Source organism: Pleurodeles waltl, chromosome 3_1 (genome assembly GCF_031143425.1).
Source record: "Pleurodeles waltl isolate 20211129_DDA chromosome 3_1, aPleWal1.hap1.20221129, whole genome shotgun sequence".
Classification (NCBI taxonomy): Eukaryota; Metazoa; Chordata; class Amphibia; order Caudata; family Salamandridae; genus Pleurodeles; species Pleurodeles waltl.
In genome coordinates, this window is record NC_090440.1 from 1,998,179,379 (window position 1) to 1,998,467,736 (window position 288,358).

At 47.5% G+C, this 288,358-nt stretch overlaps 2 protein-coding genes across 2 annotated transcripts; one reads left to right on the forward strand and one right to left on the reverse strand.

Annotated features, from left to right (window-relative positions):
• Positions 1-7,829: 7,829 nt before the first annotated feature.
• Positions 7,830-8,534, reverse strand: LOC138283653 (putative uncharacterized protein FLJ46204). The gene has a single exon (XM_069221588.1). The coding sequence runs from the start codon at positions 8,532-8,534 to the stop codon at positions 7,830-7,832; it is 705 nt and encodes a 234-aa protein (XP_069077689.1).
• Positions 8,535-17,975: 9,441 nt separating this feature from the next.
• Positions 17,976-241,408, forward strand: LOC138283654 (uncharacterized). Its single transcript, XM_069221589.1, has 13 exons — positions 17,976-18,179; positions 26,560-26,706; positions 47,703-47,817; positions 69,343-69,455; positions 70,564-70,702; positions 114,127-114,349; positions 121,561-121,684; positions 157,036-157,204; positions 180,190-180,368; positions 187,378-187,521; positions 206,603-206,764; positions 208,845-208,954; positions 241,339-241,408. Exons 1-13 carry the CDS (start codon positions 17,976-17,978, stop codon positions 241,406-241,408), a joined length of 1,899 nt encoding a protein of 632 aa, XP_069077690.1.
• The last annotated feature ends 46,950 nt before the right edge of the window (positions 241,409-288,358 follow it).

A 288,358-nucleotide genomic window follows, 5' to 3' on the forward strand; every position in this document is an offset into this window, starting at 1 on the left:
TACAGCAAACATCACGTAAAATATGATAAAGTCTCTTCAAAATTCCAAAAAGTGTATTTAACATGGAAGCGTCGATATTAGTAGGGTACATTCAGCGGTCGAAATGCATTTTGAAAAAGCATGGGAACTGTGATGTGCGCAATGGGGGTGGTGTGAGTGAGCGTGGTGGTGGGTTCAAAGGCGTGGCTAAAAAAACAAAGCAGTCTGTAACTTTTTCAGTCTTTCACTTTTAGGTAAAACACACCCCTTTAATGAAAAATAAATGCAGGTTAAGTCAGTCAGTGGAAAACACTCTATCAGACATTATGAAACCCCTATTAATGCACGGGAGACGTCTGTGTGTGTAATCAGAAAGCCACATAATTGGATCCTGGTTGGTGCTGTTGAGAATAGTGATTTCTGTATGTTTAGTGGCGCTTGGTCCCAGTCTGTGACAGAAAGCACTTTAAATATGTATGTCATTATTTTAAACTTGCATTACACACAGTATAAGATAGGCTGCTTCACAATGTGCAAAGAGGTTTAAGATAAAAAAAAAGTGATTCCAAAATATAGATTTTTAGTAATACTTTGTACATAACGTAATTTTTTTATAACTATCTTTTAAAAGTACACACTTCACAGCTCAGCTGGTAACTCCCTGCAATACCAGGCAAAAAGAAGAAACCTGTGTCATCAGGAAGCTTCCTGTGATTCCTCCAATTGAAGCCAATAGCGGCTTCCAAGCTCCCTTTACATCTGCAGATTATCAGTTGCACACATTTACATTTCTTTAGCTGTCTACCCCTATTTTGTTTTAACAATGCAGGAGACTCCCTGCCTTACACCTCAGCTGAAGCATTTCAACTGTACTGACCTGGTTGTATTTTCGCAAAACCGTAAAGGAACTGTGTTCCTTAAATTAAAAAAGTGTGGGCACATTGTGCCCCCAGATCCCTTTCAGTGGCTCGCCCACAGGTGACATAGAGTGGGCAGCAACCCATGTTGTTTCAGTCGCATCTCTGCAAGTTAATTTTAAGGGAGGCACACATCGGAACACAGTTATAAGTGTTGGGGCCACCTTCAAAGGTCCTGTGAGTGTGTCTATTTAGATCTGAGTTTGTATATATTTTTATGTATATATACATATGTGTATGTGTATATATATATATATGAATATATAGACATATTTATATGTATAATAATGTAAAGATTGAGGTAGATTATAAGGGCTTCACTTACAAGAAATAACTCATTGCTGCTTTGCACCAGCAATAAGTCAAATTTCTTGCACCTGCGTCAGATGAGTGTACAACGCCATGGATGCGTCATATTTACATTACAAGGCTCCACTGTGTAAGGTCCCAAGAATGCCTCAGAAATTCTGACGCATCGGTGGGTAGTCAGCCGCAACGCAAGAGCCCCAAAAGTGATGCACTGCTGGAGTTGGCCTTACCAACACACAACTCTAGGAAGGTGTTAAAAAACAGATGTGAGTCCCATTATAAAACCTCTGCGTCAATTCCTACAGCTGGGTTTAGCGGGCATAGGAATTTTGATGTATCCCAGGCTTAGAGTGTCACAGTGAAAAACTTTTACTGCATCAGTTCTAAGTGGCTTTTTACGGGCGAACACCTATCCTGCATATATTATACACTGCGTGGTGTAGGCTGTTCCAACGCAGGTATAATGTGACACAGGCCTACAAAAACCGATGCATTGGCCCCAACACGTCAGTTTGTAGATATAGGGCAGTGTGGAGGTGAGAATGCCAATGCATGAAAAAAATGATGCAATGGCAGCACAAGCTCCTTGTAAATGAGGCCCTTAGATTCTAAGGACATCTCAGTTGCGTCTCTAGAGGGGGGTAGATGGAGCATGTAACCTAGCTCAGTTTGTTCTAGCCTCACCCCCACATCTGTTCAATGCGCTAGTGGGTGGCACAGGAAACACACACCCTACACCTGACTACTCATGATAATTTACCTAAATACCTTTCCCTGCAAGGCAGCATTTGCTTAAAATATTTAAATAGAAATATTAAGAATACACCTTGCTTTTACAGTTACACCTCATGAAGAATAGCAGAAACAACTTAGCTGCCCATTGAGAAGCAGGGAAAGAGATTGACCAGAGAATGTTTTTAAAATTTATAGAGGAGAAGAGATCCAATTGTGGGTTATGGGTTCGCTATGTTCTTTTATTTTTTTGCTGCTAAGAGGATCACAGTTAAAGAGATATACCATTTTTTCTAGCTTGCAGTGTTGCCTAAAAATGTGGCATCAAATAACTTTCCCAAGAAATACTGAGAATCTAGATTATTTGTGGCCTGCCATTCTTAGACTGGCCTGTAACAGAGATAGTCATCATTTATTTATTGAGTCATTTTCTGTATGCAGTAACTGTAATTGTGTTACCGCTTAAATGCACGGTGGGCACTTCACCAGAGTATCTAAAAAAACATTCAGGCCTTATGGACATTCAGAGCATCTCAGCTCTTGCAGAGGGAACTATATTTCCCCTGTAGTGTGAAAGTAATTGGGCATTTGGGAGTGGAACAATATCCCTAAAAATCTACCTCAAGAGCTCAATTTAAAAAGTTCAAGTGCAAATTAAAAACATACTTTTAAAAAAAAAAAAAAAGTTTCCTTTCAGGCAAGGTTGATAAAGGTGGATACTTGATTTCAATTCAATTGTAACAAGTGCCTAAAAAATGTGCCTAATAAAATTACTAGTAATAGTAATTTAGTGCAGCTAGGTGGTGTGATAAGCAAGCACCAGATTACTTTTCAGGTTTATTAATGAATAAGGAGCTGTCAAGCTAGTCCTAGGAAATACCAGGATATAGTTAAAAAAGTAGCAGGTCCACCTTCCTGTGTTAGGGAAAGTGCGGTCTTGTGGGGCAGAGACCTCTTGTAGCTCGTTTATGGTAAGCAGGTCTTTTCTATGCACACTGGTGGTTTTTTCATGTTTCTTTCACACAATCAGGAATATGGAGCCTTTCAGTTGCCTGAGGAGGTAGTTTTGTGATAGGTGCATGAGGTAAGAGCTGTGCAGCTACGTCTAAAACTTACTTTGAGTAGGTAGAGGGTACAGTGAGCAATAGGAGATTAGGACGTTACCAGAAATGATGCAAGAGTTGATACAGATTTGCTCTAAAACATAGCTACAACTGCAGATGCTGTGCACTGAAGACAGTAAGCATCCTCTCCCTTGCATGTGCACAGATGCAGTGACAGAGATGCTGCCTGTCACAGAGCAGGCCGATTCAAGCGAAACAATGCTTTTCTGTGTCTCCAAAAGCACTACAAAATCTTTTTATACATTGTACAAATGTGACGCACAAGTACTCATAACCAAAGTGTCTTTTCCTCTCCATGATTGTGAGAGGAGCCCTATATGCCCAATACCTTCCTGTAGCTAAGGCGTTCGTCTGTGTTCTACTAACCCTACAGCATCCCTTCCCTGCACCTCACAGTGTCACTGGACGTAAGCAGCTCAATGGAGCAAGAATTGCCTTTATAACAAATTCCTGTTCAATTTAAAAAACATATTCACAAGGCTTAAAACACCTTCACTGAACATAATGGGATGCCCTCTCACTGTTTCAACACTGTCTTGCAGTCACATTGTTTGCTATTGGCAGCCGCCTTCACCACAGCCTATGAAGGGCTTTCACAGCATGTTCTTATAGCTATTACAACATGTAAAACTGCCATAACGTGTTCTCCTGGTTGTCTTGGTGGCAATATGTAACGCTGTTACAGCGTGTTTTCATGGCTGTCTTCATGACAGTATGTAAAACTATCCAAGTGTACTCTTTATTTCTGTCTTCCCTGTAGTCTCTGATGCTGTCAGTGTGCTCTAATGCATGCTTTCATGACAGTCTATAAAAGTTTGTCACAGTATGCACTAATGGCTGGCTACACGACAGCATATGAAAAGTTGGCACAGCGTGTGCTCCTGGCTGTCTTCATGACAGTATGTAAAGTTGTCACAGAGGGTTCTCATGGCTGTCTTCATGGCACTGTGTGAAGCTGTGTGTTTTAAAGGCTGTTTTCATATTAGTCTATTTAACGGTGTCCCAGTCTTTTCTAATGGCTTCCTGCCTGGCAGCTGAGGTACTGCTTCTACAGTGTGTCTTCATGGCAGTCCGTGTAATGCTGTCACGGTGTGTTCCGATGGCTGTCTTCATGGCAGTCCGTGTAATGCTGTCACGGTGTGTGTGTTCTGGTGGCTGTCTTCATGGCAGTCCAAGTAATGCTATCACGGTGTGTTCTGGTGGCTGCCTTAATGGCAGTCCGCGTAATGCTGTCACAGTATGTTCTATTGGCTGTCTTTATGGCAGTCCGCGTAATGCTGTCACGGTATGTTCTATTGGCTGTCTTCATGGCAGTACGTGTAATGCTGTCACGGTGTGTGTGTTCTGATGGCTTCCTTCATGGCAGGACGTGTAATGCTGTCTCAGTGTGTTCTGGTGGCTGTCTTCATGGCAGTCTGTGTAATGCTGTCACGGTGTGTGTGTTCTGGTGGCTGTCTTCATGGCAGTCCGTGTAATGCTGTCACGGTGTGTGTGTTCTGGTGGCTGTCTTCATGGCATTCCTTGTAATGCTGTCATAGTGTGTTCTGGTGGCTGTCTTCATGGCAGTCCGTGTAATGCTGTCACAGGGTGTTCTGGTGGCTCTCTTCATGGCAGTCCGTGTAATGCTGCCACAGTGTGTTCTGGTGGCTGTCTTCATGGCAGTCTGGGTAATGTTGTCTCGGTGTGTTCTGGTGGCAGTCTTCATGGCAGTCTGGGTAATGCTGTCTCGGTGTGTTCTGGTGGCTGTCTTCATGGCAGTCCATGTAATGCTGTCACGGTGTGTGTGTTCTGGTGGCTGTCTTCATGGCAGTCCTTGTAATGCTGTCACGGTGTGTTCTGGTGGCTGTCTTCATGGCAGTCCGAGTAATGCTATCACGGTGTGTGTGTTCTGGTGGCTGTCTTCATGGCAGTCCGTGTAATGCTGTCATGGTGTGTTCTGGTGGCTGTCATCATGGCAGTCCGTGTAATGCTGTCACTGTGTGTTCTGCTGGCAGTCTCAATGGCAGTCCGAGTAATGCTGTCATGGTGTGTTTTGATGGCTGTCTTCATGGCAGTCCGGGTAATGCTGTCACAGTGTGTTCTGGTGGCTGTCTTCAAGGCAGTCCGTGTAATGCTGCCACGGTGTGTTATGGTGGCTGTCTTCATGGCAGTCCATGTAATGTTGTCTCAGTGTGTTCTAGTGGCTGTCTTCATAGCAGTCTGTCTACTGCTGTCTCGCTTTGTTCTGGTGGCTGTCTTCATGGCAGCCTGTCTAATGCTGTCTCGGTGTATTCTGATGGCTGTCTTCATGGCAGTCCGTGTAATGCTGTCTCGGTGTGGTCTGGTGGCTGTCTTCACAGCAGTCCGTGTTATGCTGTCTCGGTGTGTTCTGATGGCTGTCTTCATGGCAGTCCTTGTAATGCTGTCACAGTGTGTTCTGGTGGCTGTCTTCACGGCAGTCCGGGTAATGTTATCACGGTGTGTTCTGGTGGCTGTCTTCATGGCATTCCTTGTAATGCTGTCATAGTGTGTTCTGGTGGCTGTCTTAATGGCAGTCCGTGTAAAGCTGTCACAGGGTGTTCTGGTGGCTGTCTTCATGGTAGTCTGTGTAATGCTGCCACGGTGTGTTCTGGTGGCTGTCTTCATGGCAGTCTGGGTAATGCTGTCACTGTGTGTTCTGATGGCTGTCTCCATGGCAGTCCGTGTAATGCTGTCAGGGTGTGTGTGTTCTGGTGGCTGTCTTCATAGCAGTCCTTGTAATGCTGTCACGGTGTGTTCTGGTGGCTGTCTTCATGGCAGTCCGTGTAATGCTATCACGGTGTGTGTGTTCTGGTGGCTGTCTTCATGGCAGTCCGTGTAATGCTGTCATGGTGTGTTCTGGTGGCTGTCATCATGGCAGTCTGAGTAATGCTGTCACGGTGTGTTCTGGTGGCTGTCTTCATGGCACACCGAGTAATGCTGTCATGGTGTGTTTTGATGGCTGTCTTCAAGGCAGTCCGTGTAATGCTGTCACAGTGTGTTCTGGTGGCTGTCTTCACAGCAGTCCGGGTAATGCTATCACAGTGTGTTCGGGTGGCTGTCTTTATGGCAGTCCATGTAATGCTGTCACGGTGTGTTCTGATGGCCGTCTTCATGGCAGTCCAGGTAATGCTGTCACGGTGTGTTATGGTGGCTGTCTTCATGGTAGTCCATGTAATGCTGTCTCGGTGTGTTCTGATGGCTGTCTTCATGGCACTCCTTGTAATGCTGTCACAGTGTGTTCTGGTGGCTGTCTTCACGGCAGTCCGGGTAATGCTATCACGGTGTGTTCTGGTGGCTGTCTTCATGGCAGTCCATGTAATGCTGTCATGGTGTGTTCTGGTGGCTGTCTTCATGGCAGTCAGGGTAATGCTGTCTCGGTGTGTTCTGATGTCTGTCTTCACGGCAGTCCGGGTAATGCTGTCACGGTGTGTTTTAATGGCTGTCTTCATGGCAGTCCGGGTAATGCTGTCTTGGTGTGTTCTGATGGCTGTCTTCATGGCAGTCCTTGTAATGCTGTTACTGTGTGTTCTGATGGCTGTCTCCATGGCCGTCCGTGTAATGCTGTCACGGTCTGTGTGCTCTAGTGGCTGTCTTCATGGCAGTCCGGGTAATGCTGTCACGGTGTGTTCTCGTGGCTGTCTTCACGGCAGTCCATGTAATGTTGTCTCGGTGTGTTTTGGTGGCTGTCTTCATGGCAGTCTGTCTAATGCTGTCTCGGTTTGTTCTGGTGGCTGTCTTCATGGCACTCTGTCTAATGCTGTCTCGGTGTGTTCTGGTGGCTGTCTTCATGGCAGTCTGTGTAATGCTGTCTCAGTGTGTTCTGGTGGCTGTCTTCACAGCAGTCCGTGTTATGCTGTCTCGGTGTGTTCTGATGGCTGTCTTCATGGCACTCCTTCTAATGCTGTCACGGTGTGTTCTGGTGGCTGTCTTCATGGCAGTCCGAGTAATGCTGTCTTGTGTTTTGATGGCTGTCTTCATGGCAGTCCGGGTAATGCTGTCACACTGTGTTCTGGTGGCTGTCTTCAAGGCAGTCCGTGTTATGCTGCCACGGTGTGTTCTGGAGGCTGTCTTCACGGCAGTCCGGGTAATGCTATCACAGTGTGTTCTGGTGGCTGTCTTCATGGCAGTCCATGTAATGCTGTCACGTGTGTTCTGATGGCCGTCTTCATGGCAGTCCAGGTAATGCTGTCACGGTGTGTTATGGTGGCTGTGTTCATGGCAGTCTGTCTAATGCTCTCTCGGTTTGTTCTGGTGGCTGTCTTCATGGCAGTCTGTCTAATGCTGCCTCAGTGTGTTCTGGTGGCTGTCTTCATGGCAGTCCGTGTAATGCTGTCTCAGTGAGTTCTGGTGGCTGTCTTCACAGCAGTCCATGTTATGCTGTCACGGTGTGTTCTGGTGGCTCTCTTCATGGCATTCCTTGTAATGCTGTCATAGTGTGTTCTGGTGGCTGTCTTCATGGCAGTCCGTGTAATGCTGTCACAGGATGTTCTGGTGGCTGTCTTCATGGCAGTCCATGTAATGCTGCCACGGTGTTTTCTGGTGGCTGTCTTCATGGCACTCTGGGTAATGCTGTCTCGGTGTGTTCTGGTGGCTGTCTTCATGGCAGTCTGGGTAATGCTGTCTCAGTGTGTTCTGGTGGCTGTCTTCACGGCAGTCCATGTAATGCTGTCACGGTGTGTGTGTTCTGGTGGCTGTCTTCATGGCAGTCCTTGTAATGCTGTCACGGTGTGTTCTGGTGGCTGTCTTCATGGCAGTCCGAGTAATGCTATCACGGTGTGTGTGTTCTGGTGGCTGTCTTCATGGCAGTCCGTGTAATGCTGTCATGGTGTGTTCTGGTGGCTGTCATCATGGCAGTCCGTGTAATGCTGTCACGGTGTGTTCTGGTGGCTGTCTTCAAGGCAGTCCGTGTAATGCTGTCACGGTGTGTTCTGGTGGCTGTCTTCACAGCAGTCCGGGTAATGCTATCACAGTGTGTTCTGGTGGCTGTCTTTATGGCAGTCCATGTAATGCTGTCACGGTGTGTTCTGATGGCCGTCTTCATGGCAGTCCAGGTAATGCTGTCACGGTGTGTTATGGTGGCTGTCTTCATGGCAGTCCATGTAATGCTGTCTCGGTGTGTTCTGATGGCTGTCTTCATGGCACTCCTTGTAATGCTGTCACAGTGTGTTCTGGTGGCTGTCTTCACGGCAGTCCGGGTAATGCTATCACGGTGTGTTCTGGTGGCTGTCTTCATGGCAGTCCATGTAATGCTGTCATGGTGTGTTCTGGTGGCTGTCTTCATGGCAGTCAGGGTAATGCTGTCTCGGTGTGTTCTGATGTCTGTCTTCACGGCAGTCCGGGTAATGCTGTCACGGTGTGTTTTGATGGCTGTCTTCATGGCAGTCCGGGTAATGCTGTCTTGGTGTGTTCTGATGGCTGTCTTCATGGCAGTCCTTGTAATGCTGTTACTGTGTGTTCTGATGGCTGTCTCCATGGCCGTCCGTGTAATGCTGTCACGGTCTGTGTGCTCTGGTGGCTGTCTTCATGGCAGTCCGGGTAATGCTGTCACGGTGTGTTCTTGTGGCTGTCTTCACGGCAGTCCATGTAATGTTGTCTCGGTGTGTTTTGGTGGCTGTCTTCTTGGCAGTCTGTCTAATGCTGTCTCGGTTTGTTCTGGTGGCTGTCTTCATGGCACTCTGTCTAATGCTGTCTCGGTGTGTTCTGGTGGCTGTCTTCATGGCAGTCTGTGTAATGCTGTCTCAGTGTGTTCTGGTGGCTGTCTTCACGGCAGTCCGTGTTATGCTGTCTCGGTGTGTTCTGATGGCTGTCTTCATGGCACTCCTTGTAATGCTGTCACGGTGTGTTCTGGTGGCTGTCTTCATGCCAGTCCGAGTAATGCTGTCTTGTGTTTTGATGGCTGTCTTCATGGCAGTCCGGGTAATGCTGTCACACTGTGTTCTGGTGGCTGTCTTCAAGGCAGTCCGTGTTATGCTGCCACGGTGTGTTCTGGAGGCTGTCTTCACGGCAGTCCGGGTAATGCTATCACAGTGTGTTCTGGTGGCTGTCTTCATGGCAGTCCATGTAATGCTGTCACGTGTGTTCTGATGGCCGTCTTCATGGCAGTCCAGGTAATGCTGTCACGGTGTGTTATGGTGGCTGTGTTCATGGCAGTCTGTCTAATGCTCTCTCGGTTTGTTCTGGTGGCTGTCTTCATGGCAGTCTGTCTAATGCTGCCTCAGTGTGTTCTGGTGGCTGTCTTCATGGCAGTCCGTGTAATGCTGTCTCAGTGAGTTCTGGTGGCTGTCTTCACAGCAGTCCATGTTATGCTGTCACGGTGTGTTCTGGTGGCTCTCTTCATGGCATTCCTTGTAATGCTGTCATAGTGTGTTCTGGTGGCTGTCTTCATGGCAGTCCGTGTAATGCTGTCACAGGATGTTCTGGTGGCTGTCTTCATGGCAGTCCATGTAATGCTGCCACGGTGTGTTCTGGTGGCTGTCTTCATGGCACTCTGGGTAATGCTGTCTCGGTGTGTTCTGGTGGCTGTCTTCATGGCAGTCTGGGTAATGCTGTCTCAGTGTGTTCTGGTGGCTGTCTTCACGGCAGTCCATGTAATGCTGTCACGGTGTGTTCTGGTGGCTGTCTTCATGGCAGTCTGGGTAATGCTGTCTCAGTGTGTTCTGGTGGCTGTCTTCATGGCAGTCCTTGTAATGCTGTCACGGTGTGTTCTGGTGTCTGTCTTCATGGCAGTCCGAGTAATGCTATCACGGTGTGTGTGTTCTGGTGGCTGTCTTCATGGCAGTCCGTGTAATGCTGTCATGGTGTGTTCTGGTGGCTGTCATCATGGCAGTCCGTGTAATGCTGTCACGGTGTGTTCTGGTGGCTGTCTTCATGGCAGTCCGAGTAATGCTGTCATGGTGTGTTTTGATGGCTGTCTTCATGGCAGTCCGGGTAATGCTGTCACAGTGTGTTCTGGTGGCTGTCTTCAAGGCAGTCCGTGTAATGCTGCCACAGTGTGTTATGGTGGCTGTCTTCATGGCAGTCCGTGTAATGCTGTCATGGTGTGTTCTGGTGGCTGTCATCATGGCAGTCCGTGTAATGCTGTGACGGTGTGTTCGGATGGCTGTCTTCATGGCAGTCCGAGTAATGCTGTCATGGTGTGTTTTGATGGTTGTCTTCATGGCAGTCCGGGTAATGCTGTCACAGTGTGTTCTGGTCTCTGTCTTCAAGGCAGTCCGTGTAATGCTGCCACAGTGTGTTCTGGTGGCTGTCTTCACAGCAGTCCGGGTAATGCTGTCACGGTGTGTTATGGTCGCTGTCTTCATGGCAGTCCATGTAATGTTGTCTCGGTGTGTTCTGGTGGCTGTCTTCATGGCAGTCTGGGTAATGCTATCACGGTGTGTTCTGGTGGCTGTCTTCATGGCAGTCCATGTAATGCTGTCACGGTGTGTTCTGATGGCTGTCTTCATGGCAGTCCGTGTAATGCTATCACGGTGTGTGTGTTCTGGTGGCTGTCTTCATGGCAGTTCGTGTAATGCTGTCATGGTGTGTTCTGGTGGCTGTCATCATAGCAGTCTGTGTAATGCTGTCACAGTGTGTTCTGGTGGCTGTCTTCATGGCAGTCCGAGTAATGCTGTCATGGTGTGTTTTGATGGCTGTCTTCATGGCATTCCTTGTAATGCTGTCACAGTGTGTTCTGGTGGCTGTCTTCAAGGCAGTCCTTGTAATGCTGCCACGGTGTGTTCTGGTGGCTGTCTTCACGGCAGTCCGGGTAATGCTATCACAGTGTGTTCTGGTGGCTGTCTTCATGGCAGTCCATGTAATGCTGTCACGGTGTGTTCTGATGGCCGTCTTCATGGCAGTCCAGGTAATGCTGCCACGGTGTGTTCTGGTGGCTGTCTTCACGGCAGTCCGGGTAATGCTATCACGGTGTGTTCTGGTGGCTGTCTTCATGGCAGTCCATGTAATGCTGTCACGGTGTGTTCTGATGGCCGTCTTCATGGCAGTCCAGGTAATGCTGTCACGGTGTGTTATGGTGGCTGTCTTCATGTGGCAGTCCATGTAATGTTGTCTCGGTGTGTTCTGGTGGCTGTCTTCATGGCAGTCCATGTAATTCTGTCACGGTGTGTTCTGGTGGCTTTCTTCATGGAATTCCTTGTAATGCTGTCATAGTGTGTTCTGGTGGCTGTCTTCATGGCAGTCCGTGTAAAGCTGTCACAGGGTGTTCTGGTGGCTGTCTTCATGGTAGTCCGTGTAATGCTGCCACAGTGTGTTCTGGTGGCTGTCTTCATGGCAGTCTGGGTAATGCTGTCTCGGTGTGTTCTGGTGGCTGTCTTCATGGCAGTCTGGGTAATGCTGTCTCGGTGTGTTCTGGTGGCTGTCATGCAGTCCGTGTAATGCTGTCAGGGTGTGTGTGTTCTGGTGGCTGTCTTCATAGCAGTCCTTGTAATGCTGTCACGGTGTGTTCTGGTGGCTGTCTTCATGGCAGTCCGTGTAATGCAATCACGGTGTGTGTGTTCTGGTGGCTGTCTTCATGGCAGTCCGTGTAATGCTGTCATGGTGTGTTCTGGTGGCTGTCATCCTGGCACTCCGAGTAATGCTGTCATGGTGTGTTTTGATGGCTGTCTTCAAGGCAGTCCGTGTAATGCTGTCACGGTGTGTTCTGGTGGCTGTCTTCACGGCAGTCCGGGTAATGCTATCACGGTGTGTTCTGGTGGCTGTCTTCATGGCAGTCCATGTAATGCTGTCACGGTGTGTTCTGATGGCCATCTTCATGGCAGTCCAGGTAATGCTGTCACGGTGTGTTATGGTGGCTGTCTTCATGGCAGTGCATGTAATGCTGTCTCGGTGTGTTCTGATGGCTGTCTTCATGGCACTCCTTGTAATGCTGTCACAGTGTGTTCTGGTGGCTGTCTTCACGGCAGTCCGGGTAATGCTATCACGGTGTGTTCTGGTGGCTGTCTTCATGGCAGTCCATGTAATGCTGTCACGGTGTGTTCTGGTGGCTGTCTTCATGGCAGTCCGTGTAATGCTGCCACGGTGTGTTCTGGTGGCTGTCTCAAAGGCAGTCCATGTAATGCTGTCTCGGTGTGCTCTGGTGGCTGTCTTCATGCCAGTCCGTGTAATGCTGTCAAGGTGTGTTCTGGTGGCTGTCTTCATGGCAGTCAGGGTAATGCTGTCTCAGTGTGTTTTGATGTCTGTCTTCATGGCAGTCCGGGTAATGCTGTCTTGGTGTGTTCTGATGGCTGTCTTCATGGCAGTCCTTGTAATGCTGTCACTGTGTGTTCTGATGGCTGTCTCCATGGCCGTCCGTGCAATGCTGTCACGGTCTGTGTGTTCTGGTGGCTGTCTTCATGGCAGTCCGGGTAATGCTGTCACGGTGATTTCTCATGGCTGTCTTCACGGCAGTCCATGTAATGCTGTCTCGGTGTGTTCTGGTGGCTGTCTTCATGGCAGTCTGTGTAATGCTGTCTCAGTGTGTTCTGGTGGCTGTCTTCACGGCAGTCCGTGTTATGCTGTCTCGGTGTGTTCTGATGGCTGTCTTCATGGCACTCCTTGTAATGCAGTCACGGTGTGTTCTGGTGGCTGTCTTCATGGCAGTCTGAGTAATGCTGTCATGGTGTGTTTTGATGGCTGTCTTCATGGCAGTCCGGGTAATGCTGTCACAGTGTGTTCTGGTGGCTGTCTTCAAGGCAGTCCGTGTTATGCTGCCACTGTGTGTTCTGGTGGCTGTCTTCACGGCAGTCCGGGTAATGCTATCACGTTGTGTTCTGGTGGCTGTCTTCATGGCAGTCCATGTAATGCTGTCACGTGTGTTCTGATGGCCGTCTTCATGGCAGTCCAGGTAATGCTGTCACGGTGTGTTATGGTGGCTGTCTTCATGGCAGTCTGTCTAATGCTGTCTCGGTTTGTTCTGGTGGCTGTCTTCATGGCAGTCTGTCTAATGCTGCCTCGGTGTGTTCTGATGGCTGTCTTCATGGCAGTCCGTGTAATACTGTCTCAGTGAGTTCTGGTGGCTGTCTTCACAGCAGTCCGTGTTATGCTGTCACGGTGTGTTCTGGTGGCTCTCTTCATGGCATTCCTTGTAATGCTGTCATAGTGTGTTCTGGTGGCTGTCTTCATGGCAGTCCGTGTAATGCTGTCACAGGGTGTTCTGGTGGCTGTCTTCATGGCAGTCCATGTAATGCTGCCACGGTGTGTTCTGGTGGCTGTCTTCATGGCAGTCTGGGTAATGCTGTCTCGGTGTGTTCTGGTGGCTGTCTTCATGGCAGTCTGGGTAATGCTGTCTCAGTGTGTTCTGGTGACTGTCTTCATGGCAGTCCGTGTAATGCTGTCACCGTGTGTTTGTTCTGGTGGCTGTCTTCATGGCAGTCCTTGTAATGCTGTCACGGTGTTTTCTGGTGGCTGTCTTCATGGCAGTCCGTGTAATGCTATCACGGCGTGTGTGTTCTGGTGGCTGTCTTCATGGCAGTCCGTGTAATGCTGTCATGGTGTGTTCTGGTGGCTGTCATCATGGCAGTCCGTGTAATGCTGTGACGGTGTGTTCTGATGGCTGTCTTCATGGCAGTCCGAGTAATGCTGTCTCAGTGTGTTCTGGTGGCTGTCTTCACGGCAGTCCGTGTTATGCTGTCTCGGTGTGTTCTGATGGCTGTCTTCATGGCACTCCTTGTAATGCAGTCACGGTGTGTTCTGGTGGCTGTCTTCATGGCAGTCTGAGTAATGCTGTCATGGTGTGTTTTGATGGCTGTCTTCATGGCAGTCCGGGTAATGCTGTCACAGTGTGTTCTGGTGGCTGTCTTCAAGGCAGTCCGTGTTATGCTGCCACGGTGTGTTCTGGTGGCTGTCTTCACGGCAGTCCGGGTAATGCTATCATGGTGTGTTCTGGTGGCTGTCTTCATGGCAGTCCATGTAATGCTGTCACGTGTGTTCTGATGGCCGTCTTCATGGCAGTCCAGGTAATGCTGTCACGGTGTGTTATGGTGGCTGTCTTCATGGCAGTCTGTCTAATGCTGTCTCGGTTTGTTCTGGTGGCTGTCTTCATTGCCTCGGTGTGTTCTGATGGCTGTCTTCATGGCAGTCCGTGTAATACTGTCTCAGTGAGTTCTGGTGGCTGTCTTCATGGCACTCCTTGTAATGCTGTCACAGTGTGTTCTGGTGGCTGTCTTCACGGCAGTCCGGGTAATGCTATCACGGTGTGTTCTGGTGGCTGTCTTCATGGCAGTCCATGTAATGCTGTCACGGTGTGTTCTGGTGGCTGTCTTCATGGCAGTCCGTGTAATGCTGCCACGGTGTGTTCTGGTGGCTGTCTCAAAGGCAGTCCATGTAATGCTGTCTCGGTGTGCTCTGGTGGCTGTCTTCATGCCAGTCCGTGTAATGCTGTCACGGTGTGTTCTGGTGGCTGTCTTCATGGCAGTCAGGGTAATGCTGTCTCAGTGTGTTTTGATGTCTGTCTTCATGGCAGTCCGGGTAATGCTGTCTTGGTGTGTTCTGATGGCTGTCTTCATGGCAGTCCTTGTAATGCTGTCACTGTGTGTTCTGATGGCTGTCTCCATGGCCGTCCGTGCAATGCTGTCACGGTCTGTGTGTTCTGGTGGCTGTCTTCATGGCAGTCCGGGTAATGCTGTCACGGTGATTTCTCATGGCTGTCTTCACGGCAGTCCATGTAATGCTGTCTCGGTGTGTTCTGGTGGCTGTCTTCATGGCAGTCTGTGTAATGCTGTCTCAGTGTGTTCTGGTGGCTGTCTTCACGGCAGTCCGTGTTATGCTGTCTCGGTGTGTTCTGATGGCTGTCTTCATGGCACTCCTTGTAATGCAGTCACGGTGTGTTCTGGTGGCTGTCTTCATGGCAGTCTGAGTAATGCTGTCATGGTGTGTTTTGATGGCTGTCTTCATGGCAGTCCGGGTAATGCTGTCACAGTGTGTTCTGGTGGCTGTCTTCAAGGCAGTCCGTGTTATGCTGCCACGGTGTGTTCTGGTGGCTGTCTTCACGGCAGTCCGGGTAATGCTATCACGTTGTGTTCTGGTGGCTGTCTTCATGGCAGTCCATGTAATGCTGTCACGTGTGTTCTGATGGCCGTCTTCATGGCAGTCCAGGTAATGCTGTCACGGTGTGTTATGGTGGCTGTCTTCATGGCAGTCTGTCTAATGCTGTCTCGGTTTGTTCTGGTGGCTGTCTTCATGGCAGTCTGTCTAATGCTGCCTCGGTGTGTTCTGATGGCTGTCTTCATGGCAGTCCGTGTAATACTGTCTCAGTGAGTTCTGGTGGCTGTCTTCACAGCAGTCCGTGTTATGCTGTCACGGTGTGTTCTGGTGGCTCTCTTCATGGCATTCCTTGTAATGCTGTCATAGTGTGTTCTGGTGGCTGTCTTCATGGCAGTCCGTGTAATGCTGTCACAGGGTGTTCTGGTGGCTGTCTTCATGGCAGTCCATGTAATGCTGCCACGGTGTGTTCTGGTGGCTGTCTTCATGGCAGTCTGGGTAATGCTGTCTCGGTGTGTTCTGGTGGCTGTCTTCATGGCAGTCTGGGTAATGCTGTCTCAGTGTGTTCTGGTGACTGTCTTCATGGCAGTCCGTGTAATGCTGTCACCGTGTGTTTGTTCTGGTGGCTGTCTTCATGGCAGTCCTTGTAATGCTGTCACGGTGTTTTCTGGTGGCTGTCTTCATGGCAGTCCGTGTAATGCTATCACGGCGTGTGTGTTCTGGTGGCTGTCTTCATGGCAGTCCGTGTAATGCTGTCATGGTGTGTTCTGGTGGCTGTCATCATGGCAGTCCGTGTAATGCTGTGACGGTGTGTTCTGATGGCTGTCTTCATGGCAGTCCGAGTAATGCTGTCTCAGTGTGTTCTGGTGGCTGTCTTCACGGCAGTCCGTGTTATGCTGTCTCGGTGTGTTCTGATGGCTGTCTTCATGGCACTCCTTGTAATGCAGTCACGGTGTGTTCTGGTGGCTGTCTTCATGGCAGTCTGAGTAATGCTGTCATGGTGTGTTTTGATGGCTGTCTTCATGGCAGTCCGGGTAATGCTGTCACAGTGTGTTCTGGTGGCTGTCTTCAAGGCAGTCCGTGTTATGCTGCCACGGTGTGTTCTGGTGGCTGTCTTCACGGCAGTCCGGGTAATGCTATCATGGTGTGTTCTGGTGGCTGTCTTCATGGCAGTCCATGTAATGCTGTCACGTGTGTTCTGATGGCCGTCTTAATGGCAGTCCAGGTAATGCTGTCACGGTGTGTTATGGTGGCTGTCTTCATGGCAGTCTGTCTAATGCTGTCTCGGTTTGTTCTGGTGGCTGTCTTCATGGCAGTCTGTCTAATGCTGCCTCGGTGTGTTCTGATGGCTGTCTTCATGGCAGTCCGTGTAATACTGTCTCAGTGAGTTCTGGTGGCTGTCTTCACAGCAGTCCGTGTTATGCTGTCACGGTGTGTTCTGGTGGCTCTCTTCATGGCATTCCTTGTAATGCTGTCATAGTGTGTTCTGGTGGCTGTCTTCATGGCAGTCCGTGTAATGCTGTCACAGGGTGTTCTGGTGGCTGTCTTCATGGCAGTCCATGTAATGCTGCCACGGTGTGTTCTGGTGGCTGTCTTCATGGCAGTCTGGGTAATGCTGTCTCGGTGTGTTCTGGTGGCTGTCTTCACGGCAGTCTGGGTAATGCTGTCTCAGTGTGTTCTGGTGACTGTCTTCATGGCAGTCCGTGTAATGCTGTCACGGTGTGTGTGTTCTGGTGGCTGTCTTCATGGCAGTCCTTGTAATGCTGTCACAGTGTGTTCTGGTGGCTGTCTTCATGGCAGTCCGTGTAATGCTATCACGGCGTGTGTGTTCTGGTGGCTGTCTTCATGGCAGTCCGTGTAATGTTGTCATGGTGTGTTCTGGTGGCTGTCATCATGGCAGTCCGTGTAATGCTGTGACGGTGTGTTCTGATGGCTGTCTTCATGGCAGTCCAAGTAATGCTGTCATGGTGTGTTTTGATGGTTGTCTTCATGGCAGTCCGGGTAATGCTGTCACAGTGTGTTCTGGTGGCTGTCTTCAAGGCAGTCCGTGTAATGCTGCCACAGTGTGTTCTGGTGGCTGTCTTCACGGCAGTCCGGGTAATGCTGTCACGGTGTGTTATGGTGGCTGTCTTCATGGCAGTCCATGTAATGTTGTCTCGGTGTGTTCTGGTGGCTGTCTTCATGGCAGTCTGGGTAATGCTATCACGGTGTGTTCTGGTGGCTGTCTTCATGGCAGTCCATGTAATGCTGTCACGGTGTGTTCTGATGGCCGTCTTCATGGCAGTCCGTGTAATGCTGTCACGGTGTGTGTGTTCTGGTGGCTGTCTTCATGGCAGTCCTTGTAATGCTGTCACAGTGTGTTCTGGTGGCTGTCTTCATGGCAGTCCGTGTAATGCTATCACGGTGTGTGTGTTCTGGTGGCTGTCTTCATGGCAGTCCGTGTAATGCTGTCATGGTGTGTTCTGGTGGCTGTCATAATGGCAGTCCGTGTAATGCTGTCACGGTGTGTTCTGGTGGCTGTCTTCATGGCAGTCCGAGTAATGCCGCCATGGTGTGTTTTGATGGCTGTCTTCATGGCAGTCCGGGTAATGCTGTCACAGTGTGTTCTGGTGGCTGTCTTCAAGGCAGTCCGTGTAATGCTGCCACGGTGTGTTCTGGTGGCTGTCTTCACGGCAGTCCGGGTAATGCTATCACGGTGTGTTCTGGTGGCTGTCTTCATGGCAGTCCATGTAATGCTGCCACGGTTTGTTCTGGTGGCTGTCTTCACGGCAGTCCGGGTAATGCTATCACGGTGTGTTCTGGTGGCTGTCTTCATGGCAGTCCATGTAATGCTGTCACGGTGTGTTCTGATGGCCGTCTTCATGGCAGTCCAGGTAATGCTGTCACGGTGTGTTATGGTGGCTGTCTTCATGTGGCAGTCCATGTAATGTTGTCTCGGTGTGTTCTGGTGGCTGTCTTCATGGCACTCTGTCTAATGCTGTCTCGGTTTGTTCTGGTGGCTGTCTTCATGGCAGTCCGTGTAATGCTGTCTCGGTGTGTTCTGGTGGCTGTCTTCACAGCAGTCCGTGTTCTGCTGTCTCGGTGTGTTCTGATGGCTGTCTTCATGGCAGTCCTTGTAATGCTGTCACAGTGTGTTCTGGTGGCTGTCTTCACGGCAGTCCAGGTAATGTTATCACGGTGTGTTGCACAGGAAGTATCTCCGGTTTGTGGTGGGGGTGCAACACTACCAGTTTGCAGTCCTTCCATTTGATCTTACTTCAGCACCTCGAGTCTTCACAAAGGTGATGGTGGTGGTTGCAGCAAGTCTCAGAAGGAAGGGAATATCAGTATTCCCTTACCTGGACGATTGGTTGATCAAAGCCAAGTCTCCGGAGCATTTGCTGCATCACTTGCAAATGGCAACTCAGTTGTTGTTCAGTCTGGGTTTTTTGATAAACGTACCCAAGTCTCACCTGGAGCCCTCTCAGCGCCCCCTGTTCATAAGGGCAGTACTGGATACAACATTGATTCGGGCCTATCCTCCGCCTCAGCGGATTCAGGACATCCAGGCGTTGATTCCAATGTTTCAAAATGGAGCGGTTGTTCCAGTTCTCAAGGACCTGCATTCTGTTGGTCACTCATGCACATTGGCACATGAGGGCTCTCCAATGGTGCCTCCGCAGGCAATGGTTTCAACACAAAGGGGATCTTGAGGAGTCAATATCAATCACCAGAGATGCTGCAGCGGATCTATGATGGTGGGCTGTGGACGGCAACCTCTCCCAAGGAAGGCTGTTTTCACTGCCGCCTCCGGTGTCCACGGTCATAACGGATGCTTCCACTCTAGGGTGGTGAGCTCATCTGGGGGACCTGGAGATCAAAGGTCCTTGGTCTCCAGTGGAACAGACTTTTCATATCAATCTGTTAGAATTGCGGGCAATACATCTGGCTCTCAAGTCCTTCCTCCCGTTCCTTCGCGGTCAGTCTGTTCAAGTCTTGACGGACAACACTACCACAATGTATATAAACAAGCAGGGAGGAGTAGGGTTGTACCTTCTATGCAGAGAGGCTCTGCGACTCTGGGCCTGGTTTCAGGACCATCAGATTTGCTTTGTAGCGAATCATCTGGCCAGAGTGCTCAACATACGTGCGGACACTCTCAATCGGAATTTCTCGGCCGATCACGAGTGTCGTCTCCATCTGGATCTGGTCCGTCACATCCTTAGGATGTGGGGTTCTCTGCGGATAGATCTGTTTGCCACTCAGGAGAACGCGCAATGCCCGTTGTTCTGCAGCCTCCAGAATCCGGTGCAAGGAGCTTTGGGGGACGCGTTTCAGATGTCTTGGTGCGACCAGTTGCTTTACGCGTTTCCACCCATACCCTTGATTCCTTGGGTTCTGAGGAAGATTCGCCAAGATCGGGCTCAGGTCATTTTAATAGCTCCGGATTGGCCAAGAAGGGTGTGGTACACGGACATTCTCCAACTCCCACTGTGCCCTCCGCTCCGTCTCCCTCTCAGGGCAGATCACCTCTCGCAGTCGCAGGGGCAGGCTCTACACCCCCGCCTCCAGAGCCTGCATCTTCATGCCTGGAGATTGAACAGGGCAATCTGAGTTCTTTCTCTGTCCCACCAGAGGTAGTGGATGTTATTTTATCAGCCAGGCGACACTCCACTAAGACTGTTTATGCCGGCAGGAGGGCAAAATTTGTGGCTTGGTGCGGAGAGAAACAAATTGATCCCTTGAGGGCCCATCTGTCTGATGTTCTGTTGTTTGCATTGGCTTTGGCACAGAAGGGTTGTGCAGTTGCTACTGTTAAAGGCTATTTGGCGGCACTGTCAGCCTTTCTTTGACTTCCGGATAAACCCTCCTTGTTTAAATCGCCTATTGTTATTAGGTTCTTAAAAGGATTAACAAGTAAATTTCCTCCCACTCCGTTTCTTATGCCTCAGTGGGATTTGAATCTAGTTTTGATTTTTTTTACTGGGGTCACGTTTGAACCCATGCATTCTTATCTGTTAAGATTTTTAGTCCTTAAGACAGTTTTCCTGATAGCTATTACGTCGGCGAGATGTGTCGGTGAGCTTCAGGGCCTTAGTGTTAAACCTCCCTTTACTTTATTCTTTCAGTAGTGCTGAAAACCAAGGCGGCTTTTCTACCTAAACCTATCACTCATTTCCATACGGGACAGACCATTACCCTTCCATCTTTCTACCTTCCTCCTCATCCTTCAACGGAGGAAGAGAGAATCCATCATTTGGACCGCAGAAGGGTTTTTAAATTGAAAAAACAAAGGACTTTCGGTTGGAAGACCAGCTATTCATTGGATATGTAGGAAAGAGGCAGGGCAGAGCGGTCCATAAAAGAACTATATCCAGGTGGGTCATTCTTTGCATTAAGTTCTCTTACTCGTTGGCAAAGAAGGTTCCCCCTGAGGGTATTAGAGCCCATTCGACCAGGGCTAAGTCTGCCACTTCGGCCCTGGCTAGAGGGGTTCTGGTGGTGGATATTTGCAAGGCAGCACTTGGGCGTCCCTCCACACCTTCGTGAAGCATTATTGCTTGGACTCGGAGGTTAGAAGGGATGGCCATTTTACATGTTCCGTGTTGCAGGATTTCTTGGTTTGACCGGTCAGGCACCCATCTCCAAGTGCGGTACTGCTTTGGGACTCTATTCATAAGGTGAGGAATCCACAGGTAGTTGTATCCATCAGAAGAACAAGTTACTTACATTCGGTAACGCTTTTTCTGCTGGATAAATTAGCTACCTGTGGATTCCTCACAGTCCCACCCGCCTCCCCTTTGTCTGTCTGGTCATACCAAGACTGTTGTTTTACAAGTGTATATATGTTTTGAGATTTTTATTTTTATAAATGATGGTTGTAATTGTGTTACATCAATATGAGTTTATGTGTGTATTCATTTGAGCTACTGTGAGGTCGGTTTTCACCTGTTCACCTCAAAGGCATGTAAAAAATGGGTGAAACTGATGTCAGCACACCGGAGAGGACCTCTTATTGTCACGGTGACGTCAGACGGAGTCGCGCGGGAGCTGTACAATTGTGTCGTCCTCGTCGACGTGGAGAGCTGGGAAGAAGATTTTCCGCCGAATGCTGACGCATGGGAGAATTCATAAGGTTAGGAATCCACATGTAGCTAATGTATCCACCAAAAAAAGCATTACCGAAGGTAAGTAACTTGTTCTTTTGCCATTTTTCCCACATTTTCTTGGGGAAACTCCCCCACGCCCCGTTGTAGTGGACAGGCTCGCTCGATATGTACCTTATGGGGGCTGGTCTGACAAAGTTTGCTAGGGCTCTTTTGGGTTCCCAGTCCAGTCCTGGTTAACACAGCAGTTGAAGAGTTATGAGTGCATTGCACAAGTCAGAATCAAACCTCAGTGAAGCTTCTAGAGTCCAATTCAAAGTTCAGGTCTAAGTTTACCTTTGTGAATTGGGCCTCTAGTAGTGTTTTGTCCTTTCAAAGCCAACAAAAACAGGACAAGTTACTTAAGCGCAATGAGACTGTGGAAAGAAGCACTGAACCTTTTTTTTTTAACAAGCTCTTGCATGAATAGCATTCATGCGTGCAGGTTTGAGGGGTGCATTTTCTAGGGTTAGACCTAGCTTGCATTTTTATTGGTTGGTTTAATTTTGATTCACTTTTTGCGTCATTGTACTTTAGCACAGTTTGTTTTATATCTAAATTTTGCTGCCAAGAATCAAGAATTGCAAAATTTCAAGATTAGAAGAGGCATATTAAAATTGCAAATTTTTCCAAAAAACGTACTTTTACATCTTTACCTATTGATGTGTTTTATTTTAAAATGGTGTAAATAAATGTTTAATGTGTTTTGTGTTTACAAGTGATGTGACATTTTGTCTCAATTTCAAATGTTTTCCATAGACAAATCTGAATTATCATTTCAGAGCTAGTGGAGTCCTAACATTCTATATGGATGGCAAAAGTATTGGTTCAATTAAATTATGTCAAAGCATTGAAGAGCTAGCTATGGCCCTTTTGCATGCTCTTTTTGCATGCCCCTTTCGCTAGGACATGTTGAAGTTATTTATGGAACTGCAGGAGGAATATGGTCTCCACTGCAGCCAGTTTTACTACCACATACAGATCAAACACAAGCCTTCCCCCTAAATCTCTGGCTTGTATGACATTCCAGTGTACTGCCTTCTGGAAGGCCAAGGGTTTACTGGAAACTCCAGCAGCATCAAATCTCCCTTAGTTATAAATCTCTTGTGGTTACTGTGCTGGATTCCTTTGACCAGCTGCAAGAGTAATGGGCATTAGATCTGGGCACGATCGCTGATGATGACAGGGGACAATCCCTGGCTTCCCTTCCGGAAACTGCTATCGCTTCTCTCGGTCCACCATTCAATTAAAGTATCTACATTTGGTTTATCGCAAAAGGGTTAGGCTATGAAAAGTGGGGACAATACACTCACAAACCTGCCTGCCTGCATTGCTCAGCACCTGTAGGCAAATTTCTACCCACTGTTTGGGGCTGCTCAGTCCTTGTGACTTTTTGGGAAAGGAATATTGACAGCCCTAGGGAGGGTTTTAGGTTGGACCCTCCCACGAAATCCCAGACTTGTACAGCTCCATATTTCTGATGACATTGACAGGAATAGGTACAAGAGAGCTTTACTGTGGCTGGGCTCGGTTGTTGCTAAATGAAACATTACCAAGACATGAGGTGATTTGGCAGCACAGTCGCTGGAGGATGGTAGCATGGATTGGACTGCTGTCTCAGCTTAGAACGGCCTATCCTTATGGCCTGGGTCTGCACTTAAAACAAGAGAAAGTTTTAGAGAACATAAGCTCAGTATAGGGGAATCCACCGTGAGCTGCACAGAAGTCCTTGGGCCCTGGACATGGCATATTGAAATCCCACATGGCTGGGAAAGGGGGAGAACATGAGGGAGGGAATCGGGGTGGAGTAGCACTGCAGTGTGCCAGAGTATCTGATGGAGATTGGGCACCTTGCTGTATTTTCTACTGCGTTGCAATCTTTGACTGCAAGTTTATATTGTATTTGAAACAATAAAAAGTGTTATATAAAAAAAAAACAAAGGTCCCCAAATGATAAATACCATCTTTCTGCAGAGAAGGGGAAGTACCCAGGGTGGGAGGAGGGGAGAAGGGAGAGATTGCAAAAGAGATAAATAGCAATGCAGAAAGTCTGAACAGATTAAAGTTTCTGGTTCATCAAAAGGAGGGTTGGTGATGGACATTCACATTCTTCAGAGTTCTCAATTTTCCTCTTCAAATTAGGTACATGACTATTCAGGCAAGTCTGGCAAGTATTGATTGTGAAGACACATCTACCAACACCTGTAGTAAAGCAGCAGGTGATGTCCAATGTGGGTTTAAGTACTTGGAGACACCAATCCACAAGTCAAAACAGGTATAGCATAAACACAGAGAGGCTTTGCTAGTGCTTAATTTGTTCTAGTGGTTGTAGCTGGTGGACATAGGCATTCATTCTTGGTGGCTCGGACTTATTTTATGTCCTCACTCTTTGACCTAGAGTAAGAGAACGATAAGAAAAGATTAACATATGGAGTAAGGAGGGATGATAAAACCTGCAAGAGTGAGATAAAGAGACAGGGCGTGTAGGGTGGTGAAGTAAGAGGCATGAAATAGAATCAAGACTAGACATCCATGATAAATGGCAGTTCTGGCATTTGGCAGTGCTGGAGGTGGTCTCTTAAGAAAACGATGGGTCTTTGCATTTATTTATGTTCTACAAATTAAGGACTGGGCATAGCATAGGGCTAGAGGGGCAAAATGTCATGACCACAAAAGAAGCAACATATAATTTAGAGTGGACAAGTACCCATCTTCTTAGAATGTAAAAAAATGCAAAACAAATAAGTGACAATAGGACAACATTTTAGGGATACAGTATTTAAGAGATTGATTCATGCATGGAATCATGGTCAGCAAGTACTTTTTCTTAACCCTCTCTTTCTCTTTATTTTAATGTTAACTTGCTTGTTTTTCCTTTGCACACCCTGGGAGTGTTGACCCCTCTGTGTGACCAGGAGTAGCTTGAACAGGGTGGTTGGGCGATCCAACAGTACCTGAATTACCAGATGAAACATGCAGAAAACCATGTCACCCGTTCTTTACTTTTCTTTTCTCCCCTGTCATATTTAGTATAGTGGTCTGAAGGGATTCTGTGCAATCCAGTCAGCGCCTACATGCCATGATTTGGGAACTCGATGAGTGGTTGGTTTGGGGGTAGTGTGCTAGCTCTTAGAAGGGTAGCTCAAAAGGAGGGGTAAGCCTATTTGGAGACCACCAGACAGTATCAGCACTTCTCTTACTGTCCCACTTTGGCAGATCCAACCTGCCCTTCACTTGAATAGCCACTATGCCTTTGGCTTCTCACCCCTCTCTTCAGGAACCTATAGAGAGGAACAGCAATGCAGACTAACTGCTTTCAGGCTTCTCTGCTGGTATGTGGTGCCATGGAAGGGCATAGTTAAAGTAGTTACTAAAAAGGCTTTTGTGCCATGTGAATGGCATTTTGGCTGATTGCCACAAATCAACATTATAGGTAAAACATGCTGCTTTTAATGTGAATAAAGGCAGCTGACTGGCTCCCAGCAACAGGAAACCCCTGGGGAGGGGAGGGGGAACAATGCCTTTGTCAATGGAACAGGGAACTCACACCAGAGTCCTTGAAAAGTGGTAGAGAGTAAGAGTGCTTTAGACCATGACACTATCATCACTGAATTGTGGAAGAAGGATAGTTATTCAGATATTTGCTCCTAGTTCATTGACTCACGTCTGCTCCCCTGAACCTCTGCAAAAGCTGGGATCAAATATATGTCCTTCTCAACATCAGTGTGGGACATCCGCTTAAATGAGCACAGATTGAGTGGAGAAGGGCATCTATCAGGAGCAGTGTGGCCACCTGTCAAACTACTTTGACAGCATTTGATTGCTACTGCACCATAGCCCTACTTTCAGAGGACTGTCAGAGATGCTTTTTTGTCAGTGTTTGGAAGCATTTATGTTAATATGCTGAGCACATTTTCTCTTTGACATATTATTTATATCAAAATGACTAATTTTTTAAAAGCATGCTCAGGCATCCAGCCTGCCTTATATGGCTAAAAAGGGCAATATACAGTTGAAAAAATCTGCCAGCTCTACCCAATGGGCCATTATTCCTATTTAAAACCTTGGCCATGATCCTTCTACAAAAAGTTAGTTTTGATAGTAATATAAATGGTATATCCCTGTGTCCTTGTGATGTTTATCAAACTATGCCATGGGCATCCCTTATATAAAGAAACCAAAGTAAGGTGTTGGGAGCTTCTTGGTACAGGGATCTGTCATATGGAACACTCTTCCTAAACCCCTACCCTCTGTCCAAAAACACCTCAAATTAAGAAGGACCCTGAGCAGTGACCTCTTTCAGACGTTCTCCCAGTATAGGTTCTATTGCAGTGTGGGTTTCTCACAATAGCCAAGGAAGCCTGTGCCCTGAAGCATCATACTGCTGCATGTAGCCCTATATAAAAATTAAAAATATCATACCATAACTTAGGAGATCTTGCTTAGTATGGACAGGAAGCCAAATTAGTGCTGTGCAACAGTTTGCTATGTGTTGGTGTTGGCTGACTCTGACTGGAGAGCGTCACCTGAACATTCTGGAGATGTTGGAGATTGTTTGAGCAGGCATTACCTTGTCTCTAGGGAAATCTCCTAATGTCCCACAGGTTCAAAGTTTCAGAAAGTCCTGAAGGCCCAGAGCAGGGTGGCCTTACGTCAAGCACTGCGTCTGCTAGAGGCTCAGTTGCCTTGACTTCTTCAGAATTTAGAAGACTACCACATAGGCCTTCGTGCTCAAGGCCATGTCAACAGAGAGCTGAGTTTGAGCTCCTACTACTGTGAGACAACCAAGGGAACACAAATATGAATGAAATACTAATTTAGTTCAGCTAAAATAAAAAGTCATGTCTGTGATGTGGAACTGACTTATGGAAAATGCAATCTCCCGGCAACTAAGCCAAGGTAAACCACATGACGGAAATCTAAAAGCACTTTTAAATCATTTTTTAAATATGTTTTAATATTGATTAGACTGACAACTAATCTCACTTCACACATTTATATACACAGTAGAACTAAAAAAGTCAGTAAGCATTCGAAGACATAATAGATCTAAGCCACCCAGAGGGATGAAGTGATTTTGCAGGATCACACAATTTGTGTAATTTAGTAACCAGTATTAGAGGTTTGGTCTCCTAATTCCACAGCAAACAAATGAGCCACTTGTCCATTCATCCCCTTTCTAGCGTAACAGTTATCTGGCTTGCCACTTAAGAATGAGGAGATATAACAGCTGACAGCTGCCCCAAATAATGATGACCTTAATCTTGGTTCTGTTGTATTTCATCCAGTTTCCTGATGTCCATTTCTCAACGTCAGAGAGGGAGCATTGTTTGTGCCTTGTCATACAAAGTGAAGAGAACTTGACTTATGTCTGAGACTGAGCTGAGGAATGTAAACTAAGGCTTTGATTCCTTCTAGGTTTTAGACAAGCTTGGAACAGTCCTTGCTGATGAGGTTAAGGAACATCTCCAGGAGCCTAAAAAAAGACAAATGATCTTCCAGCTTCTTGGCCCTCAATTTGTTCAGAAGCACTTCAGTGAGTATCCTGACCAACCAAGCTTGCTGGTAAGTATTTCATATGTAATTGCTAGATCCTGATTATTATGTTGGGTTCACAGGGGAAGACTTTGCAGCCCCTCCATCCTTACCAACTACATTTTATTGCCATCTCTCTATTGGACTATTCCTGTTCATTTTATATTCTCTATGTTGTGTTGTTTGGTATTTAGCATGTCACACTCATGTATCATACATACGTTTTATTGTATTTTAAGCCCTTCGCTGCTAGGCCTTTTCCCCTCAGGTGGCAGGCTTTTTTTTGGCTATTTGGGGCAGTTCGCGCTTAGGCCCTCATAAATTTTTGTCCACATAAGTTACCCACTCCAAATTTGCGTCCTTTTTTTCCAACATCCTAGGGATTCTAGAGGTACCCAGAGTTTGTGGGTTCCCCTGTAGGAGACCAAGAAATTAGCAAAAAAACAGCAACAATTTCGTTTTTTTAAAAAAATTGTCAAAAAGGGCTGCAGAAGAAGCCTTGTGGTTTCGTCCCTTAAAATGGCATCAACAAAGGATTTGCTGTGCTAAAATCACCAGCTTTCAGGAACAGGCAGATTTGAATCAGAAACCACATTTTTCAACACAATTGTGGCATTTTACTGGGACATACCCCATTTTTACTATTTTTTGTGCTTTTCGTTAGTGACAGAAATGGATGTGAAACCAATGCTGGATCCCGGAAAGCTAAACATTTCTGAAAAGTAGACAAAATCTTGAATTGAACAAGGGGTCATTTGTGTAGATCCAATAAGGTTTTCCTGCAGAAAGTAACAGCTGAAATAAAACAATATTGAAATTGAGGTAAAAAAACAGCTATTCTTCTCCACGTTTTACTCTGTAACGTTTTCCTGGGATGTCAGATTTTTGAAAGCATTATACCATTACGTCTGCTGGACTCTTCTGGTTGCGGGGATATATAGGGCTTGTAGGTTCATCAAGAACCCTAGGTACCCAGAGCCAATAAATGAGCTGCACCTTGCTATGGGTTTTCATTCTATACCGGGTATACAGCAATTCATTTGCTGAAATATTAGGAGTGAAAAATAGGTATCAAGAAAACCTTTGTATTTCCAAAATGGGCACAAGATAAGGTGTTGAGAAGCAGTGGTTATTTGCACATCTCTGAATTCCGGGGTGCCCATACTCGCATGTGAATTGCTGGGCATTTCTCAAATAGACTTCTTTTTTACACAATGTTTTACATTTGGAAGGAAAAAATTTACAGAAAGAAAAGGGGCAATAACACTTGCTTTGGTATTCTGTGTTTCCCCAAGTCTCCTGATAAAATTTGTACCTCACTTGCGTGGGTAGGCCTAATGCTTGCGACAGGAAAGGCAACATGGACAAATCACATTTTTAAATTTAAATCTGACCTGTTTTTTGCCTAGCTGTAGATTTTGACCTCTAGCTCAGCCGGCACCTAGGGAAACCTACCAAACCTGTGCATTTTTTTAAACTAGACACATAGGGGAATATAAGATTGGGGTGACTTGTGGGGCTCTCACCATGTTACCCAGAATCCTTCGCAAACTTCAAAATGTGGCCAAACAACACACTTTTCCTCACATTTCGGTGACAGAAAGTTCTGGAATCTGAGAGGAACCACAAATGTCCTTCCACCCAGCGTTCCCCCAAGTCTCACGATAAAAATTGTACCTCACTTGTGTGGGTAGGCCTAGTGCCCACAAAAGGAAATGCCCCAAAACACTATCTGGACACATCAAAATTATCAATTACTATACTACCTGTTTTTGCAGGGAGGGAGACCTGCATTTTTGGTCCTGGGCTCAGCAGCCATAGAGGGAAACCTACCAAACCCAAACATTTCTGAAAACTAGACACCCGAGGGAATCCAGGGAGGTGTGACCTGCGTGGATCCCCCAATGTTTTCTTACCCAGAATCCTCAGCAAACCTCAAATTTAGCTAAAAAATCTAATTTTTCCCACATTTCTGTGTGAGATCACCGCACCGGGACAAAGTTCCTATTACCCAACGTTCACCTCAGTCTCTCGGTAAAAATGATACCTCACTTGTGTAGGTGGGCCAAGTGCCTGTGACAGGGAAGAGCCAAAAACATGTCGAATTCGATGGGGAACCAAAGCGGGTCCAAAAAGAGTTGTTTGAAAAAAAACATTTTTAGGCTGACAAGTGGGGCAAAACTTTTATCGGTATAGATGAGACAATGCTGGGTGGTAGGAATTTTGTGGATTGGAGATTTGCAGGGCATTGTGGGTAAGAAAATGGTGCGGGTGCATGTGAAGCTCATAACCCTGGACTCACCCAGATGTTTAGTTTTCAGATGTGTCTAGGTCTTGTGGATTTTTCTACATGGCAGCATCCCAAAGTCGAAAAAGTGCAGCCCTCACCATTCCAGGTGGGACGATTTTGAGAGTTAGCCAAGCTCTCATGGCCCAAATGTAAAACCAAAACCCCAAATAATCAAATGTCCTTTTGCTTGCCGTGGGATAAGATGTTTTAGTGTGCGGGGGAGAGCTGAAAGACTGTTACCCCTTCAGTTGGGGTGGGGGCATAACCATGCCCATACTGGTTGGTAGCCACCACCACACTATGACACTATTTTTTTTTTTTTTTTTTAAATTCCCTGGCATCTAGTAGACTTTCTGCCCCCCGGAGTGTGGATCGGGGGTAATTGCCCCATCTGCCCACTGGTGGGCAGAACAAATTTGGCCCCATTTTTTTGGGGTGGGGGTATGGCTATACCCCCACCCTCTTATTTTGAAAAGAAATCTTCCCTGGTCTTTGGTGGGCTTTCTGCCCCCCTTGGGGGCAGATGGGCCTTCCAAAAATAGGCCGATGGGCAGATATGGCCAACAGTAATGTGTCCCCATGGGGAGCGACCCTTGCCCAAGGGGCTGTCCCCCCCAAACAAAACACACACACATACACACACACCAATCCCTGGTGCCTAAGTGGTTTCTGCCATGGGGCAGATCGGCCTAATAGAAATAGGCCGATCTGCCCCCAAGGGGACCAGAAATGGCCTAAAATAAATCCCCCCCCCAGGGGAGCGACCCTTACCTAAGGGGTCGCTCCCCTTGCGTGAAATTGGTTTAAAAAGAAAAAACCTTGGTGCCTAGTGGTTTCTGCCCCTTGGGGGCTGGTCGGCCTAATAAAAATAGGCAGATCTGCCCCCAAGGGGGCAGAAATGGCTTGAAATAAATTTGCCCCCAGGGGAACGACCCTTGCTTAAGGGGTCGCTCCCCTTGCGTGAAATTAACGCAAAAAAAACCCATCCCTGGTGCCTAGTGGTTTCTGCCCCCCTTGGGGGCAGATTGGCCTAATAAAAATAGGCCGATCTGCCCCCAAGGGGGGCAGAAATGGCCTAAATAAAATTTGTCCCACAGGGGAGCGACCCTTGCCTAAGGGGTCACTCCTGATACATAAAAGCATACAGTAAACAAAAAATAAAAAATATCCCTGGTGTCTAGGGCGTTCTGCCCCCCTGGGGGCAGATTGGCCTAATTATAATAGGCCGATCTGCCCCCGGGGGGGCAGAAAAGGCCTAAAAATATTATGCCCACCTGGGGAGCGGCCCTTGCCCAAGGGGCCGCTCTTCTTATGCACCAGTATAAAAAAAAAATCCCTGGTTTCTGCCTCCCTTGGGGGCAGATTGGCCTAATAAAAATAGGCAAATGGCCTAAATACAATTTCCCCCCGAGGGGAGAGAACCTTGCCTAAGGGGTTGCTCCCCAAACATAAAAACCTAAAGTAAATAAAAATATATATATATATCCCTGGTGTCTTGGGGTTTCTGCCACCCCCCCGCCTCCCCAGGCCGATCGGCCTAATTATAATAGGCTGATTTGCCCTCAGGGGGGCAGAAAAGGCCTAAAAATATTTTGGCCCCCTGGGGAGCGGCCTTTGCCCGAGGGGCCGCTCCCCTTATACGTAAGTATAAAAGAAATAATTTCCCTGGTGTCTAGTAGGCATTTCTGCTGCCTGATCGCATTGCGATCGGGCAGCAGAAATGCTTGCAGAGACTTGAAAGGAAAGGCCTTTCCTTTCCTTTCATGCCTCTGCCTGCCCCCTCCTCCCGAGCGGAAGAGAAATGCTGAGCATTTCTCTTTCACATTGCGCTGGAAGCATGCTTCCAGCGCGATGGGAGGTGACCTCTGAAGAGGTCAGCACACAATCTCATGCTGATGTCATCAGACGTCACTGGGGGGGATCAAGGGGAGGAAGGGGAAGCGATTCCACTTCCATCCCCAACTGTGGGGTGTGGGCCGGGTGCAGGACGAGCTGGTCTGGTCCCCGGCACACGGGAACCATGTGCGAGGACGAGACCAGCTCGTACTGGGCACCCTAGGGGTTAAAGTTGAGCTAATGTCTTAGGGCCAGTGGGGAAACTGAGCTGATTCCAGAAGCTCCTTCACTTTTTGCCCCATTTTTAGCTGATAACTGGTGCTTTCTGACCATCAATCCCAGGGCCAGTGCTCTGGTTAAAATGGTATATGTAAATTAGCCCTCATTATAATTGGCTCTGACAATCTGCCTACAAGTCCCTAGTATATGGTAGGGCATTTAGGTTTAGGGACCGCTGTATAGTTAGTGCACCCATAGATGAACTGCTGTGGTGGCCAGTGTCATTGTAAAGGCAGGCCTGCCTTCCGGGCTGCTTTTAAGTTAAAATAAACCAAAATTTGACTTTTTAACTAAAAGTTTGTCCTAAGTCTCAAACTACCTTACTTTTGCATATAAGTCACCCATAAGGTCTGCCGTAGGTGCCCTAAGGGTTGGTGCAGTATAAATTTAAGCAGGGACTTCATAAAATATGTTTTATAAGTCCTGTTGAGGGAAAAACAGCCAAATTCGTTTTTCCCCATTGTAGTCAATGGGCTCCATAGGCTATACAAATGGGAGACTTTTTCTTTTTAAAAATAATAAAGTCTTAATTATCAATAGAGATGAGCTTAATATGCATGTTTGGTACCAAATAAAATGTTTTAATAAATTCAACAAGTTGCCAATGTTGAATTTAATATAACTAGCACAAGGAAAGTGTTTTAGAACTCTTTCTGAAAGTTACCAAATTCAGCCCTTCAGTGTCCTTTTCTGATTGGTCAGCCTGTGGCAGCATGAGCCAGGTTACCCTAATGATGTGTGAAGTGACCTGGGCTGACACAAAGGAAGCATCTGGTGGGCCGAGAACTACTGCAGCAGATGACAGAGCAGGATTGGGGAAGAGTAGCCAAAGTAGTCTTCAAAGGAGTGAAAGCCACTTGGGACAGAAACTGGACCTCCCCCATTTCCTGCACCCCTAGACAGATGGGAGCTACTCTGATTAGATTAGGAGAGGGGTTGGTAGGGGTGTGTTAAGAGAGACTTAGCCGCACCAGTGGGTGGACTCAGCCAGATCCAACCTCTAAGGATGAATTTTTACCAGCTTGGATTTTTAGAGAATGTTACTTCCTGGATTGATTTTTGCCACACTTCACAGGAAGTGGTCACCCCAGAGGGTGGCTGACTGAACTCCATTGGACAGGAGCACCCACTGCTTCCCATCCCCAGGAGCAAGGACAAGTATGGCAGAGCTGTCCCACAACTCAGATCCCTCCTGGAAGAAGATACTGGAGAAGAAGCACTGGCCTGTTGGACCCATGGCCTGCACCTGGACACTACACTCACAAGGACTGCACTAGCTGCATACTAAGGGCTACAACAAGAAAATGACTTTGCCTTGTTTCTGTATCTCCAGGAATGGGCTCCCTGTAAGCTACAGGTACAAAGGAGCTGACCACAGTCCCCTGCATCAAATCCTGCAAGAAAAGCCCAGCTCACCAGCGTCCAGTGACCATTTGAGGATTCTGACCAGGTGCATTTTGGGAATTGTAGTCCCAACTTCCAAGGAGCAACTCAGAGCTTCTTGAACCTTGGATCACGTTGTGGACACTTCAAGGACCCAAAAAGGAGCTCTGGAAGAGGATCCAGAAGCCAGACGTTTGGAGCAACTGTTGTAAAAAGCTCCATAAGTCGAAGAAGTGCATTGTGGGGGTTGTAGTGCCAGACACCAAGAGGCAAACCAGAGCCTCTGAAACCCTTGGCTGGTGCTGTGGACCACTTTCCAGAATCAAGAAACACTTCTGAAAGTAAGTGTAAAAGTGTTACATCACCTGAACTCTGGACTTCGTACAGTGCAACCTTTTTTTTTTAACCCTTTGAGCGATATTTCCTTCTAACCACTAGTCTTTTAACCTTAAAAATATGTATAGCTGGTTCCCTACACTGGCTTTTTGTCGTTTTGGAGAAGTTTTAAAGATAAAAATATTTTCTAGTTTTATAAATTGGTTTTGGATTTTTATTGTGTGTTGTGTTTTATTTAATTACTGTTTTTTAATATTAAATGCTTTAAATGCTGTCTCCTAAGTTAAGCCTAACTGCTGGTGGGCACAAACTGCATTTCTTAGTATGTAAAAGTGTACTACAGAAGTATTACTTACTGCAAAATGCAATTCACAAAGTTACAAGTGGAAATCTTCACCTCCATCTATCTCATCTTTTCTATGGGTAGATCGCCACACATGTATAATAGTAAATGTGGGTAGGACCAGGTCAGTGGCTGGAAAATGGGGAATACTTAATGCAAACTAGGAGGGGGGTTTGGAGGGGTAAAGGGGAGTTCCGGGAAGGATATGATAATACAAACACCCACCCACAAAAGAATAAGACAGTTGCAACTCACAAACTACACTTCTAAAGTTACAGAAGTACAAATGGTCACAAAACAGTTGTAAAGGTACTCCAGCCTAACTTTAATATTGCAACACACTGCCATAGAAAACGTGAAGACAGGTGCTTAAAATAATATCTGATTGAAAATAATGTTAACTAAATTAAATTATTTTCACTTTTAATCAAGGCTTTTTGCAGCCTAAACATGTTGATGTTGATTCCTCAGCTTGTAAAATAAATCACCTTATAAGCAGCTTCTAGAGTGCCGGTCTAACCTTATTAGTGTAGGTAGCTGGCCTGGTATGTGGTGAGCACCTATGGTGTTATCAACTTATACCAGGTCCAGGTATCCTTTGTTAGTGAGGTGTACCTCCAAAGGAAGGAGACCAAGTCCAGTTTATGATGGAGTATCTGGTTGTGACGGGAGACACTACCCACCCTTCTGTGGATGAAGGACCAGGTCGATGATGGGCGATAAAGAAGATCAGCTGTGCAAAACAAGAAATGAAGATGAGTTCCTGAAGCGATTCAGATGGTGTCCCATTTCGTCTGTCGGGTTGCAGTTGGTTATTGGTGCTGGAGAACCACCAACAAGTCTTGGCAAATGCAAAAGAAGAAGGAGACGAGTTACAAGTCTGAAGAGGACCAGCAAGGCCCAGGGGACTCGACCCAAGGAGGGGAGTCCAGGGTGACCCTCAGCATTCGTGAGAGTCACAAGGAGAGGATGCAGCCCCCAACAAGCAACCCACTGGCAACAGGCACAGCTAGTCGCAGTGAGGCCCAGGCAGCACACCTGAAGAAGTGTCCCACATCACTGGAGGATCTGAGCTATGAGGGTCTTCCATAGGGGTGACCTGGTGCAGTGACCTGTAGTGAAAGAGTGCACACACCTTTTCACACAGGCTGCAATGGCAGACCTGCAGACACATTTTGCATGGGCTTTCATGGGTGGCACAGTACATGCTGCAGCCCATGGGGAACCCGTGGTGCCCCAATGCTGTGGGTACCTAAGTACCATATGCTAGGGCTATATGTATGCCAATTCTGGGATGTGCAAAGTCCTAGGCAACCAAATTAAGAGGGAGAGAGCACAATCAATGGGGTTCCGGGATAGCAGGATCCCAGTGAAAACAGTCAAAACATATTGATAGCAGGCAAACAGTGGGGATAACCATGCCAAAAAGAGGGTTCTTTCCTACAATTACCATGTAAGAGAAGTCTGGATATATGTATGTAACTATAGAAACAGACATTGGGGCATTGTGGACATACTCATCCATTTTTCCGGGGTCATAGTTTTACGTTTGCTTTCTATTCCTTCTTGTGGCCGATGGTCTCTGGCTGCCACGAGGATCAATAAAATTAATTAATATGGATTGGAAGCTACAGGACTGCTTTGCAGATCTGTTCTTACCTCCTCCGGCATATCAGTATTGTGCAAGTATCAAAGACCAATTGGAAATGGTCTCTCCAGTGCTCCAAGGTCCTTGGGCCCTTATAATAACCATAACTTTGACCCAACATGCCTAATTGCCTCTTCAAGTATTCTCAATAATAATTACAAGTGTTATAAAAGTGTAGTGATTTGCCACTTAAGTCTGATTTTGCCTTGTAGTACTCTGGGTGTTGCTTCCATTCTAACATTCTATCACAAACCTCACTAAATTTGTCTTCTTTTAAACTGTGATAGTGGCTAACTTTTTCTGTGATATTTTTAGGATAACTTTGAAATGTATTATTAGTTTGGCACTACTGTCCTGTAAAAGACTGCTATATTATTTTTTTGTCTAGGATATTTTAAGATAGAGCCATTTACGTGCACATCCACTGTGCCTTAACTTCTCGTTTGACAATATGTCCACTAATACCCATTTTAGGAGTCTGATTGCATGCTCACAGTATGAGTATTTGGATTTTCCACTGTATATGCATGAGTTAACATAAGAGTTAAGTAATGATTTGACCATCATGACAATTGTCTCCTTATTGTAACTAAGATGAATAATGCTGATTTCCATCATGGAGCCAATAATACATATTTCTCAATTCCTTTACCCTATCATCAAATGTCTAAACAATTAATAAAAAAATTATTTCACGAATGGCATGTTTTTGTGTAGTTTGGCCAATGGTGGTTTACACTAGTTGAGCTGAGTCTACAGTTTTCATTGGAGACTTTTTGGGTTTGCACTTGTTGTACGGTTTTGTATGTGTGCAGTTGGAAAACTATATGATGAAGTGGATTTCTGCTTCCTGCGCTGATGTAGATATCACACATATGGGCCAGAGAACTACCTGAAGAAGAGGCTCTCCTGCTAGTCTATAGTATTTCCTTTCTATTGCTATTCTTGCATCATCTTATTAAATTGTAAATCGCAATATCAAAGAACTAAGGTACAAAATATATGGTAATGTTCTCAAGGAAGTGTTGGTTATTTCACTTGAACTTCATCTTTTGGTTCAAAAGCTGTGTAGTCCATCTGTAGAGAAAATGGTTTGGAGGAGAATACTTATGAAAATAAGTGACATCAGTAGCATACAGTGTGATACTGAAGACTGCAGAAAATTCAGATATGACTTGAGGAGTATGGAGGATTGTAGGAGGGTGGCCTGGCTTATAGTGGGTACCTGATGGTACTTACACCTTGTGCCAGGTCCAGTTATCCCTTATTAGTAGATTAGTAGTGGTCTAGCAGCTTAGGCTGATAGAGGTAGCTATAGCAGAGCAGCTTAGGCTGTGCTAGGAGACATGCAAAGCTCCTATTATACCACTTATATCATACAGGTACTATATCATAAGAAACACAATACTCAGGGTTACTAAAAATAAAGGTACTTTATTTTGTGACAATGTGCCAAAAATATCTCAGAGTATATACTCCCTTAGGAGGTACGTAAAATACATAAAATATACACACAAACCAAAATCAGGTAAGTAAACAGTTAGAAAAATAGTGCAAACACTGTAGAATACAATAGGATGCAATAGGCCTAGGGGCAACACAAACCATATACTATGAAAGTGGAATTGCGAACCACAAATGGACCCCTAGGCTAGTGAAGGGTGTAGAGGGTCACTGGGAGTGTAAGAAAACACTAAGGGTGTCCAATATACCCCACCCCAAGACCCTGGAAAGTAGGAGTAAAGTACTACCATTTCCTCAGAAACACACTAAACGTGTGACAGAGGATCTTGCAAAGACCACAACAGACTGCAACGCACTGAAGACTGATTCCTGGACCTGAGGACCTGCAAAGGAAGGGGACCAAGTCCAAGAGTTGTGAAAGTGTCCGGGGGGGCAGGAGCCCACTAAACCCCGGATGAAGGTGTAAAATGGCTGCCTCCGGATGGAAGAAGCTGAAGATTCTGAAACAACAAAAGGTGCTAGGAACCTCTCATTCGTGCAGAAGATGTCCCACAGAGTGCTGGAGGATGCAGTGTTGTTTCTTTGGCAAAAGACTGCAAATAACCCTTGCTAGCTGCAAGGGTCACGGTTGAAGAAAAAGAGTGCTGCCTGGGCCCAGGAATGACCAGGATGTTGCCACTTGGGAGAGGAGACAGAGGGGGCCCTCAGCAATATAGAAAGCCCATGCACAAGAAGGTAGCACCCACAGAAGCACTTGAACAAGGGTTCAAGAAGTCTGAACATGGTGGTCGTCTCAACACTACAAAAGAGGGTTCCACGAAGCCGGAGGTCAACTCAGGGAGTGGAGCAATGCAGGACAGAGTGCTGGGGACCTGGGCTTGGCTGTGCACGAAGGATTCAGTGGAAATGTGCACAGGAGCCCTAGCAGCTGCAGCTTACGCAGTGCACAGGATTACTGTCTGGAGAGGGGAGGCAAGGACTTACCTCCTCCAAATTTGGACAGTTGGACCACTGGACAGTCTGGGTCACTTGGGTCCACCACCTGTTTTCCAGGGGCCACGCTCGTCAGGATGAGAGGGGTCCCAGAGTACCGGTGACGCTGAAGTTTGGTGCCTGCTGAAGTAGGGGAAAGATTCCGTTGACCCACAGGAGATTTCTTCATAGCTTCCAGTGCAGGATGAAGGCAGACAGCCCCCAAAGCATGCACCACCAGGAAACAGTCGAGAAAGCTGGCAGGATTAGGCGCTACAATGTCGCTGGTAGTCTTCTTGCTACTTTGTTGCAGTTTTTCAGGCGTCCTGGAGCAGTCAGCGGTCGATCCTTGGCAGAAGTCGAAGAGAGATGCAGATGAACTCTGGTGAATTCTTGCAAGTCGTTATCTGAGGAAAAGCCCACAAGAGAGACCCTAAATAGCCCTCAGAGGAGGATTGGCCACCTAGTCAGGTAAGCACCTATCAGGAGGGGTCTCTGACGTCACCTGCTGGCACTGGCCACTCAGAGGCCTCCAGAGTGCCCTCACACCTCTGGATCCAAGATGGCAGAGGTCTGGAACACACTGGAGGAGCTCTGGGCACCACCCTTTGGGTGGTGATGGACAGGGGAGTGGTCACTCCCCTTTCCTTTGTCCGGTTTCACACCAGAGCAGGGACTGAGGGTTCCCTGAACCGGTGTAGACTGCCTTATGCAAGGAAGGCACCATCTGTGCCCTTCAAAGCATTTCCAGAGGCTGGGAGAGACATGTTACATGGCCATATTCGGAGTTACCATTGTGAAGCCACATATAGGTATTGACCTATATGTAGTGCACATGTGTAATGGCGTCTCCACACTCACAAAGTCCGGGGAAATGGCCATGAACTATGTGGGGGCACCTTTGCTAGTGCAAGGGTGCCCTCACACTTAGTAACTTTGCACCTAACCTTCAGCAAGTGAAGGCTAGACATATAGGTGACTTATAAGTTACTTAAGTGCAGTGAAAATGGCTGTGAAATAACGTGTGTGTTATTTCACTCCGGCTGCAGTGGCAGTCCTGTGTAAAGGTTTGTCTGAGCTCCCTGTGGGTGGCAAAAGAAATGCTGCAGCTCATAGGGAACCCCTGGAACCCCAATACCCTGGTTACCTAGGTACCATATACTAGGGAATTATAAGGGTGTTCCAGTGTGCCAATTGAAATTGGTAAAAGTGCTCACTAGCCTAAAGTGACAAATATAAAGTCAAAGAGAGAGCATAAGCACTGAGGTTGTGATTAACAGAGCCTCAATGACACAGTTAGGCACCACACAGGTATACACATTAAGGCCACAAACTATGAGCACTGGGGTCCTGGCTAGGGGGACCCCAGTGAGACAGTAAAAACACACTGACAAATAGGGTTTTCACTATGAGCACTGGGGTCCTGGCTAGCAGGATCCCAGTGAGACAGTAAAAACACACTGACATATACTCACAAACAGGCTAAAAGTGGGGGTAACAATGCTAGAAAGAGGCTACCTTCTCACAAGGATAACATTTTGAGGGTTAACAATCTTTGCAGATATGCTGGAGCTGACTCCCACATGATGTTGATTTCACACCATGTGCAGGACGTTTATAAGGTGTTGACACATCACAGGATTTGTTAAATGTTAGGTGGAACTACTTCAATTTTATTTTTTTGAGAACAATTTGAACTAGGTGTTGCAGTTGTGTGATTGTCACATATTTCAAAATCAGCCATCCCTCAAACATTGGTGCCTTCAGACTGCATAGTCAGCAGGAAGATGAAATATTTGAAGCTATTACGTCCAATACAGTACTCCAGACAGTGTTAGTGGACGAAGATCAAGTGCTTCTGGAAGTCCCTACTGCACATTTGATATGGGCACCTACGTACAATAAGGGCAGGTGGCAGCAGTATGGTAAGTTGAAAGCTATATATAAGTGCACACATAATGTTCCTTATCCATGGTTTACAAGGTAGATATTCAGTACCATACTATTCACCCCAGGTGCATACAAAAGAGACTAACAGAAAGATTTAGATAATGAGGTGCTTCTCTTGATTATAAAACAACAGTGTGAAGTAATTATGACTAGGAAAATACAATGGCTGCACACTGTAAATACAGCCCTGACATTTGTTGAGAATGTTACAGAAGCTGCAATCTGGTTGATTACATGGCAAACGTTATTGGAGTCAGTATGTCTAAAGTAGGTTAGCCAAAGAAAGTCCCAGGCACTGCAGGATATGAACAGATTCATACAGAAAATATCAAAACTTCCACATCACTAGATTGGAGTGTAACCAAATCAATCACCTGGCACTGCAGGCTGCCACCTTCCTGTCCCATTCTGACTGCAAAGGCAGCCATAACACTCGGAAAGCAATGACGACCGGCATAAATAGACACTCACTCCCAGAAACTAAAACCAGTTCCATATTCATTGAAACATTTTGCGCAAAGCTCATCATCAGCTCAGAAAACAAACACGCAGCTTGCTAAAAGGTTTTGTTTAATTTTTTAATAGACCAGTCAGTGCTTCATGATGTGCTTGAAACTATCAGTTTAATTCCCTAGAGAACCCTAGCTAACTGTGGAGATAAGCATAGGAATAATACACCAGCAACAGTAAAACAAGCAATTAATTTAATCTCACCTCTCACTCCATCAATGGTTCATCCCGTACCAGCATCTCTAAAGGATAGCTCTGTAATGGACAATAGCCCAGCGATTGAACAAACTGATACTCGGGTGGCTGTACAGAAGGAGTTTCAAATAGTGTTTAACAAATGCAAATGAAAGAAATTAAGTACACCCAAAAGACTGAAAGCCACTCAGAAAAAAAAATCTCCAGCTACAATTGATTGAAGCATTGCGAAAAAGAATAAATCCCAGTCTAATGATAAAAAAAGGTAGTCCACCGCCAGGTAGACTACCACTCAAATATCATCCCCAGCAAAGGGAATATAAAGAAAGCAGTTTTAGCAGCACTGACATCAGGCCAGGTGTGGCCTGGGGCAGCCAGTTTAACCACCTGATACTGCTCACAGGATGCGTTAACATTGGAAAGGTTATGTAACACCAAACATATGAGCTGTCTAATTGTAGCTGGTGGGCTGTGCAGTAATGCAACACAAAAGAACGGCTTAATCTACATCAAATCCTAGTGGGAACCTGGGAGGTGACTGTCAATCTACAGCTGGTGGGCAGAGGGACAATGTATCTCATTGAATAGTACCCAAAGTAGTATTAAATCATAGTGAAAACACCTTAAACGTTAATCTTTAAGAAAACTCCTCAACGTTAATCTTTGATCTCTCTAACTCAACAGACCGAATCCTTGACCATTTAATAGAAATTTGTCCACAGCCAAAACTGTTTAAATATTCCGAAACTAAGACTCCGAAAACGTTTATTCATTCAACCATCAGTTGGCTTGGCTGATATTTACTGGGATCGTTGTGACACATTTAAAAGTGATGTATACTCTCAATAAATCAAAACAATGTACTAAGATTATATGGGCACACAGACCACTTATGTTCTATCAATTAGGCTACGTTGAAAGACCAGAATTTCTTAGAGCAGCTGGAAAAGGTTCCCAAGAATGAACAAGAATAACCCACTCAGAAGAACATTTCGACAAAAAACCTGGGCACATAGGAAGGTGTTGAATGATTTGGGTATTGAGGTAACGTGTTAACAAACATAAAAATCTATGTTACAAAATTACATAAGAATCAACAGTAATCAGAAAACGTATCAAAATGCTGCCAAACGCTAGCCACAAGAGCTCACTTTGCTGACAGCTCATGACAATTTCTAAAAGTATGCCCAGCCTACAAATAAACATTGATTGTCTGGTTTATACAGGACAAATGGTGTCTAATGTTTCCTGAGCCATCCTTCCTTTAGCTAACATCGAGCAAGGGTGACTGGGTAATTAAAACATTTTACTAAGAAACAAGAGTGTCTCTAACACAGGAACAAATTACTGCTGAATACCAATCTCACAAATTAAGGATATAAAAAAAATCAAAGAACTAAACATGATGTAATGGAATTTTGCAGGGGCCCATAAGCACCTGGTTGATATAGATAATTCCTTTGACATTCTTTTAGATACCACATAATTTGCCTACAATAATCATAGTTTGTTGAACCATTGCCTCTGCAAAGCTTTTCTCATTATGGAGTATTAGCAAAAAAGAACAACAAAGGTCTTCCTAGTGGGAGTGAGATTATATACATTGCTTGAAAGCTCCATTTTTTATCTAGGATTATTCCGACTGGCGATTATACTCTCCAGACTCTGCTTCTTATATTTACTGGTGTACCAAAGCCTCTAGGTAAGCATCAAGGATTGTAATTAACCACGGCAGATAAATGATAAAATAGAACATCTTATTAACACTTTGTCAGCCACACATTTGTGATAACTGCCAATTTTAATAGCAATAGTTTTGCCTATTGGCAACCAAATCAGATCAGCCTCATATCGAAAGTCCATTCATTGCAGATGAATCATTGCTCCCACAATGATGCACACAGTTTAATCCATAGATTATTAGGCTATTTGAAGACATCAACCTCCTAAATGTTTATGCGTAGCAATTTAAAAGTAATAAATAGACCTGAAATTGAAAGTGACCATTATTCTCAGGCACTTTGTCTGATTCAAGCAAATTTTACCTGTGCAAATACATATAGAGGCAAGTTTGCAGAAAACAAAATTATCAATAAGTGAAAAATCAGATGGGTTTACAGCCTTAAACCAAAAATGAAAATTTGTGGAGCTTTCCTACCTACAGGCAATCCTTCCTTGATGAATGTTCAGCATCTGGCTGTTCGGCATCTGGCCAACTAGGCAAGCACATCTGGGGCAGCTTTCCTAATAACATCTACACAGTATTGAGTCAATCTCCTAAATCAACACATAAGAGGAAGGAAAAAACTCACAAGAGGGATTATTACGAGACAACCTTTCTTAAATCTTGGTACAAAAATGTCAAAAAGTTAAAGAACTCAAATAAGGGAACATGAATGCAATTTGGCTTGCAGGAGAAGAATACACAAAGAAATTTGGACAAATCTGCATTTAGTAATTGCAACTAATGACTCTAATAGGTTTTGGAAATTAGCTGTTTTTGAATCTGGTAAATATCAAACTAGCCCTGATGATCATATATCTGTGGAATGTTAGATAGATTATCTAAGCGTGTCATATAGGGGTTTAATAGAAAAGAAAGTTGTGGGTGTTTGATTTAGCAAAGTTAATAGTGGAAATTCTGTAGATCAGACTCACAAATGAATCACCTTTTCTTGGCCATTGCGTGTGCCAGGCCCTACTAGTATTTCTGTGTCCATGTTTCAATCTGATAGTGATAACTGTGCCAAACAAATGAAATATATCTAATTCCCCCGGGCTGAAAAGGATTGATTCTACAGCCAATTTACAAGAACGGCCCTAAATCAGAATCCAGTAGCTATAATTGAATAGCTCTCCTAGTAGCTGGTGTTAAGATGTTTGCAAAGATAATACTGTCTGCTTCAAGACATGGCTTTACAAAATCAAGTTGATCAAATTTACATCTTTCATATGGGGTGTTCTACTATACATACTGTTATGGCCCCAACAACTATGTGCTTAGTCAATAAGTATCACAATAGAAATGAATATGGCTGTTTCAATGACTACTATGCAACATTTGACTTTGTTGCCTGGGGGCAGATCTGGAGAACAATGCCAGACTGGTGGGCCAACAAAGGATTGTTAAATGAGATAAGACACTTGTACAATTGGGTTAGTGCTAGGTTGAACAAGGGCACAGCCTTTCATTCAAAATAAAAACTGATAAACTAAAACAAGGGTGTCTATTTTTCATCTACATGGTAGACTTCCTGCTCACCCTTGAAAATCGTTCTTGTCATCCACCTTCTTTTGGATGTTACAATAAACAATTTGATTTATGCAGATAAATGCTTCTACTTTCTAACAGATCAGTTATTTTACAAAGATTTTTAACCAAGTTGTGTGGTTTTAACATATTATTAATTCATCTAAATTACAAAGGTTTGAGTTTTCAATAATTACTCCAAACCTGCCTTCTCTTGGCTTAACAACTCAATAATGGAGGAAGTAGCACAGCATTATTATTTCAGAATGTCTAGTGAAATAAATCTTAACTGAACATGCCACTCACCCAATCAAAATGGCAGGTCTAAACCACTGATAACAAGTTTAAAGGCATTTATCAGAGGGCTTAGCCACTGGGGAAGTTTAGACTTCATTTAAATTATATTCTACACAATTGTATGGCATCATAGTATTTTGTGGCACGTTAAAACAAGCAACTTTACATGTTATCCTCACAAATGATACATTCAATGTTGTCACTTAGGAAGTTACGTCTCAGGCCCACCATTGTTTAGACCTAGTTTTAACTGCAATATCAACTCTTCCACATCAGCATCTATGGCTCCACCAGGGTAAATGCATTAAGGCAGACGGATTCTTTGAAATACAAAGGATTGATGGTGGAGATATTAGAGGTATGTGATAGATATATACCTTGGAAAGATGTTGGGTATGAACAACAGCCTGAAGAAAGATCATGTGTGGTCCCATTCCTAATAATGCCTCCTTTCGAAAAAACGACTTAAGAAGTAGCAGCTTCCCAGTCCTGTCATGTAATCTTTATATTACACTCCCAAAGAAAATAAGGACCATCAGCAACCACTGAGAATTCAGACAAACGTCTTGGCTTTTCACAAAACCATGACCAAAGTGGCAATTAGGTCACAACCCTAATCGGTTTGCACATGCAACCTGGAGACCAATCCTCACACTCTTTTTGCTTTCCATCATAAATGTACACACAAACACTTAACACTGATACAGCAAAACCCTTCTCTTATCAGCGCACCTCAGAAGTCAAGGCCACTCATCTGAGGATCATAAAAGTGCTTTGAGCCCTTGTTACGTGGTAGAGAAGCACTCACACACACTTTATCCCTTGGGTTTACACTCCCAGGTAGCTATTAACCAGGGTGGAGTCAGAGAGCCTGAGGTGAAGTCAAGGTTCTACTTCACCCCAGTCAGTAACTAGCTGGAAGTGCCCTCCCCCTTGAACAATATTACTTTTGTAAATAATACACTCTAAATTGGGGGACATTTTTTTTTCCTGGTACTGTTTAGGTAGGGGATTGAAGAAGCAACCTGTTGGACATTTTGGGCATGTAGCTCCACCATTTTTATCTCATTTAAATGCAATGTAGTGAACAGTGGCGGCCCATCCTTTAGGGCGGAGGGGCCACGCCCCCCACCTTTTGCCCCGCATGAAGAGTGCCTGTCGCTGACAGACACTCTCCATGTTCAGCTCAGGCAGCCAGGAGCAGACATGAGAAATTTGCGCAGACTCCTGGCTGCCTGAGCTGAACTTTGCTGGGCTGAGGAGGTCACTGCTCCTATGGGCGTGACCTCCTCGGCTCAGCAAAGGTGCCTCGAGGCCCTCCCCTGGGTGATGAGGAAAGCGTCACCAATTGACACTCTCCCTGGGCGCTTCAGGTTTAAGCCCTGAAGTGCCCAGGGCGAGTGTCAATCAGTGACACTTCGTCACAGAGTTGGGTGGGGTCAGCAGTCTCACTGATCCCATCCCACTCTGTGACGAGGCTGAGACGGCTGAGACTGCTGCCTTCCCTCATTGGCTGACCTGAGGTCAGCCAATGAGGGAAGGCAGCAGTCCTAACCCTCCTGGAACCTGGAGGCGGAAGGTAAGTGTGTGTGTGTGTGTGTGTGTGTGTGTGTGTGTGTGTATGTGTGTGATGTTTTAAATTGATTGTTTGGGGCGCGCGTGCATGTTTGAGTGTCATGAGTGTTGTTAATGGATGTACGTGCGTGTGTGTGTGAAAGAATGAGTGTGTGCGATCTTTTAAAATGAATGTTTGGTGCGTGCGTGCATGTTTGAATGGTATGAGTGTTGTTAATGGATGTGCGTGCGTGTCTGTGTGTGAAAGAATGAGTGTGTGAGTGTGTGTGTGTGTGTGTATCCCGCCCGCCCCCTCCCTCCTAAAGCTGCCGGCCGCCACTGGTAATGAAGGCCTAGTTTTGAGGGTCGCAAAAACAAACATATGAAAAAGCGTTTAGGCCCTGTGCAAGAGTCAAGAGGGATAGAAACCCAAGTACATCCTCCTGATTGCAACATCATAACACCCAAGAAACTTGGGTGCTGCATGAATCTAGTCAGTCATGCCCTATATATAAAAGTAGCAGCCCATAGGATCATGAGAAAATATTTGAGAGATTGCATTACGCTGCCAGGGCGCTCCCAGGAAGACTAGGAGTCTGTACAGGCTCTCTCCAGCTCAGCAAATCTGTTGCTGGGCTGGAGAGAGCCCTGTGCGCATGTGTGTTTGGCCGGCTCGAGACGGCCGGGCAAACATACATGCTCTCTGACGGGGAGTGCTGAGCACTCCCCCTCATTGCTCTTCGCCCCGTGGCCCCACCCCCTTTCCCCAAAAACGATAATAAACAATGTTTATTATAGTTTTTATGAAAAAGGTTTGCAGCTGCCACTGTTGGCAGGAGGGCAACGCTCCTCCACCCTTATGGAGGAGCCGTCCCTGGGTATCGTTTAAAATCAGAGCTGTTTGTCATATGCAAGATGGGGGCAATATAGGTCCAATAGACAGCGTCTACCCGTTGACGAATGTGTGACTACAGAGAAGACCCCCCTCATTCTGATCCATGAATCCCGTATTTTCCCCAAATCAGGTTTATGTCATACTGGAAAGCTTATTTGTATGAGAGCATACACAGCCTCCCTTTCAGCCTAGTCCGATTATATCGTAGCACCCGTGTGTTTGCACATCCTTGTGGAGGAACACACAGATCCCCTGCGCATTTACTAAACAGGCCCCTCTTTGGGGTCCAATTGGGGGTCACCTTTGTCGCCTTACTGTGGCACCGCCTTCAATCCATTTGCCTCCAGCAGCCTAACTTGCTTGCTTTCAGGCTTAGACTGTGCTCCTTGCCAGCGCACTAATTTGTTACCCCCTTGTTGCGCGGATGGGGGCCCACTTCAGCCGCTACTTCCTGTCCAAGGCCGCCACACTTGTGCCACGTGGCTTGCCATGAGTTTGGTTTCAGTTTGTGGCTGCCCGCTCAGCGAGGCCCATGGCGTACTTTCAGTGACCCTGTGCTCTCAATGGGAATGCCAGCTCTTACCAGCGCTGATGATTTGTCTAGATTATTAGTGGGCACAGAGATTCGCCCAGAGCTCTCCGGGTGTGCATTTTACGCCGTCTTTTAAATTTTGAAATAGTATAATTGAGCTAGACAGCAAAGTATTTTTCATTGTTCACTTAAATTAATCTGAGTAGATATTATTGGAGGTGCCGGAAGCTCACTGATAGCTGAGTAAATGTGTGCCTCTACGCGATGAGACCCTTCAAATGAACCGCTATTTGGATATTTAAGTTTTCTTTTCACTTATTCCCACTTTCTATTGTTATTGACTCCACTATTTTCGCATACTTGGAAAACTTTAAGGTTGCAATACAGACATACAGATTGAAATGATTCCGTGGGTACCTTTTATTTCAGAAAATTATAGCAACTGAGATAAGAGCCATTTTCATGTACATATACCGCCTTCTGCACAGGAAATTGATTCGTTCTAAAGCTCCTTCTCCAATGGCAATGGCATCTTCTGTGAGCTAGATGAGCATTCTGATTCATAATTAGAAGTCTATGATCTTTACATGCGGCTCGGGAAAGATGACGTAGTGACATGTGGTCTGATGATGCGATGAGGCTTATGTTAAGTATTAGCTATGGACATCTTAGATATCGGCCAGCTAAGCACCAATCAAAACTCAGCATTTTGGTAATGAGCAGCTGTCTGATTTACAAAATACACAAAAAAAATTCTCAAAATGATATAAAGCATAAAACAAATGGAAATGAAACATAAGACTGTGCTATGGTACGGATTGAGGGGACAGATGAACATGAAATAGGAGGCAGTTCCACTAATGTGCTACAAAGTCTAAGGGCTGTGCACCTGTGTAACGATGTAATCCAAAGAGAACAAACATTTCCTCATGACCTGCGGCATTTGTAAATATATATCCCAAATATTTTTTCTGTGTCCTCTTGTTGTTTTTGTTTCTTACTCATATTTCCTGTATTTTGTTTTGCTAAAGCGGGGTCTGGTTCTTCTTTTTTTCATTTTTTTATTTTACTGTCTCCTAAAATTGGGTTTTGAGGACTAATGGTTAGGTATAGTGCCTATCCTCCTGGGTGTTTCTGGATTTGGAAAACCAAAGGTTTTCATGCAGGGTCTCTCCTTTGGGGTGTAAGTTTGATTTAGGGCTGTTGCAGGACATCCTTCCACTTAGACAGGTTTAGGTCTAGTCCTTCTGGTCAAGAACCCCTATTGTAACCACTCCGATATTTTTTCCTAGTCTTCGAAAAACATGAGCACCACAGACCGCGTGAGGCTGGAGCAAGTTACGCTGAGTATGCTGCAGGAGAGGTGCTCGAAGGCCGCAGAACACATCCATTTTCAGCTGAGACCAGGTGAATTCTTCAGATCTACAATGTAATGAGTGACTGAGGGGAGGGAGTGAAGGCAGAATTTCTCGACTGAACTATTTTTTTCTGTCCGAAATATGTTATGTTATGATAAATACATCAGAAAGGTAGCTTAGTGGGGTAATGCAAAATACAAGCCATTGATTCCAATTCCTTGAGGACGCCTCCACTTTTTATCCTTTCTCGTTCAATGAAGAGTACCATTAAAGTACCAAAAGCTGTAAATGCTTGTCATCATGTCTATTGAAGTTCTTGCCAACCTTACTTTTGTCCTCGCCTTCTCATCCTCTCGCTCTCTCCTTCCTTGCCCATGTTTTTCTCTTCCCCATCTCTTAGGCCCTCTTTCCATCCCCTTCCTCCTCTCTCCTTGCTGTCTCGCTCCCTCCATCCTTTGCCCCTGTGTATGGGTTATTCCTTGCTCTTCTGTGTCTGAATGGATAGATAGATGCCTCTTGGTATGTCCAAAGAGACTGAAAGGCAGGACAAGGGTTGTCAATGTATGTAACAGGTGGCTGTTGCAGTGAAAAGTTATTTTAAAACTTTATCATTTTGCTTAATCACAACAAAACATACAGTAAACAACTCATGGTGTGAGTAAACACATATCCTAAAAGGCGAATAAACCGATAGTTCAAGAAGTACAGCAGTGTAATGGACACATAGCAGTGGCATAATGAAGGCCCCCATAGCCCCTGCAGTGTGTGTGGGGGGGGGCCTTGAACTCCAGAGGGCCTCCTCAGCACAGAACACTGTGCACAGGTGGCAGTACCCTTACTGAGTCCACGGGGGAGGAGGCCCCCTATTGGTACTTCATCTCCTTTCCCTCCTCGTCTTCTTCCCTGCAGCACGCAGGCTCTAAACTCTCCTCAGCCTATCACGACGCTGCTGTCACCAGCATGACAGCAGCGTCGTGCTTGGTGTGAGTGGCCAGGTTTGGCACTCACACAGGGAATGGGACCCTGTGCACTTTCTCCTCTCGTCTGTGCAATACAGCCGGGTGGAGAAATGCAAAGTGGTCTTGTCTGTTTGGCCGGCCCAACACAGCTGGCCAAACAGACATGCACACTTATGGTGCACATACCCCTCCTCCTCCAGCCCTCCTCCAGCTCCCTCCATCTCAGCCCTGCCCCACCCTAACCTGGCTCGCATTGAAAAATAAAATGATAATAACATTCCGTTATTATCATTTTATTTTTACTTTTACTTTAATGAAGTGGAGCGATGCTCCTCCACCTTAGCAGAGGAGCCGCTGCTGTCTGTCTATGATTCGGAGAGATCAAGTGGGTTTGCGCGCAACAGTAATATCATATTTTATTGGTCAGTGGGTGTCCTAGTTCATGCCCCCATAGTTCTCATCTGTTATAACCAATATTAAATGAGGCAACTGCTTTGAGGCCATCGGATACCTAGGAACCTGCACACGCAATGCACAGTGCAATCTTCTCACCACAAAATGGTGCAAGTCAGCGACGTTCATAAATCGTATGTCGTCAGCATGGGAGACGGCATGACCATCCTGGACCAGGTCTCCGAATGTGTGGAGTTTGTGTTACAGTAGTGTAGGTTTGACCAATTTCTCGTTCGCAATAGGAAACCATTGATTGACCACTAAAGGCAGAGCAGGGGTATAGGGGACCCGAGCATTCAGCAAAGTCTTCTCCACACCCAGCAAGTAGTTGAAAGCATTTGATATCTGTGGAGTCCATTGGGATGCCTCTAGGGAGAATGGAACGAATAGGCAGTGACCCCGCCAGGCTTAGCATAGGGGAGACTCGTGTCTGTGTGTTACCAATTGTGTGCAAATTGGCACTGCGCAGCCAACTGTTAGAGGTGGAGATGAGGTACTCCTCGCTCATAGGGAGGTACCAACATGTTCCAGTCTATCTGGGGTCTGCAGCCAGTCCAGATGAACTCCAATAAGAGGCTTTGCAGATGCTCAAGAAGTTGTTGATAAGAGGTATGGGGATGTTCAAGAAGAGGTACAAATAATGGGGGAGTACTACCGTTTTGATGAAGGCACTACAGCCTGCCATAGAAGTAGTGAGCCTAAGCCATCTCTCTAAATGTGTAGTCAGTTTGCCTATAGCTTGCCCGTAATTCAGCTGTGTCATCTGTTCTTCCTTGTGGTGCAATTGAATTCTTAAATATTTAGTCAAGCCATTGCACCATTCCAGGGGGAATTTACACATAACCGGGGTGGTGCTGTCCGAAAGTGGGAACAGCTCAGATTTGGCCCAGTTTATATGGAGGCCGGAGAATCTGCCAAACCAAAAGATTTCCTGCAGAATGGATGTCAGGTTATTCACTAGAAGATGGATGAACAGTACAATGTTGTCCGCGTACAGAGAGAGAAGCAAGGTGCCGTGTTTAAAGTGCAGGCCATGATGCAAGTGTTTTTCTTGTGGTTTACGGACTAAAGGGTCCATGGCTATGATGAATAGTAATAGTGACAGGGGGCACCCCTGCCTGGTTCCCCTATGTATGGCGAAAGGCTCTGGCAGAGAGCCATTGGCTCGCCTGCGGGACATTAGGTAAAAGTATAGCAGCCGGATGAGTGCAATACACCAGAGCGGCATGCCTCGTTTGTGCAGTGTTGAATATAAAAAAGACCATTGAAAAGGAGATACATGCCTTTTCTGTGTCCAGTAGGGCCACAGTAGCAGGCATGCTTGGTGATATTCTATACAGAAGTGAAAAAACAGTATGCAGATTAAGTGAAGTGGAGCGATGGGGCACAAAGCAGGGTTTCATGGGAGAGATAGGTTTGTCCATGAGGAGTGACAGTCTGATCGCTAGGATTTTAGCCAATATTTAGCCAATATTTTATTTTTTAAATTAAGTAGTGACAAATGGGCAGTACAAAGTGCAATAGTGTGGATCCTTCCCCTGCTTTAATAATAAAGCGATCAGTGCCTCACCCAACTCAAGGGCTGCAGCATACATTTGAGGTGCTGTGCTAGGAGCATGTTTATATGTCAAGTAAAGACACCTGTCCCGGCTACGTACATTAGCCCCGGCATGGGGCATCCTAGACGGACATACGCATCGCATAGTGTCACTGTACGCGGACGATGCGTTAATATTGTTACAAAATGACTCAGAATCCCTACCTGACTTGTTGGGGTTGCTACACAAATTCGGGGTGGTGTCCGGGTTAAAAGTGAATTGGTCAAAATCCTGCCTATTCCCTATGCGACCAGTACCTGAAACACACCGGTTGACCGCTACCCCGGGTGACCTGAAATGGTGCTACACCACATTTAAATACTTGGGAATAAATGTATATCACGACCCACAAGATCTCAAAGATGGCAACCTGGGACAAGTGATACGCTCTGTCAGGGGCTCACTGTCTTTCTGGTGCTCGCTCCCACTCTCTCCCATGGGAAGAGTGGCTATAGCAAAGGTGATAATACTGCTGCGTCTGCTGTATTTCTTCATGGTGCTCCCATTGGTGCTCCCGGCTTCTTTTTTCAAACCACTGAACAGCATACTAATAGACTTAATATGGGGCAAGAGCTGCCGTCGTGTGGCGCTAACAAAAATACATCAACCACTAATGATGGGAGGGCTGGGGGCACCAAGATTTGAATTATACTATGCCTCCGCCCAGCTACAATGGGTGTTTCAATGGCTTGATAATCTCACGAATGAAGAAACACAGACGATACTCACGGATCTAGGACACACTAGCATATTACAATACCTGATGAACCGAGATGGATCAACGCACACACAAAACAGTCTACTAAATGTCGCTCATTGGATATGGTGACGCTTTGCACTAGCTGGGGACAAAGAGCCGCAATACTCCCCTAGGATCCCATTACTGGCCATCCCGAAAATCGAAAACATAGCAGGAAAGGTAGGCCTGAACACTTGGCCAGAGAAGGGCATACAAACAACGGGTGATATTTATAGGGAAGGTCCCATCCTAACATACGAGGCACTGTCTAACGCCCATAATTTGGGACAGGGAAGCTTCATAGCATTCGGTGCATTACGACACTTAGCTCGCTCAACCTGGAAATGTGGGCGAAATGAGCCAAAAACTGCCCCTATATTACATGATTTGTTAGAAAGCGCAGCAACTCCAATAAACGTATCCAGAATATATAAAATCCTGACAACGCATATCGAACATGGGCAGGAACAAGCAAAAAATAGGTGGGATTAGGTCCTTTCCGAGCCGCTCTCAACAGAAGCCTGGAACCAGGCTATGAAAATGATTTATGAAGTATCACGCAACCCCCGATTCCGTTACACCCAGTTCAATTATGTACATCAAGCATATTTATCACCTCACCAACTAGCACGCATGTTCCCCCAAACGCCACAGAGGTGCCCTAGATCCGGCACCACAGAAGCCACCTTTTTCCATATGACATGGGAATGCTCACCAATTCAAAATACATGGAATGATATTATAAATCTGTTGACTGAGTGGACTGATATTCCAATGTCTCCTATTCCAGAGCTATGTCTATTGGGTATAGGGGTAAGATCTAAAAGACGGAAGCAGACACACAGATGCATTGCACTAGCACTAGTGTTGTACAGACGCCTGATAGCCATGCATTGGAAAGCACCCAGTGCGCCTAGCAAACATCAATGGCAAACGGAGCTACTGCACTGGGCAAAAGCAGAAGAACAGACACTGCACTCACTCCAGGATACGGGGATCCAGGTTAAGGGAGTAGAGACCTGGAGCTCCTTTGTGCACTTTTAGAAAGCAAAGATGATGAATTACCTCCCTGAATAAACTACACAAACGAGTAATAACTAATAAATCATAGCACACACCTGGAGTGACGGAACAATTAAATACACTAGTGAATACAGGGTGCAAACCACATAGTGTACAATAACAGTAACACCAGGAATCGCAGGAACACGTATTGGAGGACGTGGCATGACACGAACGCACCTTGCAATGAATCAAATATAGGAGTGAAAGGGCATAAATGCTCTACCTGTCGCAGATAGCCTGGGTGTGGAGGCCTAACTCCACAGACACGCCCACCTCACCGACACTGCCCCCTGTGCATTTGTGATTGCTGAACTTCCCCCACCTGCCCACACCCAAAATTATTGCAACAGTATATATCGTTCCACGCCGGAGGATGCTGGAGGGTCTGCTCGCGATCGACGTGTGCTGTACCGTCCTCCTCCTCCCTCTCTCCTCCTCTCCCCCCGCGCGCACACTCGCTCAGATTTCTCCCGACCTTAACTCCTCTCTTTTTTCTTTATATTTTTAGGTTCTTTTTTTTGCCTATCTTTGTTTTCTGCCGTATGTTATAAGCCATATAGTGATTGCTGAGTATATAATGTTTCCAAACTTCTTGCTTAAATAAACAAACGGTATTGGTATCGTTAACATGCAAATTTAACAGGGAACAATGTTGAAACATGGAAAGAATTGAGAACTTTGGTAAACTTGCATATAACTGTAACTTTCTTTATTGTCACTGGCGATATAATATACAATAAATACATAAAAAAAAAAAAAAAAGTAAAAGACACCTGTAAGGCTGTCCAGGCCAGGGGCCTTTGACCCATTCAGGGAGTCGATCGCCTGTGTAATTTCCTCTGTGGATATAGACTTACTTTGGAATTGCCTCTGAACATCTGTCATCCAGAAGATGGCAATCTCTGTGCATTGCTTGTGCATTGTCATCGCAGGTTGCATGAGATGTGCACAGCTGTATGTAATATTGAAGGAGCTCATCTAGAATGTTGCGGTTGTCAGTAGTACTGCTCCCGTCAGGCCAAAGTAGCTCAGAACCATATCCACCCACCTCAGTGTGGGCGCAGTAATCTCGCCAAAGTATGTCCTGGATGTTCACCTACCACATGTCAGCGGGCCCTCACATATTTCCCCTAATAGGCCTGTTCATGCTCAGCCATTTCTCGATATTCATCTAGTAGTACCACATGGCGGTGCGTCTGGGGGCTGCTCTGGGGTTGAGAGTCAACACTGTTGTAATCTGTCAATTTTGGCTCAATACAAACCAAAGTGTTGTGGATCTCACGCCACGCAGTGCCCGATGGGCTTTGCTTGGGAAGCGCCATAGCTGTTCTAATCCACCCCATGGCAAGCTAAGGTCCAGCAACACTGGGGAATTGTCCAATAGTGTACGAGGAAGATGTGACACCGATTCCAACCATGGGGCAGCAGTCGCTGGACAAACCAATATTCGATGCGAGACCACACGTTATGGGGTGCGGACTAGAATATATTTCCCAGGGTAGATGCGTGTTTCAACCCCCATGCACGTGTAAGTAAGTATGTGTCACTAAGGTCTTGGAAAATCTTCAGTAACCACGGTTTGATGCAGGGCGCTGTACCTGTAGAGTCCAATAATGGGTTCATAGTTATGTCTAGATCCCCTCCCATCACGAATAGATCATTATCCACACGTCCCATTCCTGACAAGAGATCCTGGTAGAAGTCGGGGAAGTCCACGTTCAGGGATATCTGTTACATAGAACTATACGATGACCGTCCATGGTCCCTGCCACAATGACACACCATCCGACGTCATCAATAATGCTAGCAAAGGGGTGAAAGGGCAGACTCCTATGAATGAGTGTACACACTCTAGAGTAGGTACTGTAACTAGAGAAATATCTATGAAGGCCCAATGTGGAAGTAAAGTTGGAAGAGGCCTCAGGGAATAGGTGCATCTCCTGCAAAAATGCAATTTTAATGTCATGGCTAGTAAGGTAGTGAGGAACCTGCTTGCCTTTGCAAGGGATGTTGAGTGCTCTAATTTTCCAAGAGAGGCACTTCATTTCAGCCAGTTGTTCCCTTGTCTTTTCGTGTCGCTGTCATTTGACAAGTTGTATGTGTGCGCAATTGTATACAATGGTGATTCTGGTGCATTCCTGGCAAGCTATTTCAACAAATAGCAGCAAAAACCCCAACACTATCCCTTTCCCTCCCCCACCCACACTAGGCCCAGTGAATCCCAGAACTTACGATACAAACAACATATACCTGAACAGTATCCAAATCAGTATACACCTTGGTTGTGGACAACACTTCGGCAACAGGCCCGCTGATAAAGTGAGTAGCACTGGATAGAGCATAAGAGTGGGGTGCATTTAGCAAGTAAACAAGGGCCCAATCTGCAACAGGAACCCTTTTGGGGCAGCTAGTTAGTCCAGGGGATGTAACAAGCAAGAATAAACAAACACAAATGATGGACGGAATGCGGAACCAATCAAACATTCACCCCAGTCACAGATCTGGGTTTAATCCATCAGTTCCTTTGCTCACCATGCCACCCTAGTTTGAACTCAGCCATATGCAAATCAGTCTTGACCATGTTCCCCATGCGAACAGTCCAGCCCGAACTGCCAGGCCAGGTCCTCCCTGGACCAGAAACAAGCATCCTGGGACCGGTTTCATGGTATCACCCTTCATCAGCCAGGCTAGCTTGAATCCAGTGGCATAGTGAGCCTGTGACCCACGTCTGGGCATGCCCGGCGCACTTAAGGAGACAAAAGTAAACAAACACTAGACGGAATGTGGAACCATTCAAACATTCACCACCAGCCACAGATCTGGGTTTAATCCATCTTTCTTTTGTAACAAACAATGCATTATAAGGTGAGCTGTACACGACTGCTTATCAGTAGGGTGGGAAAAGATCCATGCTGGCAGAGAAATGAAGGTCCGGAGGGGAGGGGCCCGTGTCTTGTGGCGAGGTAGAGACCTTTCCTTACCATACTGTTGGCAGAAGGTCAGGGCATCTACTGGGTTATCAAAGAAGCAGGCCTTACCATTGTGCTCAACCCAAAGCCAAGACGGGTAAAGCATACTATTTCAAAGGCCTTGCTTCTGCAGAAGAGTTTTAATGTCTGTGAATTTGCGCCCAACTCCTGCACTACCATTGTGAAGTCCGGGAAGAAGTAGATGACAGACCCTTGGTATTGTACCAGACCTTGTTTGCGCACCTGCCAGAGCACTGTGTACGGTCTCTGAAATTAAGGAGGCAGGCAATTATTGGGCGTGGGGGGCCCCCGGGGAGGTGGGCGCGGGCTGAGAGTACAGTGAGCTCTCTCCACCACAAAGGTTGATGTGAAATTTTAGCAGTCAAATAGTTAAGCAAGGAGACATTTTTCTGCGGAACCTGCTTCTAGGTCCTCGTTCTTGACTGCAGTTGTACAGTTCATTCATATGTTCTGGTGACCCAGTCGTTCCCCCATACGGTCCAGCCTGTTGGTGTCATATTTGAACTGGGCATCAATAGAGCAGAAGCCCGCCCAGAGCTTCACCATGATAGCATCCACACCTGTCAGTGGGACAGAGAACGCGCACCTGCAGCGCTGTTCTTCATATCTGATGGAGCTTCTGACCTACCGACCTCCTTAGGCCTGCTGAATGTGAGTTTCCGCTGCTTGGTATCCCCTCACACCATGGTCAGTGAGTCTCTCGAGGAGTGATATCCCAAGAGTGCGATGTTTAGCCATGATCTGAGTAGGGGTGGCTATAGGCTAGGTCTGTGTGCCTTCACAAATACTCCCCAGGGCGCAGAAGAGCGGTGCAGTCATCCACAGTGGAATGTGCAAGTGGTAAGTGTATAGGGCGCTAATAGAGCGATTTGCGCAGTCTTGCAGGTGTGCTGTGAAAAGTTTAATTACTCTGGTTGATAAATTCTGAGGTGTATTAAGGGGTCGATTTTTAGACAATATTCTGAGTCTCAGCAAAAATCCCACATGTATTGTATGCAAACAAGTGCTACTTCAGAAGGAAGAGGAGAAGGCTGACACATGATTCAAAGTCTGACTAATGTGCTGTAACGCTGGACAACAACAGTGAAATTGCTGTTCTTGACTCATAGGAAGCGTCCATGATTTTGCATACTAAGATGGTGATCGTCAGCACAACTTACCATTGAAGGTGCCAGCCGGGCAATGGTTCTACCTCAGAGAAGCTAATAAGACTGTCCTGAAGCATTCGTGAGCATAAGGGTTGTCAGCACGCGCCACCAGCTTGCCATGTAAAACACCCCATCCTTAGACAGCAACATAAAATGAGGTTCTGACATAAGCTTTAGGGGATACATCTAAGGAATTTCACCAGGAGCAAGCTGTCTTAATCGCAGCGTCTTCTTACCGTCCACACTCACCTCCTGATATCCTCCACACTTACAACTTTCCACAGTGACATTCCATGGTATGTTAGCATTCTTGTCCCTGTAAGTTAACAGAACTACAGCAGGGGGATAATGCAGAAGGTTAGACAGACGAATTGTTTCTCTGCTACCCTACAGGTAGCTTTGACTCAGTGTTTTAAATAACAGACGTGCTCCTAGAGTACCTTACAGAGCCACGGAACTCTACCATGGATACTCAGGCAGGCTGGAAGTCCATTGTTAAAATGCAAGATATACTTGGGTAAGCAACGTTTATCCTCAGACCCCCCAGTCTACAAATAACACATGCTTTAATGTGTACAGGTTAGCAACCATTCTTCACACAGTTTCAGTAATTTATGGGATTTTGGTCGTAGATGCAGCCATGAACTAATGACTTGATTATTCGCCACCAATTAAAAGTTCCCAGTGCTGAACTAAGAGTTATGTTGTTTGAAAGAAACAAGGCCATGTCTCTGAGGTACAACACTCACACTTCACCGGCTTCTCATGATTGATAGGATTACTTTAAAAAATACCTGTTTACTAAGTACACGCCTCTCTTAACTTAGGGGGTCATTACAGCTTCCAAGCTGTAACCGCTGGGCGGCCGCCAATGCAGCCGCACTCCTGCGGTGCCCATTTGAACATCCCCGCTGGGCCGGCGGGCGGAAACCAATTTTCCGCCCGCCGGCTCAGCGGGGATGTAGGCCGCAACATGGGAGCCGGCTCCAAGTGGAGCCGGTGGTGTTGCGGCCGTGCGACGGGTGCAGTAGCACCCGTCGCGCTTTTCACTGTCTGCGAAAAGCCGCTTGGGGCCCTGTTAGGGGGCCCCACGACTCCCCGTACCGCCAGCCTTTTCCTGGCGTTTCATACCGCCAGAAAAAGGCTGGCGGTCGGGGACTCGTAATCCCCTAGGCAGCGCTGCTAGCAGGGTCAAATCTGGCGGAAATGGGCCAGGAAGCACCGCCAGCCTGTTGGCGGTGCTTCCGTCATTTTAGCCCTGGCGGTCTAGTACCGCCAGGGTCAAAATGACCCCGTTAGTCTTTTTTTTAACTTCAGTCGATCTTTAACGGTTGCTCTTCATCTGGGATATACCAACTGCTTCACATTTTTAAGGCAAGGTTTACATCTGCTTATTACTGAAATTACATCCGTGAGATTGTTCGTGAAACCTCTCTCCCCACCCCGATTCTCACCCTCTTCCCCTGGTTTCTGGGTTCAAGTGATGCAGGTCACACAGGCAGAAGGCAGCAGATCAGCACAGCAAAGCAGGGGTCCAGCAGAGTGCAGTCCAGCACAGTGGCAGCCCTTCAGCAGCACAACAGTCCTTCTTCGTGGCAGAGTAGCTGCAGGTCCAGAAGTGTACTGACGTGGTGGTGTCTGAGGTCCAGTTCCTATATCTGGTGGTGCCTTTAACATTGGGGAGACTTCAAAGACCTGCCTTTGAAGTGCACTGGAGTCCTCTCTTCCTGCCCTGGCTCCATACTCACTTCAGGGGGGTCTGGAGCCTTTTTGGGGGGATATGGCATAACTTATTCAGGTGTAAGTGAGGCTTGGTCCAACCTCCCCCTCCCATCCTGCCAGGATGGCCCATCAAGTTACACCTAAGCTCCCCTTGTGTGTGGTCTCTAGGGAGAATACACAAAGCCCAGCTGTCACCAACTGAGACAAGTGATCCGAGGCAGGCAGCAGGCACCAAATGGCTAAAGTAAGAAAATGCCAACTTTCTAAAAGTGGCATTTTCAGAATTGCAATTTAAAATCTCACTTTGCTATACGTTAGGATTTCAAATTGTGATTCCAGAGACACAAAACTTGGAGTTATCTCTTCACATTTGTAAATTATGCTTATAAAGTGGAATAAGATAATCCCAATGGTATCCTATGGGAGGGTTAGGTCCTGCTGTAATGAAAAACAAATTTGAGAGTTTATCACTACCAGTACATGTAAGACTTGAAAGTTCAGGTCTTGCCTTTTACATATATTGCACTCTGCTCTCTGGGTTAACAAGGGCTTAACTCAGTGGGTGGCATGTGTTTAAAAAAGTAAGGAGCGGGCCTGGCAAAAAGGTTATTTTGCCAGATAACATGGCAGTGTAAAACTGCACAAACAGGCCCTGCAATGGCAGGCCTTAGCCATGGTTAGAGGGCTACTTAAATGGGTGCCACAATCCATGTTGCAGGCCCTGGGTACAGGTAGTGCACTTTACTAGGGACTTATAAGTACATTAAATATGCTCCTTGGGGTTAAGCCAATACTACCATGTTTAGAGGAGAGCGCAAAATCACTTTAGTACTGGTTAGCAGTGGTAAAGAGCACAGAGTCCTAATACCAGCAAAAACAATGTCAGAAAAGTGGAGGAGGTTGGCAAAAAGTTGGGGGGAACCACCCTAAGGCTGTCGGGTCTAACAGTTGGTTACTAATAGGGACCAATAAAAAAGTATCTGAAGTTGGAATCCTTGGTAGACAATTTAACATTTGGCAACGCCTGTTCACCCTCAGATTTAGGAATGTTTCAAAGTCTGCCGGGCACCCGGGGTCAAGGTCCTTTCCAGACAAAGTTTGCTACAGCCATTGCAAGGACTCTAGGAAGTGTGCTTCAGCTTTAGGTGGAAGGGCCTGATAAAGATATGATACTTTTGGAAAAATAATAATTGTAATGCAATCCATTCTCCCAAACCATGTGACAAAAATAATAGGGTAATTCGTTTAAAAAGAGTTGTGGAACCACTGTGGTATTTGTGGATTACTGCACAACAAAACTGAAAACAAAATTTCAACCAATCTTTTCCTCTCCCTCCAAGGTTAGGTAAGTAACTCAAACTTACATATATTAATTTTGTAACCCACCACATTCTCATATTTCTATAACTGGTTGACTAGAGCAGAGAAGGATGTCTCTTGGATTCTAAGAAAAGGAGGAAACGATTGACAAATAGTGGAATTGTATACTTCTTAGAATTAAAATGTACACCCTTGATATCATCTGCTTATCTGACAGTACAAGCCAGGGTCTCTATACTGAGGGCAATTATTAGGCATCACTGTCTAGTACCCCTCCATATGGTAACCATGTCTGAAGTAGAGATTTAAGTATAATACCTACCTTAGGTGTCTTACAGTTAGCCATTATCAGAAAGATCTATTTCGTGCCAAAACATATTGTAAGACTCTTGATTATTACTCAGGATGGGTGACTACACACCTCGAGGAATAATCATTACCCTGGTTCAGGTGAACTACTAAAGTCACTAAATAAACCAGAGCTCAAGAGAAAACAGGGTTGACTTAGAGGCAATGTGTAAAGTATGGTTCAGTACTAAAGCAGTAGTAAAGTAAAAATGCTAAATACAATAAACAAAACGGCACCAAAATGACAAAGATCCAATATGTGGAACCAGAGTTATGATGTTTTAAATTTTTAAGTAGTGATAATGCCAAGAAAGATAAATTGCCATTGATAGACAATGGTTGCAGTAGTCCGGAACCTAGATGCAATTTGGCGCTGACGTGATGGACTGTAGGTCAGCTGCAAGTTTGTCCAGGGCAAATATTTTAGCTTCTGGCTTCAGCCTTTTATGTCCCAATTCATTACAGAAGTGCACTTTTAAAGTCCCTCAGGACCTTAGAGGATGCACTTAGATACTCACAGGTTATCAAGCAGAGGCCAACAACAGGGTTCGGTCCAGTTCAGTTGTCACTGATCAGCTGGGCCATTGCAGGAAAGACCTTTGGTACCTTGTTTTATATCTCTAGCTTGAACAGGAGGTCAACTTTATGACCCTTGGAATCCACATTTTTGTCCCGGATACAAGAGGGAGCATTTCCAGGCTCCTCCCAGGTCACAGACAGCAGGTCTAGTCCTCTTCTGCTCTTCCGCATGTCCAGGAGAGTTCTGAAGGGGGCTCCTGGAAAGGCCACATTTATGCCTGGCACTATCTAATAGATGGGAGTGACTCTGGGGCAAACCCTAAACAAAAGGGTAAATGTTCCTTGAGCCAAATCTACTCACTTTGGGCATTTTCAAGATGGCAAAATTATTTGGACACACTATACTTGGTCTCTGAGGGCTGGGTGTGTGAATGGGTAGTTTTTCTATGGTAACCTTAGTATCCTCCCAGATCTTACACTAACACTGAGTTTGATGCAAGCACTGTAGCCAAAATAAACAGAGAGCTAGAAGTTTTGTTTAAAACAAATTAGGGGTTTCTAGGGACCAGACAGTGGATACATAAGAATTGTTTTGGCATCATATTTCCCTTCCTTTCAAGTGCCTCCAGTGTTATATGTCAACACAAAGATAGAAGTCTAGTGGGACAAAGAAGGTCCTTCAGCACCCTGACAGTGGATCCACAAGAATTACCTTGGCATCCTGTTCTCTGCCTCTCAAATGCACCCTAAAGTTTTATGTAAATCCAGCTTACCTATCAAGCAGGCTTTGAACCTCAAGCAGGATTTGACACTATAGTGTCAAAAATGATGCTGATTGCCCCCACCCTCCATATTCTAGGACGTTCAGAGAAGTCATCTCTGCCAATTCAGGTCAGCCTATTGTTCGCTCTCTCTTCTATTTATGAATCATTAAAGCCCACAGTGACACTGTTAAGACACAGTTAAAACCCAACAGGGCTGGCAGTGTCAGAGATATATTCGAGCGTACACAGCTTCATGCCTACAACCCTGAGGCCGGCAGCGTAACTGAGGCAATATAGAAAAATAAGACGTACAAGACCCAAAAAAACAAACCCCCCCAATCCTTCATGATGCAGAGGTTAGCTGTCGTTGATGGGACACAGTAATATCACCAGGCAGAGAAAAGTGGAACCTGTAGGTCAGTCTCCTTAGGAAGAAGTGGTGGGTCATGAGGGCTCAGAGGGAGGCAGCATCCATAGTACCGTTAAGTAAGTCAGACAAGTCAATTCATTGAATTCTGAGGAGAGGATGCATATGAAAGGAACCCATTCTGTGGCATAGGAATTTGTTTTCTGATCGACCGTAAGTGATAACTTCTCCATGCCAAGGATGCCCCAAAGTTTGTGTAATCAGGTGAGATATTGAGGGCATTTATTTGTTCCCCAGAGAGCAAGGATCACCTGATGTGCTGCTGCTCCCAGTGCTAGTGCCACGTGCCCTCTGCGGCGCGAGCGGAGAGTAAATGTCTGGGGGTTAGGCAAGCCAAGGATTGTATATGCTGGGAAGCATGGGATCGAGGTGATAAGGGCTCTATCGATGCGATTGAGGACTTGGTCCCAAAAATGAGTACGTTTTGGGAAGTGCCACAGTAGGTGGAGCTGTAAAGCACACAAAGTCCATGGAGGAATCATTTGCATACAAATATTTCAGCCATATCAAATACTATTAATGTCGTAATTAACCATAGATCAAATTCCATAAATGAATAAATCTTCAAACAGCGTGTAATTTGTTTCAGGGAAAATTAAGAATTTTTATATATTCACTAATAATATATCCATCAATATAGCAGAGCAACTAAGAGATGTTTGTGTGTTTTTATTCAAATGCACTGGTGTGCTTTCTAGTTCACAATCCGTTTACATCCAAGGGATGGAAGGAGAGCACCAACCCTCCTGACTCTCCAACCACAAAAGGTTTGAGTCCTATATGCAGTCTTTCAAACAATCAGAAATCACTCCTAAGGGACTTCAGCAGCTCATGCGAAGAATTGCGTCATGGAGAGTATAAGGTCGACGTTTGGGTCTCCCAAGCGTCAAACCGTCCATAAGACCATCCTCAGGACAATGTGTCAAAGTGGATTAAATCACAATAATTATTGCTTTCAACATCAAATTCCTAGAACAGCACTGCTTACTCCTTTTCATCCGACACATTCAACTTGTTTATTTGTCCATTCCATTGGAACGTCAGCCTAAAGGGTCGGCCGCAGCCATATGAGATCTCTTTGGAGTGTAGGAAATCAGTCACTGGCTTGAATTCCCTGTGATGCTGGAGGGTAACTAGTGAGAATTCTTGACAGAGGCCGATTGTGTGACCCCTGAAGCTGATTGGTTGTTTTGCTCTAGCTGCTCACAGGATGTCCTCCTTGATCTGAAAGATGTGACCACAAGCCAGGACATAGGGTAGTCTAGCTGTGGGGCCCCCAGGACAGCCAACCTGGTGGACTCTATCTAACCTTAGGTCGTTATTGTTGCCCGCTTCAAGGATGGAGTGGAAGAGAGCCTGGGTGAATTCCCTAATGTCGTTGCCTTCTGCCCAAAGGGGATTCCCCAAAGTCGGAAGTTGTTTTGTCGGGATCTGTTTTCTAGATCTTCTGCTTGGGCTCTTAGGTCTTCTTGCTGTTTGTAGAGGAGGAGAATTTCGTGTCTCACCTTCTCCACTTCCTCCCCGCATAGTTTTGTTGTCTTCCAGTGCAGAAAAACGGTCTCCCACCAAAGCCAAGTCATGGTGGAGGTCCCATATGTCTTCTTAAGGATTTGGAGGTCAGTTTTCAGTGAATTAAAGAGAGAGGAAAGGAAGATGTGGGTGCTGAGTCAGAGTCAAGGGAGCCTTCTGGATCAAGGTGGGTGGCAGGTTGAGAGCCAGTTGCTTATACTGAGCTGGCGTGGATTGTGTGAGCATCTCCCTGACCGATGGTCCTTCTTGTGCATGGAGGCTGCCATATTGGTATGCAGTCATCTCTGGCTGCAGAGCGCCCTATAAGAAGTCTCTCTGATGAGCTCCCAGTATGTAAAGGGTGGTGGTACCCGCCAGGGAGAAGCTATCGAGGCAGTTGAGGATCCAGAGACGACTATGGCCACAACCAGTCAGGAAGCAGGAAGCGCCCAGGGGAAGTGTGTAGGAGCTATCTTGGTCTTTTGGTGGCCACTCCTGCAGGAGATTAGTGTGTGCTTGATGAGTCCCTGAACTTACCAGAAGGAACCAGGCTATAACAGAGTCAGGTTCACACTGGCCATCACAAGTGGTGTGAGAGGTACCCACTGTGGGACCCCACCAAGACAGAAATGGCTGAGGTAGCGTGAGACAGTGGACCAGACGCGGCGGAAGTGACTAGAAGGCCCAGGTCCCCACATCAAGGTGTGGCCAGGGCCATAGCTGAGGGGGGCTGCCACTCCTGAGGTTGAGCGCTGCTCAGTGGGTGTCAATCAGTACCCCGTAGATCAGGTGCAGAAGGGTCAAGTAGTGCAGCACAGTGACACCCCCGTACCTCAGTGCATGGTCTAGTCAAGGAGGTCTTCAGCAGTAGAAGGAGGGCTGGGCTGTCACTCCTCCACACCAACGATGTACCCAGTGTTGGTTATTGGGCCCAGCCATCCAGCAGCAGCCAGGCCTTGTCTCTGCCGCAGCAGGGAGGAGGAGGAGGGAACTACCAGGCCAAGGGACGCTGGGGCCCTTTTTATACTTGTCTCTGGTGGCATTTTGTTTATTGCTGGTGTGCAGGTGGCGGCAAGGTGGGTAGGGCGGGTGCCCAGCACTGTCACAGTGGTTCCTTGTCAAAGGTCCTGTGGACCATTATGTGTACCCTCATCTACTACAGCAGACGCCTCCGTCATCAGCTTGGTGGCCCCTGTAGCTTGGTAGCTGTGCAGTGGTGACTGGGGCAGGGTCCCCACCTTCCGGTCTCAGCTCTGCGGCCCCCACCATGCCCGCCATGTTGTGCCGCACGGAGTCAAAAAGAGGTGGGGGGGTGACCCTAGGCGTCTCTGGCTCTGAGAGGGCTGCACAGGTCTGTTGAGGTTAGGTCCGGCTGGCGTGTCCAATCTGCCTGCCATGTTGAATATTGTGGGCTTCTGACTTGCGAACGGGGCTTACTGCTGCGTCTGCTGTCCTGTCCTGTTACGGTCCTCCCTTCCCGGGTGGCATAGGCACCGTCCTCCACTCGACCTGACGGTCAGAGGCCCAGCAGGATGCTAGTGTTGCTGGCTGGGATGGCGTAGAGGCGAGACTCGCTTCCTACTCCACTGCCATCTCGGCCATGCCCCTTTCACATCTATTTAAATGGTGATTCCTGGGTGGGAGAAGATTGAGAGCAAATGCAAATAAGCCTCCAGGAACTTCATGCAGGGAGAAGATAATTTTCTAAAAGTTACTTTTTCTTAATATTTACAGAAACATCCAACTTCAATATTGAATTGAAATTTTAATAACTTTTAAACATAGATGTTAAATTATTTTTTCTAGCTAGTCCCTCTCCCAAGATACAGTTTTAGGATTTTTAATCTGTACTGTGGTTTTCTTCGTGGGACTGCTAGGCCTGCCACATTGAAAAATAGGTTTTGGTGTTACTCACTGTATGGACGTTAACATTACATTTCTACAAGCGTGTTCTACTTTTAAATACCATGCACCCTACCCTGTGTACAGCAAGACCTATTTTGGGGTGACTTATTCATAATTAAGAGAGATGCTTTAACTTTTCAAAAGGTTTTTTTGAGTGAGGCTTCAATAGAAGGCCTGAAACCATGTTTTACACTGTCACCGGGGTGGATGGATGAGAAGGTTCTGCAGTACACAAGCGACATTTAACCTACAGGCCCTAGGTACATTGTGTACCACATACTAGAGACATATGTAAGTTAAATATACCAATTAGGAGTATACCAATTTCATAATGTTGAAAGAGAGAGTGTAGGCATTTGACACTGGTTAGCAGCGGTAAAGTGCACAGAGCTCTCAACCCAGCAAAAATATAGGGTCAAACAAGCAGCAAAAATCTGGGGTGACCACGCAGAAATGGTCAAATGTCTTTTTGGCATTCAGGGAGTTCAAGATTAGTGAGGTTCTCTTTGTTCTTTCTTTTTCCACTGAGGTGCTAATTCCAAGTTGAACATACTAGGGCAGGTTTACCACACAGTAAATTTGTACCATCACCCTGTGGTAAAATTGCCGCAATACCATGCCATTATGGGTCAGACCCACACAATGGGGGATTACAGCGTGGGACTGACTTTTCCGGTCTTAAGTCTGCATGGAATTCACAATTCAGTGGGATTTCACCAGATTAGCTGTTTACCCTCCAAAAATCTAGATTGGTCTGGATGCAGTATACTTAATAATTCATTTTCCAGTCTGATTGCCAGAATTTTAGTACAGAATTGTACTTCAATATTGCGTAAGGCTATCAGCCTATACAAAGAACAAAGTTTCAGTTTTTTCCTGATTTGTTAGCTATACGATTACATCATTTTGTCAATTTGAGTGTTGCAAGGGCATAAATAACTTACAAAACTCACCTGTTATTCCATTTCAAACCAGGATCTTAGACAAGTTAATTTGTTTGACAGCAAGTTGGACCTCTTTGGTGTTTAACTAGGCCTCTATGTATGCATTAGGTATTTTTGGAAGCATTGCTCAGGCAATTTTTACCTCTTAAGCTTTTGTGGTGTAATTAGCTGCTGTCTACAGTTTCTGATAGAGACCCCTGTAGCTTCTCTCCTTCTTTCATTAAAGAGACACCCTTTCTGGATAAGATCTTCCTAGCACAGTACTACTCATTTTATTCAAGCAGTTGGTGTGCTAGTTGTCTACCAGCTTTATTACTGATCTAGGATGAAGGCGAGTGTCAAGAATAGGAAAGAAGATTAGAAAGGAACAGTATGAACTCTTCATAATTCTGGTCTCTTATCTCAATTCAGAATCAGAAGAGGGCAAGGTAAGTTATGGAAGAGGAGGCGGTGAAATGTAGTAAGAGTACTCACTATCCTCATGTCTGAGAAAAAGTGGTAGCGCTCACTTAGACAATGGAAAGTTGCCTGGCAACATGTTGCAGTTGTTTCAGCTTTTTCTCTGTTTACGTACAGTATGTCAGCCTTTATTGCATCTTTACACTTTGGGCCTGATTTAGATCCTGGTGGATTGAATACTCTGTCACAAACATGATACTATCCCGTTCACCATATTACGATCCCATTATATCCTGGGGGGATTGTAATACGGCAGACAGGATATCCAACACATTTGTGATGGAGTATTCCATCCACCAGAATCTAAATCAGGCCCTTTGTCCCGCCTACTTTATCCTTCCACACCTGTTCTAATGTGCATTCAATCTTACCTGCATGAATTCAGCTCTGAAGAAACCGCTGTCTCTGTATGACCTCTTTAGATCTTGGTTGTACGATGTTCCTCTCCTTAGCGTATTTGGCTCTGGGCCTGGATCCTGGTAGGGCCAGGGCTAGTCATGGCCATCTTCAACCGAGCAAGAGGTAAGCCAATATTCCAGGGTTGTGCATATATATGATTGTACAAAATTGTTTACCAGGGTCTAATACCTTGTTGTTTTTAAGATTACTGAGCAGTAGTTTTGAGGTGATCCTGGCTGCTATTGATACCGTTCTGTTGTCTCCATTGTCTCTTCCCTTCCACCAATTTTCCATGAGTTCCTAACTTAAGTATTAACATTCAATACTTTGTTTGGAACAGATGGACATTAGTTATATTGTTTGGGGAAAAACATATTTGTCATTATTGTTATTAGTTGGCTTTGGGGACCTATTACATGTCTCAACCAAGTAAGCAAAGGGATTTTCAGCCTAGTGCTTTTCTGCATCTTTAAGCTCTTTTTCAAGCCTTTGATTGTCTATCCTCCTTATTGTAAGGAGTTCAGCAATAGAGACTATCAAGTTTCTCTTCATACAGCTTTGAAGGCATTCCATAACATCAATGGGGAGATCTCTGAGTTATCATTAAGAGCAAAATACTCACTGATGTGAGTTCTAATGGGCCCCATATGTACAAGATCTTATGGTAGCATTGGATGAAGACTCCATCTGCATTCTATCATTAGTGCCTACATCTAGGGAATTGGAAATCAAGAGACCATACTGAGAGTTATAATGGGTGCAGCGACAAGGAATGCCATATTAGTACTAACCAGGATGTGATCTATTTGTTGATGAATAAAGGATATGTAAAAGAAATGCGCATACTCCTCTTTCGGGTTATGCTCTTCCCGTATGTTTGTTAGTCATGTTAAAAAAAGTGGTTTTCAACCTTATAGAGAATGAATTGGAAGTCCTCTTATAGTCTTCGGATCTATCCAAGGCAGAATTCCACACTAAATAAAAATTGCCTGACACAAGAATATCTCTGACTGCAAAATCTGAGAGCTTGAGTGGAAATTTAAAAGGAAAGAGTCTTACCTAGAGTCAGGGGAGCACAGCGTATTAGTTATTAGGTGATTAATCAGTAGTACATCCAGTATCATTAGATATCTTCCTACCTTATTCCTTCTAGATTCTACCAACTGAAACTGAAAGTCATGAAGTAAAAAGATTGCAACCCTGTAATGAGTTGTAGGAGAGTGATAATAGGCTACGGGATATGATTTATGCATCACTCTAGTTTTGCTCTCCCTATCACATATGTCTTTAAAAAAAAAGAATTTCAGGATTCCTCTTTTTCAGGTGTTTCTTTATAGTCATCCATTTTGCAGGAGAGTTGAGTCCCTTCACATTCACTGATAGTATGCCAATCATAATGTGAGAAGTAATCCTATTACGCTTCAATTGTCAGACCTAAGGGCACTTTAATACTGTATATTACTTGTGGATTTCTCCACATAAAATGAGGTCTGTCAATGCCAAAGAGCCACTTCCCAGAACTTACCACCCCACCCTCCCTCAACTGGTGTACTCTTGATGCATTAACACATCTAACTGGTCAATAAAGCTGCCGGGCATGTCACTGTTTGTCACCCAGATTCTGCAGTGGATTCCCATTTCACATGCATCAGGAAAATAGGTGTGGTGTATTGAGGCAATTGTTAAATGTTGATGCTTTGCTTAAGATAGTAGCATTTGGAGATGCCATAACCACTAGTCAATCGCATCACAACAAAGGTGATAGTAGCATTTGGAGATGCCATAACCACTAGTCAATCGCATCACAACAAAGGTGAGTCAAACATAGAAACAATATTACATAGGAAATGACCTCTAAAATAGTCATACAGTGACGTACCACTCAACAAAAACTTAATAAATACTTCCAACTGTTCCACTGACTCTTGGGTGAGATGGTAGGTATGAGAGGAGACATAGCATCAGTCAACAGTTCAGGCCTTGCGACCAAACATCAGACTTCCTGCTTCCTCAAACAAGTCTCTGATCTACCAACTGCTCACTGAGTGTAAGGTTGGAGAAGTGTGAATAAAAAGGTAGGAGTACTGAATGGTGGGAGGGACATAAAAAGGAAACAAGAAGAATGGCTAGATAGAAGGAATGAAGAAAGCATTTGGTTTATGCCATGGGAATTCCAATTTAGGATTTCAAGAAAGAGAAGAGATTCATCTTAGAAAGGCGTGGCTTAGTTCACTCTTATGAAAGTTTTTAGTTTCATATTTTATTAACTACATTACTGAATGCCTAATTTGTTTTTCCACTTCTAGATGATGACTTCACAGATATGGCTCCTGAGATGATGAATTTTGTCAATGACACCTGCAGCCACATAGAGACCAACATGGAATTGCACTTGTCCAGCCGTGAAGAGCAGCAGAAGGTTAGTCTGCCAGGCGAATAACATTTTGTGTGCCCGAGAGCCTGCAGATATTCAACAGATACAATTCACATCAAATATTATGTGCTTTGAAACCAATAATCACCCTTCCTCCTGAGTTATGAGACACCTCAATGGGAATCTATTTCGACCAACGCCTCCCTCCCTACCAGTATCCTAAGCTGCCCCGTCCACACTACCTTAGTAACAGTTGCGCTTCCTTTTTCACACTTTCACCTCTGCCTGTGGGCGACAAAAGGCACACTTCTGAATTGGCTAATAATGCCACCCATGAAGGTTTTCAAGTTGGTGGTATGTGCTCTGGCATGCCACCCATCACCAACAGATTGGTATTCATACTTATAATAATGTCATCATTATGCAGCTAAAAGTAGATTTGGATCATAATAGCCTGACTACATTGTCATTGTACTATTTGAATGGTAATATCATACTGTAATGTTTTTATGGTATTTCAGCATTGTATAATTGTGTAGTTTGCTAATGTTTAATATTATTCCTCTAAATAATTGATTATCATTATGTTGTCACTGTGTAATGGCTGTTATTGGTTATTTTAAATATTAGATTAGTCTATGTTTGTATAAAATGATTTATATGCTTTTAATGTTATGAAATTAAGTGTATATCTTGAGCTCACTTTGAATGAAACACTGGAAATTGAAAATCACACCAAAAACACATTCTGGCAAAGGCAAAGAAGGCAGATATGCCAGCAGTTTTTTTGAGAATTTACATTTATTGGGATTAAGATCATAAATTAATTTTTATCAAGAAATAGAACCAAGTGGTGTAGCTTTTTAATTCTAATTCTGGTGCCTCGTACAACATGATCTCAATTTGTGTGATAAATGCATTCCGTATGGAAAGAGACTTGTCTTCTGAGGACACCATAGGCATTTCCACAATGTGCCCAGTTTCCCTTGCTATCATACATTTCTGTTGATATTGTTATATTCTTATAGAGCACATTATGCTGTCTCATTATTGTTAATATTATTAGTAGTAATAATGTGACCTGTAGAATCTGAGCAGTGGAGACGACAATGCCTATACACCCTTAATTAATCCCTGTGTGCTCTCACTGTAGGAATCTACAGGAGAGGAGGACTATTCCTCTTGGTTTTCTAGCTGGGCCTTACTGGCAAGACGACGACCACAGTCCATTGAAAGTAAAGATGTGCATCTAGCGATGCGTAGGCATACCGTGCTATCCTACAGCACAAAAGGTAAGACTCAGCCATTAAGAATTGCATGCTATGAAGGTAGAGGGGTTGTGAAGAAGAATTTTCAGCAGACAAGTAGTTTTAAAAGGTTGTCAGAATAAATAGAGGCTGAGTCATTCACATATCAGTAGTCGAATTATTGATGGGCTGGGGGCTGGTCAGTCACAAGTATAGTGAGCAGGAGAAAATCTGTTTGAATGTTTCTACAGGCACGCATATCAGTAACTTGCTATTTCAAATTGTCTATATCAGAGTAGTCCCCGCTACCGATGGTCTATTTGCTTTATGAGAATAAGAAAATTGAGTGACTTAATGCATAGTCACTGATGTCCATATGTAGATTTGACCTCTACTTAAACTCTGCTTTCCCACCAGTCATAGAGCCATCTCCTCCTTATGTAGGTTGTGGTCTTTCTATGTGCTGCGTGGTTGTAGACCACAGACATACCAGTGTGCACTTCTGCTTGGTGGTCCTGCAGGGATTGGTAGCACCATGACAAAGGTGCACCCCTGGAATGGAAACCCTTAGTATTCCCATCCCACACTGTCATGAGGGTGAAACAGCAGTGTGGGAATTTCCAGTATTCTGTTCCCTGTGTTGTTATGAGGGTGCAACAGTGCAGAGGGAATCTCAGAGATTCTCAGTGCCAGAGACGGGGAGTGTTTTCCCTAGGATTGACACCACCTAGACTAGAGAAATGCATGACAGACTGGGACACCTGGAGGGTTCCTCATACTCAAGACCTGTGGACAAGGGGATCTTCCTACAGCTAGAACTGTAGTGTCCACTGTCACTCTCCTACTTACCCATCGCTCTGCCAGTCAAGCTCCACTATCGCCATGGCGAGGGAGGAGACACGTAAGCTAGGCAGTATCCCAGCCTAAAACCTGCCTCTAAATGGGTGTCGCTAGCAGGGTTTAAGCTCTCTCCTCCAAACTCTAAATTGGTACCTACATGCTATGCTCAGTTTCCAGAAGGGTAAAGTTCATTTTCCATCCTTTCCACATCTATAATACCTATATCATTGGATTAAACCATAGTGACACAAGCTATTTACAAGCAGCAGTAAGTATTACACAAAAAGTGAAATAATAATGTGATGTATCCCGGACAAGTTTTGCAGTCACAAGCATTTATTTTGTAAAAAGAAAGTCAATATTTATTGACTTCATAAATTAAAACACAGAAGCTTCCTTTGCACACCAGGCCTGCTATATTAACACAAGGTCGGATGAAGCTGCTTCTGTACGGAAAGCCAGACTTAAGGAAACGTCATGGCAGAAGCAGACAGATCATGTCATTAATAGTAAATGAAGGAGATGATATTCACATCAGAGAAACACAGCGGGGTGGACAATTCCCGCTTAATTGTTTTTGAAAAATAAGGCTATGGCATTAGCAGTATTTGATTTGACTCAAGCACATCCATTTAGAGTCCACAGAGTGATCAGCGAGACATGATCAGTGAGAAATATTCTTAAACGACTCTTTGAGCGGACTACTTTTGATTGTTTCAGTTCTTTGCTTTTTCTGTCGTTATTTCCTCCTTATTTTGACTTTCATGCTAACAATGAGGCTTTACTTCACATGTCCCCATATTTTTCCCATCCACATTTTGGTGGCGGCATTCCGGCAGAGTTACCATAACAGCCATGTAGCTCAAACTAAATCTTTACAAGACAAAATTCTTCTTCCTTTTCCTAGCAAAGGTCGGATGTTGCCTAACAGGTGGCTACACCAACTCCAAGACATGGGCATTTGACCTACAATTATCCTCTCTGTGAAATTCCTCGGTGTCCAGATTGTCAATCTTTTACACCTTGACCTCCATGTTGGCCTGAAATGTAAGATTTTAATTTAAACTACTCTGCTATCAGAAGCACTTCCTGCCTAGGAAAAAAAGATCAGTCTATTGGGCCAAGCAATGGTGATTTTACAGCTCAGTTATGCAAACGCGCCACTAACTGGTATTAACAAGTCTCCCTAAACCATGTCTAGTTCCTCTCAAAGCAGCTCTCCATGCAGCAGCCTGCATGATCTCAAATACAAAAAGTTTCAACACGGCCCTTACTCATCAAAAGAAGATTAGAAATGCGCTGGGGCAGGAGCCCACTCCCTAAAACTAAAGGCTGGATCAAGGACATAATACATGTAATGTGACAATATGATGACTCAAGATACCACTGTCTTATCCAACACTCCCGGCCCAAGGATATTTGGTGTCCCTTGTGAGTCTATCTAGCGGCACAGAATACAGATTCCTGAGTGTATTCCTCTTCTCTTTAAATACCATCATTGTAGATCTGTGAACGAGGACACATGTATCAATCCTGAGGCTCAAATTTCTCGTATTTCAATTCTATACCCCTGTACACAATTGACTTCAATAAGTTGTGATGTCCATGCCAAGTCATGTATAACCGATATGTATAACTGAGATTATTATATGGTCATGTTCTGCTGTTATGGAAAACCATAAATAAAGTCATTAAAATGGTTCCATAGGCTGTATTACCCAAAAGTTTTTTTTAAAAAGTAACATTTGAGTGAATCACACCTGGACTGTAATCTATGGGGTGTTCTCTCACTTGTATGGGGTCGTGGCTGCTTGCAGGAGGAAGTCTGTCTCCCTTTGTAAAGGAGGTTGCTTGCTACCTGCATTGAAAGTAAGACTGGCTGCTTCAAACAGCCGCTCCATCTTTCCTGTGTCAACCCTCAACATTTTGAACAGGTGCAGCACCAGGGCTGAGACTGCCTGTTTGTGCGCATCAAAACGTTTTCGAATAGGTTGGCACCTGTGTCTAGAGCATAATTACTTTGACGGTGACAGGCCTGCTCCAAACAACGACCTTCTAGGTAAGGACAAGTGCTCATTATTTGGAAAATCAAAGACTCAACACAAACTTGTAGGTCCATGAGTGATAGCAAATGACTCCTGGGATATTAACATCGAATATAAGTTAAGTGAAAATGGTGTCATAACTAGCATATTCATTGATTCATCTTCTGTACAGTGCTCTAAGGGCCAGATGTAGGTAGCCTTTTGCGCCTCGCAAACAGCGAAAAACGCCGTTTGCGAGGCGCAAAAGGCCTCACGCGATACATAAACACATTTTGCGAGTCGGAACCGACTCGCAAAATGTGTTTCCGACTCGCAAATAGGAAGGGGTGTGCCCTTCCTATTTGTGACCGCATCGCGATGTAGAGTTGATTTGTGACCGTGAAAGCGGTCGCAAATCAACTCGCAGTTACCATCCACTTGAAGTGGATGGTAACTCATTCGCAAACGGGAAGGGGTCCCCATGGGACCCCTCCCCCTTTGTGAATGCAAACAAAAATATTTTTTCAGAGCAGGCAGTGGTCCTATGGACCACTGCCTACTCTGAAAAAAACCGAAACAAAAAGGTTTCGGTATTTTTTCAATTTGCAGCTCGTTTTCCTTTAAGGAAAACGGGCTGCAAAGAGAGAAAAAAAACCCTGCTTTATTGAAAAGCAGTCACGGACATGGTGGTCTGGTCTGCTGTCTCCAGCAGGCCACCATCCCCGTGAGTGCCTAGACTCGGTATGGGGTCGCAAACTGCGACCCACCTCATAAATATTTATGAGGTGGGTCTTTGCGACCCCATAGAGAGTCGCAGAAGGTGTCTGAGACACTTTTCTGCATTCCCTTTTGCGAGTTGCAAATTGCGAGTCGCTGGGACTCAGAATTTGCAAGTCGCAAAAGGGAACCTTCCTACATCTGGCCCTCAGTGACTTAGGGCCAGATGTAGGAAATTCCTGAATTGCGACTCGCAAATTGCGAGTCAGAGAGACTCGCAATTTGCGAGTCGTAATTCAGGATGCAGGATGGTGTCCCTGACACCGTCTGCGACTCGCAAGGGGGTCGCAAAGGCCAACCTCATTAATATTAATGAGGTGGGTCGCAATTTGCAGCCCCCTTGTGACTCGCAACACTCACAGGGATGGTGGCCTGCTGGAGACAGCAGACCACCATGTCTGTGACTGCTTTTAAATAAAGCAGTTTTTTTTTGTAATGCAGCCCGTTTTCCTCAAAGGAAAACGAGGTGCATTACAAAATGAAAAAATGAAACGTTTTTGTTTCATTTTTTCAGAGCAGGCAGTGGTCCATGGGGCCCCTTCCCCTTTGTGGATGACATGTTTTCCATGCCATTCACAAAGGGGAAGGGGTCCTATGGGGACCCCTCCCCTTTTGCGATTGGGTTACCACCATTGTGACACTGGTGGTAACTGAGATTGCTTTGCAACCGCATTCGCGGTCACAAAGCAATGCAGCATCGTGCTGCGACTCGCAATTAGGAAGGGGAACACCCCTTCCTAATTGCGACTCGCAGTCCCGTTTTGCGAGTCGGTAACCAGGTTACGGACTCGCAAAACGGGAATTGGACATCGCGATGTGGGTTTTGCACGTCACAAACAGCGAAATTCGCTGTTTGCGACGTGCAAAACCTTTCCTACATCTGGCCCTTAATCACTTGCTCCAGAGATTTGCAGAGATCCTGTGCTGACAGTGGAGAAGGTGTTCAGTGCAGGTACAGCACTGCCCTCTTCCTCCTGTCTTGCTCGGATCTGTGGGTGGACTCTGGGGTTAACCACTATGGAGGAGTAATGGGGGAACCATATCCACGGGCGTCCACAGATTTTTTTTGGGGGGTTGGGGGGTGGTCCGTGGCATCCTAGACTGTTTTTGGTAGGGGCCGTGGCCTGTCTTGTAAGCCTGCACACTAGGCTGTACCTAAATACGAGGGGGTGGTTGGGCAAGCCACCCTCTTGACCTCTTTTTGTGGACACCCACGGCCATATCTTACATTCAAAAACAGCGTTCAAAAGCCTGGCCTCCTATTAAAGGGCCCCTGCCACTGTTGAGGAACCTCCTCCAAAATTAAAAATTGACTTCCTGGCCTCCTACCACCCGCCTTCTGAAAACCTCCCTCTCCTTTACAAATCCAAATATAGAAAAATAGCAGGCCACCTGCCTCTCACCTACAACCTCCTCTGCATAAATCCTGTTAAAAATAAAACGCAACACGTTGGGAAGATTACAAGTCTACCATGCGTTTAATGCAAAGATGAGCAGCACAGCAAAATAATAAGTCACAATTGTCATTTCAGCTGACAACACCTCTATCTCAAAAAGCCAGTTGGATCATGTAATGCTAAAGGCGTATGTGATTTTGGACGGTTCTTCTACACTTTTTCCTCTCAATCTCATTCTAAGTGTATGGAGCATAAACATGTGGCAACAACAGTTACTTCAACAAAACTAATGTGCAGAAGGCAGGATCTTCTCATGGAGATATGTGCACAGCCCTGAAAGTAAGATAAAGACACATAAATATACTTCTGAAGTAACTCTTTTCCTAAAAGCACACTTCTGTTTGCCAACACAGAAACTGAAGCTATGCTTTACTAAGGGTTGTAAGAAATGTGCAGATGTACTAGCACAAAAAATGGCTTGTAGGCCTGGTGGAACCATGAAGCTTAGCATATATGTTAAAGCTAATGAACACTTCAAGTTATTATAAAAACAATATTCAGATTGGATTATTTAATATATTAGTGCACGTTGTGATAGGGAGTGTGCAAGTGAAATGTAATATGTGAGGCAATAGGAATACATGGTTATGTTTTCTCAACCCCAGGTCCTTTTCAAAAACAAGAAAGAAAAAAACCTCCTGCCTCCCACCACCGTTGCAAAAAGCCTAAACTGAAAAAACAATTGCTTGGCCTCCTGCCAGCCACCCTACCACCCTCTGCGCCACCCTGCACGCAGCCCAAAGCTCCGCTGAAAGTGGAGAGACGGCACTGCACTGACAGCAGCTCTGTGAGAGCCTCTTGTGTGTGTGGCTTCAGTTTCCTCTCTGTGTGGGTCTGCAGAGACCTTTGCTGACAGGGAAGAAGGTATCCAGCAGAAGGACAACACTGTCCGCTTCCCTCTGTCTCCCTTGGGTTTGTGGAGGCTTGGACAAGGTTGGAGAAGGCGGGTAAGGCGGAACACTGCCATTACACCATTACGCTCTGGTCGCTTATAACCCAGGTGGGAGGCCGAAACAAAGGCGACACGAGCGCTTGGCCTGAGTGACATCACAATACTGGTTAACCAGATTGGGTGACCACTGTTGTGACGGTACTGCAGTCAGCACCTGGATTGTGATCCAGTTATTCACATTGAAGGCTTCCTATGGAAGACATTTACAACAGTCCTTTAACTCCTCTTTCTCCGGCATTAGTGTGTTAGCTGCCTGTGTTGTCCCTGTCCCGTAGGTGTAATAGAATCATATGATGTTCCTTTTGCTACTGCCACCTGTCCTTTACTTATCCTTTGTGTTAAGGAAGGCGAGGCTTCTGCTGTCCATGTTGTAAGTTGTGAAGCTCGTTTAAAACTTTCCACTACACCAAAGCCAAGGGTTTGAACTACTGTTGCTGGTTTTAAGCCATAGTATGAAAGAAAGTGTACATCCTCAAAATATGTGAGTAGATTTTACTTATTGTTTTATGTGTGAAATAAGAAGTTTTTTAAATGGGTTCTCAACTTAGTAAAATGTGTACATTTTTTTAAAGCATATCCTTGGGTGATGTCATACATAACACCTTCGGACAATATTTTCATGTTGTTAAATGCAAATCTACAAGCCTCACAATGCAACATGTGGCCTGGTGCACCTTTTAAAGGTGTGCTTTGGCGCAAAACAGGGCTGTTCACCCTATATATAAGACAGCACAAGGGGCCACATTACATTAAGTACAATGGGGGTGCAATGTGGTGTGTGCCTGCATTCTGTGCCCACAGGGCAATTCGATATTACAGAAGGATCTGCAGATGCTTGGACGACCCCTTCTGTAATCCAGATAGTGCGGGCGCACATATATCATGGCCCTATGCAAATGAGCAAAATAAAACAAATAAGTAGTACAAAGTCAGTGCAGCCCTCGAGGGAGACCCTCACACGTTAGGAAATGGATCCCATGGGACCCCAGACATCTCCCTGTAGGCGGGTGCAGTCACTCACTGCACCCACCTGCAGGGGATCTCTGTCCCCTTTTGTAAAGCAGGATGGGCTGTCACCTGCTCTGTGAAAGGTCGATAGGCTATTCCATATAGCTGCTGCGCATTTCACTAATGTGCTATCCCTACAGGAGGCACAAGTTTATGGGTGCCCTGAGGGCATCGCATTATCTGCAATTAAGTGCACTGTCTGTTTCCTCCTTGCGCACCTAGTTAAAGGTGCACCGAGGTGCAAACAGGGACAGTGCACCCAATGTATAATAAAGCCTGGAGTGCATTTAACGTTTTTTTAATCTGGTTGCAGCTGCTTTTCAGTGGAGAAGAGATCGGAAGCCAGGAAGTCCCAGAGTGAGAAACCTATCAGTGTTAATAAACATCCTCCAAATGTAATTTTTGAATATCCTTCTTGCTTGAAGTTGGAAAACTCTGTCTGGTCCCTAATCACTCGGTTTAATAGGTACAGGACACAGTATTGTTGGAAGCTCTGAAGCTAACACTGTAAACGCCTAAGACTGGAGACGTGTCCCAAGCATATGAATGGATAAAAATGACATACTTGTGAATTATTAAGTGGAATGCATCTTTTAACCTGGCAACTGCACATTGCAGAGGCTATATATTATCCTGAAATTTGTCTTTTATAACCATACAGTATGTATATCTATTGCCGGTTATAACCTATCTGTGGGGTAAATTTGGACAGATCAGAACCACACATGGTGTTTGAGCCCTATCTGAGTATTTCTCTGAAACTTGTAATGAGAGCCTATGTCTGACCAGTGCAAAACATTGCGCTTAAAATGGCTGTACAGCTCTTGGTAATATCCTACCTGCTGTACTGCATATTTTTACACATTTTGGCCATCAGTGTGAGTTTATAGATCATTTGTAGTTTCTACCTGAATTGAAATGATGAATATTGCAAAACAAAAACTCACCTTAGATTAAACTCACCTTAGATTTTTTCCCAAGACACATTTCTCCAGTAATTAATTTGTAAATGAATAAGTGCCGGTGCTCCAGGCTCTGATCAGAAGCCTGCAGCAGGTGCAATTAAATATCACCGTACCGAGTAACAAGGCTGCTACTCTTCTGTCCACCTCAGGCCTCTTTAATCCACTATCAGACTCTACCTTACGCCTTTATCTCACTTTTGCAGATACCTGCTTTCTCCCTTTCTGATAGCTTTTCTGTCCTTCTCTTCCTCAATCTTTCCATTTTGTGTGGTTTTCCCTCTTATGTTATTGCTGAATGTCTGATGCAGACAAATAAGTGCCGGTCCCCAAAGATAAGTGCTGATGGCCCCCCACCAGCAACCACTGCATTTCTCCTGTAAAAAGGAGGCAAATTTATCCGAGATAGAAAGTCCTCAAGGTTTAGGGGAAAAATGTGGAAATCAGCATAAACACAATTTTCTTTGGTTGTTCCTGATTGTGAGGGCTGAAACTCAGAATACATGGGACATTTTGCTCCAGGATAATGCAAACCCTGCAGTATCTATTCTACAGTTCAGCTGAAATTCCCACTCCACGACACAACACTGTCTGACGCTCCACTCTACGCTACTCTACTCTATGCCCCTCCAGTCTACTTCATTGTACGACATGGCACTCTACTCTATGAAATGCCACTCAACTCTATGACACGCCATTCCACTGTACGACACGCCACTGTGCAACACTCCACGCCAGTCCCATCAACAACATGCCACTCCACTGTACAACATGCCACTCCATTCTTCAAAACGCCATTCCACTCTATGGCATGCAACTCCACTCTACAACCATTTTACGCCCCTCCCTTGTAAGACACTCTGAGACACGCCACTATGACACGCCATTCGCGGTTGCAAAACATTCACAGATGACAGCCAATAGAATGTTGGTGGTAACCCATTCGCAAATGGGAAGGGGTCAATAAGGGATGCCTACCCCTTTGAGAATGATTGGTTACATATTTTTTAAGAGCAGGCAGTCGCCGCAAGTGCCTTCCACGCTAAGCTGAAAAATGATAAAAACCTTTTACCACTTTAGGTGCAGTATTACAGTTTAGGATTGGTAAAACACCATCCAAGCCAACCTGGAATGAATAAAAGCAACCCCTGACATGTGTTTAGCTCTGATTAAAGCTCATGAGAGAAGTATAACTTTGTCCAGACACAAGGGAACAACCAGTATAAGTTAAAACAATGCCCATTCAGGCTTAGAGTACTGTATAAATGATACAAAAAACACAGAACCCTGGGTAGTTCTTAAGCTTTAGCTGGAGAGCAGTTCCTTTGGATGTGCAATACTACAACAACATCAACACTCCAAATCTACTCACCTCCAGTTCAAGCAGAGTTTAAAGCATAGGATAAGAACAGTACCATCCTCGCCGAGCTACAAACTGACAAAGTCATCCATGTTATGACACTGTAGTTAGGTGTTGAGATGTGATATAAACCAATGTTTAAATAAAAAAAATAAAAAATTCTCCAGTTCTAGCTTACTGCCCCCACTGCTTATGACCTCACATATTACATCACTTATGGAATGTTAAATGACATCATTGATGTCTTCTCAATATACATCATTAATGACATCACTGATGGCATCATCCAGCCATTGTGAAAATGTCCTATAGGGTTTGTGGACTTGAAATAATTCAACACACTACACCTGTTGCCAATTTTCTTTCATCGATAATGTGATAATTGACTCACCCTGTTACTACTTGCAGGACACATAGCATATCTGCTAAGTCACCCATATTTGGTTGATGCTACTCTAAGAGACTGGCTTAGTTTATCGTGTACACTTATGGTGTGGCATCCTATACTGAGTCCAGGCAACCGTTAGTGATAGTGAATAGGTGTTCAGATAGCAGACGCTCTCTATGGGTAGCTGAGGCAAGCAGCTAAAGCTTATACATGAGGAATGTAAAGCACTTGCATCCCTGAGAAGGCTGATGCTTTCTTGAGTCTTGGGCAGGGGTTAAGCTTTTACCTTTCCTACCTCTCTTCCTGGGAGCTGACCGGTCCATACTTTCAGGCTCCAGAGTCCTACTCCACCCTGTTTCCTGGCCTGTGCTCTTGTTGTCACAAAGACATTGGCAGGGATACCCAGCATTCCTGCAGTTCCACTTCAGTCCAGGTGAGGTCTCTAAATCGTTGCCCATCAGACAATCAACAGGAATGGAAGAGGACACCACAACTCTTTTAGGGCCAGTACCCCCCTCTCCCCAGGCTAAAGTTAACAACTGCCATGGGGTGGCACTTAGGGGGTCATTCCAACCCTGGCGGTCATCGACCGCCAGGGTGGATGACCACGGAAGCACCCTGGTGCTTCCCTGCCCATTCTGACCGTGGCGGTAAAGCCGCGGTCAGAAAAGGGGATCCGGCGGTTTCCCGCCGGATTTCCCCTGTCTGGGCTGAATCTCCATAGCGGCGCTGCAAGCAGCGCCGCCATGGAGATTCCGACCCCCTTCCCTCCACCCTGTTTCTGGCGGTTTTTACCGCCAGGAACAGGATGGTGGGAACGGGTGTCATGGGGCCCCTGGGGGCCCCTGCACTGCCCATGCCACTGGCATGGGCAGTGCAGGGGCCCCCTAACAGGGCCCTAGCATGATTTTCACTGTCTGCTTAGCAGACAGTGAAAATTGCGACGGGTGCAACTGCACCCGTCGCACCCCTGCAACACCGCCGGCTCCATTCGGAGCCGGCTTCTATGTTGCAGGGCCTTTCCCGCTGGGCCGGCGGGTGCTCCTTTGGCGGGCGCCTGCCGGCCCAGCGGGAAAGCCAGAATGGCCTCCGCAGTCAAAACTTAGGGGGTCAGTCCAACCCTGGCGGTCATCGACCGCCAGGGTGGATGACCACGGAAGCACCCTGGTGCTTCCCTGCCCATTCTGACCGCGGCGGTAAAGCCGCGGTCAGAAAAGGGGATCCGGCGGTTTCCCGCCGGATTTCCCCTGTCTGGGCTGAATCTCCATGGCGGCGCTGCAAGCAGCGCTGCCATGGAGATTCCGACCCCCTTCCCGCCACCCTGTTTCTGGCGGTTTTTACCGCCAGGAACAGGATGGTGGGAACGGGTGTTATGGGGCCCCTGGGGGCCCCTGCACTGCCCATGCCACTGGCATGGGCAGTGCAGGGGCCCCCTAACAGGGCCCTAGCATGATTTTCACTGTCTGCCTAGCAGACAGTGAAAATCGCGATGGGTGCAACTGTACCCGTCGCACCCCTGCAACACCGCCGGCTCCATTCGGAGCCGGCTTCTATGTTGCAGGGCCTTTCCCGCTGGGCCGGCGGGCGCTCCTTTGGCCAAATGGCGGTGACCGCATGGCGGGCGGCTACCGCCGCCCACCGCAGTCAGAATGACCGCCTTAGTGATGTTTTCTGCATTGGTAACTTGGCAACTGTGACCGGGGTCTCAGGGGACGCCAGTTTTTCAGTCACCATAGTGACACTGGCACCCAGGTCCCTGTAAGCTTCTGCCTCAATACCATTAATCGGGGGGGTGCCTGTATTTCCTCATATTATCAACCAATCAGCTTTTTGTAAAGCACAACTACTCACCCATAAGGGTCGCAAGGCTCTGTGGGTGGTTGGGTTCTTTTTCATTCAGTCGAAGAGCCAGGTCTTGAGGGCCTTCCTGAATTGAGGTAACAATGGTGACTGCCTGAGGTGAAGAGGCAAGATCTTCAAGCTTTTCACCGCAAGGTAAGTGAAGGATCTTCCTCCAGGCGAGGTCTTCAGTATGCACAGTGGCCAGTGCCAGTTGAGCCAAGCAGCGAAGTCTGGCGGGGGAGTAGGATGTGATGCAATGGTTGAGCTAGGTAGGTCCTAAGTCATCTAGAGCCTTGTATGCGTGGACAAGGAGTTTGAAGTTGAACCTTTTCTCGACGGGGAGCCAGTGGGGGTCTTTCAGGTGTATGGTGTATGGTGAGTGCTCACAGTGGAGGATGCTCAGGATGAGTCTTGCGGAGGCAATCTGGATGTGCTGTAGTTTCTTCATAGTCTTCTGGGTTGTGGTGCCGGCGTAGAGGGCATTGTCATAGTAGTGCCTGCTGGTGACCAAGGTGTGTGTTATGGTCTTGTGGCAGTCGTGTGGGATCCATGTGAAGCATTTCCAGAGGAATCGGAGTGTGTGGAATTAGGAGGATGCAACAGAATTGATCTGGGGGGTCATTGTGAGGGATGAGTCCAGGATGAAGCTGAGGTTGCATGCGTGGTGCTTTGGGGTGGGGGAGCATCGAGTGTCGCAGGCCACCACGAGTCATCCCAGGCGGATGTGGAGGGTCCCAGGACGAGGATCCCGGTCTTGTCTGAGTTGAGCTTGAGGCATCTCTCCTTCATCCAGACAGCGACAGGTTCCATCCCGTTGTGGACGTTTTTTTGGCAGTTGTGGGGTTTTTGGTCAGTAAAATTATCAGCTGGGTGTTGCGGGCATAGAAGACAATGTTCAGTCTGTGGCTTCTGACAATGGGCGCGAGTGGTGCCATGTAGATGTTGAGTGTGGACTTCAGGGAGGAGCCCTGGGGCACTCCATAGCTGATCTCTGAAGGTTCCGACAGGTAGGGTGGGAGTGTGACTGTCTGTGTTCTGCCGGTCAGGAAGGAGCATGTCCACTGTAGTGCCTTGCCGCGGATGCCAGCTGCGTGGCCTCTGGAGAAGAGGGTGTGGTGGGAGACTGTATTGAAAGTGGCCGGGATGTCCAGTAGGATGAGGGCTGCTATTTGGCCGCGATCACGGAGCGAACGGATGTCGCTTGTGGTGGTGGTGAAGGGTGGACTCCATGCTGTGGTTGTTCCTGAAGCCTGACTGGGAGATGTCCAGGATGTTGTTATTTTTTGTGTGTTTGTGGAGCTGTGCATTGACGGCCTTTTCAGTGACTTTGGCTGGGAATGGCAGCAGTGAGATGGGGCAGAAGTTCTTGAGATCCAGAGGGTTGGCCGTGGGGGTTTTCAGGAGCGGGCAGATTTTGCTGTTGCTGTGCTTTCAATCCTCGGGGAAGGTAGCTGTCTCTATGGGGCAGTTGAGAGAGTGGCAGAGCTTGGGTGCGATGGAGGTGTTGGCTTTGTTGAAAATGTGGTAGGGGCAGGTGTTTGTGGGGGCTCCAGAGTGGATGCTACTCATGATGGAGCAGATATCGTCCGTGGTGAGGCTGCCCCAGCGGTGTAGGATCTGCAGAGGTTCAGGGGATCCGGGCTGGGAGGTTGCAGGTGGGTTCAGAATGTTTTGGGGTCCGAAGCTATTATAGACGTCCTTGATTTTTCGGTCGAAGAAGGTGGCTAGTCTGCGGCAGAAGTCCTGGAATGACTGGATGTTTGAAGCTTCTGAATGGGGTTGGAGAATTCACTGACCACGGCGAAGAGCTCTTTGGTATGGTGTGTGGTGGCATTGATACGGTCCTGTAGGGTGGATTTCCTAGTGGATCTGATGAGGTGGTGGTGAGTGTTGATGTTGGGTTTGAAGGCCGCGAGGTCCTCCATGGCCTTGCTGTTCCTCCATTTTTTTAAAGACATCTGCAGGTGCACCTGGAGTCCTGGAGTGCAGGGGAGACCCTGCTGGCTTTCTTTGGGTTGTGTTTGCCTGAGGTTGTTTGGGGTGGCGCTAGGATGTTGACGCATTCGGAGATCCATTTGTGGAAGTTCCATGCCAAGGTGTTTGTGACTGTGGCGGTGGGAGGTGGTGATTTGCTGAGGATGCTGGTGAGTTGTTCCTCAGTGATCTGGTTCCATCCACTATGTGGGGAGCAGAGTGTGTGGATGTGGACGATGCAGATGAGGTTATTGAGAAGTGTATGCAGTGGTGGTCGGTCCAGTGTAGTGTGGAGGTTTTGCTTAAGATGATGTTGTTACTGGCAGAGAAGATGAGTTTGAGTGTGTGTCCAGCATTGTGTTTCCGTGAGGTGACCAGTTGCTTGAGACTGACGGTGGTGAGGTTCTCGTGCATGGCGGCAGTGTTGTTGTTGTTGCAGTTGTCGTTGTGCTAGTTGAGGTCGTCGAGGAGAAAGTAGTTTGTAGAGGTGAGTGTGTGGGGTTCTATTATGTTGACAATGAAGTTGCCGCAGGCTGGGCGGGGACGGTTGGCCTGTAGATGAGGGTGCCGTGGAAGGTGGAGTTTGGGTTGACGTGGATCTGGAAATGGAGGTGCTCCATGATGATATTAGGAGGCCAGGCAGCCAGAGTGAATTTCTGTGGCACTGGCATGCTGTTATTTCCCACTTCTATGCCCACTTACTATTCCCTCTGGCAATTCATTTTGCAGATGTCGGTGACCTCACTTTTGCTCCGCTCCTGGTGTGATCACTGCAGCCAGCTACAGGTCATTAATCTATGCTCATTTTCTGTACAGTTGAATTGCAATGTTTGTACCTGTTTAAATGAATACATACTTGAACAATTTGACATACTACAAACTTCTTTTTTTCCCCAGGGTGTTTATTGAAGTGCTAAAATATTGAGGGGCAAGTGCAAGGGGATGGGGTGATGATGGAGGAAAGTCTAGGGTATTGTTCCAGTCCGTTTGTAGCACAGGTGCATTGTCCAAGGGGACATAGGAAGGGGAGCAATGGCAGTTCAAGGTGGACAGGGTGACTGAGTGGGACACAGTGGTGACAATCAGGAGAGTCTCATTTCTTGGTGGGGGTCTTGGCAAGTGTCTCTGGCTTCTTCTGGATCGCAGGGAACGTCTGCAAGGTGGTTCTCCTTCTGCAGTGGGAGGGGTGCTGGTGGCCTGTTGGGCCTGTGGCAGGGCCTCCTGGCCACTAGCAGCAGCGGAGGTGGAAGGCTGTTCAGATATCTGGCTAGTGGCAGGGGCCCCCTATTGTGTGACTACCTCCCTCATAATATTGGCCATGTCTGCCAGCACCCCTGCTATGGAGGTGTTGATGGACTGCATGTCCTCCCTGATCCCCGAGTACTGTCCCTCCTGCAGCCGGCTCTTCTCCTGCACATTGTCCAGGATCTGGCCCATCTTGTCCTGGGAATGTTGATATGCTCCCAGGATCTCGGCAAGTGCCCCCTGGAGAGTTGGTTCCCTGGGCCTGTCCTCACCCTGGCGCACATCACAGTTTCCCTGTTGGCCTGTGCCTCTCACCTGAACTGTGTGCCCACTGCCACTGGCCCAGGTCCCTGATTGTCATGGGTTTGAGGTGGGCCCTGGGGTCCCTGGAGAGGTGGACACACTGCTGATTGACGTGTCCTGGGGACAGAGGTATGGGTACGCTGGGTGGGTGCTGTGGTGGTGTTTCCTGATGAGGGAGGCTCTGTGGTGGTGTGTGACTGGGCCTGGGTAACCGGCTGTCCAGAGGTCCCTAATGGGCCAGCTTGGTCATCCAGATCCTGAAGACCAGAGTTGCTGTCATCACTGTGGGCCTCTTCTGTTGGGGGACTGGATATTTCTGGCACCTCCTTTCCGGTGACATTGGCTGGGGTACCTTTGGGGATGTAAATGATGTGTTATGGTTTCTGTGTCTGACATATTGGGCATCTGTGGCTTGCCCTCTTTGGTTGTATTTGCCCTGGCAGCTTTCACTTGTGTACGTTGGTGTATGGTGGGATAGCTTATTTTCTATAGTGTGCATGTTTTAGTGATGAGTGTCCATGCAGGGCTGTGAGTGGTATCCATGCATTGGTAGAGCATGCAGGGCTTGGAATTAGGATGAATGAGATGTGATGGTGTGGTGTGTGGGAGGTAGTGGAGTGATGGGAGTGAGGGTGGGGGTATGTGATGGCATGCAGGTAGGGGGTAGTAGTAGTAGAGAGCTGACTTACCAGAGTCCAGTCCTCCTCCTACTCCCCCCAGTACCTTGGTATTCTTGCTGCAATGGAACGTACCTTCCCCGTAGGTCGTTCTACCTCTTCTCAATGTCATCCCTAGTTCTTGGGTGGTGTCCCACGGCAATGACCCTGACGACGATTCTCCGCCATAGCTCCATCTTCCTAGCTATTGATATCTGCTGCAGCTGTTGAATGTCTGCTGTTGTGATTCGTGGGTCATAATGTGGTGGGCGTTGTTCTGTTAGCGTAACAGTGTGGGTTGTGATACCACCAGTTTATCACTGACCTTTGGGCTGGCGGATTTGTGTATGCGGCTGAATACTGCCGGATTGGTGTATGTGTGTCATAATATGGTGAATTGATATCCGCCGCGGCAGCGGTAAGTTGGCGGCAGTCAACGTGGCGGTAAGTGGGATTTACCGCCAATGTCATAATGAGGGGCTAAGTCTCTAAACTTTTAAAAGGCTTGAAGGAAGGGCTATGCTAGACCCCTGACTACCCAGGCAAAAGTTTAGGATTTCATGCAGCTACTAGTGTAGTATGTAAATAATAGTTAGTAGTGATCTTTCTGATGGAAAGTCACTGCTGACCAAGTGGTAAAGCAATGCAAGTGTCTTATTCACCGCTGCACCACCAATGTAGGAGGCTGGCTCGGTTTATGGTGTACATCTATAGTGTGGCACCCTATACTGAGTCCAGGCAACTCTTAGTGATAATGAATAGGTGTCCAGATAGCAGAAGCTTTCTAGTGGTACCTGAGGCGAGCAGCTAAAGCTTATCAAGGAGGAATTTAAAGCACTTGCAAGACCACAGTAGTCAGACAGTAACTCACTCACAAGAAAGAACCAAAAAACATAAAAGATACTTTATTACCGCACTACTACTAAAAATGACATTGGTCTATCTCCCTCTGGAGATATTACACACAATATATACACCAGAAATAGCATAGAAATATACAGGGCACTAGAGGAAGGTCAAACCATATACTAAAAAAAGTGGATTGTGAAATATTGACACCAGCCAAGGTAAGTGTGGTAGTTAGCTAAGGGCTTGGTGCAGTTAGGAACACCAGAGGTAAGTACAGTATGTGACAGCAGCAACCAGGAGCAAGCAGTACTTAATTTGTAAATAAAAATTTGCCGGTGCCCAAAGCCCTCCTCTTAAACAAACAGCTGCTGCAATTAAATGTGGGAACTCAGAATACTGAGACAGCCACTCACTGCCCCTTCAGCTCACTCTTGCAGCTTTCTGCTTTCTCCCTTTGTGACCCTTTTCCGTCTTTCTCTTCCTCTGTCTTTCCCATATGTGTCTTTTGCTCACAGTAAATGCTTGAGGCAGAAAAATAAGTGCTGGCCCTAAAAAAATAAGTGCTGGTGCTCCGCACTGGAAACAACAAACACAAATTAAACACTGGGAGTAAGGTAGTTACCAAGGTAGGTGCTTGTCCCGTAGGCTAACACAGAGTGCAGTGGTTGGAGTTTGTGGAATTTAGGACCCTTCCCAGTGGACCACGAGGAAACCAGCAGGCAAGAGAATGGATGGAGACTGCCCATACCCCAGGATTCCCAGAAGACAGGAGTACCTACAGCAAGAACCCAGAAGCATAGGGGAGAAGGGACTCTCTCCGAAGACTGTGGATGCCTCAGATTGTCCAGCTGCTGTCACGACCTGTGGACTGGGCCAGTGGAACCATGGGACAGATTCCGGTCGTGGAGGACCTGCAAAGGAAGGGGACAGTGGGGGTCATTCTGAGCTTGGCGGGCGGCGGGAGCCGCCGCCAAGCGGGAACCGCCAGAATACCGCTGCGCGGTCAAAAGACCGCCGCGGTTATTCTGAGTTTCCCGCTGGGCTGGCGGGCGACCGCCAGAAGGCCGCCCGCCAGCCCAGCGGGAAACCCCCTTCCATGAGGATGCCGGCTCCGAATGGAGCCGGCGGAGTGGAAGGGGTGCGACGGGTGCAGTTGCACCCGTCGCGATTTTCAGTGTCTGCTTGGCAGACACTGAAAATCTTGGTGGGGCCCTGTTAGGGGGCCCCTGCAGTGCCCATGCCAGTGGCATGGGCACTGCAGGGGCCCCCAGGTGCCCCGCGACACCCATTACCGCCAGCCAGGTTCTTGCGGTCAAAACCGCCAGAGCCAGTCTGGCGGTAAGGGGGTCGGAATCCCCATGGAGGATTCCCCAGGGCAGCGGGAAACCGGCGGGACACCGCCGGTTTTCCCTTTCTGACCGCGGCTGTACCGCCGCAGTCAGAATGCCCATGGATGCACCGCCAGCCTGTTGGCGGTGCATCCGTGGTCGTTGGCCCTGGCGGTAGTCTACCGCCAGGGTCAGAATGACCCCCAGAGTCTGTTACCCTTGAAGGTGCTCAGGTGGTGCAGGTGGCAATGTCCACCCTCCGGAAGATCAAGTTCCTGCAAGTCAGTAGCAGAGGAAGTTCAGCTGCGGGGTCAAGGAGCTGCAGAAGATCCCAGGAGTCACCTACGAGCTGTCCCTCGATGGTCGCTGGATTGCAGGAGGGTTAGTGACCAGCTAGGTCACCAACAAGCACTGGCAAGTGCAAATAGGTCTTGCAGAAGAATTTGCAAAGTTCTGGGGACCAGCAAGGTCGAGGAGACTCCACCCAGGAGGGGAAGTCAGAGCTGGCCCTCTGCACACAGGAAGGCCAACAGAAGTTGATGGAGCCCACAGGCACTGGACACAGGGTGTCACAAGGAATCCTAACCAGCCCAGCAAAACAGAAGTCCCACATCACAGGAGTTGCAGAGCAGGAGCCCATCTTCAGTTTGCAGAGTGCTGGAGGCCGGGTTTCTTGGAAACTGAAGATCTCCAAGAGGAAGAGTCATCAAGCCTTGGCAAGTGCAAGAGTCATGGTACACAGGAGTGGCAGTCCAGTGGCAAGAGCAGGGGCCCTCAGTCTCCCAACTTGAATAGAAGACAAGCCGAACCCAGAAGAGACCACAAACTCACCGCCTGTGTTGCAGGATCGTCAGATGCCCTTGGGCAGCAGACCCCACCAGCCTGTCGACGTCTTGAGGTGCCTGCGGATGCAGGGGAGTGACACCTTCACTCCAGGGGAGATTCTTTTGTGCTTTCTAGTGCAAACAGAGCCCTTTTGACCCTGGAGGCTGCATAGCCTTGAATGTTGCAGAATTCTTGCAGGATACGGAGAAACAATGTTGCAGAGGGAGCCTTCCCACCAGAAGCAGACTTGTTTGGTTCCAACGAAGACCAGCAGAGTTTCCAGAGGCCAGGAGCAGAAGCTGTCTTGCATAGAGTTCCTTGAAGAGTCTTGCTTGATGAATCTGAGGACCCACCCTTAAGTAACCCTAAAAGGAGGTTGGTCTCTCTTTGCAGTGACCCACCTATCAGTGGGGGTCAGGGATGTCATCTACCTGGCCAAACTAGTCAGATGCTCCCAGGGGCCTCTGCACATCTTATTTCCAATAAGGCAAAATCAAGAGGTCACCTGGCAGAATTCTATGCACCTCCCAAAGGGAGGAGCTGGACAGTCACTCTCCTGTCCTTTGTGTGGTTTTGTGCCAGAACAGGAACCGGGGGTTCCCGAACTGGTGCAAACCGTATTATACAAGCAGGGCCCCAAATGTGCCCTTCAAAGCAGTCTGGTGGCGGTCAGAGGCCACCCACCCAGCCATTAGACACCTAATACACAGGGAGAGGTGGTCACACCTCTCCCTTGCAGGAAATCCTTTGTTCTGCTCCTCTGGCCTGAGTCTGGCTCACCAGCAGGAGGGCAGAACAGTGTCTGGGGTCAGCAGCAGCTCAGGCTGGCAGTTAGACTTTTAAGGCTGCGCAGGTAGAACTGGGGGATCCCATAGGGAAACCCCCAGTACATGGGTATCATGCAGCTAACACTGATATCAAACATGCCTAGGTTCAGAGTAGCCATTATGTAGTTGGACCACTCATGTTGACCAGTGTCCACTACATATATTAAGATGGCTTCCCTGCACTTACAGAGTTCAGGAATTGGCCTGTGGTCTGTAGGGGTGCCATGAACGGTACCCTCACTCTTAGAGACATGCACCCTGCCCTTGGGCTGAAAGGCCTTCCAGAGGGGTGACGTATAATGTCTAAGTGCAGTGGTTAGGTTTGGCAGTGAAAGGTGTGTGCACCCTTTCATGCAGGCTGCAATGGCAGGCGTCCAGTCACAGTTTGCATGGGTTCCGATGGGTGGCATATTACATGCTGCAGCCCATGGGCCTCTTTTTAGTACTTTTATACAACCACCTAACAAGCAAAATTCCTCCACAGACTTTAATGGGTTAAATATTTTTAAAACTTGAACACACTTCAATAAAAGAGTTTGTACTCTAGTCACTTTATGGGGGTTACTGTTACCCTCTTAAAGACATCACATGTAACTCAAATTTAAGTAAAGAGGTTGACAAGTATGCTTTTGCTACTTAGAAGACACCTTCTGCCAGGCTTTAAGGACAACCCTCTATAGTTAGTAAAATACATTACACACATTCTTAAGATAAGCACAGTGGTCTACAACATTATAACCATGCTCACAACCCCATTGTGATTTAAACCAACTCTAAGTGGGACACCCCTACATTCTACATTATTCAAAAACTGTGGTGCTTCGAAATCTTCAGTGAGTCTACCTTCACACTTCATAAACGCCCATGCCACCTAAAGCCTGGCTATAGCACTCTATTACAACTGTTTAACACATGTACAGATATTTGCTGGTGGATAACCTTTTGTCAGCAGAAGCTTTGGGCCTTCTCACATATTTTGTTTACATCAGAGCTCCTTCAAGGCCACCCCAAGCTCCTCCTTAAATGTTAGCATAATGCACCAAATCACAAAAAACACGTTTCTGAGTGAAGTTCTAACTTTCCACCAAATGTGGTGTAATTTCATTCAGCTGTATTTTCTTTAATGGAGAGCAGTTTCCTATGGGAACTAACATGGGAAATCAATCTTTTGGGATCCCCTTTTTCCCTGGCGTGACAGATTGGTGTGAAACGTTCCATGAAGGAGCAGAGGAGGATGAACTTTTTTGGAACGTTTCATGCAGATTTGTGCAGTGATTAGTGGTACAAAAATGTTCTTCCTATGGAAATTCTGACATAACTATAACTACACATATTTATTTATTGGTTTATTTAAGTGAGTACAGGTAGATGTTGATGAATTTCGGTAGATCAGCATAACTGATGCAAACAAGTTTAAAAAAAAGTTCCACACTATTTTTTGCAGTGCTATTTTCAGTGTCAGATTTTTCTGCAGCAACTTTTTCAAACTCAGAAAACGTTCTTACACTTTTCAGGGAATAAATGTCAACTGCTACCGACTACACATGTGCCCTTCTGGCCCAGCATGTTTTAGAAAATGCATATTCCTACCTGGATTTTTTCTTTAAACAGAAATGTATCTTCAAATACAGACATATGTGTGAAACTTTAAACATCTGTAAGGTCAAATACAATTTGTGTGCACAAATATGGGAAGATTTCGTAGGAACTTCATAGATAAATAATTTAAGGAATAGGTATTTTTGTGACTCTCTTGAAAACTACATCTTACACACATGCATAGACATAAGCTTTGTCATGCTGTCATTTGCTCTTTATTTTATTTTTTTGTAAATTGGGCCCTGCTTGCCTAGCATGTACAAATTGATGGTATCCAGTTACTGTACATTTTGAGACAGAGGTGGCAGTGGAATTCTTGATTAGAGGAAGCAGTTTTAAGGTTAACTTTCAAAAGTACTCAGCGAGGAGTCAGACCACAGGTCTACAGACAAGGGAAGTTTGAGTCGAGTGCATAGGTGCCAAGAGACAAAATTATTTGAATGATAAAGTAGTGGGCTACTGGAAGAGTGAAATTCAAGTTGTATCAGTGTGCAGGGCTGGATTGGCCCTTTGTCCACTCTGATGTTTTTCCATGTTAGAAATAGGGTCTGTAGTTGGCAGTGGTTTGCACCCTTTCCAAGTAGGGACCCTCACTCTAGTCGGGTAAGGGAGTCACAAAGCTAAGATAACCCCTGCTCACCCTCTTGGTAGCTTGGCACGAGCAGTCAGGCTTATCTCAGAGGCAATGTGTAAGGAATTTGTACACACACACACACAGTAACACAGTGAATACACCACAAAAGTAGTCCACACCAGTTTAGAGAAATAGCCAATATTTATCTGAGTAAAACAAGACAAAAACAACAAAAATCCAACATACACAAGTAAAGATATGAATTTTCAAAGACTAAGGGGGTCATTACAACCCTGGCGGTCGGTGCTAAAGCGGCGGTAAAACCGCCAACAGACCGGCGGGAAAAGAAATGGAATCACGACCGTGGCGGAAACCACCAACAAAGACAGCCACTTTAACACTCCGACCGCCACGGCGGTACAAACAAACATCGCGGCGGTCACCGCCAACAGACAGGCGGGAGTCAAAGTACCGCCCACAGTATCACAACAGTCCAATCCGCCACCTTTTCCGGGGCGGATCCACCGCTGATAAAAACACGGCGGAAACAGCCATTTCGAAGGGAAAACGCTCACCTCTACACAACCCACGAGGAACGAGGACACCATGGAGCCGGAACTCCAAATCCTCCCAGCTATAGTCTTCCTGCTCCTCTACCAGGAGCACGTACGCCGGCGCAGAAGACAACGGTGAGTACTGCACCTACGATACAGGGAAGGGGGGAGGGAAAAAACAGTGACACACACACGCAACACCCCCACCCCCACCCTCACCCACTACAACACACACACTAATACATATCTATACATCACAGTTACACCCCCAGATCCCCTGGAAGAATGCAAAGACAAAAGGAAATGACTGTAACCATTGAAATATATTGAAATACAGCAATCAAAAATATATACACACTAAAAACTATTATATACACCAAATTCACAAGTCCAGGCATTGTACCAGGCATTGTCCGTGGACCACTGGGCCCAAAAAACATGGGCAAAGCCCACACCGGATACATGACCTCAACGGAGAGAACACTGCAGGGGCATCAGATAGCAAAACTACAGGCACCTCAGGGGGAAGGGAAGGGGGGGCACCTCAGCCGGATGAGTGCACCACGCCAGATCCACGAGGGGGCTCCATGCCCACTGTTCCATCCTGGGGAGTGCAAAGCCACAGTCTGTCAGTCTCTACAGTGGGTGGGTTTCCCACTGTTCCATTCTGGGGAGTGCAAAGCCACAGTCTCTCAAGTCTCTACAGTGGGTGGGTTTCCCACTGTTCCATCCTGGGAGTGCAAAGCCACAGTCTCTCAAGTCTCTACAGTGGGTGGGTTTCCCACTGTTCCATCCTGGGGAGTGCAAAGCCACAGTCTCTCAAGTGGATAACAGTCTCCACTGGTTCTGGAGGGTGCCTGTTGGCCAGAGTGCTTCTTCCTGTGCAGGAATGAGGTAGTGGATGCATGTCTCCACTGGTTCTGGGGGGGGGCCTGGTGCCCAGAGTGCATCGTGCAGCCCTGTCCGACACAGATGCAGCCCTGCCCCTGCCGCTCATGGGCCAGCGGTGCGTGAGATGGCGGTCCCCTGTTCAGCGGTGCTTGGGATAGCCGTGCCCTGTTCAGCGGTGCTTGAGATGGCGGTCCCCTGTTCAGCGGTGCTTGGGATAGCGGTGCCCTGTTCAGCGGTGCATGAGATGGCGGTCCCCTGTTCAGCGGTGCTTGGGATAGCTGTGCCCTGTTCAGCGGTGCTTGAGATGGCGGTCCCTTGTTCAGCGGTGCTGCCCATGCCGGGGTGCTCATGTGCCATCTGGCTTGGGCCTGGCGGGCCCTCCTGCCCACCTGTCCTGTGGGTGCCGGGGCCCTCCTGGGCAGCTGTGCTGGGGCTTTTGATGGCCTCCTGGTCAGCTGGGATGGGGCTTGCGGGGCCCTCCTGGCCACCTGGGCTGATGGCGGTGTTGTCGGGCGTGCTGCCCTTCCCAGCCTTTCCTGCTCTCCTGTGGCCCTTCCCCACCTTGGCCGGTGTCCCAGCTGCCTCGACACTCCCGCCGGGAGCCCTGGTAGAGGTTTTTGTCCCTGGTGTCTTTACCCTCTGCCGCCGTGCACTGTCAATTTTTGGATGTTTCTGAGGGGGAGGAGGGCTGGCTGTGCTGTGGCTCCGTACCAGACTGGCTGCCCTGGTGGGCGGTGCACTCCAGTGTCCATGTACGACATGCACCACCGGGCCCGGGGATGTAGTGGCTGAGGTGCTAGTTCTGGGCCTATGACATGGACGGGGTTGGGGAGTTGAGGGAAAGAGGTTAAGTTTGGATAGGAAAACTTTTTGGGGAGCAGTGGGACGGGTAGGTGTAGTGGGTATGGGAGTGGAGGAAGAGGTTGTGGTTGTAGGAGTTGTAAGTGGGGTGGCTTTGGGTGCAGGTGCCTGGGCTGTAGGCTGTCGTGAGGTGGATGGCTGTTGGGTGGGTGGCTGCCTGCGTCTGTGTATCTTGGGAGGGGGCGGCACAGACACACTGGGAGAGGACACAGGGGACGTGTAAATGGCAGTGGGGGTGGTGAGTGCACGTGGGCGGGGTGTTCTGGTGTGTGTGCTGCTGAGGGACGTAGTGGCTGAAGATGCTGTGCATGCAGGTGTGAGTGGAGACAAGACTGGCAGGGAGGAGGGAGACGTGGAGGAGGGGGACACAGTGGAGGCAGTGGATGTTGGTATGTCTGTATGTGGATGTTGCTTGTGTGACTGCCTGTGGGATGTGTGGTGCTTATGTCTGCGTGAGCTGCCCTTGGGTGTTGAGGTGTGTGCAGGCTGGTCTGATGGTGTGCTTGGGATAGGCAGAGGTACAGGGGATTGGGTCTGGGTGGAGGAAGTTGGAGGGGGGAGGCTAGACACAGGGACAATGGCTGCCATCAGTGCTGAGGCCAGAGATTGCAGGGTTCGATGAAGGGCAGCCTGACCAGAATGAATGCCTTCCAGGTATGCATTAGTTTGGTGCACTTCCCTTTCTACACCCTGGATGGCATTCAAAATGGTAGACTGCCCAACAGTGAGGGACCTGAGGAGGTCAATGGCCTCCTCACTGAGGGCAGCAGGGGTGACTAGGGCAGGGCCTGAGGTGCCTGGGGCGAAGGAGATGCCCACCTTCCTGGGTGAGCGGGCACAGGGCAAACGCTGAGGGGCTGCTGGGAGGGCGGTGCTGGTGCGGGGGGTGGCGGCTGTACCTGTTGTTGCGGGGGCAGAGATGTTGCCACCACCACAAGGGAGCTCCCATCAGAGGACGACTCCGATCCACTAATGTCCGCTCGTGTCCCCGCCGTGGAGCTCCCCTCGCCCTCCGTCCCACTGGCGATTTCAGAGTCGGTAGTGTGGCCCTCCATGGCCATGTAGGATGCAGCTCCCTCGTGCTCCGGTGCCACTGCTCCTCCGCCTGATGATGCTAATGCACACATGAACAGGAAGACCACAAAAAGGGGGGGGGGGGAACAGAAGAAAGACATGTTGAGTGCATGCATTCCCGCTACCGTTGGCGGACAGCACAGACACAGAAGCCCCCTGCACTACGCCGCGCACTTGGGGTCTACTTTGCAATCCCTGGGACATGGCCTACAAGGCTATGGACGACATCTGCACACATAGGTGACACAGGGCCATGAATAGCTGTACTTGGCACCCTACAGAGGTGGGGAGCGGGGGCACAGGGCCGTGCCTTACGGAGGGGCCTCGCCTACGGAACTCGCCCTGGCCTAGGGATACCCACAGCCCTCCTCCCCCACCCAGACACCTCCACAGTGCGCAAAGTTAGCAGAATGTGAGAGTACTCACCCCCTTGTGTCTGCTGTGATGCCCTCACGCGCCCATCCAACTCGGGGTAGGCCACCGCCAGGATCCAGAACATCAGGGGGGTCAAGGTCCGACGGGCACCCCTCCCACGTTGGGAGGCCATCCCCAGCTGAGCCTCCGCCATCTTCCTGCTCCAGCGGCGAATGTCCTCCCATCTCTTCCGGCAGTGGGTGCCCCGTCTGTTGTGGACCCCCAGGGTCTGGACGTCCTTGGCGATGGCACGCCAAATATCCGTCTTCTGGTGGGCGCTGACCTATATGAAATGTACAGGGGGAGAAGAAAAGTAATAACCTTCTGCACCATCAATGTGAGTGGCCCCCCATCCCTACCCTTGCCATGTGGCACATGCACTCACCGTTGTTTCAAGCATGCCTCAATCTCTCCCCCCCCCATCTTTCATCCACCCCACTCAACACAGGCATAGCCCATACAGCATGCTCCCAGTATATTTACCTGTTTGTCTGGTGGACAGTAGAGTAGCGCGTACTGGGGGAGGACCCCATCCACAAGCTTCTCCAACTCCTCCGATGTGAAGGCAGGGGCCCTTTCCCCAGTCGCATGAGCCATTGTCCCTTCCAGACCGAGGTCACAGCAGCACTTGCAGTGTAGGTCCTCTCCTCTCGAAGATCAGGTATCGAGTGAATTAACAGAGAGAAAATGGCGGTCACGTCCGCGGCGGTGCGTACCGCGACCACCGGCGCACATCGTCATTGGCTCCTGAGACCCATAGGGTCCAATGTTAACCAATGCAGCATTGCGCTGCGGTCTTCAACCGCCTACCGCCACGGTGTACAACGCCAGCGCAGTTACCTCACATCCCATTGTCACACTTTACAGGTCAGGCAGACACCATTTAAGGGGCCTACATGCCTTACTTTTTGTACTGCGTCACACATACCTAGGCCTTGCATCCACACTCATACAAGCCATTCAATGGGTTAAGATCCGTGTTTTTTTAAAGCTGGGGTTACGTACCTCTGGGATGTTTGACTCTGTGGTCGCTGTTGTCCTTCATAGGCACCGTCCGCTGGGACATGTGAGGAGATGGCGGCATCCTCCGGTGTACAGACCGCTGGTGGACCTGTCGACAATGGAGGAGAGACATCTCATCCTGACATTCAGGCTTGACCGTGCCACTATTCTGGAACTGTGTGCCCAGCTGGAGCCAGACCTGATGTCACCCATCCGCCATCCCACAGGAATCCCCCTCAAGTGCAGGTGCTGTCAGTACTCCATTTCCTAGCAAGTGGGTCATTTCAAACAACAGTGGCCATAGCATCAGGGATGTCCCAGCCTATGTTTTCCAACGTGTTGTCCAGAGTGTTGTCTGCCCTGCTGAAACACATGCGGAGCTACATCGTTTTCCCTGAGGTGGAGGATTTGGCTACAGTGAAAGGTGACTTCTATGCCCTTGGACATATCCCCAACATCATAGGTGCCATTGATGGGACCCATGTGGCTTTGGCCCCCCCCCACAGGAGTGAACAGGTGTACAGAAACCGGAAGAATTATCATTCCATGAATGTCCAGATGGTATGTTTGGCAGACCAGTACATCTGCCATGTGAATGCCATGTTCCCTGGCTCAGTGCATGACGCCTACATCCTGCGGAATAGCAGCATCCCTTATGTGATGGGTCAGCTCCAGAGGCACCATGTGTGGCTAATTGGTGACTCTGGTTACCCCAACCTGTCATGGCTACTGACCCCAGTGAGGAATCCCAGGACTAGGGCAGAGGAACGCTACAATGAGGCCCATGGGCGAACTAGGAGGGTGATTGAGCGGACCTTCGGCCTCCTGAAGGCCAGGTTCAGGTGCCTCCATATGACAGGTGGATCCCTATTCTACTCACCTAAGAAGGTGTGCCAGATCATCGTGGCCTGCTGTATGCTTCACAACCTGGCTTTGTGTCGCTAGGTGCCTTTTCTGCAGGAGGATGGTCCAGATGGTGGTGTTGTAGCAGCTGTGGAGCCTGTGGAGAGTGAAGAGGAGGAAGACGAAGAAGACGACATAGACAACAGGAACACAGTGATACTGCAATATTTCCAATGAACAGAGGTAAGAATACAAACCGGCCTACTACATGTACTTAAACACTACTACCTCTGTACTGTCTGTCCTTTTCACCCAGTGTATGGTAACTGAGTTGTAACTTTCCCTTACGATTTCAGAGATCTGGGTGCCACAGTGTGACATCTCCTTTGTTCTCCCATGGACTACAGCTGTGTGACATTGGTATGTTGGCATCACAATGTAAATAAGCATTTTGGCACTGTGATTACAGATAAATATATTCACATTCACAGACAGACTCCTGATTGTTTTGTGCAAAACGGTTTTTATTAAGGTGCAAAATATTAGATGGGGGTTGTAAATAGGTGAGGGGTGATGGTGGAGGAATGTCCATGGCAGAGTCCAGTCTATTAGTCTCACAGGTGCATTGTCCAAATGGGTCTGGGAAGTGGAGCTGGGGCAGTTTAAGGATGGACAGGGTGACAAAGTGGGACAGTGGGATGACTATCAGGGTGGTATCCTTTCTTGGCGGGGGTCTTGGCATCTTACTCTGTCCTCTTCCTGGTTCTCCTTCTGCAGGGGGTGGGGTGCTGGTGGCCTGTTGGTCCTGTGGCGGTGCCTCCTGTCCACTAGCGCCGGCGGAGGTGGTGGGCAGTTCTTGGTCCATGCTAGTGTCAGGAGCCCTTTGTGGTGCCACAGTGTCCCTCAAAGTGGTCACTACCAGATTCAGCACCCCTACGATGGTGCCCAGGGCGGAGCTGATGGTTCTGAGTTCCTCCCTGAAGCCCAAATACTGTTCCTCCTTCATGCGCTGGGTCTCCTGAAACTTGGCCAGTACCGTAGCCATCGTCTCCTGGGAGTGGTGGTATGCTCCCATGATGGAGGAGAGGGCCTTGTGGAGAGTGGGTTCCCTGGGCCTGTCCCCACCCTGTCGCACAGCAGCCCTCCCAGTTCCCCTGTTTCCCTGGGCCTCTGTCCCCTGGACCGTGTGCCCACTGCCACTGCCCCCAGGTCCCTGTTGTTGTTGGGGTGGTGGGTTAACCTGGGTGCCCTGTAGTGGTGAACACACTGCTGCTTGACGTGTCCTGGAGACAGAGGTGTGGGCCCGCTGGGTGGGTGCTGTGCTGGTGTTTCCAGAGGGGGGTAGGTCTGCAGTGGCCTGTGGCTGTGTGAGGGGAACCGACTGTCCCGAGGTCCCCGATGGGCCGGGCTGGTCCTCTAGATCCAGGTCGACAGAGCTGCTGTCATCACTGTGGGCCTCTTCTGGGGGGGGTGGACATTTGTGGACCCTCCTGTGCAGTGACGTTGCGTAGGGGTCCTGCAGGGGTATAAAAGCATGATTATTGCATCTGTGTATGGAATGGTGTGCAATGGGTGGGTGCCCGTGTCCCCCAGTGCTTGCATTCCTGTGTGGGGGCTTTTGTGTCGGTGGTTTGGGGGGGTATGGGTATGTGCAGTGGGCATGCTTTGGTGATGGGTGTCCATGCTTTGTGGTCGCATGCAGGGCTTGGTGTTGGGATGGGTGGGTTGTGATGGTGGGACATTTGCAAGCAGTAGGAGTGATAGGGGTGAGGCTGAGGGTGGGGGTATATGTTGGCATGCAGGTGGGGTGGGGGGATGAAGTAGTGAAGATGTGACTTACCAGAGTCCATTCCTCCAGATACTCCGCTGAGGCCCTCAGGATGCAGGATCGCCAAGACCTGCTCCTCCCATGTCGTAAATTCTGGGGGAGGAGGTGGGGGTCCGTCGCCAGTCTTCTGCACTGCAATCCGGTGTCTGGATACCACGGAACGCACCTTCCCCCGTAGGTCGTTCCACCTCTTCCTGATGTCATCCCGATTTCTTGGGTGCTGTCCCACTGCATTGACCCTGTCGACTATTCTGCTCCATAGCTCCATCTTCCTTGCAATGGACGTCTGCTGCACCTGTGCTCCGAATAGCTGTGGCTCTACCCGGATGATTTCCTCCACCATGACCCTGAGTTCCTCCTCCGAAAACCTGGGGTGTCCTTGAGGTGCCATGGGGTGGTGTAGGTGATGTGTGGGGTGGAATGTGTGGTGATAAGTGTGGTGATGTGTATTGGTGTGTTGTGTGAAGTGCGTGGTATTTGTGTGGCTGATGGTAATATGTGCGTCTGGGTGCTCGATTCTTCTATATGGTTTCTCTCTGTGTGCGTCGTCACGATTTTTTTGTGGTGGGGGTTTGTGGGTGATGTGAGTGTGTGTTTTATATTGTATTGGGTGTGTGGGAGTGGTGTTTGTATGTGTATCAGGTGTGTGTATTTGGATTTGTCCAATGTGGCTGTGTTTTGTAGGAGTGTGTGTATTTTGAGCGCGGCGGTGTGTACCGCCAATGGGATACCACGGTTGAAAGACCGCCGCGTGGATTCGTGTGTCGTGATAGTATGGGCGTATTTCTGTTGGCGTGACGGTGTCGGTTTGGTTATCGCCAGTTTATCGCTGTCCTTTGGTGTGGCGGACTTCTGTGGTTGTCTGTATTTTGGCGGTTTCCGAGTTGTTGGTCATAATGACCGTAGCGGTTTGCCGCGGCGGTGTGTTGGCAGTCTTCTGCACGACGGTTAGCGGCTTTTACCGCCAATGTTGTAATGACCACCTAAGGCCCTCATTACAATCCTGGCTGTCGGTGATAAAGTGGCGGTAATACTGCCAACAGGCTGGTGGTAAATACCGCCAAATTATGACCACGGCGGAAAGAGCTCAGATAGACAGCCACTTTACCACGCCGACCGCCAGGGCGGAAACAACAGCCACCATGGCGGTAGCCGCCTACAGCCAGGAGGAAGTCAATGTTCCGCCCACCGTATTATGACAATCCAATCCGCCACCTTTTCCGGGGCGGTATCTACGACATCAAAAGCCTGGCGGAAACAGAGCTCAGAAGGGAAAGGACTCACCATTGAAGACACAGGGAACAACCACACTGCCATGGAGCCCGAGCTGCAGATTTTTCTGATGATCTTCTACGTCCTGCTCCACCATGAACACCAACGACGGCGAAGATGACTACGCTGAGTACAGCCGTCTAGCACACAAGAGAGGGTGGGAGGAAAACGAGAGTGACACACGCACGCAACACACACACGCCACCACCCCTAGCACCATACACACAATCAGATGCAGTAGGAAAACATAAATACCCCGTACCCCTCAGGAATAATGTAAGGACAACACGAATAGATAAAAGTGAGTGTAATAATAATAATACAGTAAAAATATGTACCTCCAATCTAAAAGTATATACATATGTACAATTTAAGGGACACTGCCCAGTCCTCAATGTGAATGGGCCACTGGGCCACATGACAAAGTCCAAGGCCCCACTTGTCTCCTGCAACAACACGGAGAGAACACTGCAGGGGCATCAGTCTGAAAATAGGCAGGCATCTCAGGGGGACAGGGAACGGGGGGCACCTCAGCCGGCAGATGGAACAACACCATTGGTCCTGAAGGGGGCAACATGCCCTGTTCTTGGTCCTGGGGAGTGCAAGGCCACAGTCTCTCAAGTGGGTGACTTGCCCACAGCTCTGGAGGGGACATTGTGTCCTGTGATCTTCATCCTTGGGAGGATGGGGTGAGTCAGTGTTTTCCCCACTGGTTCTGGAGGGGACATCGTGCCCTGTGATCTTCAACCTGGGGAGGATGGGGTGAGTGGGTGGCTTACCCACTGGTTTTGGAGGGGGCATCTTGCCCTGTGATTTTCATCCTGGGGAGGATGGGGTGAGTGGGTGTTTTTCCCACTGGTTCTGGAGGGGGTATTGTGCCCTGTGATCTTCATCCTGGGGAGGATGGGGTGAGTGGTTGGCTTACCCAATTGTTCTGGAGGCGACATCATGCCCTGTGAACTTCATCCTGGGGAGGATGGGGTGGGTGGCTTACCCACTGGTTCTGGAGGGGGCATCGTGCCCTGTGATGCAGATCATGGAGAGTGCAAGGTCACACTCTCTCAGCTGGGTGTCATACCCACTGGATTTTCAGGGGGCAGGCCGTACAACACCCCATGGAGGCAGGTCTACAGAAAGTCCACCGGCGTTGACGGCTGTTCAGTGATGGCAGTGGTGGTGCTGCTGGCAGTGATGGGGGAGGCTCCTGCCCATCCCCTGCAGCCTCGGACGGCTCCCCACTGCTGGTGGTGGTGGTGGTGTTTGTGGGGGGAAGCTCCTGCCCATCCCCCACAGCCTCGGACGGCTGCCCACTGCTGGTGGTGGTGGTTGTGGGGGAAGCTTCTGCCCATCCCCTGCAGCCTTGGATGGCTGCCCACTGCTGGTGGTGGTGGTGCTGCTGGTAGTGGTAGGGGGAAGCTCCTGCCCATCCCCTGCAGCCTCGGATGGCTGCCCACTGCTGGAGGTGGTGGTGGTGGTACTACTGCTGCTGCTTTGGTGGTGGTTGTGAGGGGAAGCTCCTGCCCATCCCCTGCAGCCGTGGACGGCTGCCCACTGCTGGTGGTGACAGCTGTTCAGTGGTGGCAATAGTGGTGCTGCTGCTGGCAGTGGTGAGGGGGGCTCCTGCCCATCCCCTGCAGTCTTGGACGTCTGCCCACTGCTGGTGGTGATGGCACAGCTGCTGGTTGTGGGGGGGAAGCTCTTGCCCATCCCCTGCAGCCTCAGACAGCTGCACCCCCATGGTTGTTGGTGGGGGCTCTGACTGAGTCCCACCACCACCAGGCCCCTTGTCATTCCTGCCTGCTGGTGCAGGCCCCTTGCCCTTCCTGACAGCAGCTGGGGATGGCTCCTTGCCCTTTCTGGCAGCAGCTGGGGATGGCTCCTTGCCCTTTAGGGCAGCAGCTGGTGCAGGCCCCTTGCCCTTTCTGGCAGCAACTGGGGAGGGCTCCTTGCAATTCCTGGCAGCACATGAAGTGGGCTCCTTGCCCTTCCTGGCAGCAGATGAGGAGGGCTCCTTGCCCTTCCGGCCAGCACTTGGGGCAGGCACCCTTCCTGTGAGGCTGCCTGGTGCCCTGGATCCTTTTCCACCACGAGTTGCGGTGGAGATTACTGGGCCCGTGGACTGGGTGGCTGAGGTGCTTGCCTGGGTTTTACCCCCCCCTGCCTGGCCAGACGTGAAGGACGGGGGAGGGGGAGGGAAGAGGTCATTGGTGGAGAGGAAAAACATCTTAGGGACATTGGGCAGGAAGAGGGGGAAGGTTTGGGAGTGGAGGAAGAGGGAGTGGTTATAGGAGATGTCTGTCTGCTATGTTTGGGTGCAGGTGCATGGACTGGATGCTGTTGTGAGGTGGATGGCTGTTGGGTGTCTGAGTGCTTGCGTTTGTGTACCTTGGGAGGAGGGGGACAGACACAGTGGGAGAGGACACAGGGGGCGTGTGCATGGCTGTTGGAGTGGTATCTGCCAGTGAGGTGTGTGTTCTGATAGGTGTGCTGGTGATGGCGGTAGTGGATGAGGATGTAGTGCACGCAGGTGTGAGTGTAGACGGAACTGGGAGGGAGGTGGAGGAGGAGGAGGGGGACACAGTGGAGGCACTGGATGTTGGGATGTCTGCATCTGGATGGTGTTTGTGTGAGTGCCTGTGGGATGAAGTGTGGTGCTTGTGTTTGCCTGTGCCACTCTTGTGTGTTGTCTTGTGTGCATGCTGGTCTGCATGTGTGCTTGGGATAGGTTGGGGTTGAGGGTAATGGGATTGGGTAGAGGGCATTGGAGGGGGGAGGGTGGAAACAGGGACAATGGCTGCCATCAGAGAGGAGGCCAGAGCCTGGATTGATCTCTGTTGGGCCGCCAAGCCAGTGTGAATGCCCTCCAGAAATGCATTGGTCTGTTGTATTTGGGCTGCCAGCCCCTGGATGGCATTCACAATGGTTTACTGCCCAACAGAGATGGATCGCAGGAGGTCATTAGCCTCCTCACTCAGGGTAGCAAGGCTAACTGGGGCAGGGCCTGAGGTGCCTGGGGCGAAAGAGATGCCCACCTTCCTGGGTGAGCTTGCACGGGCAACTCGATGAGGGGCTGCTGGGAGGGCAGTGCTGGTATGGGGGTGGCGGCTGTAGCTGGGGTGGGCACAGAGGTGTCAGCCACCACCAGGGAGCTTCTATCGGAGGAGGTATAAGTGTCAGAACTGTCCCCTCTCTGCCGTGGTGCTCCCCTCGCCCCATCCCACTGGTGCCCTCAGCGTTGGTGGACTCTGCCTCATGGGTCCTGTGGGATGCAGCACACTCCGTCGCCGGAGCCTCTGCTCCTCCGCCAGATGATGCTAATTCACATAAGGACAGGGTGACAAAACAAAAACGGGGGGAAAGACAAAGGATACACTTGGTCAGTGGATGCACCAACACCACAGTTGGCGTACACAGCACCCTCACACACAGCGAACAGACCTACGTACTATGCATTCAGTAACAATGCTAGTCTCCAGGGAATGGGGAGGAACACATACCGCCAACTGCAGCATACCTAGGACCCACACAGCCCTGCCCAGTAGTGGATGCCTACAAGCTAGGTAGGAGGAATATCACATCAGAACCCTGGACAACATGGGACCTACTCTGCAATGTCAGGCCTGGCCTAGGTGCACCCACAGACACATATCCTCCACCCGGATACCACCCCACCAGGCGTAAGTAGTAATGATGGGCACTGTACTCACTCCCTTGTGGCTGCTGTGATGCCCTCAAGCACCAGTCTAGCTCCGGATAGGCCACCGCCAGTATGTGGGCCATCAGGGGGGTCCGGGTTCAACGGGCACCCCTTCCTCGTTGGGAGGCCATCCCCAGCTGGGCTTCCGCTGTCTTGCGTGCCCAGCGTCTCAGGTCCTCCCACTGTTTCCGACAGTGGGTGCTCCGCCTGCCGTAGACCAGCAGGGTCCGCCGGTCCTTGGCGACGGCACACCATATACACTTCTTTTAATGGGCGCTGACCTGCAGAGGAAATACACACAGGAAATGGTATCAGTCAGACCGTCCTGCCTGTTACACATATGGCCCACCATACGCCTTCCCATCCCCATTTGCACAGACCTGGCCCAACACACAAGCTGCACGCCGCCCAGGGGACATCCACCAACCCCCCCCCCACACGAGGCCTTCACACCCACCACTCCATGCATTCATGCCCCATGCATCGTGCTCACAGTGTAATCACCTGTTGGTTTGGAGGCCCGTACAGCAGTCCGTACTGGGGTAGGACCCTATCCACCAGCTGGTCCAGCTCCTCTGAGGTGAAGGCAGAGGCCCTTTCCACAGTCACACGGGCCATGGTAGGTTCCAAACACAGGCCACAGCAGCACATGCAGTGTAGGTCCTCTCCTGTTGAAGGTCAGGTAGCAAGTGAGTGAACCAATAGAAAATGGCGGTCACGTCCACGGCGGTGCATACCGTCACCACCGGTGTACATCACCATTGGCCACTGTACCCCATAGGGCCCAATGTTAACCAATGAGGTGTTGCACGGCGGTCTTCAGAAATCAAAGAAGTTTTCACTCCATGAATGTCCAGATGGTGTGCCTGGCGGATCAATACATCTCCCATGTCAATGCTAAGTATCCTGGGTCTGTGCATGATGCCTTTATCCTGAGGAATAGCAGCATCCCAAATGTGATTGGTCAACTGCAGAGGCACCGGGTGTGGCTAATAGGTGAGCCCTGGTTCCCACCAAGTGAATGTTGGTGTATGGGTATGGTGTGGGCCATACGGGGTTAGTGTGTGGCTAAATGTTGTCCCTCAATATTTGCAGGTGACTCAGGTTACCCAAACCTATCATGGCTACTGACCCCAGTAAGGAATCCCAGAACAAGGGCAGAGGAACGTTACAATGAGGCACATGGGAGAACAAGAAGGATAATGGAACATACCTTTGGCCCTGTGCTACGCACCCAAGAAGGTCTGCCAGATAATCGTGGCATGCAGCATGTTGCATAACCTTGCCTTGAGACGCCATGTGCCTTTTCTGCAGGAGGCGGAGGCTGGAGATAATCGTGTGGCAGCAGTGGACCCTGTGGACAGTGAAGATGAGGAGGCTGAGGATGAGGACAAGAGAACTGCAGTGATTAGACAATACTTCCAGTAAGACACAGATAAGGCAGTGTAACTTCACATTTCATTGTCATTTTCTTGTTTCACATTGTCACTGGCAGGCTGTGATTTCCCACTTCTATGCCCACTCACTGTACCCTTTGGCAACTCTTTTTGCAGATGTTGGTACCCCACTATCGCTCCTGGTGTGTTCATTGCAGCCAACTACAGTTCTGTTCTGTGTGCACATTAATGTACAGTTGATTTGGATGTTTGAACCTTGTTTAACGAATACATACCTAAATCATTTCACATACTCCATACTTGTATTTTTTCAAAGGGTGTTTATTGCAGTGCTAAGAAGAAAAAGGGGAAGTGCAATGGGCTGGGGTGATGATGGAGGAAAGTCCAGGGTATTGTTCCAGTGTATTTGTAGCACAGGTGCATTGTCCAAGGGGGCATAGGAAGGGGAGCAATGGCAGTTCAAGGTGGACAGGATGACTGAGTGGGACACAAGGGTGACAATCAGGAGAGTCTTATTTCCTGGCGGGGGTCTTGGCAATAGTCTCTGGCTTCTGCCTTGATCGCAGGGAACATTTGAAGGTGGTTCTTCTTCTGCAGGGGGAGGGTGCTGGTGGCCTGTTGGTCCTGTGGTGGGGCCTCCTGTCCACTAACGGCAGCAGAGGTGGGGGGCAGTTCAGTAGTCTGGCTAGTGGCAGGGGCCCGCTGTTGTAAGACTGCCTCCCTCATAATGTTGGCCATGTCTGCCAGCACCCCTGCTATGGAGACCAGGGTGGTGTTAATGGCCTTGAAGTCCTCCCTGATCCCCTGGTACTGTCTCTCCTGCAGCAGCCTGTTCTCCTGCTCGTTGGCCAGGATCTGGCCCAGCATATCCTAGGAACATTGGTATACTCCCAGGATCTCAGTGAGTGCCTCCTGGAGAGTCGGTTCCCTGGGCCTGTCCTTCCCCTGGCGCACAGCAGTCCCCCCAGTTTCCCTGTTGTCCTGTGCCTCTGTCCTCTGTCCCCTGAACCGTGTGCCCACTGCCACTGACGCCAGGTCCCTGATTGTCCTGGGGGCAAGGTGTGCCCTGGGGTCCCTGTAGTGGTGGACATACTGCTGATTGACGTGTCCTGGGGACAGATGTGTGGGTACGCTGGGTGGGTTCTGTGGTGGTGTTTCCTGATAGGGGAGGCTCTGTGGTGGTGTGGGACTATGCGTGGGTAACCGACTGTCCAGAGGTCCCTGATGGGCCAGGTTGGTCATATAGATCCAAGCAAATAGAGCTGCTGTCATCACTGTGGGCCTCTTCTGTGGGGGGACTGGAAATTGCTGGCACCTCTTCTCCACTGACATTGGCTGGGATACCTGTGGGGATGTAAATGCAGTGTTATTCCTTCTGTGTGTGACATATTGTGCATGGGTGGGTTGCCCTTTTGTTTGTATTTGCCCTGGTAGCATTCACTTGTTTGAGTTGGTATGTGGTGGGCTAGCTGATTCTCTCTTATGTGCATGCTTTGCTGATAGGTGTCCATGCAGGTCTGTGAGTGGTGTCCATGCATTGGTATGGCATGCAGGGCTTGGCAATGGGATGAGTGAGATGTGATGGTGGGGTGTGTGGGACGTGGTGATGTGAGTGAGGGTGAGGGTATGTAATGGCATCGAGGTAGGGGGTTGATAATAGTAGAGAATTGACTTACCAGAGTCCAGTCCTCCTCCTACTCCTGCCAGGCCCTCAGGATGCATAATTGCCAAGACTTACTGCTCCCATGTTGTTAGTTGTGGGGGAGGAGGTGGGGGTCCACCGCCAGTCCTCTGTACAGCGAGCTGGTGTCTTGCTGCAATGGAATGTACCTTCCCCCATAGGTCGTTCCACCTCTTCCTGATGTCATCCTTTGATCTGGGGTGCTCTCCCTCGGTGTTGACCCTGTCCACGATCCTCCGCCATAGCTCCATCTTCCTAGCAATGGATATCTGCTGCACCTGTACTCCAAATAGCATTGGCTCTACCGGGATGATTTCCTCCACCATGACCCTTAGCTCCTCCTCTGAGAATCTAGGGTGTCTCTGTGGTGCCATGGGTGTTGTGTGAGTAGTGTGGGGGAGGGTGTATAGGGTGATGTGTTGGGGTGTGTGATGTGGGGTGCGTGGGTGGTGTATATGTGATGGTGGTGTGTGGCTCTGGTCTTGACCGTGGTCGTGGTGTCTATCTCATGGCAATTGTTTGTAGTCGTAAAGGGCTGTGGGTAGTGGGGGATGTTTTATGGTGGTGTGGGTGTGGTGTGTGTATGGGTGTCAGGTGTGTATAGTTTGAATTGTCCAATGTGGTGTTGTTTTGTATATGTGTGTGTATTATGAGCGTGGCGGTATGTACTGCCAATGGTTTACCGCCATTGAATGTCTGCCGTGGTGATTTGTGGGTCATAATGTGATGGGCGTTGTTCTGTTGGTGTAATGGTGTGGGTTTTGCTGCTGCCAGTTTATCACTGACCTTTGGTGTGGTGGAGTTGTGTCTGTGGCGGAATAGTGACGGATTGGTATGTGTGTGTCATAATATGGTGAACGGATATCTGCGGCGGTATGTTGGCGGCAGTCAGCGTGGCAGTAAGTGGGATTTACCGCCAATGTCATAATGAGGGCCTAAATCTTAGTAAAACACTTAGAAACACTATAGCTCCAACTGGAGCTATCACAGCATCTTAACAGAGTTATTCCCAACAGTCCGATGCTACTCGGAAGGGAGTGAGAGCCGGTCATGGAGTCGCATGGACCCCAGGTACAGTACCTTGGAAAATTATGAGGAAACAAAGATGTTGCACAGAGTCAGGGAGATGAGGCGTCGTTTGAGCCAGAGCGGCGTTGGTACCTTACTGCTACCGGGGAGGTGAGGCGTTGAGTCCTTACTGCAAGGCAGGGGAAGTGAGGTGTTGGTTCCTTACATGTGCAGGGAAGGTGATGCGGCATCGGTGGTGTGGCGTTGGTTCCTTACGATTGCAGGGGAAATGATGCTACATTGGTAGCCAAGCGATTGTTCCTTACAACCCGGCAGGGTCAATGAATCAAGCAGGTCAAGATGCGAGGCGCCAACTTTGCGGTGTCGAAATCATACCATGGGGCCACAGGTGCTGTGGCAGAGTCGGGTGTCACAGACTTTGGGCACATGGCGCTCTGGCAGCTGCGACAGCTTCGGGCCTTTGTTGCAGATCGCGGTCTTTGCGCTCAGTGGGGACCACAGTGCCGCTGCAGGCAGCGGCACGGAGTTGGAGAGTGGCACTGGTTCCGGAGTTGCTCTAGAGTCGATGTGCTTAGTTAATTCTTAGTTGCACCAGGGCTCACTTCCAAGGGGCCCAGGAACTGGGTTTGGCATCACTTGGTAAGTCAGGACTCTCAGCAAGAGAACCCAGACGCTGGCAGGTGAAGTCTTTGATGGCCCTGAGACTTCTTAACAGGAGGCAAGCTCAGTTCAAGTCCTTGGAAAGCAGGATGTAGTCCTTTCACTGCCAGGACAGAAGCAGCAAGCAGCAGGCCAGCACAATAAAGCAACAGGCAGAGAGGCAGTCCCTCCTACAGCATCCAGCTCTTCATCTTGCCAGAATGTCCTCAGTCCATAAGTGTTCTAACTAGGTGGTGTCAAAGGTCCAGTACTTATGCCCATTTCTGTCTTTGAAGTAGGCAAAGAGAAGTCTTTGTAGTGCACAAGACCCTGCTTTTTCCTGCCTTTGCCCCTGCATTTCCCTGCCCTTGCCCCAGACACACTCCAGGGGGTTGGAGACTGCTTTTGTGTGAGGACAGGCACAGCCCTATTCAGATGCAGGTGTCAGCTCCTCCCACCACCTAGCTCAGGAAGACCCATCAGCCTGGCGATGGGCCATCAGGATATGCAGGGCACACTCCAGTTCCCTTTCTGTGACTGTCTAGAGTGAATAGTGAAAACGCAAACAGCTCAACTGTCATTCTGACCTAGACATGTATTCAGCAGACAGGCAGAGGCACAGAATGGTTAAGCAAGACAATTCCCACTTTCTAAAAGTGATATTTTCAAACTTCCAATTCAAAAACCAACTTCACTAAAAGATGTATATTTAAATTGTGAGTCAGAGACCCCAAACTCCACATCTCTATCTGCTTCCAATGGGAAATTACGCTTAACAGATATTTCAAGTTGATCCCCATGTTACCCTAGGAGAGAGGCCTTGCAATAGTGAAAAACAAATTTAGCAGTATTTCACTATCAGGACATGTAAACCACACCAGTGCATGGCCTACCTTTTCAATACACTGAACCATTCCCATGGGGCTGCCTTGGGTCTACTTTAGGGGTGACTTACATGTAGTAAAAAGGAAGGTTTGGGCCTGGCAAGTGGGTGCACATGCTGGGTAGACATGGCAGTTTAACACTGCACACACATCCACTGCAATGGCAGGTTTGAGACATGTTTGCAGGGCTACTCATGTGGGTATCACAATCAGTGTTGCAGGCCCACTAGTAGCATTTGATTTACATGCCATGGGCACACCTGGTGCACTATACTAGGAACTTATTAATAAATCAGATATGCCAATCATTGATAAACTAATCACTAATACATTTTAGACAGAGAGAATATGCACTTTGGCACTGGTTAGCAGTGGTAAAGTGCCCAGATTAATTTCAGCCAACCAAAACAAGTCAGAAAAAAATGGAGGAAGAAGGCATAACGTTTGGGGATAACGCTGCGAAAAGGGCTAGGTCCAACATCCCATTGAGCTGCAGACTAGAAAGTCTGCTTTTATAGCTGGAGGGGCTGCCATGACACAAGTAAGAAAGCCCCGACTACACCATTTTTTTCACAGTCGTGCAGTATGGGACTAGTGTCAACATTTTTTTCATGGGGCAATTTGGGTTTCCCTGTTAGTGTGCAGGCGAGCTTGAATGTCAAGTGATTTACACAAAAATGGCTGAGGCAAGATTTCTCACACCTAACACACCAATGGAAATAAAATTAAATAAGGACAAGCTTTTGGTGCACGTACCTGGGAGACCGTCCACCATATACTCCCATATAGATCAAACTCCTCAATAATGACACAAATGATTCAGCACCCAATTTATTGAGATTGTAACAGCCTAATAGCACCCCTTATCATTTCAATAAAGCATTGGTTTAAACATCTTCACATAATTCCATTATACTGGCAAGTAGTTATTAAAACTTTATTCACCTTTGATTGATTGATTGAAAAACCTGTATTTCGATTATGAAAATATTCATAAAAGCACACGATTGTAGCAAACATTTACAATGTATATACAAATTAAAACCACAAGCTTAAAAATAACAAATCCCATCAATACCAAAGGTGCATAGACACAAACATTTTAAAAACATACATTATACTGTAAAACTTCAGTCGATTAAAAACCCACATTCATAATCTTATTTCAGTGGAGTGTACTCTTCACAATACCGGAAACTGTCATTGCAACAATAGGTTCCTTCATCATTTGTAAGTATATAAAAGCGGGCCGGTATTGATAGAAACCTTTGGCTTTATGAACAGACGGCAGAAACCTTCTTCTAGGTGGGGCGTAATAACTACAGAACAATACCAGATGTTCTAGGGTCTGGAGCAAAGTATTGTCACAAGGACAGACCTTAATTGAAGATGGCTCGTATTGTCCTGGGGAAAACATAGACTGTATCAGGCAGAACCTAATCTAAACCTGGTGAGTCTTTTTCATGGGTTTCTAATGGGGGAGAGATAAGGTTCCGGACCAGGGCTAGTATTTAGAAGCATCAAAGCCCTGGCTGAGTGACTATCCAGAACCAAGTTTTCTCTGCTCTCTCTAGTTTGCTGAAGAAATAACTCCTTCACAAGCTTTCTGTCTGCGCGTTTTAGAAGTTCTGGTTTGAAATAATTCGTGGCGCCCCAGTGACAGGGCTATAGATTTAATGTAATTAAACCACGGAATTTTATGGCCTAGTTCACACCCAAGGCAGTCCTCAGTAACCTCCCTGTTAAATGCGGTGCACTCTCCACTCTATACAGCAATCCACCGCATCATGGGGGCAATTTTTGCATAATCTTCTGCAAAAAGAAAGCCCTGCTCCTCCTGCATAAACAGACTTGACTAGCGGGCCCACCCCCAATAAATTCCTGCAGAATCAATTTTCTTCACGTTGTATAGCCTTGCAGTTAGAGTACCCCCAAATTTCTGTACCATGCAGTATTACAGGTAAACACTTCATTTTATATATCTGCAGCAAAGGAAAGACAGGTTTGCTGCCAACCATCTGGGCAAATCTAAAGAGAGCCCCACAAGACTGATCGAAGCTCAAGCAGTGATTTGTAAGACATGGGTTCCAACCAGAGTGTTGGTCAAGCATAGCCCCTAAGTAAGAAAAAGAGGTCTCCCTTGGCACTGCCTGTCCCTTGGTTGTAATGGGTCTAAGTTTTGGATTCCACTTCCCACAAACCATAAGCTGTGTTTTTGAGGTATTTACATCCAGTTCTAAATCACCCATAACAGCAACAAAGAGATCCACCAAAACGTTAAGGCCGTTAATTGTACAGGAAAGTATAACCACATCATCAGCGTATAGTAATCTTTTTTGAGCACTAATTCAAGAAACCCTGTTGTTCTTATTGTTAGGCATCCAATACGTACTAGTCTTGTATCAGCCTCATCTTGTGTAGTGGGATACCATTTACGGTCCTGTAAATCCAGGTTGTTCACATATGGCATCCATGCAGTGTTCATAGAGACATTTGCCTGGCATCAAGAAAGTAGCAACATGGAAAGACCCTATACGAGGTGTTTAAAAAAGCAGCATTAACCTTACATAGTTTCATGCCCTTAATCCTATAATGTCAATGTGAGGGACTCAAACCTAAGATGTTGAGGTTCAAAAGGTGTGAGAGCTCACTTCCTCTACCCTTGGCCTTTTGATGAATTAATGTCCAGAGGGCCAAAGTGCAGAGGGAGCTAGTTTGTGAGAGGTGGTGGTGTTTGTGGGGTGGAAAACAGTATTTCAAGTTATCTCATTTCTGACAGTGCTTTATTTGTGTAGGTGCTTGTAAGTGGTGGACACAAGCACTCATGTTTGTTGATCAGACTTATTTGTCCTCATCCGATGTTGACCCAGGAAAAAGACAGAAAATTAAGGAGGAGAAGGAAATAATGAAAAAGAGAGAAAACAGTGGTAAAAAGGCATTGGCAAAGCCAAGCAATTTGACACTCACACTCGAACACTGACAAAAGCAATAAAAAGTGCCTGCACCAGTGCAACAATTAGGAAGAGATTTAACGTGTTATTACATAGTGCACTCTCTGATGTGAAAAAGTCTGTTATATTCCAATGGAGGAGAAATAATATGCCAAAACAGCCAATAGAAATATGGTGAAACTAAAATATTCCTGTGGACTTATTGAAGACTTGATTGACAATGTCTGAAGCTAATGGCTGAATATTCCAGAGTCAAAGAACCCCATGGCTGAAGAGCTGAACCAAAGCCTCTTAAAATATGTATAAAATAAAGAAGTTTGCCAATTAATGCATTTTACGTCAAACCTAAAGAACCTGCAAGAATAAGGTAAAGAGACATCAAGTGAAGGGTGGTGAAAGAAAGAGACATGAGGCAACCATGGCTTTTGATAACCCTTGCACACAGCATCTCCTGCAGTGTGCTCCTAAGAAAAACTGTTCGTTTATGTGTTTTATTTTTACAAATTGAGCACTGAGTCTTCAGTAAATCATTGCTGATTGTATAAAGGGGATTCTTGCTGATAATGAGTCAATGTGCCTGGTATCAGTAGGGGATGTAGTCTGGCAGATCTAAATCTCCTGGGTTGTTAAGTACTGAATTTTTCTCGCACTGTTTGTTGCAGATAAGCACCTCAGCTCTGAACCAAAGGTCCCTCCTATAAACTGTCCAGGGAGTGAAGTGCTGGGCGAGTCGGTCTGCGTTATCCTTTCATCACACCCGGAACACCTGCAAACAGTCTGTGAGAGGCTTAGTGGAAGGTTACTACCTAAGGTGCTGCGTCGCTTCATCTGGGTTCATAAGCTCCTGAGAAGTGACCACAGAGTTCATTTCACTGACAGCAAAAAGTAAATATTTATCTTAAGATTGTTTTCTGCAGTGGAAATTAAAATGCTAATTTATGAACACTGGAGTCCTTCACCTAAAGTCGGTGCCATGTATATGATGGCATCTTTTAGTCATGTCTTTTTTTTCCTGAGAAAGTAACTTTAAAAAAAGCTCAGCGTGTAGTCTGCTGCATTATTCAGAACTAGTTTTTGAAATCACTGAAACATTGAATCATTGATGGCATTGTGTTGCAGTGGTCCTTTGATCAAATCCTCCAGTTAAAGGTTAAAGGAGCAGTGCTGTCAATAATAGGAATCTTTTTCTACAGTGTGTGTTTGGTAACTTCTTTTGGGAGTTCAAGGTCAGAACTCAGATTCTGACAATCTGAGCATTTTATCACTAGTGTTCTGAAGCTTTATCCTACTATTCAGCCCAACAGTGTACATCAAGTTGACCAATTTCACACCGGACCCTGAGGCACTATGCAGGCAATCCTGCGTGGTATGTTTGCAATTTCCATAGATTCTCTGCAGTCATGGATGTTGCAGCTTGTGAGCATGATGGGGCATACTCGCGTTTCATGGTGTCAACCTATGACTTAGTGATGCCAGCTCTTACCCTGAGCCACAGTCAGCTGCTTCGGTTTTTCCTGCCCCGGCGCCTTGTAGTTTTCCTCTGTTAGCAACATCTTGCTTGCATCAGGGTGCACTCAGCAAATCTTGGCACACTGGCTGGGTAGTTTCTGACCCCTACTTATACTCAGTCTCAGACAGGCCTTCTGTATTCCTCTATTCCGACTGCTGAATCAGTTTTTATCAGTTCCTGACTTTTGCATGTTACTCCCAGCATGGTCCAGTCATGGTATTTATCTTGTATTTTAGCTGGTGGTGGGATGGAATTGGGAGTCTCTTGTCTGACCTGAAACAAAGACACAAGAGAGGAAGAGGCTTCCAAATTAACCATCACTTATTCTAATGTGGGTAACATTTCTGGGATAGTATGAAGCAGGAAGGGGGCAAGGGTTTTTCCTACACTAGAAAATGACCCCGTCTCATATTCTCCACAATGTCAAGCCTAGTCCATTTCAAAGTGCCTCAGGAGCATTGAGGAGAAGCCCTGCCATTCTTGTTAGGTTCAACTCTTATGGAGGAAATCAAAATAGATTTATTTGCGTCCCCAATCTTATGCCACATACAATCTCCAGGCACAGTCTACTGTAGCCACAACACACACACGGATACGTTATCCATGTTACACATGGATGGGGCACATGGATCAGTTGAAGGAGGTTAACAGACCAATTTACCTACAGAGGAGAGGTGGGTAGGTAACTCTCCCTCGCAGGCAACAGATAAAAATCGTGCCACAATGACCCATTGCTAGCACTACTGTCAGTACGCTAGATTCCAGTGAGCTAATGGTAGTCACATTTGGTAAAAGACGGTACACATGATGTACCCCTCTAGACCATGGGTCCAAGTTCTGGGTTGGATTCCTCCTCACAGTGCACACACATGAAATTCCAGTTTGATGAGGCACAAAGATTCGGAAACCTACGGAGCCCATTATGGGAACTCAAAGCAGAGATGCTTGCTCGTCAGAACCTTGGATGGGAATTTTCCATCCAGTCAAACAGCTGTGTTACATAATGTTTGTGGCTTGAAATTTAGCATTTTGTCATGGGATAAGGCACTTTAGTATTTTAGCAAGGTCGTTGCATCACCTTCTGCTTTGGAAATATCATTGCAACACCTTCTGCAGTACGAAATATACTGATGGACCTTTGGCACATTCTGAGGAGTGTTCCTTCATGGTTGTAATCCATTACCTTGAGGCTACAAACTAGTCCCCACATTTCAGAATAAATCCACATGCAAAAAAGCATAAATAAATATATATATATTATATATCTTCAAACAAGGATGGTCTAAAGGTTGCTGGGTGGTGAATTATATATATATATATATAAATAAATATATATATATATATATATATATATATATATGTCCAACAAACACTTTGCTCCAACAAGAAGAAAAGAGCTGCCCTCACTCTAACATAAGGAAGTCCTTTATTCTTTAAACAAACATCAGCAGTCCTGTGCAATTTTTATCTTGTCAAGAAAACTTACATATATTGTTAGCACTTACATTCCTTTTGCATTTCAGCCTCCCTAAGGCATGATCACAGGTGACGCTGGCACGCCACAATTCATGTATGTCCCACTCATCAATGTCTTAATTCATAGTTTTGCCCCCTAGTGGACATTCTGATGGGTTCATTATAAAGCATGCTGGAACTTATAGTTGACCATTTAACCGTGCCATGGTAGGAATATCCTAACCCTCTAGGCCTGTTGCTGGGTTCCCCAAGGGACCCCGTCTGGGCCAAAAAGCATTTATTAAAACATTTGCAGTGAATAGCCCTCCCAATGGCCGCTCTCGGCCCCGAGACAGCCACCTGCCCGGGACAGGCCAAACAAAATAGTGCTCGGGGGCATGCGGCCCTGCTCCCCAGGCCATTTATGGCCTTGGAGACCGACACCTCCCTGGTGCCTGGCCTATATCTAAGAAGGGGGGACTGTGTGGACCACCCTCTCTTGCCCTCGAGGGCCTTGGGGACCACCACCTCCCTGGGGCCGGCCCTACAAACAGAAAGGAGGAGGGGTGCACGGGCCCCCTCCTGGAGCCATTAATGGCCCTGGAGACCGCCACTCCCAGGGCCGACTTACTGTGTCCCAAGATGCCCACTCTCGGGATATAATAGTTTGCTGTCACTTGACGAGAGTTATGACAGCTTCTATTAAGCTGTAATTCTGCTTCTGGCAGGTGGGAGCAGAAAAAGTCCTCCTACCCTCTGGGAGTGGACTTTTCATCTGTTTTCCTGTCTGCTGTTAAGCATTCCTTGCTGCTCCCTGTCTGCATAAGCAATGAGACCACAGGGGAATTGATGCTCCACCTGTGGTCTGATGGACAGCTCTATTGGATCTCTTCTGTGGTGACTGTGATGAGTGGGATCTTTCCTGTTCTCTCCTGGTGGGAGGAGAATCCATCTTTAATCCCTTTAATCACAACCAGTATATAAATGTGCAAAATGACCATGAAGCTCTGCTTGTTTGGCCTCAAACCCTATACATTAGTTGGATGCATTGGTCTTCCTGACTTTTTCCAGCTTGATGGTTCAGCTCTATTGGAGTACAATTATTTCTGTGGTGACTGTGACGAGCGGGATCTTTCCTGTCTTCCCCTGACAGAGTCCATCCTTCAGCCCTTTCATTACTACCAGTATGCAAAAATGCAAAATGACCTTGAAGCTCTGCTTGTTTGCCTCCTCTCCTTATACATTGGTAGTAGGCATCTGTCTTCCTGCCTTTTTCCAGCTGGATGGACAGCTTTCCAAAAGGCCCCGAGTGTTCATGATGCAGAGGAATATAAACACATCTCCACCAAACAAGAAAACACTTACTTCATATCACTAAGTGAAAGTACCCTTGTTTGGTGGAGATTCAACTCTTTGTTGAACCCTCTATTCAAGGATTCATGTTAACATAGATTTCAGTAGGAAGACGCTTGAGAAACAGTCACATTGCCAAAATTACGCCAGACATGGTCGCTAGGGGTATTACCTTGTGGTCCTTTACGCAGTGGTAGCGTAGAATGTGCACTATAGATTTACCCAATGAGGTAGCACTTACTTGTTAGCCAGTAGAAAGTATTCCAGTTGGGTAGACATTTTGAGCAAAACTGTGGGCTCATGGATATATATACGCAGATGAGGCACCATTCTGGCAACAAGGCAGAAATTAAACCTCAATGAGAAGCACTTACAAATATAAACAAAGCAGGTGTCCAGTTGAAGCCCTGCTTCTGTAAAGGACAAATCCTCCCAAATTCTTGAACTTATCCAAGGAAAAGCAAGTGCGTTTTCTCTGCAGTTCCACATTGAAAATCACTCTGAAATACTCAGTGGAGGTGAATGCATCCTTGCTAATCCCAGGGTCTACAAAAGTCAACACTGGTTGCCCTGGGTGGGGCAGGCCCTGCAGCCAACCCCACTGTGTATGGCCAAAGGCTGTATGTGGCTCGGGGTTGGATTCCTACAGAGGGATTGGCTGCAGGGTCTGGCCATGGCCATGGTTGGATTAACGTAAGGTAATTTCATATTACTTAACGTTAAAAAAACCTTAGAAAATGACTGAAAAAAACCAAAGGTTACAGAGATGTTATAGTTAGGAAATAGAATTTTTTTTAAAACCTAGAAATTCACTAAAAAACCAAAGGTTAGAGGGACGTTATAGTTAGGTTTAGATTATGAACACACAAAACCATAGAAAATTCATCAGTTATAGTTATACTTATCTCAAGACACTTGAACTCGTGCTCTAAGGTAACTATAGCTCACGCCCTTGCCATGCAGTGATACCTTCCCCACATATTACTTCAGTACTGACGTCTTCTAAGGCGTCTTTTGGAATATAACTCCAACATTTGTAATAAAATTATTGATGAGAAAACTGTGTATGATAGGGGTGCGAGTTATAGTTACTTTAGAGCACAAGCTGTAATTGTGTCTAAAATCCCTATGGGAAATTGCATGGGGAAAATGTGTTTTGGGACCCCTATATACATAAATATAAATATAACATAAAATATGCAAAAAACAAACAAAACAGAAACAGTCACAGGCACAGGCTCCATGCCTGTTTAATTAAAATCCAGCAGGTGGACCAGAGCCCAGAGGGGCAACGCATGATTTCTTTTTTTGAGGAGGGAGGCATGTGGGCCCCCTACCCGATCCTAATTAGGCCTCGGAGACCCTATCCCCACGGGCAAAATGTAAATAAAAAGGAAGGGGGGCCATGTGGCCCTCTTCCCCGTGCCTTTAAAGGCCCCGGGGAGCCCATCCCAGGAATGACTGTGACCGCCCCCAGGGGAGCCCACCCCCACACAGTAGTTTCTATTTGTTTGCTCCCATCTGGCGGGAACATTTTTAAATGTCCCACCAAACAATAGAACAGAAGAAGCATGCAGAGAACAGCTGCTCCCTCCAGACAGGGGCAGTGCCGGCTCCCACACCATGCAGGGAGCTGGCATGCAGCCCCTAACATGTTGTTTGTGGTGCCCCAGGTGGGCACCGAGATACCCACTTATTATACAGCAAGGCCCAGTGGGGATGTGGTTCCTGGAGCCTGAAAGGCTTGGGGAGTGGGGCAGTACACCCCCCCTTTAAATAAGATACTTCCTCTAGGATGGGGTCTCCAGGGACTATAAGGGCTCTGGGAGGGGGAACATAAGGCCCACCTCCCTGTTTTTAATTTAATTTGGCTCCAGGGGATAGGATCCTCAGGAGTTAATATGAGGCTCAGGAAAGGGTTCCTCTGGGCCCCCTCCCCTTTATTAATAGAATTTAGCCCCAATGATGGGCTCCCTGGGACCTAGTGAGGCTTCGGGATGGGGGAACATGGCCCCTTCCCCTTTGTAATTCAATTTGGGCACTAGGAGCTGGATCCCCTTAATCTCTGTGTGGTTTGGTACGTGCTCCGGGTGGGCACCCGGGCATGGAAAGGCATGCACAGCATGGGGTTGGCTGCCTGCAGGGGTGATGGCCACAGGGACTGGCCACGGGACAGGCACTGCAACCAACCCCTCACCGCGCATTGGCTAAAGGTTGTGCGCAGCTGGGGCAAGCTTTGTGCATAGTAACAAAATATTACTTTATGTTAAAAAAACTAGAAATTCACTGAAAAAACACAAAGGTTGAAGTAATGTTATCCTTAGGTGAAATGTTCAGTAACAATGTAATGTTTTAAACTGGAAAAAAAAACACACGAAATTTCACAGTTATAGTTATCTCGGGTAACTATATCTTGTGTCCTAAGGTAACTATACGTTGCGCCGTCACTGTGCACTGCTAATTATCCCGCTTAATACATCACTCATGACATCTTCTATGACATCATTGATAATATCACTAAAACATCTGGAATGCAATGATTAATGAAAAAACTGTGCATTGCTGGGGCGTGAGTTATAGTTACTTGAGATAATTGCAACTATACCTGGTGAATTAATGTGTTTGTTTGAGTTTAAAAAGTTCAGTTGTTACTGAACATTTCATGTAACTATAATATTACTTTAACCTTTGTTTTTACAGTGAATACATATACGTGTGTGTGTGCATATATATATATGTATATACATATATATGTGGACTAGGATAAGATAAAACACGATGTTTACAAAAAACTGTAATTCACCAGCTATAGTTTACTGAGCTAATTTAGCTATAACTTGAATCCTATAATGCGCTGCTTCTGACATGACGTTACATCACTCATGACATGTTAAATGACATCACTGATGACGTCTCAAACAACATCATTTTTAAGATATTTGATCTGTGCCTTTCTGTGATTTTGTTATACGGCCTTGAAGAACTGGTGGAAAATTTGCCGCAAAACACGTGTTTGGTGTCTTGAGCTGCTTCAGTTTTCATCTTGGGCTTTCATACGGTCTGTAGATTTTACCTGTGAGAATTAATCTGTGACTGATCAAGTGTTGAAAACGGAACAGAGACAATTTCTGTTGCAAATGTTGATAAGGGTAATGTAATAGAATTTTATAGATTCATGCAATGTTCTGTTTGAATATTAATGTGTTTTATATTTTCTTTTTTGTAATATGTTGCGTAAAAAAAGGACAAATTGCTTTTACAAACGAAATGTTCCTTTGTGAGTTAGGAATGGAATTCAATGTGATTCCCCACCAATCACAAAACTTGATGCTATTACAGTGTACGTTTTGGTTAAGGTTCCTTGCCTCCAAAGTCCCCAGATTTGCAGTTTAAAGAGCCTGTGCAGCGTTGTGTGCAAATGTTCATCTGGATGTTTCGAGCACCAGTAGAGGTTTACCTGGCTCTCTTGAAGACACGCAGGGAAACGATGGTATTTTTCCTAGTGGATACTCTCCCGTCAGCTGTTGTGAGTGTTGTATGAAGGTGACTCGGAGAGCAGCAAAAACTGCTGGGTTGAGGAAAGAAATCCCTTTATTAAGCTAGGTGGGCACAAGGGGCTTCAGACCTGCATGTAAAGAGGGTGGGCACTTCGTGGACGAGAGTCCTGACAAAGTGAATGGGAGAGGGAGACGCTTAGAATACATTGTTTTTATTTGAAACAAGAAAGCGCGCAATTCTTTCGCGCTTAATTACAAGGTCATATGTTTTATCGTCTTAGTAATATCGAGAAAGGGGCCAGAGAGAAGTTCGGACGGATAGTTCAGCACAGACTTGCAGAGTTAAAACTCAGAAGCGCAACACGGTCCCCACTTTCAGGACTTATCGAAAATGCCGTGGTTGAGGTAACGTCAGAAATGTCTAAGACACGACTGAACATTATAAGCACGGTGTTTACACTGATAGTAATTTTCTGCTGTAGCTCTTCCCTTCCTCTTAAGTCGAAGTGGCCTGGCTAAATTCAATTTTACTCACCTTTATTTTTTTCCACTGAATTCCCATGAGTTGGTGCAGATATCATGCATGGTAGCTCCACAGCACTGTTCTCTAATTGCAGCAAACATGTCCATTATTACCTGTGGCTCAGTACACTACTAGGGGCAATTATCTTGTAGGGTATACTGCGTAACAGATATCACTCACACATTTAGTTTTCAGTCACTCCTGACAAAGACTGCATGTTCATTGTGTTATATGTAGTGATTTTTCCTATTATCTGGGTGTGAGAAAACTGGACGAACTGACCTATAAAATGCCAAAGGCAGTGTTGCTCAAAGTGGAACTGCTGCACTATCTAAGTAACAAACTCATAACCTGATCGTACTAGGTATCGGGAAGGCCTCCACGTATGTTTAATAATGCTACTTCCTCTAACTTTGAGCAGGGAAATGTTTACAGTCATTTGGAGTAGCAACCTGTCTTTTAAAAAGTAATGATTTCAAACTGTTAACTGTTGGCTTCAAGAATAAATATTGTAAGTGCATGTTGAATTTCCAGGAATTTATGTGTTTCGCTGACATCACAGTTTGTCAATAATGTGTAATAAGTCATCGAAACCTCTTAGTCCATCAGTGGATCTGTTTTCCTTATAAGATTGTTTCATTGAACTCTGTGAAGTACTTCAGGTTTAGTGGGATGGCAGTTTTACAAACTATATTTATTATTCATTAAGTAATTTTAATAATGGTGCAAGAGCAGCCGAATCATTTTTAAAACAAACAAAACACAGAGGCTTGTTATTCATTGGTCTTTTACAGAGTACATACGTACATGAAAAAAATGATCAAACAATATCTGTGTAACACCAAAGCATCTACAATGTAAGTGAATATTGCCTTTCTCCAACACTAAGGGGAATTCTTGTCTGTTAGGTTTTAAACTCTTCCAGTATATAAAGCATCTCCAAGCAACCGCCAGGCCCACTTGATGAAGTTCCTTTTTTAACAACTTTATTTTTATTTTTATATTTAGACAATAGGGAGAATAAGATGAAAGCAATGGAATGAGATGATGGGGGTGAAGGAAAGCAGTGGAAGCAAAAATAGAAAAGAGGCAGGAAATAGAGGACATTTGGTGTAAATAAAAAGGACATGTGTTCGATTAACACATCGCTTGGTCATGCAAAATTATTACTGGTGGTGCGTAGTAACTTCAGTGAATAGGCAAAGGCAAAAGCAGCAAAACACAGAAAGGCATCATGTAACTTTTGAAGAATCAAGTGAGGAGTACGAGATTAGCCTTGCTTCCTGAACTGTGTCTGACTAACATTGGTCTTGCCCAGCTAATTTCGCTGATTATAAAAGTTCAGAAAGGTGTCTGTATTTGGTCATACTTTAAAAGTTTGTCATGGATTGTCTTACAACATCCTCTCCTACGCAGATGACATGCAGCTCATACTCTTCCTCTCAGACAAGCCAGACCCCAACAAAAAAAAGTTCACCATCTGGATGACTGAAGTTGCCAACTCTCTTTTGCTCATCACCAACAAGACAGAAGTAGTGATCTTCTGCAAGATCACCTCACCATGGGAGTCCAAACAGTGGCTAGCTGAACTCAGACCCACTACCTAACCCAAAGCACAGGCCAAGAAACCTTGCAATAATCGTGGACAGCAAACTGCAGGACTCCTCGCACACATCCTATGCGTACACAGAACCAGATCAGGAGGAGAAGCGCTCTTTTACATCATTCCTAAAGCATGGAAAGAGCTTCCTCTTCAAATCAGAGCCTCGTCCTCTCTTGACAGTGCGTTATTGGGACTGGGGTGGGGGGGCCGCATGGGCAGTGGCGGAGACATGCCAGGCTGTGGCACCAGTAGAGAAGGGGCTGGGAGAGGTGCCGGAGTCACCTACATTCTTCCTGCAGTGTAGTACCTCATGGGGCCTGGTGGTATGACCCGTTCAGTACACATTATCGTCTGCACAGTACACCTACGATGCTGGAACCTTTGTGGGAGAGTTGTGCAGAGGACACACCTGTCAACATTGTTGGGGCTGAGAGTACCGAAGATTCTAAAAACTATATGGACTGGCCTGGGCTGAGCCACAGACTTCAGCTGAGATACACAGAGTTGTAGCTCCCATTGAGGGCTGTGCAAGTGGGATTCCTGGGGCCTCTTTGTCTTTCCTACCATTAAAAAATCTCCTCAAACCCAGCCATGTGGCTCTGGCCCTGTCCACACTCAAAACCACCAACTTGGAATTATGCAGTCGAGTGGAAGATACCAAAGGTAGATCCTCACACATCAATCTCAGGTTTGTGGGATTTTTGAAAGGGGTGGAGGGAGATGATGTGGTCCTATTTATTGAGTGCTGTTGAAGGCCAGATTGCCTGATGCCCAGTTCTCCCCTTCCTCCCTCACTGAAAGGGCCCATCGTGCCTTGGGCTCGAGACCACCACCCGGTGCCCTGCACTATGATCGCACACTTCCATAATAAAGAGACGGAGATCAAATGCTCCGGTCAACCAAAACAATTGGAGACCTCTCGTCTGATACCAGTAAGATACTAATTTCGCCTGACTGTACTTAAATTGTTCGACAGTTGCAAGTCTTACAATGTCAAATGCAGTTCTTTGTTTAATGAAGTATTTTTGGAAACATTTTTACATAGTAAAAGCAGTAGGTCTATATGTGGTTAATTGTTGGGTTTTAGTGTTGGAGTCAAATTTGAAATCCTCATTAAGGGATTGACCACACATGATGTCAGAAAATGCATAAATACTTTAGTGAATGTTTCAACTAGGATATCACAATATGCTTTAAAGATGGAGGCTGAAAAGCCATCTGGACCATGGACCTCATTGCTAGGCAAAAGCTGAGAAATTCACCTTGCTGTTGAGGGACACAGTCTTGAGAATGGTAAAATGAGGAAAATTATCATTAGATAAAGAACCCTCACTGTCTTTAATCTGTTGTATGAGATTCCTAATTTGATTTTTACATAATTTAAATGGCAGAATTGTATCTGTGTTATATCGTTCTTGTACTATTGTTGTGTACAGAACAACTTGAAAACTGCATCACTCAGAAGTAAGACCTCTAGTTCCCCTTTGGCCTCTTGTAGTTCCCTAAAGGACTGGCATAGGCTGTTCTTTTGTATGTTGCTTCTAGCTCTTATATGTTTTCTCTGCATCCCATATCTACGATTGGTGGAGCACTGTGAAATTAGTAGTGTGAGTTCACCATTATCACTGCCTTTGCTGCATGCCAAAATTGATCCAAAGGCACCTCTCGCACAGCATTTGCATCAGAATGTTGTAGAATGGCCTCCTAAATATGTTACTGTCAGTGTCACAACTCCAGGGCTGGCAGAAAAGTTGCAGTCTGCTTTTCCATCTTCACCACAGGATGTTCAAGGTCCCTGTTGGCCAGTCTTATGAGGTGGAGGTAGTGGTCATCGGGATATCTATGGGGATTGTCTGCACACTGGACTATTCTCTTTGTGCATGGTTAGAGTTCTGCTTGATTCAAAATAGCTACCATCTTTGTGTGTCCTGTTTTCTAAATCGTATGATTTCCTGATCCAAGACGTCTGTCATTGACTTCCAGGTTGATCATCCTTCACTTCCGGGTTAAAAGAGAGTTCTGATAGTATATAGAATGGTAATGCCTTCTAGTCTTTGCCTGATACTATCTGTATTTGTTGGGTTCTTCCACTGATGAGGGTTTGCTCACATGGCCCCCTTTCTTGGTGTGCACCTTTTTTCTGTTCTTGTGTAACTGCTTGCTACTTAACTCTCTCTAGTTGTTCATGCCATCTTACCAGAAGGAGCCAGCCTGTTGCTTCCACCTGGTCCAATCTGTCCTTATGACTAATGGTGGTAAGTGCATTTGCTTTTAGGTTACCTTGAATTAGTATGTGTTAATTGTGGTGTTACTTAATTTCTTACTTTACAAGAAGTTGTGTGCTCCTGACTCACTTACTTGAGCTGATGAGCCAACGCTGTATTCTCTGCTAGTCGTAGCCCTGTTTCGCTTATCCTACATCACCAACATCTGCAGTATAAATATGGTTGAGGGCTTTGGGAAATTGGGTGGTTTGTCTTTTTGGGGTTACTTAAGTATAGTCCAGTTCCAGAATTACTGCGGGGTGGGTTGATGAAACTTGGACACTTATGTCACTCTCAGGAGAACAGGCCTATAAATTAGAAAGAGCCTGGGCACCAGTGTCACTCTGAGGAGGATAGGCCTGTAGATCAGAAAAAAAAGTATTTGAGAGTGAGATCTGTGACCATTCAAAAGAAAGTGTTGCCTTGTTTCATTTTATGTTGGATACGCCATAGACCGGTCATGTAGATCACATATCCTATCAATAAGAATAGGGAAGGCGAAACAGACATGAATTGGGTTAGGAATACTGCTGATATCTCCCAAGATCACCACTTGCAAAGTGAGCTATCAGTGTCAAAAAAATATAGTAGAATGAGTCCCTTTTGTCATTGGGACCTGAAATCGAGACATGTTATGAGGTGGTTGTTTACTTTATCACTAGTACTCTGCTATCATTGTCAGTATGTGATGCTAAGCGAGCAGTATCAATGTACCTTTAGTTTTTGTATGAGCGCTGTGAAGTGGAATTTAGTGGGAAACCAATAGGAGTTTAGAGATTGACTACCTGATCTAAGCAGAAGTGTGTCCTATGAAAGGATCCCACCATATTCTTTAGAATAAAGTAAAAGTAGCGCTCAATGTTTGTGGTTTAACTCTTTTTATTTTCAAGAGATACAGAACATCTTGCATATATCCATTGGACGGTGAGTAAGTGAGATTCGTTCTTTTGCATCGTTCTTTCACTAAGTAGTAATATTAACAAAAGACACACCACCTCTGCCCATTCAACGCATTCCTTGCATTATAGTGAAGTGTGCACAGCCAGCCATTCGGAATTTTAATCTGACACCAAGTTCATTAAGCCATGTCCTAATTACTAATATGCTCTTGTGTAAGTCTTGTTACCATCTTAGACATTTTCTTGAGGATGATATGTTTTTTTGGGCATGAGAGGTCTCTGAAGTTCTGGAAAAGATATTTTAGGATAGGGGTCCATGTCTCAGCAAAGCTTTTGGCCTGTTCTATATATGATGTGATCTTTTCCATTCCTGACAAGCCTAATACTTAGATTTGCCCCATAATGGTGTCCCTTGTTTAGGTGTCACCTGTTAAGGCAATTTGCTATCCTCTTACCAAGTAGAGTGAAAATAGCTGTTTGTGGTGTAAGCCCAGTATGGTGTATGATTGAAATCTTGGTATGTCATTTCAATTGATTTGACCATATTTACCCAAATAGATGGAGTTTTGGGCAGTGTCATAGCAAGTGGAATAATGTGCCCCAATAGCTGCAACCTCTCCAATATCTGTCATCCTTCTGAATGTTCCAGGTGTGTAGTCTGGCCATGGTCCAGTGGCCCGGGTGTAGTAACAGAAAAGAGGGTTTTCTTTGCATGGATTTGTTTGCTGAGGCTGACTTAGCTGTAATAACAATACCCATCCATTCCTCCACAATGAGGTTTTTATCTAGTTGTTGCTCCCATCTTTTCTGGATGGATATTTGCTTAAATGACCTGGGGGTTGTCAGTATTTTGTACAATTCCGAGATCAGTTTTTATGTTTTTTAGACAAAAAAGAAAAATTCATTAGTGGTGACATGTTATTGTCCCAGCTGCGGTGGGCCTTATACATACAAGGGACCTTTCTATGTGTTTTCCCCAGTGATTGTTTTCTCTAAGAAGCATCCTTGCTTTTCTGATAAGGTTTAATTTCATTCCCACAAGTGACCTAGTTGTGTTCCCTGATAATATTTTATCAAATCTGGGGAGCCCCACCCACCTTGTTTGTGAGGGAGTGTGAGGACATGTGCCTAGCTACTCTTGGCATCTTTCCAGTCCTTATAAACTGGTCAATTGTCATTTGTAATTTTTGGATCAGAGATGTTGGCGTCAGTAGGGGGATAGTTTGAAAGAGATAAATGATTTAGCGCAGGAAAGCCATCTTTAAGGTGTCCGTTCAGCCCAACCATGATAGACCTCCTCTGTGGCACAATTACAAATCTTTCTGTTTTTTTGTGTATTAGAAGTGTATAATTAGCTTCCACTGTTTTGTTCAGATCATGTGTAATAGCAACCCCTAGACATGTCAAAGATGTGTTAATCCACATAAACAAATGTTCTACCTGTAGTCTTTTAGCTAGGAAAATTGGAGTGGTGAGGTTTAATATTTGAGTTATAACATTAATAATCTTGTATACTGACCCTAGCTCGCACTCTCTAATCTCCTCTAGTATAGCCAGAAGTGAGCAGGTCTAATCCGTCATCATCATTAGGATATCATCTGTGTACATGCCCAATTTTAGTGTGTCCTTTCCTATGCAAATTCCTTTGATTTTGTCATTGTGCCATATTTGTTCTGCAAAGGTGAAATTTAACAGGGACAGAGAGCAACCCTGTCTCATTCACCGCCTAATTTTCAAGAGGTCTGAAGAGCAGCCATTCACCCTTAGCTTTTTCTTTGCGTCCTTATGTCTCACCAATATCCCATTACAAACCTGGGTGGGAAGCCAGATCTCACCAATGTACCCTCCATAAAGGCTCAGTCCACTTGGTTGAATGGTTTTCCTGCACTGAGCATTAGGATAAGTGCCTGCTTATTTGTCCTACAAATGACATTTGTCCCCTTGGCTTTGCCCAGGTATAATTCCTGATTGATCTGGGTCTATCAAACCGGGCAATAGGGAATTCAGTTGTGCGACTAGAATACCTGTGAATATTTAAGCATTGGGCAATACTGCCATGCAGGGTGCCAACATCCCTACATCTGCAAAAGTATTTTATATAATTTGGTTAAAACTAGGGCCAGTGCCCTTGAAATTCCTTATAACATTTGGGGGTCAGGTGCCTTACCCACCTTCAGTTTTAGTGTACTTGCCAGGATTTCAACCGTGATGGGCTTGTCTGCATGTGTGACTTAGAAGGCGGTAAAGGCTAGTACTTGCACTTTCAATATATGTGTGTATCTGGGCCTATGATGTGTTTTCTGGGGAATAAAGACGTGCGTTAGACAAGCCAAATGTTTGCATTATTGCAGGACTTTCATGTCTGTATATCCTTCATGAGCTTTAATCTCTTGTATTCTGTCATATGTTGCTTTTCCCTATACTTTACACATCAGGAGGTGGCCAGCTTTGTTCACCCATGGGTAATATTTTTGTGTGGTTCTCAAAAGTACTTATTCAGCTTTTTTAAACTCTAAAACTTTTACTTGTGCCCTGGGGGCAGTGATTTGTCTCCATGTTATCATGGAGTTAGTGCTTTTGTGGGTCCTATCTAGCTCTTTGAGTTGTCTATTCAATCCTGCCCACATTTCTCGTTTCAGTTTGTTTCTCTACCCATGGAGATTATGGGCCTCATTACAACCTGCCAGGGCTGTTTTGGAGGTTGCACCGCCAACCGTCTGGCTGTGAAAACTCGGGGATTACAACCGCACCGCCCGGACCGGTGGTTTTCCACCACGTTGGTCCTGGTGGTTTTAATCTGCAGCGCTGCCCAGGGGATTACGAGTCCCCTTCCCGCCAGTCTTTTCCTGGGGGTAGGAACCGCCATGGAAAGGCTGGTGGGAAGGGGAGTTGTACGGCCGCAACACTGGCGGCTCCATTTGGAGCCGGCTCCCATGTTGCGGCCTACATCCCTGCTGGGCCAGCGGGCGGAAACTCTGTTTCCGCCCGCCGGCCCAGTTGTAACGAGGGCCTAAATGTCCCCTTTAGACTACTTTCAGAGCATTCCATATTGTGGACATTGCTGTCCCCTCTCTGTCACTTATAAGTATTGTAAGATATGCAATTGGATTTCCTCCTTTGTCTTTTTGGTTTGCAATAGATAATCGTTGAATCTCCAATAATGGTATCTGGGCTTAGGCCCTCATTACAACTGTTGTAACCGCTGTGCGGCCGCCAATGCGGCCACACTCCTGCGGTGGCCATTATGACATCCCAGCTGGGCCGGCCCGAAACAGAGTTTCCGGCCGCCGGCCCTGCGGGGATGTCGGCCGCACCATGGGAGCCGGCTCCAAATGGAGCCGGTGGTGTTGCAGCCATGTGACGGGTGCAGTTGCACCCGTCGCGCTTTTCACTGTCTGCTGTGCAGACAGTGAAAAGCTGTGTGGGGCTGTGCCAGGGGGCCCCTGCACTGCCCCTGCCAAAGGCAAGGGCAGTCCATGGGTCCCCAAGGGCCCCAACGACTCCCCTTCCCGCCAGCCTTTCCATGGCGGTTCCTACCGCCATGAAAAGGCTGGCGGGAAAGGGACTCATAATCCCCTGGGCAGCGCTGCCTGGTGGATTAAAACCGCCGGGACCAACGTGGCAGAAAACAACTGGTCCCGGCGGTGCGACGGCGGCGCTTCAGCCGCGGTCGTAATCCCCGAGTTTGCACCGCCAGCCTGTTGGCGGTGCAACCTCCAAAACAGCCCACCAGGGTTGTAATGAGGCCCTTAGTTCTTGTGAGTGCAATATTTAGAGATATTGGGATGATATATCAATATGATCTATATAGGTGTGCTTTATCACCATACAGAGGGATCTGCTAATCAGAAAATTATCTAGTTGGGTATATGTTTTGTAAGAGCAGAGAAGTGAGTATAGTCTGTGGTGACAGCTTGCTTCTCCCTCCAGAAATCTCTCAAATGTAGACAGAACAACCATTTTCTCCCAGCCTGAGACATCAAACCAACCTGCATATTTATGTTTTTAAAATCTTTTTATTGATTTTATGAACATACAACATGGCAAGAAGATAGTGCAGCATAGTGATGGGTTCCCAAGGTGACGTTACAACCACAAGCTGATCACATGGCAAAATCAAGATAAAGAAACACACAGAGTTGATCCAAAGACAAAACAATCTCTCAGCAGGGTTCTGGAAGTGCCCCTGTTATGAGCTCTGATGACCCTCGATGGAGTCAGTGTGAGCACCATGGAGACCAATTTTTCCCCATTTTTGGGGCACCCCTGCCCAAGTATATTGTTTTTTCAGACAGCATGCACCAGTTCATGTCTTGTGCCCATCCTGCCACAGTCGGGGTCTCTTGTGCCCCCCACAAATGTGCTATGTTTCGTTTTGCCATTAATAATCCTAGGGATGCCCACAATTTATTATACTTCGGGGGTGGGACATCCCCCCAAACATGCAGGAGGCATGTTTTGGCCGAGTTCGGTATACCCACTCCCAAGACCTCTCCTATCAACTTTTGCACTGCCAACCAGTAGGACTGTATCACTGGGCAGGCCCATAGTGTATGGAAGAATGTGCCACTCTCCACACAGTCTCTAAGACACAGGTCTGTTGAACTCCGGCCCATGGCTTGTATAGTGGTGCAGGGATAACATGAACGATGAAGGATACCTAGGTGGATGAGGCGCCACCTACATAAAGGCCCCTGTGGTCTCCTCTCTTCCCCCCTCTTTAAAGACCCCAACATCAATCTCCCACTTAGACCTTAAAGTGGTGTGTCAGGAGAGTTGTTAATAAGTTTTTGTATCTAGGTGAAATTGTCTTTTTTTGGTAAGGGTTCTGTAAGGATCCGGTACTCTAAGGGAGAGGAGTCCTCAATAAAAGTGTGTCTGGGGATGTGTGAAAGCAGTGCATGGCGGAGTTGGATATATTTGAAACCTTCCCTGGGGGCCAGGTCATATTGGGCTTGCAGTTGGGCCAGACTAAGCATCAAATCCCCTTTCCAAACATCTCACAGAGTATCTATGCTGATAAGGCTCCATTTTGTAAACCCTTGTAGTTTCCCCACTTCCCTCAGAATCTCACTGGACCACAGGGAGGTCATCTCAGTTGGTTTTCTCTTCCACCCAAGGTAAGGGTCTGAAGTAGAAGCGTAGTGGCAGTGGATGAGTTGTAAAGTACTCCTTGACAGCATGCTTTCCCAAACCAGAATTTCTCCAATCTGGACGCTTGATTGTCCCATGCAGCAAATGCCCAGTCGTTGACCACCATCAGTTGCGTGGCACAGTAATATTTTTTTATATCAGGGAGGCTGATCCCTCTGTCATAGACCCCCCACCCCGTGTGAGTTTGTAAAGAGCAATAAGGGGTGGGCTCATGTTCCATAGGAGCGATCGGAGTAGAGATTCCGTCTTGCGGAAAAATTAATCTGGTATCTGATATGGAGTATTTTGGAGGGCATAGAGCATCCGGGGTAGTTGTATCTTTACCCACGGCAAGTCTCCCCCATGTTGTACATCCGCTGCAAAGCTATCGAGTATAGGAATTAAATTGTATTGGTAAAAGAGATGGGGGTCTAATGTGACATGAATCCCCAGGTATTTGAAGCTCCCCTTGGACATGGTCATTTGGAGGCCCTTAGGTAAAGCAGACATGGGACCCGTAATCAGATGTATGAGGGACTTATCCCAATTGATGGTGTATCCTGAATGTTGCCCAAAAATCTGTAGGATCTGTGTCAGACGATTAATCGTCATGGGGGGGCGGGATCAGTAACATAACACAGGATAGCATCAGGGTATAGGGAAATACACTCTTCCCAATGTTTTCCCCAGTGTATGCCTTATACTAGTGGATCTTGTCAGAAAGACATTGCTGAGGGTTCTAAGGCCAAAGCAAAGGTCAGCAGGGATAGTGGGCAGCCCTACCATGTTCTCAAATGAAGGTGAAAGCTGCAAGATATTGTCCCATTTACCTTAACATTGGGTCGTTATATAATAGACGCAAGCAGCCCATGAAATTGGGTCCATACCCCATTCCTTCCAGCACCCCGAACATGTAGCTCCTCTCCAGCGTGTCGAAGGCCAAGGAGGCATCCATAGGCATCCGCAGAGTGGATATAGTCCGGTCTCGGGACCCTATAGAGCCTAAGGAGATTCATTCTCATTTCCCTATTCAGCTTAAAGCCAGATTGATCTGGGTCTACTAAGGATGTTATCACCTCACGTAAGCGATTGGCCAAGAGTTTGGCCAGGAGCTTTATCTCCACGTTATGGAGGGAGATGGGTCGATAGGAGCTACACTTGTCTGGGGGTTTCCCCGCCTTGTGGAGTACCACTATTGTTGGCTGTCTCTGGTCCTCCGGGAGGCAGCCTGTGGCTCGTGTCTCAGTCCACATTTTCAATATATGGGATTTTAAGTGGCTGGCTAGGAGCTTGTAGAGCTTCATGGGTAGACCATTGGGGCCTATCGCTTTGCCCGAATTGAGCACGCGTAGCGCTTGACCTATTTCATGTGGCTGAAAATCTGCTTCTAAGAGTTGCTATTGTTCCTCTGAGAGTTGGGGGAGGGTGGTATCAGTTAAAAAGGCCTTATTGTCAGGGGCACTATAGTGTGTTTTGGTGGAATAGAGGTGTTCGTAGTAATCAGCGAATGTTTCGAACAGGTTTCGATATGGTGTCCCCCTTCTTGCTGTTGATCTGTAGTACCCAGCCCCATGTTTGGTTGCGTTTTTCCAGCCAAGCCAGCATTTTGATTGTTTTATTACAGGTCATAAAGGCATCTTTGGGCCAGTCTGTGATACACTTTTGCCTTTTCTTCAACTAACTCCCTGTATTCCTTTTGTTTAAGTTTGAGGAAGTGTATTCTTTCTGCATTTGTGTCCCCCAGGTTCATTTGTTCCAGGGCCATTATGTCTGTCTCTAGGGCAAGAAGTTGCTCCTGCTTTTTCTCACCCCCACCCCACAATGAGTGAAAAGGCTTGCCCCCTGTTTACCATTTTGTATGCTTCCGATAATGTTAATTGTGAGTCGTCTGATCCTTCCTTTATCTTGAAGTAGGAGGTCGTGGCCTTTTCTAGTTCCTGCATAAGAGATTTGTTGGTGAGGTGCCAAGCGTTTATGGGTAAGGGTCCTGTAGAGCCAGAGGGCTGTCTCCAGAGCTCCAACCACACCAGAAAGTGGTCAGATATTCCCCTAGCTAAGTGACATATATCTGCGATTTGAGTCATATTGGCGGCTTGTGTAAATATGTAGTTCAGTCTAGGTAGACCGTGGTGTACCCCAGACAGAAATCTGTATTGTGCTCCTGCGGATGGCAAAAGCGCCAGATCTCCACCAGACCCCAGAACCAGCAACATGGCAAAGGTGGCCAGTGTGAGGTCTGTGTGAGTGAGGCGAGCCTGGATATGTCGATCTAGATTGTCCTAGAGAGTGGCGTTGAAAATGTCCCCCATAACTAGTATCACATTAGGTAAATGCAATAAAAGGTTTCCCAACCCCTTTAGTGCATGTTTATTTAAGATGAGTTGTCCTTCACCTCATCCATAACTGAGTTCAACACCCTCTCCCGCCCATATGGTTATGCGGTCTTCAGGAAATTCCAAGAGTTTTGCTATTGTGATTTTGATAAACTGTTTCTGTTTCATGTTGGGGCATATACCAATGTGATGGTATAGGTGACATAATTTAGAGTTAGCTTAAGTATGACATATCTGCTTCCATCTGCGGCCACTACTTCAAGGAATTGGATTCTCATACAATCAAAATCGACACCTTTTTTTTAGAGGGGCTTGATGATAAATATTGCATATAGTACCATTTAGATTTCATTCAGGACCAATCTTTCTTCAGCTGGTACGTTCTTGAAAAAGGCAAATGTTGTATTTGAAATGGAATAACAAATTAAAAACTAATAGCCATTTGCATTGAAAGTGACTAGGTTTAACAGTGATCACAAAAATATTGATTTTCCCTATGTCCCATGAGTACTGCACTGGTGTCTATGGTGGATTAGTGATGTCTGTGGTGGATTAGTAACATACATTGTTGTGTGCCAGTGAGTAGGCAGTGGAGTTAAGTAAATTTTCCCTTGGTAACGTAGACAAAGCTAAAAAAACAATAAACAACTTTTCCTACCCTATGTTCCAGTGGAAGTGAGGCAACCCCCCAAACTTTGCCCCCCCCCCCTTATAGAACTTGACATATCCATAACTTGTAGGTATAGAAATCAACTTAGAGGTGTTCTCCCTTGCTTACATTCTAAGGTTAGGATGGGCACCCACCTTTTCTCTTACAACCCTATCACCTCTTATAGTAAGTTATATTTCTTCTTCCTGAGACTCCTGTGTGTTGTTGGAAACATTTGTGATGGCTGGACCCCTTGTGGATGTCTCACCATTTCGTAGATTTTTCAATAAGTTGACTTGGCTATCTTTTCTGGGTTGGGTCTATGAACTCTAGCTTTCTTAGCTACATTCTTCAAGTTGTATTGTCTACTGAGTTGGTCACTGGGCTTGCCCTGTCAGCAGGTTCTTCCACATCTGAAGGTTGTTCTAACCCTAGCAGGTTGACAGCTTCCTTCATGGAGCAAATGGTGGTTCTTTTGTCATTATTCACTGAGAGGGAGGGAGAAGCAACTTCCTTAGCCTACCCTCAGCTTCCCTATGACTGATCCAACAACAATAAGAGGGTGCTGCTACCTTCTCTATCCCTTGATGGGTGGATATTGGAAGACCCTAGAAAGCTCTCTGATAATTTCATAGGATTTTCACCCACAGATACCACCTGTGGCATGCTTCATCATCGGACTCTCGTCCATTGCACCTAGTGTGAGTGGGCGGGCTCACACAATTTGTTAGCAGAGCACTTATGTTTTGAGGGACTGTATTAAATGGTTAAAACTGCCTGCTGGTTCCTCTTTTTTATTCAGAGTACTTTTGGTAAGATTTAAAGCAAAGATAAATGGTGGATTCATAAGGGTATATTATGTCCCACAAACCACTGGTAGACATGTTTCAGCTCTACCTTCTGCCCCTCTGAGTCAATGGTCTTTCTTCAGGATCTCTTCTATCTCAACCCCCCAAGACTGACTTATTCAAGAGTGCAAAACCAATCTACCCTTAAAGGCTTACTGTCTTTAAAATGTGTTACATAATGAATAAATCAGGCCTGCAGTCTTTGTTGTAACTTTTTATAATAAACAGATTGGACCTATTGCATCTGAAATTCCTTTTCCTAGTGAACCAATCAGGCATATAGTTTTCATTAGCTTGTCACCTGAGCCAACTCAGGACTACTGCATTGAGTGTAAACTTGAGTGTAAGCTTTCTCTCAAGGCATCCTTCAGACATACAGTCAGAAAATTACAACAAAATTAAATTTTCAAAATAAAATACTGTCTCTCCTAAAAGGGTCTAACAAGGAATCTCACAGTGCAAATCTTCTATACTAACAGCTTGTGAGAGGAGGTGAACATCACTAAACCTTGCCTAACTATGATAATCTGTGAGATTCAATGTAACATAAGCATTTGCATAGCCAATAGGTCTCACCTTTCGGACTCTATAAGTGTTTAGCCATGCAATACATTATTCTGGGTGTGCTGCCAGGGGTTGAAGAGCTATACAACTACTACCACACTGGGTGTGAAAGAAATAGTGAAATTACGCTCTCAGGGAATAAAATGTAATGAGAGATTGACAATGGAAGGAACACACTAAAAATAGAATAAAACGAGAAGGACTAGTTACTTCACATACTGAAAAACAGTGAAACTGACACATATCAATCAAATTGCTTGGCCCAATGATCAAACTAATTGGATAGAAATTCACTAGAATCAATTGCATCTACCGAACCCATATGAAACCGAGGCCCCAAGCTCTTGCTCGTACAAGAATAAAGAAGGCCAGTGTGCACGAACATGCAGATTACTCTTCACACCCAGGTTATGTGAAAGCCAAAAGGACAAGCTACCAGAAGAGGGGTCATCAGCCTCCTTAGCCGCTTTCAGGTTACCTCCAACTGCCAATGTCTTGTAGCAGAAAGGTATCCAACCTTTTGTGGAGTAAGAGCTACTTATGTTCCATGTAAATCCTCCTGAATTACTAATATTATTAGTGTTTTAATAGCGACCACATCTGACAAGATTACGTTAGTATCCACCCATTGCAAGATTATGAACGGTGATCACCTCAATGCAACAAGCAGCATTAACTGCAGTAATGTTAAAAAGGCTTTATCAATTTGGAAGGCCTCTACATGGGCCACAGCTGCAATGCTTCAAAAACCAAAGTAATATTATGAGTAATAAGTAAACATGGATGTGCCTTAAACGTTAAAACAAACGTTTTCCTTGGAGTGTGTGTGGGTGGAAGGAATATAAAAAATGCAAAGTCAATTATGTTGAATCCCCACCTTCAGTGAGGAGAGCGACTGCACAATTGTTGCTAGAGCACGATGGAGGGAGCACGGGGCTATAATACCGTGTTTCGTTGTCCGCTCGAGTATGCAGCCAAGTTCAGTCTATGGCGAAAACTCGGGCAGCTGTACGCATCACTCCTACATCTCTCAACTTGCCACAGAGTTATGTTCGTGCACATACACAGACAACACACACTTAGGAGAGCCCTTTTTTAATGTTACTTGCATCTGCGAACACAAACAAAGTAAGTAGGTAGCCTTAGGCATCATTTGCTTTGTTAAAACGCAGATGTAAACAAAATATCCCAGGGAAACATAAGGAAGGGAAAGAATCAAAATGCACCTTCGACCATGTTGGCAGCCGGACTGGCTGCTCAGAAGTGGTGCTGTGCACAGTTTCCCCTCGCTGCTCCACCACAGCCTCACATCCCGCCTGTACTATTATGCTGGGCATACTTTTACCCACAAGGCAACCTATACTGTAATACAATTACAAATATATATAAAATTACAGTTGTCATAATAGTATAAAATTCCAGATCTTAAGAGAGTGTTAAAAGGATTATCTTAGTGCATATCTTCTATCCCCATTGTTTGTTCAGGTGCATCATCAACTCCAAAACCCTTGCCTACCACAATAATCTTGAGATTTTATGTAACAATATACCTGACTACAGTCCTCAGCTCAGTACAATAACAATCAATCTTATTGCTTTTAACATATGGTTTTCACACTACAAAAGTCAGACCTACTGGCTTTGTCATAATATTCCTTAATAAATAGATCAAACTTATGGAATCTGGTATATCATTTTCCAATGAATCAGTGAGGCCTTTTGCCTTTACCATTGGCTTGACAATATAACTAACACAAGCCTAACCAAGCAAACATAAACTGCAAGTCATCAAGTAAGCAGTTATAAATCTACAAGTAAGTAGAACACTACAGTCTGCAAAGCAACGCCTCCTAGTAGGGCCTAACAGGAATCATCATAGTGAAAACATGAAGGGTTTGTCAGAGTGGGTGGCCAGTACCAAAACTCTTGCCTACTATGATAATCTGTGAGACTTCATGAAACTAAGGACCAGATATAGCAAAACAAAAATTTTCGACTCGCATTTTGCGAGTTGATGCGACTCGCAAAATGCGAGTCGCAAATTGGAATGCAGGGAAAAAAAACGTGCCGAAATAGCGACTCGCACCCGGACTCGCAACGCAGTGTGCGAGTCCGCAGATTGCGAGGTCGCTTTTTGCGAGTGTGCAAAAAACGAACTTGCAATTAGCGAGTAGATGTCGCAAATTGCGATTACCTTGAAAATTGATTACAGGTGCAGGAGAACACTCCAGAAACCACTCCAGAACACTCTGGAAACACTTCCTGGCACATGATGATGACATCACAGCCAGGAAGTTTACTAATATACCTGGGAGGAGGCAGGACCACACCCTTTTATAACTGCCGAATTTCACACAGGACAAACAGCAGCTGCCATGGAGGGAACACCAAGGAAGAGGAAGCTGAAATTCTCTGAGAGGGAGCTGGAGGTGCTGACAGAGGAATGCTGTCAGCACTATGATGACTTGTTTGGGAGATCAGCCCTCAATGGTCCTGAAGCCACCAAGAAACAGCTGTGGCAGGACATACAGGACAAGATTAATTCCCTGGGGGTGAGCCATAGGACCATAGACGACATAAAGAAAAGGTGGTATGACCTCCGCTCCCGGACCAAGGAAAGGGTGGCTGAAAGGCTCCGGGAGATGAGAGGCACAGGAGGGGGACCATCGTCTGTGCCACCACCCACACCCCTGGAAGAAAGGGTGGAGGAAACTTTGGAGCAGGAGGCAGTGTCTGGATTTGGGGACCTGGACACCTCAGAGCCCAGCACATCAACCGGTGAGTACCATGTGATATGCCTGTACCCCTATCAATGCCATACCCCCACCCACCATGTACACAGGGGCATGCACAACCAAGATAGCTCCATTTCAGGGTAGCAAATGCCAGAATGATGCATTATGGGAAATGTAGTCAAGTAGGCAGTTCATAGGCAAATGTTTATTATGAAGTGTGCAATAGATAGTAGACACTGACAGTCTGTTCCCCATGTCCCACAGGTCTCCAACAAGACACCACCAACACTCCAAGCAGCCAGGCCCATGAGGACACCTCAGGACCCGCCAGCACCCCCACCTGCACGGTCAGCAGCATCCCTGCAGTAGCCACACCTGCTGCAACATTTCCACAAGAGGCTGCCCCAGCAACAGGCAGGGATGAGACAGGTGGAAGCACAGGGCAGCCACCGCTGCGCAGGCGTCGCAGGTCCATACCATCAGGGCTGCAGTCTGCATCTGGGCTACTTCCTCCCAGCACCAGTGAGGCACATCTGCTGCGTGGTCAGCGCCTACAAAATAGAATTTTGGGGAGGATTAGTGGTGGGCTGCACCGCTTCGTGCGCAATAACCATGCCAGCATGCAGCACCTCAACACAAGGATGGACATGATTTGCAATAACACTGGGGACCTTGCCCTTGCCATGAGGGAACTGGCGGGAGGACTACTGGCCCAGGCCGAGGGTGGGCGGCGCAGAGATCGTCAGCTCATGCACAGACTGGACAGGATGGCCACATCCATCGGCAGGCTCGCCATGAACACCACAGGCCTGTCGAGGAGGACAGTTGGGCTGCAAGTGGAGATGGGCCATTTCGCTGGGGATGTGGCTAGGGGCCTGGGACGTCTGACCCACATTATAGAAATGATGGAGACACGGGAAATGTCGAGGGGCACAGGGGAAACACCCCAGGACAGTGAGGAGGGCTCGACAGTGAGCAGTGTCTCTGTCACTGACAGCAGGGTGCTCAGGAGTGGCAGGCAGAGCACCACGGAAGCACCAGGGACCAGCCAGGCTGGCAGGAGGGGCAGAAGGTCTTAGAGATCACCCTGGACCATAAAATGTGGCACATGACGTGAATGTGCCACATGCCTGGTTAGCATTTTCATGCCCATGGACAATCAGTACTTGTGAATAGTTCATTAATGCACTAATAAAACAGTTATTTTTGTTCCACTTAACAAATGGAGTTTTTGGTCAATAGGTCAGTATGGTGGGAGTTGACACGTACCGTCCAAAATATTGTGTTGCAATGTGTTCCCGTCTCAGTCTGCCTTGATTAGCTATACTCCTATCCCCATGATGGCGATGTGGTTGTTCTTGCTCTTCATCATCAGGATCTGGGTCTGCAGGGGTGAGAGGTAGCCCACGTCGGGTGGCTATGTTGTGGAGGATGGCGCATGCGACCACAATTTTGAATGCGGTAATGGGGGTGTATTGGAGGGCACCTCCACTGCGGTGGAGGCATCTGAATCTTGCCTTCAGGAGTCCGAAGGTGCGCTCGATGAGGTTCCTGGTCCTCTTATGTGCACTGTTGTATTGCCTCTCTGAATCATTGCTGGGTGTTAAAAATGGAGTCATGATCCAAGGCCTAAGAGCATATGCACTGTCACCTGTTGGGCACAAAAAGTACACTGTTAGGAAGTCCAGATTGTCGTGCACAGTGACCTGTGTGTATGTCTGCAAGTGTCTGTGGCTCTACCTAGGAGGTAACTGTCTCCGAATTCCCCACGTTCCAGGCGTTGATGTATCCTACTATGCCTAAAAATGTATGAGTCATCGGTACTGCCTGGAAACTTAGCTACAATGTCCGTGATGACATAATGGGCGTCACAAACAACCTGAATATTGAGTGAATGGGTACACTTTCTGTTGCGGAAAAGGTGTTCTAGATTAGCAGGGGGGCATATTTGAATGTGTGTCCCATCTACACACCCTATGACATGGGGAAAGTGGGCAAGGTGGTAAAAGTCCAGCTTGGTGCTGTTCATTTCTGCCTCATTCCTTGGTAAGTATATGAAGTGGGACATGTGCGTGACTAAGGCATCTAGGAAGGCCCTGAGGAACCTTGACACTGCACTTTGGGATACCCCACCTGCCACAGCAATGACCCCCTGATAGCTCCCTGAGGCCAAGAGGTGCAGTGAGCATAGCACTTGCACATGCGTAGGGATGGCGCAGCCACGCAGAGTCTGGTGTTCTAGCTGTGGTTTGAGTAAATCTATTAATTCTAGTATGGCTGCGCTGCTAAGGCGGTATTTGTCATAGATCTCTTCCTCAGTTTGCTGAAAAAGAGTCTGCCTTGTTCTATATATCTTTTCCTGTCTGTGGCCCCTCCTCCTCCTCTGCTGGGCTGCGTGGACTCTCCTTCTCACTGCTATCAGGTATATCTCCGCCATCTCGTGTAACCCAGATGCCTTCTGGGTCTCCTTTTATACTTTGGTAATGGTTACCACCTGCTCTGAGTTAGTGGTAAATGGGACTAGTCGCAATTTGCGAGTTGCAATTGCATAAGGTTTGCGACTCGCAAATTGCGACTTGGTATTTGCGGGTCGCAAAATGGTGTCGCAACGGATGCGAGTCGCAAACGGGTTCCATCGCTTTTTGCAAGTCGGAAATGGGCTTTTTGCATCCCATTTCCGATTTTGCACTGTCGCACATAGCGATTCGGCCCGTTTGCAACTCGCAAAACTTTGCTACATCTGGCCCCACATGCCTGTCTATAGCCTTTCTATAGCCTGTAACACAATGTGATGACAACCCACTGTTCAAAGGCCTACTGGCTTTAACAGATGCTTTTCAAAGGGCCTAATGTCTTTGTCATCACTTTTCATAATAAGCAGATCAGACCCATGGCATCATACATACATTTCCCAGTGCGCCAATCAGGCCTATAGCTTGTCACGATAACCAACTTAAGCGTACTGTTTAGCATGTAAGCTTTCCCACTAGGCAATCTTTAGGCACACAGTTGTGAAATTACAAAAGTGTACAAAATTATAGTTGACTAAGCAGATTGCTACCTTTCCTAAGACCACCTAACAAGGATTCTCACGGAGTAAACCTACATCCACCGCTTCTCACAGTTGTAACAAAAATAATACTAACCCACCCTTAAGTGGATTGATGTTAACATATGCTTTTCACAATAAATATGTCATGCATACTGCCTTTATCATAACATTTTGTAATAAACAGCCATGATCTTTGGCTTGCTACCATAACCAACTCAGTCCTGCTGTACTAAGTATGAGCTTTGCCACAAGCGAAAAAGTACAATACAAGCACTCTTCTCAGTGGAAGCATGCAACTTCGGCTCAAGTAATCCTCTACTCAGGCAAACCAAAATTTGGGTGGAACTTAAGCCTCTTTCTCAGTAGCACTCTGAAAGCTCTTTTTTTTTGTTTATGATGTAAGGTCTAGCAACAGCTGTACTGTCAACCCAGACCTGTGACCTCTACAGCTCCCTCATGGCTGGTGGGATGCTAGACATTATGTTCTGCTAGGCACCTCAGCTAATGACTCTACTAAAGGGGTAGCGGAAGCAGTCTCTGGGCAGTCCAGCCAGAGCTGAGTAGCTAACATGGTGCAGGCACCGGACTGGCCAAGCACTGAAGTGTTTACTGTAGCAAGGCTGATGCCAAATCTGGGTCTGGCTGCACCAATGGTAGTCAAGCTCCTGACTGCAGGTAATATGTGTGCTGCTGACATCTGATACACAGGTACGAAGAGCACTGCTTCATTTTCATGTGCTGCCTTCCACTGCCATTACAGGCAGAGATGGCATGCACCCCACAAAAGAAAGACATACCGGCTCTGTTGCACAACCGACAAGAGATCCCTTGTATCGGCAGTGACAACCCCGACTTCTCCCGTCAGCAGTTTGTTCTGTGCACCAAAACAATCCAACAGTTCAAAAGAAGGAAGCATTATGATTCACTGTACATTTGTTTCCATAGGACTTTTCTCTGTGCTCTCAGGTAACCCCAGCTAATACATATTATAACACTTAGGGTTCCTCTTGTAGTCCTCCACTCCAACCAGGGCAGCCTTTGAATCAGTATCCTGTATTCTTCACTATTGATACTGCTCCTCCAAAGCATTAAATATATCTTCACATGTGTTCGCTCTGACAGAAATGTCATCAGTCCTCTCCTGCAGCAGATCACGTTTAACGCACACTGTGTTCACTATTCTGAAAACGTACTGTTGTATAGTTTTCACCTCATTTAAATTGTTGGTCTGCAGACCTGTGGGAAAAGCGACATGACTTCTTGTGCAGACTTAAGAGGGGAAGAGTTGATGCTTGCTTCTGTTTATAAGTTTGTATCTTATTTGTGAACACAAGAATATAGGCACTAATCAGTCGCAGTCTATTCAAACAGTAGGAGCTCAGCTGTTACAGGTCTGCACTTTTGGCGTGTTGCAGAGACTGAGAAATTTCCTAGCTCAAATAAAGGAAAGTTTCATTTTTATTAAGGATACGGAAATGAGGATTATGCAAATCTTTCTTCACTTTTTATTATTCAGCCAATTCAAAGTTAACCCCTTCACTGCCAGGCCTTTCCCCCCTTCTGTGCCAAGCCTTTTTTGGCTATTTGGAGTAGTTTGTGGTTAGGCCCCCATAACTTTTTGTCTACTTAAGCTATCCATGCCAAATTTACGTTCTTTTTTTCCAACATCCTGGGGATTATAAAGATCCCCAGAGTTTGTGGATTTCCTTGGAGGAGCTAAAATACAGCTACAATTATAGTTTTTGGGCAAAAATGGGAAAAAAGTACTGCAGAAGAAATCTGTTTTTTACCCTGTGAATGGGATCAACAAAGAGTTTGCAGTGCCAAAATCACCATCTTCCTAGCTTTCAGGAACAGGCAGACTTGAATCAGAAAAAATACATTTCTGAACAAAGTTTTGGCATTTTACTGGGACATATTCCATTTTTACTATTGTTTGTGCTTTCAGCTCCCTTCCAGTTAGTGACAGGAATGGGTGTGAAACCATTGGTGGATCACGGACAGCTAAACATTTCTGAAAAGTAGACAACATTCTAAATTCAGCAAGGGTTCATTTATGTAGATCCTTCATGGTTTTCCTACAGAAACTAACAGTTGAAATAAAAGAAAATCCAAATTGAGTTAAAAAAAAAACAGCCATTTCTGTCTACGTTTTCTTCTGTAACTTTTTTCAATCTATGGCAGATTTTTAAAAGCAATACACCATTACCTATGCTGGACCCTTCTGGTTGCAGGGATATATAGGGCTTGTAGGTTCATCAGGAACCCAAGGTACTCAGAGCCAATAAATGAGCTGCATCTTGCAATGGGTTTTTATTGTATACCAGATATACAGCAATTCATTTGGTAAAATATAAAGACTGAAAAATAGGTATCAAGGAAACCTATGTATTCCCGTAATGGGCTCAAGATACAGAGTTTAGAAGCAATAGTTATTTGCACATCTCTGAATTTGGGGGTACCAATACTAGCATGTGAATTGCAGGGCATTTCTCAAAATGACTTCTTTCTTACACACTGTCTTAGATTTGGAAGGCACAAATAGAGAGGACAATTGGCAATAACACTTGTTATTCTATTCTGTGTTCTCCTAAGTCTCCCGATTAAAATGTTACTTCACTTTTGTGGGTAGGCCTAGTGCCTGCAAAAAGAAATGCCCCAAAACGCAACATGGACACATCACATTCTAACACGGACGGACGCATTTTTTGCGAAGTGCTTTGCTGTGGATTTTGGGCTCTAGCTCAGCCGGCACTTGAGCAAACCTAACAAACCCAGAATTATTTTTAAACTAGACGCCTAAGGGAATACAAGATGGGGTGACTTGTGGGACTTTCACCAGGTTCTGTTACCCAGAATCCTTTGCAAACCTCAAAATTTGTCTAAAAAACACATTTTCCTCACATTTTGGTGATGTAAACTTCTGGAATCTGAGGGAAGCCACAAATTTCCTTCCACCCAGCATTTCTCTAACTCTCTCGATTAAAATGGTACCTCACTTGTGTGGGTAGGCCTAGTGCCCGCAACAGGAAACGCCCCAAAAAGCAACATGGACACATCACATTTTTACACTGAAAACTGACTCGTTTTTTGCAAAGTGTCTGGGTGTGGATTTTGGGCTCTAGCTGCCGGCACTTAGGGAAACCTAGCAAACCTGTACACCTTGGGGAATCCAGGATGGGGTGACTTGTGGAGCTCTCACCAGGTTCTGTCACCCAGAATCCTCTGCAAACCTCAAAATTTGACTAAAACATTGTTTCTCTTATTTTGGTGATGGAAACTTCTGGAATCTGAAGGGAGCCACAAACGTCCTTCCACCCAGCATTTTCCCACGTCTTCCGATTAAAATGGTACCTCACTTGTGTGGGTAGGTCTAGTGCCGGCAACAGGAAACGCCCCAAAACGCAACATGGACAATGTGTTTTTTGCAAAGTGCCTATCTGTGGATTTTGGGGTCTAGCTCAGCCGGCACTTAGGGAAACCTAGCAAATCTCTAAATTTTTTAAAACTAGACACCTAGGAAAATCCAGGATGGGGTGACTTGTGACGCTCTCACCAGGTTCTGTCACCCACAATCCTTTGCAAACCTCAAAATCTGGCTAAAACACTTTTTCCTCACATTTCGGTGATGGAAACTTCTGGAATCTGAGGGGAGCTACAAACTTCCTTTCACCCGGCATTCCACCAAGTCTCCTGATTAAAACTTGTGTTGATAGGCCTAGACCCATGAGCGGAAACGCCCCAAAACGCAACATGGACACATCACATGTTTACACTGAAAACGGACGAATTTTTAGCAAAGTGCGTAGCTGTGAATTTTGGGTTCCAGCTCAGCCGGCAGGTAGGGAAACCTAGCAAACCTGTACATTTTTTAAAACTAGACCCCTAGGGAAATCCAGGATGGGGTGACTTGTGGGGCTCTGACCAGGTTCTGTCACACAAAATCCTTTGCAAACCTAGAAATTTGGCTAAAAAAACATATTTTCCTCACATTTTGGTGATGGAATCTTCTGGAATCTGAAGGGAGGCACAAACTTCCTTCCACCCAGCAATCCCCCAAGTCTCCCGATTAAAATGGTACTTCACTTGTGTGGATGCCCAAAGCAGAGTCAGTCTAAAAACGTATTAAAAAAATGTGCTTTTAAAGTCGCTGTGATATACCCTCAATCTCTACACGTGTTTGGTCGTTCCCTGTCGCAGGCACTTGAGCAACCCGCACAAGTGAGGTTTAAATTTTAGCGGGAGACAGAGGGAAACCCTAGGTGGTAGGAAATGTGTGCTGGCATGCTGATACGGCACAGAAATGTGAGGAAAATGTGCTTTTTTTAGCTAAATTTTAGGCTTCCAGGGGATTCTGAGTGAGAAACGTTTGGGGGATCCATGCAAGCCACACCTCACTGGACTCCCCCAGGTGTCTAGTTCTCAAAAATGTCTGGATTTGGTAGGGTTCCCTAGATGACTGCCGAGCCCAGGACCAAAAACGCATACCCCACATGCAAAAACAGTTTGTTTTGTGATAAATAATTTTGATGTGTCCATGTTGTGTTTTGGGCCCTTTTCTGTCATGGGCACTTGGACCACTCATACAAGTGATGTAGGATATTTTTTCGGGAAACCGGGGGGGGGGGGTTAATTGGTGGTAGGAAGTTTCTGGTTTATTTCTGTTTCTGGAAGAATAAGGGACAGAAATGCAAGGAAACTGTGTGATTTTAGTCACGTTGTGAAGTTTGCATGGCTTTGTGGGTAAGAAACTAGTTGGGATCCACAAGAGGCACACCCCAGGTGTCTTGTTTTCGAACATATTTAGAGTTGGTAGATTTTCCCTAGACAAGAATTTGAGCACGCTACCAAGTCTCTTACTTCTGTGATGTCCCGAACACTCAAATTGTGAAAAAAACACCCTTAGGTTTTGTTAAAAAGACCCTTCACCCGCCAACCTAGTTGGTGGCATGCTTCATCATTGAGGTCCCATCCGAGACACTTAGCGTGTCAGGGGTGTGCTTCGACACCTGATTACAGCGGAGTCCGTTTTGTTCATGAAAGCAGACATGCTGGTTGGATTTAGCATAAGGGTGAGTGATGGTTCAATAGATACAATTTTATTAACAAGAGATTTCGCAAAAATGAAAGGCATTGTTAATAGCTAAAGGGCAAAAAACTGAACCAATGACTCACAACTCATGAGCTGGAAAGCCACAACAAGGTACCAACCAATTTACAGGCCATTCACACTCCTTTCATACATGACACACACAAGATCATTCACACCAGTAGCCGAGGGCCTAGCACAATAAAACATTCACGACAAGAGACAATGTAGAGACAATGTACACCCTGGCAGAGAAAGGCAGAGAAAGACAGAAAAGACAATTATTACTGCTCAACCATATATTCATCGAGTACTTACACATACTGGTTGGATTTGGCACAAGGGTGAGTGATGGTTCAATGGATCAAATTTTATTAACAAGAGACTTCACAAAAATGAAATGCACTGTTAATAACTGAAAGGCCAAAAAACTGAACTAGTGACTCAGCTCGTGAGCTGTAAAGCCGCATCAAGGCACAACCGTTTTACAGTCCATTCACACACTTTTCATATGTGACACACACAAGACCATACACGCCGCCAGCCGTGGACCCAGCACGTTACAGCACTCACAGGCAGAAAGCACCATTCAAGGGCCCATTACTTTCTTATGCCCACATGCCTGACACAGCAATCACACCAGCTTATGGAGTGTGTGGACTGGCGTTTGGCTAGCTGTGTGCTGTAGTGACCAGCAGCAAGTCACTACTAACACTGCCAGCCAAGTGCCAGCTCACACACGTTGCCAGGCAAGCACCAATCCACACACACCGCCAGACAAGCACCAATCCACACACACACCGCCAGCCAACACCCAGTCCACACACACTGCCAGCTAAGCACCAGCTCTCTCACACCGCCAGCCAAGCACCAATCCACGCACACCACCATTATATATTTTAAACAAAAAAGAAAACACAAACCAATTGAAAGTAGATATGAAACTATAAGTACAAACACAACAGGTCTAACTAAATGCATCACACTAATGCCAACCTGCAAATCTAAACAAAAAATATAAAAATGATAGAGACCAGTCAGTTCACAGTTGCAACCAAAAACTCTTTTGCTTGTGGTACAATTTAAAACATATGGGCACATTCACCCAGGCTTACAAGGGTAATCAGGGCAGTACATATGACTCTTTCCGGATACCTCTTTGGGCACAGACTCTACATTTCTTAGCAGGAAAGTATTTTTTGGGCGTGAGAGGAACGTGATAAGGAAGGTGGTGATCTTTCAATCTAGCCACATTCTCCACCACAGATTCTCTAGGAACTCTTGCCTGTTCCACCACAAGGCTGTCTATCACAGACTCCTGACACAGACTCCTGAAAGTTAACAAACGTCATCTTTGACTCTGGAGAACAATCCTTGAATACAACAAAAGCATTGAAAGTTGCTAATTGGAACAGATGGATAGCCAACTTATGATACCAAAAGTACGCCTTACGAACAGCAATGTAAGGTTCCAACCTCTGATCTCCTCTAGCTACACCACCCATGTGCTTATTGTAGTCTAAAATACATACAGGTTTGTGCATATCAGCAACCTGACCCCAAACAGTCACAGGTGAAGTGCTTTCATCATGGATGGATGGTAGTCATTATGTAGACATCCCTCTGGCTGCTAGCAGCTCATCATTACGCAAAGCACTGCACTGTCCCGTCTCAAGTTTTTTACACATCCCTTGGATACCCTTTAAGGTTAGAGCAGACTGTGCCATAAGTAACAGTGTCCACTTTGAACAATTCCCTGAACAATTGCACACCAGTGTAGAAGTTATCTAGGTACAAATGGTGACTTTTGTTAAACAGTCATCTACCATGTTCACACTGAACTTTCTCACTAACTCCAAAAGTGGATGGACACACGGGGGTCAATACTGGAATCCCAACCAGTGTAGACCTTGAAATAATAGACATATCCTGTACTACTCTCAAACAGCACATACTTCTTAATTCTATAACATACCCTCTTGCTAGGAATGTACTACCTAAAAACCAAACGGCGCTTGAACAGGACCAAAGACTCATCCACAGCTACTTCTTTCCCTGGAACATACATTTCTGAAAAACGATCTACAAAGGGATCAAGGACAGGCCAAATCTTAAAAAGACGGCCATAATCAGGGTGATCTTGTGGCAACGCTATAGCATTATCAACAAAATGCAGCATCCAAAGAAGAAGCAAATACGGATTACGACTCATGGTTGAAGGAAAAATAGCTGTTGCCATCAAAGAACTAGTAGACCAATATGAAGACAGTGACAGCTTCCTTATCAGGCCGATCAAAACATTTAAACTAAGAACTTTTTCAACTCTCTCAGGTTTGTGGGAGTCCACTGGATAGCTCTAGTGTCGGGCCCAAGTCTGGCACTGTTTTCCCTCAAATACTGTTGAGCATGCAAATTAGTCTGCTGAACAATCTCACCCAAAAATATATCGTTCATCACCAACTCAAAGAAATTTATAGGCAAAATATTTTCTGTATTCTCTCTACACCCTGGGAGAGCAGTAAAGGCAGGCTACACTGGCTGCACCATGTTGAGGGCAACCCAGAGTTCAGGTCTTCCAATGGGAAGCCTTTCAGCCCTAGGCTGCTGCACTATTGGCACAGCAGTGTCCTCCTCTAAAACAGGTACTTCATCCGCACTGAGAGTGGCTTTATCATCAGATGATTCCTTTCAGACAGAAAATTCATTGCCAGAATCGTGCACTTCCTCCTCTGCCTCATATACAGAGTCAGTCTCATAATCATGGTAAGAAGAAGACTCAAAAAGCATACCAACAACCTGCTGAGCGGTCATCCTTGGCTAGCTGTGATCCTTAATAAAAGTAACTTGACAAGTATGTCAACAACAACCAACACTGTGTAAATAAGTAATAAACAAAGTGTGGCTTTATCACAAAGACCTATATACTCAAAAACGATGCCATTCACTTGCCTGAGCCAGCTAGTCTCACCAGCACCTACTCTGCACAGACACCTCAAGCACCAATGATATCCCACTAAAAAGGAAAAACAAAATAAAATTACACATAAGAAAACACAATTCTCATCCTGCACAAACCTAAGGAGAATTTCACCCACAATAAAACATAAGGTAAATATACTGCTATTATTACACCATTTACAAAAAAGTCATTCATGCATGGTAATGATACTCATTTGGAGTAAATAGTACAAAAATGTTTTTCTTACCAAACACATGCAACTACTCAAACTGCTGATCTAACACTGCCAAAATGGCAAGCAGGAGTCACAGCAAAAGAATCAAAAGCTTTGAACTAGGACAAAAAGGAGAAATAAAACATGGTCACATATGCAAATACTGTGCCAGTCAACAAACACCCTGCCACCAAACATTTAAATTTTTAACTTGGTTTTCTGCACCCCTTGGGGGCAGATGGGCCTAAAAAATGCTGCTATGCCCCCAAAGGGGGCAGAAATTGCCAAAATAATTGCCCCCTAAAGGGAGCTAATAACATCGCAAAACAAATCATTCCTGGTGGCCTAGTGGTTTCTGCCCCCCTTGGGAGCAGATGGGTCTAAAAAAGATCGATATGCCCCCAACGGGGGCAGAAACAGCCAAAATACTATGCCTTCAAAGGGGAGCAACCCTTACCCAACGGGCCACCACCAAACAAACAAAAACAATGCCCCCAAAATAATTCTGGTGGCCTAGTGGTTTCTGCTCCCCTTTGGAGCAGATGGGCCTAAAAAAGGCCGCTCTGCCCTCAAGGGGGGCAGAAATGACCAAAATACTATGCCTCCAAAGGGGAGCGACCCTTGCTCAAGGGGCCGCTCCCCAAAAATGTTGCCAAACAAGTAAAAAAACTTCCCTGGTGTCTAGTAGGCATTCCTGCTGCACGATTGTAGTGTTATTGTGTGGCAGGAATGCTCAAAGAGACATCAGAGGAAAGGAAAAACCCTTTCCTTTCCTCTGATGCCTCTTTGTGTATAGAAACACTCCCTGTCCCCCATGAGAGGAACCTACCTTCGAACTCGCCACATTGGCATCTAATGGCTTCCAGCACGGTGGGGGCTACCTCTAATGATGTCAATAGATGCCGAAGGAGGGAGTTGGAGTGGCAGCGGAAGTGCTTCTGCTGGCATCCCTGCCGGGGAGGTGTGAGGGGTGGACCATAGGGAAGCGCTAGCACTTCCTCTGTGGGTCAGTCCCATGATTTAATGGTTACACCTTCTGCACAGCAGCGCTGTAGTTGAGGACATAACCATTCTGTCCTGGGCACCTGTGGGGTTAAACAGAAAAAACGTCAAACACTACAAATCCCATAAGTCCAGGGGAGAGTGTCCATGACAAAAGCAAAAAGAACAGACGATGGATGGAATGCTGAAAAAATGCAGACATTCACCCCCAGTCACAAGGATCTGGATTTAATCCATTGTTTTACTGCCCACCACGCACCCGAGTTTGGACCCCGCCATATGCAAAACATTCTTGACTCTGCTTCCCATGGGAACAGTCCAGCCTGAACTGCCAAGTCAGGTCCTCTCTGCACTGGAAACAAGCATCCTGGCACCAGTTTCGGGGCATCACCCATCATCAGCCAGGTAAGCTTAAATCCAGTGGTGCAGTGAGCACGGGACCCACGTCTGGGCATACCCTTCCCACTTAGGACGACAAAAGCAAAAAGAATGATGATGGACGGAATGCTGAACAATGCAAACATTCAACTCCAGTCACAAAGATCTGGGTTTAATCCATCATTTTTTTACCCACTACGCCACCCCAGTTTGGACCCAGCCATATGCAAATGAGTCTTGATCCTGCTCCCCATGGGAACAGTCCAGCCCGAACTGCCAAGCCAGATCCTCCCTGGACCAGAAACAAGCATCCTGGGAATGGTTTCAGGGTAACGTCAATGAGGAGAGAAAATTGGGACAGTGAGGTACGCGTCTTTGAGGTCAGTTGTTCTGGAGTAAGAGATCTCTTAGGAGGTGAATGCCCTCCATCTTGAAATGGAGGTAAACCAACACTTCGTTGAAGCCTCTCAAATTTATCACCAGGCGAAAACCCTTGTACTCTTTCTCTACTTAAAAAAGATTGCTGAGAAATCCCAGAGGGTGCAATACTCCCCTTCTGACTGCTCCTTTGGTGAGCAGTTCATGTACCTCTGCATCAATCAGCCCCATATCCTATTCTGAAGAAAAACTGTGGACGTGGTCTGACCATTTGGTCCCAAGTTCCGTAGAACTCTATCTGGTATCGCTGTACCGTTTGTAGGACCCACTGGTCCAGCGTGATTTCTGCCCACCTGTTTGAAAACAATCTCAGTCTCCCCGCTAACCTTTGAGGTAAAGAAAGGATACTGATTACCGTTGACACCTCTGGGAGCAATAGCCCCCGGCACGATAAGCTCTGCCCTTTATGCTTCCCCTATTGAGAAAGAAGGTCCCCTGCCGGCCAGCATTCCACCAGTTGTTCCGGTGGGATTCACCTCTGTTGGGGCCTAGCTGGAAAGAGCGGCCTGAGGAGTGACCCTCTTCTTGATCGATGTCTGTGCTTTGTCCAGCGCTGAGAAGGTGGCAACTAATTTTCCCAGTTCTTTTACAAAGGGTTTGCCGAATAAATTGCCTTTAGCCACTACTCCTGCTTCTGATGAGGACAGTTCTCCCAGATTAGGGTAAGGAATAACATCTCTCTACCGACAGGGCACAGTTGACGTTGCCCAACAGGCACATTGCCCTCTGCTCCCAGCCTGCCACTATGTCTGTGGGTTTCCTGATTGTTTCGTCTGTTCTGCCAGTTCAATCATTTTCGTCAATGGGCCTACCACGTCAAGCAATTTGTCTTGAAACACTCCCCAGGAGCGGTCAATACCCTTCTTAGGGTCTTTCATATATTTTGGGAAGAACATGCACAGTTTGGGATTTATGTCGGGGTGGCTGCCACTTCCCCCCACCCCAAGCTTGCCTAGGGCACTCTGCCCATAGGCAGCCTCGAACCGCCTTGTATAGGGGTTGGTGAATTTTACTGGCCACATAATCCGCCACCTTATGATCAGGATAAGGTTGAGACCTTCTAGCTTAAACATGTTGGCTGAGGTGGAATTCCTTTCATAGGATCCGGAGGCATTCGAATTGGGGTGCCAAGGCTTCCTATCATCAGAGGACCCTGCACTGTCTGTGTCACCCACCCGGTTCTGGGAACCCTTCTTCAGGGTAGAAGTTTGGTGCAACAGCATCACCAATTTCCATGGGTAAGTCTTCTTCCTGGCAGGGTACACTTTTTAACATACTCACACTTTAACAGAATGCCGCTCTTAGATGATTGAAGCCTTCCAGGTGCCCCGCGTCTAGTTTCTTGGCCTTTTGGGTGGTTGTCGTGGTTAGTCCACTAGGCCCTGCCCCAGAGTCCCCGAAGATCCCGTGCCACCAGACACCTGGGAAGTCAGCTTGTCCACGCTTTTCTGCTGGGGTGCCAGCGCAAGTGCCTCTCTACCCCTGCTGGTAGGCGGCGATGTAGTGGCCATTCCTCCTCAGAGACCAGATCAGGCGGATAGCCATTTTTCCCGGTAGACTCCATATAAAAAAATGAGGTGTAAACACCAATATATATACCCGGTTTTCACCCTGTAATATATCCAAAGGGCAGTCCCCTTCTAGGTGCTCAAAGTGCCAGCCAGATGTGAATCCCAGAGGGTTCCAATGCCACGCAGCTGAAAGCCGAAAGTTCTTCCCGGTGTTGTGCGAGGGTTAGGAGGGAGGGGGAGAAGGCCCCAGTTGTCAGTCATTACTTTATTGCTATTGACCTGCACTGCAGATCCATGACGCGCGACGCATACTTCAGGAGCATTTGTACCACAGAGCGCTGCTCCATAGACTGCGACACGCCTGACGGTGACCGCCGACAGCCCGAAACAGTGCCCCTAGCAGACCTGCATGATAAAAAGAAACGCTTGGACCGGAGCCTGCCGCACGTTGAGGAACTCGTGGGATTCGTAGTGTTTGATGTTTTTTCTGTTTTACTTTGAATCTGATGAATAATAACAATTGAAGAAATATATATGCATAATCCTCGCCTACGGTTCTGACACAGAATTGTATTTTGCAGACACCGATTTTGTGCTGTTACAGTTTTTGCATCATGGAGTTAGCATTGGGTTTTCTACTGAAACTTCCCCTCATGGGTCACTGTGCCGCATGGAAACAAATACTCTCCCAGAATGCCGTGTTGTTTTCTTATCTGGTTAAAAATTGCCATGCGTCATGATTAAATTCCTCACTGCAACACTGAGGTATACATCACAAAAGTTGCGAAGTGGGGTCTTCATGGCTTCCACTTTCCCTATTCCCTCGCATTTTTCTCTGCCTTTCCAATGAATGAATGGATGATCTCATAGATGTGGTTCTGGCAGCCCTGTGCCTTTAATTTGAATGTCAGTGGTATTTCCTGCGTATTTCATTACTTTTAGTAGATTTGTTTTGCCCAAATTACTTTGTATTCTGCTTTGAACTGGAGGAATATGTTAAGTTGTTAAATTGACCTCCACTCAAAGTCAGTTCACAATAATCCTTTTGCGTCCCTTTATCTTTGTACTCATATTTTCATGATATTTGCTGTAATTCTAGCCAAGTGTGCTTTTTGTGACATGGACATGCCTCTGCTGGCAACTTTAACACCGCCCATGTGGTGCTCCTATAAGGCTCCTTTGGCACATTTACCATAAAAGATTTCAGAGTGCTCTCTTTATTTTTTGCAGCAGTGTCTTCGATTAGTAATGGTCTCATTTCTACACTAAGGAGCTTTGGTCTGTTGATGATGAAATGTGCCTCTACTGTCACAGAAGCAAAGTGAGAAAAAGGAGTGCTACCTATCCCCATCCTATCCACCACCATAATAAACATGGCACCATTCCTGCCACAGGTCACGCAGGCCTCTCTCTGGGCCCTGAGATCTATCTAATGGTGTCTCCGTGATTAGGTCGAAGTTCACAGGTATGCTAATCTTACCTCGCATTCATTGGGCCATTTTGTCCGTCTATTCTGCCCTTCATTTGGCGTAATATGCACTTATACTTGGTGCAGTACATCTGAAGTGCTATATGAGGATTAGTAGGCTGCTTTCATCAGCATTCTGATCATGAAACGTAAATAGAAAGGTCATTCCTTGTAATAACCTCACCGTCATATTCTTTTCTTTATTTTCTTGTAGGAAAATCCCTAGATATCGACCACTGCTGGCTTGTCCAGAGGAGGCTCATTTAATGTACATATGCTGTACCAGCATCCTGCTCTTCTGAGAATGCACAGTTTTTTCAGAGACAGTGCTTAACATAATTATTTTTACCATTTTCCAGTAATGCTACATGCTTTTAGAAAGATAGACTCAGGCTTTCAACCCTGTTGAAGCTTCAGTACCACCTGAAGCGGTCAAATCCACCAAACAAATTTCTCAGTGCCTCAATCTTCACTCAGCACACCTAATTTGTGCACCTCAGTCATTACAAAGACTTTCCTAGATAGATGAAGCAGCCTATCTGCGTGACAAACTGTAAACAACGGCAGAGAAACATCTGCCTTATCGTATGTTTCTTCCATATGGAATTCCTGTGAAACACGTGTAAGTACAACTAGCCGTGCCAGTTTACCTGGAGTTCCAATCCCTTACTTCCCAATATATGTACTGAATGTAGCACGCTGCAAGTAAGAATGATGTGCAGTGGAACCTTTGGCAGTAATTGGTCCTCTACACCAGTCCATTCTTAAAAGCTATAGCCAACAAGCTTGGCCTCCAGACTAGACACTATTTTTCTGCTTTCATTGAATGTAAACTTAGTCCATATTTATACAACTAGAATAGTATCCACTGGCAAGAAGAGCTGTCATACTATAACTGGCTTCATAGCAGCACATTACATGTGGGGACAGGGGTACAACAGAGTCCTTTCTCGCTAGGAAAACGTACAACAACCTCTTTCCACTGACATGAGCCTGCCTGCAAGCTCCACATCCAACTGCCTTATACCATCCATCCCAAGCTTATCTTTCATTGGTTGTAGGGGCAAAGCTCCAAGCTTCCATTCTGCACCAACCCACCTGGTAGCGTCAATGGGGAGACCTTATTGGGAAGACAGTCAGTGCCCACAACGTACATGAGGGTCAACAAAAAGACCAAGTAGGTAAAATGCTCTTATGATCACAAGTTTCAGAGCAGCTTGAGTCCCTCAAAGGACCATCTGTCTTGCAAGCTGCAGGGCAGCTTGGGGTCCTCAAAGGAGCATCTTTTGTGCAGGGCTTCTTACTAGACTTCCTATGTCTGTGACAGTCACACAGAGTTGAATAGGTAATTGTTGTGTTGTTTCAAGTGCTGACCTGGGGCAAATGCAAGAAAATACACATATCAAGAAAATACCTCTATGAAACAGTCTCATAGAAATATCATGGTAACGATCATTCAGTGAACTAGTACGATTAGGACCCATTATAGAGATACTTGAGGGTGATAGCTGAGGGAGACTTAGAGAACTGGTCTACAATACACATTTTGGAATAAAATCATAAAGGGAGTTTGACTTGCTGTGTAAAATTTAATGTGTAAATAGTTGCAGTTGGGAGTATAGCTAAAGATTTCAAATCAAACAACTGAAAAGTCAGTGTTGGCAGTATTCATCGTGTCCTTTTTAAAGGAAAGATGGTATGTCTCTCTTCATAAACTATAATTTTCCCATCAACTTAAATGAACTGACAAAAAAAAAAAAAAAGTTGCATTTTAGTATCGAAAGATCCCATTGTCAGTATCCCAATATGGAAGACAGCCCCGCTGTGGTGTAAGGGGAGTGGAGCATTTAATGCCTTTAATCACTATGTTAAAAGTGACAGATGACCACGACCCCTCTTGCTTTCAGCTCCACCCCTTTTGACTTAAGTCCTACTGTGCCTTAAATGGATAAGCCGTGGTGTGGCAATCCATCAGTCATACGCTTTGTAAGTCAACTTTTTGGCATGGGCACCACCCCAGTTCAAAAAAACAATTAACATCTGTCAATCGTTCACATTTATAAGTAACACATTATGTATTCTTCTACTTAACAGACATATGAAAATACACCTTGCTTGCAACCTTTTGCTACCAACGAATACATGATCCTGGAAACCTGCAAGACTTTGAACATCCTCTTTGTCTACAATGGCCGCTATGAACCTTATCTGATCCACTGGCTCCTTCCTTTACAAGTCGCCTTAAAGCAGACCCCTGCTGCTGGTAAACATTTTATATTTATGTTGTTTCTGTGCTGTGATTGTTTACTCACTGGTCAGTGACTACAGATTTGTGTATCATTTGTTTCTTCAAAATATTTGAAATAAGATTTACACATTAAAAAAATAGTTAAGTAGGTTGTGTGTCAATCAGCCGTGACAAACCAGAAGGGCCTCATGCTAGTGGACTCTGCCTGGATGCGGAGAGATCAAAAACCCAAGAGTCACAACAGCCAGTGCTCCCAACAGGCTCATGTAGATGCAGCGTCACTTTGATTGGTGTTTTGGTTGGGAGCTGTGCAAAAGTACCAGCCATGGGAGAAATGATGAAACTCGGACTGTGCACAAGCAGGTACTAGTATATCAACACTTGAATTCAGGAGGCAGTTGGGCAGAGATGCTTACAGCCACAAAGAAACTAGGGGTGGGCAGAGCTCATGGAGTCCCACTACGTGGAACTCCGCAAAGTGGTAAAAAAAAATTCACCACACTACGCAGAGTTCTTTGGGCAGGTGGAGTTTCCTGTTGCGTCTGTTCGCATTGTGTTTTACATAAAAAACAATGCGAAGTACGTTCTCACATTCAAAATTATGCACGAACGGCACCACGCGATTTGCATGGGTGTGGCCATCTTGTTTTTTAGTCTGTTCATGGTGCTGGGCCTGTTTTTGGAATCCATCTATACCTTTTCAATCCTCCGTCCTCCTAATTAATCTACCCGTCATTTTTTATTTATTGTATTAGTGCGTGTTTTTGTGACTGTGTATTTTACATTTTGTTCATGTTTTTGTGGCTTTTTGTATTTTGTTTCTTTTTCCCTTCACTTCCATAGCCCTTCCTTCCTCCTTTTGTTTCTTTTCATTTTCTTTACCCCATCTCACCCAGCGCCAGGGCAGAGCAGGGTGGCGCCGGCGAGCAGGGAAGCGGTGGCACCAGCCCCCCCGTGAGTAGCCAGCAGCAGCAGTCGCCTACCTTGTGGGTGGGGGTGCCACCAAGGGGTGCAGCCCCAGCCTATCTTTTGTGAAGCAGAGGTGGCAGCACTGTTTTGTATGTGCAGCCCCACCTCCCCTCCATGCTGGCAGCAGGTGGCAGGTCGGGCAGCGGGTACCCCCTGCGGGAGCATCAGCTGCGTTGGAGGAGGGTGCACAGCTGTGTGCAACACAACATCCAGATCCAGTGCATCACCCAGCAGCTGGTGTGCCCCTGGGCAGATATCTTCGACCATGACCAGGACCTGCTAGATGTCAAGATTCCAAAGCTCGGTGAGTACTAATTATATTATTTGTTGTGTTTGTGTTCTACAGTGCTAACTTTTTTCCCGAATAGAATGCTGCTCACACTCAGTGGTAGGGTACATTTAGTTTACCTTAAGAATATTACTATGGGATCCAGTTTGAGCTAGGCAGGTGCTCGGCGCTATCTAATCATACTTGTCGGCGCTGGCTTTGGCTGATTAGTTAATAAGTCATTGCAATGCAGACTCCTCTGTGCTCCCGTCACCATAGTGAATTAGTGATATCAGTGAGTTAGTGTTTTCTGTGACTTTTATCTATGTAGCTGGTACAGTCACAAGCAATTTCACACTATGTACTACTAGTAGTATACATCTATGCATTGCAAAATAGGGAGACTGAGTTGGTGTAAGGAAATGCCTCCTTGGCATGGTTACCCCCTGACTTCTTGCCTTTGCTGATGCTAAGTTATGATTTGAAAGTGTGCTGGGACCCTGCTAACCCGGCCCCAGCACCAGTGTTCTTTCCCTAAACTGTACCTTTGTCTCCACAATTGGCACAACCCTGGCACTCAGGTAAGTCCCTTGTAACTGGTACCTCTGGTACCAAGGGCCCTGATGCCAGGGAAGGTCTCTAAGGGCTGCAGCATGTCTTATGCCACCCTGGGGACCCCTCACTCAGCACATGCACATTGCCTCCCAGCTTGTGTGTGCTGGTGGGGAGACAATGACTAAGTCGACATGGCACTCCCCTCAGAGTGCAATGCCAACCTCACACTGCCTTTGGCATAGGTAATTCACCCCTCTAGCAGGCCTTACAGCCCTAAGGCAGGGTGCACTATACCACAGGTGAGGGCATATGTGCATGAGCACTATGCCCCTACAGAGTCTAAGAAAAACCTTAGACATTGTAAGTGCAGGGTAGCCATAAGACTATATGGTCTGGGAGTTTGTCAAACACGAACTCCACAGTTCCATAATGGCTACACTGAAAACTGGGAAGTTTGGTATCAAACTTCTCAGCACAATAAATGCACACTGATGCCAGTGTGCAATTTATTGTAACATACACCCAGAGGGCACCTTGGAGGTGCCCCCTGAATACCAACCCGACTTCTAGTGTAGGCTGACTAGTTTCTGCCAGCCTGCCACACACCAGACATGTTGCTGGCCACATGGGGAGAGTGCGTTTGTCACTCTGTGGCCAGGAACAAAGCCTGTACTGGGTGGAGGTGCTTCTCACCTCCCCCTGCAGGAACTGTAACACCTGGCGGTGAGCCTCAAAGGCTCACCCCTTTCGTTACAGCACCACAGGGCATCTCATCAGTGGAGATGCCCACCCCTCCTGCCACTGCCCCCACTTTTGGCGACAAGGCTGGAGGAGATAATTAGAAAAACAAGGATGAGCCACCCACCAGTCAGGACAGCCCCTAAGGTGTCCTGAGCTGAGGAGACCCCTGCCTTGAGAAATCCTCCATCTTGAGTTTGGAGGATTCCCCCAATAGGATTAGGGATGTGCCCCCCTCCCCACAGGGAGGAGGCACAAAGAGGGTGTAGCCACCCTCAAGGACAGGAGCCATTGGCTACTGCCCTCCCAGACCTAAACACACCCCTAAATTCAGTATTTAGGGGCACCCCAGAACCTAGGAAATCAGATTCCTGCAACCTGAAGAAAGAAGAAGGACTGCTGACCTATAAGCCTGCAGAGAAGGAGGAAGATGACAACTGATTTGGCCCCAGCGTGAGACTTCACATTCTGCACCTGACGCCCCCGGCTCGACCTGCAGAAAACCAACACCTCAGGGAGGACTCCCTGGTGACTGCGAGCCCGTGAGTAACCAGAGATGTCCCCTCTGAGCCCCTACAGCGACGCCTGCAGAGAGAATCCAGAGGCTCCCCCTGACCGCGACTGCCTGTAACAAGGGACCCGACGCCTGGAACCAACACTGCACCCGCAGCCCCCAGGACCTGAAGGAACCGAACACCAGTGCAAGAGCGACCCCCAGGCGACCCTCTGCCTAGCCCAGGTGGTGGCTGTCCCAAGGAGCCCCCCGTGCCTGCCTGCATCGTTGAAGTGACCCCGGGTCTCTCCATTGTTTTCAATCTAAAACCCGACGCCTGTTTGCACACTGCACCCGGCCGCCCCTGTGCCGCTGAGGGTGTACTTTCTGTGCTTTCTTGTGTCCCTCCCCCAGTGCTCTACAAAACCCCCTGGTCTGCCCCCCGAGGACGCAAGTACTTACCTGCTGGCAGACTGGAACTGGAGCACCCCTGTTCCCCATAGGCGCCTATGTGTTTTGGGCACCTCTTTGACCTCTGCACCTGACTGGCCCTGAGCTGCTGGTGTGGTAACTTTGGGGTTGCCTTGAACCCCCAACGGTGGGCTGCCTGTACCCCAAACTTGAGACTTGTAAGTGTTTTACTTACCTTCAAAACTAACCTTTACTTACCTCCCCCAGGAACTGTTGATTTTTGCACTGTGTCCACTTTGAAAATAGCTTATTGCCATTTTTACAAAGACTGTATGTGATATTGTTTTCATTCAAAGTTCCTAAAGTATCTAAGTGAAGTACCTTACATTTAAAGTATTAATTGTAAATCTTGAACCTGTGGTTCTTAAAATAAACTAAGAAAATATATTTTTCAATATAAAAACCTATTGGCCTGGAGTAAGTCTTTGAATGTGTGTTCCTCATTTATTGCCTGTGTGTGTACAACAAATGCTTAACACTACCCTGTGATAAGCCTACTGCTCGACCACACTACCACAAAATAGAGCATTGGAATTATCTCTTTTTGCCACTATCTTACCTCTAAGGGGAACCATTGGACTCTGTGCACACTATTTACTTTGAAATAGTATATACAGAGACAACTTCCTACAGTTGGCCCATCAAGGGGGTTGAGAAATGAGAATGGAATCAAAGATTATTCACTGCAATGCATTAGTTCTAAATGTAGTTTTTTTTAAGGAAATTTGAAATAGGGATTTTAGGATTAGTATAGCCAACTCAACGACAGTCGATACTAGTACCATATGCAATCTGATTTAGATAAGTACAGTATTACTGTGTTTCCCTGTTATGATAATTTTGTGGAGATTAACTGTACAACTAATCTATTGTGGAGCTGGGAAGGAGGAGGCTCCAACCACCAGTGCCACTGCTGAGGGCTCTGCTCATCCCAGTAAGACATATTATTTATTATTAGTTCTCTAACTTTTACCTCTTCCCACTATTATACTACTTTTAATTTTGCCTTGTTGTAGGAGGCTGGACTGGCTTGTAGTGAGTACCAAGGGGTACTTGCACCTTGCACCAGGTCCAGTTATCCCTTATTAGTGTATAGGGTGTCTAGCAGCTTAGGCTGATAGATAATGGTAGCTTAGCAGAGCAGCTTAGGCTGAACTAGGAGACATGTGAAGCTACTACAGTACCACTTAGTGTCATATGCACAATATCATAAGAAAACACAATACACAGTTATACTAAAAATAAAGGTACTTTATTTTTATGACAATATGCCAAAGTATCTTAGAGTGTACCCTCAGTAAGAGGATAGGAAATATACACAAGATATATATACACAATAGCAAAAATATGCAGTATAGTCTTAGAAAACAGTGCAAACAATGTATAATTACAATAGGATGCAATGGGGAAACATAGGGATAGGGGCAACACAAACCATATACTCCAAAAGTGGAATGTGAACCACGAATGGACCCCAAACCTATGTGACCTTGTAGAGGGTCGCTGGGACTATTAGAAAATAGTGAGAGTTAGAAAAATAACCCTCCCCAAGACCCTGAAAAGTGAGTGCAAAGTGCACCAAAGTTCCCCTAAGGACAAAATAGTCGTGTTAGAGGGAGAATGCAAGGAAAACACAAATCAGCAATGCAACAACGATGGATTCCTGTCTGAAGGTACCTGTGGAACAAGGGGACCAAGTCCAAAAGTCACAAGCAGCTCGGAGATGGGCAGATGCCCAAGAAATGCCAGCGGTTGGTGCAAAGAAGCTCTTACTAGGCTGAAGAACTGTGAATACTGCAGGAACGACAAGGGCTAGAGACTTCCCCTTTGGAGGATGGATCCCCCACGCCTTGGAGAGTCGTGCAGAAGTGTTTTCCCGCCGGATGGACGCCAACAAGCCTTGCTACACGCAAATCGTGCGTTTGGCGTTTTTGGACGCTGCTGGGGCCCAGGAGGGACCAGGAGGTCGCAAATTGGACCTGCAGAGAGAGGGGACGTCGAGCAAGACAAGGAGCCCTCACTGAAGCAGGTAGCACCCGGAGAAGTGCCAGAAACAGGCACTACGAGGATGCGTGAAACGGTGCTCGCCGAAGTTGCACAAAGGAGTCCCACGTCGCCGGAGACCAACTTAGAAAGTCGTGCAATGCAGGTTAGAGTGCCGTAGACCCAGGCTTGGCTGTGCACGAAGGATTTCCGCCGGAAGTGCACAGGGGCCGGAGAAGCTTGCAAAGTCGCGGTTCCCAGCAATGCAGCCCAGCGAGGTGAGGCAAGGACTTACCTCCACCAAACTTGGGCTGAAGAGTCACTGGACTGTGGGGGTCACTTGGACGGTGTCGCTGGATTCGAGGGACCTCGCTCGTCGCGCTGAGAGGAGACCCAAGGGACCGGAGATGCAGCTTTTTGGTGCCTGCGGTTGCAGGGGGAAGATTCCGTCGACCCACGGGAGATTTCTTCGGAGCTTCTGGTGCAGAGAGGAGGCAGGCTACCCCCACAGCATGCACAAGCAGGAAAACAGTCGAGAAGGCGGCAGGATCAGCGTTACAGAGTTGCAGTAGTCGTCTTTGCTACTATGTTGCAGGTTTGCAGGCTTCCAGCGCGGTCAGCGGTCGATTCCTTATCAGAAGGTGAAGAGGGAGATGCAGAGGAACTCGGCTGAGCTCATGCATTCGTTATCTAGAGTTTCCCCAGAGACAGAGACCCTAAATAGCCAGAAAAGAGGGTTTGGCTACCTAGGAGAGAGGATAGGCTACTAACACCTGAAGGAGCCTATCAGCAGGAGTCTCTGACGTCACCTGGTGGCACTGGCCACTCAGAGCAGTCCAGTGTGCCAGCAGCACCTCTGTTTCCAAGATGGCAGAGGTCTGGAGCACACTGGAGGAGCTCTGGACACCTCCCAGGGGAGGTGCAGGTCAGGGGAGTGGTCACTCCCCTTTCCTTTGTCCAGTTTCGCGCCAGAGCAGGGGCTAAGGGGTCCCTGAACCGGTGTAGACTGGCTTATGCAGAATTGGGCACCTCTGTGCCCAACAAAGCATTTCCAGAGGCTGGGGGAGGCTACTCCTCCCCTGCCTTCACACCATTTTCCAAAGGGAGAGGGTGTCACACCCTCTCTCAGAGGAAGTTCTTTGTTCTGCCATCCTGGGCCAGGCCTGGCTGGACCCCAGGAGGGCAGATGCCTGTCTGAGGGGTTGGCAGCAGCAGCAGCTGCAGTGAAACCCCAGGAAGGGCAGTTTGGCAGTACCAGGGTCTGTGCTACAGACCACTGGGATCATGGGATTGTGCCAACTATGCCAGGATGGCATAGAGGGGGCAATTCCATGATCATAGACATGTTACATGGCCATATTCGGAGTTACCATTGTGAAGCTACATATAGGTAGTGACCTATATGTAGTGCACGCGTGTAATGGTGTCCCCGCACTCACAAAGTTCAGGGAATTGGCTCTGAACAATGTGGGGGCACCTTGGCTAGTGCCAGGGTGCCCTCACACTAAGTAACTTTGCACCTAACATTTACCAGGTAAAGGTTAGACATATAGGTGACTTATAAGTTACTTAAGTGCAGTGTAAAATGGCTGTGAAATAACGTGGACGTTATTTCACTCAGGCTGCAGTGGCAGGCCTGTGTAAGAATTGTCAGAGCTCCCTATGGGTGGCAAAAGAAATGCTGCAGCCCATAGGGATCTCCTGGAACCCCAATACCCTGGGTACCTCAGTACCATATACTAGGGAATTATAAGGGTGTTCCAGTAAGCCAATGTAAATTGGTAAAAATGGTCACTAGCCTGTTAGTGACAATTTGAAAGTAATGAGAGAGCATAACCACTGAGGTTCTGGTTAGCAGAGCCTCAGTGAGACAGTTAGGCACCACACAGGGAACATATACATGCACACCTATGAGCACTGGGGCCCTGTGTGACAGGGTCCCAGTGACACATACATATAGGCCACAAACCTATGAGCACTGGGGTCCTGACCAGCAGGACCCCAGTGACACATAACAAACATACTGAAAACCTAGTGTTTTCACTATGAGCACTGAGGCCTGGCTATCAGGATCCCAGTGAGACAGTGAAAACAGTGACAAACACCCTGACATACACTCACAAACAGGCCAAAAGTGGGGGTAACAAGGCTAGAAAGAGGCTACCTTCTCACACAACCCCCCCCCAAACGAAGGACAATAAGGCTAACCTTGGCCAGTTGAGACTTTATTGTCTAAGTGGTGATAAGTAGAGAGTAGCTCTGCAATAGACTGGTTACTCCCTTTATCATCCACTATATGGTTACTTCCCTGTGGGGATGTAAACCACCCTGTTTGAAGTTTTTTAGCTAAGCAACAATGTGAAGATGTATTTTCAGAGTTTCTATCAGTAAGTTTTAGTTTAGAGCAGTGGGAATTGTCCACTGAACCTATTTGTAGTGATGGAAATGCCAGACAGGGATGCTGTCTCAGAAAAGCCATAGCTGGGCAAAAACTTTGTCCATCTGGCTGGAAGAGAGAACAGGGATGCTGTTTCTCTTGAGTTGGAGCAGGGCAGGGATGCTGTCCTATCAGCTCCACACTAGGGCAGGGATGCTGTCCTAAGTGTTGTGAGGCAGTGCAGAGTTTCTGCACTAAAGTTTCTCTGGGAGGGTTGGAGGGATGCTCCATGTTAACTAAAATGGTGCTCTTTTTCTCACCAATGTTAGTTATCCCACAGAGAGGTACTTCCACCTCAGGGAGTCCAGCTTTGCCAGCTGATGATTCCCTTGGAACAGGTGCCACCCCAGGAGAGGTTTTTCCCACCACAGGAATAGTATCCTGAATGGTAGGGTGGTTAGGGGATACTGTGATACCCTTTTTACCTGTTGATGGAGAGGGATCCTGAGTTTTCAGGCCTTCTCTCCTTTGCTTTTTCATTTCACTTGAAATGAGAGGGAACAATTCCTCAGGGATGCCCAGCATGGCTGCATGGGCATAAAACTCTACATCAGCCCAACCTGAGGCCTCTAGGTCATTACCTAAGAGACAGTCTACAGGTAAGCTAGGTGATACCACCACCTGCTTAGGGCCAGTAACTCCACCCCAACTAAACTGAATTATAGCTAAGGGAAGAAACTTAGTGGAGTTATGGACATCAATAATCTTATACTGTTGTCCAATGATGTGTTGTTCAGGAGGCACTAGGTTTTCAGTCACCAAAGTGAAACTGGCACCTGTGTCCCTGTAGGCCAAGGCCTCAACACCATTTATTGAAACTGTCTGCCTGTACTTATCCATTGTAAGGGGACAAGCAGCCAGTGTGGCAAGGCCAATGCCACTAGGTGTGACAGAAACTGTCTTGGGACTGATTACATCAGTTTCCACTATGGACCCATAAGTGAACCCAACTACACCCTTTGCTTGACTGTTGCCAGCAGTCCCACCACTAGTACCACTACTGCTAGGGGCACTAGAGCTTGATGTATTAGTGGTGGTAGGCTCAGGGGGTTTACCTGGACAGGACTTATCCCCTGGCCTATGGCCTCTATTTTTACACACAAAGCACCAAGGCTTTTTAATGTGTGCAGGTTGGGAAGAAGAGGAAGAATTTGTTTTATCCCCACCCTCTGAAGAGTGTTTAAGATTTGAAGTGGGATCTTTGGTTTTACCCTTATCCCCATGCTTATCTTGAGATTTTTCACCATCTTTCTTCTTATTGCCATCTTTGTCACCCCCTGTATGAACTTTTCTGTTCACCCTTGTTCTGACCCATTTGTCTGCCTTCTTTCCCAATTCTTGGGGAGAGGTCAGATCAGAGTCTACCAGGTACTGGTGCAACAAATCAGACACACAATTATTAAGTATATGCTCTCTCAGGATTGTGTTATACAGGCTTTCATAATCAGTAACTTTACTGCCATGTAACCACCCCTCCAAGGCCTTCACTGCCTGGTCAATGAAATCAACCCAGTCTTGTGAAGACTCCTTTTTGGTCTCTCTGAACTTTATCCTGTACTGTTCAGTGGTTAAGCCATAACCATCCAGGAGTGCATTCTTAAGAACTGTAAAATTATTGGCATCATTTTCTTTCACAGTAAGGAGCCTATCCCTACCTTTTCCACTAAATGATAGCCATAGGATAGCAGCCCACTGCTTTTGAGGGACATCCTGTACAGCACAGGCCCTCTCAAGTGCAGCAAACCACTTGTTAATGTCATCCCCCTCCTTATAAGGGGGAACTATCTTGTGCAGATTCCTGGAATCATGCTCTTTTGCAGGATGACTATGGGGAATACTGCTGCTGCCACCATGGGTATCTAAACCCAACTTCTGTCTTTCCTTCTCTAATTCTAAAGACTGTCTATCCAAATCCAGCTGTTGCTTCTTGAGCTTCAGTCTGGTTTGTTCCACTCTCAATCTATTGAGCTCCCTTTCTAACAATCTGTCATCAGGGTGGGTGGGAGGGACATTTCTAGATACAGAGGTATGATGGGAATGAACAGAAGGAGACCTGTCCCTTACCAAGGGCACCCTAACAGCTTGGCTACCAGCATAATGTGAGAGCACATCATCAGTATGATGTGATTCAACCTCTGTACCAACTATGCTAGACTGTCTAGTAATGGGCAGGCTGAGAAGTTTCTTTCCTGAACCTTTTCCTGGGGGAGTCCCTGGATCAGATTGAGAACCATTAGCTACTTTTTCTACAGATTGGGCACTTATGGCCTTATCCTGTACTCTAAGCATATTAATTAACAGTTCTAAGGAAGGATTCTTCCCTACACTCAAACCTCTCTCTATGCAGAGACTCCTTGCTCCTTTCCAGCTAAGGTGATCATATGCAAGTTTGGACAGTTCAACTTTTTGGCCTGTGCCAGACATTTTTTAGAGAGAGTTAAAGTGATAGCAAAAGAGAAAAAAGTTTTCAGAACTTTTTGGAAAGACAGAAAAAAAACTTTTTAAACTTTTAAGAACTTTTTGAAAGTTTAGAAGTACTTTTCAGCACTTAGAAAAGAGTGAAAAGAGGAAATGCAAAACTTTTTGGCTATGTGTATATACACTGACCTTGTTTTGTATATTTTTCTCTTATGAAAAGTACAATGACAAGAGTGGTAAGTAGTCTCAAAGCACTTATCCCACCGCTGCACAACCAATGTAGGAGGCTGGACTGGCTTGTAGTGAGTACCAAGGGGTACTTGCACCTTGCACCAGGTCCAGTTATCCCTTATTAGTGTATAGGGTGTCTAGCAGCTTAGGCTGATAGATAATGGTAGCTTAGCAGAGCAGCTTAGGCTGAACTAGGAGACATGTGAAGCTACTACAGTACCACTTAGTGTCATATGCACAATATCATAAGAAAACACAATACACAGTTATACTAAAAATAAAGGTACTTTATTTTTATGACAATATGCCAAAGTATCTTAGAGTGTACCCTCAGTAAGAGGATAGGAAATATACACAAGATATATATACACAATAGCAAAAATATGCAGTATAGTCTTAGAAAACAGTGCAAACAATGTATAATTACAATAGGATGCAATGGGGAAACATAGGGATAGGGGCAACACAAACCATATACTCCAAAAGTGGAATGTGAACCACGAATGGACCCCAAACCTATGTGACCTTGTAGAGGGTCGCTGGGACTATTAGAAAATAGTGAGAGTTAGAAAAATAACCCTCCCCAAGACCCTGAAAAGTGAGTGCAAAGTGCACCAAAGTTCCCCTAAGGACAAAATAGTCGTGTTAGAGGGAGAATGCAAGGAAAACACAAATCAGCAATGCAACAACGATGGATTCCTGTCTGAAGGTACCTGTGGAACAAGGGGACCAAGTCCAAAAGTCACAAGCAGCTCGGAGATGGGCAGATGCCCAAGAAATGCCAGCGGTTGGTGCAAAGAAGCTCTTACTAGGCTGAAGAACTGTGAATACTGCAGGAACGACAAGGGCTAGAGACTTCCCCTTTGGAGGATGGATCCCCCACGCCTTGGAGAGTCGTGCAGAAGTGTTTTCCCGCCGGATGGACGCCAACAAGCCTTGCTACACGCAAATCGTGCGTTTGGCGTTTTTGGACGCTGCTGGGGCCCAGGAGGGACCAGGAGGTCGCAAATTGGACCTGCAGAGAGAGGGGACGTCGAGCAAGACAAGGAGCCCTCACTGAAGCAGGTAGCACCCGGAGAAGTGCCAGAAACAGGCACTACGAGGATGCGTGAAACGGTGCTCGCCGAAGTTGCACAAAGGAGTCCCACGTCGCCGGAGACCAACTTAGAAAGTCGTGCAATGCAGGTTAGAGTGCCGTAGACCCAGGCTTGGCTGTGCACGAAGGATTTCCGCCGGAAGTGCACAGGGGCCGGAGAAGCTTGCAAAGTCGCGGTTCCCAGCAATGCAGCCCAGCGAGGTGAGGCAAGGACTTACCTCCACCAAACTTGGGCTGAAGAGTCACTGGACTGTGGGGGTCACTTGGACGGTGTCGCTGGATTCGAGGGACCTCGCTCGTCGCGCTGAGAGGAGACCCAAGGGACCGGAGATGCAGCTTTTTGGTGCCTGCGGTTGCAGGGGGAAGATTCCGTCGACCCACGGGAGATTTCTTCGGAGCTTCTGGTGCAGAGAGGAGGCAGGCTACCCCCACAGCATGCACAAGCAGGAAAACAGTCGAGAAGGCGGCAGGATCAGCGTTACAGAGTTGCAGTAGTCGTCTTTGCTACTATGTTGCAGGTTTGCAGGCTTCCAGCGCGGTCAGCGGTCGATTCCTTATCAGAAGGTGAAGAGGGAGATGCAGAGGAACTCGGCTGAGCTCATGCATTCGTTATCTAGAGTTTCCCCAGAGACAGAGACCCTAAATAGCCAGAAAAGAGGGTTTGGCTACCTAGGAGAGAGGATAGGCTACTAACACCTGAAGGAGCCTATCAGCAGGAGTCTCTGACGTCACCTGGTGGCACTGGCCACTCAGAGCAGTCCAGTGTGCCAGCAGCACCTCTGTTTCCAAGATGGCAGAGGTCTGGAGCACACTGGAGGAGCTCTGGACACCTCCCAGGGGAGGTGCAGGTCAGGGGAGTGGTCACTCCCCTTTCCTTTGTCCAGTTTCGCGCCAGAGCAGGGGCTAAGGGGTCCCTGAACCGGTGTAGACTGGCTTATGCAGAATTGGGCACCTCTGTGCCCAACAAAGCATTTCCAGAGGCTGGGGGAGGCTACTCCTCCCCTGCCTTCACACCATTTTCCAAAGGGAGAGGGTGTCACACCCTCTCTCAGAGGAAGTTCTTTGTTCTGCCATCCTGGGCCAGGCCTGGCTGGACCCCAGGAGGGCAGATGCCTGTCTGAGGGGTTGGCAGCAGCAGCAGCTGCAGTGAAACCCCAGGAAGGGCAGTTTGGCAGTACCAGGGTCTGTGCTACAGACCACTGGGATCATGGGATTGTGCCAACTATGCCAGGATGGCATAGAGGGGGCAATTCCATGATCATAGACATGTTACATGGCCATATTCGGAGTTACCATTGTGAAGCTACATATAGGTAGTGACCTATATGTAGTGCACGCGTGTAATGGTGTCCCCGCACTCACAAAGTTCAGGGAATTGGCTCTGAACAATGTGGGGGCACCTTGGCTAGTGCCAGGGTGCCCTCACACTAAGTAACTTTGCACCTAACATTTACCAGGTAAAGGTTAGACATATAGGTGACTTATAAGTTACTTAAGTGCAGTGTAAAATGGCTGTGAAATAACGTGGACGTTATTTCACTCAGGCTGCAGTGGCAGGCCTGTGTAAGAATTGTCAGAGCTCCCTATGGGTGGCAAAAGAAATGCTGCAGCCCATAGGGATCTCCTGGAACCCCAATACCCTGGGTACCTCAGTACCATATACTAGGGAATTATAAGGGTGTTCCAGTAAGCCAATGTAAATTGGTAAAAATGGTCACTAGCCTGTTAGTGACAATTTGAAAGTAATGAGAGAGCATAACCACTGAGGTTCTGGTTAGCAGAGCCTCAGTGAGACAGTTAGGCACCACACAGGGAACATATACATGCACACCTATGAGCACTGGGGCCCTGTGTGACAGGGTCCCAGTGACACATACATATAGGCCACAAACCTATGAGCACTGGGGTCCTGACCAGCAGGACCCCAGTGACACATAACAAACATACTGAAAACCTAGTGTTTTCACTATGAGCACTGAGGCCTGGCTATCAGGATCCCAGTGAGACAGTGAAAACAGTGACAAACACCCTGACATACACTCACAAACAGGCCAAAAGTGGGGGTAACAAGGCTAGAAAGAGGCTACCTTCTCACACTTGTTTATTTTTTTTATACTTTCTCCTTTTTTATTTCAACTCCCTTATCCAAATTATTTTATTTCCTGTAATCCCTGCATTATATTTTTTCTTCTTTCATTGACGATTATTTTTCCACCCCTTCATTGCGCTTCATTCATTCTGAGTCATCATCATCATAGGCTATAGCTCTGCCCCTCCATTATGAAAAGTTTTTGGTTGGCTTGACTACCTGGCTTTTCTAACATTGTGAACCAACAAAATGCCCAGAGTAATATTTTTGATAGGAGATACTGCAGTGGTACCCAAACTGTAGCAATGTATTGCGGTTGTATTTTTTTGATTAAAAAGATTAAGCAGAGGCGTATCTTGCATCTAAAAAATGTATACGTTTTTTTTTCCTACCCACGCAGAGTGCCGCCGGCTCATCAAGTGCCACTGCAGGAGCAGAAGGAGCAGGGGAGAAGCGGTGGCAGGGACGGGGGGTGGTAAGTCACATTGCTTGCTCATTGACAATTATTATTATACTCCCTAACTAGTAGGGCATCTTTGTGATCATGAACCCCCTCTGTTACCAGCTACAGTGGTGGTTGGGTTATGGCCTCTTCTATCTGCAACTCAGCAAAAGCTCACATAATGTGCGCTAAAAATGATGGCTTGATGGGAACGGAAAAGAACGGAAGGTTAAAAGAAAGGATGGGTGAAATGAAAGGGTGTGTGGGTGGGTGAAAGGATGCGTTAGTGAGTATTGGTTAAATGTATGGATGGGTGAAAGGATGATTGAAAGAAAAGGTGGATACTGAATGGATGGATAATGGATTTGTAATTTTGGTGAAAGACCAAAAGGTTAAATCACGGTGGCCTTGTGTGAATATACTGGGAAGAATTAAAGGATGATTGAATAACTGCTTGGAAGACTAAACAAAGGAGCCCTTCTGGAGAGGGGCATGCTGCTCACCTACTTCGCTTACTTTGTTTTATGGTTATCACAGTTATAGTTCATAGTGGGGGGTATTTTAATTTGTGTTCTAATCCCTTGACTCACTGTATTTGTTAAGTGAGGCATATATGTATCCCACCCGTCATCATTCATCAACCACCTCCCTGCCCATGGCATTTGGTCACCCATGACCGAAGAAGCGCAGTATGGTTCAATTTACGACTGTAGTGTTGGTTGTGCAATATGCGTCTGCTTCAGTTAATGCAGCATTTAAAAAGTTTTCAACGCATTGCAAACCGAACACACAGGGTGTGTTTTCCTTCACTCACTCAGTCACCTCTTAGTACTTCCCTCCTTTATTCTTTCCTAAGTTCTTCCTTTCGAGCCTAACAAAAAAATGAAAAATCCACTATTGCCATGTGTCACACTTTTATGGCCATGTGAATATTTTCCAAAATATATTTCATGGTTTCCTATAAGATTTATCTTATGCCTGTTCAGATTTTTTCCTTTAGACTTTCTTTCGCCTAAACCGGGACTGAATAAGCCAGAGTTTAGGCAAGTGATGAAGCAATGATCAGTGACACCCCTCTATTCTATAGCAAAAGCTCTACTTCCTGTGCCTTACCCTGTAGTAGAGTAAATCAAGTTTCCTTTTCTTACTGCCTAGCAAATAAATTTGTTGTAAATAATTTGTGGTGTGGTGAGCGAGGCTAGTGAGTAAAGTGGGACTAGTAAGTGCCTGATTTTATTTCAAATTTGGCATAAGTGATACTCTGTGACTAACGTGCAAAATACAATCTATATAGTCCTTTCCTTTCCCTGTAGTGCAGTGAATTGTTTTCCCCACTGTTTACTTGCGGCAGACAGGATAATATATCCACATATGTGACGTATCTTATTCATTAGTCATCTGCCTTTTTGGAGTCAGGGTAGAAACTAAGTGAAAGGTATTTGGGGAAGAGCAGGACCATTGGAATTAAAGATAGATAATTGTCAACTACAGCTGCCACAGCTGCAGACAGTAGCAAAGTACCCAAAGTGCTGGCTAGCATGTCTCCATTAATTTGGCACAGCAACTTGTACTCAATAGTGCATAATGCCTTACTCATAAATAAATCAGTGCTTTTTATGTTAGGCATGTGTTAGGCATGTGTAGGCAAACAAATAGAATTCGCCCTGTGACTCTCCTAATCATAATCACATCAAATTCCAATGCCCCTAGGGGACCAGCAATGTACTGCTACTCTGCCACCCACTACTTACTTTGAAAGAAATGTGTGCTCAGAGCATTGTTTATAATTTGTCTTTTTTTTTTTTTTCTCGATATAGCTACTCCTGATGGTCGACCAGAACCACCAGCAGCTAGAAGATGGCGGCCCATCTGCGGCAACAGAGGCTGGAAACTATACAGGCAGAATACTGGCGGCTGGTGGTCCTGGAGGATGAAGAGGTTGAAATAGCTGCCTCTGACCCAGGACCCAGTTCAGCAGCACACCAGTCCCAGCCTCCAGAATTCTGGCCATTACATTTTTGGCACTGCTGCCAGGGTCCCTGACTGCACCTGCTGCCGCCCACTCCTACTCTGACAGGGTATTACTCCAGTGCATCCTGCAACAAATGGACCCGACTGGAGAGCCGGCTCACCAGGATCGAGCAGAGCCTGGACCAGCTCCAGACCCAGATAGACAATTCCCCCTTCTAAGCCCTTTTTTATTTTTTTGTTTTGGTGAAAGAAACTTGTTTTGGGTGGAGAAGGTGGGGAGGGAGTTGGGACCAGGTTTCACTTTGGACTTTCGTTGGACTTTTTGGGGACAGGACTATTTGTTCGGGGAGAGAGGTAGGCCTTCTGTTGGTGAAAGGGTTGGTTTTCTATTTGTTAAAAATAAAAGGGGATATTTTACTTCATTTATGCCTCAAATGTTTATTTTTTTGTTTTAGTTTGCACTGCTGTCTGTTTTTTAAAGCTGATAAAAAAAGTATATGTCATTTATTTATACCCTTCCTATACAGCCCTCTGTAACTATAGTGGTCACTAGGGGATGATCGCCATTGCCTAGTTTGCATACAAAAACCTAAATACACACAAACAACATCTTCTTCACTAAAAGTTAATCACTAACTAAACAGGTTCACTTCAATCCATTGGTCTTCTCTTACCTGAATAGATGAAGCGAGGGCTAATACCGCCATCTTCTTACTGCAAGGTTTTCCCAAGGTAGCATCTTAAGGTGGGTGGTAGTAGTAGTAGCAAGCTAGCGCGCTAACAGGGAAGTCACAAGGTGCAACTCCCACCTATGCAAATTCCAACTGCAGGATTAATACAAAGGGTTATCCATCGCTGTCAACTAGATTGAAAGAAAACAGAGAGTTAGTGGGTCATGTATTATATCATAACTTTAGGAAGACTAAGACCAAACTACCACAATGACAGTATTTGACACACAACAAAGAAGACCTGATATGTTAATTATAAATTGCAATATCAACTTCTTCTGAGCAATGGGTAGCTAGTATTCAAAAACTAAATGAAATCTTCTAGTCAGGAGAAGTGGACTCAGAGTCAGAAGACACAAAAACAAGGCCTTAATGATGATGTTGATGGGGCCGGTGTGGAATATTGCTCAGGTAATAGAAAGTCATGCAGTGAGTTGGTGTCGCTTTCACAACATCCGCTCCAGCAAGTCTGTGATCCATTTATGGTGTAAGATTAAGTTATACCTTAATAAATCACACATGGGAAAGGGGTTTTGGGGAAAGGTGTGACAAAGACAACCACTACACAAAAGAAACCATAACAATATTCATCTGGGCGCTGAGCAGCACACCCTCATCAATCTGTTGTGGAAGGAAATAAGGAAGGAATAAGTATGACAGTTCAGTTAAGTGCATTACAAACAGCCCCTCTGTCCCAGAGAGACCCAAGATAGTATACCTCAAAATGTTGTGTCTTCTAGGTTTGCAAAATACAATCTATGGAGGTTTGAGGTTAACCCACCCATTTCTAAAAATGATGATTGTTAAAAGGAAAATTATACTGTATTGCCAAATTGGGTGGTGCATCTGACTCTTCTTGAAATGTCTGTCATTCCTTGGTGCCTGGTTGAACCTGTCCAGTGGGTAAGCTTGAGTGCTGAGCTTTCACCCAGTTTTGTTTGTACAGGAGAGTTCTAGGAGAAGGCCTGCATATTGAAAAACAGTAACTGTATTATAGAGTAAAGAAGAAGGACAAAGGTAAGCAAGGTAAGCTTCATGAGGAGTCAGGAGTGTACCAAGAAGACTCAGAGGCAGAACAAGAACATAAAGAGGATTTTCATGATTGCATCAGCAATGTAGCAAACACACACTCAGCAGCATTTCCTCAATCAACACATCTCTCACTAATCCACAGAGCTGATTGAGTACTAGGCCTCAAGGTTTTCACCATCATCATGGTTTCTCATCAATAACTTTCTCCTTATAGCCGTTAAGGTAGTCCTGCCCTGAGTTCTTCTATCCTCTTCCTCCTCCTGATTCTGAATAACTCCATCCCAGTCCCAAGCCGAGTGAGGTAGACCTTGGTAGCGCACTGCTGTTGAAGAACAGAGAAACAGAATTGTAGTTTTTTGTATAGATTTCTGTTTGGTAACTAAAGTGATTGGTCTGGTCTGGTCTCTAAGGAACCGGAAAAAAAGAGTGGACCCTGCAGGTAAATTTTGCTAATTATGAAAGGCCCATCACTTTCAGAAAAAAAGATCACCCATCAGCCCCCAAACATTGCAAATCATCAAAAGCAAGTTTACAAATTTGTTGAACTCCCTCACTCACTGTCAGCCACCACATACATCATCAATCATCTCTCACAATCACTCAATATATCTCCCCTCATTGGTGCAATAGTAGTTACCTCTTCCAATCCAAGCACGGTGGTTGATACAAAATATTATTATGTCCTTGATGGTAGCAACACATCAGAATTTGGCATTGGCAGTCTTTTAATCAATGATCTTTTGGGGAAGCCCTGGTAGGTGATGTAACAAAAAGATAGGCAATAGCATGTGAGGGAGGCAGGCATTGTCTCCAATGTCCTAAAGGGAATGTGGGGGCCTCTTCACTGCACATGGGTCCACTTCCAATCCAGCCATATATGTGACTAAATAATGGTGGGGCAGGATAAATCGGACATAAACATAATGTTCCCCTAGCTATTTTTTTTCAAAGAAAGAAAGAAAGAAGTTTAACGAGAAATAATTTAAAAGTTCTATGATGCCACTGGCATACTCAGTCCGGGAAGTAGAGTTTGTTCTCAAACTCAGGTGGTTCATCCAGAAGTTGGCCAGCAAACATACTTGATTCTGACCAGTCATCCTGTTCTTCCACCTGTAGTGTTTCAGGAACGGTGTACAACCACGTCAGCTACACTGAACACACTTTCAGCAGACACACTGGCTATAGGACAAGCCAGATACTTTATTGCCAGCCTGCTGAGCTCTGGACATTTGCTCATCTTCCCATACCATTACACCAATGGGTTTTGATCCACATACACCTCTTTTGGGCCATCCAGATACTCCTGCAAAAAGAAAGGCCCCGATTGGCTGGCCGCAACCTGACAGAAAAGTTGTGGCTGCCATTTTCTTTTGTCACATTGGCTTGGGGGGTGGGAAATTATCAGAGAAAACACACATAAAGGGTCATGATACAGGTATCTTGACCCCATAGGACACGGAGGGGTTAGGGACCCCTTGAGGGCAAAAAATTATCCAATTTGCGTATTAACAGCTAGATCAGTGGATCCACCAATCCACAGGTGGATCAGCGGATCAAGATCAAGAAACAAAATGGAAAAAAAAAACACTCACTGCACTGCGCTGCTTGGGTTTGGGTGCATCCAGGAGGGTTGGCCACCGGTCGTGCGCAGCGCAGGGTTGGGTGGTTATAGGGTTTGGCTGCACAGGCCTGGCTGCAGGCGAGGCCGTACAGCCATTCCCTGCTGCGCACGGATGAAGGCCTTGCACAGCGAGGGGTTGGGTTGTTATAGCGGTTAGGTGCAGGGCCTGGCTGCGAGTTATAGTTACCTTAGGGCACAAGTTATAGTTGCTTGAAATAACTCAGGTGAATTTCTATGGTTTTGTATGTTTAAAATGTGAGCCTAACTATAACGTCCATGTAACTTTTGGTTTTTTAACTGTACATACATATATATATATATATATATATATATATATATATATATATATATATATACACATACATATATGTATCTTCGTGAATCTTCATAAAACTTTCCTAAAAAGAGCTACTTTTGCCTAATTTGTGAATGGGATGGTTCGGGGTGATCCGTCAAGTGGGGGCCGAGAAAAAGGGGGAGTCCCAAAATTCGTTTTTCCCAACCATTTTTCTATAAGAAACTTTAGAGACAGCTACAGCCCAAATTGATGAACGGATTTACACTAAATTTGGCAGAAAACTAGATCTTGGTCCAGAAGGAGTGTATTTTGTGATTTGGTGTAAATCTGTTCTGTAGTTGTTGAGCAATTAATGCTAAAAACAAGTTTGTTTATTTCACTCCACAGAGGATCCGCAGGACTGAGCTCATCCTGAGATCTGATTGGCTGCCACCACATCAACCAGGATGTGGCGGCAGCCATCTTAGGACTCTGGACTCAGTCCACAGCCATCTTAGGACTCTGAACTCAGTCCACAGTTCTAAAAAAGGTTTAAAAAAACAGACACCGAGCAGGGATACCCTGACTACCTAAGACTTGGGCCAAAAAAGTTTTTTTAAAACTTTTTCCACAAATTCACTGAGACAGCGGGGGCCCTGGAGTGCCCCATGCATCCCCCAACTTGCTATTTGGTGGCACCCACCTAAAAGAAAAACAGGCCCCAATAGATGGGGTGCCCAGTGCCACAATAGTCTTGGAGGAGCATGCAACCTTCTCCCCTTTATGTTAATTTAGGCCCCTGGGGATAGGGTCCCCAGGGCCTGTGAAGGCTCAGGGATCCTGCTTCCCCTTTTCTATTGAATTCCGTCATGGGGAATGGGCAGCTCCAGGGGATGTGGTCCCCGTGGGCCACATGCCTCCCTCCCCTTAACAGATATGTTTTGGCCCCAGGTAATGGCGTCTCAGGGCCACTAATGGTTCAGAGAGGGGAGCCATGCTCCCCCTCCCCTCAAACATATATGGTTTGGCCACAAGTAATGGCATCCCTAGAGCCACTATTGCCTGGGGGTGGGGGGGAAGGGGGCATGCGCCACCCCTACCTGTAATTTTTTTTAAAAGCCCTAGCGAATGGAGTCCCTGGGACCCAAAGGGGCTTGAGGAGGAGGGCATATGCCCCCTCAACTTTAAAAGAAAAATGCATCAGGGGATGGAGTCCCTCAAGCCTAAAGTGGCATGGGGAGGGGACCGCGCTGATAGGCCGAAGGCTGTGTGGGGTTGGCTGTCTGTTGGGGGTTGAACACAGGGCCTGCCTGGCCAACACTACGCCGTGCACGGGTGAAAGCCCCAGGACCCAGAGTAACTTGAGGAAGGGGACTGGCCAAAAGCACTGCACTTTGTGGGGCTGGCTGCCTGCAGCGGTTGGATGCAGCGTGTGGCTTAAGGCCAGACCTGTGGCTAACTTCACGCCACCGCATGGGTGAAGGCTGTGCACAGTGTGGGTTTGGCTGCCTGCAGGGGGTTAGCCACTGGGCCAGACCACAGGCCAGGCCTTTTGACCATCACCTCACCATGCAGGGGTTAGCTTTACGAATGGTAATAAAATATTACTTTACGTTAAAAAATACTCTAGAAATTCTATGAAAAAATCAAAGGTTAAAGTAACATTACAGTTAGGTGAGAATTTCAGTGACAATGTACCGTTTTGAACTTTAAAAAAAACCCACTGCCCTGGGAACCACCACTGCCTGGGGTGATAAATGTGATTAATGTGGGAGGGCCTGTGTCAATCCTGCGCCCTAGGGACCTCCACCCCAGGGCAAAAAGTAATTTATTTGCGGGCGCTATTCTCGTTGGAGTGGAGGCCACGCTGCCCCCATCGTGGAGCCACTGATGGCCCTGGGGACCGCCACCCTCCACGGCCGGCTATGTGCCCACCACTGGGACATAGCTGTTTTCTGTGGCATGGCTGCAGCTCTGCATAGTATATTTTGGCCTCTAGGGATGAGGTCCCTGTGGCCTCTTAAGGCTCAGGGATTGGGGCCATGCGCCCCTCCCCTTTTGATAAACATGGTAGATGGGGTCCCCGGGGCCATTCCGTGGCCTGGGAAGGGAAGCTGCATGCCCCCTCTACAACATAATGTAAAATGCCGACTGGCGTAACATTTAAAAAACAAATTGTGATCCTGCGAGAGTCATATTATTTTTAGAAGCTTCACTACCAAGTCTTGTAATGGCTGCCTGCAACATTTTTCCTCATGTTGCAGGCAGTCAATCAGAGCCTTGCTCCTGCGAAAGCCTTGTTCCCGCAGGAGCAAAATGACCCAAGGGTAAAAAAGCCTGTAGAAGAAGACTGTATTTTTTAAAACAGTGTTTGAGGACGAACCCAACCCTTCAGATATACAAATATTTTTGGAGTTTAATATCCTCAAAACAAGTGAGTGGATTGACACCAAATCACAAAAAACATGCTTTCTGGGTAAGATGTGGTTACCTGCCAAATTTGGTGTAATTCCGTTCTGTAGTTTTTGTGATATCACTTTCCAATAAAGACTATGGGAAATGCACAGGGATTTTCTATTTTGAGCCCCCCCCCCCTCTTTTCTCATCCCTCTCTTGATGAATTACCACAAACCATTCAAGGTTCAAGGAAAGAACTGAGTTGCATGTAATTTTTTTGGGAATGTTTTGTGAAGATTCGTCAAACAGTGCCAAAGTTATTAGGAAACCAAAAAGTTCTCTGTCGCACACACACACACACACACACATATATATATATATATATATATATATATATACACACATATATATATATTTACACATGACATATATATATATATATATAGTGTGTGTGTGTGTGTGTATATATATATATATCCTGTACAGCTGTTTCTAATCACTGTAAACAGATATTTGATTTGATGGTACTGTGATTATTGACCTTGGAAGAATGAAAGGCTTCAGTGGGACTTCACAGGTTTCTATTTTATGACATGCACACAAGCTGTACTCACATTTAACTCACTGAGCCATCTTGCCATCTTATAAAATAGGAGGGCATTTCTCCTGGCTTACGTCAACACCCTGTGCATTTACTTCCAAGCTCCATACATATTAGGTAGTATGTCATTATGATAAAAGCTCTTCCTGGTTCAATGAAAAGTCTTCTTTTCCTCTTCAGCAGAACACCCCTATGAGCTGGCCATGTACCTGTACTTCCTAATGCAGAACCTGTTTCCATCCTGGGTGGAGATCTTCGCCATGGCTGAGAGGGTCATGAGCCTTCTGGAAACAGAGGACACAGAGTTGTTTACACATCTCCAGAGAAGCTTCCGAAATAACGTTACATTTGACCCAAAAGTATGATTTTTGAAACTTTGTTCTAAATTTGTTGAGAAGCCAATAGTTCTATAATGTGTTATTATGACAGTGTTGATGGGATATGTTTGATGGTGACTCCTACCCTATTTTAACATTTGACAAAAACAATAACTCACAATTAGTCTTAATTCATCTAATTAATGATTATTCAATTGAACAATGTTGACAGATGGCTTAGACATGTAACATGGAGGCATAAATATACACAGATGGCCTCTTTCTTTCTTTCTTTTTCTCTCTTTCTCTGTCTCGCTTTCCTTCTCCAGCCCTGTAGCTTTTTGGGGAACGTTATAGTGTAAGGCCTTAACCACGTTGGACTAGGGTAACATACATGTTTCTTATGATGTATTTATAAGTGGCTTTTTGAGTGTATTGTGCTGCCCTTTTGAGTTGCCTTTTGGAATTTACCATGGTCTCAGAGGGAGCTACATGTCTGTGTAGATCAGTCTCGAACTATGAGGCTTGGAACCCATATTGCCTAGACCTTGTCAGCGAGTGCGTAGTTTCACAGGGGTCTGTGCTGTTACTGAATCTTTTAATGATCTCCCTTCTTCTGCATAGGATGGCCTTCATATCAGCATAACACCCAAATCCTTTTGATGATAGATGGAACAGAAGACCAATTTGCATTTGTCAAATATGTTTTAGAGACCACTGAAAGCTGTATGTGGGACTACAGGCTTCAGCTGAATACTCCTCAACTGAGCCAATAATATGTTTCAGAACTGTAAAAAAAACATATTGTAATTGACATCCTTTTACTCATCCAAGCATTTTTTTAACAGACCTGACCAGATGAGAGAACAGGTGAAAATTCCAGGTTTCTGGTTTAATATCCATTTTACAAAACAAATCCTGATGCAAAAACAAAGGGTAATTTATCAATCGAATAGATTATGGTGGATACCTTTTTTTAGGAACTACTGGAAGATGGACAAATAGTTCTGGGTTCATCCTGCAATTTCAGGCAGTATGTGCTCTGGGCTCCAGGTAAAAGAAATATGTTTGTTGCAGATTGCCATCAGTACAGACTCTCAAAAGGACTAAGAAACAAAGGAGTCCTGTCTGTGCTTCCCAGACAGACCTAAACTAGCTTCTCGAGGTAAAGCATCTAAGATAGTGGCTACTGCATCACCTCCTTGAACCTGGCTAAAAACCTAGCATTATGCCCCAGAAGAGTCATTAATCAAAAGAGTTACAATTATTCAATTTCTCATCCACAATGAAGAGAAGTTCTAAGTGCGAGCTATGATGTCCTGAACATAGTTCCCAGGGTATTTGAACTGAGAGGAAAATAATCTGAAGAGCTTCAGAGGCTGAAGCAATGGGTGTTTAATTTCTCCCCACTCACTCTCGTATGTAGTTGTTTTCTTTATCTCCATCTTAGTCTTCTTTTAAGTAGTACACAGTATGTTGTCGCTTAGATTTCCTTGCACTATCCCAATCCTTGCTCAAAGTTCCAAAATTCTGACCACCTGACCTGTTATCTAATTTGAGTTCATCAAACCCTCTTTCCCCAGCTCTACTCAAATCCAGCTGACTACTCCCATCCATAATTTCTGGTTTGTTAGACCTTTCCTCCATTATATTTCCTATATTGAATTTAGTACACATAGCGCCATGATGCACCTGGGCAAATGTGTTCTCCATAAAGAAATGGATTAATTAATTTGCTACCCCCATTAATTTTCCAACTGTCTCAGCTGTGTAAAAATATCTTGACAAAATTCTTTAACATTGCCCGATCATAAGCCAAATTTTCCATGTCAGCCAAGATACTTTCACCACATTCTATTGGCAGACTCCAATCTCTTATTGTAGGAAACTGGCACTTGTTGCAGTCCCACCTACCCACTTTTTGCCTGATATTTATGCTAACTTGACTGAGAGTGTGCTGGGATCCTGCTAACCAGGCCCCAGCACCAGTGGTTTTTCCCTAAAAATATACCATTGTTTCCACAATCGACACACCTCTGGCAGATAAGTCCCTTGTAAAAGGCACCAGTGGTACCAAGGGCCCTGTGACCAGGGAAGGTCCCTAAGGGCTGCAGCATGTGTTGTGCCACCCTAAGGGACCCCTCACTTAGCACATGCACACTGCCAAAGTGGATATGCAAATTAGGCTCATTATAACTGGCAGTATCAACCTACCTATAAGTCCCTAGTATATGGAAGGGCATGTAGGTTAGTAGCATAGGTAGTGCTCTCATAGGTGCACTGCTGAGGTGCCCAGTGTCATTTTAAAGGCAAGCCTGCCTTGCTGGCTGCTTTTAAACTAAAGTTATATGCAAATTCGACTTTGGAATCAAAAATACTTCTAAAGTCTTAAACTACCCTACTTTAATATATACATCACCCCAAAGGTGTGCCCTAAGTGCCCCTAGTGTTGGGTGTTATGTAACTATAAGCAGGGACCTCTTAAAAATTGTTTTATAAGCCCTGGTGTGGTAAAATAGCCAACTTAGTTTTTCCCTCACTGTAGTGAATGGGCTCCATAGGCTACAATGGGGAGACTTTATTTTAATTAATAGGGTCCAAGTAGGAGTCGGATATTTCGAGTTTGGTATCAGACAGATTGTTATAATAAATCCCACAACTTGCCATTGTTGGATTTAATATAACTAGTTCAGGAAAAGAGTTTTAAAACTCTACCTGAAAGTTGCCAACTTCAGCTCTGTAGTGTCCTTCTCTGATTGGCCAGCCTCTGGCACCGTGGCCAGGCTGCCTTGATGAGGTGTGAAGTGCATGGGCTGAACATAAAGGAAGTGCCAGGGGAAGGAGATCTGCCTCAGCAGATGGTGAAGCAGGATGGGGGAAGAACAGCCAAACTGGTCTTCAAAGGAGGGAAGGACATTTGCAGCAGCTCAGGACCGCCCCCATTTCCTGCAACCCCAGACAACCAGGTGCCCTCTTGATTAGATTAGGAGAGGGGTGTGTTAAGAATATTTAGCCACACCAGTGGGTGGGCTGAGCCAGACCTAACCTCCAAAATTCAGTGGCAGCCATTTTGGATTTTTAAAGAATGTTGCTCCCTGGAATTGATTTTTGTTGCACTTCCCAGGAAGTGGTCATCCAAGGGGGCAGCGGCTTGCCCGTTGTTGGACAGGTCCCCCCCCAGCTTTTCAACCCAGGAGCAAGGATACATTTGGCAGAGCTGCACCCACACCTCAGCTCCCTACAAGGAACAACATCAGAAGAAGAACTGCCCTGCCGGACCCCTGACCCCCACCTGGACACTGCACTCTGAAGGACTGCACCAGCTGCACAGTTGGGCTTCACCACTAAAAGGACTTTGCCTAGCTTCATCTGGTTCGAGAAATGATTCCCTGCTTGCTACAGGGGAAAATAGCTAACTAGAGTCCCCTGCATCAAATCCTGAGGAAACTGACCAGCTGATCACTGTCTAGTGTTCATGTTGGAGTTTGAGGCAGGTGCATTTTGGGATTTGGAGTCCTAGCCCTCCTAGACATCTCAGATCTTCTGGAACCTTGGGTGAGCTGTGGACTCCAAAAGAACCTTCACCAGTGCTGGTCTTAAGACCACCCTATTACGACTGATTTCGGAATTCCACCACTGGCACTGCCACTCCAAAAGGACACTTCATGGTGTATTACGACACGTAATACGGCGTGGCGGTGTCCTGATGGCAGGGTGTTGCCAGCGGTGGAAGCGCCGGAACCCGTCTGCTCCCGGACGATATCCTCGAAGGACGAGGTAAGTGGATTGTCCGACAGGGGAGCATATGTGTGTGTGTGTGTGTGTGTGTGTGTGTGAGCGTGTGTGAATGTCGTAAATGCGGGGAGAGGGGTGTTGTTTGTGAGTGCGTGTCTGCATGTGTGAGTGATTGTGGACAGGATGAGGGGTGTGTGTGAGTGTTTGTGGATTTTGGTGGGGGTGTGTGTTTGTAAGTGGATTGGGGTGGTGGGTGAGTGTGGATGGGGAGAAGGGTAAGTGCGTGTGTGAGTGATTGAGTGCGTGAGTGCGATTGAGCGATGGAAGGGGTGAGTGCGTGTATGCATGTGTATGTAAGTGGACGGCCTGAGCGTTTGTGTGAGTGGACTGGGAGAGCGGGTGCATGTGTGTCAGTGGACGGGGAGAGCGGGTGAGTGGGTGTATGCGGTGCAGGGGGAGGTGTGTGAATGTATGTATGTGCTGGGGAGAGGCGGGGGAGTGAATGTATGTATGCGCTGGAGGGGGGAGGAGAGAGTGACTGCATGAGCGCAGTGTTTGTATATGTATGTTATTGTGAATGGGGTGTATGATGCAACTGCGTGGGTGAGTATTTGAATGAATGTGTGCGGGTATCTGGACGTGTGTGTGGGAGTATTCAGGCAACAGGAATGCAGATTCCTGTCGCCAGGATACAAGACCGCGAGAAAAATGTTGGCGGTCTTCCGTGTCATAATAACGCTAGCTGTATTACGGTGCCCGCTGGGCTGGAGGTGCTCACCTCCAGCCTGGCCGACTGTGGGAAAGCGGCGGGACGGGTGGAGTATTGGCTGTCTTCACCACCGGCCCATTAGCAGTGAGACCGCCACCGCGGATCTGACGGTCTTAAGACCGCCAGACTCGTAATGAGGGCCTTTGTCTCCTAAGTTAAGCCTTGTTGCTTACCAATAATCTACTTTCCAACAAGGACGAACCTGAAATTACTGATGGGCCATGATTTAAGTAGTTCACTTGACTGTTGACTTTGGGCTGGTCCACTTATAGAGCTTTTTCCAAAAGTTCCTCTAAACTTCTGGAACTTCTTCCTGAAGTTCCCCTTGAGGGTTCAAAGTGTCCAAAACACATATCCAAGGGCCTCACAGTTCTGAGATGGCCCTTGGAAGTTTAGGACTACAATTCCCACAATGGCCAAATCCTTAAAGTCCACTTGACGCACTCCAGCCTGGGAACCACTTGAGGGAGATCGTGCAGGTTAGTTCTGTTAACCTGTTGCTTTCAGGGAGCCTAGTCCTTAACTTTTTTGGAAGCAAGGCAAAGTTCTCAGGGCTATAGTTCAGATAGTGCACCAGGACCAGCCCTTCAGAGTGCAATCGTTTGGGGTGCAGACTAGGGTTCTAGCAGGGCAGTCCTTCTTCTCCTTGTAGTGTCAGGCAGCAGATCTGAGTTGCTATGCAACTCTCACATATTTATTCAATGATCTTCTGTGACAAGCAGGGGGCATCCTGGTCCAGTGAGGTAGAGGGTGCCACCCAAAGGCATGACAGCTTCCTCCAAAGTGTGGCATATTCTTGCCCCACAAAGCACTGCACTTTAAAATTCAGGATGGGGGAATTCCTCTCCAGGAGAGTAAGACCTGGCTAAATCAACCTACTGGTGTGGCCCATTCCATTAACAGTCCCCCTCCAGACCTTCTGCAAATTCCATTCCTGGGCCTGCAGTCAAACTGGAGAGTACAGGAAGAGGGGATAGGCCTGGCTGGCATTCCTTACTGTCCTGCTCTATTTGAAGCCCTGTTTGATTTGACCCAAACCCCTTTCTGGCCTGTTCCCTGCAGCTGCAGAGCTCCCCCACCAGATAACCTCTGCTGTATGTAAGGCACTTATCACCTCATCAGAGCAGTTTGGATAAGCCTGTTAAGGCTGACCAATCAGAAGAGGATGCTAGAAGGCTGGAGTTTGGCTCACAGGAAAGAAAGTCCTATAACTTACTTATTGATTATGATAAATTCAACAGTGGCAAGTTGTTTGGTTTATCATGACCAATCTTTTAAGTCCTTCGAATGTCATTTTAGCTCCTCCTAGCAATATTTATACTTAAATAAAATATTGAAGTGTTATAATGTCTTTGCTCATAGTTACATGGCACCCTACCCCTGGGGCACCTAGGGGAGTCCATAGAGGTGACGTGTAAAAATAAGGTACATTACTACTTTGGAAGTATCTTTAATTCCAAAGTCGAATTTGCATATATTTTACTATTAAAGACAGTCTGCAAAGCAGGCCTGCCTTTAAAAATGACAGCATGCAACACAGCAGTGCACATTCCAGTGCAGGAAATCTTTTGGGCCTCTAAGCATCCCTGCCCTATTATATACTAGGGACTTGTAGTTAGTTTGGATCCCCTTGCCTTATTACATACTAGGGACTTAGAGGAGTCTGTCATTGCCAATTGTAATTATACCTAATTACCAGATACCTTTTTAATCAGAGCACTAGCCCTGGGCCTGGTTAGCAGAGCCCGGGCACAGTCAGAGTTGGTTACAACCAGTATCAGTCCAAAAAATTGGGGTGAACAGGCCTAAAAAGATGACTGTCTCACAAATACCAACTACCACAATTTCATAAAAGTAACTCTAGAAAGGTATATATCCACATATATACCTAGATGATATGTATATCTTCAAGATGTGTAAATATGGAGTTAAAAGTAGTAAATGTATACCTCTGTGTATGTATCTTCACAATACTACTGCAGTGGATATTCTGGCTGTAGGATGACATTTTTGTATGATGTTCTGACATACAACAGTCCAGTTTTTTTGTTTCTCTCTGGAGAACAACCTTGCACTCATCGATTTACTAATTTGTCAGCACTGCCACAACCCCTTCTTTAAATTTCCGTGTTCTGCCCCAACACCTTCCAAAGAATCTTCAGCCGTTACAGTGCATTTCATAAATGTATGCAGCTCTGCTCAAACTATTAACAAAATTATCCATCTCCAACACAATATTTTCCCAAAATGCCAAAACTCTGCCCTCACTCGCTACACAACATTTGGTAACCCTCATACTAAACTCCACCATAGCTCATCTCTCTCCCCATCGTATGTTTGAACGGTGGAGTCTTTCTTCTCTAAACCCCCAGGTGATTCCTACGCCCTACTCCAGTGATACTAATACTACTTATATTTAGGCAAACATGTTCTTAATTACTTGGGCCATTCAGAATATCACTGTATTGTTATATATGGCTACATTCAGCTGTTGGTGCTGCAGAAATGTTTACAAGAATCCTCTTTTATCAAATGTTCTTTGGGCAGGACTTCTTGGTGGAGCTTATTGCTCGTGAAAGGGAAGAAGCCCAGAAGATGATTTCCACATCGGAAGGAACGAAGCAGCATCAACCTATCGGAAAAGAGCTTTTGGTCAGCCCTGTCATTTTCCTCAGAAAGTGGATGGGAGAGGTACATATCTCAGAAAAATGTGGTGTTTAGTGCTAGATGCCAAATAACTTTGTGGAACGAAAGAGAAGGATATTTATCTTTCTGTTTGAAGCTTGTATCTTGTGGCATACTCCTTGCTAGGGAGTATAGCACTTGCATTGTTTCTCTTGCAGGACTTAACACCCTTGAGTCTCAAAAAACACTCAGAAATAGGCTCGCTCCACGTGTGGCCCAAGGTATGAGCTTCCTCTTCCTTTCAAATAGTCCTTTTTTGTGAAACATCAGAAAAGAGCTTAAGATACATCGCTTTCTCATTTTCTTGACTTTCAGGTCTGAGCCCCGTCTTCCCCCTCCCCCGATCCATATCTTAGAATGTTAAATTCCCTTTAGCAATGTTAGTATCCCAACATGAAATCTGTAAGCTGACATGGGGGCATGTGTCTCAATTGCTTTGTTATGGGCTCCACTGGCCCTTTGGACACACCCTTAAAATAAATCCAACAGAAAATGTAAAAGGAAAAACATATTAAAAGTTATCTAGAAAATCCTCTGCTGTAACTGCAAAAACTACATAATTTGTATTACCCAGATGGTTAATTTTATGAGGGACTGTGCGGCCAGAAGAAGATAATTAGCAGTGTGGGAGATTGGAATACATTTCAGGAATAAAATCTAACAAGCATTTGGCAGAGCTAATTGGTCCCACCTGTACTAAGCAACCAAAGTTGCCAGTGCTTGTTTGGTCTGCAATTGTGCATCTTTAAAAGAAACCAACATGGCCGCTGGTGTACACACGTACATGAGCACCATAGCCCGCGCAGAGGCCACCATTTTGAAATGCTTTTTCTTTTACTTTATGCCTAAAATGGTTACAAGTGACTGCCACTGTGTCACTGTGCTTGCGAAAATAGGCAAGAAAAGGGAGCAGGGACCCAAAAAAGAAAATCCTTAGGCAGGAAGTAATTGGACGAGGCAGGGTGCAGGAGTGTAGGGGCCAAGACAGGTGGGGGGGGTGAGTGAGCGAGCAAACTTTAAGCTCCCAAAGAGTACAAAGAAACACAATAAACAAAACAGATCTCTAACATCAGCAATGGAAGAATGCACCTCACCTGTTGGCATGCCATGTTAAAGAGGAAACACTCTAGGAGTGGGACAAACATAAAAATAGGGAGGATAGCCTTTGAGTAAATAGCAGGGAACTAAGCTAAACCTAAAAGCCATCCAACCATGAGCAAGGGGCTAACCCAAAACTCACTCTAAGTATATGCTAAAATATGGGATACAATGCTGTCTGTGACAGACAAATGAATCTGCCTGTAACAAGACCACAAAAAGGAGGCTACGGGAAAAAGTAAAGTGGGGTGAGAGTTATGGTTGTTCCTCTGTCATTAAAACCATGTACGCAATGTAATGTCAACCTCTGAAAATATATTATGTTATTTTAGACAAGATGCGAATGAAGCCTGTCCTTTGCAGAAAAGTGGCATTCGATGGGCTCCACAATCACTTCTCACATCCCATGTTGAGGCTCCTACGGGTGCAGAGTCGTAAAGCAATGTGTTACATTGTCAAAATAATGCAGATAGAGAAGCTCAGCTTAAAAGCTTTGACTCTAATTATGACCCCTTGGGCACATTCCAACTCCTGCACTAACCCATGTTTACTCAGAGGTTGGTTGGCACGATATGCGCTCTCACAATGTTCCCAAGGTACAAATAGGCAGGTCAGACTTGCTGATACATAATAGGAATATCTCCAGCAAACACCTAGACGTGGTTTGTGAAGCAAAAAACCCAACCAAGTCTGCTTGTTGCCCATGTTAAAGCACAAAATCAGAAAAGTTACTGTTTACCACATTTAAATTCCCAACCCCGTTGTATTGGTTTCTACCAGGTGGTATAAATAGCACACCAGCAATCAGAAAACTCATGATTAGTGCCCCGATCTGATTCGTCTATTTCGGAGAGGTATTAAAAGGTGCTATGGCAGAGAGTATTAAGAAGTAAATGCTCAACTATGAATAAGCCAGGGTAATTGCATGTAACCGATACTTTTTTACATTTTCATGGTTTGTTAAGGAACAAAACAACATCCTCCCCCAGCAGGTAGCAGTGAAACGTTATTTAATATGTATTACAGAACGCCCACAGGAACAATCGATCATTTATCACTAACAGGTACACATAGGTTCTCACATGACCTTCACGGTTCGGGTTTTTTAAGAATACAGTGTCAGTGTGATCCGCAACCTCAGAAAGCAAGCGAATCCCATCCCAGCCATCCCAAGCAAGATCCTTGGCGTGTCCGTCTGCGGTGCCCACCTCCGCCTCAGTTCCCTCCTCTGCTCGCCATAGAAGGTCCTCGCAGAGCAGCCCCCCCCCAATATATCTTTAGGCCGCAAATGGCCCAGCATCAGGTCCCAGTTTGCATCCAGCTGTTTATTACAGTAGGCAACATTTTTCAACCAGTCATAGAATTTAGGAACGGCCCCACTCCGCAATGAATAGTCCTTCTTCTATTGGTAGTAGTACAGACAAGGCAACAGATTTGAGAATTGTGACAGGAATATCTTTATTGTAGCTCAGCAAGGCCAAGAGCAGTGTACTAGGAATTGGTGCTCCCATCATGTCAGCAGGGGCTCACAGTACCTCAAATTAGAAGGTGGCAACTAGCAGGCATTGCCACGCCAAGTGGAGGAAGCCAGCATCTGGATCCCACCATCTAGTGCAGTTGGAGCAAGCACGGAAACCTAGCCTGTACAGCGCAAAAGGTGTGTGCTATATTCTGTATAGGAATTTTGCATGTATTCATTTCAATCTGTAATTAAGGGAGAGGGACCATATCTGCGTGCAACAGTATTTCCACCGTCAAGGGCACTCCAGATTAGCGTTTCATTTCTTAATGGACTGAGGATGCACACTGCTGCCTCTGCCCTCACAGTCGGAGTTGCCTGGACACCAGTTTCTCGGGAGATGCCAAAGCAACAAATGTGGTTGGCGCCATAAGTGCAGGAAGTAAGGACGGACTGTGGATGCAGAAGCCCGGGAGGTCTCCTGCAGCCCTAAGTATAAGACAGTATCTAACAGCTGTCTAGGGTACAGGCCACCTACAGTGAGCGGAGCCCATACATCCCAATTTTGTAGGTCAAGCTAAGTCCTGGGTTACATGCCAAGATTATTACCTGGGTATATAGCTGGTCAAGACGAGCTCGGTGCCTCAGTCTGTCCCAAATTCACACTGTTTACCTTACTGTATTAGTGCAAAATTTTGGTCGCACAGCAGGCAAACGGAGCACTGGGACTGCGCTGTCTGCCTCAATGGATGCATGTGATTGGAAGGCCGTAGGATGACATCAGAAGTGTGCAAAATGGGCCTGAGCCCTTAGATAAAACAGTTCGAAGCATGGGGCAGAAAGTCCTACCTTCTCAAAGGGAAGGGTCAGCATATACCAGCCCAAGTAGGGTCGTTTGTCAGCCCAGGTAAGCGTTGTCATGTAGGACTACAATCAGTTAAAGAAGTGATCACTGAGAGGGATAGGGATGTTCACAAATAGATACAGTAATCTAGAGAGTGCAGCTATCTTGGTGAAAGCTAATCGGCCTGCACGGAACAGGGGAAGCTTAATCGAACCCAAGACCTGGTCCTCCAGTTCGGCATTAGCTGCACTATAGCTACCACGGAGGGTAGTCCCTGCATCTCTACTGGTGTGGATTCCCGAATATTTAACAGAAATGCTGCTCCATCTCAAAAGCTAGTCTGGGTGGCACTCAGGAGAAGAGGGAGAGAGTGGGAAGACTACTGCCTTGACTCAACTGATAGATATCCTGGACAGGGACTCAAACTTAGGGAAATCATGTATTATCAGTGACATATTGACTGCCAGGTCTTCAACAAAATCAGTGACATCATTGGCATAAAGGGACATAATAAGTCATCGAGCTTTGAAGCTCAGGCCCCTTTTTGATTGGTGCTGGCGCAGCCTTGTGGCAATGGACTCCATGGCGGTAGAAACATGAACAGGAGAATGAGCGAAGCCCTGTCTGGTACTCCTGGATGTGGGGAGGGCAGCAGATACCAATCCATTCTGTTGAATGCCCGCTACATTGCAGTTGTACAGAAATTGGATCCAGTTGATAAAGTTGCCACTAGAGCTAGTTCTCTGCAATAACAGAAAGAGGAACTGTCATTCTTATTAATCAAACGCATTGGTGGCGTCAATAAATGCCACAACAGCATTGATCTGCGGGTTGAGCTGGTGAATTTGGGCAAAGATAGTGCGCAAGTTGTGAGCTCTGGTCTAGTATATATCCTGATTGGTCAGGTCTGACCAATACAGTGAGCGAATGCAGGATTCTGTTAGCTAGAAGTTTAGCTAAGACCATTATTTATCATTCATAGTGGTGGTATGTGTCACAGTGCTCCACCCGTTTATTTGGCTTAAAGATTGTGACTAGCTGCACTTCAAGAAGGGCCTAGCCTCTTACATAGCTAGCAAGTGTCAGCAAATGTGATGCTGATTAGTGTGTATATTCTTTATAAAATTGGATTGACAGTTTGTCAGCACCAGGGGAGGGATTTCTCTACATACTGCAGATAAGCTGAACAATTTTAATAGTGACAGGCGTGTCTAAATAGGAGCGATGTGAGTCAGAAAGCCAGACAAGCACTATTGTGTCACGAAATTTGGATATGTCAGTATCAGTGGGGTTAATTTTAGTATGGCAAAAATGAGTGTAAAATCTTTTTTTTTTTAAGCTGAACAGAATGGAAGGAAAACAAAATCATCACGTGGGAACTAGTTCAAAATGAAATGAACCATCCATCATTCTTTTTTGCAGATATGAGATTAAAATCTGACAAACTCCTTTAGACAGTTTGATTAGTGAGGTGGGTCTTCTGCAACATGCCATTATTTACATTATGTTTCTTGATTTAGGCCAATACCTGGCAGACCTCACTTGTCTTCTTCTTCGTACCACATAAGTTCCATGTCAACAACCCAATAGCAGGCCCATTCACTATGATCAAAGCAATCTACTTCCAGTATCCTGGGGGGGTGTATGTACCATCATGTGTGAACCCACATGTATACATGTGGGCTCCAGCGTGGTTCTGAAAATCAGTACTCACTGCAAAAGCCACCCCTCAGCCACTCTGATGCAGCTACAGCATCATAGGTTTTTAGATCCTCCCCTCCCCCCCAACCACCCTACCCAGCCACAACAATTAGATTGCCCTGGAACTGAGCCTAAAAGAGCATAGTGCCCATCAACTAACTAAACTGTGCACAAACTAAGGTTAAGAAAAGCATGCAAAAACAATCCAAAGGGAATCGCCTGTGAGTACGAGGCAGACTGAAGAGGCTGGTATCATCAGGCAGGAGATCAAGTGGAATTTGGAGAATTTTAGTGCTCCTATGTATCCGCAATTGGTCTCTCAAGCAGGCAGCACACAGGGCCTCAACCTCCACGTGTGCACCACCACAAGCAACAAGGAGAGCCATGTGTACTGGGGGAAGTGTGATAGGCCCAGCCCCCAAATAGATCATCTCATCTAGATGACCAGTTGTTAACATGGAGCAAGGTCTGGCATGGCTGAGAGTGCCCCACTATTGAGCCAGGGCACACTCCACTAGGTAAAGCATTGCTGCTGATAGCAGCAAAGGTCCAGTCATACTCCCAACAGTGCACCACTCAGCCAATTCAGAGGGCTTGTCTGGAGCCCAAACGCCCGTCACTATGACAGAGGACCACACAGGCCTGAGGAGTGGTAAGCAGAAGGGCCAGGCAATACAGAGTACATGTTTGCGGGACAAAATGCAATCAGGAAGGAAAGGCGCAGAATTGTGGCTTTTAGTGTTGATGGCTGAGATTATCTTATTGTTCTGTGTCAGTGTCTTTATCACAGTCTGGATATCGGCACAGATGTTTGCAGAGGAACCTGGTGACTTGCCTGGAATATGTGAATGACTGTTGTTTTCCATTAACACTAATGTGTAGCTAAGTGGGGTAAAGCTGAGTGTATTCGATATCAACCATTAAAAAGACAGGTGCTGTGAAGTCCGGAAAAATTGAGAGATGCGGTTGTCTTCATATGTGAGGTCCCGTTTCTCTCTGGGCAGATGTAGGATCCTTGAAGTTTAAACGTCTGGTAATTATCCGGTGACAATGTGCTCTGGAAGGTGTGGGCCGTGGACCAAGCAACCTATTGGGCCCTCTCCACCAAGAACATGGAGGTGAATGTAGAATCACTAAACAAACTTTTCAGCATGTTCTCGACGTAGTCCTCCATCAATCTCATGGCCATGGATTCAGGTATCTCCAATATGCGTGGACTGTTGTAGCACAAATGGGCCTCTGGATCTTCATTTTTAGCTTGTACAGCCGCTACCATCCTCTTCAGGGATAATTTCACCTCTCTGCCACCCACTGCACCCTCGGCATCGGACACATGTTGCTCAAGATGATCAATGCGGTCATCAATGCTTGTCAATCCTTATTTTCAGTCTATTTCATCTGTATGTTAGAGTGTCAATAATCACATCGACTGTCACAAAGCTGTGATTCATGTCCAATAGTAGGGCTCCCAGATCTTGGTCATATGCAGGTTCTAAGTAGGATTGGGATCAAGAAACCTCTGCTGAGATTTCCTGCCCCACGGCCCTGGTGGATCTCTTTGTGTCAAATGCCTGTTGCTGCTGTTAAGCATCCTGTTTTCCCATTATGGCAGAATAAGCAGAGAGGGTGGCGACGAGGACACAGGTCTGACCCAGTGGTAGTGTATAAGGTCTGTGTTTCCCAGGGGCACTCCAGAAGGAATGCCACAGGCTGAGTGTAGATAAGCACAGTGGCAGGACAGGTATCATGTATCAGGGAATTCAGTTTTATAAGGGTCCCTTAAAGCATCTTAACGTTGTGATGGGCTCACAGAAACTCAGCTGAGTGGCAGTGAGACAATGGGCAGTGCAGGCACATCCCACGCAGTGAATACACTGTTCCGGGCAAAGGTAAGGCAGGAGCAGACTCAATCCAATCCCCCACTGCGTGCCCAAGCATGCCTCACTGTGAGTCCAGCGCTCCTGATGTTCTCTGTAGGGCCTTCTCGTGGGCATTGGTGAATATGGTGGCCAACCTTAATCCTCAACCTCGCAGCATGTCCTAAAAGTCAATTTACCACCACCTGGCACCACCCACTTGGTCTCACAGGGCAATCGCATTAGGTGGCAGGCTGGCAAACTCAAGCACCACCATGGAAGCCACAAGAGTGTCACAAGTGGGCCTCCACTGCAGCATTCTGCACCCCGCAGCCTCCAGATCCATGCCTCAGAGCTCTGGAGCCTCCGGGGCGGCCATCTCAGCCACCGGGCAGGCAGGGACCGGCTTCCTCACAGATCCACAAAGGCATCATGGCACATTGCTACCACAGGCACCGAGCAACCAGCAAAGCACTCCTGCCACATCGGGACGATCCGCAGCTCTTGCTCAGGTCTTCATCTCAGCAGCTGGTGGTCATCTCCCGGTCCGGGTGTCCTTCTGGGATCGATCCCTCAGCCCTACAGCATTCAGTAGAGCTCTCCCCATCGATATCTAAACACTCCAGGAAAAAACAGTACGCCTGATATAAGGTTCAGCGCTCTCCTTGAGACTGATTGCAAATGGATTATCACAGTGGCCAGCAAATCCTCACTACAGCATAGCCATCTTGCGGCCTCACACTCTCGCACCCCCTGCATTCAAGTAACCCTTTTATAAACATTCCCTCACTGTTTTTATGTATAGGAAGTAGCACAATGTTTTGAGTGATAAAGCTTGGATTAGAATTCAGGTCTTTTTCAATATTCTCTAGGCTGTAATTCCTCCCTGGAATGAAATAAACAAAAAACTCAATGTTTTCATTTTGCCTTTATTTTGGCTTTATTTTGGGCTGAGATAAGCACTGCGGTTTTCCCCACCCCTAGTATCTTGCAGGCATAAGGTATTTAATCGGGAGACAGAGAAGAGCAATCAAAGTCCTGTATATTTAGATACAGTTCACATGTTTAAAGTTGTAATTAAAGTCACTGAATGTGGTTTCAAATGGGAACAGAATAGGGAAAGGTGTTGGCCTGCAACACTCAGGGAGGTAACTTTTGTGGATTAAAGGTTGTTTTAGATAGCAGAATCTGGACCTAGAAAAAAGTGTGGAGTATGCAATTCATAGAGTAATTAAGATGGACCACTCATTGGACCTAATAATGGTAAAAGAAAACACTGTCAGCTTAGAGTTTGCTCACTGGCATGACAGACTAGCTGCCATGCCTTAGCGTTCGTTTTCGCAACTAATTTGCATTCGTTTTGAGCTCGAGGATCTAAGCTAATGGTGGCTCGAAGGCCCCAATGCTCTGCCCAACAGTTTCCCTTCTACTTTGAATGAAATCGTTGGCGATCTAATCCTCAAGACGAAATTCTCTAGCAGAACTACTGAGCCTAAAAACGGAAGCGTTGTGGGGTTTCTGAAATGATGATGGCTACTAAATGTTGTATCAGACATGACAAAGCACTTGGAGAACAGAATGTTTTCTGAGGCTAAAAGGATGGTTTATAAAACGCAACTAAAAGTGTACTAGAAAGTGTCTGCTCTCAAGTTAGGTCAGAGCACAGCACTGAAATGGTCTTGCTTGCTGTTGCTGATGACATTTGCACGATGTTGGACAATGAAGGGAGTGTGGTGCTAGTCCTTTTTGACCGTACCACAGCTTTCACACTGTGTCCCACACAGTTCTTCATCAAAGGCTTTATTCCATTGGCATCCATGGCATAGCACTGGACTCGTGATTCTCTGTTTTGAATGACTGTGCCCAGTTGGTATCCTATCTCCATTTCTCCCACAGTCAACACCACTAATATATGGGGCCCCACAGGTGTCTTTAAGATGTACATGGTTTAATACCTACCTTACTCACTTGGCCAATTGTAGTCATGAGTTTGGATTTTCCTTAATGTCGTACACAGGAGGTATCCAAATTGTCAAGTTTGCAGGCAAGTGCATTACAAAATTAGCATGACTGGCTATTGGTGCGGTTCTGTGGAGGAGAAACTAAATTGTGGTAAAACTTAGCTACTCTTCTTTGGGGGTGCATCTATCACCTGGCCTTACACTTTGGGGCCTTCTGAAGTGGGGTAACCTCCCTTTCCAGAGTCTGCAAAAAATATCAGGGTGACTTTGGATGTCTATCTTTCATGAAATAAATAAATGCTATTACATCCTCCTGCTTCTAGGACTTGCACAAATTACATAAGATACACCCTATTTATTCTATAGGCTCTCGTTGAGCTGTTGTCCAAGCGGTTATTTTACCGCCCCACAGATTAGATCTATATATTGCTTTCAACTTTTCAAGACTCTTTCAACTTTTCCAGACTCTTTCAACTCGAGTTTCATCTAATCTTCCCTGGTACGGCTCCATGTCTTTCCATCTTAAAGACTTCAAGTGGCTGCTTGTGAAACAATGTATGAGTTTTAAGACTGTGTTATTCGTAAAGCCTACTGCAATCAAGGTCCTGTTTTTGTCAATCCCAATTCAAGCACTACACTCTAAGGGGAGCTCTACGCTCAGCAGTAGCCTTTTGCTCCCTGGCTCCAGATTTATTTAACTTGCTTTGGTTGTAGGACTTTTTCAGATCCCCAAAATTTATGGAACTCTCTTTTGAGATCTTCGGTCCAATAATTATCACTTAAAGTATAGCAAGAGCATTTCAGATTTTCTGTTGAACTATATTCTCTTTCCATTTTATCGCCAGGACACCTTTTTTTAGGGCAAAGCCTGCCAGACAGTGCTACGTTCTTGCTTGCAAATAATTATTAGGGATATTCAGAATGTTTCCCTGTAAATGTTTTTTCCATTTTATCATTGGCGTTGTGTTCTGGAACTCGTAGATGCTTGATCTCTATTTGCTGCCTATTTATTTTAGGCTGTCCAGTATGCCTTTGTCCATCATGTGGAGCATCGCCTGTTTACTGTATTCTTCCATAAGTGCTAGCTTTCTGTAAACAGGTCTAGGCCACTCTACGCCATGACACTCTACGCCATGTCAATCCCAATTCAAGCACTACACTCTAAGGGGAGCTCTACGCTCAGGAGTAGCCTTTTGCTCCCTGGCTCCAGATTTTTTAAACTTGCTTTGGTTGTAGGACTTTTTCAGATCCCCCAAATTTATGGAACTCTCTTTTGAGATTTTCAGTCCAATAATGATCTCTACGCCACTTTACACCACTCCATTCTGATGCTCTATACCACTCTGCGACACTCTACAACACTCTGATCCACTCTATGCCCTGACACTCTACTCAGCTGTACTCCACTCTGTGCCACTCCACAACCTTCTACTTTACTCTACAACACTCTACTCCACTTTCTGCCAAGACACTGTACTCTACTCTGTGTCCCTCCACTGAACGCCTCTCTACTCTACATCCCTCCATGCTACTTCATTCCACTTAACACCACTCCACTCCATACCACTTCACTCTACTCCACTCTATTCTATGACACTTAACTCTATGACACTCCAAAACACTCTACGACACACCACTCCATGACACTCTACGCCACTCCACTGCATGCCACTCTACTTCACTCCATGCCACTCTCCTCTACGCCACTAACTTTTAGCCTTGCTGAACAGCAGCCATGCCACAACATGGCTAAAACACATTGCCAAAGCCAATAGCTCTTGCATAGGCAAGACCTTTTGGATTTGCCAGTGTTGGTTCTACAAATAGCTATCATCACATTGTGGAAACTGCAGGCTAACTTGTGCCCCTTCCCAGCTCATTGCGGCCTTGCTACTAGAGGTGTTGCAGTTACTCTTCTAGCCCTGGGTGCTTCTCTCATCTTCCTAGGGGTGTAGCTCTCCCACTTGTGCCCCGCTCGATTCCTGAACTCCTGCTGGGTAGGTGGGATGCGCTTCTGGGTGCCGCTGGGGAGTGTAAGCTGCATTCATCTTACAGCGGCTGACCCGCTGGTTTCGTCGTGTTGCTTTCTGTAGCATGGGAAGTGGGGGGGGGGGATTCTGCACATGGAGGATGCTATCGGTGCCTCTATTCCCCCAGGCCCTCTTGTCTCAAAATTCCCTAGAAGAAATTCTAGGCTCAAATAAAGCCTATTCCAAAATGGCCACCCCTGCATTGCTATTCATTACCTTTTTCCAATCAAAGATGGATTCGTAGTAACTTTATGTTTGTGGGCCCATACAAGGAAGTTGGTATATTCTTTGCGTTGTAACACTTTGTGCCCCTTGCCCTAGTGTTCATTGTTCCTCAATCTACTTGTTTTCTTCTCCTACGATTCAAATCACTGTTCCCAAAGGCCTGACATATTCTCCTGTGTCCTCCTGTGTGTGAATCCTTCTGGTTCTTTGTCATGTTTTTTTCCACTGCCTTCTTGGAGGTTTTGTCCCTCTGGCTTTTAATTCTGTTGGGATTTCTTCTGGAGGGCACTTTCCTGCTTGGACGTTTCCTGTGTCAGAGGCAATGTGGCTACTAGAAGGTGCTGCCCTTTCCTCTGGCAGGCCAAAACAGTCAAGACCTTGACTTCTCATTCAGTCCGTGACTGGAGATCCTTGCCTAGGCGTCGGTACGCTGACAAGAGGGGGCTGGGCCAGTGGCCTGTTTCTGCATCTGATCTTGATGGCCATGTAAATATAAGCCTTAGCTTCCTCCAGAGTCAAAGCCACTGGGGAGATGGGGCTCATGGCGGGCGTGGTGCAGTTGAGGCAGGCATTAATAGGCTGGTACTGGTTACATATTCTTGACGTTTAAGAATAGTGAGCAAAGTAAAGCATCAGTGTTTGGACGCTGAACCTGAAAGTGCCAAAGGAAGCAGTGATATCTCTAGAACCCAGAACATCAGAGCTGTGACCGGACCTCACCAGTTGTGTTAGTAGCCCACAATTAGAGAGCAGCTCCACCTATATTCGCACTTAAATAGGTGCAAAGGAGGCAGCGGGTTTACAGAGGGAGCCTCTGGTCCTTAGCTTATCCTCCCCTGTGCCTCCAGATTTGGGTATGGTTGTTCCTCTGTCTAGCACCTTGTATTTCCTACACTTAATGCTCCTGCAGTACGGCAACACTGAGCGAGACTGACCAGCGAAAACGGTAATATGCTAACTAAGGTCCATTACCTCCCGTCCCTCCCTCGCCTTCCTTTAAACCAATGAGGCTTCCTGCCTCCCTCTAGACCCTCCCTTCCCCTTTTAAACCCCCCCCCACCACCTCCTGTTTTTTTTGTCTAGCCCACGCTAGGCTTACCTGTTCTCCTTTCCTCCATGGCGGGGCATGGGGGACATCGTTTCGGCACTCCTCGGGGCGCGGGCCCCTCGAGGTGTGCTCTGGCCAGTTGCGTCTTCAACAGGCAGGCGGGGCTGCTTGGAGGACGCGTCCTGGGAGCCGGCTGACGAGGTCAGTCGGCTCTTTGCGGCTGGGGCGTCGATTTCCTGTTCCTTAGCCCGCGGAGCCACGCGGAGGTGCCGGCTGACGTTTTCTGACTTCGGGGAACTGGTAGGGCGGGCGTTCTGCCCGCATTTTTAACTATTTGGGTTCCTTTTTCATTGGTTACAGGATTTTTTTTTTTTTTTGTGGGAAGGTCCTGTACCATATATTTGGTAAACGGCAGTGTGTTGGTAGTTGTTAATTGGTTTACCATGCCGAAGGTTCAGGCTAAACGTCGCCGGATTGTTTCTTCCTCCTCCTCGGGGGAGGAGGGTGCTGGTCCCATGCCGACTCCTGGGGGTCACCAGGTGCTGGGAGGTGCTGCACCACTCATGTCCAGGGAGGAGGTGCAGGACATGATAGAGGTGGCTGTTTCTAGGGCTCTCCAAGCAGGGATGACCAGACCTACTAGGTCTAAAGCATCACTTCTTTCTGCTGCTGCGGAAAGGTTTTCTTCGGATGATGAGGAAGCGGAGGCTCCATCTACCTCTTCTGGGGGTAAATATGTCTCCTGGGAGGTGATGGCACATGTGCGGGACAATTTAGGCTTTCCAGTCTTTCAGCCTACGAGCAATGTCTCTCTCTTATTCCCGCAGTATCAGACGCCTTCTAAGTTTGCCATGCCTTTTCAGGGTCCTGTGAAGGATATGGTGTTTCGGGAATGGAAGGATATGGATAAAGCTCAGGTTCCACGTTTCCTTCAGAAACTCTATTTGCTAGAAGGGGAGGATGTTCTGCCTTCCTCTGTTCGCCTGGATTCGATTTTGGCTACCCTGATTGGCAAGACGGCGGTCAATCCGGAGGATTGTGTGCCTTCTGATGCCACGGACCGTAAGGTGGATTCGGGGCTCAAGAGGGCTTTTGCGGCTGAGAATCTGGCCCTGAGAGCGGGTATATATTCTGCTTATGCGGCCCAGTCGTTGGTACAAGACTTTGATAAGCTGGCAGTGGCTGTGCAGGAAGGGGCGGAATGCTCTGAACTCCTGGCTGGTATGGAACAGCAGGCCAGGTTGCTGGCAGATGTATCATCAGATGTGGTTCGTACTTCGGCTCTGCCATCCGGGGCTTTGATTGGGGCCCGGAGGTCTCTCTGGTTGCGGTCTTGGAAGGCCGATCCTGGGGAGAAGTCTGCCCTCCTGAGACTGCCCTTTGAAGGTCATAGCTTGTTTGGAGATCATTTGCCTTCAATGCTGTCCAAAGCGTTTAAGGAGAGGAAGCATGCCTTGCCCTATAAAGGGGGATCTGCTTCTGGCAAACGGTGCAAGAAGCATTCTCGTTCTTCCCCCAAGATGGATGCAAAATCTTTTTCTTTCAGGAAACGTCGTTTTCAGCCACGTTTTTCCCCTAAGAGGGCTGCTCCTTTGAACCGGGGGGGTTCAAGAAGGGGTCCTGACAATCACTGTGGGCCTGGCATAGGGCAGGTTGGGGGACGACTGAGACACTTTCTTTCAGCTTGGCAGGCGAGTGTCAGCGATCATTTGGTGCTGGACATTGTGGCCGATGGTTACGTCATCGATTTCGTTGTGGTGCCTCCGGATTCGGGGGTGCGTCCCACTCCTCTGCCTGCGGTCGGGGCAAGGAGAGAGGCATTATTGGGCGGAGTCCGGGACTTGCTTTTAAAAGGGGCCATTTACCGCGTTCCTCTAGAAGAAAGGGGTCAGGGCATTTATTCTGTCTTGTTTCTAGTTCAGAAGGTGTCAGGGGTTTTTCGGCCTGTGCTCAATCTAAAAGGGGTGAATGCTTGGATCAGGACGGTACATTTCCGCATGCTGTCAATTCAGACTATTTTTCCAATGGTCAGGCAGGGGGACTTTCTGGTGTCTCTGGATCTGCAGGATGCATACCTGCATGTGCCTGTGGCAAGGACTTCTCAGCGGTTCCTGAGGTTTGCTGTGGGTCAGGATCACTATCAGTTTTGTGTTCTACCTTTTGGCCTCAAGTCTTCCCCCCAGATTTTTACGAAGGTGCTGGCCCCCCTGGTGGCTTTGCTACATTCGGAAGGGGTGTTTATTCATCCGTATCTAGACGACATCTTGATTCGTGCTCCTTCGCAGGTCCTGTTACTGAGGCAGGTGGCCCGGGTGCTGGTGGTCCTGCAAAACCACGGGTTTTTTATCAATTGGGAGAAGTCACATTTGGTCCCGTCCCAAGATCTGGTTTTTCTAGGGGCTCGGTTTCGGAGTCTTCTCGGGTCGGTGACGGTGTCGGAAAAGAGGTTAGGTGCACTTCAGTCCATGGTGAGGAAGGTCGCGTTGCAGCCTGCCCCTGTGCGCTTCTGTGGTTACGTCTGCAAGGTAATTTGGCGTAGGTGATATTTCTGATCCCTTGGGCACGATTTCATGTTCTGTGCTTGATGAACTGGTTCCTGAAAAGGTGGACTCCAGGGTCTGGGGCTCTGATGGCCAGGATTCCGGGGTCAGGATTAATTTGCAGGGAGTTGAGATGGTGGTTGGGGTCCGATCATCTGCGGGTAGGGGTGTCTTTGTCTCCTCTGAGCCCGGTGTTGGTAACAACGGATGTCAGCCTCTCAGGATGGGGTGCTTGGATGGGGTCAGCACAGATTCAGGGGTTTTGGTCCCCGTTGGAGGCCAATCGGTCGTTGAATTGGCGCGAGAGGAAGGCAGTGTTGTCGGCTCTGATTCATTTCCAGGTGTCCCTGAAGGGGGTTGCGGTTCTGGTTCGGACAGACAACTTGGTAGCCAAGGCTTATGTCAACCGACAGGGGGGGACCAGGTCAAGGGCCTTGTTCAGTCTGGCAGGGAGATTTTTGTGTGGGCTCAGGAATGGGTTCCTTCTCTCCGAGCTACCTACATTCGGGGGGTGATCAATGTCCGGGCGGACCTGCTGAGCAGGGTGATTCCTTCCTCTCAACTTTTCTCCCTCCGGAGGTCGCTGTTTCTTCATCTTGTTCGTCTCTGGGGTCTTCCGGTGTTGGATGTGTTTGCGTCCCCGGAAAATGGAAAACTCAGTTGCTTCTGCTCCCGGTTTCGGTGTCCTCAGGCTTGGGAGGTGGACGGGATGTTGTGTCCTTGGCCACGGGGCCTGTTGTACGCCTTCCCACCGTTTCAGCTGATCCGGTCTTTTCTGTTGAGGGTGAGGCATCTAGGGGCCAGGGTTATCTTGATTGCGCCCCATTGGCCGAGGGCGAATTGGTTTCCATTGCTTCTGCTGATGGCATCCTGCCGGATGTGGCCTCTTCCTCTTTGTCCGTCTCCCCTGGAGTTTCCTTGCCTCTCAATGGGGTCATTGAGGAGGTTACACTTGACGGCCTGGAAGTTGAACACCGGGATTTGACGGGTCTGGGGGTACCGGTGGCTTTGAGTTCTACTTTGCTGGCTTCCAGACGACGTTCCACTTTACTTTCTTATGGTAGACAGTGAAAGGTGTTTTCTTCTTGGTGCTTCAGGCATAATTTGGATCCTACCTGCTCGTCTATATTTGAGGTGATGTAGTTTTTACAGGATGGTGCACATTTGGGTTTGTCGGTGGCTTCTCTGCGGGTGCAGTGGGCTGCTATTCAGGCGTTTAGGGGTCCTTGGCGGAATCTTCAAGATGAGGGTCATTTGATGCCTAGATTTTTTCAGGGGCTTCTTAATTTATTTCCTTGCCCTGTACTTTCTTTTCCTTCCTGGGATCTTTCTTTGGTTTTGGATGCGTTGACTGCTGCGCCTTTTGAACCACTGGGGGACTGTAATTTGCGCCATCTGTCTTTGAAAACGTTCTTTTTGGTGGCCATTACTTCGGCCCGCCGTTTAGGGGAATTGGGGGCTTGGCCTGTTCTTTTCCTTTTTGTAGAGTTTTTCAGGATTGGGTGGTTCTTGTTCCGGTTCCTTCTTTTGTTCCGAAAGTTAATTCTTCTTTTCATGCTCGGCAGGAGGTCATCCTTCCATCATTTTGTCTGAGTCCATCCTCGGATGAGGAGGTTCGTTTACATTCTTTGTGCGCAGGGCATTGTTGCATTATCTGAGTGTGGTGGCTCCTTTCCGTAAAGGTGATTCGCTGTTTGTAAATTTCGGTCCGGCCCGAAAAGGGGAAAAGCCTTCCACGGCGTTGTTGAGTTGGTGGGTGAGGTCTTTGATTCTGTTGGCATATTCCTTGAAAGGGGTGGTCCCCCCCCCCCGGGGATTCAGGGCCGTTCTACCAGGGGTATGGCGGCTACGGTGGCTGAGCTTCAGGGGACTTCAGTGGTGGAGATTTGCAGGGCCGCCACTTGGGCCTCTCCCTCCACGTTTGTTCGACATTATAGGCTGGCGGACTTGGGTGGTTTGGAGTCGGTGTTGGGTCACCGGGTCTTATCCTCTATGAGGTAATGGGGTTGGATCTTGGTGGTCTGTGTGCATTCTAATAAATTGTTTGCAACTCAATGTCCGTCTCCTGTGTGTTTCTTGCTATGTCTCATTGGTTTAAAGGAAGGCGAGGGAGGGACGGGAGGTAATGCGTCCATTTCTTACGATAATGGCATTACTCCTAGTCCTACTCCCTCATCTTCCTTTACGTTCCCTCCCGCTCCCCCAGTAGGGACAGTCTGAGTTGCTCCTTGGGCTTGGTTTTTGTACAGGAGGTGGTGGGGGTGGGGGGGTGGTTTAAAAGGGGAAGGGAGGGTCTAGAGGGAGGCAGGAAGCCTCATTGGTTTAAAGGAAGGCGAGGGAGTAGGACTAGGAGTAATGCCATTATCGTAAGAAATGGATGCAGGACTGTGGTAATACGCTCCTCTCGTAACTGGAGAAATGAGCAGGAAAGTGCAATCATTGCAAACGATATAAGGGATTACTATGAAAGAGGAAACGTGTGCATAATAGCCTCAGAAAGTAAAGGAAGGCAAAATAAATGCATAAATGCATTGGGGAAGTGATAAAAGCATTGATACATGACCGTGACCTATCATAATGAAAGTAAAATTAACCTCATAAATGAGGAGACAGCGCTACAGGGGACACAGAATCACCCACACACTGAGCAGCAGTGCTTAATTTGTAAATAAAAAGGTGCCGTGCCAAAGGCCTTCTCTTAAACACGCGGCTCCTGCAATTAAATGTGTGAACATGGAATGCTGAGGTGGCGTAATCCTGAAGCCACCCCACGCCTCTTCATTCCATATAAAGCCACTCCCCGCCCCTTCTGCTCACTCTTGCAACTTTCCGCTTTCTCCCTTTGTGACGCTTTTTCGTTTTTCCCTTCATCCGTCTTTCCCATAGGTGTCTTCTGCTCGCAACAAATGCTTGAGGCCGAAGAATAAGCCCCGGCCCTAAAAAATAAGTGCCGGTGCTCAGCACCGGAAACAACAAGCACAAATTAAGCACTGCTGAGCAGGCTTTGGTTCTGATGTTGCTAGCTCGTTTTGTACACAAAGAGGGCTCACGCACCGTTGGGAGGGAGAGATCACTCAATAAGGAGGAGACCGGAAATACAGAGGATGAAGCAGTGCGCCAGTCTCCAAACTAAATATCGACCTCAATCTAGCTAGGCCAGGAAAGTGAAGCTAACACAAGGTCTGATTTAGAGGGCGGGGTTTACTCCGTCAGCAACATTCAGATCTGAATTTAGAAAGGCCACCAAAACTTTATTTTTTGTGATCCCGGCTTCCCGTATCAATGTTGAAGGTAAATTATACCTCAGTGCCACCTGTGAGGTGCAGCCTCAGATACCAACTGTAAGGTTTCCTAAGGCCTGGTTTATTGCCTCAAGTAGCAGTAGCCGATGTTGGGCATGGGAGAGGAATGTAAGGATTGAGAAAGGGTATACTTAAAGGCTGGTGGAGGAACAAGTGGATTACCAAAAAGGGCTTGACGCGTGTTTTTGTTGTCTGATTTCATTTTCAGCAAGGCTATCAAACCACAGGTTTCCTTGATGTCAAGAATAGGGGTCTTGCCTGTTCAACGAGCTGATATCATCTTTCTTCGCATTCATTCTATTTTCACAGTTAAGGCAGACGTCTGTTTTTGCGAAACGGGTGTTAAAAACTCAGGAAGTAGGTCACTATTGCACTTGCTGCACTATATAAGAAGTTAAATTGAATACACAGTTTGTTAATCATACTATTAACTCTGTTAGGATAGACTTTGTACTGTACCAATTATTCTGGTTCTACGTTATGCCAGCCGACAGAGTCCCATGTTAGCAGTCAGTGTACTGCTACGAGTCTGCAAGTCTGCCCATCCTATCAGAGACAGTTCTCGATGGGATGGGCAGGCCAAAATAGGGTCCAGCACACCACCATGCTGAATCAAAATTGTATAAACCCAGACACCAGTTCTGATTGGTTGAATCAGAATTGCTGCAGGAACCTGCTGTTTACAAAAATTCTGACTGACTGCTACCCAACCCATCAGAATAGGCCACTGTGTTTCCAATATTTATGACTTGCGACCTGACAGCTAATTCTAATAGCCCTAGGCAGTGTGTCCCTTCCTATACCATTTTATAATCCGAAGTGGTGCAGATAACCAGAACACATGCCATTTCTATGTCTGCCTTTCTCTCTACTTCGGCTATGGTGCAGATTTTGGAGGTTTTCCAAAATTACCTCACCTTTACAGGAGGACAAAAAGGCAAGAGTACCCTCTAATTACACTTGCCAAAATGTTCCACCTATCCCAAGCAGAAATGTAACTACACTTTCTTTGTTTAAATGTAGGGTTTTGTGAGCATTCTGGATTTGCCTGCCATTTTGCTGATATGGGATCAACTGTACATGCAGGACTGGAATCGTAAGGCGATGGAGGATTTCTGCTTAGCCGTCCTCATGTTGCTAAAGCACTCCCTGATGGAAGCCGAAGACTACCCCGCCATAAGACAGGTGCAGTGCTGCCATGGGGTGATTACTCAAAGAGTTAAATGTTATTGTCATGAAGTGCTTGGGGAGACCGGAAAAGCCACAAGGCTGTAGGGCGGCTGGTGTGTAAATGTCACCAAAAGTCGGAGATCGACCAAAAATCACATTGTATGTTATGTATTATCTATGCGTTACATGTTTATGTTGGTGCAGCTAACACCAAAAGGTGCTTTTTACACAGAGAGAAATGTTTATGTAAAACAGTACTAAAATGTTTAGTAGTCTTTAGTAAAATGAAGACAAAGCCATGCAGTTGTGTATCCAGAAGTTCGAGTTTTAAAACCCATTCTGTCTGCAGGAGTGAGGGGTTTTGTAGCTGCAATATGTAGCTATGTATAAGTTTCAGCTTACAACGGAACTTGATTACAATTAGAAAATGTAGGTTTATTAACCTTTGATGAAGACACTGATTTAACAAAGCATGTCTAACAAGCTGCATTTCAGCTTGGTTTGTATTCTAGAGATACCACATACATACACGAAACCTGGCAGAGTGTGTTGGGTCTGTCATTACCTAAATATATAACTTTGCAAGTGGGCAAGGAAATAAGGATGAGACTAGGTCTAACTTTTGACAGCATCTATATTTCATATGAATAAAGTAATTTCCATGAAATATAGAAAGTATTTCCTAGTGTGAAGTGATAAAATAGGGGGTTTGAAACAACTGCTTTTCGTGCACCAGAAGCAGCAAGACAGGTTATTTTTTTATGTGGTTTATGTGTGTGGGGGCAGGGTATTACAACAGGTTCAGTTTATGTTAGAAAATGTTAGCTACACATTCGGAGCATTGGTATATATTTAGCAAAATGTATTAAATCAATATAGACCATTCAATTGTGTGTGTGCGTATATATATGTATATATATATATATATATATATATATGTGTGTGTGTATAAACCAAAATTGTATTTGATCAATCTTCAGTAGCACAAAATACATTTAGGCCCTCATTATGACCCTGGCGGATGGCGATAAAATGTAGAAAAGTACTGCCAACAGGCTGGTGGTACTTTTCCCCATATTAAGACATTGGTGGTTTGGCTCAAGCCAATCCGCCAATGTACCACACCGTCCGCCACAGTGGTAACGGCCGCCGGGCTGGAGACTTCAGTCTCCAGCACAGCGGCTGTCACTAGCCCGCCTGCAGGATTATGACCCCACCTACCGTCATTTTTTTCGTGGCTTCCCTACCGCCACGAAAACCATTGCGGTAGGCATTATCAGTGACAGGGAATTCCTTCCCTGTCACTGATAGGGGTCTTCCCCACCTGCCTCTCCCTCCCCAGGTTTCCCCCCACCCCCCTCCCTCTCCAGACCCCCCTTCATTCATGCACCTTCATTCACACACGCATTCACACACGCATTCACACACGCATTCACACACGCATTCACACACTCATTCTCACATTCAAGCACGCATGTAGACATCCATACACATAGACACATCCACACACCCTTGCATACATACATGCACACACGCATACACACAACACAACATACATGCACTCACTCACCCATCCATACATGCACACACACACAACACGCAACACACACACCCGCATTCACGCACACACAGACACACACACACACACACACACACACACACCCACACACACACAACACCCTCCACCCCCCTCCCCTGTCCCGTAAATCCAGCACACAGCTGTGGTCATACTATGGCAGATGGCTGGTAGCCGCAGTGACGGTCTTTTGGCAGCCGTCGCTACAGCGGTAGGCGGTATATAACGCTAATGTTATAATGAGGGCCTTAATCTTTTAGGATTATCCCATTTTACCGCCAAAAGTAATGAAAATTAGCTGCTTCTCTTTTCACACTGAAGCATGATAACATCCTCTCTTCGCATTGCCTCCCATAAGGAGTCAATTCATGCACGCCACTATTGTAGTTAGTGCATAGAGCAACTGACTTTCATACCATTCACTAATGTTCAATGCCATGGTAAAAGCCATATGCAAAGTTGTGTAATGAAGCTGTTGAAGAGTGACTGTCATTTCTTTTGCCACCTTCCTCCACCCAGGTGCTGCTGTTTCATGGTTGTCACCTTCTGACCGCTGACATACAGAGGGCTTGGATTCACTTGCAGCAAGGAGGCTTACCTGCAGATATCCCAGATTTTAACAGGCTGAGGTAAACACTGTAAATGGTTGCTAATCAAAAACATAAGGGACAAAAACACATAATAGAAATAAATAGCAAAAACAACACATTCATCTAGGTATTTCCGAATAAAATAGCAGGATTAGCCAACCTCTAGGTATTGGTATGTGCAGCTTCCAACCACATCACACAAACGTGTTAACTGTCTAAGATGCTTAGTCAGCCATTCCTATGAATTCTACACCTCGGTATTGTGGCCTGGAAAGACAAGATGGCAGACCTACATCTGTAAGGCCCTTGCTGGAGCCCCGAAAAAACCTTTAACTATTTATGTTCCCCATATATGCCTTTTACTGAAGGACACAGCAGTGCTTGAGGCGTAACACAGCGCAGGGCTGGAGAAGTCAATGCAGGGCCAAAGAGATGGCAAAAGAGTGATAGGGGCCTTCATCTTGGCAACGGTGGCTGGGCTGAGGCCATAAGATGAGAGAGATGACTGGCTATGGAGGCCCAGATCGTGGGCTGATGGTGGACAGATGACAGAAAGCCGTGCATTGAAGGGAGCTGATTGAGGAGCAGACACAACAGAATAGTGTGATATATGTCTAGAGAGGAGGAAGATTGCCTATTGCAGAATGCAACAGTAGCACCCCTTCTCTTGCCAAAGTTTTCAGAAGTAAGGGTGCCTCCTTCTTGTAGCTGCAATGTTACTTACCACTTGTATTTATCACATGGAGGCAAAAGGTCTCTCAATGAATGTTCTCGATAATGAGAGAAAAGCCAAAAGGCATAAGAAGCCTACAGACGGCAGGCCTAGATGAACACAACAACGGCGTGGCCAACATGGCGACCGGAGCGGGCGCATAAACTGCAGTTCCGCTCCTGGCCTTTGTCAAACATCCTGCATCAGACGTCTCCGACCTTCTCAGCGGAAGACGTCGCCCGTGCTGCTCTCAGTGCTTCACCGGTGACCATTAATTCGGTTTGCGTGCTGCGAGAGCCCGAGAATCGCAGACTGCCCGAAGGACTGCTGGGCCGTGTGCTGGTGGGCGCGTCCTGATCCGGCGCGGCTCCAGGCCGCAGAGCTGCCCTTTGCCGCTCAGGCTGGGGCTCGGTGTGGACCCGAGGGGCCCGTACGAATTTGGAGCATACCAACTGGTGTAGCGGGCTCGCTGCCTCCAAAACAGGTGAGGGCCTGCTCGCGCGCGCCAGCCCCAGGAGCCCCGTGTTTGGAAGGCCGCGCCTGCCCGTTGAAGCAACCTCAGCCGCTGGGACAGAGGGGCTGAGCCCGTGGGTTCCTTGACGCTGAGCCCCTGAGACCTCAGGGCCTCAACTGCCCTCCCTGGTGCGCGAGGATTAACAAAAGCAAAGACCGCTCGGTGCATCCCAATGCCGCGCCCGACTCAGCAGGAAGCTGCGACCGCGGCGAGCACCAGAAGAGCTGCGTGCCCCAAACAACGAGCAGCCGCGGTCACGCAGGACCCGGAGAGTCGGGGTGATACCGACAGGTGGAACATTTACCTAACCCCAGATCGACATCTGGGCATAGCGCTGTGGTCATCCTCGCGCCCCACCGGCGACATTGATCGAGTCGCGGCGCTCCCATGGTGTGCAGTGGCCCTTATGAGTGTACATGAGCACATTGGTTCACAGCAACATAAATTTAGTCGTGTGACGCCTGTTATGAACTGGTCTGTGTGTCGTCGCAGTCTGTGACTTTCTTCATCTTATAACCGCCAGCTACTCAAAATTCCCCCCAATTTTTTTTTTCGTGGCATACACCATTCAGTCGGAGTGATCCTCCCTCAACCACATCGCTCGGCTTTGCCAGTTCTGAGTACTGACTATGGCTTAAACCCACAGATAAGGATTAGAGCAATTGTATAGTAAACTACCAAAACTCCGTGACCTACCTGCTTAATATAATCCTACTGACCCAGCGCTCAAGCTCTCGGGCACTGGGAAACTACCCCAGCAAGCACAAAACAGGCAACCTTCATTTTACGACAAGCTCATCCTACGCCCGCCGGCCGGCACAGCGCAACGTGCACCCAATCATAATAACACCGTAAGTCACTAATAACAGGGTTAATCCTACTTTGTACTCAACCGGAAACTCACCAACTGTGACCCCAAGACATTTCAGATAATCAGTGGGCAAACCGAAGACCCCACGCACGCCCCCAAGGAACATGGACTCAGACGCATCGCCTCCACCCGCGGAGCCCTCTGTTACGTACCAGGCACTACAGAAGATGGAGGCAACACTACAAACGCACACAACACAGTTTGAGAAGATATTGCAAGCTATCCTAGACACCAAAACTACCTTGGAAGCAAAGATAGGATCAGTTGTTGAAGATGTCAATTTGCTGCGCACAGACCAACAAGCTCTGGCTGAAAGGGTAACAGCGCTAGAAAAATATTCAACACCACTCTCACCATCGATAAAGGACCTCCAATCGTAGATGATGGCTGTGTCGACCGAAGTGGAAGCCTTGAAACGCAGAGCCGAAGATGCTGAAGGCAGATCACACCGCAACAACATTCGGCAGAAGGGCCTAGCACAGAATTATTTATTGAACAATGGCTCACGGGAACAATACTACAAAATTACATCCCGAAATTTTTCTCTATAGAGCGTGCCCACTGGGTCCCTGGAAGGCCCCCACCGCCTGGCGCTCAGCTCCGCCCTCTAATAGCAAGACTCCTTAATTATCGCGACAGAGACCTTATCTTACAATTGTTCCGTAAATCAGGTCCTATACGGTTTGAGAACGCAGAAATCACAGCCTACCCAGACTTCACTGCGGAGGTACAGAAGAAACATAACTTCTTTTTCAGGGTTAAAGAACGATTACAAGAGCACGACATCAGGTATGCTTTGCTGTTCCCTGCCAAACTCAGAGTACAAGATGACACCCTCACTCTTTTCTTCACTTCTACAGAGGATGCATGAACTTGGCTGCAAGCTAAAGGCCTTGCTGACCCGGTAAACCCAAGAAATCCTATGGAAAAATAGTCTCCCTCGAAGGATAAACGCAGGCCTCGCAGAAAACAAGACACTAAACCTTCACCTGAGCAGTCTCAAGAGGAGCGCTCCTTACTACTACAGGCCACATCCTGCTTACTACTATAGGCCACATCCCACTCTGGCAGCGTATCACGGAAACCACAGCAGATATTGTTGCCCACCCGCTCACACCCACTCCGGAATCGTGCTTGTTGGGCATACGACGCCGCGCTAAGGGAGATAAGCACCTTCACAGGTTTATAGACCTCGCATTTGTGGTATACAAGCGCTTGATCGCTACACACTGGAAGGCCCCTCATGCCCCTCCTTACTCCGCCTGGCTCCACGACCTATATAACCGCACACAAGCAGAGGCTCATACATTAAGACAACTTCAATATAAGGGCCAGATACAAGAGGGAGCTGAAATCTGGGACAACTTTATAGTAAAAATAGAAACCAGAGACGATATGTACCCCCCCTGAAATTATCAGACAGCTGATAGCAGACTCCCTACCCAACACCCACATCACACGATCCCTCACACCCTTCCTATTACTCCAGCATGACACCATCATACCCAATTGAAACACAAAATTAAGCGACTAATAGAGCTCCCTCCAAGTGTGACCCCAGGTAATAAGATTGGATACCACAAGCCCGTCAGCCCTGTTCCGGCCCTGTTCTTGCCTTCATCGTACACACAGACAGTAAATGTGCCTCTCTTGTCTCTCCAGTCTAAATGTTACACTTATTATTTGTGACGCCAATTTACATATATATATAAATGTAATAATCAAAGTGACTATAGTTACAAGTTACACAGTTTCAAGTTGCATGTCAGTATGTTAAATTGTAACCGTATTGTACAAAGTACGTGTGAATGAATACAAGAAGGGAAAATTCTTATTCTCTTTCTTAAATAAGTGAAATGTACTGCTGTTTTTGCACCTCGTTTAATAAACAGATTAAAAAAAAAAAAAATAGATGAACACAACAACATGTTAAGGCGTCTCCCTCAAATTCAAAGCCAGAGTAGGAAAGGACTGGAACCAGCAGGAGCAGAGTTCCAGAAATAAAATGCTGAAGCATGATCCAAGCCTGGAAAAACACTGAGGTAAAATGTCGGGGACAAGAATTTGTAAGTAAGGATGAAGAACCTTCCAAAAAAGTTACCATAGACTGCATGTCAGAAGTCACCCGCTGGATGAATTCCAACAGCCTGAAACTAAACTCTGACAAGATGGAGGTAGAATTCTTTGGGAAAGACACCTCACTCTGGACCTCGGTCTCAGAATTACGACCCACTCCGATTTTCATTTTGTCATCTTCAGAGAAAGTGCATTGTTTCCACACTATTTTATGTAGTCTGAGAAGAACATAATATTGGCAGTCTTGTATGTTACACAAGCAGTTATAATTATCAGCTGTGGGAGGCCTGTGTTGGGATACTGGATCAATGTCCTAAGAGGCCCCTCAGTCTCAGTTATGAAACAAGAAAAGAGTGTTTCTCCCACCACCAATGTATCCACCCATATACTTCTAGGAAGAACTCTGTCTGCTTATGGCACTTTCTGGCATGCCAACTATCATTAGATTATGTTAGCATGCAGGTCCTTTCTTGTCTTATACCTCCTCTTCCAATTCTCAACAGGCTGTCGAGAGTTGGTGGACCTTGGCGTTGATGGTTTTTACTCCATTTGTTTAGCTTTGATATGCGTCTCCCACCTTAGATACTCTTTTCACAACAGTTACCAGGTCTTGGCGAAGTATGGCTATGTCAACTCCCACCTATGTTTTGTTTTTAGGTGGTGGGGGAAGAGTCATTAGTGGTGTCTTTATTGTTTGCAGTACTCTGTGCTGCAGTGCTCTGGTGCACTTGTCCATCTTTCCCTGGCTGTGTAATTGACCTCCTTTTCTTTCTCCATATTCTTTCTCTGTCTAGATGTCTTCTCTGCCTAGTCATCTTGGGAGTTATTTATCTGTAATGGTGAGTCAATCTAGATGGCCTGGTTGCATTCATTTCTTGTCTCTCAAACTAAAATCCCAGGGGACTCAGTTTGCAACACCCCAAGATCGGTATGTTCCTAATACTCTCTGTTACTCCTCCTCTATCAATGCATCTCGGTAGGGTCACTACCAATGTATGCCGCATGGCGGTATCCCAATTCCTATATTCCATGCATAGTACAATGCTGTGAGAGGGCTCTAGCACCAGGGTAGGACAGTGCCATACCTCAACCATCTCCCTGTAGTATTGGACCCTAGCCAGCAATCCTTCCAGTTTCCAGCTCAGGAGATTATCTCCTCCACATTAGCCTTCATTCTGCTCTCTCTAGCCTCATCAGTTCTCCCATGAACACGCTTCATCTCTTTTTTACACAATTCGTTGTCAAAGGTTTTGTGGGTGGGCTGCAAACTCGTGGGCATGCTCACCTTGAAATTAATCTTCTGACCGGCGGTATCAGGAGAGCGATGCATTCAGGAATCTCAGTGTCTTCTGCTTGTGTGTGGCCTATGCAGCTTTACTACTTTTCACCCCCTGAAATACAAAGGTGGCAAGCTCCTGCATTTGTTTTTTGTGTGGCTTAGTAGGGTGGGGCACTGGTGCATGACTAAAGTCTTTTACAAAGCTAGATCCTTGTGTTTACTGGGTTGCCCATGGGAACTTCTAAAGAAAAAGCAAGTGCATTTCTCCACCTCTACACTAATAACTGTGTGCTGGATGTACTAAATACTGCCCGCAAGAAACTGGTCGCAATTTGCAACCAGTGTTTCTGTGATCAGTATTGAATTTTCTGAACTAACCTATGTACTAACATGTCTATTCATAAACCGAATTGTGTTGGGCCATAATGTGACCTACATCAATAATATTCATGAGGTAGGTCACAAATTTTGACTCACTACGATTGATGGCCTGCTAGAGTCAGCAGACCACCATGCGTGTGAGTGCCTTTCAGTAAAGTAAAGTTTTTGATTAAATGCAGAGCATTTTCCTTAAAGGAAACAGAGCTGCATGTAAAAAATAAAGTTTACATTTTTTAAAGTTCGTTTGAGAGTTGCAAACTTTTTTTAATGTTCACTTTTACGATTGGCTTACCACCCCAACTGAGGATTCTGGTCCCAAAACATTGATAAATCACATACTGATTCAGTGTTTGGAAGGGGCACCTACAATACACCCCTTCCAAATACTGAATTGTTATTCATTCTCACTCTCAATCCACTTTAAGAGTTGGTAAAACTTTACTGACTCATATAATGGGATTTGTACATTTGAAAAGTTGATTTGGAGTATCTGCGACAACAACAATGAATAGTACAAATGGTCCTATATTCTTTTGTGGCTCTCATACCTCATGTCTTAAACCTGACACCATTATAGACTTTTCTTCTTATCACAGGGCTCAGCACAAGAAAGCCCTATTTCCAGCTCTTCCTATATTAAAAGGTTTATTTCCATCTCTTCCTATTTTCGAGATAGAAAATGGCATCTTTTGTTCCCAAACTAACATGGCCCAACACAACCAGTAATGGGCCAGCCATTTTCCTGGTCCATCATGGCAGTTATACTTCCTGCTTCCAACATGCACTTGTTTCTTGTCTTCCCTATAAAAGAAGCTGAAATGTTATGTCATGTGTATTTGTACTGCGTGCAGTAGGGTGTCCTGGAGCATAGGGAAGATGGGGAGCTGCCCCAACTGGCGCCTATTGAAAGAGCTGTGTTTTCAGTTTCTTTCAGAATTCTAGGATTGAGCTGTTGACTCTAATATGAAGGGGAAGGTCATCCCAGGATTTAGAACCCAGGTTGGATGCGTGGGACCAGGGCTAGTAGTAGGTCAGCAAGGCAAAGATATCTGGTGACAGTATGGAAGTTGATGTGGTTGTTCACGTTAACAGGTACTAGGCTGTGCAGTGTGTAGGTGAGTAGTTTGAACAGGGTGTGTTTGTGAATGGGGAGCCAGAGGAGGATTTTGAAGTGTGTGGTGAGGGGCGGGAGTTTGAGTGTGAGTCTGGCTGCTGTATTCTTCATGACCTGGAGTCTCTTGGTGAGTTTTGCAGCAAGTTTCCATAGTCCAGCATGTTAGTGGTAAGTGCTTGGGTGATGGTTCAACAGTTGCTGAGTGGAAGCCGTCTGAAGATTGTTCTGAACAGCTTAAGGGTGTGGAAGCAAGAGGAGGTGATCAAGTAGACGTGGTTGGGCATTAAGATTTGGTTGTCCATCACCATCCCTAGGTTCCTGTGAAATCCCTCCCCTAATCCTCCATGACATGTCTAAATATCGGGCTTTATATAGACATATGTATATGGTATTTTTATATTGCAAACCTGTCCAAAAGTCAGTGGAGCGGTGTACAGGACCAAAGCCAAGCATACAGTCAACGAGTGATAGGAGAAGTAGCTATGTTGTTGACAGTTAATACATTGTGATGTAGTATTCTTTAAAGAGGTAAGATTCACATATTTTCCAAATTGCAGCAGTGTTGAGGCTGTCCTGATGGATATCCTGATGGGTACAGGAATGTTGTTCTAGATCTTAGCTGCCTACATGTCAAAGACCTATTGCTTTGTTTTTCTTTTTTACACTTCCTAGTCTACAGTCTGATGGTGTCCTGACTGCAGGAGGGCTGAGAACCACCTGAAATGGTGAGCTTGTCTGCAAGATAAGTGGAGGTATTATTTGTAATGCCTTAGTAAATGAAGCCAATGGTTTTGAAGAAGATGCAGGCCAGCAAGGGGAGCCAATATAGTTTCATCGCAATAGGGGTTATTTGATCATATTTTTTCAGATCCTGGATAAGACATGATATGGTGTGTAGCATACCCTTAGGGGGCGCCACTGTGGAGTGTGGGAGACTATGAAGCAGGGCATTACCACCACCCAACTGGAAGAGTACAACGGCTTGTTTCTGGAAGAAACAGTTGCACTTTCCTTAGAAGAGAGAGATAGTACCAGGCTGTCTTTGTATTTTGGCCATGTTTCTTGATGTTGAACTTGGCAACCAAGGTGAATCCTAGTAACTTGGCATTTGGTGAAAGTTGGGTTTCCAAGACATAAAAGTTCAAATAACTGAGCCAGATTTGTACTGTTTCTTTTTCGTTGTTATTGGTAAATAACAGGAATTTGATCTTGTTTTGGATGAGCTTCAGGCAAGCTCTGGACATCCATGTCTGGATTGTGTTTGAGGCACTGGATGTCTTAAGCAGAGGGGATTTTTATGTAGAGTTGTGTATCATTTGTATATTGGTGAATCTTGTTGCTCTTATCTATGAGTAGAACACCAAGCTGTTCCGTGTAGAAGCGGAAGATGACAGTAAATAGTAAGGATCCCAGAGGGGTTCTGCAGGTGATAGCAATCCTGTATGACCTGGAAGTGCCCATGTGGACAAACTGCTGTTGGTTGGAAAGGTAGGAGAACCTTTGAAGGATGTTGCTGGTGAATACCATTCAAGACTAAAGGGTGCTTTTGAGAGTAGGCTGGTCAACCGTGATGAAGACAGCTGACCTGTCCAGCAATAGCATTTTCATATCTGGTCAAGCAAGCATGTGTAATGTGTAAGGTAGCAGTCTCCATGCTGCATGGTGATCTGATGCCAGATGTGTAGTCCTGCAGGAGATTGTTAGCAACTGATGTGATCTAGAACTTGGACATCAACTCCTTTTTCAATGATTTTGCTAGTGAATGGTTGATGAGTGATGAGCTGGTAATTACCCAGGTCATCACAGTCTATTGTAGTTATTTTTAGAACTGGAAGGGTGTGCTCATTCTTGAGAGCTTCTGGGAAGATGCCTTGAGTGAAGGTGAGATTTGCAATGGTGAGTAGGGGTGAGAAAGTGTCACCACAGAGAGCTTTAATTAAGGATGAGGGTAAAACATCTTCATAAGAAGTGGTTTTGAGAGAGTTGGGTAGGCTGGCCAGATCTGCAAGAAATGCTTTGAAGGCTGACCATTGTGGGCTTCTAAGGGAAGGTGTGGGCATATAAAATTAAGCCTTTCTTGGTGTTGATGTGCTGTTTGATTTTCTGTATTTTTATAACTGAAGAAGAGGTTGATGGCACTGCACTTTACTGTGGTGTGAGGAATAGGCGATATTGGCAGGGGGTTGATGCAGTGCTTAATTGTCTTGAACGTTTTCTGCTACTTTAGGTAACTTCATGGATGGTGTTGGTATAGTATCCTGCTTTGGCTGGTGTGATGGGCCATCGGTGTGTTGTGCTGAGGGACTTCAGTATCATGAGGTCATCCGAATTCCTCTTTTTGTTCTATTTTCTTTCCTGTTTGCAGACGCGTTGTTTATTGTCAGTAAGGTCTTTAGAGTACCAGGGTGCTGAAAGCTTTGGCGTCTACATGCGTGTTTTAATTGTGATGTGGATGCCCCATTGGACCGAAGTTGATAAGGTGGATGAGTTCAAACATTAGGTTCTCTACGAAGAAGGATCTGATGGTTTGGTCTTCTCCACTGTGTTAACCTTGGTTTGTTGGTAGGATGCTGAGCAGGGAGACAGGGAAGGCCAAGTGCTTGGTCCAGTCTAGGGATAGGGTTGAGGGTGGGCTGGTAATGTTGAGAAGACAATGTTGAGAATGCCACCTTTGGAGTGTGTTGGTTCTGTGACATGCTGTACCATGTTCAGTATATCGATTAAGTTGAAGAAAGTGTCTCTCGTTTAATTTGTTTTTAACTTGGTGTTATCTGGGAAGGTGAAGTCACTCAGGAGGGTGGTGAGGACATGTCAGATGGACGAAGTAATTATTATATCTGAGAATTCACCAATAAAGCCCTTGTTTTGGCTAGGAGACCTGCAGATGAGCTGGAAGGTGGCAGTCTGAGTTGTAGAAAGTGGGAAATGGCATGTCAGCAGCTCCATGGAGTTAAAGGCTATGTGTTTGTCTCAGGTGGAGGGCCAGGGGATTTATAGTTGAAAGCAAAGCCTTCTCCCTTGATAATGTTCTTGTTCCACAGGATGGATGCCGTAGCCTGTTGGATGGGGTGAACCATGTTTCTGTGATGAAAAGTGCATCAGGCTTGTAATAGGTGATGAGGTCTGCCATGTGTGGTGCAGTTAGGACTGCACAGGAAAGCATTAATGAGAGTTTTATAACATGTTTTTACTCGATTGTTAAATGAACATAAAACTTTTCCATATTCTTACAAAACAAGCACAGACACGCTTATAATTGTATCACACAGTGTGTGGATTCGGATTACAGGAAGCCTAATACAGTGTGCGTTCCTTTAATGCTGATGATGTTCACATTTTAACTACAGTTAACCAAAACAAGAAAATATTTCCACTACACAACGACCAATGCAATAGCCAAGTAAAGTTTTACTTTCAACAATTGCAATTTACCAAACGCAACAAATATATGAACTAGCAGTTTCCATAATTAGACCAGGTGGTCAATAATTAACCATAAATTATGGGACATAAGCCTACAATGGTAATATCATAACCGTGGGTCTCCACGTCTCGAGTGATGTGGGATTTTTCGGTCTGCCACATCTGTGAAGGCTGTAAGAGATGGATCCCCCTCCGTTCCTCAGCCCGTTTGATGGCTCCCTCAGCCTTGGACCGAATTTCCACCACCTTTTTCTATTTATTGGTGATCGCCAATGTTGTGTGCTATGTGCCTATGGGAAATAACTAGGGCCAGGTCAAGGAATCTATTGCCTACTTTATTACCCTTCTGATGTAGGTAGATACCCGATGTAGGTAGATACCGAGTGTGGCCAGTGCATGGGGTCCATCTGCATCAAAATGTTTAGCCTGTGTGGAGTGAGGTATATACGCTGCAAGTAACTGAAGTGTGTATTTGTAGCAGGTATTATATGAGACCTCAGGCACCCTCTCTAGGGCCTATTTCCATTCCTTCCCCCAGAATGTTCTGCCCAGGGCAGCCACCCATCTGGCTTTTACTGCTGTTACCTTGCCTGTTAACATGGACAAGAGAATCTGATATAGCTATGAAACAAGTCTCCGGCCACTGCCAAAGGACAGCAGCATCTGTAGTAAATCGTGCATCAATGGATCTGCCAGGCCCACTGGCCAGAAGCAGTTAATTAACTGTGTCAACACAGCACAGGTCAGGAATTGTGCCCAGGGTAGGTCATCCTTCCCCACCAGATCATCCAGGCTTCAGGCCACAGCCTCTGAGTAGTAATCTTCCACAGTTTCGTGAAGAATCCCCCTCCAGGTGTGGGCATGCCCTCTCCATTTCAACCTGATCTTGGTCAACCTCTGAGAGTCAATATTGCCCCAGCGTGGCCTCCGGAGGCATGTCAAAGAGCCTACTACAGTCACTGGCTCTCAATTCAGTTTGACACATTTCTAGTCATTCCCAGGCGCTGTCAGAACTATCAAAAGACGAAGCCTGGTCATTCTTCATGATCTTGAGCCCTTCAGGAAACAACAACGCACTACGCAGGTCAGTCTACCGCAGGGCTTTTTAACCTCTCAGCATGAGGCTCGCCGGCGCTGCATTTCGAGGGTATAGTCTGGGACGATAGCCAAATTGGCGTTTTCTATATGGAGGCAGCCCGCAAGATGGGAATGTTGCAGAAAAGTCTCTGTCCCTGTAGTGGAGCAAACATTCTACCTCAGGCCTTGTCTGCGCCCCCAGGTGCGATGGCCTAGTAGGCACTCTGACTGCTCTCTCTAAAGTGAGAAATCTTGACAGGACCTGCAGTGCAACCTCACTTGCTAGTTAGCCCTCAAGAAAGGCAACCGTGTCAGTTCTTCTATCTTTTAAGGCAATGCCACAACTCTGATGTTGTTCAGCGCATCTGTCAAGAACATCAGAGTTATGTGTAAGATCCTTCATCTGGCCCTGCAGCACCACCATAGCTAGTTTGAGTTCCAAAAGAATATCTTCCTTATGCCTGACCTTAGTATTCAGTTTGCAGGAATCATCTCGAAGTAATCCAAGATTTAAAGCCACTTTGTCTATTTTATGTTTTAAAGAATTTCACAAGACTTGTAGCAGATGGGTTGAAGTAATGGTTAGCAAATCAGTAAATACAGCAGAGAGGGAGCACACACCTTCACAGAATACTATCAGGAGACGTACTGGGTCAGGGAAATAGGTGAGAGGCAGAGATGAAAGGCCTTCTTAGAAGACTATAAATTCCAGGGTTGACAGACAACTTGAGCTCAAGCCTTCACGGAGACATCCACTGGGGAGGTAATGGAGAAGATTTCACAACTTCGGAGCAGACAGACACCTGGGCCCAACAGTTTTCCAGTTGCGCTGTTCAAATGCTTGTAGTATTGGGTATGACTGCAACTGACCTGAGACTTGCCATAATCGCGGATCACCCAAGGACAGTAAGCCATCATCAGAAACCTCCTGTCGACCAATTTAACTTGTTAATATGGAAAGTCCAACGAAGATACTGGCAAATAGACATCTTAGAATGGTAACCACCATCATCCATGCAGACCAGTCTTCAGACCCTGACAAGAAACACAATTAAATATATAGATGTTTTATAACTCAGTGCAGCCACTGTCTCGACGTTAAGAAGGATTTTGATTCTGTCAGCTGTTCAAGTTGAAGTTTATTTAGAAGTGTACAGTTAATTAAAACTGTTACACAAACAATGAAACCAATAATTGAAACATGCAATTCTCATTAACATACAGTGTAGGATTTCAAAGGCTAAAATACTGGTATTCCTAGGTACCATACCATTGACAATAAAACCCAGATTTAAAATGTGCATTTCTCAAGAATAGACAATGTGAATTTAGAAGAACTAAAGTACTGATACTCCAAAATAAAAAAGGCACCTCAGAGCTCAAAAATAAAAATAAAAGCATAGGCATTAGCTGGAAAGTGCAATAGTAATGCTTTTTTAAATCTCAAGGGTAATTCAATGGTCTATATCCTTGAGCACTGAGAGCCTGCCTCCAAGCTCGTCTAAAAATTTCACCAGTCGGCAGCTAAGTTGTAAATCCTCACTGTCAAACTCAGCCATAATGGCTGGTCTGCACCTTCGCAGCCTTCTTTGAAGCCAGGCTGGCTGAAGGAGAACTTTCCGGTCGACCGCACTGCCATTACAGAAGCATAACTGGGAAATCAGCGTTTCCTGGACTAGCCCGCAAAGCCGGCAGACACCTGTCATATTGCTTTCTTTCCGTGGGGGAAGATGCACATATGTTGGTAAGCATCCCATCCAGTATTTCAAAAAGGCTGCTTTAATTCGCGGTCTAACCGCTATTCCCCGATACAGCTGTGGGATGAGTCTAACGTATGATGACAGAGCAAGCTATGCATGGTGCCTCATTGCTAACATCTCTTTATCCATTAACTGTGAGTGAATTCTGACACTTTCATTAATTACCTGCTTGACTTGATTATATGAACTGAGATGATCCCTTTGATCTGTTAAACCCTATGTCGTCAGAGAGGACTGCAAATAATGCCGGGCAGGAGACCTGGGCTGCTCGTTGATTTCCACCCAGAGGAGGGAGCTTAGGGCCAGATGTAGGTAGGTTTCCTTTTGCGAGATGCAAATTGCGAGTCCCAGTGACTCGCAATTTGCACCTCGCAAAAGGAAATGCAGAAAGGTGTCTCAGACACCTTCTGCGACTCGCTATGGGGTTGCAAAGACCCACCTCATAAATATTTATGAGGTGGGTCACAGTTTGCGACCACATAGCGAGTCTGGGCTCTCACGAGGATGGTGGCCTGCTGGAGACAGCAGACCACCATGTCTGTGACTGCTTTTCAATAAAGCTGTTTTTTTTTTTCTCTTTGCAGCCCGTTTTCCTTAAAGGAAAATGAGCTGCAAATAGAAAAAATACCGAAACCTTTTAGTTTCGTTTTTTTTCAGACTAGGCAGTGGTCCATAGGACCACAGCCTGCTCTGAATTTTTTTTATTGTGAGCATTCACAAAGGGGAAGAGGTCCCATGGGGACCCCTTCCCGTTTGCGAATGAGTTACCATCCACTTCAAGTGGATGGTAACTGCGAGTTGATTTGCGACCGCTTTCGCGGTCACAAATCAACTCTACATCGCGGTGCAACTCGCAAATAGGAAGGGGACACCCCTTCCTATTTGTGAGTCTGAAACACATTTTGCGAGTCGGTACCGACTCGCAATATGTGTTTCTGCATCGCGTGAGGGCATTAGCGCCTCGCAAACGGCGTTTTTCGCCGTTTGCGAGGCGCTAATGCCTTGCTACATCTTGCCCTTAGTGTAGCCAGACTTGCTGCCTTGAGTTTGTAACACAATTTAAGAAATGTCTCACTTCTTACTAGTGACTGTCTGACCAGGCCAAACTCAAGTTGCACCTGGGCAGGCAATGTATAGAGTGGCAGACAGAATATTGCCTTGAAGAGGCTGGTAAACATTTTGTCCAGTTGTGCCCCGTCTCTTCCTCTCAAGGCTTCACTACCATATGTTCAAATAGGAACTAATTGGGCCTGGATTTCTTTTAACAGGGGGTGATAGGCCAAACTGCCTGTAGCATTTTTGATATGTTTAAATCCAGAAGTGAGAAAAAGTCCCTCCAAGTGAGGTTTAAAAGAACCATTAAAGTCTAGGAGGACATCCAAAATATTTATAACCTCGCACAGCCTCCACTTTGCTGTCACCCAGGTGGTACTGGTATCGATGTTGTGTAGTTGCTCTGAAGGACATTGGTTTAGATTTATGACAAAAGCATTTTCTTTAGACTATGCACCAATGACGTTTAATAGCCTCTGTAGCCCAATTCTTGTGTGGCTAAAAAGGGTGAGATCATCAGCATACATCAGACACACAAGGGCCGTTTTCCCCAATCTCAGGGTATGGGAGTTAACTTTATCCAAACTAGATGGTAAATCGGCCAAAAGACGGTTACAAAGAAGAGGAGCTAGCAGGCATCCCTGCCTCAAGCCCTGAGAGGTTGGAATTTCTCTGGAGGGGTGTGCACCGTCCCCCAATTTAACTCTTACCCAGGTGTTTGTGTGGAGAAGAGTTATCGGTCTTAGCAAATGGGCTGGGATATTCCACTTTTCAAGCCTGGCCCACAGTTTCCCTCTGTCCACACAGTCAGATGCGGCCTTGTAGTCTATGAATGAAAGATAGAGGGGCAATTTGGCACACCGACTTTGATCGAATAATAACGATACCACTATAAAGTTAGCAGTTATGCCTACCCCTTTAGAGAAACCCATTTGATTAAATGGAATTAAATCATTATCTGCGGCCCAGGCTACCAGTTCTTCCAAAAGGCACCCGCAAAAAACTTGGAATCGACATCTAAAAGCGCCATTAGACAGTAATTTGCTGGGTCACTGGCTGAGTTCCCTTTAAAAATAGGGGAGATAATTGAACCTCTGGATGAATATGGAATAACGTTGGTGGTGATTGTACTGTTGTTAAGTACTGACAGGTGTGTTGCCCAAAAGTTCATATCTTCTTTAAAAAATGAGGCAGGGGTGCCATTGGGACCTGGGGCACCCTCCCTCCAGCTATTGGTAATTCCCCTCTTAACTACTTCTGGTGAGAAATGGAGACTGCTGTGAATTCGTGGAGCCCGTTGAATGGCCCTGAGTACCGGACTGGCTCTGCGCTGACCCTGAGTTGACTCCTGATTTGAAGGTCCAAAATGGCAAAAAAGATGTTGATGCCAGATGGACTCAGAAATGTTTATTGTGGAGTTAGGATTCATTGCAGTATTTAGGCTGTTCACATGCTTCCAGAACTGTGCGTGCCTATTAGTCTTAAGCGCATACAAGAGCGTGGTCGCTAGGCTAGATGCCACATCTCTTTGACATTCCCACAGATGTATCCTGTAAGCAGACCTGGAGGTGGACACCAGTGCCCTCAAGGGTGCGTGTCCAGGTTCCCTTTGAAGTAAACATAAGGCCCTATTTAAATTGCGTTTAAGGATCTTGGTTCCCTGGTTTAGTGATGGCTCTTTCAGTTTGCTGTGCCTTAGGCCTCTTGATTGATGCGGACAAGAGGCAAGAAACTCCCTTGTAAACTCACCCCAGGCTGTTTGCGCTGCTTGTGTGGGGGCAGTATAGCCCAGGATTGTGGAACACATTGGCTTAGCTTTTTCTGATAGTTCAGATATGGTGTTTAATGACCTTTTAAGCTTTTTGAAGTTGCTCTGTCGAATGGAATTTCATATTCCGAGTCTTGAAACCCCTTGGAATTAGTCCTGAGTTCTTGACCTGGGTGAAGCTGTTTTATTGTTGGATATGATCCTACAGTGGCAGTTTGTGTGAATAAGATGATGTCAGCAACATCTGAACAGGACAGGGTATAAGCGGGGGAGAAGTCCTCTGTCCCCACTCTGCTATCCATTGACTATGGAAGCCCTGGCCTGCTGGGTTAGAACAGCATTGGCATATGGAGCTTTGAGTTGGAGTGGAAGACACCTTGCTTTACACAGATGATGTCGTAATATATGCTGCAGCACACCAATCAATGAAAGATATCCAGGCTGCTGGAAAGGTTCAAAGAATATTTGGAATTTTCTGAATATCGGATCAACTGGGCCATATACATCATGCTAGTGAATGATGTCTGGGACTTGGACCAGATACGGTTGAAGAACATTAACATCAGATTTGATTTCTGGGAATATGATCTCTGAGATTAGAAATACCCAGGGAGCAGAAAGCATTCTTCAACAACAAAATACATTTATATATTGCTTTTCTTTAAGGAACAAAGTATAAGCTATACTTTAATATGGCTGTTATTTAGTTACAGGCAGAAATGTTATAGATTGTGGACACATTTTGTCCTGGATAATGCCTGTTGGAAATGGCCCTTTTTGCAGGATTATCCCCAAACGTTTTGTGTCTGACCTCCTAGTTTTGACTGTGTGCTACATTTCGTTTTTGCTGGGCACTTTACCACTGCTAACCAGTGCTAAAGTGCAAGTGCTCTCTGTTTAAATGGTAATGGTGATTGTTTATCCATGATTGGCATATTTGATTTACCAGTAATTCCCTAGTGTAGTGCACCATGGGCCGTATTTATACTTTTTGGTGCACAACTGCGCCACCGCAGTTGTGCGTCAAAAAAGTTAACGCCGGCTAACGCCATTCCAAAGCGCCATGCGGGCGCCTTATTTATGGAATGACGTTAGCCGGCGGAGCTGACTGGTGTGCGTCAAAAAAAATGACCCACACCAGGCAGCGCCGGCGTAGGGGAAAATGGAGCTTGGGCGTCAAAAAATGGGGCAAGTCGGTCTGAGGCAAAAAATCTGCCTCAACCCGATTTGCGCCATTTTTTTTTACTCCCACCCTCCATTGACATGACTCCTGTCTTAGCAAAGACAGGAGTCATGCCCCCTTGCCCAATGGCCATGCCCAGGGGACTTCTGTCCCCTGGGCATGGTCATTGGGCATAGTGGCATGTAGGGGGGCACAAATCAGGCCCCCTATGCCACAAGAAAATTAAAGAAAATTAAAAATAAAATGCTTACCTGAACTTACCTTAAGTTCCCTGGGATGGGTCCCTCCATCCTTGGGCGTCCTCCTGGGGTGGGCAAGGGTGGCAGGGGGTGTCCCTGGGGGCATGGGAGGGCACCTCTGTGCTCCTTCCGAGCCCACAGGTCCCTTAACGCCTGCCCTGACCAGGCGCTAAAAAATGACGCTAAAGCAGCTGGACGTCATTTTTTTTGAGCCGCCCACTCCCGGGCGTCATTTTTTCCCGGGAGTATAAATACGGCGCACATGCCTCGGAGTCATTTTTTAGACGGGTACGCCTACCTTGCATATCATTAACGCAAGGAAGGTGTCCACGCTAAAAAATGACGCAAACTCCAAAATCTTTGGCGCTAGACGGGGCTAACGCCAAAGTATAAATATGGAGTTAGTTTTGCGTCGGATTTGCGTAAAAAAAAACGACGCAAATCCGGCGCAAACAGAGTATAAATATGCCCCCATGTGTTTCCCAGCGCATGTGAATCAAATGCTACTAGTGGGCCTGCAGCACTAATTATGCCACCCACAGAAGTAACTCTGTCTCTGGTCTGCCATTGCAGTGTTGTGTATGCAGTTTTAAACTGTCATTTTGACCTGGCAAATGCACCTACTTGCCAGGCCAAACTTTCCTTTTACTACATGTGAGTCACCCCTAAGGTAGACCCAAGGCAGCCTCATGGTCAGGGTGCAGTGTATTTAAAAGGTAGGACATGTACTGGTGTGTTTTACATGTCCTGATAGTGAAATACTGCTAAATTAGTTTTTCACTATTGCATGGCCTAGCTCTCCCATAGGGTAACATAGGAATTACCTTGAAATATCTTTTAAGTGTAATTTCCCATTGGAAGCAGATAAAGATATGGAATTTGGGGTATCTGAACTCACAATTTAAAAATATGTCTTTTGGTGAAGTTGGTTTTTAAATTGTAAGTCTGAAAATGCCACTTTTAGAAAGTTGGCATTTTCTTGCTTAACCATTCTGTTCCTCTACCTGTCTGTGGAATACACGTCTGGGTCAGGATGACAGTTGGGCTGTTTGTGAATTCACTCTAGACAGTCACACAAAGGGAGCTGAGGTGTGCCCTGCATTTCCTTATGGGTCTTCCTGAGCTAGAGTGGTGGGAGAAGCTGACACTTCATGACTCCTATCATGACGGGATTAAATCAACTCAATCCTTATTTTATAGCACTAGAATAGAGCAATCAGCTAATTCCCAGAAAGAGATCTTTCATAGTTTTAAAGAACTCACCCATATACCTCCAGATGAGTCACCTTTAGAGGCCTCTATTGAGCACAGCAATAAGGTGGTGTTTTTTTCCAGGAAAAGATCACTGACATATACTCCTCCTTTACGGTCATATCCAATCAGGTAACCAATAGGGACCAGTACATCAATCCCCAGCCCTCATCGGTTTCATTTGTAGCTTTTCAGCTCTTGTCAGAGACGCTGGTTACGAATCATCTCCATAACATAAAATCAGGATCTCCCCTCGATCCTGCTCCTCCCACTATTTTGGCGCTGGCCTCCAATACTATTGCCCTGCCCTTGACAAACATTCTTAATCACCTTTTATCCTCAGGATCTTTGCCTCAATCCCTCAAACATGCCGTGCTCAAACCCCTTTTGAAAAAACCTAAACTTGACCCTACTTTGCTCAGTAATTATAGGCCTATTGCTCTTCTCCTGATCCTGGCCAAGATTATGGAAAAGCATGTCAACAATCAGCTGACACGTTTCCTTGAGGATCATGATCTTTTAGACTCTACTCAAATGGGATTCAGACCCCAACACAGCACAGAATCAGCCCTATTAGCAGTCACCAAAACCACTCGCCAATTGTTAGATAATGGAGGGCATGCAGCTATCATTCTACTAGACCTCAGTGCCACTTTTGACACGGTTGATCACAATATTCTCCTTCAAAGACTTTCCAACATAGGAATAGAAGGCACAGCATTGGCCTGGTTTTCATCTTTCTGAAAGGCAGAACCTTCCAAGCCTTTGACCGCTCAATTCTGTCTAAAATACTCCCCCTTACTTGTCCTCAGGGCTCTTCATTGAGTCCCACTATCTTTAATATCTACCTTCCCTCTCTAGCCAAAATTGTAAAACCATTTGGCCTCTCTGTGGTTACATATGCTGATGATACACAATTAGTAGTTTCTCTCTCTAATGCCAAGGACCCTTCTCTAACGAATCTTTCTCTCTGCTTGGCCGAGGTTGCCAAATGGATGACCAAGTCCAAACTTAAACTTAATGACGGAAAATCAGAAGTAATGATTGTGGGAAATGGTGTCCCTTCCAACCTCTTGACACTACATCCAGAGGTCTTTAATAACCTTCCGCCCCCCAAGGATCATATAAAAAGCTTACGCTTCTGGCTAGACCGTTGCCTCACGATGGAGCAGGAATCTAAAAAGATTTCCTCATCTTGCTTCTGCCTCCTTAGAACCCTAAGGAAAAACCTCCTACCTTCGCTTGCCGGAAGAATTCTTATTCAGGGCATGATACTCTCACATCTGGACTATGGTAACTCCCTTTTTGTCAGCTCTCCTGATTATGTAGTGAGGAGACTGCAGGTTGTACAAAATGCAGCCGCAAGATTACTTATGAATATACCCAGACATCAATCGGCCAAACCAGCTTTAGTCTCCCTTCTTTGGCTACCTATAACAGCGGATTCGCTTCAAGGCCCTATGCATGATACACAAAGCCCTCCATAATAAAAGCCCTAAATTTCTCAGACAAAGCATCTCACCCTACGTGCCTACAAGAACCTTGAGGTCTTCCACCACCCAGTTAGTTTATATACCACGATTTAAGAGATCGTCATGGGGTGGGTTTCCTTCTCAGTCAAGGCAGCCTGCCTCTGGAACTCCCTACCTCTAGAACTTCGGCAAGAATCCTTGGAACTACCAGCTTGGAAAAAATTAAAGACCTTCTTATTCTCAATATAGTTCCTTTTGAGTTTCCTGCTTCTGGGTTGTTACTTACCTTCTAGCGCTGGGAGGCCTCCGGGTAGCCATGCGCTTTACAAATCTTTTAAACTAAACTAAACTAAACACTTGTACCTGAATAGGGCTGTGCCTGTCCTTACACAAAGCATTCTCCAACCCCTTGGAGTGTGTCTGGGGCCAGGGCAGGAAAGGCAGATTCTGATGGATACAACTACCTGTGGATTCCTCACCTAATGAATACTCCCATGGCGCCAGCATTCGACGGAAATCTTCTTACTAGTCTCTGCACGTCGACGAGGACGTCACTCTAGCCCACGCGACGCCGTCTGACGTCATACAGGCAATAAGAGGTCCTCGACGACGTGCCGACGTCAGTTCCCTTTTTTCCGTGCATTCGAAACGGTTATCTTCGAGGGAGCAACTGTTACTTTTGTGGTTACAGTGTATTTTTGCTGCGTAGTCTTTCGCTGTGGTAATAATGTTGCAGAGAAAGTCTGGATTCAAGCCTTGTCGTGAGTGTGGAAGCAAGATGTCGGTGACGGATCCTCATTCCGATTGCCTTTGGTGTTTGAGCTCCGACCACGACGTCTCGACTTGTGATTCATGCCAGCACATGAATCCAAAGGCCCTCAAGGAACGTGAGGCGAAGCTGTTTATGGCGAAATCGAAGGAGAAGCATCACAAGAAGTCTTCTTCACCAAGACATCGGCGTCATCGAGACTCCCGGCGCCGTAGAGAATCTCGGCGTCATTCGAAGGAGACTCGTTCCAGGTCTTCGGATCGGCGCCGAAGGACATGGGAGATCAGTCCCACGGTTACGCCGCATCCTTCGACGCCGTTGCCCTCTCCGGCGTCTCCAACTTCACCTGGACAGGCATCGGTGATTGAGGTATTGGAGCCTCAGGTGTTTTCTCCGGCGTTGCAGACGTCGAGGCCGGCGTCGGGGTCGCCTCCGAGACAGGCACCCCAGTATCCGGCTTTTCCCACCCCTGGAGCCGATAGTTCCGCATTCTTGAATGCGATGTATGCCATCTTCCAACAGATGGTTCCAGGGGGTGCTCCGGCTGGGCCTTTGGCCTTTTCATTGGGTGATCCTGCACCTCTTCGGCCGGCACCCTTTATGCCCTTTCTCCCTTTTGGGAACGTGGGCTCGGCGCCAGTGTCGGCGCCGGTGGCCGCTCCGGTGGCTTCAGAAGGATTGGCCCCGGGGATTTCCATCCCGTCGACGTCGCGATTTCGGCCTGTGACTCCGGTGGGTCCATCTGCCTCGACTGCTTTCGTCGGCGCCGAAGTTACCTGTGGCGCCGGACGCGACGTCGGTGGCTTCTGAAGATCGGCGCCGATCTTCGACTTCGGCGGAGGCATTGTCGACTCCGCGTATTGAACAACGGCTTCATTCGAGGAGACATGCTCTCCGTGTATTAGAGGAGCAGGAGTACCAACGAGCCCTGGAGGAAGGAGAGCTAGAGGACTCGGGTGATGGGCTGCGTGGTCTGGAGTCGGCCAGTGGGCTGGACACTTCCCCTGAGTGGGATCTTTCGTCCCCGGGAGAATATACTGAGGAGGCTGCTTCCTTTCACGCAGTGGTACGGAAGGCAGCTAGTTTTTTGGACCTGCCTTTGCCGGTGGTGGAGGCTAAACAAAACCTTCTAACAGAGGTGCTACATCCGGCCTCAGCTGCGGCGGAGCCTCTTTTGCCATTTAATGACGCTCTGCTGGATCCGGTGTTAGAGGTGTGGAAGAGGCCGGCATCTTCCCCAGCAGTTCACAGAGCCGTGGCCAGGAGGTATCGGGCGGCTCCGACTGACCCTGGTTTTCTGTCTAGGCACCCTACGCCGGAGAGCTTGGTGGTGCAGGCCTCCTGTTCATCCAAGTCAGCGCCTGGTTCTTTCCCGACGGTGCCTGGGGACAGAGATTCAAAGAAACTAGAGGCGCAGTCCAAGAAGATTTTTTCGTCCTGCAGTCTGGCGTTGAAGGCCACCAACGCAACCTGTATCCTGGGGAAGTATATTCATGCTCTGATGGATGACATTTCCTCATCATTTACAGAGCTTCCCCAGGGTCTTTTGGATGTTGTTTCAAATGCCCAGGCTGCTGCGACCCAGATTATCCAGACGGGACTGGATACGACCGACTCGGTAGCCAGAGCAATGGGCACAACTGTGGTGGCAAGGAGGCAGGCCTGGCTCCGTAACTCGGGCTTTTCTGCGGATGTACAGTCCACATTGTTGGATCTCCCGTTTGATGGGGACAAACTGTTTGGAGCCAAGGCTGATTCGGCCTTGGAACGTTTTAAGGAGAGCAGGGCCACGGCTAAGTCGTTAGGGCTCCAAGCTCCTTCTTCCACGGCCTCTTCCAGATTTTTCAGGAGGTTTCGTGGATTTGGGCGTGGCTCTTCCTCCTCTTCCTTTCGGGGAAGATATCAGCAACCTGCCTCTTCCCATCCCTATAGATCTTTTAGAGGGAGAGGTAGGGTCCGCACCAGAGGAGCCTCTCAGCAGCACTCTGCCTCTTCCTCATCCTCTGGCGGGGTGCAGCAGGGGAAGCAGCCTTAGGCTTCCACCATTTCCCACTCACTCCTCTCCTGTAGGGGGAAGATTACAGCATTTTCTCACCAAATGGAAGACTGTTACAACGGACACTTGGGTTCTCAGTATTGTGGGAAAAGGCTACACCCTTCCCTTTCGGGAGTTCCCGCCCCTCATCCCGCCCCGCCCTTCTTATTGTTCAAAAGAACACCTCCTGTTGCTAGAACAGGAGGTACAAGCCCTCCTTTCAAAGGGTGCGGTGGAGTTGGTCCCAGAGCAGGAAAGGGGTCGAGGATGTTACTCAAGGTATTTCCTGATTCCCAAGAAGGATGGTCGTTTGAGACCAATCCTGGACCTGAGGATCTTGAATTGGTTCCTCAAGCAGGAAAAGTTCAAGATGCTGACCCTAGCACAGGTGCTTTTGGCGTTGAACAAGGAAGACTGGATGGTGTCTGTCGACTTGCAGGATGTTTCCTTTCATATCCCGATACTCAAGTCACACAGGAAGTATCTCCGGTTTGTGGTGGGATCGCAGCACTATCAGTTTGCGGTCCTTCCGTTTGGTCTTACTTCAGCACCTCGAGTCTTCACGAAGGTGATGTCGGTGGTTGCGGCAGAACTCAGAAGGAAGGGGATAGCAGTATTCCCTTACTTGGACGACTGGTTGATCAAAGCCAGGTCCCCGGAGCTTGTGTCGCATCATCTGCAGTCAACAACCCAGTTGTTGTTCGACCTGGGTTTTTCGGTGAACGAGCCCAAATCTCACCTAGAGCCCTCTCAGCGCCTCCTGTTCATAGGGGCAGTACTGGATACAACATTGGGTCGGGCCTTTCCCCCGCCTCAGCGGATTCAAGATATTCAGGATTTGGTTCCAATGTTTCGAAATGGAGCGGTAGTTCCAGTCCTCAAGGTCCTTCGTCTGCTCGGTCTGTTTGCCTCCTGCATTCTGTTGGTCACGCATGCTCGCTGGCACATGAGGGCTCTTCAGTGGTGCCTCCTAAGGCAGTGGTCTCAACACAAAGGGGATCTAGAGAGTACTGTCAAGATCTCCAGAGATGCTGCTGTGGATTTGAAGTGGTGGATTGCAAGCAACAATCTTTCACAAGGAAAGCCGTTCCAGCAGTCGCCACCAGTGGCCACAGTCATAACGGATGCTTCCACTCTAGGGTGGGGAGCCCATCTGGGGGATCTGGAGATCAAAGGTCTTTGGTCTCCAGAGGAACAGATGTTTCACATCAATCTGTTAGAGTTACGGGCTGTACGTCTGGCTCTCAAGGCCTTCCTCCCTTCCCTTCGCGGTCAGTCGGTACAGGTCCTAACGGACAATACTACCACGATGTGGTACATAAACAAGCAGGGAGGAGTGGGGTCGTACCTTCTCTGCAGAGAAGCTCTTCGACTATGGTCCTGGGCAAAGGACCATCAGATTTGCTTGATAGCAAACCATCTGGCCGGAGTCTTGAACGTGCGTGCGGACAGTCTCAGTCGCCAATTCTCGGCAGACCACGAGTGGCGTCTCCATCCAGATCAAGTCCGTTTAATCTTCCAGAGGTGGGGGTTTCCTCGGGTAGATCTGTTTGCCACTCGAGAGAACGCGCATTGTCCGTTATTCTGCAGCCTCCAGTATCCGATGCAGGGAGCGTTGGGGGACGCGTTTCAAATAACCTGGTGCGGCCAGTTGCTTTACGCGTTTCCTCCCATACCCTTGATTCCTCGAGTATTGAGGAAGATTCGCCAGGACCGGGCTCTAGTCATCCTAATAGCTCCGGATTGGCCAAGGAGGGTATGGTACTCCGACCTTTTCCAACTCTCAATGTGCCCTCCGCTCCGTCTCCCTTTCAGGGCAGACCTCCTCTCGCAGTCGCAGGGGCAGGTTCTACACCCCAACCTCCAGAGTCTGCACCTACATGCCTGGAGATTGAACGGGGCAACCTGAGTTCCTTCTCTCTCCCGCCTGAGGTAGTGGATGTTATATTAGCGGCCAGGCGACACTCCACTAAATCTATCTACGCTAATAGATGGTCTAAATTTGTTGCGTGGTGTGGAGAGAGGCAGATTGATCCTTTGCATGCTCATCTATCGGACGTTTTGTCTTTTGCTCTGTCTCTAGCGCAGAAAGGTTGTGCAGTGGCTACCATTAAGGGTTATTTATCGGCCTTGTCAGCCTTCATATGTCTTCCAGACCAACCATCTTTATTTAAATGCCCTATTGTTATCAGATTCTTGAAAGGTCTTCTAAATAAATATCCTCCAAAGCCATTCGTTATGCCGCTATGGGATTTGTCCTTGGTCCTGACTTTCCTTATGGGGTCCCCTTTTGAACCTATGCATTCTTGCCCCTTAAGGTATTTGGTTTTAAAAACAGTCTTCCTGATAGCTATAACATCAGCAAGGAGAGTGAGTGAGTTGCAGGCCTTATCAGTAAAGCCCCCTTATACAACTTTTTATGGGGATAAGGTGGTGTTGAGGACCAAGGCTGCTTTCCTCCCGAAGGTTGTTTCACCTTTCCATTTGGCTCAGGCAATTACTTTGTCCACGTTCTATCCTCCGCCTCATCCTTCCAAAGAGGAAGAAAGACTGCACCGTCTGGACCCAAAGAGGGCGTTGAGCTTCTTTATTGATAGAACAAAGGATTTCAGGCTGGAGGATCAGCTGTTTATTGGATACGTGGGTAAGAGGAGAGGAAAGGCAGTCCACAAGAGAACACTATCCAGGTGGGTTGTTCTTTGCATTAAAATCTGTTACTCTTTGGCAAAGAAGGATCCTCCTGAGGGCATTAGAGCTCATTCCACCAGAGATAAGTCGGCCACTTCGGCCTTGGCCAGAGGTGTTCCTGTGGTCGACATCTGCAAGGCCGCAACTTGGTCGTCCCTTCACACTTTTGCAAAACATTACTGTTTGGATTCTGAGGTTAGAAGGGACGGCCATTTTGCACGGTCAGTGCTGCAGGATTTCTTGGTTTGACCATTTAGGCACCCACCGCCGGGCGTGGTACTGCTTTGGGACTCTATTCATTAGGTGAGGAATCCACAGGTAGTTGTATCCATCAGAAGAACGAGTTACTTACCTTCGGTAACGACTTTTCTGGTGGATATATTGGCTACCTGTGGATTCCTCACGGTCCCACCCGCCTCCCCGTTGCCTTTCTGGTCTTACCAAGTAATCCTTGAGTACGCTCCTCTTGGTCTTTGAGGGTGCGATAGATGTTGTATATATTATATTTATATATATGTATATATGTATATATCTTTGTGGATATACTTGATGTGTATATATATATTTTAAAAAGAGAGAGTTATATATATATATAAAAGATTTACAGTTATTCATGCAATGTTGTGTATTTTTACAATGTAATGGGATGTTGCCTTGCTCTTTCATTGCATTGCCTGGTTGTTCTCATGCACGTAAAAAATGATTGGTACTGACGTCGGCACGTCGTCGAGGACCTCTTATTGCCTGTATGACGTCAGACGGCGTCGCGTGGGCTAGAGTGACGTCCTCGTCGACGTGCAGAGACTAGTAAGAAGATTTCCGTCGAATGCTGGCGCCATGGGAGTATTCATTAGGTGAGGAATCCACAGGTAGCTAATGTATCCACCAGAAAAGTCGTTACCGAAGGTAAGTAACTCGTTCGTCTTGTGCACTCCAAAGACTTTTCTTTGAAGTTTGCCTTCTTCAAAGGCAGAAATTGGTGTAAGTACTGGACCTCTTACCCCACATAGTTAGAACACTTCTGAACTGAGGACATTCTGCCAGGAAGAAGAGCTGGATGCTGTAAGAGGGACTTCCACTCTGGCTGTTGCTTTGTTGTGCTGGCCTGCTGCTTGCTGCTTCTGTCCTGGGAGCGAAAGGACTGGACTTTGCATTCTACATCCTACTTTCCAAGGTTCTCCAACGGCTTCAACTGAGCTTGCCTCCTGTTAAGAAGTCTCAGGGACATCAACGGCTTCACTTGCTAGTGCCTGGGCTCTTCTGCTGAGAGTTCTGACTTGCCAAGTGATACCAACTCCAGTCCCTGGGCCCTTGGAAGTGTTAGCTGGTGACCTGTAGGAGAAAATCCATGCACTGATGTGCCGTGGCAGTAGCGCCTGTCCGTGGCTGGAGAATCGACGCAGCTCATGTCTTGCGGCTGCAAAATTGACGCAGCACCTGTTTCCCCACGGCTCCATCAACCAAGCACATCTGGATATTCAACGCATCGACCCCGCACCGCAGTAATGAACGAGGTGGCGTGTCTGGAAATCAATGCATCGTCTTTTCTACGAGGAAAGAATCGATGCACCACCTCCCCTGCCAGTAAGGAACTGATGCATCGCCTCTCCTGCAAGGAAAGAATCAACACATCACCTCCCCTGCGCAGTAGGGAACTGACACATCGCTTTGCTTTTCGGCACCTCACCTCCCCTGTGGCCCGCATCGTCTTTATTTTTGATGCATCCCAGGTACTTTATGCTAAAAAGATACAACCATTGATTCCTAAAGGTTAAGGCGGTCATTATGACTTCAGCGGACGGAAAAGCCAGTCCGCCGAAGTCCAGACGAGCAGGTTGCTGCCAGTGCGGCCGCATTCCTGCGGGCCCCATTACGAGTTTCCAGCTGGGTCAGCAGGCGGAAGCGGTGTTTCCGCCCGCTGGCAGCATGAAACAACCTACAACATTGTCTCCGGCTCATAATAGAACTGAGCGGCAATGCTGTAGTGCGTAGGGTGCACCAGCACCCGTCCGGATGTTTGCAACGGGGCTGGCCAGGGGGGCTCTGCACTGCCCATGCCAAGTGCCCCTGGGGCCCGCTGCACCCCTTCTCCGCCAGCCTTTTCAAGGCAGTGCTACCGCCATGAAACCACAGGTGGAGAAGGGGCTTGTAGTCCTGAGCAGCGCTGCCCTGGCAGATTAGGACCGCCAGACCGACGAAAACTCGTAATCTGGCAGTCTGACCACATTGATGGCAGTCCGACGGCCACCGCGGCCCTGGCAGTCTTAAGATCGCCAGTGTCATAATGACCCCCTAAGACTCATTTAACCTTTAAAAAGTGATATCTTTACTTATGTATTTTGGATTTTTGTTGTTTTCATCTTGTTTTATTCAGATAAATATTGGCTATTTTTCTAAACTGGTGTGGAGTCCTTTTATAATATTTTTACTGTGTTACTGTGTGTGTGTGTGTGTACAAATACTTTACACTTTTCCTCTGAGATAAGCCTGACTATTCGTCACCAAAGGGGTGAGCAAGGGTTATCTTAGTTGTGTGGTTCCCCTACCCTGACTTGACTGAGGGTCCCTACTTGGACAGGGCACAGTATATTTAAAAGGTAGGACATGTAGTGGTATGTTTTGCCAACTAGAGACCCCCTTTCTAACAATTCCACATCTATTCTTGTCTTGTAAATGTTAGCTCACAGCTGCAGTTTCAAAAAGCTTCAGCCAAGGTATATATAAACCTTTCAAAAACACTGAACTTCGAAGAATGGATAAGGTCTAGTCATTATTACATGTATCTATGGTTGCCAGAAGAACTGTGGGTCACTGTCGCAGTGTCAACAAATTATGGCATTGTATCCTGCTGAGCATCGATGTCTGAAGATGGAGTTGGGGTTCAAGATTGTGCCTTTTGTATTGTGAAAGAGAAAAGGTGTTGTATGTTTCCTTTAGTAATGGTGAGGAGTCATGTGGCCAATTGATGTCATTTGTAAATGAAAACAAGAAATTGGTGTCACAGAAAAGACCTGTAACAAGGTGTATTGGTAAACTATAAGTGCACTTTTCAACAGAACAGCACAAATGAAGGCCTGCTACTCATTGGCATGTATTTAAGTGTCTATTTATATATGCAGGCACATAAAGGGATCTTTAGAGTTCAAATCTACCTGAAAAACAATAGAGCACTGAATAGGGACTGAATGTCCTCAGTGTGAATTATTATCACTTGCAGTTAGGCATCATATTCAGGGATGGTTGATGCTTATCGCAATTGGGGGGAGGGGGACTAATATGAATTTTGAGAAGTTAACTTCAGTTTTGGTGTTAATGGGGATGTTGTTCCAGATCTTTGTGCATGAATAGAAAAGACCTGCCTTCTGGATTTCTATTTTTTTGTATTTCTTCGTTTCCAGTATAGCGATAGCATGGCTTTTTATGTGTCCAAAGTACAGGGAGTGACAGTGACTTGCCTATTTTGGGGCCTCCTTCATTTTTCTATGCAGTCTACCGATATAAAGGGTTGTGGATATATCAATATGAGCCAATTTGGTCTTGGTGCATCAGGGTCTGCATATGCTCCAGTAATTGCATAGCTATAATCTTGCTTCATTTCTTATAGTCATTACCTAGCATGGTCAGCAGTTAGTAGGAGGCTTGCTAAAGGGGTTGAGTGTGCCTCTCCAAAATGGTGATGCTTCTGCAACTCCTGTATAATTTCACCAATCTACCAGTAAGCTTCCCCGCAGCACATTTAAGTCACTAAATGCCTATTTGGGTGGCCTCAAATGAAATATAGGGAGATGCATGGTGGCATTGGTCAAGCTGCAGCTCCTGATAGAGTGAGGGGTGTTGGGTGCCCCGGTGTTCAAGCATTACAATCTGGTGGCGCAGCTTCAGAGGCCTGCCCTCTGGCTGGCAGGGCACCATTTGGCAGAGATGGCACTGGAGCCTGAGCAGAGGGTGCTGCGACTCGTGTGAGAACTATTTCTCCCCAGCGAGGTGCTGCATGCGTCCACTAGTGGCCTTCTGTGAGTGACACATGAGAACCGCAGGAGTGCATTGTGGGTCATGCCAACCCTTCCACAATACTCCCGGGAGATCCCTTTATGATCTTTAAGGGCCTTTTGGGCACAAATAGGTTGGGAGGGGATGGAGCTCTGGGAAACAGCGGGAGTGGGAACCCTAGGAGGCGTGTTCCATGAAGACGCCCTCATCCCCTTTGACCAACTGGTAGTGCACATGGAACGCCCGGTGGGCCACTTACTGGCGTATAGATAGCTCACAGGAGAACTAGAGCAACTCTAGGGTGTAGTAGATACAGAGCCCAATCTGCACCGGCTGACACTCGGACGGCACACAATGGGTATTGGCCGTCCCTTGATCACTTGACTTACCAGGACCCTAGCTCATAAATCCGAGGACCCGCTAGCACCTTGGGCTTTAGTTAATTACATCGGCCGAGAACTGACCCACTAGGAATGAGGCAGGATATTAGTACACCCACAAAAAGTTTCCCATAACACCCGTTTTCAATGCATACAACATAACATTCTACTCAGGGCAGCTAAGCTACACAAAATCTACTCAGTGACATTACCCAACTGCCTGCATGGCCATGCTCCTAACGCTGGCATGTTACATGTGTTCTGGAGTTACCCTGCCACCCGCACCCTCATGACGGAGGTTACAAGCATCCCCGCCAGAGTCACAGGCTGAACAGATTTAGATGGCAAAGCCAGCAGTCTCCTTGTCCTGTACAAGCGTCATAAAGCAGGTGGTGCCACTACACGATTCATTGATCAGGTGTTGATGGCACTACGAATGATTGCAATGTATTGGAAGGCAAGCGTGCTCTCCAGTGTGGGAAGTTGGCCTGTAGCAATTAGTAAATGGGGCAGTGTCGAAGTCACTTCACTTCTCTGCGAGGAAGCTTGTGGATTGCAGAATTGCCCCATTTTCACCAGCATGGGATCACCTGCTGTCCGCCTTCCAGTGCACACCGGACAGCTACTCCACCCCAAGTTAACAGAGTACATCACACAGTTGCCAATAGGGATTGCGTTCCTAACGTAGACCTTACTCCCCCATGCCAGCATTCCCCACATCCATCCTCTCCTCGCTAATTCCCCCTATCACCTGGTCATGAGAAAAGGCGTCATCAACACATTGCACTTTCTGTACCAATACAGGCAATCTGCGCCATGGACAGTTTGCAGACAAACTACACATTACTGCTGCACAACACATGGCACCCATGTTTTTCCTCAAGCTCACAGTTTGTTTCTTGGTTGTCGTATTAACTGAAATTCGCATTGCCATGGCAACATGCACATTCGTTTGTAAGTACTGGGAAACGTTGCAAAATTCCTGTAATACGGCTGTCTGAAATATTTGTGTTGAAGAATATACCCACTGTATTGTACTGCATAAAAACCCGCACTCCTGGCGGTCCGACTGCCAGATTACGATCCTGGCGATTGGACTGCCAGGAGACCACCACCACCGTTGCGATCACGGATCCCGATGGGTTGGCGGCGGTCAGAATCGTGGTCAGCCATGGCAGTGCCCATGGCAGCACCGCAGTGCTGATCACAACTTCACTTTCCGCCAGCCATGGGAAGGCTGGCGGAAAGCTAGTGCTAGGGGCTACGGGGGCCCCTGCACTGACCATGTCCATGGCATGGGCAGTGCAGGGTCCCTCTAGACATCACGCTCAAACGTGCACTGTCTGCTCTGCAGACAGTGCGCATTCCGAGGGTGCTGGTGTGCGACGGCACTGGCCTCAGCTCCCTTAAAGGAGCCAAGACCAATGTTGCCACACTGTTTCCAATGTTTCCCCGGTCATCCCAGTGAAAACATTGTAATACGACAAGAGTGAGGCCTCTGGCATGACGACAGCCTTACCCCCGTGGGGTTAGCTGTCCGACGGTCGGACCGTCAAACTTGTAAAGAACCCCTAAAACCTATACGGTCAACTTCCCACTTCTAAAAACCAGGACGGTACAAAGTTATTAGGTCTGAAATATTCCCAGAATTTGCACATTTTAGGTTATACGAAATAATTAAATTTTGCAAATTTTGTGGTACACAATTTCACATTTTTTTGTTTTCCAAAAGGAACTAGTTCGACAAGAAAATGGCAGAACGGGACCTGATTTGAGCACAAATGTCTTGCAGGAGACGTTTTCTCCACAAACTAGTCCTCATCCCGGTTTCTTATTTCACTTTTGAATGTGAGGTATGCCTTTGTGTTTAGTTTAACACGAAATACTGGGAGTTTCGCAAAAAATCGCATGCAATTTCAGTTATTTTTTGCACAACTTCACAAAAGAAAATGTCATATTATGCACTCCCCTATTAAAAATCTTAGTTTTCTTAATGCTGTCATCAACTATATCATCTACAGACAGGCATCCTTATCAGTGCAAATAAGCCGCCTCAGTGATAGAAAAGCGATCAAATAACAATCTATGTCATCATATAACTGAAACTAACATGATACAAAGTATGAAATAGCAACTAGCAATTTAGTTAAATCAATTGCCTTAAATGTTAGGCAGCTGCTGCAAAGCTCATACCATAACCCGTTAAGCATTTGATTGGCTACATCTAAGAGTTGCACCTTGCTTTTTCATTAGTGGTTACGAGATTCATCAAATATGAAAGTTAATTAAAAACGTAATTCAGTTAGGATTGTTGGTTATTAGTGTCTGCTTAAACTGGGAAATGCATTATCAATCTGCAGTGGACTAATTAGCTATATTTGTGTTTAGGTCTCCCCGCGAAGGACCGCCAAGTCGCAAAGGTAGGTGTCTCCTTCCGCATGTGATGTTGCCAGTCTGATGGTTAATGACCTCTGTGCAATGTTCAAGAAAACTCCTGCACATGAACTAATTAAATGGGTCCTTCGGGGGGAGGTGGTCCTGTCTGCCTCTGAGGCAGTGCTGAATTACCGTGATAATAAGTATTAGTAATCTGACCAACTGTATAATGCACACCATAAATCAGTGATATCCACTGTCTGACTATCAAGCCAGTGGGTAGGATGCAAACCTGCGACCTGTAGGTAACAGATGTCCACAGTGATAAATGAGAGCGCAAAAAAGGTAGGTCCTGCATCCTTTAAACATCTCGAATTTAAATTCCCTTTTGAGAACAAAGCGAGACATCCTATGGTGAGGTTTTGGGTATTAAAAGCCATATCCAGGACTCACTAGGCGAGGCACCTACTAGGGCTAACACCTCAGCATCCTCTTGTGTGAGGGCGAGGCTCCATCGCAAATCTTGATGTCTCTGACCTACCAGAAGCCCAAGCACCTATGGTAATGAGCAGCCTCCCAGATCTCCTTCCCTTCACCTTTCTCTTCAGCTGTGGACCCACAGATAAATGTATCTGTAGTACAGGCAGCCTGAGAGGTTTGACTGTAGACACTGTGGGGAGGAGGAAGAGGCGGTCTTTTGCATGATTGCTATGTTATTGGTATTTGTAAAACATAACAAATAAGTGCCAGGGCCCAAAGGTTTTCTTAGCTAGTCACCACAGTGCTGGTCACTGCCATCACTGCCTGCTTGCAGCGTCACCCCATCATACCTTTCCTATACTTGACACAGTTACAGTGTTAGCCTTATTCCAGTGTACTTCCCTTAGGGCCCTATTACAAGTATGGCGGTCCAAGGACTGCCAAACCCACGGTAGCGGTTGAACCGACGCACTCTTGGCGGTCTGACCACCAGATTACAACCCTGGCGGTCAGACCGCCAGGGGACTGCCACCACCGCCAGGATCACGGATCCCGGCAGGGTGGTGGCGGTCGGGCTTGTAACCAGCCATGGTGGCACTCAGCTCAGTGCCATCTGGCTGATTACAACCCCACTTTCCTCCAGCCTTTTCATGGCGGGACACCGCCATGAAAAGGCTGGCGGAAAGCCAGTGCCGGGGGACCCCTCCCTTCCCAGGACCACTGGAATGCGCACTGTCTGCACTGTAGCGGACAGGTTCCACTGGGCTGACCGGTTTCTGATGGTCAGCCCAGTGGAAACCATGTAATGGGTCTGGTGGGGAGACTACCAGCTCCACTGAGGTCTCCTCACCACGAGTCAGGCGGTCGGCTTTTCCGACTGTCTGACCCATAATGAGGCCTTTAACCGCCAGCCAGGGCCCAAAGCAACACAAAGTAGCATAAATGGGAATGCTGATTACTTTTTGCATGTTTTAGCTGAAAGAATGTCTGAATGTAGTGCCCAATACATGTGCATCACATACCACCAAACCCCTGGTAATCTATGCAAAAGGGACATAGCAGGGTAGATCCAGTGTAAACACCCGTAAAATTCAGGATCTATAGGCAAATCTTTTAAAATACCATGACCTTGCTTTACGAGGAATCGTTAACGTCATATGAAACCTGGTACAAACTGTGGGCAAATGTAGGAGGTTTTTTTCCTCAAAATAATATTTGTAGTATGTTTAGTAGTGCTACAATAACAATATAAACATACAACAGAATGGTACTCACAACCCTACATGCAGAGGTTCCACCTTTGCCTCTCAGGACTTTTTCTGTTGTGAGATCTCCATCCCAACTGCAGAATCTCTTCAAACATAAACATATGTTCTTTAGGTAAATGTGGGAGGGGCAGACAGGAGGGGCTGGAAAATATGGTATACTTACAACAAAATGAGAGGGATTAAGGGAGAAATACTGAGTGGTTTGGGGAGGGAGGGTGTGCACCAAGCCACAAAAGAGCAATCTGATTCCTATTCAAAAACTGTACTTCTAATGTTACGACAACCAAAAAGGATCCAAAACAGTGTTACATGTACTCCAGAGCTGCAGTAAGTGCAACGCCACACATGGCCAACCACTAGTAGTGCAACACCCCCAAATAATTGAGGTAGAAACTTAAAACTCCATAGGAAATTATGTTAAATGCATTTAAGTGATTTAACCTAATTAAAAATATAAATAAATGTAATGTAAAGTATAAAAAAATATGTTAAATATAAAATATATTTAAATTTAACAAAGTGTAGTAACTTTTTTAAATTTACAAATAACGTAATATTTTTTGTTAAACTATAATTAAATTACTTTAAAAAAGTAATATATTACTTTTAATATTTTTTAATACATAATAAAAATATGTTTACTTTAGGTGGGAGTTTGATAATGTAACCACCAGAAAATAATTGCTAAAATAATATATTAAAAATAATTCATATTACAATTGATATTAAGTTATTATTGTTGCAACATTAATATTTTTAAATAAAATATTTTGTCTATTTTTTCAAAGTGTAATAAACCGTTACACTTTTCCTTACACTTTACCGTAAATAGATCCACAACCCGATGGTGGACACTTCTGCCTACATGTGAAAAGTTACTAGTACTAACTTTAAACTATTAACTTTTACTATAAAATTACATTACCTATAACTGCACTTACCTTTCAGTACACTGAAACTTTTAGTGATGTCTCCATGCATAATATGTAATATCTACAAATGTATACATTTTGGGCAGCTTGACTGTAAGGGCCTGATTATGAGTTTGGCGGACGAGAAGACCAGATCGCCGAACTTCCAGTAGGGAGGTTGCCGCCTTACCCATTACAACTTTCCCACTGGGCTGACGGACGGAAACCAAGGTTTCCGCCCTTCAGCTTAGCAGGAAAGTGGCGGCAGCATTATCGCCGGCTCGTAATCAAGCCGGTGACAATGCTGCTGCCCGCAGGGGGCACCAGCACCCTCGCAATAATCACTGTTTGCGCAGCAATCAATGAGTACTGCGAGGGAGCTGGGCAGGGGGACCCCTGCACCTGTTCTCTGGCAGCCTTTTTATGGCGGTAAACCTGCCATGAAAAGGCTGGTGGAGAACCAAGTCGTAATCAGCAGGGTGGAACTGCATGCAGCGCTGCCCTGGCTGATTGCGACCTTCCCCCCACTATCAACCTGTCGGGATCACCGATCCCAGTGGGGACGGCAGTACCCTGGTGATACCCTGGCGATCTAACCGGCAGTGTCGTAATGTGGCGGTCAGACCGCCACAGCAGCGGCGGTCCTGACTGCCACTACGAGTCTGGCTGTCTAGTGACGGACAGACTTGTAATCAAGCCCTAAGTGATTGCCAGTGTGTTGACTGAGGCATATGCAGCAAGAGCAAATCTCATGCAAGATACTGCTTCCTTGACTTTGTGTGTTAGTGTCATGCTCAAGCCTGTGAAAGGGACCAAAATTCCCCCACCCACAGATTTACAGATATAAGAGGTGTTGGTAAATCCTTGCGTAGAAAAAATCAATTCCCAATGAGTTGGACCCTAATGGTCCAAAAAAAATGAACAATTACTACCAGAATCAGTAGGGTCTGGTTCCCAGTGGCAGAAATCTTCATGTGTAAAGAGATCTGCATTGTTTTTTCACGCAAAACAAAAGAACCACTGGCCTTGGCACATTCAGTGTAATCATGAATGTCAGCACCTCAATTAATTAACAATGCTGTAAATGAACTCTGGTGCTGAGACCTGCAAACGCCTGCACAATTAAATCCCGCTGCACAGTTTCCACTCTTCCAGAGGGCGGCATTGACCTCCTCTTGTAGCTCTTTTGCAGGGCGCTATCATTTTTTACAGTATTCTGACAAAATGTAGTGTAAAAAATAATATGTTCTCAAATCGCATGTCAAAAATATAGTGTTGTCAGATCTATTGTGAGTCACAACATAGAAAGAAAGAATATCCTTTTTAGGTATTTAATAATGTTTTTCAAATATAGTTGTGTACAATATTGTTTTTTTAATATAGTTGTATATAATATCGTTTTTTAAATTAGTTTGATAGATATAAGTTTTTTAGTATTATAAGTTATTAGTTTTATGATAATATGTGTGTTTAGTTTGTTTTAGTATACTTTCTTATTGATAGTTAATTATGTAAATTGATTAATCGGTTGCTATTTTAATTATGTAATGATTTTGATTACTTAATAATTGGGTGATAAGTTTATTTCATTAATAAATTGTTCATTTTATGTTTATTGTTTTATTTCTTGGTTTATTGAATAATTAAGTTAATATTAGTGACTTCATTTTCATGATGTCATTTATTTTTTTAATTCATTTTAATTATTTGTCAGTCTTGTTTTTGAGGTTAGTGTGGAAGAAGTGTTTTAATGTAAAATATTTTTTACGTTGCATTTTTTAATTGTAATTTCTTTTTTATTTAATTAATAAATGTATTCTTTTAAATGGGTTTTAATTTCTTTAATTTAAATGTTTTCTTTAAAAATAATTAGGAGGGAGAATAGTTCAACTCTTTCCCTACTGTTAATTAGATTGCAGTGGGAATAGTACATCTAATCTTCCCAAAGCCCAACACTTTTTCTACTTTCACTCATGCTGGACTGGGAATAGTAAAACTAACACCTCCAAAGACCAACACATTCCCTACTTTTGCTCAGGTTGAAAAGGGACTAGTACATTTTACCTCTCCAAGGCTAATTTATTTAGCTTGATTTTTTAAAGTAGTTTTAATGTTTTTTCTTTTAATGTAATGGATAATGTAAATTATGTATTAATTAATTGTTAGCTCAATTAGTTGTTGTTCTTATTGTAAACAGGTTTTAACTGTTCAATATCTAGTGTATGACGTTCCAATTTTTATTGGTATTTTTATTAGTAGTTTCGTTCTTTTAAATAACTTTTGAAAAATAAATTATATCTGATAGAGACTTCTAGTAGCAGATTCCTTACCTTTGAATTTCCCCAGGTGTCAGTCTGGATCCGGAGCTGTTTCTTTGAGCAGTACCTCTGCGCGATGTCAGGTGGCGTCGGTCGACTCCGTGGCGTCGTGGTCACAGTGATGACGTCGTGGTCATATATAGGCACCACCCCGACACGCTGGCATCAGTTCTTTTCTTTCCGCGCCAGCCTTCGCACAGATCCGGAGAAAGAGCTACCTCACAATTTTTTTGACTACCAACGACTTTTTTGCTGAACTTTTTGTGACGAGATTGTGAATGCATCGAGGGAATGTCATGTAAGACCGGCTTCAAACCCTGCGAATCCTGTCACCGAACTATGTCAGTGACGGATTCGCACCTCGTGTGTCTCTATTGCTTGGACCGTGACCATGACCTGAAGTCGTGCTCTGAGTGTCGGGCCATGAATCCGAAAAATTTGAGGGAGAGGTCCCTAAAGCTGCTGGCGCCCGACACTCGACTCCACATCGCTCCCGGTTTCACTCGAGAGGACGGTCTCAAGACCATATGCGGAGTCACCACCACTCTTCATCCTCGAAGTCTTCGGGCATTCGGGTCACAAGAAAAAGAAGTTGAAGAAGGATACATTTTCTTCGACTCCACCCCATCAATCGGATGATGTGACGCGGGAAGAGCGTAGATGTTCTAGGCCTCTGTCATCGAAGCCTGTATCTGGGTCCACTCTGCGTTTCCCCGACTTCCCGGGAGCCGGCGCCACCCCTGCCCAACTGAAAGAATTCTATGAGGCCATGCGCCTCATTTTTGGGCAGACTGACCCACCCTTGGCACCCTTTGGCCTAGGTGAGTCAGTAGGGACCCCCCTCGGGTTCCAAGTCGTTGGCTTTGGCCCCGACTCCAGAGGGTCCCACCGGATCTGCTTCTGGATCCGTCCCAGTGCCGGTGGTATGGATACGGGGAGAGTGTAGAGGGGCTGCTGGACCCTTTGGAATAGCAACTTGACTCTAACATGGACTGGATAGAGGAAATGGGTGACGCCAGTGGCCTGGACACCTCCCCTGATGCTGGCATGCTCTCTCCCCCTTCCGTGGCTACGGAGAAGGGAGCTTCTTATTGTATGGTGGTAAGAAAGGCGGCTGAGGTCGTGGACCTCAAGCTTCCTTCTGTGGAGGTTAGGTCTAATCTCCTGATCGAGGTGCTTCAATCGGTTTCTTCTTCTTCCGAACCTCTTCTCCCGTTTAACGAAGCACTGACGGACGTCCTCTTGGGTACCTTGTCCAGACCCAGCCCAGGCGCTCCTGTGAATAGGACAATTGCACGCCGCCATAGACCTGCACCATCAGACCCCAAATTCCTCACTCAACATCCTACGCCTGAGAGCCTTCTCATCCAGGCTTCATCTTCATCGGGGGCATTCCCTACGGTCGCGCAAGTGCTGCCTAGAGTTCCGGAGGAGGCCCGGACTGTCCTTTCCCAAGTTGTGACAGATGTGAGGGACGCAACAAAGTTCATGATTCACTGTGGGCTGGATACGACCGACTCTCTGGGCAGATCGGTCGCATCGACGGTGGCATTGAGACGCCACGTCTGACTGAGAACATCTGGCTTCTCAGGAGATGTCCAGCAATTTTTGATGGACATGCTCTTTGATGGCACACGTCTCTTTGGACACAAGGTGGACTCCACGCTCAAGTGCTTCAAGTATTCCCGAACCACGGCCCGGTCCCTTGGCCTTGCGCCTGCTCCTAGACCCCATCAGTCTGCCTTTTGCCCCTTTCGTGGCTACGGAAGGAGCACCCAACCGCATTCTTTCCCCCCTAGCCATCGACCCACGCATGCTGTACAGCCCCTGAGCGGCCGCAGGATCCCATGTTCCCGGGAATCAGGGAGCCAGCGGTTCACCCAGTCCACTCCCGCCCCCTCCTCAGCCTCCAAACCTTCCTAGTCCATGGGTAGACCAAGAACCAGTTGTTGGCAGGATTCGCCATCACCTGCCTCAAAGGCAATCCATTATGTCGGACAGGTGGGTCCTCCAGATCATCCGAAGGGGCTACTCCCTCCTTTTCGAGACATCTCCTCCAGCTATGCCACCTTCATACAATCGCATATAGGAGAATCATATAGTGTTTCTCTGTGATGAAGTCCAAGCCCTTTTGGCCAAAGGAGCTATATAGGGAGTCTCTCTGCCAGAAGTAGGTCGTGGTTGTTATTTCCGCTACTTTCTGGTGCTGAAAAAGGATAAGGGTCTTCGTCCTATATTAGATCTTCGGTCCCTCAATCACTTCCTCAAGAAGGAGATGTTGAAAATGTTGACATTGGCTCAGGTCCTATCTGCCCTGGACCAAGGAGGCTGGATGGTAGCGTTGGACTTGCAAGACGCATACTTCCACATCCCCGTCTTGCCGGCCCACAGACGTTACCTACGATTTGTGGTAGATCACGAGCACTTTCAGTTCACTGTGCTCCCTTTTGGCCTTACCAGTGCAACTCGATGTTCACGAAAGTGATGGTAGTGGTGGCAGCTCACCTGCACAGGCTAGGAGTTCCAGTCTTTCCCTATCTCGACGGCAGGCTGTTGAAGGCGAACTCACCCCAGACAGTCGTCTCCCACCTCCAGGCTACGGCGAACCTTTTGCATTTGCTGGGGTTCACTATCAACGTGCTGAAGTCACACCTGACTCCTTCTCAGATGCTCCCTTACATTGGAGCTGTTCTAGATACAGTGCAGTTTTGGGTGTATCCTCCCAAAAAGCGAGCCCAGGATATTCAGGCTATAATACTGATGTTTCAGCCTCTATCCTGGATTTCAGTGAGAATGATTCTGAGTCTGCTGGGCCTCATGGCCTCCTGCATCCTGCTAGTTTAAAAGGCCAGATGGCACATGCGGGCTCTGCAGTGGGACCTGAAGTTCCACAGGGCGCAGCATCAGGGGAATCTCTCCGACAAGGTCCAGATCATGGAAGAAACTGCAAGAGACCTGCAGTGGTGGTTAACAAATCAGGATTGGGTCAAAGGCAGATCCCTCTCGTTTCCCCAACCAGATCTTACAGTGGTGACAGATGCATCACTCCTGGGATGGGGCGGCCACATGGGAGAGGTGGAGATCAGACGCCTCTGGTCTACGGCGGAAACCAGGCTCCATATCAACCTTCTGGAGCTCTGAGCGATTCGACTAGCATTAAAAGCATTTCTTCCCTCTCTCAAAGGAAAAGCAGTGCAGGTGTTCACAGACAACACCACTGCCATGTGGTACTGCAATAAACAAGTCCGAGTGGGGTTGTGGATGCATTGTCAAGAGGCTTTTCGCCTCTGGACATGGCTGGAACATCAGGGCGTTTCCCTGGTGGTTCATCACCTGGTGGTCTCCCTGAATACGAGGGCAGACAAACTCAGCCGACGATGCATGGTCAATCATGAATGGCGTCTCAACCTGGAGGTGGCGCAAGGTCTCTTCCTTCAGTGGGGAGAACCTTGGTTAGACTTTTTTGCCTCAGTAGAGAACACGCAATGTCAGCTGTTTTGCGTGTTGGAGTTTCCAAGGCAGCACTCGCTCGGCGACGCTTTTCGTCATGAGTGGAACTCAGACCTCCTGTATGCCTCTCAGCCCATACCACTTCTGCCCAGAATTCTGAAGAAGATCAGCCAAGACTGAGCCCAAGTAATCCTGGTGGCTCCGGACTGGGCACGAAGAGTCCGGTATCCCGAGCTCTTGAACATGGCCATAGCTCTTCCGATCATACTGCCTCTTCGGGATGAAATTCTGTTGCAGCAACAGGGGAATGTCATCCACCCGAACCTGTCCACCCTCGGCCTCCTTGTGTGGAGATTGAGCGGCCACAGTTGACGTCTTTTGATCTGCCACCAGAACTCTGTAACGTCATCTTGGCAGCCTGGCGTCCCTCAACCAAAACTGTATACGCCTGTCGTTGGAAGAAATTTGTGGCATAGTGCGTCGACAAATCTGTCGATCCTCTATCTGCTCCTCTCTCTCAAGTTCTTCTCTTTATTCATTCCCTGGCCCAACAAGGCTGTACGCTGGGCACCCTTAAGGGATATCTCTCTGCTATCTCTGCTTTCTTGAGGTTACCAGATCAACCTTCTTTATTCAAATCTCCCATTGTTGGGAGGTTTCTTAACCCCTTCGCTGCCAGGCCTTTTCCCCCTCCTGTGCCAGGCCTTTTTTTGGCTATTTGGGGCAGTTCGCGCTTAGGCCCTCATAACTTTTTGTCCACATAAGCTAGCCAAGCCAAATTTGCGTCCTTCTTTTCCAACATCCTAGGGATTCTAGAGGTACCCAGACTTTGTGGGTTCCTCTGAAGGAGGCCAAGAAATTAGCCAAAATACAGTGAAAATATCGTTTTTTTTTTTAAAATGGGAAAAAGTGGCTGCAGAAGAAGGCTTGTGTTTTTTTCCTTGAAAATGGCATCAACAAAGGGTTTGCGGTGCTAAATTCACCAGCTTCCGAGCTTTCAGGAACAGGCAGACTTGAATCAGAAAACCCAATTTTTCAACACAAATTTGGCATTTTACTGGGACATACCCCATTTTTACGATTTTTTGTGCTTTTAGCCTCCTTCCAGTAAGTGACAGAAATGGACGTAAAACCAATGCTGGATCCCAGAAACCTAAACATTTCTGAAAAGTAGACAAAATTCTAGATTCAGCAAGGGGTAATTTGTGTAGATCCTACAAGGGTTTCCTACAGAAAATAACAAGTGAAAAAGAAAAATATTGAAATTGAGGTGAAAAAAACAGCAAATGTTCTCCACGTTTTACTCTGTAACTTTTTCCTGCAATGTCAGATTTTTTAAAGCAATATACCGTTACGTCTGCTGGACTCTTCTGGTTGCGGGGATATATAGGGCTTGTAGGTTCATCAAGAACCCTAGGTATCCAGAGCCAATAAATGAGCTGCACCCTGCATTGCGTTTTCATTCTATACCGGGTATACAGCAATTCATTTGCTGAAATATAAAGAGTGAAAAATAGCCATCAAGAAAACCTTTGTATTTCCAAAATGGGCACAAGATAAGGTGTTGAGGAGCAGTGGTTATTTGCACATCTCTGAATTCCGGAGTGACCATACTAGCATGTGAATTACAGGGCATTTCTCAAATAGACGTCTTTTTTACACACTCTCTTATATTTGGAAGGTAAAAATGTAGAGAAAGACAAGGGGCAATAACACTTGTTTTGCTATTCTATGTTCCCCCAAGTCTCCTGATAAAAATGATACCTCACTTGTGTGGGTAGGCCTAGTGCCCGCGACAGGAAATGCCCCAAAACACAACGTGGACACATCACATTTTTTGAAAGATAACAGAGGTGTTTTTTGCAAAGTGCCTACCTGTAGATTTTGGCCTCTAGCTCAGCCGGCACCCTAGGGAAACCTACCAAACCTGTGCATTTTTGAAAACTAGAGACCTAGGGAAATCCAAGATGGGGTGACTTGTGGGGCTCTGACCAGGTTCTGTTACCTAGAATCCTTTGCAAACCTAAAAATTTGGCTATAAAAACACGTTTTCCTCACATTTCGGTGACAGAAAGTTCTGGAATCTGAGAGGAGCCACAAATTTCCTTCCACCCAGTGTTCCCCCAAGTCTCCCGATAAAAACGATACCTCACTTGTGTGGGTAGGCCTAGCGCCCGTGACAGGAAATGCCCCAAAACACAAAGTGGACACGTCAAATTTTTTGACTGAAAACAGAAGTGTTTTTTACAAAGTGCCTACATGTAGATTTTGGCCTCTGGCTCAGCCGGCACCTAGGGAAACCTACCAAACCTGTGCATTTTTTAAAACTAGAGACCTAGGGGAATCCAAGGTGGGGTGACTTGTGGGGCTCTGGCCAGGTTCTGTTACCCAGAATCCTTTGCAAACCTCAAATTTGGCTAATAAAACACGTTTTCCACTCATTTCGGTGACAGAAAGTTCTGGAATCTGAGAGGAGCCACTAATTTCCTTCCACCCAGCGTTCCCTCAAGTCTCCCGATGAAAATGGTACCTCACTTGTGTGGGTAGGCCTAGCGCCCACGAAAGGAAATGGCCCAAAACACAACGTGGACACATCACATTTTTTCACAGAAAACAGTGCCTACCTGTGGATTTTGGCCTCTAGCTCAGCCAGCACCTGGGGAAACCTAGCAAACCAGCGCATTTTTTAAAACTAGATACCTAGGGGAATCCAAGATGGGGTGACTTGTGGGGCTCTGACCAGGTTCTGTTACCCAGAATCCTTTGCAAACCTCACAATTTGGCCAAAAAAACACTTTTTCCTCTAATTTCGGTGACAGAAAGTTCTGGAATCTGAGAGTAGCCACAAATTTCCTTCACCCAGCGTTCCCCCAAGTCTCCCAATAAAAATGGTACCTCACTTGTGTGGGTAGGCCTAGTGCCCACGAAAGGAAATGGCCTAAAACACAACGTGGACACATCAAATTTTTTCACAGAAAACAGAGGTGTTTTTTGCAAAGTGCTTACCTGTGGATTTTGCCTCTAGCTCAGCCGGCCCCAGGGGGGCAGAAATGGCCTAAAATAAATTTGCCCCCACCCCCTCCCCGGGAGCGACCCTTGCCTACGGGGTCGCTCCCCCTGCGTGACATTGGCGCCCAAAAAAAAATCCCCAGTGCCTAGTGGTTTCTGCCCCCTTGGGGGCAGATTGAACTAAAATCTAAATACAATTTGCCCCTCAGGGGAGCGACCCATGCCTAATGGGTCGCTTCCCATCTCAAAAAAAAAAAAAAAACACAAAAAAAAGATTGTGCCCTGGCGCCTAGATGTTTCTGCCCCCAGGGGGAAGATCGGCCTAATAACAATAGGCCGATCTGCCCCCAGGGGGGGCAGAAATGGCCTAAAATAAATTTGCCCCCCCAACCTTGCCTACGGGGTCGCTCCCCCTGCGAGACATTGGCGCCAAAAAAAAAATCCCCGGTGCCTAGTGGTTTCTGCCCCCTTGGGGGCAGATTGACCTAAAATCGTCCGATCTGCCCTCAAGGGGGGCAGAAATGGTCTAAATACAATTTGCCCCTCAGGGGAGCGACCCTTGCCTAATGGGCCGCTCCCCATCTCTAAAAAAACAAACAAACACCCAAAAAAAAATTGCCCTGGCGCCTAGAGGTTTCTGCCCCCCCCCCCCGGGGGCAGATCGGCCTAATAATAGGCCGATCTGGCAGAAATGGCCTAAAATAAATTTGTCCCCTCCCCCCCACCCCCCCGGGAGTGACCCTTGCCTACGGGGTCGCTCCCCCTGCGTGACATTGGCGCAAAAAAAAAAATCCCAGGGGCCTAGTGGTTTCTGCCCCCCTTGGGGGCAAATTGGTGTAGCAAAAATCGGCCGATCTGCCCTCAAAGGGGGCAGAAATGGCCTAAATACAAATTTCCCCTCCAGGGGAGCGACCCTTGTCCAAGGGGTCGCTCCCCATCTGTAAAACAAAAAAAAAAAAAAAATCCCCGGTGCCTAGTGGTTTCTGCCCCCTTAGGGACAGATCGGCCTAATCAAAATAGGCTGATCTGCCCCCCAGGGGGGGCAGAAATGGCCTAAAATAAATTTGGCCCCCAGGGGAACGACCCTTGCCTAAGGGGTCGCTCCCCTTGCGTGAAATTCACATTAAAAAAAAAAACTCCCTGGTGTCTAGTAGTTTCTGTCCCCCTTGGGGGCAGATTTGCCTCATAAAAATAGGCCAATTTGCCCCCAAGGGGGGCAGAAATGGCCTAAATATAATTTGCCCCCTAGGAGAGCGACCCTTGCCTAAGGGGTCGCTCCCCACCTCCTAATAAACAGAACAAAACAAAAAGGAAAAAAAAAAAATGATCCCTGGTGCCTAGATGTTTCTGCCCCCCCTGGGGGCAGAAAAGGCCTTCCAAAAAATGCCCCCCTGGAGCGACCCTTGCCCAAGGGGTCGCTTCCTTATGCCACTTTCAAAAATAAAAAATAAATCCCTGGTGTCTAGTGGGCGTTTCAAAAGCCGGATTGCTTTGCAATCCGGCTTTTGAAACGCAGAGAGAGACTTCAAAGGGAAGGAAATAGCTTTCCTTCCCTTTGAAGCCTCTCTCGGCCTCCCTCCGATCGCGCTGGAAGCTGAGCTTCCAGCGCGATGGGAGGAGGCCCTGTGACAAATCAGCGCGCGATCGTACGCTGACGTCACAGGGGGGGTGGGGGGGAGGGATCGGGGGTGGAAGGGGAAAGGCTTCCCCTTCCATCCCTGCCTTGTGGGGGTGGATGGGGTGCAAAAGGGGGGAGCGCTAGCGCTCCCCCCAGTTCCCGGGTGTAGGACGAGGTGACCTCGTCCAAGGCACCCGGGAACCGGTGCCTTGGACGAGGTGACCCCGTCCAAGGCACCCTAGGGGTTAAAGGCCTCACACATCTTTTTCCTCCTATTCCATTCATCATGCCCCAATGGGATCTGAACCTAGTCTTAACATACCTTATGGGTGCCCCATTTGAGCTGCTTTACAACTGCCCTTTACCGCTCTTAACCATCAAAACTGTCTTCTTAGGTGCCATCACCTCTGCCCGCAGAGGAAGTGAGCTCCAAGCTCTTTCATCTAAACCACCTTTCCTGGCAATACTCCCTGACAAAGTGGTACTTCACACAAGGGCTTCTTTTCTACCTAAAGTAGTGACACCCTTCCATGTCGGGCAGTCCATCACTTTGTCTATCTTTTATGCACACCCACATCCCTCACATGAAGAGGAGAGACTCCACCGCCTGGATCCAAAAAGAGTGTTGACGTTCTACCTTGATCATACCAAAGACTTCCAAGTGGATGATCAACTCTTTGTGGGATATGTGGGTGCAAAGAAGGGGAAGGCGGTGCAGAAGAGGACCATTCCAAGATGGGTGCTCCTGTGAATCAAAGTGTGCTACACTTTGGCTAAGAAGCAACCCTCTGAAGGTTTGCGTGCTCACTCCACCAGAGCTACTGCTGCTACCACAGCACTAGCACAGGGCATTCCAGTCCTGGACATCTGTCAGGCAGCAACGTGGGCATCTCTGCACACTTTTACCACACACTACTGCCTGGACAGTCAGGTCCGCAGGGATGGCTACTTTGGCCGTTCGGTCATGCAGGACTTCTTCTTGGTGTGATCTTGGTTCGCAGCCCACCACCGGGGATGATATTGCTCGGGTATTTATTCAAATGTAAGGAATTTGCAACTAGAAGTCTCTATCAGATGTACAAGTTACTTACCTTTGGTAACGATATATCTGGTAGAGACATATTCTAGTTCCAGATTCCTTACCGACCCGCCCATCCTCCCCGCACTGCAAACTGATTTCTAAGGACAGGAACATCCCTTTAATGGCCCTAGTTTTGGCGCACCATTCTCAGTGTTCTTCATGGCTCTGCGCTACTGGTGTGGAAAGTCGTGTAAAGAAACTGACGTCACTGCGACGGGGAGGCGCCTATATATGACCATGACATCATCACGATGACCACGACGCCAACGACTCCCACAGAGTCAACTTACGCCACCTGACGGCGTGCAGAGGTACTGCTCGAAGAAAAATCTCCAGATCCAGACTGACGCCTGTGGAAATTCAAAGGTAAGGAATCTGCAACTAGAATATGTCTCTACCAGATATATCGTTACCGAAGGTAAGTAACCTGTACATTTATTACTATGCAATTATTTAAAGTGCATATTTTTAATTTATTTTGCAAGGTACAATTTGTTAGACATTTTGTGTACTATAAGTTTATGTTTTAAAAAAAATGTGTTTTAAAGTTAATATAGTAGTAATAGTTAAAAGTCGATATACTGACCTATTTGTTGACAATATTATGGACTTCTTTATATTTTGTTAGATGTTTTTGACTTTCCAAGCAAAATATTTACAGCTGATACTTGTATTCTCAATATTGTTTTCACATAAATATTTTGCTGATATCTTTGGCAACACTGTTATGCCTTGATTCCTCTGACTAACATTCCTCACTTCCCTTTGATTTCCACCTCTTCCCTCTCCTGCTCCCTTCTGTCATCTAGGCTCAATGCTGTCTACTACTGCTATCGCTCATTCCCTCTCATCTAACTACCGCCAGATTCCTAAGGCCAAAAACTCAGCATTCACTATTGCTCCATCTCAAGCGTACGTACCAAGAACTAAGGGCACCCATCTAGTTCTATGTAGGGTGAAGGGAGTGGAGATAATGAAATAGCCAGCATTGGAAGGCCTATAGAAGTACCCCAGTGTAGGGAGCTGGCTCTGTATTTACTATATCAAGATTGGTCAGCCTTACACTAAAGGGCTGGTTAAAATAGAGGGGGCCTTTCTAAGATGCCCTCTGGGTGCATTGTACAATAAATCCAACACTGGGATCAGTGTGGGTTTATTGTGCCGAGATGTTTGATACCAAACATCCCAGCCTTCAGTGAAGCCATCATGGAGCTGTGGGGTTCGTGATGACAAACTCCCAGCCCATGTGCACAATTTTGGCCACACTGCACTTACAATGTCTAAGAATGGACTTAGACACTGTAGGGGCATAGTGCTCATGGAGCTATGCGCTCACCTGTGGTATAGTACACCCTGCCTTAGAGCTGTAAGGCCTTCTAGTGTGGTGACTTACCTATGCCACAGGCAGTGGTTTGGGAGCATGGCACCTTGAGGGGGAGGCCATGTTGACTTTCTCTTTATCTCCCACTAACATACACACAAGCTGCAATGGCAGTGTGCATGTTCTTGGTGAGGGGTCTCCTAGGGTGGCACAATACATGCTGCAGCCCTTGGGGACCTTCCCTGGCCACAGAGCCCTTGGTACCATTGGTAATGGATACCTTTTACAAGGGTCTTAACTGTGTGCCAGGGAACAATGGTACAGTTTTGGGAAAGAACACTGGTGCTGGGACTTGGTTACCAGGATCACAGCACACTCAGTCGAGTCAGCATCAATATCAGGCAAAAAGTGTGTGTGGGGGGGGGTAACCATGCCAAAAAGGGCCACTTTCCTACACCCAGTACCATAGACCCCATTTACAATCAATTAGGCAGCATTCAACACATAGGGGGTCATTCCAACCCTGGCGGTCGGTGTTAAAGCGGCGGCCAACCCGCCAACAGGCAGGCGGTCAAAAAAATGGAATTCTGACCCTGGCGGAAACCGCCAACACAGACCGCCACTTTAACACTCCGACCGCCACGGCGGGACAAACAAACAGCGCAGCGGTCACCGCCAACAGACAGGCGGGAGACAATGTACCGCCCACCCTATCACAACTCACCAATCCGCCACCTTTTCCGGGGCGGGAGCCCCGCCGATAAAAACACGGCGGAAACAGACTACGAACGGGAAAACGCTCACCTCTACACATTCCACGAGGAATCTGGACAGCATGGAACCAGAACTACACATCCTACCAGCTATTGTCTACCTGCTCCTCTACCAGGAGCACGAACGCCGGCGCAGAAGACAACGGTGAGTACTGCACCTACGACACAGGGGAGGGGGGAAGAGAAAAGATTACGGGCACACACATACGCGACACACCCACCCTCACCCACAACTACCTACACATCAATGCAGAGCAACAACTCAGAGTGACACCCCCCAAACCACCCGGAAGAATGCCAAGACAAAATAAAATGATCATGAAATGTAAATATATTGTAAGGCTAAGTAAAAAATTATTTCCAACATCTATAACTATATACACATATGTAAATTGTCCTGTCCAAATTGGGTTTCAGTCATTGTACGTGGGCCAATGGGCCTCAACACATGGGCAAAGCCCACACAGGAGACCCGAATCCATTGGAGAGAACACTGCAGGGGCATCAGATAGAAAAACTACAGGCACCTCAGGGGGAAGGGAAGGGGAGGCACCTCAGCCACATGAGTCCACGACGCCAGATCCACGAGGGGCCTCCATGGCCACTGTGCCATCCTGGGGAGTGCAAAGCCACAGTCTCTCAAGTCTCTACAGTGGGTGGCTTGCCCACTGTGCAATCCTGGGAAGTGCAAAGCCACAGTCTCACAAGTCTCTACAGTGGGTGGGTTGCCCACTGTACCATCCTGGGGAGTGCAAAGCCACAGTCTCTCAAGTGGATTACAGACTCCACTGGTACTGGAGGAGGCATGGTGCCCAGAGTGCATCGTGCAGCCCTGCCCGACACAGATCCGGGCCTGCCCCTTCTGCCAATGGGCCAGCGGTGCTTGAGATGAAGGGCCCAGCGGAGCGGTGCTTGAGACGGCGGTGCCCAGCGGAGCGGTGTTTGAGATGAAGGGCCCAGCGGAGCGGTGCTTGAGATGAAGGGCCCAGCGAAGCGGTGCAGAGACGGCGGTGCCCAGCGGAGTGGTGCTTGAGATGAAGGGCCCAGCGGAGCGGTGCAGAGACGGCGGTACCCAGCGGAGCGGTGCAGAGATGAAGGGCCCAGCGGAGCGGTGCAGAGACGGCGGTGCCCAGCGGAGCGGTGCAGAGATGAAGGGCCCAGCGGAGCGTGCAGAGATGAAGGGCCCAGCGGAGCGGTGCTTGAGATGAAGGGCCCAGCGGAGCGGTGCTTGAGATGAAGGGCCCAGCGGAGCGGTGCAGAGATGAAGGGCCCAGCGGAGCGGTGCAGAGACGGCGGTGCCCAGCGGAGCAGTGCAGAGATGAAGGGCCCAGGGGAGCGGTGCTGAGATGAAGGGCCCAGCGGAGCGGTGCTGAGATGAAGGGCCCAGCGGAGCGGTGCAGAGATGAAGGGCCCAGCGGAGCGGTGCTTGAGATGAAGGGCCCAGCGGAGCGGTGCTTGAGATGAAGGGCCCAGCGGAGTGGTGCAGAGACGGCGGTGCCCAGCGGAGCGGTGCAGAGATGAAGGGCCCAGCGGAGCGGTGCAGAGACGGCGGTGCCTAGCGGAGTGGTGCTGAGATGAAGGGCCCAGTGGAGCGGTGCTGAGATGAAGGGCCCAGCGGAGCGGTGCTGAGATGAAGGGCCCAGCGGAGCGGTGCTTGAGATGAAGGGCCCAGCGGAGCGGTGCTTGAGATGAAGGGCCCAGCGGAGCGGTGCTTGAGATGAAGGGCCCAGCGGAGCGGTGCAGAGACGGCGGTGCCCAGCAGAGCGGTGCAGAGATGAAGGGCCCAGCGGAGCGGTGCAGAGACGGCGGTGCCCAGCGGAGCGGTGCAGAGATGAAGGGCCCAGCGGAGCGGTGCTGAGATGAAGGGCCCAGCGGAGCGGTGCATGAGATGAAGGGCCCAGCGGAGCGGTGCTTGAGATGAAGGGCCCAGCGGAGCGGTGCAGAGCCGGCGGTGCCCAGCGAAGCGGTGCAGAGCCGGCGGTGCCCAGCGAAGCGGTGCAGAGCCGGCGGTGCCCAGCGAAGCGGTGCAGAGACGGCGGTGCCCAGCGGAGCGGTGTTTGAGATGAAGGGCCCAGCAGAGCGGTGCTTGTCTTGAAGGGCCCTGTTCAGCGGTGCTTTTCTTGAAGGGCCCTGTTCAGCGGTGCTTGTCTTGAAGGACCCTGTTCAGCGGTGCTTGTCTTGAAGGGCCCTGTTCAGTGGTGCTTGAGACTGCGGTGCCCTGTTCAGCGGTGCTTGTCTTGAAGGACCCTGTTCAGCGGTGCTTGTCTTGAAGGGCCCTGTTCAGCGGTGCTTGAGACGGCGGTGCCCTGTTCAGCGGTGCTTGTCTTGAAGGGCCCTGTTCAGCGGTGCTTGTCTTGAAGGGCCCTGTTCAGCGGTGCTTTTCTTGAAGGGCCCTGTTCAGCGGTGCTTGTCTTGAAGGGCCCTGTTCAGCGGTGCTTGTCTTGAAGGGCCCTGTTCAGTGGTGCTTGAGACGGCGGTGCCCTGTTCAGCGGTGCTTGTCTTGGAGGACCCTGTTCAGCGGTGCTTGTCTTGAAGGGCCCTGTTCAGCGGTGCTTGAGACGGCGGTGCCCTGTTCAGCGGTGCTTGTCTTGAAGGGCCCTGTTCAGCGGTGCTTGTCTTGAAGGGCCCTGTTCAGCGGTGCTTGAGACGGCGGTGCCATGTACAGCGGTGCTTGTCTTGAAGGGCCCTGTTCAGCGGTGCTTGTCTTGAAGGGCCCTGTTCAGCGATGCTTGTCTTGAAGGGCCCTGTTCAGCGAAGCTTGAGACGGCGGTGCCCTGTTCAGCGGTGCTTGTCTTGAAGGGCCCTGTTCAGCGGTGCTTGTCTTGAAGGGCCCTGTTCAGCGGTGCTTGAGACGGCGGTGCCCTGTTCAGCGGTGCTTGTCTTGAAGGGCCCTGTTCAGCGGTGCTTGTCTTGAAGGGCCCTGTTCAGCGGTGCTTGGCTTGAAGGGCCCTGTTCAGCGGTGCTTGAGACGGCGGTGTCCTGTTCAGCTGTGCTTGTCTTGAAGGGCCCTGTTCAGCTGTGCTTGAGACGGCGGTGCCCTGTTCAGCGGTGCTTGTCTTGAAGGGCCCTGTTCAGCGGTGCTTGAGACGGCGGTGCCCTGTTCAGCGGTGCTTGTCTTGAAGGGCCCTGCTCAGCGGTGCTTGTCTTGAAGGGCCCTGTTCAGCGGTGCTTGGCTTGAAGGGCCCTGTTCAGCGGTTCTTGACATGTGTCTCCAGGGCACCATATCCGGCCAATATATGGAGTTCACTCGCCATCTGAATTCTCGCTTGCGGGGCCCTCCTGTGCTGGAGTCCCGGGCCCGTGGGTGTCCTCCTTCACACCCGGAATGGGGCTGGTGGGGCCCTCCTGGGCAGCTCGTCTGCTGCTGGACTTGTCGGCCGTGCTGCCCTTGCCATCCTTCCGTGATTCTCTGTGGCCCTTGCCTCCCTTTGTAGATGTGCCAGGTGGCACCCCACTTCCTGACGGTGCCAGGGTAGTGCCTTTGGAGGCTGCCGTCTCTGGCCTCTCGCGCCGGGCCTTGCCTTTCTTGGTTTTTTTCCCAGGGGGTGGGGGCTGGCTGTCCCTTTACTGCTGGCTGATGTAGCTGCCCTTGAAGGTGGTGGACTCCAATATCCTTGTACTATGGTCCTTGTAGGTCCAGGGGTTGTGGTGGCTGAGGTGCTGATTGGACTCTTACGAGATGGAGGGGGTGGGTCAGGTGATGTAAAGAGGTTAATTTTGGACAAGAAAAACTTTTTAGGAGCAGTGGGAAGGGTAGGTGCAGTGGGTATGGGAGTGGAGGAAGAGGATGTGGTTGTAGGAGAGTCAAGTGTGCTGTCTTTGGGTGCAGGTGCTTGTGACGGAGGCTGTCGTGAGGTGGATGGCTGTTGGGTGGGTGGCTGCCTGCGTTTGTGTGGTTTGGAAGAGGGGGTGACAGACACACTGGGAGAGGACACAGGGGACGTGTAAATGGCAGTGGGGGTGGTGACTGCACGTGTGCGGACTGTTCTGGTGGGTGTGCTGGTGATGGACGTAGTGGCTGATGATGTTGTGCATGCAAGTGTGAGTGGAGACGTCACAGGGAAGGAGGAGGGAGACGAGGAGGAGGGGGACACAGAGGAGGCAGTGGCTGTTGGTATGTCTGCATGTGGCTGTTGCTTGTGTGAATGCTTGTGTGATGTGTGGTGCTTATGTCTGGATGAGCTGCCCTTGGGTGTTGAGGTGTGTGCAGGCTGGTCTGTAGGTGTGTCTGGGATAGGCAGAGGAACAGGGGAGTGGGACTGGGTGGAGTAAGTTGGAGGAGGGAGGCAGGAGACAGGGACAATGGCTGCCGTCAGTGCTGAGGCCAGAGCGTTGAACGATCGCTGATGGGCAGTCTGACCCGAATGAATGCCCTCCAGGTATGCATTGCTCCGGTGCACCTCCATTCTACCCTCTGGATGGCATTCAAAAGGGTAGACTGCCCAACAATGAGCGTCCTGAGGAGGTCAATGACCACCTCACTGAGGGCAGCAGGGGTAACTGGGGCAGGGCCTGAGGTGCCTGGGGCGAAGGAGATGCCCGCCTTCGTGTGCGAGCGGGCACGGTGTGAACGCTGAGGGGCTGCTTGGAGGGCGGAGCTGGTGCGCTGGGTGGCAGCTGTACCTGTTGTTGCGGTGGGCACGGATGTTGCCGCCACCACAAGGGAGCTCCCTTCCGAGGACGTGTCTGTGTCGCTGATGTCTCCACGTGTCCCCGTTGTGGAGCTCCCCTCACCCTCTGTCTCACTGGTGAACTCCGAGTCGGTTGCATGGCCCTCCAGGGCCATGTGAGATGCAGCTCCCTCGTGCTCCGATGCCACTTCTCCTCCGCCTGATGATGGTAATGCACACATGAACAGGAAGAGCAGCAAAAAAGGGGGGGGGGGAAATAAAGACATGTTGAGTGCATGCATTGGCAACACAGTTGGCGGAGAGGACAGACACAGAAGCCCCCTGCACTACGCCGCGCACTTGGGGTACACTACTCAATCATTGGGACTTGGCCTACAAGCCTATGGACGACAACTGCACACATAGGTGACACAGGGCCATGGATAGCTGTACTTGGCACCCTACAGAGGTGGGGGGCGGGGGCACAGGGCCATGCCTTACGGAGGGGCCTAGCCTACAGAAATCGCCCTGGCCTAGGGATACCCACTGCCCTCCTCCCCCACCCAGACACCTCCACTGCGCGCTAAGATAGCAGAATGTGCTGTTACTCACCCCCTTGTGTCTGCTGTGATGTCCTCACGCGCCCATCCAAATCTGGGTAGGCCACCGCCAGGATTCGAGACATCAGGGGGGTCAATTGACGAGTGGCACCCCTCCTATGTTGGGAGGCCATCCCCAGCAGAGCCTCCGCGGTCTTTCTGCTCCCGCGGCGGATGTCCTCCCACCTCTTGCGGCAGTGGGTGCCCCGTCTGTTGTGGACCCCCAGGGTCCGGACGTCCTTGGCGATGGCACGCCAAATGTCGATTTTCTGATGGGCGCTGACCTATGTCACATGTACAGGGGGAGAAATAACATTGTCATAATTTTCTGCATGCTCGATGTGAGTGGCCCCCCATCCCCACCCTTGCCATGTGGCACATGCTCTCATCCGTCGTTTGATACATGCCTCAATCGCTCCCCTCCCCACCATCTTTCATCCACCCGACTCAACACAGGCATTGCCCCCAAAGCATGCTCCCGGTGTACTTACCTGTTGGTCTGGAGGACCGTAGAGTAGCGCATACTGGGGGAGGACCCCATCCACGAGTTTCTCCAATTCTTCAGAAGTGAAGGCAGGGGCCCTTTCCCCAGTCGCAGCAGCCATCTTCCAGACCGAGGTGACAGCAGCACTTGCAGTATAGATCCTCTCCTGTGGATGATCAGGTCTCGAGTGATTAAGCAAATAGAAAATGGCGGTCACGTCCGCGGCGGTGCGTACCGCGACCGCCGGCGCACTTCGTCATTGGCTCCTGAAACCCATAGGGTTCAATGTTAACCAATGCGGCTTTGCGCTGCGGTCTTCGACCGCCTACCGCCACAGTGTGCCACGCCAGCGCATTGACCTCACATCCCATTGTCGCACTTCACAGGTCAGGCAGCCGCCATTTCAAGGGCCCACATGGCTGAATTTCTACTGCGTCACACATGCCTAGGCCTTGCATCGACACTCATACAAGCCATTCAATGCATAGAGAATCGTGTACTGTGCAAGCTGTGGGAACGTACCTGTGGGTTGATTAACTCTGTGCTCGCTGTTGTCCTTCCTAGGCACCGTCCGCTGGGACTTGCGAGGAGATGGAGGAATGTTCCCGTGTACAGACCGCTGGTGGACCTGTCGACAATGGAGGAACGACATGTCATTCTGACATACAGGCTTGACCGAGCCACTATACAGGAACTGTGTGCCCAGCTGGAGCCAGACCTGATGTCACCCATCCGCCAACCCACAGGGATCCCCCCTCTAGTGCAGGTGCTGTCAGTACTCCATTTTTTGGCAAGTGGGTCATTTCAAACAACAGTGGCCATTTCATCAGGGATGTCTCAGCCTATGTTTTCAAAGGTGTTGTCCAGAGTGTTGTCTGCCCTGCTCAAACACATGCGGAGATACATCGTTTTCCCTGAGGTGGGGGATTTGCCTACAGTGAAGGGTGATTTCTATGCCCTTGGACATATTCCCAACATCATTGGTGCCATTGATGGGACACATGTGGCTTTGGTCCCCCCCAGCAGGATTGAACAGGTGTACAGGAACAGAAAAAGTTATCATTCCATGAATGTCCAGGTGGTCTGTTTGGCTGACCAGTACATCTCCCATGTAAATGGCAAGTTCCCTGGGTCAGTGCATGACGCGTACATCATGCGAAATAGCAGCATCCCTTATGTGATGGAACAACTACAGAGACACCGTGTGTGGCTAATTGGTGACTCAGGTTACCCCAACCTGTCGTGGTTACTGACCCCAGTGAGGAATCCCAGGACAAGGGCAGAGGAACGGTACAATGAGGCACATGGGCGTACTAGGAGGGTGATCGAGCGGACCTTCGGCCTCCTGATGGCCAGGTTTAGGTGCCTGCATATGACAGGTGGATCCCTAATGTACTCACCAAAGAAGGTGTGCCAGATCATCGTGGCCTGCTGTATGCTTCACAACCTGGCTTTGCGACACCAGGTGCCTTTTCTGCAGGAGGATGGTCCAGATGGTGGTGTTGTAGCAGCTGTGGAGCCTGCAGAGAGTGAAGAGGAGGAAGACGAAGAGGACGACACAGACAACAGGGACACAGTGATACAGCAGTATTTTCAATAACACACAGGTAAGAATCAACACCGGCATTTTACATTTACTTACAGTCTCCTGCCTCTCTACTGTCTGTCCTTTTCACCCAGTGTATGCTAACAGAGTTGTGACTTTCCCTTCCAATTTCAGAGATGTGGGCCGCACTGCGTGACCTCTGCTTTGTTTGCCCATGGACTACAGCTGTGTGACAGTGGTATGTTGTCATCACAATGTAACTGGTCATTTTAGCACGTTTATGTCTAATACATATTTTCAAAAATACAGGCAGACTCCAGATTATTTGTGTGCAATAAGTGTGTTTATTAAAGTGCTCAATTTTGGGACATGGTTGAAAATCGGTGATGGGTGATGGTGGAGGAATGTCCATGGCAGAGTCCAGATTCTCAGTCTCACAGGTGCATTATCCATATGCCCGTGGAAGGTGGAGCAGGGGCAGTTTAAGGTTGGACAGGGTGACAATGTGGGACAGTGGGATGACATCAGGGGGTATCCTTTCCTGGCGGGGGTCTTGGCATCCTACTCTGTCTTCTTCCTAGATCTCAGGCCCCGCTTGCGGGGTGGTTCTTCTTCTGCAGGAGGTGGGGTTCTGGTGGCCGGTTGTTCTTGTGTCGGGGCCTCCTGTCCACTAGCGCCAGCGGAGGTGGTAGCCTGTTCCTGGTCCATGCTAGTGACAGGGGCCCTTTGTGGTGCCACATGGTCCCGCAATGTGGTGACAATCAGGTTGAGAGCCACAACGTTGGTGCCCATTGCGGAACTAATGTTTCTCAGTTCTTCCCTGAACCCCATAAACTGTTCCTCCTGCAGTACCTGGATCTCCTGGAACCTGGCCAGGACCGTCGCCATCGTCTCCTGGGAGTGGTGGTATGCTCCCATGATGGAGGTGAGGGCCTCGTGGAGAGTGGGTTCCCTGGGCCTGTCCCCCCCCTGTCGCACAGAAGCCCTCCCAGTTCCCCTGTTTCCCTGGGCCTCTGTCCCCTGGACCGTGTGCCCACTACCACTGCCCCCAGGTCCCTGTTGTTGTTGGGGTGGTGGGTTAACCTGGGTGCCCTGTAGTGGTGGACACACCGCTGATTGACGTGTCCTGGAGACAGAGGCATGGGCCCGCTGGGTGGGTGCTGTGCTGGTGTTCCCAGACGGGGGTAGGTCTGCTGTGGCCTGTGGCTGTCTGAGGGGAACCAAATGTCCCAAGGTCCCCGATGGGCCGGGCTGGTCATCTGGGTCCAGGGAGACAGAGCTGCTGTCATCACTGGGGGCCTCTTCTGGGGGTGGGATGGACATTTCTGGACCCTCCTGGGCGGTGTGGTGGCGTTCGGGTCCTGCAGGGGTATAAGAGTATGGTTATTGCTTCTGTGTGTGCCATAGCGTGCAATGGGTGGGTGCCCGTGTACCCCAGTGCTGGCATTCCTTTGTGGGGGCTGTTGTGACGGCGGTTTGTGGGGGAGATGGGTATGTGCAGTGGGCATGCTTAGGTGATGTGTGTCGATGGTTTGTGGTGGCATGCAGGGTTTGGTGTTGGGATGGGTAGGGTGTGATGGTGAGACATTAGCAGGGAGGATGTGTGATGGGGGTGGGGGGGAGGGTGGGGGTATGAGTTGGCATGCTGGTGGGTGGGGGGGATGAAGTAGTTGAGATTAGACTTACCAGAGTCCATTCCTCCAGATACTCCTGCGAGGCCCTCAGGATGCAGGATGTTCAAGACCTGTTCCTCCCATGTTGTAAATTCTGGGGGTTGAGGTGGGGGTCCGCCGCCAGTCTTCTGCACCGCGATGTTGTGCCTGGATACCATGGAACGCACCTTCCTCCGTAGGTCGTTCCACCGCTTCCTGATGTCGTCCCGATTTCGTGGATGCTGTCCCACAGCATTGACCCTGTCCACTATTCTTTGCCATAGCTCCATCTTTCTGGCAATGGTGGTGTGCTGCACCTGTGTCCCGAAGAGCTGGGGCTCTACCCGAACTATTTCCTCCACCATGACCCTGAGTTCTGCGTCTGAGAACCTGGGGTGTCTTGGGGGTGCCATGGGGTGGTGTGGATGAGGTGTGGGGTGGTGTTTGCGGTGATGAGTGTGGTGAGTGTAGTGGTGTGTGGTGTTTTGTGCGTGGTTGTTGTGTGGGTGATGGTGTAGTGTGCCTCTGTGTGATGGTGTTCTCTATTCTATGCTGTCTCTCTCTGGGCTTCGTCTCTGATTTGTGGTCGTAGGGGTTTGTGGGTGATGTGGGTGTGTGTTTTATAGTTAATTGGGTGTGTGGGAGTGTTGTGTGTATGTGTCTCAGGTGTGTGTATTTCAAATTGTCCAATGTGGCTGTGTTTTGGAGCTGTATGTGTATTTTGAGCGCGGCGGTGTGTACCGCCAATGGAATACCGCGGTTGAAAGACCGCCGCGTGGATTCGTGGGTCGTAATGGCATGGGCGTATTTCTGTTGGCGTGACGGTGGAGGTTTGGTCTTCGCCAGTTTAACGCTGGCCGTTGGTGTGGCGGACTTTTGTGGATGTCGGGTTTTTGGCGGTTTGCCTCTTGAGGGTCAGAATGACCGTGGCGGTTTACCGCGACCGCGGCGGTGTTGTGGCAGCCTTCTGACCGGCGGTAAGCGCCTTTTACCGCCGAGGTCAGAATGACCCCCATAATAACCTGTTTGTTTTTAATAAAAAAGCGGTATGCTACAGAGTTGCCATTTGGTAGTCCTAATCAGCAGATTACTAATACCTTGGTAGTGGCTGTAATGTTATTAACCTCAGAAGGATGGAAGGGTGAATAGTCCTGCCAATTAGTACAGTGACAGTGCCTAATTCAATGTATTTTCTTAATCAAGACTATCTCTGTTTGTGAAACTAAATTAACTGTGGGTTGCAGACTGATGTTGTGGTATGCGGCTACTGACCTCTAGTAAACCTGCGGGTCCCTGTGATCTTCCATGCACCCCAGCCAACGAACACTCCTGGGAAAAGGAGAGCTGCATAAACTATGCGCCACCTAGTTGACGGGGCGGGTTCCCCGAGGACCTTCTTTGTCCTTGTGTTTGCAATATGGTGTAGGTAAAGCCTATGCCTCATTTTTTCCATGCAATAAGGCAACACTCACTTCACATTGTGTGGGAGCAAAGTGTGCATCTTCCAGATCTGCAAAGGAGTTGGGCTACATACTGCACCTAATGGGCCCTAATGTAAAAGAAAAGGGCACTTGCCACACTAAAAATTGTCCAGAAGGCCATTTTGCAGTAAAATTACTTTGCTAATTGCGCACAAGTTTACTTGCCAAACAAATCCTGGTCAATTCACCTGAGCTCCCTCTGCCTCTGTTTCATTACCCCCTTGTTAGAGCACGTAGAAACTAAGCAAGTGGCAGTGTAGAGCACTAGATTATGAGTAGAATGGTACTTTACACCTGACTGAAAAACCATTAGTGCTACGGGACAAGTAGTCCACCAATTTTCCTGTTATCCACTAATCATTTTCATATCACATGAGAGGGCTAGTTTTCCCTGCCTCTCAATGCTTGAAAATCCTTAATTCACAATATTTGCATCCCCGTGAATTGCAGGTTGTTTAACCATTGCTAAATGTGAAGTAAATCATCCTCATTGTGTATCGTATATATTTGGCGCGTTTCCAACCGACCAGGTGCGGGAATTCTTAGTAATTCCTCAAATACCAAACCAACATGTCACAGGCATTAGATTGGTTGGTGCTGCGGGACAGTGGTATCTAGGTCAGCCTTTGCATTCTGCAGGATTCGAGGATTTATTTTAGCTTCGTAGTGACAGATTCTGTACATTAGGATTTTCGGGTATGCTCAATCTCTGGAATGCTGCAAGCTATTGCTATGCTTATTTGATACAAATGACATCTCTTGAACATTGCATGTACCAAACTTTGATTTCTTCTCTTCTGTTTTTATTTATTCCATCTTTAATTGGTCATAGTTTTTGTAGTGCAGTCCTGGTTTTTCAACTTGGGAGTCTTTTTCCTAAACAGGTGTTATTAAGTTGCCATATACCACTGGAAGTGTGGGGTGATCAAATGAGGGTAAAACTGGATTAGTGGACCCTCGACTAGTGATGCTGAGTCAGCGCGTATTTTATATAATGGGCTGTGTGTAGAGAGTGTCTATGGTAGTGGTTGTGTCTACAAGAGGGAGTTCCTTTTTACGGACTAGGTGGTCTCACATACAAAATAGTCTCATGCTTCATCATTTGACCACCTAGCCCCACCCAGGTAAGATAGTACTACCTGGGTGGACTCAACCTCGTTGTTAAAGGAACGACTGGAGAGTGCTGAAATAAATCTAACTGGATATTTCACAGGGATCCAGATGAGGTGGGAATAAAATTACCATACACGTCACCTATCATGATTAGTTGGGTATTTTAATAGAGGTGCATGTAGGTAAGATTAAAATTATGATTGGGACTCAGTTGAGTTTTAATGACTCACAGAGTGTAAAAATCAGGGACCAACATGTTTCTGCCCTCTCTACGTGCTGGAAGGTCAGGGGCATTCGTCAGGGTCATGGATCCCCTAGGGGTGGATGCTTTGTAGCATGCTCAGTGGGTGGTAAAAGGTAGAATAGTAAGCCTACCTGAACTGATTGTTCGTATTTAGGTAGGTCCCGAGGGATAAGGCGATTTGCCTCTGGTCTGGGAGATGCCAGAGGGAGGGTATACCTTGTAGTCACACTCACTCCAAAGGGATTACCGGAGGGTGTACCTGGGTGAGTCCTACTCCACCCTCCCTCTCCTGCCCCCCGCACATTTACACACCCACATGCACACACATATACACACACATACACACACACGCATACCCACATCCACCGACGCATGCACACATACATACCCACACACCAACATACTTTGTCGCACACACACGCATTCACGACACACAACATACACTCACATTCAGTCATTCATGCACTCATTCAATGCGACTCACACCCCCATGCACACATACAAAAGCAGACCCCCCACCCCACACACACAACACCCCCACACAAGCACACAACACCCCCAACTCCCCTCTCCTGTCAGAGAACCAGACTTACCTGCTTGCAGGGGGTCCTCCAGCTGGAGAAGGGAACAGTGCTGCTGTCAGCAGCAGCATCTGCCAGCAAACCACCGCCATTGCTCATGATATGGTAGGCAGTGTTTTGCTGGCGTGGCGCTGCTGCTGACAGCAGCACCACCTTACCGCCGTCTGCCGCCATGACCGTTGACAGAATTCCGCCAGCCTTCTGGCGGAATTCCGTCGACGGTCATAATGCGGGTGGGCGGCTGGTAGCCACTGCGACAGTATGTTGGCGTCCGTCGCTGTGGCTGTAGGCAGCAGTTACAGCCAAAGTTGGAATGAGGGCCAAAGACCCTTGCACAAAGCTAGGGGGGGGACTAGAAGCTGTCTTGGCCAAAGACGCTGCTTGCAAACTCTTGGAAATGATACAGCTATGCTTTGAGTGAGGCGATAAGGCCAAAAGGCATCTTGCACATAGATTACACATACACACATTCCTAATACTGTGCAGTCCTGTAAAGAGGGTGGTGAGAAGCGAGTTCTTATAAGATGAATACCTTGCTGAGGTACACTTTTAACACATTGCTGCCACAATCCGATAGAAATTAGACAAGCCAGTATTGGAGGAGGAGGTCCTACAAGCCAGAAAAATGCTCCCTAATAACAAGAGGCCTTGTCCGGATGGATTCCCTAACTATGTTTAGAAAGCTTTTGCTAAGATCCTGTCCCTATATCTGACAAAGACCTTTATCTCCTTTAAGATGCCTAATAATTAAGCCAGGGAATGTGGGTCCTATGCCCAGTAGCCCTCCTCAATAGTGAAGTCAAGATTTATATGAAAATATTGACCCATAAGCTAAAAGGAGTGTTGCTGGACTTGATATCCTTATATCAGTTGGGGGTCATAAGAATCCCCCAAGCGGAAGATAACATAAGGCTGGCAGTAAGGCCCTCATTCTGACCCTGGCGGTCGGTGATAAAGCGGCGGCCAAGCCGCCAACAGGCCGGCGGTCTAAAATATGCAATTCTGACCCTGGCGGGAACCGCCAACACAGCCCGCCAACTTAACACTCCGCCCGCCACGGCGGTACAAACAAACAGCGCGGCGGTTCCCGCCAACAGCCAGGCGGCAGACAATGTACCGCCCACCCTATTACGACCCACCAATCCGCCACCTTTTCCGGGGCGGGAGCACCGCCGATAAGAACACGGCGGAAACAGACTACGAACGGGAAAACGCTCACCTCTACGCACTCCACGCAAGATTCCGGCAGTATGGAACCAGAGTTGCAGGTCATCCCCGCACTCCTATACCTGCTCATATACCAGGAGCACGCCCGGCGGCGCGGAAGACATCGGTGAGTACTGCACCTACGACACAGGGGAGGGAAAAGATTACCGGCACACACCCACCCACCCACACCCACTACAACACACACATCAATGCATTCCCACAGATCACTGTCACAACCCACAAACCACCCCCCACCGAAATAATGCAGAGACCAAAAGAAGAGATCATAAACGGGCAGATATATTGAAATATGGACACCAGTAATCCCAATAAATAAATAAACTATGTACAAAATATATACAGCTACTAAATGTAGTCCAACCACTGTCCGTGGATCACAGGGGTCCTGTGCAAAGGGGCAAGGCCCAGTCCCACGACAAGAACTCCACGGAGAGAACACTGCAGGGGCATCAGAAAGAAAATAGGACAGGCACCTCAGGGGGAAGGGAAGGGGGGGCACCTCAGCCACTTGAGTACACGACGCCAGATCCACGAGGGGACTCCATGACCACTGGGCCATCCTGGGGAGAGCAAAGCCACAGTCCAAACAGTCCATACAGTGGGTGGCCTGCCCACTGGGCCATCCTGGGGAGAGCAAAGCCACAGTCCAAACAGTCCATACAGTGGGTGGCCTGCCCACTGGGCCATCCTGGGGAGAGCAAAGCCACAGTCCAAACAGTCCATACAGTGGGTGGCCTGCCCACTGGGCCATCCTGGGGAGAGCAAAGCCACAGTCCAAACAGTCCATACAGTGGGTGGCCTGCCCACTGGGCCATCCTGGGGAGAGCAAAGCCACAGTCCAAACAGTCCATACAGTGGGTGGCCTGCCCACTGGGCCATCCTGGGGAGAGCAAAGCCACAGTCCAAACAGTCCATACAGTGGGTGGCCTGCCCACTGGGCCATCCTGGGGAGAGCAAAGCCACAGTCCTACAGTCCATACAGTGGGTGGCCTGCCCACTGGGCCATCCTGGGGAGAGCAAAGCCACAGTCCAAACAGTCCATACAGTGGGTGGCCTGCCCACTGGGCCATCCTGGGGAGAGCAAAGCCACAGTCCATACAGTCCATACAGTGGGTGGCCTGCCCACTGGGCCATCCTGGGGAGAGCAAAGCCACAGTCCATACAGTCCATACAGTGGGTGGCCTGCCCACTGGGCCATCCTGGGGAGAGCAAAGCCACAGTCCATACAGTCCATAACAGACCCCACTGCCACTGGAGGAGGCAAGTTGGCCAGAGGACATCCTGCAGCCCTGCCCGAGATAGATCCTGCCCTGCCACGTCTGCCAAAGGGCCAGCGGTTCTTGCCTTGAAGGGCCCAGTTCAGCGGTTCTTGAGACGGCGGGGCCCAGTTCAGCGCTCCTTGCCTTGAAGGGCCCAGTTCAGCGGTTCTTGAGACGGCGGGGCCCAGCGGAGCGGTTCTTGAGACGGCGGGGCCCAGTTCAGCGCTCCTTGCCTTGAAGGGCCCAGTTCAGCGGTTCTTGAGACGGCGGGGCCCAGCGGAGCGGTTCTTGAGACGGCGGGGCCCAGTTCAGCGCTCCTTGCCTTGAAGGGCCCAGTTCAGCGGTTCTTGAGACGGCGGGGCCCAGCGGAGCGGTGCTTGAGACGGCGGGGCCCAGTTCAGCGGTTCTTGAGACGGCGGGGCCCAGCGGAGCGGTGCTTGAGACGGCGGGGCCCAGCGGAGCGGTGCTTGAGACGGCGGGGCCCAGTTCAGCGGTTCTTGAGACGGCGGGGCCCAGTTCAGCGCTCCTTGCCTTGAAGGGCCCAGTTCAGCGGTTCTTGAGACGGCGGGGCCCAGCGGAGCGGTGCTTGAGACGGCGGGGCCCAGTTCAGCGGTTCTTGAGACGGCGGGGCCCAGCGGAGCGGTGCTTGAGACGGCGGGGCCCAGTTCAGTGGTTCTGGAGACGGCGGGGCCCAGCGGAGCGGTGCTTGAGACGGCGGGCCCAGTTCAGCGGTTCTTGAGACGGCGGGGCCCAGTTCAGCGGTTCTTGAGACGGCGGGGCCCAGCGGAGCGGTGCTTGAGACGGCGGGGCCCAGTTCAGCGGTTCTTGAGACGGCGGGCCCAGTTCAGCGCTCCTTGCCTTGAAGGGCCCAGTTCAGCGGTTCTTGAGACGGCGGGGCCCAGCGGAGCGGTGCTTGAGACGGCGGGGCCCAGTTCAGCGGTTCTTGAGACGGCGGGGCCCAGTTCAGCGGTTCTTGAGACGGCGGGGCCCAGTTCAGCGCTCCTTGCCTTGAAGGGCCCAGTTCAGCGGTTCTTGAGACGGCGGGGCCCAGCGGAGCGGTGCTTGAGACGGCGGGGCCCAGTTCAGCGGTTCTTGAGACGGCGGGGCCCAGCGGAGCGGTGCTTGAGACGGCGGGGCCCAGTTCAGCGGTTCTGGAGACGGCGGGGCCCAGCGGAGCGGTGCTTGAGACGGCGGGGCCCAGTTCAGCGGTTCTGGAGACGGCGGGGCCCAGTTCAGCGGTTCTGGAGACGGCGGCCGGTCTATGGCCAACCGCTCATTGCCTGGTGGTGCCCTCCTGGGCAGCGGGGATGGTGCTCCTTCAATGCCCACCTGGGCTGTGGGTGGTGGGGCCCTCCTGGCCAGCTGGGCTGGGTCCTCCCTGGGCAGCGGCTATGGGGGTGGTGGGCTCTCCCGGGGCAGCTGTGCCGGTTCCTCCCGGGGCAGCGGCTATGGGGGTTGTGGGCTCCTCCTGGGCAGCAGGCCTGCTGCCTGACCTCTCCGACTTGCTGCCCTTGCCCTCCTTAGTCGTGGGCCTGTGGCCCTTTCCTCCCTTTGGAGCTGTGGCTGGTGACTGTCTCTGGGTGGTGTCCGGGGGGGATGTAGAAGGCGGGCTCCTGCGGCGCCCCTTCCGCCTTCTGCTCCTCTTCCCAGGGGGTGGGCTGGCTGTCCCCTTGCTGCTGGGCGAAGATCCAGACATGCGGGCTGGCGGGCTCCAATACCCCTGCACCCTTGTCAAGGGGGCTGCAGGGCTGGTGGTGGCTGAGGTGCTCTTCTTACCCCGACGAGAAGGAGGGGGGGGCTCAGGGTCAGGAAAGAAGTTAGTAGTGGCGAGGAAGAGCTTCTTGGGACAATGGAGAGTGGTAGGTACAGTGGGAATGGGAGTGGAGGGAGAGGATGTGGTTGTAGGTGAGTCACGTTTGCTGTCTTTGGGTGCAGGTGCAGGAGGGATAGGCTGTCGTGAGGTGGATGGCTGTTGGGTGGGTGGGTGGCTGCGTTTGTGTGGTGTGGAAGAGGGGGTGACAGACACAGTGGGAGAGGACACAGGGGACGTGTAAATGGCAGTGGGGGTGGTGACTGCACGTGTGCGGACTGGAGTGGAGGGTGTGCTGGTGATGGAAACACTGGCTGATGGTGAGGTGAATGGAGGTGTGAGTGTAGACGTCACAGGGAGGGAGGAGGGAGACGAGGAGGTGGGGGTCACAGAGGTGGTAGTGACTGTTGGCATGTCTGCATCGGAATGTTGCATGTGTGAATGTCTGCGTGATCTGTGGTGCTTATGTTTGGATGAGCTTCTCTTGGGTGTTGAGGTGTGTGCAGGCTGGTCTGATGGTGTGGGTGGGACAGGCAGAGGAACAGGAGACTGGGAGGAGGGAGTTAGTAGAGGCAGGCAGGAGACAGGGACAATGGCTGCCGTCAGTGCTGAGGCCAGAGCCTGGAACGATCGCTGATGGGCAGCCTGACCCGAATGAATGCCCTCCAGGTACGCATTGCTGCGATGAACCTCCCTCTCCACCCCCTGGATGGCATTCAAAAGGGTAGTCTGCCCAACAATGAGCGTTCGGAGGAGGTCAATGACCTCCTCACTGAGGGCAGCGGGGTAACAGGGGCAGGGCCTGAGGTGCCTGGGGCGAAGGAGATGCCCGGCTTCCTGGCAGAGCGGGCACGGGGCGAACGCTGAGGGGCTGCTGGGAGGGCGGAGATGGTGCGCTGGGTGGCGGCTGTACCTGTAATGGCGGGGGGCACGGATGGTGCCACCCCCGCAAGGGAGCCCCCTTCCGAGGACGTGTCCGTGTCGCTGCAGGGTCCAGTCGTCCCCGTCGTGGAGCTCCCCTCGCCCTCCGTCTCACTGGTCCAGTCTGACTCTGTGGCATGGCCCTCCTGGGCCATGTGAGATGCAGCTCCCTCCTGCCCCGATGCCACTTCTCCTCCGCCTGATGATGCTGATGCACACAAGCACAGAAAGACAAACAAAAAGGGGGGGGGAGAGAGAAATAAAGGGATATTGATTACATGGATCTCCGGTACAGTTAGCGGACATGACAGACACAGATGCCCCCTGCACTAAGTTGCGCACTTGGGGTCCGCTACGCATTCCGTGGAACATGCCCTACACGCCTAGAGTTGACAACTGCACCCATGGTTGACACGGCCCAGGGATGGCTGTACTGACAAACTACTGAGGGTGGTGGCTGGGGACACAGGGGCTTACGGGGGTGCCCAGCCTACAGATATCGCCCTGGCCTAGGGGGACCCCCAGCCCTCCTCCCCCACCCAGACACCTCCACTGCGCGACAACAGAGTAGATAATGCTTGTACTCACCCCCTTGTGTCTGCTGTGCTGCCCTCATGCGCCCATCCAAATCAGGGTAGGCCACCGCCAGGATCCGGAACATCAGGGGGCTCAGTTGACGGCAGGCACCCCGCCTACGTTGGGAGGCCATCCCCAGCAGAGACTCGGCGGTCTTCTTGGTCCCGCGGCGGATGTCCTCCCACCTCTTGCGGCAGTGGGTGCCCCGTCGATGGTGGACCCCCAGGGTCCGGACTTCCTTGGCGATGGCACGCCAAATCCCGATCTTCTCATGGGCGCGGACCTATGTGACACGTACAGGGAGGGAGAAATACCACGTTCAAGTTTGTCAGCCTTTTCCTTGCCAGTGGCCCAACGCCCCCCATCTCCGCCAGGCCCCCCGCCATGCCCCCCGCCAGGCCCAACATGCCCCCCATCCCCGCCAGGCCCCCCGCCATGCCCCCCGCCAGGCCCAACATGCCCCCCATCCCCGCCAGGCCCCCCGCCATGCCCCCCGCCAGGCCCAACATGCCCCCCATCCCCGCCAGGCCCCCCGCCATGCCCCCCGCCAGGCCCAACATGCCCCCCATCCCCGCCAGGCCCCCCGCCATGCCCCCCGCCAGGCCCAACATGCCCCCCATCCCCGCCAGGCCACCCGCCATGCCCCCGCCAGGCCCAACATGCCCCCCATCCCCGCCAGGCCCCCCGCCATGCCCCCCGCCAGGCCCAACATGCCCCCCATCCCCGCCAGGCCCCCCGCCATGCCCCCCGCCAGGCCCAACATGCCCCCCATCCCCGCCAGGCCCCCCGCCAGGCCCCCAAGCCAGCCAGTGGCCCCAAATCCAGATTGAATTAAACTCACTTGTTGGTCTGGAGGACCGTAGAGTAGCGCATACTGGGGGAGGACCCCATCCACAAGTTTCTCCAACTCCTCTCCAGTGAAGGCAGGGGCCCTTTCCCCAGGTGCAGCAGCCATTGTCCCTTCCAGACCGAGGTCACAGCAACACTTGCAGTATAGGTCCTCTCCTGTGAAAGTTCAAGTCGCAAGTGGATAAGTAGATAGAAAATGGCGGTCACGTCCGCGGCGATGCGTACCGCGGCGGTGCGTCCCGCCACCGCCGGCGCCCTTCGCCATTGGCTCCTGAAACCCATAGGCTTCAATGTTAACCAATGCGGCTTGGCGCCGCGGTCTTGGCCCGCCGCCCGCCGCGGTGTGCCACGCCAGCGCATTGACCTCACATCCCATTGTCACACTTCACAGGTCAGGCAGCCGCCATTTCCAGGGCCCACATGGCTCAATTTCAACTGCGTCACACAGGCCTAGGCCTTGCATAGCCACTCAGACACGCCATTCACTGCATAGAGAATCGTTTACTGTGCTAGCTGTGAGTACGTACCTGTGGGTTGCTTGACTGTGTGCTCCATGTTGTCCTTCCTAGGCACCGTCCGCTGGGTTGGGCGAGGAGACGGATGAATCCTCCCGTGTACCGACCGCTGGTGGACCTGTCGACAATGGAAGAACGCCACATTATCCTGACCTACCGTCTTAACCGTGCCACTATCCATGAACTGTGTGCCCAGCTGGAGCCCGACCTGATGTCCCCCATCCGCCAACCCACAGGGATTCCCCCTCTGGTGCAGGTCATGTCAGTACTCCATTTCTTGGCAAGTTGGTCATTTCAGACAACCGTGGGAATTGCTTCTGGGATGTCTCAGCCCATGTTTTCGAAGGTGTTATCCAGAGTGTTGTCTTCCCTGATGAAATCCGTGAGGAGCTACATCATTTTCCCTGAGGTGGGCGAATTGGCTACAGTGAAGGGTGATTTCTACGCCCTTGGACATATTCCCAACGTAATTGGTGCCATTGATGGGACCCATGTGGCTTTGGTTCCCCCAAGAGACAGGGAGCAGGTGTACAGGAACAGAAAAAATTACCATTCAATGAACATCCAGGTGGTGTGTTTGGCTGACCAGTACATCTCGCATGTAAATGCCAAATTCCCAGGGTCAGTGCATGACGCCTACATCCTCAGGAATAGCAGCATCCCTTACGTGATGGAACAGCTACAGAGACACCGTGTATTGCTAGTGGGGGACTCTGGGTACCCCAACCTGTCGTGGCTACTGACCCCAGTAAGGAATCCCCGGACCAGGGCAGAGGAACGGTACAATGAGGCCCATGGGCGTACTAGGAGGGTGATCGAACGCACCTTTGGCCTCCTAAAGGCCAGGTTTAGGTGCCTGCATATGACAGGTGGATCCCTAATGTACTCACCTAAGAAGGTGTGTCACATCATCGTGGCCTGCTGCATGCTTCACAACCTGGCTTTGCGCCGCCAGGTGCCTTTCCTGCAGGAGGATGGTCGAGACGGTGGTGTTGTGGCAGCGGTGGAACCTGAGGAGAGTGACGAGGAGGAAGACGACGGGGCTGAAACAGACAACAGGGACAGAATCATTGAACAGTACTTCCAATAGGACACAGGTAACATTTCAAAGATAATTTAGTAAATGTTAACTACTCTCCTGCATCTCTGCTGCCTGTCTATTTGCCCCAGTGTATGATGACTGAGTTTTGGCTTTTCCCTCCCTATTTCAGATCTGGGGTCCCCACTACGAGTCCTGTGCTTCGTTTCCCCATGGACTACAGCTTTGTGGCAGCTGTTTGTTGACTTCACCATGTACAAGGACATATTTGCACTGTCATGTCAATTACAATATATTGAAATCACAGCCAGACTCCAGATATTTTGGTGCAAAATAGGTGTTTATTTAAGTGCTCAAAATGGGATGGGTGGTTTCAAGTGGGTGGGGGCTATGGTGAAGGAATGTCCATGGCAGAGTCCAGAGTAACAGTCACACAGGTGCATTGTCCAGAGGCCTGTGGAGAGATGGAGCATGGGCAGTTCAAGGATGGACAGGGTGACAATGTGGGACAGTGGGATGACATCAGGTGGTATCCATTGCTGGCGGGGGTCTTGACATCCTACTCTGTCTTCTTGCGAGATCTCAGGGCCCTCTTGCGGGGTGGTTCTTCTCCTGCAGGAGGTGGGGGTCTGGTGGGCTGCTGCTGTGCGGGGGGGCCTCCTGTCCACTAGCGCCGGCGGAGGTGGTTGGCTGTTCTTGGTCCAGGCTAGTGGCAGGGGCCCTTGGGTGTTGTTCAGTGTCCGCCCTGGTGTTTACGAGGTCCTGCAGCAGCCCTACCATGGTAACCAGGGTGGTGTTGATGGCTCTGATGTCCTCCCTGTACCCCCGATAGTGTTCCTCCTGCAGTGCCTGGATCTCCTGGAACCGGGCCAGTACCGTCGCCATCGTCTCCTGGGAGCGGTTGTATGCTCCCATGATGGTGGTGAGGACCTCGTGGAGAGTGGGTTCCCTGGGCCTCTCCTCCCCCCCCTGTCGCACAGCTGCCCTCCGAGTTCCCCTGTTTCCCTGGGCCTCTGCCCCCTGGCCGGTGTGCCCACTACCACTGCCCCCAGGTCCCTGTTGTTGTTGGGGTGGTGGGTTATCCTGGGTGCCCTGTAGTGGTAGACACACCGCAGATTGACGCGCCCTGGAGACAGAGGCATGGGCCCGCTGGGTGGGAGCTGTGCTGGTGTTCCTAGAGGGGTTAGGGTCTGTAGTGGCCTGGGCCTGTGTGAGGGGAACCGACTGTCCAGAGGTCCCCGATGGTCCGGGCTGGTCATCGGTGTCCAGGTCGACAGAGCTGCTGTCATCGCTGACGGCCTCTTGGGTGGGGGGTGTGGAGAATTCTGGCCCCTCCGCCGCGGTGTGTTGACGGTCGGGTCCTGCAGGGGTATAGAGGTATGGTTATAGTTTCAATGAGTGGCATATGGGTGTATCTGTGGGTTCTCGTGTCCCCAAGTGCTGGCATTCGTGTGTGGGGGCTTTGGTGAGGGTGGCTTGTGGGGGGGATGTGTATATGCATTGGGCATGCTTTGGTGATGGGTGTCCATGCTTAGTGGACGCATGCAGGCCTAGGTTTTGGGATGTGTGGGTTGTGATGGTGAGACATTGGCGGGGAATAGGTGTGCTGGGGGTGGGGGTGAGGATGGTGGTGGGGGTGAGGGTGGGGGTGAGGATGGGGGTGGGGGTGAGGGTGGGGTTCGAGGATGGGGGTGAGGGTTGGGGTCTGATTTGGCATGCAGGTGGGGGGGAAGCAGTATTGAAGCTTCAACTTACCAGTATCCATTCCTCCGCCGACTCCTGCGAGGCCGTCAGGATGCAGGATGTTCAAGACTTCCTCCTCCCATGATGTGAATTGTGGGGGTTGAGGTGGGGGTCCTCCGCCAGTCTTCTGCACGGCGATGTTGTGCCTGGATACCATGGAACGCACCTTCCCCCGTAGGTCGTTCCATCGCTTCCTGATGTCTTCCCGATTTCTGGGGTGCTGTCCCACTGCGTTGACCCTGTCGACAATCCTCTGCCATAGCTCCGTCCTCCGGGCAATGCTGGTGTATTGTATCTGTGTGCCGAACAGCTGGGGCTCTACCCGAACGATTTCCTCCACCATGACCCTGAGTTCTTCGTCTGTGAAGCGGGGTTGTCTTTGGGGTGCCATGGGGTGGTGTGTATGATGTGTGGGGTGGAGTATGTGTATTTAAGTGAGTTGAGTGTGGTGGTGTGTGTTGTTTTGTGTGTGGATAGTGTGTGGGTGATGGTGTTGAGTGGCTGTGGCTGTTAGTTTGTGGATGCTGGTGTCTCGCTCTGGCCTTCTTTCAGAATTTTTTAGCGTAGGGGTTTGTGGGTGATGTGGGTGTGTGTTTTATATTGTATTGTGTGTGTGGGAGTGGTGTGTGTATGTGTATCAGGTGTGTGGGATTCAAATCGTCCAATGTGGCTGAGTTTTGTTCGTTTGTGTGTATTCTGACCGCGGCGGTGTGTCCCGCCAATGGAATACCGCGTTTGAAAGACCGCCGCGTGGATTCGTGGGTCGTAATGGCATGGGCGTATTTCTGTTGGCGTGGCGGTGGAGGTTTTGTCACCTCCACTTTTCCGCCGACCGCTGGTCTGGCGGTCTGTTGTGGCGGTCGGATTTTCGGAGGTTTGCCTTCTGCGGGTCAGAATGACCGTGGTGGGTTTCCGCGACCGCGGCGGGATTATGGAGGATTTCTGACCGGCGGTAGGCGCCTTTTACCGCCGAGGTCAGAATGACCACCTAAATGTCATAGACCAGGTAGTGACCACATCAACAAAGATACTCCTGCACTCACTTGATATGGAGAAGGCATTTGATCGAGTTGACAGGATTTTTTAAACCAAAACTTTAGACTAAATGACATTTGGCCCTCAGACGAAGGCATTTATATTGGTAAACTATGTGAGACCCTATACAATCTAATCTTTCTCATTTAACAAAACTGACCCAGGGGATGCACCAGGAATGCCCCCTTTCACCTATGACCTTCACTCTGCCTTTGGAACCTCTTTCTTAAAATATTCAGGCCAACATGAAAAGTACGTGCCTAGAAAGGGGGAATGTACAGGTGAAAATGGGACGCTTCCTAATGATATACTATGCTTTTTAACCAACTGCCACCTCCATCCCCCTATTGCTGAAGAAGTTAGATAATTTTCACCAGGTGCCAGTTCAGGCTTCAAAATTATTCATCATAAATCTAAAGCGATGGGAGTAGCAAAGAACAAGGAGGACAGTGAAAATATTGTTTCTAGTTACCAGCTACAAATTGCAACAACCGGGATTGACTATCTGGGGTAACCACCCTTCCCAGCAGTAGTGAACTTTACCACTAAAATGTACCGCCCCTTTTGGATACCCTGTTTATGGATCTCTATTGGTGGGGCGACTGGAGATTTTCTGGATTGCCAGGATTAAATTCATTAAAATGAATCCTCTGCCATGACTAATATACCCTTGCTGATGCCTACCTGTGGTGATTCCCCCAGAGGTTATGAAATATATACAAACAAAAATGTGAGCCTTTATTTGCAATAACAAAACTCCTCGAATTGCCAAAACCTTTATGGTTAGGAAACCTACCGGAGAGAAGAATGGGTGTTCCTGACATGGACTCCTATATACTGGCAGCACAGCTGACACCAGCCATCACATAGTGCTTTCCCGATGCCCAGAACCCCAAGTGCTATCTGGAACAAGAACGTTCCCGGCTCCCTCCCCATCAGCTGCTTTGGCTGTCCCTGCGAGCCCGCCGCTCCCTGGGGAGGCTGGCCTGAGTGACAGAAGTGACACTGCAATATTGTATATTGCGGTTCTGGCAGGACAGATTACCACATATCCTTCCACATTGACCCCAGTGTTGGGGAATCCTGACAACCCACCGGGTATGATGGGCAAGGGTTGCAGAATGTGGGAGACAGGCGAAGCACTAAGCCTTCTCCAGCTATACGCAAACTGCATCCTGAAGACCAGAGACCAGTGCGGCCATGATTTTAAGTTAAGGCCCAAAGATCTTTATTGCATTACCCAATTGCTACATTGGACAAGACAACGAAAGGTGAGGGAATCAGGGACAAGATAGATGACTAGGGTGGAGGATATGATGTCAGATGTGGACACTAACAAAGTTCTCTCCCATCTTTATCATGCCCTAGGCAGATCTATCCCTAGGGCAAAACTGGCGTACTCAAGACAATGGTTAATGGACCTTGCCCTCACACTGACTGAGGCAGGCTGGGTACAAATCTGAGGCAGGGCTGGGTGTGTGGCTAAGCTCCGATGGAGTGGGACGTGAGGTGAGGTGCTCCCGGCCATCCTAAGGCATCCTGCATGTTAGTTGCCCAATTTGACACAATCTCACAACTGGCCAAAGCTCTCTGCCTAAATACGACCTATAGCTGTGCCCATTGGGGATCTCTAATATGCTAATCTGCTGATTTACTGGGGAGAGCCGCACGGCCGATTTCCAAGATGGCGGAGCAGAATGAAGGTGAAGGCCTGGTATAACCTTGCTGCTTCCCTGACTGTGTAAAGCTGCGGGAGTGACCCCAATCAGGGATTGAGGGCAATAAGAGGTTGCAGCGGTCTCCTCCCATAGCCGTGAACCTGGTTGTGGGCGAGGCCGCTGGGGACTGTGTGGCCTGCGGTTGTGACCTGCGGAGGAGTATCTGAATGGGCAGGCATTTCGCCACTACATGTGAGATGGAGTCCTTCAGATGCGGTACAGCTGAGGTGCGGTGCATCAAAGCAACCCCGTTGCCCTGCAATATTTGATCTGCATCTCTGTGCCTGGCGCTGCGGATGTGGGGATGCCCATGGGAGCTTCATCGGTGTGGCCTGTGAGGTCAAGCTGCCATTCCTCTCTCCTGGCCTCCCTGATTGCCCTGAACTGCAATCTGGTCCCAGTCGAGGGCTGAAAACACTGAGAACTAGTGCATGGGGATCTGAGTGCGCCTTCACCCACGTCGCGAACCCTGCCTCAGTATGGCACCGCCGGGGCCCGTGCGACGATCTTCAAGGAGCCATGAGTGCACAGCTGGGAACTGCGTATTGAACCTCTGCTGCACGACAGCATCCTGAGGGTGGGGTGGAACTGGGGAGCATTGTGGCGGAGATGGACCCAGCTGCCATGTGGTTTCGTTTCTGCTGTTCTGTACCAGAGGCCATGGCGGCAGGATTGCCAAGTGGGATACACCACTGCGGCCTGTGTGGGTGGACTGCTGGCGGTCTGTAGAGAACTCGACGGAGGGACCCTGTGTTTGGGGAATGAAGAGGGCAGACCCATAAGACTATGGAGAATAGCCCACCCCTGCCACACAATGGCACAACAGGTCAGATGGGGGGGGGCTACTGGCACTGTCCCGCCCGGAAGGCCCTGAAATTGCCTGCACCACTTGCAGTGTCTTCCTGCTGAAAGTACTGTGTAAAACCGGGGGCTGAAACTGCATGGACCTCCCGTCCTATCTCCCTGCGCAGCTAGATCCTGCACTGTGCTGCGACTGGGGGACCTGGGGTGCTACACACAATAATTGCTGAGCAGATAGAACACGCAGCCTGCTCCCTGGGATGACTATATGACCCTGTACTGAGCAGCTGGGTGAGTCCAGCCCAACCCTGAATTTCTGGACTCCCTGGGGAAGATGCCCTCACAGCCCCCTCCCCACACAAATGACTTGATGCTAGAAATCTTTCTCCCCCCACTTCCCTCCCCTCTGAACTCTTATGTGCTACAGAGGTATTAGTCAGAGTGAGTTCTTGCTCTAGAGGGGATTCCATCAGAGCCCTGAAACACATCGGCTGGCATAGCCCCACTGCTCCCTGGGTCCCATGGAACTTGAAGCCTGCCCAGAGTACTGATTGAGGATGCTAATAATTGGACTGCCCCTCCTGGTTCTCTCGTGAGACTTGAGCAGTGAGTGTTGGCTCAAGTGTCCGACCTGGCTCGCACCCTAATATTGGGCCTTTTGTGAATCCCAGTAGAGAGGCAGAGAGACTTGCCCAACACGCCAACCAAGCTCCCCATCCACTTGAAACGTAACCTGATGGGCTATGATGGGTAAATATTCGAAAAAGAAAGAGGCAAACGAATCCTGTCCCTCCGAGGAATCAAACCCCACTAACATAGAGGAGGTGGCTTTAAGCACTGAACATCCAGCTGGGGGTCATCATGGTGCGAAATTGGACACTATACTGCAAGCCATCGCTGCCTCTCGAAAAGCACTTGAACTCAAAATTGATACTGTGGTGTCGGACATAGGGCTCTTGACAGACATCTTGAAGACTAGCAGAAACGGTCACCACTACTGAACGTTCCTTAGAGGACATTACCCCTGAAATGGCATACATGCGTGAACGGATGTTGCATATGGAAGGTAGAGTCAACACCTTGAAAATTTGAGCTGAAGATACTGAAAGCAAGGCCAGAAGAAATAACTTACGCATTATAGGATTGCTGGAGTGCATAGAGGGCCCAAGTGCAAATATGACTAGCTTTCTGGAAAAATGGCTCCGTGATGAAGTGGCCACAGAGGGTCTCTCTCCATTATATGCACTTGAATGTGCACAATGCGTCCCAGCACGACCACCATTGCCAGGTGTTACCCCCCAAGACCAGTGGTAGGCAAACTCTTATATTATAATGATTGCAATCACATCTTAATTCAGAGGCAGCTTATAGGAGACATAATGATGGAGAAACACAGTCCAGATTTTACCAAGGATGTTCAAAAGAGAGCCTCTTTTGTGGATGCCAAGAAGAGCCTCAGAAAACTGGGGATTTCTTATGCTGTGTTATTCCCTGCCAGGCTTGCAGTAACTCCAGGGGACGATGTACACTTCTTTACCTCACCTCCACCACTGTGGGATTGGATAGATTGCCTCTCTCAGCTGGGAAGGAATTCGGCTGCTGAAAGTCAGTGGACAACCCAGAGACCCCCTAGGAGGAAGGGAGGGGTGTGGGACCGGCACGGTTCCTTCTTGCTCCCTAGCACTGCATGAATGTTGGAGAGTGGCGGTGGTGGCAGCTATGAGTGGAGCAGGTTCTGACCACCCTTCTGTGCTTGGCGATGATGAAACAAGGGACACTGACTTGGACCATGCCTCTCTCACCACGCATAATTCGGAAGTTCCAACCCAGCACCTCTGATGAAATCATCTGACTGTGTTGATGTAGGCTGAGTACGGCATGGCATGAACAGGGCACCGCTGTACTCAGTCAACATTGACACAGTCAGATGGCACGCAGGTATAGGTGGACAATTCCGGCTCTATTATTATCTTGCCTCTGGATTAAATGTGGGCTGACATATCCTGCTTTACTTTACGGATGGTGTGATTTGAAGCTGAGAGGCGTTTTGGTTGGATTCCCCCACCCCGTGTACTGAAGTTATGTGTATGATGTTTGCATGTGTGTTGAGTGTTTTTTTTCATTGGTTTGAACAGGGAGTTGTTTTCTTCTTGTCCTGGGGCTGGGGAGTTAGGACATTGGTTATTGTTTTATGGGGTTTGTGTGTTGGGTACCTTTGTCTGCCTTTTTGAGATTATACCACAGTGGCTCTGGGCCCCCAGTATGAATGAGGAATTGGGTCCCCTGCTCGGGGAACCAAAGTGCTCCTACGACACCCACTTATGGTGTCCACCCTGACTTATAATTTTATTAGCAGGACTGTTAGGGGTCTTAATAACTTTGCCACAAGATATACTTGTAACTGAAGAGATGGGCAGCACATGTTGCCCTCCTGTAGGAGACCCATCTCACTGCTACCAAGAGGGAAGCGATACGCAAGAGATGGCGGGGTCAGATTTATGCCACAGCACATTCGGCCTTTGCCAGAGAGGTTTTACTGTGGATCCGACCGGGGGTGCCATTCCAAAAAACAAGTGAATTGTTAGATCCTGACGGGAGATATGTGGTAGTTACGGGTCAACTAGCGGGCCTATACTTCAATATTGTTGGGATCTATGTTCCTAACATAGATCAAGGTGGGTTCTTCACCAAGTTATCCAGAATCCTAGCCCCGTATATGACGCAGGTCCCACTACAACTAAGGGGGGATTATAATGGTGTTGCCAACCCGATTTTTTATCTATCCCATCCCCCGTTAGGTGATTTCCTGGTTCTTTATGTGGCATGGGTATCATTGGAATGTCAGTAGCAATGGGGTTCAGTGGACTGTTGGAGGCGCCTACATCTTAGGGTCAGGGATTACTCATTCTACTCTGTTATGCATGAACTCCACATGCATCTCAATGTTTTCCTGTGCTCCCCTTGGGTAAAGTGGGCCGTCTGCAACATAGAATATCTCTGTCGGATGGTTTCATACCACAACTCAGTGTTATTATCACTGTATTGGCATAGAGAGCGTCCTCCAATACTGGATTGGCGACTGCGAGTCAAGAAGTTAGAAGACCCTGTGTTTCAACACACTGTTGGTGAAGCCATACAGAACTACTTCGTAGACAATGTGGCTAGCACTGTTTCACCCCTGATCGAGTGGGATGCTTTTAAAGCAGTCATTAGGTGGCACTGTATTGCTGAGGTAGTGGTGGTATTGTCACACTAGTAGGGGAGGTTGAGACCTAAGAGAGAGTGGTACAAGACCTGGAACTAGCCAGGCATGGGAACTCAAGATTCAAGCAAAAGTTATTAGAAGCTAAGGAACTGCTGCTGGTCCACACAATTCAAGCAAAAGTTATTAGAAGCTAAGGAACTGCTGCTGGTCCACACTGAGAAGCTCAGTTGCTTTGATCACCATGAATAAATGGTTCATGCCAATGCTAAATATAATAAAGCAGGGACACTACTGGCATGGCTTGCCAACCCAAAGTTTAGGAGCTTGTTGATCCTGGAGATAGAATCCGAACGGGGAGAGCGCCTCTACAGCCAGATCAGGATTAACAGTAGATTTGTCGAGTACTTTACAACTTTATATGCCCCTTCACCGAGCTTAACCCCCAGGTTCTTGACAAATTCTTAGACCCAGTGGATCTACTGACACTGGTGCGTGATGAGGCAGATGACTTAGTAAGTGCTATCACTCTTTAGGGAGTGAGAGTTGCAATCAAGGCGATGGCTTGGGCAAAGTCCCCAGAGCTGATGGCCTACCACTAGAGTTTTGTGCAACATACAAGGAGGAATTGCCTCCAAAATTGGTCACCTTCTACTCTGCGGCTCAAGAAGCCACTCCGAGAGGGTCCCACTCCGAGAGGGTCCCAATGAATTGCAGGTAGTCCGGCACTGCACAAACCTGTACCCGCACACCTTACACACCGGATCTACCACTACACAGGTAGGATATCTGGTGGCTAGAGGTGGAGCATTGAGGGGGCTTACAGAGTGATCTGCATACAGGGTGACCTGAGTAGGTGATCTCTACAGGGATGGAAAGCTTTTCCTGTTTGATGATTTCTAAACGACTTTCGAGATGTCAAGGGGTCAATCCTTGTTACACTGGGCGGGCATTGTGATACTGAGGGCACTGCTGAACCCCCTAGAAAAAGTTATGGTTACAGGAGTTCATATGCTTTTTAGCGATATTTTTGCTACTTTGCAATTGTTTTAGTGTGTTGTCAATATTTTCATACTCTATATTTTTTTATATTAGTGATATTTTTGTATTCAATGTTTTATTTCAGAGGGGTTAAAAAAAATGATATTGATATTAAGGTTATTAATGTTTCTGTCCCAATATTTTTGTACTCTATATTTGGAGGTAAACTACTTGTGTGATACAGTACACATAATTTAGAATTCTGAAACCTGGGGCTTTCAAGGGGTTAGACTTTTATGGGCCACTTGTAACGAGGGTCTTGGTGTTCCTTCATACTCTCTGAATTCTGCAATACATTCTCAACTCCTCTTATTTGTATTTTCTTTAAACTTCCACTTCTCAACCCCTTCTTCTCTTGCTTCCCTGCCGTAGCACTCTTGGATTCTATTTACTTCTACTGTAACAGTAATATTTGTAGTCGTTATCTATAGTCTTTCCTTCTGTACCTCTTGTGCTCCAGTCTTGGGGTACACCGGTCATCCAAATCTACATTCCACCTCCTAATTACAAAAAGGGCCTCATTTTGAGTTTGACGGACGGGAGCCGACAGAGTGGCTGCCGCCATAGTGGCGACCACTCTGCCGGGCCTATTAGGTGTTTCCTGCTAGGCTGACGGCAGAAACCAAGGTTTCCTGCCCATCAGCCTTATGGGAAACAGGCGGCCGCGTTGTCTCCGGCTGCAATATTCATTGTCTGAACAGCAAACAGTGAACATTGGTGCTGGGCAGGGGGACCTCTGCCCATCCCAAGTGCA

Coding starts and splice junctions, on each gene's coding strand:
- LOC138283653 (XM_069221588.1), bottom strand. CDS start 8,534: ATGGAGACAGCCATCAGAACACACAGTAACAGCATTACAAGGACTGCC.
- LOC138283654 (XM_069221589.1), top strand. CDS start 17,976: ATGGCACTCTGTCTAATGCTGTCTCGGTTTGTTCTGGTGGCTGTCTTC. Junction 70,703..114,126: donor GCTATCCTACAGCACAAAAG/GTAAGACTCAGC, acceptor TGTTTGTTGCAG/ATAAGCACCTCAGCTCTGAA. Junction 114,350..121,560: donor CATTTCACTGACAGCAAAAA/GTAAATATTTAT, acceptor TTATCGTCTTAG/TAATATCGAGAAAGGGGCCA.